This window comes from Sinohyriopsis cumingii, chromosome 18 (genome assembly GCF_028554795.1).
Source record: "Sinohyriopsis cumingii isolate HCF-2022 chromosome 18, ASM2855479v2, whole genome shotgun sequence".
Lineage (NCBI taxonomy): Eukaryota > Metazoa > Mollusca > Bivalvia > Unionida > Unionidae > Sinohyriopsis > Sinohyriopsis cumingii.
The window spans coordinates 20,149,074-20,437,431 of NC_142978.1; the positions used below are offsets into that span (position 1 = coordinate 20,149,074).

General features: G+C 36.5%; 5 protein-coding genes and 1 pseudogene across 10 annotated transcripts in view; 4 read left to right on the forward strand and 2 right to left on the reverse strand.

The window, feature by feature from the left end:
• Positions 1 to 2,238, forward strand: part of LOC149776183 (uncharacterized) — a 10,160-nt gene extending 7,922 nt beyond the window's left edge. For both annotated transcript variants that reach the window (XM_089941899.1, XM_089941900.1), the window contains exons 9-11: positions 329 to 574; positions 1,268 to 1,366; positions 1,966 to 2,238. In XM_089941899.1, the coding sequence (XP_089798025.1) occupies positions 329 to 574; positions 1,268 to 1,366; positions 1,966 to 1,994 (374 nt within the window). In that variant the 3' untranslated portion in view covers positions 1,995 to 2,238. The remainder of the gene's footprint in view (positions 1 to 328; positions 575 to 1,267; positions 1,367 to 1,965) is intronic.
• Positions 2,239 to 18,221: 15,983 nt separating this feature from the next.
• Positions 18,222 to 19,488, reverse strand: LOC149776184 (uncharacterized; annotated as a pseudogene).
• Positions 19,489 to 23,270: 3,782 nt separating this feature from the next.
• Positions 23,271 to 77,561, forward strand: LOC149776185 (uncharacterized). Of its 4 annotated transcripts, none has more exons than XM_089942495.1 (11): positions 23,271 to 23,416; positions 27,056 to 27,147; positions 50,730 to 50,987; positions 60,293 to 60,388; positions 60,973 to 61,233; positions 62,939 to 63,034; positions 74,244 to 74,486; positions 75,225 to 75,323; positions 75,883 to 76,128; positions 76,638 to 76,736; positions 77,271 to 77,561. In XM_089942495.1, the coding sequence occupies exons 2-11, from the start codon at positions 27,084 to 27,086 to the stop codon at positions 77,297 to 77,299; spliced, it is 1,491 nt and encodes a 496-aa protein (XP_089798621.1). In that variant the 5' UTR covers positions 23,271 to 23,416; positions 27,056 to 27,083; the 3' UTR covers positions 77,300 to 77,561. The 4 variants fall into 4 exon arrangements, with proteins under 4 accessions (XP_089798621.1, XP_089798619.1, XP_089798620.1 ...); XM_089942493.1 differs by lacking the exon at positions 23,271 to 23,416 and adding an exon at positions 26,169 to 26,262; XM_089942494.1 differs by lacking the exon at positions 23,271 to 23,416 and adding an exon at positions 26,169 to 26,262 and having other exon boundaries at positions 77,320 to 77,561.
• Positions 77,562 to 79,226: 1,665 nt separating this feature from the next.
• Positions 79,227 to 125,268, forward strand: LOC149776186 (calcitonin gene-related peptide type 1 receptor-like). The gene is made up of 14 exons (XM_089942498.1): positions 79,227 to 79,413; positions 99,928 to 100,042; positions 103,671 to 103,902; positions 104,910 to 105,155; positions 105,760 to 105,863; positions 106,661 to 106,752; positions 107,826 to 107,976; positions 108,615 to 108,765; positions 115,239 to 115,299; positions 117,553 to 117,637; positions 119,588 to 119,670; positions 122,045 to 122,183; positions 123,121 to 123,162; positions 125,004 to 125,268. The coding sequence occupies exons 2-14, from the start codon at positions 100,004 to 100,006 to the stop codon at positions 125,220 to 125,222; spliced, it is 1,644 nt and encodes a 547-aa protein (XP_089798624.1). The 5' UTR covers positions 79,227 to 79,413; positions 99,928 to 100,003; the 3' UTR covers positions 125,223 to 125,268.
• Positions 125,269 to 126,321: 1,053 nt separating this feature from the next.
• LOC149776187 (uncharacterized) lies at positions 126,322 to 155,878 on the reverse strand. The gene is made up of 3 exons (XM_089942497.1): positions 153,472 to 155,878; positions 143,260 to 143,556; positions 126,322 to 127,342 (listed from the first exon to the last, which is right to left on the reverse strand). Exons 1-3 carry the CDS (start codon positions 155,228 to 155,230, stop codon positions 127,020 to 127,022), a joined length of 2,379 nt encoding a protein of 792 aa, XP_089798623.1. The 5' UTR covers positions 155,231 to 155,878; the 3' UTR covers positions 126,322 to 127,019.
• A 50,333-nt stretch (positions 155,879 to 206,211) lies between these two features.
• LOC149776188 (putative N-acetylgalactosaminyltransferase 9) overlaps positions 206,212 to 288,358 on the forward strand; it is an 88,479-nt gene continuing 6,332 nt past the window's right edge. The window contains exons 1-11 of one of the 2 annotated variants that reach the window (XM_089942501.1): positions 206,212 to 206,663; positions 211,446 to 211,612; positions 226,095 to 226,272; positions 236,196 to 236,399; positions 251,899 to 252,016; positions 259,746 to 259,833; positions 264,028 to 264,125; positions 269,794 to 269,928; positions 281,207 to 281,314; positions 284,078 to 284,209; positions 285,565 to 288,358. The exon at positions 285,565 to 288,358 is cut by the window's right edge and continues 6,332 nt beyond it. In XM_089942501.1, coding sequence (XP_089798627.1) covers positions 206,326 to 206,663; positions 211,446 to 211,612; positions 226,095 to 226,272; positions 236,196 to 236,399; positions 251,899 to 252,016; positions 259,746 to 259,833; positions 264,028 to 264,125; positions 269,794 to 269,928; positions 281,207 to 281,314; positions 284,078 to 284,209; positions 285,565 to 285,702 — 1,704 coding nt within the window. In that variant the 5' untranslated portion in view covers positions 206,212 to 206,325 and the 3' untranslated portion in view covers positions 285,703 to 288,358. Of the gene's footprint in view, positions 206,664 to 211,445; positions 211,613 to 226,094; positions 226,273 to 236,195; positions 236,400 to 237,128; positions 237,330 to 251,898; positions 252,017 to 259,745; positions 259,834 to 264,027; positions 264,126 to 269,793; positions 269,929 to 281,206; positions 281,315 to 284,077; positions 284,210 to 285,564 lie in introns of both variants that reach the window. The other variant, XM_089942502.1, reaches the window with a different exon arrangement.

Genomic DNA, 288,358 nt, shown 5'->3' on the forward strand with positions numbered 1-288,358 from the left:
ACATACAATTGGTTACGTTCTTCAAAATTCGAACAGCAACAGTTTCATTGCATGGCAATAATTATTCTCTATTATCGCACAAATTGTAATCTAAGTTGAAAATTAATAATTCTTCGTTTGCATACCATGTCTTTCGCTTTCTTATCTAAAACCGTGTGATAAATGATGTTTTGATGTGCACACCGACACACACACACACACACACACACACACACATTCACTCTATATGCCCTAATCGAATTTTATTAAAAAAATATATCAAAAGAAACATTTCACGAAACTTTATGAACGAAGTACATTCTAAAACATTCCTCGAAATATTTTTTAGCCATAACTTTGGAAGCATTGGCCGTTACTGACGACTACCCAACCAGCGTGAGATTGGTTTGTGCTGTGGGAGGAACGGCGTGGAGCAGAAGATACATGTCATTCCACACTCTTACCTGGTGCCACAGGAAAGATGGCGTGGACACAGTTATCTCCACAAACGGAAAACTCAGTGAAACAATGCCTCCTCAGAAATACACACTGCTATTTGATGCCAGCAGTCACTTTGTAATACTTGATATATCAAGTAAGCGTATACCTATTAAGAGAATGTGTAAATCAAAAGGAGTGTGTGTATTTATGTGTGTGCTCATGTCCTTTTTTATTTTAAGGAAGCTGTTCAGAATTATTAAAAGCTGCTGTTCTCATATATTTGAAAGATAATTTAGTCGAACACGGACACTTTGAAGGTGATGATTCAGTTCACCACTTAAGTTTTGACGTATTACCAAATTCTAAGAAGGAGAATGAGATATGCATTGATCATGTCGTTCGAAATTCTTCTTCGGAAAATATATATATATATATATATATATATATATATATATATATATATATATATATATATATATATAGAGAGAGAGAGAGAGAGAGAGAGAGAGAGAGAGAGCAGGAAACAGAATTGAATCGTGCATATGAAAAAGGAAATTGTCTTGGAAAAATGAGAAAATTTTCTTTGCATATAGTACATATTCATATCAAGCCACAAAACTATATACTTTAGAAGTACATATATAATTGAGGAGTCCAACGTCTTTTGTAAAGACGATATTTATGGTAGAGAAAAATCCTGAGATAAACAATCAACCTTGGACGAGTGACAAAGTGCACTTGTACAAGTATCTACCGGGAAACGAATCCCGGACTGCAGGTATGGAAAGCAAGCGCGTTACCTCGAACTTATGCATGTTTTCAAATAATAATGCTCGTCTCGTTTTAGACCTGAAACCGGAGGATAATGGTGAATACATCTGTCGGCTAGACAACAACAAAACAGGCAGTGTGGTCAGAGAAAAAAACGTCAATATAACAGGGAAAGGTAAATCGTCTTTATTCTGAACGTTAATCAAACTGCGCGTAACGAAATGAAAACATTAAGATTAAAATATTTTGAAAAAAAAATAATTTTGATTTGAAAATAGCTTTTTACTGCCTGTACTGAGCGCCATCAATAATTCAGTTGATAAATAACACACACACACACACACACACACACACATATATATATATATATATATATATATATATATATATATATATATATATATATATATATATATATATATATATATATATAAGTGCGTACAGTGGTTAATATTGCAGTTGTTCTGTCTGTCTACTTGTTTGTACGTACGTACTAATTTTACATGTCTTAGTATATATATATATATATATATATATATATATATATATATATATATATATATATATATATATATATAGTGCCAGTAGATAAATCAGTATATAGAAATATTGTATCATATATTATCTAAATATTGGATAGACAAATATTTATTTTCTTTAGTCACTTGTAATCAAAATGTTAAATGTACTTTGATCGTCTTGATCAAATGTTAATGGCTAACAAGATAAACAATTCATATACTGCTCATACGTGCCATATGCATTTCCTTTCAGGTACACGTAGATCGAAGACTGGTGTCTAAAAATATATTCATAAGCATCCGATCTCTACAAGAAGCACTCAGCTTGACTCAACAAGCATCTATACGTGAAATGTCTAACCAAACAGCTATTCATTTATATTTTGAGGAAGCGGGGGAACATTAAATATGCTAACAAACTTCGTGTGAAGGCTGTCATATACTTCCTTACTGACATTATTGATTTTTTTCTAAACAAAAATCAAAATATGCAGTATAATTTCGAAAAATTAAATCATTAATGGTACCATACCTCTTTGTCTTTTGTTTAATATGGTATCGCCCTTTCGTTCCTTCGTACCCAGGTATAGATTAATTTTTCAGTACTCTCTTTTACGTCCCATTTAGCTCATGCGACGAAAGTTTTGATATAATTATTTAAATTATGTTCGAGCTAGTCGTTCCTTTTAGAAAGGTTTAATTGCCCATTGTTATATACGACAGCTCCGGTGGCCTAAGTGGTTAGTTCGTCTCCTTCGAATGCGGGAGGTCGCGGGTTCTAACCCAATCCGAGTCATACCAAAGGCTCTTAAAAGGCACTAGCAGTTGCCTGGCTTGGCGCTCGGCATTAAGAGGTTAGTGATAAGAATGGTCCTGATCAATGCTGTTGGGTGGGACATGATGCCACGTGTCTGCGACGCGTTGCTCCAGTGATAAGCATCACTATAAACAGCCACACTACAGACATATTAGTGATGTGACTCAGATTGTTAAAACCCCAAACACTGAACACATGCACACAGACACACTCACTGATATGGCTGGCAGGCGTGAGAGTTGCGTCATTACAGACAGGAAGAAAAACGTTTTGTCTGGTTCCGATACGTTGATGTTTACAGTATGTTCAATACACAAAATCCGATTAGTCAGACATATAAAACGTGCCTTCCAATTTCATTTTGCTCTAGTCATTGGTTATCATATATGGTTTTATATCCCAGCGCAATGAAATGTATGATAATTTGATGAATGTCTGAATCGTAATTTTTAAAGTTTAGCTTTAAATGTTGACTGTATAACAAGCCCTAACACTAGATACAGCAGCCCCTCCACCACAGTGATGTTCAGAATCGTTTGTGTTGTGGTAATATTTTAGTTGATGAAAAAGATGATCCCGAGGAAATAGCATACCTTATTTCGCAATTCTGAATGTTTTTAGACATGTTTACAAATGAAAAATTGCAAATCGATAGAAAGATGTTACTGGACTACTGTGGTCAACCAGTCGAAACCAGTTTGATACTTATTTCTGAATATTTCATAATCCTAACGGAGAACTTTCTGAACCACTCAAATGTTTTAAAAAACAAGTATTCACGCATGTCCTTAGTCCGTAGTTTGCCCAGGGCTGTAGAGAGCAATCACGGGCCCTGGTGTAAGAAACGCGAAATCCTCTCCTTGTTTTTGAACAAAAATCTTCTTTTATAAAATAAAAAGTGTTGTTCGACCGGGGCATCATTACATCACGGGCTTCGGGCATATATCCCCCGGTTGCTCCCCCCTCTTGTCGACCCTGCGTATGCCTAGGTGGTGTAATAATGCATTTAAATGAGGAACCGGGCAAATTTAAAAGCCCCCCCCCCGCCAAAAAAAATAAAAATAAAAAAAATAATGAACCCCAAGACCGTAGTATTCATTGATGCTGTCTTAAATGCTGATATACACTAGAATAATGAAAAATTTATTTCAGATTATAAACAATTGTAACCGTATTGATCGCATTAAATTCAAAAGTTTTCAGGAAGAGGATAGAGAGATTATTTTTCCTTTCCTAGCTACGATTAGCAGCAATCAAATTTGCCTGTCCTTTGACTTTAGTTTGGCTATATATTATGAAGAAAAGAAAAATAATTTTGGCCTCGCCCACCTTCCTTACCTTTTCCGATATTCGCATATAAGTATGTGTAAATATTTTTTTATCGTATCATTATCAGTTTTAAAATTTAATTATTTATACTAAGCAGTTTCTCTTAATTCAATGAAGTATGGACCAAGATAAAGACTGCTGCAAATCTATAATGGTCGTCTTTCAAACAACTTGCAGGTTTTTATTTCGATCATACGTCCAATAACATATAAGTAAACGGTCAATTCTCAAATATTTCATAAGATGAACAATAAATCATCGATTTTTGTTCACGTGTGATATTATAAATACGTTTAAAAGTTTGGATGTGATAAACGTTTATGGTAAAAGTCACACAAGTCACATAAGCACATTCACTGGTATAAATATAAAAGCTGACTTTAGATTTAAAATTTAATCGTAATATAGTTATAACAAAGTTTATTCAATTGTCATTACTAAGTGATATGCAAAATTACTGTGATACCAAAATTTCCGGGCGGAAATTATCGATCGTTATGGACCTTACAATGGCAGTTCGACATTAGACTGGGTCAAGAAAGTTAATATTGGAATGAATTATTACTAGCAGATTATGAACTTGCGAAATCGCTGGAACCAATCGCATAATTTCTTCCAAAAAGCGTGTCACGTGGTCATGACATCACACAATACCAGACTCAGCAGCTGCAAATATGGCGTTTAAAGATGAACATCGACCGTCAAGAAAGAACACTGACGTGCCCAGTACTTCTGGAAAGTAAACATTATCAGAAGTTACACAGTGATAGCAATGAACAGGTTTGTATTTCAATTTCTTGAAAAAATTACACCAATTTGTGTTGTGTAGATGTACTAAACAGTTGCCAATTATAAAGTATCATTGCATTCGTACTCACCCACCCACCCGAAATGGATGGTCTATTAAAGAAAAAAAATGAGATTCTATTCATAGCCGTTTGGAAGAGGAGATGTATTTAGAATTCTAGTAAATAACTCTTTGCTCATGGATTATGTCATTCTAGTCTAAAATGTATATAACAAAACGTATATTAACAGTTTAAACCATCCTTGAAAACATTGCACGGCTGCCGTTTACCGCATCGGGAAAGACTACAAGGCGGCGCTATTCTGGCGTCGGATCACTGACGGCCTATCTAAGTTTTTAAGTGAACGCGCGCGTTACGTCACTTCTGATCGGTAATTTTTAGACGAAGAAAGGAAATAGACGCTGGAAATACATACTCCAAATTCAACAGGTAAGCCGAAAAAGAGAAAAAAGTAAAACTTATTCCCTGTGTATATTTCCTGTCATGGGGGGTCATGACTTTTGACACGGCTTGTCTATCTATGATGTTTTGCAGTTGTCACATCGAAAGGTATATCATTTGTCCACCTGCACAAATAGAGGATCTCAAATGGGTAACGACTTAATACTGAATTTATTCAACGAGTTTCATAAATTTAATATTAAACCATTACACATCTGAGATTCTTTTTACCACATAGTTTTTATTTCAGTGGAAATTATTTAGATATAAAGAAGAATGAATAATTTCGTTCATTCTGACAGACGGTGCACCTTTCATTTGTTGTGCATAAAGTATAGTCCCAAACAAAGTTGAACTAGTAAACGTAGATTGTACATTTTTACAAACTATAAATCAAAGAAAAAGCTTCCATCCGAATAAACAGAACATTTTATAACGACAAAATCATTTTTCAAAACAGAATGATTAATGTGGTGTGATACCACATTGATACGGTAAACAGTAGGCCCAGAGTACATGTTTGCCCTAAAATGGCACTTGCAGAACTAAACGTTACGTAGTTGCGATTTTTATGTGAAATAGGATTACTGGATACAGAAATTCAAATATTTACTGCAATGCATTTGTGACCGGAGATTTACAGTATTTGACTGGGACAGTAGACTGTACAGAAGTGGTAAACAAATTTCTTTTTGAGTCGGATTTGCATCCCATATATACTGCGTAAAGATGGCGTGGTTGGATAAAGTTCTGTCGGTTAAGAGACCCATATGTGTCCAAATTCTTCTGTGAACAGAGGTGAGTTTATTCACATATGTAATTTAATATTTAAACTACGCTTGTATATACGGTGGATTTTATATCTATGTTACAGATATACCACACCCTCTCCCCCCCCCCCCATCAAATAAGCAATACCCTTGGTTTTATTTCTTATTGTTGTTCTTGTCTTATAGTTTTACGCCATGTTTCTCATTATGATATTGTTATACATGACATAACAAACCCCTGTGTGGGTGACATATCCATATTCAGACAGCTGAGGTAATTTTTCCTCAATTTCCTTTCGCGAGGCGAGTTCAAAAATGGAGGCCAAAAATGTTTATTCAAAACCAACCATTCAAGAAGGCGGGGTTAAAAACGTTTTCCCAGCCAATAAGTAAAGAGGATACTGCACAATAATTTCGTGACCTTATTTGGACCAGTCAGAATCACATAAAGTGATACGCTCACATGTTATAATATCAAAAATATGAAACTGCACATACTATATGAAAACTATACCTACTATGTGATAAACATAATAAATACATTTCATACCTTCATTCATGCCATATCCTGAAATAAATAATGACACTTGTATCTTTTGTACCTTATAAATTCCAATATCACTTACTGTCGTGTTATCTGCTTCTGTAACATGGTATCCGCATTTACTAATTGCATCATTTCCTGTGATATAGTCTTTTTCATTATTTAATACTGAGTATTGTCCCTTTTCTAAACCTAACTTATACCTGTTTGAGTTTTTCCCCTTGCACATAATAAGCCCGAATGACAATGGTAATCATTCAGTAACTTTAGAACATTTTACTGAAATTCTTCTTTGCAAACTCGCAGACATGTATTCACATCCAATTTTTGTTATCCAAGTAACACTGTGGATAGATTTACACAGAATAAATCTATTTTACTGTAATTGTGCATTTTAAAATGTAGCAATTTATACATAAATGTCTAACAGTTATATATGGTACAAACAAATCGGAAATAGATAATCAAAGAATGCCTGTATTTTTTTTTTCTTTTGAGCCATTGAGTCAGGTATAGTAAGCAGTGAACTATTAATATTCAAAATCGTACACTAATAAATAAAATAAGACACGCCTATACTTTAAGATTTGAAATGATTTGAAATCTCACACACATGATTTTTTTTCTCCGTTCCATCCAAAAACAGACTGCAAGAAAAAGGGCAGAGCTGTTTCCGGAAGTCAAGAGAGGCAGATTGACAGTAACTCAAGCTTCCAGTGATTTCGGGATCCCTCGGAAAACTACTGAAAACCATATCCGAGGTGTATATAATAACCATAAATTTGGACCTATGATGATGATAACTGAGGAGGAGGAAACTGCATTGGTCCACTACTTGGAATATATGACCCGACAAGGCTTTCCAATGTCTCGGATGATAGTCAGGCAGTATGTAATAGCATTATTTAGGAAAAGTGGACACCAGACCTTGTTCAATCTAAACAGAGGTCCTTCTGATCGGTGGTTCCGAATTTGTTTGGAGAAACACAGAGAACTCACTGAAAATGAGCCAGAAAGACAAGATCCTTCCAGATCCAGAACGGCAAATCAGAATGTGATGGATCCGGGGTTTTGTTATCAATGGTGATCTAAGATCTAGGTAAAAGATTTTAATGGAACGTCTCATTTCGTGCCCAAAAAGTTTTTTAAAAAAACCTATATACCCTCTTTACCAAACTGTGCCATGGTCAAAAGCGCATGCGCAATGACCGTATTGCGTAAGTTTGGAAGAGAATTGTCAATGCTGCAGAGAAAACGCGTATATTTGCGATTTAAAATATAATTTATTAAATCATCAAGTGAGAAAGTAGGTAACACTTATATTTACCCAAATTTGCCCGAAATGTATAATATGTACGAATATATTCAATAGATATATCGTTGGCCGTTACTGGTCCACATTCTGAATCCGTGGGCTGAATTCGACAGCAATGTATTATCCCTGTTACTAAGTTAATATTATAGTGTGTTTCAAATTTTCATTATGTTCGTAATATGGCCATGTTTGTAGTCGTAAGATATGGATTGCATAACGGTACTTTGAAGACTGAACGGATCAGAAACATATAAGAAATTGGCCGTCACTGGTCCGACGCCAGTATGCCTATTGTAACTTAAGGTGATATACAACAAGATCGGTATCAGAAAACGTCTGTTCATCCAGGGGTATTAGTAAGAAAATAATCATAAAACATAATTAATGTGCACTACTTATTAAACAGAGCTACTCCTAGGCTCGCATGTCAAATTTCATATAGCATTACAGTTTATAACCAGTCTAGCAATACGTAGTTCTTTTATATTCCAAGCGATATGCATCGTGCAGCTTATTCCACATTTTCAAGGAGAAAATGTGGTTGAAAGTATCAGCTATAATAATAATACAGTAATACTATTTTATATGTCTCTGATACTAATGTTACTATACAAGTAATAATGATAAAAAATGCTATAGTACAGTTTCATATTTTACATTAGGTTAGAATTTTAAAGAAAAAGAATTTACCCGGATTTCCTCAGTGGTTATACTAGCTATTTAAAAAGACCTTGTATATCTTAGGTATAGTTCAAAGAATTTTTAATTCCATTTATTTTGGTGTATGATTCATAGGTGAAATATGGGTTATAGAATATACAGCTTGGCCTTACTCCATATGTGCATCTTTCAAAACAAGTGCTAGCTCCATTTGGTCATTTTCACTACCTGAACTTCAGAGGTAAATTTATAAGAAAAAGAGCTGATAACTTTTTTTTTACATTTTATATATTTGGTCATTCATGTATTGCACGTTCAGAACCTGTCATTGTCTAGTCAGGCAAAATTCATTTTCCCTATTTTAATAGCTGCTAAAGATAGTGTACTTCAGACAAATTCATGCTGATTTTTGGAGCACAAAGGAGCCTTCATTTTAGTTAGCGGTGTGCTTAGATCATTACAATTTCCAAAAGTACAATATCCAAAGAAATGTTAGCCACATTACATTAAAGTAAAATAGAGGTATGCCAGCATTATCTCCACTGTGCATGTTTTAAATGCAAACAACTTCGTCACTCTCTAAAAAGTACATAATAACTGGTGAGCTGTGTGTATCATTTACGTAAAACTATTCGTATGACTACCGCATACATGATATACGTAATATACTGACTTTGCAATTTATTACCCTTATTTCGATATTTGCAAGTCATTGTAATGTTACAACATTTACAAGGCTACACTATTCCATCTCTGGTAGAAATACGAATGTTTGAATGAATACTGAGTGAATCTCATGGGTGGAAACTCAGTATTGTCGCCCAATAATTGCACTTTTTTCAATAATTATCTCAGGTAGTTGTATGACATCAAATTAAATTAATGAATTAAACAAGACTCCAGCTTCATAGTTTATTTTATAAGCTTTATTTAGTATAAGCAGTATATAATACAATATATGGTATATAGGTAAATTCTACATAAATCTAAGAAAATGAATACTCAGACCAGTATATGAAAATGTTACTCTATAGCCCTGTTTTATGATCTTTTTCACAGATAGTAGTCACATTAGTTCTCAATAAAAGAAGGTAAACTAATATTTGCAGCAAGATCAATGAGTTGCTTTGATAACAACATTTCCTTATTTAAATTGGCAATCCAAGATAAATGTCATACATTATTTCAATTGACTTGTATATAGAATTCTGCCAACCACTCAACATACCTAGGAGATAATGAGACATATCACTTTAAATGTCATATTTATATCAAAGACAAGAGTTAATGTGTATTTTCGCATCTTCTTCATCTTGACTGCGTTGAATTTAGCATCAGCTTCCATAACACAAGTGGGGATATGAAATTGGTTAATTTTTAAAATATTTTTTTACCAAGTTAGGTTGGCTTAGTAAGGCATGTACGGGTGTTATGTTAAATATTCTGTGTCTCTCTCTCTCTCTCTCTCTCTCTCTATATATATATATATATATATATATATATATATATATATATATATATATATATATATATATATATATATATATACATACATGCATACATACATATACACATGCATGCATATACATATACTCAAAGATTGTATACAGTGTCAACAGCTTAGTGGTTAGAGCATCCGCCTTAGATGTTTTAAGTCACGGGTTCCAACCCTGGCCGAGTCATACGAAAGACTTATAAAAATGGTACTGACAGCTGCCTCGCTAGGTACTCAGCATTAAGAGGTTAGTGTTTGGACTGGTTAGCCTGGTGTCAGACATCTTAGTGATATGACTGAACAATGGTATAAGCTATGTTTAAAAAAAAAAAACATATACAGTGTCATATACATACGGCCATACTGTTGTGGTCTTTTTTGAATTGGTTAGGTTAAATCACTACATGTAAACCTCCAACTCCACCCTGCATTTTATGAAGGATATTATTTTCTTGCAGGTGCTTTTCATGGGTTTTCCATCAGACCGTCCAGCACTACTTGGTAGTTCTCTAAATATGCATTGGTTATCCATTTCCATATGTCTAACAGAGAAGTTGTAAATTACTAAGCAACTATATTTGCAGATTGTCCTCTATCACAGTTCTGATATATAGAGTAATTTCGCAAGGTTTTGGTTTCTTGCCTGGTAAAGGATAAGTAGTTTTGTTTCTTCATTTGTATCTTCACAAAAGACACTTCAAATATTGTTCAAAGTGGAGAAGTAAACGAGTTATTACTATGATGAAATGTCCATCAATGCATACAGTGTCCAAGAAAATGTTTCTAAAATTAATATAAATGTTAGATTCTTTATGTTTATATAAACTAGCTTAGAGTTGGTATGCAAGGATCTGTCCTTCAAATCTCCACGGTTTATAAACAATTTGAAAGTTAAGAATGGATAAGAAACATTCAGTGACTGGTGAAACACTGGAAACTCATGGTGAAAACCAAAACTTGAGAGGATATGACATGATAATAAATATGTTAATTTAAGGAGCTGTGACTGATTTTTAAAAATGAAGCCAAAGCAGTGTTTTGTAGTCAAAACTTTCCAATTCGTTGGAATTGTTTACTTCCAATAGTTTAACTCTGTGCAGGACTCCTATAGATTTATTATATCACAACATTGCTTCGATGACATTTTGTTTTCACCCCAAACATAACAAAGTTTACAAAATATGTATAAATTGATTCCATCTAGCTATTTGTGCATTAGCCCGTCAAATCCATTTTCAATTTAAGAGCATCAATCTCAAACAATTCAAATTATTTTTATAAAACTTGTTAGACATTAAGCTGTTGGTCCAGATGTGCCTTTTGCTATTCCAAATTCTTCTTTTTGAATATTTGTAAAATAATTTGTCCATGTGCTTGTCCATCCATCCATTATCGTCACATTGATTTGTCTCACAATAAATCTTAATGTGTTTTAATACAAACTGTCAGGGTTGTTAACCTTAATGGCCTGCATTAATTATATTAAACTACAGGATAAGAATTAATCAACAGAAATAACCTTTATTATCCCTAACAGATTACTATTTTTGAGCTAGTTTCACCATCACACTTGACCAAATTTGTCTGCTATGTAAACATTATACATTTTCATGGACTTGAGCCTGTTAACCAGTATTAAATTTTGTTTTGCTTAAATCACAAGAAAAGCAGAAACTACTTTTTCAGTTTAATATATTCCAAACTAAATGTTAACATAAAAAAATATTTTTACAATAAAAATGATGAAAGGGAAATATGTGATAAATGGATAATGGTAACAACCATGCAACAGCACATCCAGAATTGAACCTACATATATTCTAACATATTAGATCATGAAATACATATTTAAATACTTTTTATTATTTATGTCAAGTAATATTGTCTTTTTCACGCTTTTATAATTCACTGGCCCTGTTAAAACAATTGGGGGTCTCCAAAATCTGTTGGAAGCCCTTATATACAGTGGTCCCCGTCTTGAACAGCTCATTGACCAGTGTCCACCTGCTTTTTATGGCCAGAATCCCATGGCACTGATGAGTTTCTGTTCAAAAGTATCCCTCAATAAAGTCCAACCCGCAAATGCGACCAGCATCAATTATAATTTTGCAAAATTGTAAGATTTCCCCTTCACAAGTGGCCACATTTTATTTTAATATGTTTCCGAAACCAATATTTAATTGATACAGTAAATAATATGATTATCTCTACAGATGTCTATTTCCCAATATCAGGTTTTCGTTACTGAAAGAAGTGTTTGCTAAAGTACCACTATAGCCTGACTGTACATCCCCGTTTGTTGATTTATTACTAGGAATTTTGCAATTTAATTAGTGGTTTATTCTTTATTATTTTTGGGCTTGATTCTATAAAACCGTAAGTTCGTATTATTTTTATTTTTACAGAAATGTTTCCAGGGAAATAAATTATTTCTTAAATTTTAAATAGCTTGTTGTTTTCACTCTTTCTAAGTTACTGTTTATTCGAGCCTAAACACGTAGCACACATTAATTATGTCTTTTGAATCAAATAAAGGAGGTGGAATAAAAGAAAAGTTAAAAGGCACGAAGATCCTACAAACTTTAAATCTAACGGCGCTGTTTGTGTGTCGGATGAACTCACTTCATTTGATCAATCGAACATGTTATTGTGTATGTAACATAAACTACCTTAAATTAACGGACTATTTTATAACTGTGATCAAAGATAACAAGGCAGCCAAGCGAAATGATTGCTTCGTAAAATAAAGAGCTTGATTTCACAGATACGGAAAATTGTGGGCAAGCGAGTTTCAGAGAATTCTTGAACTGGCACTTAAAGATCTCCTCGAGGATGATAAGAAGCTTCATTATTACTTCCAATGAAATCACGACATCAATATTGTACTAATTGAACAATACAAAAATTGAGTTTTGACGTAGACGCTTGTCTCACGAAATAAATGTCTCGTGTTTTTTCAAAAAAAAAAAGGAATCTTGTTTGGTGGTGTATCAACAATTAGTCTAGTTCCATGCTCTGGGGACTCCCGATATGGCAGGATAGGGGGCGCTCACCAGTTATTATGTACTTTTGAGAGAGTGACGTATGAAAGGTGCAGTTGTTTGCATTTAAAGCATGCACATTGGAGAGAATGTTGGATTACCTCTATGCTACATTAGTGTAATGTGGATGATATTTAATTGGATATTGTACTTTTGGAAAATGATTGCTCCCTTGTGCTAAAATATCAGCCTGAATTAGTCTAAAGTACACTTTCTAAAGCAGCTATTAAAACAGGGGAAATGAATTTAGCCAGGCTAGACAATACTAGCTTCTGAAAATGCGATGAATGACTTACCAAATATATAAAATGTATAAAAGGTTATCGGCTCATTTTTATACAATTTACCACTGAAGTTCAGGAAGTAAGAATGACCAAGTGTAGCTAGCACTTTTTTGAAAGGTGCACATCTGGAGTAAGGCCAAGCTGTATACTCTATAAACCATATTACACCCATCAATCATACACCAAAATAAATGGAATTAAAGGTTCTTTGAATTATACCTAAGATATACAAGGTCTTTTTTAAATAGCCAGTATAACCAGTGAGGAAAGCCGGGGAAATTCTTTCTCTTTAAAATTCTAACTATGCAAAATGAGAAACTGTAGAGCGCCATCTTAATATTAAAGAACACTATGGGAACCAGATTCATAAGAAAACAAAAAGCACTGACCTAATACACAGATTTTTCTCTCGTACACGTGATGGTTGTTGAAACCATTTGGAATGATCTTTCATATGTTGGACATTTTGAAAATAAATGTTATTTAAACAGAATAACGAACAACTTCATTAGAAAAAGCGCGTTATTAAAAATTATTATCGATGTGATTGTAAAATGTAGATTCAGTCAGTAAACAGCCCATTTCCCTAAAGCCGCTCCCCCACCCACGGTTTTCTCGATCTGAAAGCGATTTTTTCAATGTTTGTTGGTCCCTCAGTAACTCGCACCTCGCTTATAGTGCGGTCTGTGTTTGTGGACCCGTTGTGTACGATGTATTGAGGCAGAGGTGTATATTGTAACATGTTAGAACCCCCATCCATTGAATCATGGACGGATACTCCTAATTCCTCTGACCCTTGCCACCCCTATTTTTTATATTTGTTCATTTTTGTTGGGGTGACAACAAATGATAAGCTTTTTAGAAAAGAAATGATAAACCTGTCTGATTTAATTCATTTTTATTTTAATTTAATTTGTTTGTCAGTTTTAAATATTTTAACTATTTTTCTTACATGCTATTGTAATGTAAATTTATTCACTGGAGATGATATTTTTTCCAGAAAATTAGTTGACCTGAATCATTCTTTTCATAAACACCAAGTGTTGGCCTGGAAGCTGACCTTGATTCAAAATTAGTAAACAAAGTTTCATTTTATTTTAAAATGATTGGTTGTTGTCAAAGTCATGATGGGACTACGTGGGTTAAGAAGTAAACACTTTTTTATTTTTATTCTGAGAATAAAATCATTGGTCTAATCGAGGAAATATTCTGTGTATGTGATATAAACATGATCATGTGACCCCCCTCTGATTTCCCAACTTGGGGGGATTTCGAAATTACGTCTTATGATACAATATAATCTTTGTTTTGAGTGAGATTTCTCAGTTTTGAGGCTTTTTACACTGATATCAAGTTAGTTTGTTATAGCCAGATTTTAAGTTATAATTTTCTTCAGAACAGTTGGATTTCAAAAGAATTAATTCGTTATTCTCTGGAAAAATATTTTGAGGAGTGCTCACACAGAAATTTTGGAACGACATTGCTTACAAATTTAATTTGGATTTCCAACACCGGAATGCCATTATATGTATTTCTACAAGGAATTGTAGATAAGTACAGTACTGACTACAGCATACGTCATCCATCTTGGATTTTCCATCAGGATTCGAACTTGAAATTATTAGAACATTTATTACTAGGACTTTTGCAATTTAATTCATGGATTATTCTTAGATTATTTTTGGATTTGATTCTTGAAACCATAAGTTCTTCTTGTTTCATTTTTATAGAAATTTCCAGAAAAATAAATTATTTGTTAAATTTTAAAAAGCTTTTTGTTTTCACTCTTTCTGTGTTACCGTTTATTCGAGCCTAAACACGTAACATAAAAAATGGGCGCTAGTCCGGGATATTTGAATTTTCGCTAAAATATTTCTGAAAACTTTTTGCTTTTTGAAATTTGAATTCCCCTAGTTTTTGAAATCTTCAGTGAGATCAACAAGCTTTTTATAAAATGGCATCAAAAGTGGAAATCTTTCCTTCAAATTCTACCCAGGAACAATTAGATCTTTTCAAAAAAAGCTGATTTGATTCAATTTGCCAGAAAATACCATCTTTCTGAGGCAAAGTCTTCCTTAACGAATTTGGTTCAGTATTTGGTAGAAAAGAACGTTTTGGATAAAAGTGCTTTGGTTTCAGTCAGTACGTCTGTATCAGACTCTGACGCAAAAATGAAGGAATTAGAATTAAAATACAATATGGAATTGGAGTTGAGGAAGCTGGAACTTCAGAAAGAAGAAAGAGAAAGACAATGCAAATGCAGTTGCAATTAGAAAAAATAAGAACAAATGAAATTGGAAAAGAAAAGAAAAACAAATGCAAATACATTCGGAAGAAAAATACAAAGAAAGACAAATGCAGTTACAAGAAAAACAGATGCAGTTACAATATGAGAAAGAGGAGAGAGAGAGAGAGAGAGAGAGAGAGAGAGAGAGAGAGAGAGGAAAGAGAGAAAGAAAGACAAATAGAATTACAAAAAGAACAGATGCAAATACAGTTACAAGACAAACACATAGATAAGGAGAGAAAGAAGGAAGAAAGGGAATATCAATGTAAAATGAAAGAAATGGAACTGGCAAGTGAAAAACACATTCGTACTTCAAATTCAAATTTAAGTTTTGATCTTGCAAGTAACATTAGGTTAGTGCCCCCTTGAGAGAAAGAGAAGTAAACAAATATTTTATTCGTTTTGAAAAAGTTGCTGAAAATTTGAAATGGCCAAGGGAGCATTGGACTCAGTTATTACAATCTGTACTCACTGGTAAAGCTAGTGATATTTATAATTCACTGTCCGTTCACGAAAGTGGTGACTATGGTGTGGTTAAAGAATGCATCCTATGGGGTTATGAATTAGTCCCTAAAGCCTATCAGCAAAAATTCAGAAACTATAGAAAAGAAGCTGGACAAACTCATGTCGAATTTGTTAGAGAACAAGAGCAATTATTTGATAGATGGTGCTTAGCCAAAAAAGTTGAGCGAGATTATGAAATCCTCAAACAACTTGTATTATTTGAAGATTTCAAAAACTGTGTCCATAGTGACATTAAGTCTTATCTTGATGAGCATCAGATTGAAACCATGGAAAATGTTGCTCGTGCTGCTGATGAGTATTCTTTAACTCATAAAGTTCCTTTTGTAAATAAGACTTATACTCAACAGTCTTATGGCAGAAAAGTATTTCAGCCTAATACAAGCCCTTCTAAAACTCAAACAGGCACAACTTCTAAAAATCAAACTTCGGCGAAGTTTGATTCAAGATCCTTGTCTCTTCGTACGTGTACCTATTGCAAGAAAAAAGGACACCTGATTTTTTATTGCTACGAATTGAAAAATAGGCATCAGAATCTAGACAGACCTATTCCAAATGCTCTTATTTCTAAGAGGTCAAAGTCACAGTCATGTATTGAAAGCAATACATTTGTTGGGTCTAACAAACCCCAGTCTGATTTCATTATGGAGAATTATGAACCATTCATATCGAAGGGTTCTATATCACTCTTGTGTGATTCGGCCAATCCTATCCTAAAATTTTAAGGGACACAGGAGCTTCTCAGAGTCTTTTATTGTCATTTTCTGAGAAGTCTTCTTCTAATGAGAGTGTTCTTATTCAGGGAGTAGAGTGCGGCTTTGTTCCTCTCCATTGTGTAAAATTTGTCATCAGACTTAGTTTCAGGACCCATGACAGTCGGAATGCTCTCTGTTTTACCCATTGAGGGCAATCATTTATTACTAGGCAATGACCTAGCTGGAGACAAGGTTGTGGTTAATCAATGGGCAGGTGTAGCCATGTTTGTGCGCTTCTTTTTGCAATGCTGTACTGTATTGAAAAGAATGGAACTGATGCTGAATCATGCACATTAAAATACTGTGAATGGAATAAGGGACGTAAAAGATATAAGGACCCAAAGTGTGTATTAGATGTGAATTATAAAAATATAAAGAAATGAAAAGTCAGTGATGTCATACGGTATGATCCAACACCAGCATACAGTCAGCATACTCATCTGAAAGCTGTCACAGATCTGCTGAATGCTATTGAAAGTAACTCTAAGTCATCATCAGAAAATATGTGGCAGTCCGTTCTTTATAGGCAATATGCATATTATGAACTAGATGCAGAATCAAAAGCACTTCTGTGTGAAAAAGGAGTGCTCGTCTCCAAAACATTTTGTTACCAAGCAGCCCTTACCCACAGGAAATTGTAAAGGAGCAGGAAAGTGCCAAATGGTATTTAGAGAGGCGCGTTAGAGTCACAGCCTCAGTGAGTAAGACTGTGTCAACAGCAAGCAACCCTCAGTCTGCTTGTTCTATTTTAAATTTTAAAAAAATTGGGGGGAGAAGGCTTTAAAGTCGTGTGCAATGTTATATGGAATAGAGAATGAAAAACATGCATTCACAAAAGTGCATTCAAAGATTATTTAACTAAATCTAGAATGGAAACTGAAGGATTTTCTGCAGTGAAAACAGGATTATGGGTCAATTCAAAGTACCCAGAACCTGCTTGTAGTCCTGATGGATTTGGTTTAGATCCTGGACAAGAAAATAAGTATGGCCTGCTTGAAATAAAATGTCTAGATTTTTCAATGGAAAGATATTAGGAAGTTTGATGAACAATTAACCAAGAATCAGCACATATTACTTTCAAATTCAAACACAACTTGGTATAATGGGACTTAAATTGTGCGACTTTGTGGTATAGTCTAATATACATTTTGAAAACAATAAGAATACAATTTGACACAGATTTTTGGGGATCACTTTCGGAAAAGCTAATTTCATTCCATCACAAATATTTATGTCCAGAATTCTTCGAAATGAGAATTCCAAGAAGGCTGATGCCAAAAACGTTTGTGATAAATAATCAAAAATGCAGATAATGCATTTCATTAGGAAGAATCTTGACAGCAAGAGAAAGATAATGGATCAATCAATTTATTAGCGTACAAGACGACTAATACAAATTTAAAATATGTATTTGCGAGAAAATGTTTAATGAGGTACGAGATGATATTTACAGTGAGGTAGTGTGTGCCAGTGACAAGCTGAAATGTGATTAAGAATATGTTTTTGTTTTCCATCAAAGTATCATTATTGTGTGTTTTCATAAAAGCTGCATGTTCCAAAATGTTGCATGCTCTTTATAATTGACAATTGTATTTTAGAACCTGACAATTTATTTTCTATTGTGATTTATATACCAATAAAATTAAATTGTACAAAAATCAACTTCAAAAAAGATTTTAATTTCTCATTCATGGCTGCCTGTAAATTATTGGAAGGTCATTGGCAGGTAATCATTTAACAAGAGGTTCCTGGAAATTTACAAAACAACAAACGACATAAACAATTTGAGTTAGTATTGGTTCCAGACTCAGTGGCATGGTCTTGAGTAATAAATGAACGCTTTTCACTCTTTCGATTGCCCGTTCCACATGAATTCGATGTTTAGCCACATCTTTGGTTAGTGCCTCCTCTTGTGCAGTGAAAACCTTCATGTCCCTTAGAAAGGGACGAATGATAAGTTCAGCTTGAATCTCTTTAAAAATGTTCTTGATATTAAAGCCCTTATCTGCCATCACAACATCTCCAGGTTTCAAATATTTTAAGAATCCAGATTTAAGTACAATTTTCTTGTCAGAAATAGATCCTTCAAAAACACTGCTTACATAAATTATTGCACCATTGTGGGCAACAGCTATGAGTAATTTGTAAATTGAATGGGCTTTATAGCTGGAATAGAGGTTTCCTTGTCTTTGAAAATTTCTTGATCGCTGAACATAAGAGTTTATGCAATCAATTATACATCTTATATTCTTGTATTTTTTAAAGGATCTGGACATTGTTTCCTTCACACGGCATCTCTTTGCAAACATGAAATCCTTCAAGGGTAAAAAATGGGTGTACAAAAACTGGACCCATGTTGTTATAATATTTAACAGTAGCTAGGCTAGGTTAACAAGTCCAAGTTTAGGACGCATCATGTTATTAGTAAGGCATTTTTGGGTGATAGACGACAATTTACACCAGAAATGATATTAGATTTGCTGCCTTTGCTGTACCAATATTTCAAATGTTCGACAGCAGGGCTTATAAAGCTACACAATGTCACGAACTGGACACATGACAAGCCTGTATAAAATTTACATTTATGATCATCATCTTCAACTTCTGATATGTCTAAGTGGGTATGGCAAATATGCTGCTGTATTTTTTTCGGGTATTTCTTTTTCTCTATGTGATACACTTTGTTGTAGCAAATGAAGCTCCAATTTCAGCAGCCTGTTCTCAGTTTGTAACAACTTGTTCTCTACTCTTAAACTAACAGCATGCGTATCCTTGTATATTATTGTCCGTCATCCAACATCTTGTGTGCATGGCATTTCACTCACAACCACAGTGGACAGTCCACATCTGCAAGAGACATCTTTGGGCTACAATCCAAATCAAGCAGCTGCGTGCTACAATCATGTGTGTCCAATTTCAGTTGCTTCTTAGTTGAACTATTTATGTCTCACTCTTTGGGTGGTTTTCTCTTGTTCCAGAAAACTTGAATCTGTAAAGCAAAACAAATCAGTAAAAGAAGGAATGGGATCAGAAATGGGAGAGGGTGGGTAGTACATGCTGAGGGTAAGGTTTTGTATACTAAACCTTACTCTCAAGTACACACACACACAGACACACACACACACACACACTCACAAATCAGTGTGGGATCCAATAATGTACGTGATACTCCATCTGCACAAGGTTATTACATAATCATAATAACTACAAAGTTTTGTGAATTCCATGAAGGTATTAAGGTGGAGTCATAAAAACTGATGATAAGAAAAATGAATGGACAAATGGAAACTTAGTCGGGTATCGCAATTTTCTTATATTAACTAAGTCTATACGGAATCTAATTATGTACATGCCAATTGTGTGTGTGTGTGTGTGTGTGTGATTTAGATTTTTAACGTAGCTTTAAAAACATTTCAGTCATATCGCTACGATGTCTGCAGTGTGGCATTTTATAGTGAGGGCTAGCACTGGGGCATCACGCCGCAGACATGTAGCTTGATGTCCCACCCAGTCACATTATCCTGACACCAGGTCCACCAGTCCTAACACTAACCTCTTAATTCTGAGCGCCAAGCGAGGCATCTGTTAGTACCATTTTTGTAAGTCTTTGGTATGACTCGGCCAGGGATCGAACCCTCGACCTCCCGCATCCGAGTCCACCGGCCACCGAAGCGTTCGTACATGCCAATTAAACACAGTGAAACGTATGATGTAAATAGTATACACACTAGGATACACCCACCCACATTGCAGGATAATTTTATCACAAGATAAACGTCTTAATAACACATTCACATGCAGAGTTTCAATATGACAAGGTTATTTACTGCCTGTTTCTAAGGAAACTGTATGTGCATTAGCCTTGGTATGTGTTACCTACATGTATACATAAATAAACACTTATCTGTATAGGAGTTAAAGTCGCAGGCATAGGGTCGGGATGCTGCTCGTTGGGTCCATTCCCACCAACGAAGTGAAGAGTACAAATAAAAGTGTCCTTTGTGACTTTTTCAACATCAAAGTTTTCCCTTTCACAAGCTCTAACCCATCAACGACACCTGTCAAGATCTTTGTTTTTGGATTGGGGATGAAATGAAAGTAACTCTCTTCATGTAATCTTTGTTGACATATATAGAGTCACTACGGAAAATACCATAACAACAGTGTTTTACAACCGTTATTTAAGCATAAAAACAAATGTTATCGCTGAGAGTACGACGAAAAGAAGGTCCACTCAGGGCTGATTCTATGTTTGTCCAAAAACAATATGGCGGACGGCGCAATGTCTAGCTGGCAAATGACATCATACGATATTTATAGCTGGCTGAACAACTCTATGCAAGGCCGTTGTTTGGGTAGTAAGGCATAGCACTAAAACAAAATCAACATGTGGACATAGAACACAATTAATTTTATTATATGTTCTCTACATTTGTTTCTCAATACTGACCTTTCCACTGTGTGACAATCAATACAAATCATATGTTAGTATAAACTACCTTTAAAGATGACATCACGATGAAGTTCTTGTCAAAGGTTGACTTGTTTTGTTTTAAGAGGCTGGACTGTCAACAGAGCAGCATGTGAACAGAACACAGATTTCACTACCGGATCATCACCAAGGCCTTATTACTCACTGTGCACTTTCACCGAAATACACATGGAACACCACACCCCGAGCTCATATTCTCAAGAATAAACAATCACCTTTAAATACGTATCAAAAATGCATAAATATAACCCTTCAGTACCACCAAAATGAGAGAGGAAAACATGTTCTAATAATAGACTAGAACTTAATTCGTGGGTACAGAACTGGAAGTACTAATTGTGACCCGATTCCTGACAGACCCCATTTGTAATGCCAATTTTAGTGAAACTTTTATATTTGCATGCCACACCTATTTCAACTTTATACATGAAGTCTTAACTGGAAGTACTAATTGTGACCTGATTCCATGTGCTCGGATCATACTTAGAGTACCACCATCAGAGCACACCTCCCCGCTGCTCTGTACCCTACACTGGCTACCCATTCGATCCAGAATCAAACAGAAAATTTGTTCTCTGTGCTACGTTTCACTGTCGGACATACCTATCCGACCTCACCCATGTGTACACACCAGCAAGATACTTACGCTCCTCTTCTGACAATCGTATGCTCATTATTCCCACTATGAAAATAACGTCATGTGGACAGCGTTCTTTTGCATACCAGAGCCCAGCAACGTGGAATGAATTGCCCTCTGAACTTAGACACAAAGGCACAGTGATCACATTAAAGTGTGCTCTCAAAACCCACTTATTTCGACTGCAAGAACAGACTTAAAGACCTAATAATGTTTCCTACCTGAAATATTCTCAGCAAGTTTTTTATTTTTTAATGTTTTTCTAATTTCATGGTGTTTGTTTTTGTAATAATATTATTATATTTTTTTATCTTATATGTGTTGTCTAATGTAAAGCGCTTAGAGCTTCTAAAGATTAGGCGCTATACAAAGTCCTCATTATTATTATTATTATTATTATTATGTCTCACATTGTAGGACTAGTATATCCAGATGAAAGGTCATTCAAGTTTGCTAGGCGGCTATTAAGCGGCTATCCCATGCTGACACCAAATGGTGTCGGCAAATTCCAACTTTTCGATAGGGAGTGGACTCTGACCCTTCACTCCAACATAAATATCCAAATATAAAAAATGGGGTGGCAAGGGTCAGAGGAAACTCAGACTAACTCCTAATTTTCTTTGTAACGAACCCCTGTGGACAAAAGGCTTACAAACAAACGGAAGGGTATGCGAATACTATAAATAAAAAATATATCTACCTACCTTGGTGCATGTAAAGTCTCTTGTATAACAGTTTCAACTATAAAAAAAAAAAAAAAACGTCTAGGCCAATTGCTAGGTCTACGAAAAATGCTAAACATCTTGCCCGCCATGACTTTTGTACTCTTCAATACTAAAGATTCAGCATCCCGCAGCATTTCGAGAAACAACCAATCAGAGTGAATCTTACTGAATACTTAGGTATACTATTGGTTCCAACGATTTCGCGTGTGAGCGATCTCCTAGTGTAGGGATCAAAATAAGATCGCGTGCAGAAGAAGTCGCGTGCATTTTGCTTCAACTCCTGTATGAATGTTTAACTATGAATGGGATAGAGAAGTAACATACAATAAGTTTTATTCTTAACTTGTGCATAGGACATTTCTTCAAAACAATAGTTTTGTATGATTTAAAACTTAACTAAAATACGTCTGAATTGACAGTCGTGTTTCTGTTGTATTTTACGTGTACGAAGGAACATATTTGCATGGGAAAATAGGTATTAAAAAGGAATTGAAATAAAAGAAATCACATGTCATACAGAAGATATATACGAAGTTACCTAACTGCTTCCAATTTATTGGACTTGTATGCCGTAAATTTTTCCCTGTTGTTGTTTTCCCAGGCTTTTTTTTATATATAAATGACGACATTGTCGCGTCTCTGTCTATGTTTGCGGTACAACTTCACAGCCGCAGGCGGGCTCCATCTTACATCACATCAGTTTCGAGGGATATACACACAAATCGTCCGTGGAAGTTTGAGGGACAAGGCTCTAAATAAAGGGAATAAAAGCCATTTAAAGGTATGTGTAATCAAATTCTCCAAAATATGACACTAATAACTTCAAAAAGTAACTCGGAGCGCGCACATTTAGCCATGTAAGTTGGACTTTAGTCAAAGGTATGTGTGATATATAATAACATACACACGAGCATACCATAGCCGAAGAATTAAATTCGAGAATCAAAACAGATATGTGACAATGCTTTAGTAAAGATTCACAAAAAGACGTTTCTAGAACGTTCTGAACTTGATCTTTATGTCAATATGATATTTACAACTTACAGGAAGTTAGTCTTGTAAACATCCTGTTTACAAATTACCATTATCTTAAAGTACAACCTACAGGACTCACGGTACTAATTCAGTTCCCATAGTAAACCTATGCAAACACCATGATATTAAAAATTCAATAACTTAACATTTTTGAGTCCTCATGATCAAACCTATATTTATCAGTATAGATTAAACATGGATGTCAGCTTCTGTGTAAAGCAAAGGATATAAACCGCGGCATTTTCTGGACCTGCATGTGTTTGAAACCTGTGCTTTCAATTCCGCACTAAAGAGTCAGGTGCTAATTTTAGTGGTGAATGTTCCAAACTCAGGACTGTTAAAGGACTGAAATTCCATCAGTAAAACAATGTCTCTATTTTTTTTTAACTTACAACTAGGATAAGCTCTCAAAAGATTCTTTTTCCTACAACGTAACTTACATTATTAACCAACCCTGGTCAGCCTAACTCATATATACTCTATTTTATGTTCACCCATTTCCAGGCTGGTTCCTATTTTTCCATATCATTAGTACCGTGTGTCGTACAATCATGAACAATTTAAATGTACATAACACTAAAGCATTGATACTTGTTTAAGTTAATTATACAAGAGGTCACAATCTAATCTTGCCTTGAAACGTTACTGTGCTTATCTTTTGCGACAAACCCATTGTAATGTTGTATCAAACTCACTAAATGCCAAAGATATAGCAAACTATTCTACTAATCATGCAACTTCTTGACTATTTTTTCAACCCGTATTACTCATCTCCATAGTTATATTAACTGACGAGGTTAAAAATTTGAAAATTAACTAAAACATTAAGACTTGAAATGTCAATGCTGATGACATTTTGTGTAGTTTTAATGTTTAATATATGCTGTTTACGTAAATGGTGCAAGTTTAAGATGACTTGGTTAATACACTCTAATTTACTAAAACGTCTAGACCTAATAATCTCAGAGCTTTTCGTTTCAATTGAAGCTTATTGCATAAGTCTCTAAACCCGTGTCAATGGCGTAGGTCTTCGTTATTTATTCTTTCCCCGGCTCTGTATACATTCGCGTGATTAATGGTAGTTATGATTATCCCTCTATATTGTCGACCTGCCTATGATGATCCAGATAATATATTTTGGACATATAGATTATTACGAGCATAATAATCCTGCATATTTCTCCCGTCAATCCAAGCAGTCCATTTGTAGTATAAACGTAAATGGAAATGAATAGCAATACCACTGTGCCATGAAATGTTTCGGCAGAAGAATACTACGATATCTAGATTACTGTAAAACCTAAGGCAACAATGGTGCTTTAAGCTGATACTTCATGTATGAGGCCGTGGCATTCATCAAATAAATTGATATTGAAATGTCACATTGTCATTTATCTTTCTCAATAGCGTTGTCACGAGCGTCGTCACTATTGTTACAACAAAATGAAATGAATAGGGGCACAGTGTCTTATCGAGACATTGGAGCTTTGACCCATACCTCTCTCCCTGGTATGCCCTCTTGCTTTGTTCTCTTTGACTATCTGTACATAATATGCATGTGTCTTAGATACACAAAACACACACACACATTGTATATATATATATATATATATATATATATATATATATATATATATATATATATATATATATATATATATATATATATATATATCATGGCACAAATACACAAGTTATTAAATTTAGACACTTTGAAAAAGAAATAAACAATACCTTTTAAAAAAATATCGACGTTTTATTGTAGGCATTCTTCTACCTTCATCTAGCACATTCTTCTTAATATTTAATAAAGTTGATACAAAACATGGAAGTTTCACCACCCTATAAAGTACCAAACAAATGATTAAATCTGGTTTGAAATACCATGCTGGCATTAAATTACAGTTTCACAGCAAATAGTCCACTCTTGGGCATTTGTATTAAAACATGTTTCTTTTATTTTTAGCTGAAATTCGTTTCACCTTCATAGAACAAAATTTTGTGATTAGTGACAAAATAGATCCGGTGATTAATAATCGAATGTATGTGCAAAAGGAATAATTAGTGGTTAAATTGACGATTTCGATGCATATGATTGCAAATCACGCATATATTGCTGGCATGTGTAGTAGCACACGATATGTTTTCTATGGTAACATATAAATATTCGTATCCTTATCTCAGATGATAATATTTTCCAACGTGTCAAGTTCATTAACCTTAACAGAATAATTGCACCATTGTGTAGTGATATGTACTGCATTAGGAATTAGGGACATAAAGCGGGTCACAAAGGAAATTTAAGACTGTTGCTGCTAAGTTAAAAAAAAAAAACTGCTATATTTCACTAATATCTTTGCACTACATTAAGACATGATCGACTTATAACGAGGGAAGATAGTAATATACTGCAGTGATTAAATCTGTACATTTTACTGCACTTCACTAAACGCTCGAGGCAAGGTTTTATGTCCATTTTCCTTTCTGTACCTCTGAAGTGGATATTAACCTGCCAAGTCAGTCAGCTTGTAAGACAATGCCCATCAGCAGACAACACACTATTACAGCCTTTGGTTATTCTCCAACCTTTAGGTAAGTCCTTTATTCTACATCTCGAGATCTGAACTCCTAACTCTGAATGGTATCGAATGTATTTACATAAGTTTACAATTCCATTCAGACACAAAGTCATATCTCTTCCATGTAGTTCTATAATCATCAATAGCATCATCATCATCGTGTTTTTATTTATTTATTTATTTATTTATTTATTTATTCCGTTTTAATATTTTGACCTTATTTCCCCTCCCCCATTTTCATGAATGATATAATAACTTCACAAACATATACCACACAATCGCGTATAAATCTCCGCACGTTTCACTGGCATAAGCAGGAATTATTTGTTAAGTTGCTAAATACAGAAGCAAGGTTTGTGTTATTATGACACGTGTATAAATACATAAAAATGCATTGCACTAGACATATAAAATGTAGTCTTACTATACTTATGTCAAATCTAATTAACTGGAAGTACTGATTTAAGTATAAAGATTTAAAATTATTAAGAATGTGATAAGTCGTTGCTATGCAGATTATGAATATCTCACACATAGATAATTTAGTTTTCCCTCCAAAATAAGCAAGGTTCCACTATTAAAAGATGCCACGAAACTGCATCAATTATTTTCTACGGTCCTGTTGATTTATAGTGGATTTTTGAAGGAAGTTAGGCAGGAAAGAGAGATTACGTACCGGTGGACGGACGCCTGGATAGTTAGGCAAAAAGGAATCATTATTTAGATACATTCGGGGGTGGGGGGGATATGTGAGCATTAGAAGATTAATGTCGTACCTCCAGTGGTTGCGCCTTTCTATCTTTCAGGCAGACAACCCCGCTGCTGACACCAGAGATGACAAGGTTATCTGTAATATGTCTGTTAGTACTGTCAGTCTGTCTGGACACAAAGGCTTTGCGTGAGTATGTGTAGCTATTACCTTGTTGCCTTTAACCTTAACCTTGTTCTGACGTATTCAGCCACTTTTAGTTCAGTGTTATGCTTTTCTAATTTCTTCTTCTTCTTCTTCTTCTTCTTCTTCTTCTTCTTCTTATTTTTCTTGTTATTATTATCATTATTATTACTACTACTACTATTATTATTATTATTATTATTATTATTTTAGTAGTATAATAGTAATAGTGATAGTATTGATGTTATTAGTTTTGTTTTGTTTTTACCATTAATTAATTGACTAATTTCTCTTGTTCATGTAGTAGTCGCAGTTAATTTCTTATGTCAAGTTAAAATTTTAAACGAGATTGAAACACTGTTTGTTTAAAGTTGTTAAGATTTTTCATGCACGAAAATGCATTATATTCGTTCCTCAAAGGTTATATATTTGATTTAGCAGATTTGCATCAAGCAATATCAGGTGCTTCAGAAAAGAAAATTTTATATGTCGTATCATGACTGAGCATTCATGTTTTAAATGTTCATATAAATTACCTTTAATTCATCAGTAACAAATATAACTTTCTACTTTTACCATAACTGGTTTTAAGGTATTCACGAAACAAAAATTCGTGTTAGTAACGTGGACTATTTAAGACAGAAAAAAGTCATTTAGAAAGGTTTTCTCAAACAATGTCGTGTCAGCTTTCGTCTGAACATAACATGGTTTTCGTCGTGTCACGTAATTTGTTTAAAATAATCTGACATGAGGAATGACATGTATTTGCATGTCATTAAGAGCGCAAACGACTTTCAAACCTAAGCGCTGAATACAGTGGGATCCCTCTTGATAAAAGCTCAAATTATAAATGATTTTAAATCATTGGCTATAAAATTCTTTCCGGTAAGCGATAACCTGGTCTTATCGTGGATAACTGCATAAATTTTAACATGGGAGAAAGGAAATATCCATTCTAGGGACAAAGGCAATTGAAACATGGGAGAAAAAAATATCCATTCTAGGGACAAAGGCAATTGAAACATGGGATTTTTTTAAAAATTAAAAAAAAAAAAAAAAAAAAAAAGGGGTAGGCAATGGAAAGTCAATCTCTTTTCGAGAAATGTGGGTGGCCCTGAAAGGGGCCTTTGGGTTTCTTCTGCTTCTAATTTCTTCTATTTCTCCACCAACTTCTTATTTTCTCTCCTACACTCTTTCTCTTCTTTTCTTTCTTTTCTTCCTTTTTTTTCTCTTCTTTCTTCTTCTCCACCTCTTCTTTCCTCCTCTTCTCATTTTCTTCTTCTTTTTCAATTTTTTCATTCCATGCTCTTATCCTTATCCTTTCCTCTTCATCCTCCTTCTCCTCCTTTATTTCTTTCATCACAGCACTTATCATTTCCTTTACTTTTCTTAAGTTATTAATCTCCATCTGCACTCGATGGGGGCTATGACAATAGTGATCCTCGTTTAACCTCACTAACATTTGCTCCATCATACCAAAATTGTCCAGGACGTCTTGCAATGCTTTCATTTTATTAAGCTGGTTCGAAGCCATCTTCTTTTTTATTCTTTGTAGAATGGTTTGAACGACAAATGCTGTGGGTTCTTATAGTGAAAGCGCGGACGTGATGGAAAACATCCCCCAAGACATAAAATTGATATTACCTAAATCATAACCAAACAACGCGCGGACATGAACGAAAACATCCCTACTTTTTTCTCATTTCATATGATCTACTATCCACATACGTGAAGCATCAATAAACTAACCCCTAATTTACTATTTACACACGCAAAGCATTAAAATGAAACCCAAAATCTACTATCCACACGAACCTACGTCAGCGCTTACAAACACAAACACGAACACTATTAAAAAAGAGTCAGTGTTTATACTCACACTACTCTACCTACACACATTGGCAAATCGATTGTTATTTTTTTTCTAGAGATTGGGGGTAGCCCTGAAAAGGACTGTTTGTTTTTTTTGAACTCCATGACACCTGGTTAATGATGGCACCTTCCAGGCCTGGCACCACACACACATCTTCTTCCCCAGTCTCTTTTCACTTTTTGGGGGGAAAGAGCAGAGGCGGGATAAGTGGCTTCAGAATCCCAATTTTCTGTCTCTGGGATTCTGAAATTTCCTCTCTCCTCTTCTTTGTTTCTTCTCTCCTCCTCTTTCATCCTTCCCTCTTCTACTAGGGCCTCTGCAGCCAGCTCATTCACTATACGCCTGGCATATTCCAGGTGTACATGAAGTTCAAGCAGTTTTGCTAGTCTGGTGTTCATTCTCTTGATCAATCAACAAGGGTAGCTAGACTGCCGAACGAGTTTCAATTTATACTAAAAGTGCGGACGTGATGGAAAACATCCCCCTAAAACAAAAGTGATCTTACCTAGATTATAACCGAACAAACGCGCGGACCTAAAAGAAACACTCACTCACTTTTTTATACTGCCAATCACTATTCTAAAAAATTTATTAAACTAATAATATACTATTCACATACGCAAAGCAATCCAATCAAACCCCAAATCTACTCTCCCCACACCTCAAACAGCAAAAAAAAACATGATCTTAATCTACTATCCACACAAACGTACGTGAGCACTTACAAACACACAATCCTATACACAAACACATACACTCAAACTATAAAAAAGAGTCAGTGTTTATATTCACACTACTCTACCTACACACATTGGCAAATCGATTGTTATTTCTTTTCTAGAGTTTTGGGTAGCCCTGAAAAGGGCTGTTTTTATGTTTGCTATGGCAATCTTTTAGTTTCCAAGAATGCGACGTCCTCTGAGGATAGACTTTCTGACGATAGGTCTGCTTCTTCGGAAAGAGAAGAACTCTTTGGTGTCGATACGACAATCAACAAAGCCTCTGTCAGGTTCAGGTTCCTGCTGATGCTGCTGTTGTTGCTGCTGCTGCTGTCTCTGAAGTCTGTACTTCTCTGTCCATTCTTCTTTCTCCCTGTTCACTTCTTCTCTGAAGAGCTCTTCTATCAGGTCTTCAGTGACTTTTAGCATTCTCACATTCTCTATCTCTTCAGCTTTTGGTATCAGACTGTGTCTGACCATATGCAAATTCACGTAGGCTTCGTTTAGCTTAGCTAGTTTGGAGCACATCTTCGTAGGAGGATGAGTAGACAGTGGACGGTTAGACTGGAAACTACCCCGGTTCTTAAAGTCAAAGCGCGGACGTGAAGGAAAACATCCCTCCACGGTTTTCGAGCCGCAACGTTCAATGAGTGTCATGAGAGGGATAGTAAGAAGTCAAAGAGCATGAATCAACATTCTTATAGCCAAACAAAAGACAAAGGCATTTTTTTCAAAACACATTTTTTATTCAAAAATCACTTAACACTAACCAACAACTATAACATTTTTAACAATAATCCAACAATATAACATCAAACAATTTTTTCAAATCTCAAACATTTTTTTCAATTCACACTCTACTTTAAACAGGGTTGACAACGTTGTGAATGAAATTGTGATTTCCACTGTTGGAAGTCATTAGGCCATTGATGGACACTATGTTTCCTAGCTTGAGACAAAAGATAAGCATAATGGTCACAAAACCATCTATCTACTTTCACATCGTTTCTTGAAGAAGAACGAGGATCAAAATGAGTCACTGAATGTTCTAAGGAATAGCTCAAGCTGCGATGATGCAGAAAATACACACAATATTGTCCACACACCAAGGAATCTGTGCATTGTAATTTCACATTATTGAATCGGGTGGTCTGAGCATTTCTTCCCATAAAGTCAATGATATCGTCTTCTAAAGGTGGCAATCCGTACGAATCGAAATATTCCACACAGCCTTCTTGAGGAAAGTAGACGGCTACCCAGTGGGTTCCTGGGAGATGACTGTCGTCCGTGTTGATCACATAAGCTAGATGGTCTTGAGGTTTGCGATGAGGGAGTTAATCTTTAGCACAGACGACAGGATTCCAAGAAGCCGTATACGAACTGTGGTTCAAAAGGTAATAAAGTTCCCAGGTATCCATGTTTTTTTCTTCTTCACAGGTAATAATAAGTCATCAATTCGATCCTGACTTTTTGCTTGAAAATGTCTGACAAATAACCGTTTCTTCGTTTCGTCTCCTCACTCTGATTCAGGAGAGCTTCGATACGATGGATCTCTTGAGTGGTTAATGGTGGACAAGAATGTTCACGCAAGTCTTTATACCACTGATGCAACACGACTTCGTCCGAGATGAGACTCCAAGCCTCGTCCAGATACTCGTCCAATTTTTCTTCTTGACTCAGCATCAGGCATTTATCGTGTTGAATTTGACTGGGATGATCGTTTTGACATCCATAGCAATCTTTCTTGATCAATTCCGTCATTTTTTCGACCAAGTGTTTGGCAAAACAGGAGACTAAATGGGCTTCTTGTTCTGGCCATCTTGACTTCATCATGATCACTTCTTCTTTTTCCACGGTCTCCTCACATTCCATCTCCAAAGTTTCTCCACTAGGTAAAGAGGGATAACAGTCTTCCATGGTTTCTAATAATCTAGAATAACTTCTCTCAAACTGTTGATTTCTATCGTATTATCGAATTCTGCATACAGGATGACGTTCAACGTTACATCAGGGGTTCGTTTTGCAAACTGAATTTCCACACGAATCTGGCCGGATTTTATAGGGTGGAAATGTCCCTCGTCGCTGCCTTGGTCTGGAGTGAAATCGAAAGCCCACAAAGCGTAGCCTCCTGTGTAATCTTCGTACGTAATACCGTGACTGGTGTTGGTTCCTAACTGGCCGGTGGCTTCGTACAAGGACAAGTACGATCTCAAGTAATTCTTATTGTCAAAGTCGGGTTCGAAAGGTCGGGTACACAAGGTCTTGCCATCGCGACTGACTTCGATCTTGGACACGCCAAAGTGTCGAAAGTAGAAAGGATTTTTAGCGATAGCTCCGTTGAAGGCTTCATTCTCGACCATACCAACGATTAAACGTTTGGGTAGCTGTCCTTGGAACAGATGATCTTTGATCATGGATCGTTGGATTTTGGTTTTGTAATTATCGTCACTATCAGCCATTAAATGGAAAGCGGTACTGCTACGATTCAGTCTTATGCGAACATCCACTCCGTTCAGCAAATACTTTTCTTGCAACCACATGTCCAAATGCAAACGATCCATCAGTTCTAAACTTGTATCGACTCCCATGATTCTCTTTCTTCGTTCTAGAAATCCCTCATTTGTTGATTTAGTTGTATGCTTTGTATCAGTTTCGAATTCTTCAAATTGGTCTGCATCGTCAGCTTCCCATACCACACAGGCATTGAGATGAGTGTTCTTGGCGTCTATTCCGTACGTCAAGAGATTTTCCAGGTACGCTCGATAAGGGTAAGTATCCATGCTGCTACTGACTAGTTTGTTATTCAAGTACAAGTCCACTCCGCTAAACAAGGAATGCATGAAAATGTTGACGGGAGCTACTGGCTCAGTGTCTATAGCATTTCCATCCTTATCTTGAACTTTGACTTTCAAGTACAAGTAACTGCTATTCAGATCGATGTAATCTTCGGGCTGTCCTTTGATTTCAAACTCGATGGGAGCGGAATCGGTCAATGAGGAGACGGGATGAAATTCCACCCATTGGGATTCTTGCATGGTCATCATGGTGGAGGGCATGGCAAACAGATCCAGTTCCGACTTGGAACAGGCGCGAGACTCTCGGTGCATCATTTTTTTCTCTTTCTCAATAATCGAAAACGTCTAAGTCTCGAACGGTTCTTCTTTTCTTTGTCTTTCTAGCTTTAGACGTGTGAAGTCTGGTGAAAGGGTGTTTTCTTCGTCGTCTCTTTCTGCCTTGTCCTTGCTGAATGCCTGACTCGGTAGCGTGCAGGGCATTTATAGGTGTGTCTCGTCGGCCCAAAAGGTCTTTGCCCGTTTGCAGCAAGACATTTTTGCCTGCCCTCATAACGGATTCTTTGGGGTTTTGTTTGCCGATGATGACATTTTGGAGAAATTCTTTGCCTTGCGTCAGTGCCGCATCTTTCAAGGCGTGCAATCCGCGTGTCACCATCGGTTTCAAGACTGGGGCCACCGAACGAAAGGCCGATTTCAGCATATCTCCTAAACCGTGTCCTCGCTGTCGAGCAACCCCTCGGTACACTGGATACATGACTTACGAGTCGTGAGAGAACCGTTTTCGAAAATGGAGTTTCACCGTGACTTTTCCTTTGGTGAATGGAATATTTTGTCCCAGATCTCCTTTTATAGCAATGTTGACACTGTCCAAATACGACTAACTGACGGGCAAATAGTGAGGCTGTACAAATTCGCGGTGAACGTGGTAAGTGTTTCCACCTTCCTCGTCACTGGTCGTGGCACTATCCACTTTGAAAGGAATGACACGCAGTAACGGCACGGAGGTGTGTCCCACCACGTTATACTCCACCACATCGGAGTACACAAACATCAAATTCAGTCCTTGGTTCAGTTCTACAGGGAATCGAAAAAACTTGCAAAATTCCATATTGCTGTTGATCTTCGGTTTAAAATTTGGAGCCATTTTTGTGTCTCCACCTAAAATATCAAACAAGTCACGATTAAAACTGATGGACAACGTTTGGGTATCGTGAAATTTCATCAGTAAGCGACGAGCCACTTTATGGTACTCCAGGGTGACACTTTGTTTGATTCTGTTCAGGGCTTTGCCAAAGGCTAAGTCGAAACTGGAAGCAATGGTGTCCACCAAATGTTGGCCACTAAAATACAACCCTGCCAGAATTTTCAAGGTGTAGATATTGAAGGGTAAATTGTTGGATGGTCTTGTGTCCCCTGAAAACCCGATGTCATTCATGGTTTCTTGCAATTGTTGGTTCAGGATTTCGACCTCAAAAGTGTTTTGCTTTTCAGTGATGTTTTGGATTTGTGTAGGGTGAATCATTTCTACCAAAGCCACTTCCCAATGGGCTTCGTGATCTAACTGGATGGCCTGAGGTAATTTGGCCGTGTAACAGCACAACGTGTTCTTGGGAAACACCTCCTTGGAACTGTCACTGGGTAAGGTTAAGTAAAATTGGTTTTCGTGACTCATAATTCCAGAGTTCTGTGGCTGTCCGAGGGGTTACTGGACGTCAGAGGCGTGACTCCGCCCAAAATGGGGTTCTGGTTGTGGTTGTTGTTGGAGTGGTGATTGGCACTGGCACTGGACACAAGGTTTCCGTGGTTCCCGTTCGAGGAAAATTTCAGGGAGGGATTGGGAAGCAGGTAACCGATGCAACTGCTGAATAAAATGGTCCACAATTGTTTGTCTCCTTGTTGCAAACTCAAATTGGCAATGGCTGCCCCGATGACACAATACACCACGAAGATTTGGCAGAAAAAGACGATTTGCGTTTTAGGCACACGTTCTCCACACCACACCCACAAGGGTTGTTTTTGTAAATCTTGCAGAGAAGAACTGGGTGAAGGAGTGGTCGACGTAGCTGCGTCTGTGTGAAAGGGCATGATGGTCACTTCTTTTTATAGCACTGGACAACAAATTTTTACAAAAGTCATGTTACTGAAATAAAATTAGTCAATTCTTATCAATTTTTATGTGCTGAACACGAATATGACAGTCAAATTGCAAAATTGGCTCTAGTTTTTCTGTAATCTGCAAGAAATTAATGTTTACATAACGAAATGCATTCCAATAGTAAAAGGTCAACTGTAATAGCCTACCTATAAAAAATCAAGTCATTGACTACATCTTAGATTTCTTCGCCTGTCTCTTGTTCGGGAGCATCTCTGAGGAGTGTCCAGCAGTAGTCAGCCAGCATTGTAGTGGACCATTTTCCCTGGTATCTTTGTTCCATTGTTGCGATATCTTGATGAAAACGTTCGCCGTGTTCATCACTAACAATACCACAGTTGCTAGGAAAAAAATCCAAATGGGAATGAAGGAAGTGAATCTTTAGAGACATATTGCAGCCAAGTTTCTTATACTTCATCAACATGTCTTCTACTAGTTCCTTATAGTTTTCTGCCCTAACATTTCCGAGGAAGTTTGTAGAAACTAGGCGAAAAGCACTCCATGCTTGTTTCGCGTCACCTTCCAGCAAGTTGTTGAACCGGTCATCTTTGAAAAGCTCTCGAATCTGAGGACCCACAAAAACTCCCTCTTTAATCTTTGCTTCGCTGAGTCGAGGGAATTTTTCATGCAGGTATCGGAATGCTGGCAAAGTCTGGTCAATGGCTTTCACGAAGTTCTTCATCAAACCTAGTTTGATGTGAAGGGGTGGTAGCAAGATTTTCTGAGCCTCAACCAGAGCTGGGTGTTGGATATTCTTCTCTCCAATGGCTACATTCTGCCTGTGAGTCCATTCCTTCCTCATGTAGTGCATTTCCCTTGCTCGGCTATCCCACTCGCATAAGAAACACATGTATTTTGTATATCCTTGCTGCAGTCCCATTAAAAGGGCAACTACCTTCAAATCACCACAGAGGTGCCAACTGTACTTGTTATACTCAATGGAATTCAGTAGCTGCCTTAAGTTATCGTATGTCTCTTTCATGTGGACAGCATACGCTACTGGAATAGATGGAAGAATGTTTCCATTGTGCAAAAGCACAGCCTTGAGACTCAGTTTCGAAGAGTCCACAAATAGTCTCCATTCTTGTGGGTCATGAGTGATTTTTAAAGCATTCATGAGGCCCTCAATATCGGAACAGAATATCAGATTACTTTCCTTTCTGAAGAAAGGCTCCAATTGCTGGTGGCGCTTTCGATATGCAGTAATTGTGACATCTTCTTCTAGAAGATTCCATTGTTGGAGTCTTGATCCTAGCAATTCTGCCTTGTTCTTTGATAAGTCCAAATCACGAATCAGGTCATTTAGTTCTTCCTGTGTTATTCTGTGTGGGGCTGATGATGCACCACAGTGAAAATCTGGATCACTGCATGCTGATGGACCAGGAGAAGAACAGGTCGACTCACCTTTGTCTTCGTCAGATGAATCAAGAGAATATTCTGCTGGAGGTTCTGGAATAGGAAGTCCCTCACCATGTGGAACTGGTCTCAATGCAGACGGAATGTTTGGGTAGACTATTCTCGACTTCTTTCGCTTCGTTATTCCGCCGGAAAGAGGAGGAACCAAGCAGAAGTAACAGTCATTTAGGTGGTTGCTTGGCTCTCTCCACACCATTGGGACTGCAAACGGCATTGATGACCTTTTGCAATTCAACCACTGTGAAAGCTGTGTTGTACATGTAGCACAGCATATATGCGGAGCCCAAGGCTTGTCTTGGTCACCAACCTTGCATCCGAAGTAAAGATGATATGCCTTCTTCACTTGAGAATTGATACTTTTCTTCTGGTTGGCAAATGTCACTTCCCCACAAATATAGCAAAAATTGTCCGCGGTATTAACACACTTTCGAGGCATTACTGTTCTTTATTGTACGTAAATGGATAAAATAATAAGTTTTATGTAACAGTAGCTTGAACTGTCTCGCACAACGTCTAAAATATTTTAAATGCTGAACCTATCTGATTGGGCTTTATATAGTACACTGCTTACGTCAGCTTCAGCAGCCGCCTGGCATTAGTATAATAGGCCTACACATGTATAGTACACTGCTGACGTCAACTTACTTCAGCAGCCGCATGGCATTAGTATTGCATTGCATCAGAAAATGATGCAATCAACTGTGGATGATGTGAGCATGATGGTATTATGCAATGTTACATCATTATTCCGGATGTTGCTGCAGTCCTACTGGAGAAATTTACACAGTGAAACATAGAAAATGAGGTATATGAATATCTTCAAAACGAGAGCCAATACAAATTTTTCACGGTTATATTCGTGTTCGGCACACCAAAATACTACAGATTAGGACCTTTTCAAGTCAGTAATGATTTCACTGTTGACCAGTGTAGTCGATGACTTGCGAAGCGTCGATCCAAGAATCAAAACTGGGTGGATATCCTTTCCAACGTACTTTGACTTCTTTGACACGTCGTTTGCCCACTTTACGGGTTCTGCGTTCGAGAATGCTTTCGATGTCGTACACGTCGTCTTCTTTTTTGGTGACACGTTGTAACTCGGGCAAATAAAACGTTCCTTTGAGCACTTCTCCGTTCATGTCTTCCAGTTTATAGACGGCAGGATGACGGCCATGCACTCGTCCAGTGACACGAAACAATTCGGTCGTCCAGTTAGGTAAGTAACCTTTGTCGAAAGTGCGTTTGGTTTTGCCAATGCGCACCCAATCTCCTACGGCCAACACTCCACTTTTCTTGGGGACAGCCCTCGTCGGGGACGTACCAAACAGGCGCTCAAACACCAGCACTTCGTTGTCGGAAGTCACTTCTTGCGGGGCACGTCCAATGCTTCGATGGTAAGATTGGTTGTACGCTTGCACCAGGTGCGGTAAGATGTCGATGTACTTCAGAGTGTGGTGATGCGTAAAATATTTCCATATGCGTTCTTTCAAAGTGCGTTGAAAACGTTCCACGTTGCTGGCTTTGGTTTCGGGATTCTCGGTGGTAAAAAAATGAATCTCACGTTTCTTTAATTCTTTTTGGAAAGCTTCTTTCAGAAATTCGGTACCTTTGTCCGTTTGCCATCGAAGAGGGTGACGACCGCTTTGTTTCAACACCCGTTGCAAGGCTCGCACTAACTGGCTGCTCGATTTGGAAGTCAAGGGCAGGACCCAGGCAAATTTGGAAAAGACGTCGATGACACAAAACAAATATTTGTAACCACGATTGTAGCTGGCCAAATGAGAGACATCGGCTAAATCGGCTTGCCATTGATGATCGATGCCTTCCACTCGGGTGCGACTTCTGGCAAACTTGCGTCGAATGGGTTTGTGTAAAGTGTAGGTAGCTTGTTCTTGTAACCATCGTTGCACTTGAGGTAAACAGAGACTTTTCAGTCGAGTTTTGGCAGCATGATACAATTTTTGAACTCCTGCGTAACCTGCAGGATGGGACGGATCGTAGTAAATGCTGGCTAACACCTTCTCCATTTTTTTTTTGGTGTGTTAATAAGTCACCCACTCTTCGGTGATGCTACTTTGGGTGGGACGAAAGGGTGGTTTGGAAACGGATTTACGTGTCCGATGGGCTACGGGAGTAGAAGTCGAAGGTAGTGGTGGTGGAGGTGGCGATGGAATGGCTTTGGTCTTCTTTTCTTTTTTCACTTCTGGTTTCCCTTCTTTCTTTTTCACTTCTGTCGAAGGAGGAGTGGACATCATCTTTTTAACCCAAGCTTTCATTTCTTCTCGTTGGGGTGTGGGGGACGGGGTCAACAAGGATGCTGCAATCTTACTCGAAATGGGAGCTGCTGACGGTGTTTGAAACACTTCTCGCATCTCTTCTTCCTCAGGTCTTCGTGGGGTAATATCTCTGGTGACCCCTGTGGATGGTAGTAGTGGTGGTGGTGGTGGTAGTGATGATGGTGTTGGACTTTTCATCAAGGTCTTAAAATCGTTCAGAGTGGGTAGAGCTGTTTCGTCTAAAGCTTTCTGGTGAAAGAGTTGCAGTCGTTGCAAGAGTTGACCGTACTTTTGCGATTTTTCTGTTTCGGACAAATCTTGGCGATCCATCAAGGACTGCAATTCTTGTTGTAACTGGGACATCTCGCTCAATTTGGGATTGGGAGGTAAATGCGGGGTGCGTTGTTCTTGCCATCGATGGTATTCCATCCATCGTTTGTAAGGCACTAAAGCTAGTTTTCGTCATTCCATGGGGTTGTCAGGGGTCGATTCTGAGATCTTGGGACTTCCGAGGGCCTTTTATCTTGCTCCCACCAGTCCTCCCAACATGGTTCCCAAGACTCCTTTCAATAAGGGGCCTAACAAGAGGGGTAAAATACCTCCACGTTGGACCAACATCTTCTTCTTTTGACGAATGGGAATTTTCTTTTGAACCATTTGGCGAAGAACGTGACGATGTTTGCCTAAGCATTGTTTCTGGTGTTTGGACAAAGGGATCGTGCCTTTCAAGACATTCAAACAGCATTCGCACACGGTATCGATGACCTCTTTGGAGGCCGATTGAATGAGTTTTTTTCGTAGAGGTGGAGAAGCTTTGGACAGGACAGATAACATGTCCCCATGTTTGACTAAACGAGGAGGCAGTCCTTTCCTTTTCTTTCCTTGGGGTTGTTTAGAAGAGGGATGTTTTCTGGAGGGTGACATCTTTGAGTCTTCAGCACCAAAAACACTGATACCCCGACTTGGTCACAGGCCTTTTTTATACTGGAACGCGTCGCCACTGGTTGTCTTTACGTCGTATCAACTTCAGGACAGGCATGACACGTCGTGCAGGGGTACGCAACGGACTAAATCGAGCCAGTTCTTGCTTGGACAAATCCAGTAAACTTTGTAACATGCCCGATCTTTCTTGAACTTTGATTTTGGGAGAAGGTACTTTGTGAGCAGCAGCCACTGCCACTAAATTGGAGGGTCCTGCCACTGGGGAAGTTCTTGGGGTCATCAACGGAGAAGTTCTTCATGTGATCAACGTCTCCAAGTACTCTTCAGTTCTTGGTGTCATCAACGGAGAAGTGGATGAACGTGAGGCTACCGGAGACGCAGTCACCGCCTTTGCAGGTCGTGGTTTGCGAGTGTAAGGTTGCGTCCTGGCTGAAGTGCCTCTCTTGCGACTAGTTTTCTTCTGTGGGCTTTTCTTTTTCTGGGGACTTTTTCTCTGTTTCTTTTTCTGGGGGATTCTTTTCTTTTTCCGGGGTGGTGTCTGGTAAGAGGATGGTCCCGCCACTGGAGAAGTTCTCCTTGGGGACCTGGTCCTTTTCTTCTTCTTGGAGCTTCGTTTGACTTTTTTCTTGGGGAGAAGTTTGGGGGCATTAGGATCCCATCTTAAGAGAGAGCGAATGATGACCCTCCTAGAGTACCGCTCCCTCCAGGTTTCAAAATGATTTGTTTTTTGGTTTGGGTGTCGATTGGGGGATCGGCCAGTTGGGTCAAAGCGACTTTGTTTCGATCAAAAAAGCATTTGGTTTGATGAGGAATCTGAATGATTCCTTGGAGTAATTGACGTGCCGTCACCGTGGACCATCGTAAGACTTCTTTGAGACTAGCTTCTAAGACACGAGCTCGTATTTGTGGATTTTTTTCTCGACTGATGCCATACAAGGCACGAATCAATTTGACGGGAAGATGCGACTGAAGGGATGTCATTTTGACGTTGTGTGAGACAGACAAAAAGGGTCTGAGGTTTTTATAGTTTTTTTTTTTGTGGAGTGAAATTAAGTCGAGGACGGAGACGTGTACAGGACAGGCCCTCCGTCTTGGCACCAGTGGTGAAACAAGTGGGTACGAAATCGCAAATCATCGGGGGTCGTAGGTTTCAAATCGACGAGTAAATAGGCGTGTGGAGTTTGAGTGGCATCGTCGTACGCCTAGTCAGCCAAGGCGTTCCCAACTGTTTGGCTAAGACTTGCACTTGCGATTTATCTCGAGGGTTTTTAAACAAGACCACGTAATGCGCATTGAGACTGATGGTGCGATGGGCTTTACTTTGTTGAAACAAATTTTGGGTGATGTAAACGACACTGGCATTACGGTGATGCCCTTTGCGCGTGAACCACAGTTTAATTTCTTCTTCGTCTTCTCCTAACATGTCGTCAAAAATGACCAAATGGGTTTGACGGGAGTCAGAGATGATGCCGTCGTCTTCTTTAGGAATGCCTTCCACAAACACGATGGAATCGCCTTGACTTTCTCGCAAGAGGCTGTACGCCGATTGCCACTCTTTGTAACACCACACGATTTGCTGAGGTGGCCGATCGATCAAATGATGTTTATGTTCGATCAAACGTTTGACGAATTCGGTTTTGCCTGAACCGCTAGGTCCAGCAATGAGCATGTTAAAGGGATGGCGAAGATACAAAGCCTCCCAACTGGCACGATCTAAGTGTTCGTCGATGACTTTGACAGTAGAGGAAGAGGGAGCAGAGACAGCAGAGGTAGCCATAGTGTTAGGAATGTCACTTGTGACACGAAAACAAACAAGACAAGAGTTTATATACTTTTTTTCAGAACACGTTTATTGAATGTTTTAAACATGAATACGAAAGACAAAAATACATAAAAGCCAAAGGCTTAAGTACAAGGATAAAAGGCACATGATAACCATCAACGTGGAATAAACACAAGTGTCTGTACAACATGTTTTGGGTAATGTTCTGGCCAGTTCAATAGAGGGTAAGGTCACACAAGTGTCCTCCCGAAAGGGTCTTTCAGGCCTGTCCACGACAGTCCCGTCCTGGGTGACGGGTTCTTCTGGCACCGTCACTAACACTGGTTGAAAAGTAACTTTTTTCCTTGAACAACTCTCGTCCATACTGGGCCACTTCTTGGGTCCAAGCCTCAAAATCGCATTCTTTCCAGGCACGGACATCTGTCCAATGGGGGTGTAAGTCACAAGCTACACACACATCGTCATACACGTCTTGGGTAGCTAAAAGTTGACGAATCTTTTTTTACCGTAGAGGTCGAGAAGTATCCAGATGAAAAAGCAAGGCTTTGAGCAAAAGGAGTCTTTCGTGACCATTTAAGGCCATTGGGGTGGTAAGTACTGTTCGTAAAGAGTCCACAAAGAATCGGCTGGTAAACGAAATCCCAGAAAACAAGTCACTAAGACACACACCACTTGTCGACCCAAACTGAATGGATACAGTTCTTGTAATAATCGATGGTAATGATCCACGGTTTGAATATGGTCATTGACTTCCTTCCACTTAATCTGTTCAATAACATGTGACATAATCCGTGGCATGGCAGCCTGATTTTATAGTCTCTTTGTTTCGGAAGCAATAAAGGTAATTTCTAACGAGACATCTTCGTTCTCCAGTAGGGAATCTAAATCTTGCATACTGTAACCGAAACGTCAGAGTTTGTCTAGATGTTTCGTCTTCCGCTAAGCAGATTCCACGTAAAATATGTTGGTAATCCTTTAACTCGTCTTTCTCAATACGTTGCAGTAGGTGAATCTCGAAGTAACCAAAATTTCGAACGTGTATTTCATTCACTAACTGAAAGTGTTCAACAAGGTCTGACCACTGAAACAATTTCTGACGAATCAGTCCTCTTATACCATTCAGGTACCAGTGGTTAAAGATCTGGTGACGTAACGGATGCAACTGTTCTTTACGTTTGACTTGTATTTTGACCAGCTCTTGGTAAATGCGTTCTCTCAACTCCACAGGCAAGCCCAAAATGTTCTCTTGTAAAGTATTCATAAGTATATACACTGTTTTTGGAATCCTTGGGTGGTGGCCAATAGCCTCGTTTACCTTTGTGGCTGATGTAATATCCACTCATAATCAGTCTTCTTATACTTTGGAACAGAGCATAATTTAAAAACGGATGAATAACTTTGCGTTTGCGTTTCACTTGTATTTTGATCAGTTCTCGGTAAATGCGTTCTGTCAACCCCACAGGCAAAGCACGAATGTTCTCTTGTAAAGTATCCATGAATAGGTCAGTCCGTACAATTCACAATCTTGTCCTAGAGCAAAAGTAATCCACATAGTGAGTAATTTCTGACCACTGCCATTCAGGGTAACGTCCAAGAATGTCACTGAACTCTTTTGATGTAAACGGTCTAGAGTAATACAATAGGACGAATGCACACTTGACCCAAAGAAATCTAACACACTGGTTGACTTTTTTCACTTTCCTCTTGTGAATTTCTCGGCACAAAAGTTCTACAGTTACCCATTGAGATTTCACTCTGGCAAGTCCCTGCCAAACTTCCTTGTAAATCTTCTCTTGCAGTTCTTTAGGTAATGATTCAAAATCGTTTTTGAAATTAAGTTTAAATACTGGTCTCGTTGATGTCCAACATTTGACTCCAAGCCAAACTGGTTTCTTCTTCGTCAACGACATGGTAAGTTACTTCAATGTCTCGGTCCCACTAAGGGTAAGTAATGACAATTCGGTGACCATCGAGCATGTTCTACGTAGGCCGAATCTTGCGGTTCCCAGTGGTGAAGTGACACACCGCAACTGAAGCACTTGACTTTATCTCCTTCGCCCAAGTAGAAAAATCCGGCTCTGGCTAATTCTTCGGGGGTCGGGCCTCCCAGATACTTAGGCCATTTTCCTTTGAACGATTGAAGACAATTTTCAAAGTTGCAGTATTCCGACAAACGCACAGGGAACGAATATTCGTCTTTCACAGGTTCGTTTCGATGAGGGTTGGGTGACATGGACAGGAGTTTGCTCAGAGCTGGATGACATCCGTAGGGAGGTAGACGTGAAGGTGAACATCCACCTTTAAAACGAAACCCAGTAAAGTGTCCAAGAGGACGAGTGGCATCGCCTTCGCATCCCTCAGGTTTGACACGCACAGCATCACTTTCCATGATAGGGGTAGTGAGAACAAAGTTCCCATGATCCTTTACGGCATCGCTAAGGTCACAACGTACAGCATCGTACCCATCGCAAGGCTCACAATCGCATTCCACTTCCGAAGCCCCACACTTGAATTGTACCTGTCTAAACTTGTTTTGTGTTTCTCTGAAAGTATTCATCTTGTTCGCTCGGTCTTGGTAGTCCCAATGAACTATCGATCTTGACCATAGCCCCTTTTTATACTAGTCGCAATGCAGTCTCAAGCTTGTACATCGTTCCTTTTTTATGTTTTTTATGTCTTGTTTTGGAAGGTACCGTCTCTAAGGTACCGTCATCACTGTACCGTAATGTCATGGGTGGAAAGGCCATAGAAAGGCAAAGGCAGTGCGGAGACCATCGAGTATGTTCCAGAATAGCTGAATCTTTATAGATACATAGATCCATTCGTAACTTTAGGCCACAAGCGAAACACTGTACGTCATATCCCAATCCTGACTCAGGTCCCAAGTAGACGAATCCTGTTCTAGCTAAAATATGCGAAGAAGGTAATCCTTTCCTATCCGTAGGCCATGCTTGAAACGTGTCCAATCGACGGGCACAATCACAATAGTCAGGCAAGAAAACCAGAAAAGTGTAGGGTTTGAACTTCGAGTTCTCATCGGGTTTCTCACTCGATTCTTGCTGTGGTGAAGTCATCTTTCTGGTGGGTGGCTATCCGCTTACAACCAAAGTTTTATACCAACATGTCCATACGGCAAAGTGAAATGATTGGGAAGTCGCACTCGCTTCTGGTACGCGATTTGATAGACTTTTTCCAAGGGTCGACTGACGATGTGGTGAGTGGGTAAACGTACAATCTTGTTCGGTTGATAGGTGGTCACTTTAAAATGTTGATCTTTTCCAGACTGCAAGGCTTCTTTCAGTACCTCAAAGTTGACCACTCGACTGGTACGATAATTCAGAGTCAATCCTTTCACTTTGCACTGCGTGTGCACTTCTCCTTGTTTGTCCCGGTATTCGTAACCGTAATTTTTAGGACCACCACTGGCGAAACTTATAATCTTGTCGTCAGGATGCTCGTCTGTCCAAGCTCCTAAACGGTCTCCTTCGATGTCAGGGTGCTGTTGACTCGGGTGATGGATGTAAATGCAACTATCCGTGTCAAAGTACAGGACGCGTTTCCCTAACAGTTCTAAAGTTTCGTACAATTTTAAGCGAGCATGGGCTGTCACATAAGCCGCAATGATGACATTTCCAAAAGGGTCGTCTTGTACAAAGTCCAGATCTTCTTCGTATTGACCAAGATCAAATCCTCGCGAACGACGTCCACGTGTTTCATGTATTTGGTTTTGTCGTGAATCATCTGGAAGTAGCGGGAAGGTTCTGTCAAATATTCCGTCTTGGGTAAACACGGACGTTGTGCCATTTTACCCCACAAGCAATTTAACATCACTTTGGAAAACGATCGCCAGCCTTCGTTTTTCTCGATGTGGTCTAAAGAGATGCCTTCTTGTTCATAGTATTTCTCTTTGAATTTTATTTGGTCTTCGGGAGTGTGACACCAGGAAGGATAGCCGCTGCCTTCTTGCTTCAGTTTCAAAAAGGCATCCACGTAGTCGGCGAAAATGCCTTTCTGAGTGAGGTCACCCTTGTGATATTGTTGTGTCTTGGGAAAGTGACAAATTTCGTACACTTCTAACAGTTGGTATCCCATGTCCAGAGCTTTGAACAATTCTACGCTGACCCAGGTTCCCGTCAAGGCGCGTTCTTCCTGGGTGTGCTGGCAAGGTTGATCTTGGTTGCACGTTTCAGCACAAGTACGGCACAAAGGAAACATCAGTTTGCCTTGGCAATGGTGAGGTAACACGGGATGGTACAAGTCCGTGGGAGGCAGGACTTTGCACTTGATTAGACCTTCGTATTGTCGAATGTTTTTCAGGTCGATGTGTTCCGTCAACAATTGGTGGTGCCCTACAGGAAAGCGACAATATTTGCACACGTAAGGATACAGCGAACACACATCCAAGTATTTGATTTCTTCTCCTTTCTCTTCGTCGGCTTGGTACAGCAAACAGGTGGCATTGGTTCTTCCTCCGTACAAACTATCCCTCGGGTTCAGCGGGTCCATGAACTGGTAACTTTCCACGAGGCGTTTAAACTCGGGATCGGTTTTCAAACGGTGATCGTACTCGTGTTCCCACATTTCTACCACTTGGTATCCTTCCTGTTCCAACTTTAGGCGTCGCTGACAAGTGGCCTGGTACAAGTCTTCCATGGTTCGTTGTAAAAACTGATTTTTAGTGTCACGGTCAGGGTAACAGACGGGACATCCGTGAAATAAGCAACCGTTAAACTCATACACGATCTTGGGGTTTTCTAAGTCCCAACCATCGACCGAATGCGTTCCGATGGTCTTTTCACCTCCTCCGTTGCGGGCATGCTGAATCCATTTGTCTTCCTTGTCGCACAAGTAATGTAACCAGCGTAGGGCTTTGACCGAGTATTGACGTTTGACATAGTTGGTCGTTTGAGGACTGATGACAGCCACGGTGTTTTCAGGCATGAATCGTTGCCGGTACACTAAGGAACACGCTTTGGCAATGGTGCAAGTTTCTTTCAAAGGATCGACCCCTCCGTGTTCCATGAACAGTTCTCGAAATTTTCCACAGCATCGCCGTAAAATGTCCACGTCGGAACGACAATACTTTAGCATTTCTTCCTGAAAGTCGGAAGGGTCAGAGGCGTGAGCCTGGTACCAAGCGTAGAAAGCTTCTCGTTGTTCGGTACGCATGTTGTCGGGGTCGTAATAATGAGCCTCAGGTAAATGGGGTAGAACGACGTGTTGATTGGCTTCCGTATTGAAAAAGTGTGGAAAGTACCCTTTAGCCATTTCTGTCATTCCAAACGTTTTAGGCATTCGACTCAAAGGCATGGCCAAGTAACTCATCGAATCTTTAAACTGCACTTGTCCCACTTGCATGAAAATGATTTTGGCTCTGTTCAAAGTCACTTTAGGACGTTCGGTGCCATGTTCCGTATAGTACCTCAAAAGAAACTGTCCATCGTATCCAGAGAAATTGTGAGCCATCACCGTGGCATGGCGATGACAATCTCCGTAACGTTCGATGTCCTCTTGGCTCCACGTCTTGTCGATGGGGTCTAAGACCCATTGGGCAAAATCGGCTAACGTGTTCGGTCCTCGAAAGATTTTTTCACACCCTCCGGGAATCTTGCTACAGTGAGGGCAATGACTGAAGATAGGTTCTTGAATGCACTTCTCTCACGCTCGATGAGCCACGCAGAAATTAGGAATGTGAATGCCGGTCTCTTGCATGCATTCGAAATCGAAAAAGATGAAATTGCCTTTCTTCTTGTGACCGTCCTCTTTCTCTGGTGGGGGTTGGTATTTTTGCACGTAGCATTGGTGTTCCAAGTCCACGATGTGGTGACAAATGTGAGATTTTTTCTTTCCTGAACATACGTGTGTCTTGGCACTATTGGTACGTAGGCCTTGTCCACACGTAGGGCACAATCTCAGGAGTTGACAAGCACATTTCTGCTGTGAACCTTGTGTCTTCAGATGTTGCTGGTAACAGGCAGGGCTGAAAAACGTGCGCAGACAAGCAGGACAATGTACTCTTTCTTGTCCTTCGCTCAGACAGGGTGGAGAGGCCAAACATCCTGAGCATTTCCATCCGCAATGTTTGTGTTGCTCTCGATTATTATAACCATAGTCACATTTCTCACAGTAATATTTGTATCCCAGGAATCCGGTGATAGTGGTAATGGTATCGAAATGGTCATCGTGATGATAAAGGTGAATGTATTTTGCATCCTTAAAGCCTTGGCCTCGAAACAACAGAGGCCCGCGCACTTCTTGAGGGTGCACTTTCAAGGTGTAGAATGGAGCTAGGACATCTTGCAATGTTTGCATTTCAGGAATACCGCAGGGTGTGTCTTTGGACAGGTCAGCTTGTTGTAACAGGAGTTCTGCTTCACTTCGTTGTTTGGCTCGGTTCGATTTTCGAATGTTCTTCCAGGCTCTTTTCCATTCTACCGTGTCGTTCTTGTTGGCATAGGTTCGTCCCACCACGATAGCCCTGGCTAAACACATCTGGTCTTGAGGGTTGTGAATTTGGACGAGGCTCGTTTCGGTGATGCGAAGGTCGTTCACCAGTAACACCTTATTGCGTTGTCCGGTCCCTTGAGGAGGAGAGACGTGGGTCATGTCGAATGTGGCTTTTCCATCGGTGATGTCAAACTGGTCATTAGATTGTTGCACGTGTTGAATCTTGTCCATGACTTTGGAAGCAGTCAATTCTGCAGGGGTGCTAAACTCGATCCAAACAGGGGATTTCAAACCGTCGTGTTGTATGGAAAGTCTCAAGCGATCGTCTTCTTTGGGTTGACATTGTCGCTTGAGTGCGGTGAGCAAAGAATCCCACACCCCAGTGATGAACCCTTCTGCTTTCTCTAACGGTACTTCAGCCTTGAAATCTTTAAACTTCACCGTGTATTTGTAAGCCGTGGTTCTAAATTTTCTAGAGGAGCGCTTTTCCGTCTCTCGAATGGAATAGTACTTTTCAGGGTTGACTAAGGGTGGTGAACTTTGTTTAGAGGGTTTGGATTCTGGTTCACTCATGTCCTCTTCAAAATCACTGGCATGAATTTGTGCCAAGACTTCAGCCCTGGTATGAGGCGATAGATCACGTTTCTGCCTCTTACTTTCTTCTTCTTTCTTCTCGAATGAATTGGATCGTTTCATCTTGAGTGTAAAACGTCAAATGACTCAAGTTTAAACACCATAGACTAATTTATAGTCATGGCAGACCAGCGTATATAAAAGGGTGTGTGTCTTGTCCTTTCACTATTCATTTCACTCTCAAACCGAGCACAACGATGGAAGAGACTAGCCAAATCGAACGTTTCATCAGAGCTTTGCGAGGGGTCATTAGAAAATTCTCTTCAGACCAGCCGACGGACTACTCTCCTTCCTTTCAAGATAAAAGTCAAGATACTTGCTATATCTGTCAAAAGAAAGGGCATTGGTCTTCAGAGTGTCCAGACCGTCAAAAAAGAAAAACAGCGGCTAGAAAAGACAAAAGTCAAGATACCTGTTATTATTGTAAAGAAAAAGGACATTGGTCTCCAGATTGCCCAAAAAAGAAACAAGAGGAGTCAGAAGAAAAGAGGGATTCTTCAGAAGAAGAGAGGGATTCTTCAGAGGAAGAAAGCAGCCAGGTGAAGAAAAAGAAACAGGAGAAGAAAAGAAGAAGGGAAGAAAGTGAGGAGGAAGAATAGGAAAAGACTGTTACGGTGAAGAAATTGAAAAAACAGAGAGAGTAAACAATGGGATAGAAGAAGTCTATGAACTTTTTAAAGTGTTATGTTGTGAATTGTGAATTAGATTGTAACTATTGAGAAAAGAATACATTAATTATATAAGGTAAGTGTCTTTGAGTTCTGATTTTAAAATAAGAAGCTACACTCACGCACTCATATACACGTACTAAAGGGGTAAAATGGATTTTTTTTTTTTTTGAGTTATTGGCAATTGAAAGTGTATCTCTTTTCGAGAGACGTGGGTGGCCCTTAAAAGGACCTTTTTTGGTGTAAGGGTGAGTTTAAGCAATCAACTTTAACTGCCTTAAGCCTTTGCCACGGCCAAGGCCTACTTCTGGACTGCGTACTGTTGATGATGATGATGATTTGGTTGAAATCACTAAGGGTGGTACGGTAGGCTTAGTCACAGGGTTGACGTGTTTAGCTCGGGAAGGTCGTATTCTCTTCGGTCGTAATAAAGAAGTCTGATACATTTGTTTCAGACTTCTTAACTCCGCTAAAATGTCCAACAGTACCGTGACCGATTGATTTTCACCCTCTTGTTTCTTTGCTGCTACTTCTTCTTCTTGTTTTTTTCTTACCTCTTCTTCTTGCTGCTGCTGTTGCTGTAGGAAAAAAGCTTGTTCCGCTTCCTTTTGTCGTTGTATAAATTTCTCCAGTTCTTCTTTCTGTCTCTGTCTAAAATTCTCCACTTGCGGTAATGAAGGTGACGAAGGTTCCGGAACAAATTCTTGCGAGGTAAGAAAATCCACAAAATCCCAATTTACCTCTTCTGAAAGTAAGTCCGGGTTCCCTTGGACGGTCTCCACTGCTGGTGCACCCCAATGAATCGTTTTCTGAGTTTCCGTCATGTTGAATCACTGTCGCATAGATTGACTGCACACAGGCGCTAGCGAATCTATATAGACCACGTGACGTCACAGACTGCTCTCTTCGGATTGGATGCGGGCTGACTGAATTTTGTAACGCGTGTTTGGATTGGTCAATGAACTCAATCCGTTTCAATCCTTCCTCTACCTATAAATAAGCGCAGTTCACTGCATTGATTCACCCGTTCTCGTCGCCTCAAGATGTGGACCACAGTTGAATCATCCACCCTTGTGTCTTCAATGATGTTTAGGACGGACATGCTAATGTATGTCCGATCCAAGTGGACCGTTGTCCACAGGACAGACACCAGTCTGTGGATACGTAGGATCTACGTAGAAAGATAAGGATGCCTCAAAAGAGTCCTGGTTTACGGTCCTACAGTGAGGCGCAGCCTAAGGACAAGAAGAAGACCAATGCGGTGCCCCTTATGTTAATGGATACATTAACATAAACCCAAAGGCCCTTTTCAGGGCCACCCACATTTCTCGAAAAGAGATTGACTTTCCATTGCCTACCCCTTTTTTTATTTTTATTTTTTTTTATTTTTTTTTAATTTTTAAAAAAATCCCATGTTTCAATTGCCTTTGTCCCTAGAATGGATATTTTTTTCTCCCATGTTTCAATTGCCTTTGTCCCTAGAATGGATATTTCCTTTCTCCCATGTTAAATTCCCTTGTCCCCAGAGTGGATACCTTTTTTGTCCCATGTTAAATTTATATAGTCCCCAGAGTGGATATTGCTTCCCATGTTAAATTTACGTAGTCATCAGAGTGGATATTGCCTTTTTAACATGGAACTCCCCTAGTCCCTAGACCGTCCCACCTTACTACTCAATTATTATTTGAATGATGTTGTAGTAAACTTACCGATATGATAATGCAATTATTATTTGAATGATGTTGTAGTAAACTTACTGATATGATAATGCAATTATCATTTGTTTGCTCTTTAGAAATGAGGTGAATATTTTTTCATTACTTCTAAAGATTCGTTTAGAACATACTCCACATTATACACAAGTGCTTGTATTTTTTTGAGCAGCCCGACGACTGGAGGCAAAGCTAACAGAAGTATCGACTAACAACAAGAGGAGCGGATTTTTTCATTGTTCCACCAACGAGAGACATAATTTCTTTCTTAATAACGCCCTGACCTGGAGCAAGATAGGAAAAGATGGAAAAGAAAAGCTCCTTTCCGTCAACTGGCAATTGATTGACAAAACTTTGTACAGCTCTTATTCTATTGGTTCCACGACCGACGTTTCTTCAACCAAATCCTTTTTCGTTCTCACCAAAGATAGTAAGTAATTTCAGAATCAGGTTCAATTTTTTGTTGGATGGTTTGGAATGAAGTTACTTCATATTTATTCCTTTGGTGACGGAAACAAGAACAATTCATCTATACAAAGTAAATGCTTGTCATAACCCTTTAAAGATACAATAAACTTCTTAAAAGATAAGCCAATCAAGAATAGAGAGTTTTACAATGACTCGTAGGAGTCTTATTTATCTTATCTTGCACTAATTCTGAGAACCTTTGGACATTCAGACAAATTTGAACAAGCTAACACAAACGAAAGGATACCTCTCAGTTTAAAATTTAAATTCATTCTACGACTTAGACTTTTGTATGCCAAAAAAAAAAATTAGTCGTGAAATGAATAATGGCTACCATCAATTGGCTTCACCTGTTAAGGATACCTTATCACGATCGCTTTCCAATATATATATATATATATATATATATATATATATATATATATATATATATATATATATATATATATATATATATAGAGAGAGAGAGAGAGAGAGAGAGAGAGAGAGAGAGAGAGAGAGACAGAGAGAGAATAATAGATAAATACATACATACATAGATGTTACTAATCATTTACTACTATTTCTGCTACATTATATGATGTTCTTCCTTCGGCTATTAAAGGAGACTAGAAATCAAAATTTTCCTTTTACGTATGTAATTCTCTACAGATTTTAATTCGACTACAATGTTTATAAATTACATATCGTAAGCGGGTAGTGATTATATTGCGTGGAAGATACCACGATTCCGTAAATTGCCGAGTTTTTCCGAGTTTTAATGAGACGACAGATCACGTGGTACCTTGACGCTATACTAGCGAGTCCTCGAATATAAACATAAACATTGGCGAGCGAGGCAGACAGGAGACCACATTGGGTTGCACATTCAAAAGTTGAATCTGCAGTCTGATATAATAGTTTATGTACTGTACTGGTAAGTACTAAAAGAAATTTGTTAGGCACAGGCCCCGGGCTGGTGACTGAAATAAACTAAAGTCCTGAATGAAATTCCACAAGCCGGGACAGTTCATACCTGTCAACTCTCAAGCCGGGAGAAAAACCTCCCGATTTTGGGGGTATTTCCTCATCTACATCCCGATCTCGTAATATCTCTCAATTTTGCGCAGCGAAGTCCCGATTATTACATTATGTCTGTCAATTTTCATTTGTCAGAAGAAAAAACCCAACCCCAAACCATTTTTAAATATAACGTATGCAATCCACAGTCTAAACTGCCACACTGCTGACATCGTAGCGATATGACTGAAAAATTGTTAAAGCTACGTTAAAAATTCAAATCACACGCACACACGTCTAAACCCGGCACTGGACGAAATAATTAATATCATACAACAGTTTTTTTCTTCTTTTTTTCTTCTTCAGTAAATAGAACGTGAAGATTAAACATTATTCGAGTAAATTTCAGATTTTTAAAACAACTACAACAGTACTATAGTAAAAAAAATAATTAAAAGAATAAAATTGTCACCAATTAGCTTAAATGAATGATCACGTTGAAATTTTCTCTGCAAACAAAATCGCATCTCCATTTCCGCCAAAGAAACTCTGCCAGTTAACACCTGACATTCCTCTACCGTATATGAAAAGTTTAATTACCATGATTAAATTACAAGGAATAAAACAAAATATACCATGCAGTATATGTGGCCCTAAAGAACTAATTCTGAATAAATATTTTAATCAGCAAACAGTGTTAAATGCATTAAGACTTAAACCTAAGAAAATAAGGTGGGGCATAAAACGTGAGAAAAACAGTTGCCACATGTACGGTAACTTGTGACTGCAGATTTGAACTGTTAAAATTAAGTCCATGGCATCGTAAGTAACAACAAAATAGGCATCGTTTATTTGGTAATCAATTGCTGGTGCTTACACATACACACACTGTCGAACATGGTTTCTTTGAAGTATGTCCGACGGGCAGTCCTTTTCACAAGATCAATGTAAGTTCCAATTAATACAGATTACCGTTTATGCATACTACATGTATACAATGCATTTTTTTTTTAAATTTAATTTTTATAAGATTACTGAAAATTGTGTTTTCTCGAAACACGACAGGTTTAGAATCTTATTTTTAGCAAAGCTTCCATTTGATTAAAATTAAATCTAAATTTCACCTACGACAGGGGTGATTTGATTTAGATTGTGCCGTGTTAAGGCATGTATGTCAACATCTTGAAAATAAATTTACTCATTTCACCAGCGCGATCAAAGTTTCCTCAGGCAAACAATTTTTGTTTCGAAAAGCCTGACGGGCACCTCACTTTGAATACAGGATGGGCCGGAACTAAAACCAGAAGGGGCCCAGGGTGTAGGGCTATCTGATTTGTTTTTAGCACTGCTGTTTTAGATAAAAGATATGTGGATTGATTGTTGCATTTTGTGGTCACTTACTCGTCCTTCTGTCTATTTTCGTAACTCACACGTTTAACTCTTTTCCCAGGATTTAAAATGTCCAAAGGTATGTCTGGAACAGCGCCAACTTTTAGTCTAGGCCTAGCATTTGCGTATCTTTGAGCTGCTATTTTTTCATGATCCCTCTCGTAACATTCCTTTGAGAAATGTAACGAGCACATAGTGCTGTATGGTGTTGCTTTGAAATCGACTCGTTTGTAATAATGTACCCATTCTTTCATGATGCCTTTTTCTTTGGGAAAAAAAAATTTGTCCACAGGCTTTTCTTAATGTTCTATTACACCCGTAAGCAACGCAAAACGGTATTGTCTTTTACTCTGGCAACTCCAACTTGGGCTGCTGGAGTCGCTACTATGACGTCACATCCCCAAAGGAACCGAATAGGCGCGGAAATTTTGCATACGAGGTCACGGAAATTCAGCTCCAAGAAGATAGGCCAATATTTAAATATTGGCATTACAGTCGCAGATGATACTTCAGAATAAGGTTTTCTGCTATAGTACTTTTATTATTATTCTATACTTCCACTGGTTTCTGGTCTCCTTTAAAGACCTCTTTCGATTAAAGCTCTATCCCCACAACCCTAACTCGATCCTTTGTATACTATCATGAAAAGTGAAAACCCCAAATAGACACAGCGTGACCCAAACACCCAGCTGACTGACAACATTTCGGAAGATCAAAAGTACACCATGTACACCAAAATTCCAACTTTAATTAAAAATAGTAATGAAATTACACAACTCAAAGGATTAGGAAAATTACACGAGTGGCTTACACGCCATTGGAATAGATTTCTGTCCACTAGTACAGCTGAACTTGATTTGATTTTACGCGCTTTGCCGTTTCTGGGCGTGCAGCTTTCCTGTGGCGTTTCGCGTCCCGCGGGTCTTTTGCCTCCTTACCTCGGCCGGACTTTGTTCACGAATTAAAAAGTGCGACATTCGCACATAAAAGAGGGATTTTAGTGACTCCACTCCTACAGTCCCGATCAATTGAAAATCTCAGCCTTCGAGACTTAACCAGTCGAAAAAGCACTTGTTGCGTAGGCGACTTAAATCCTTTAATTGATTGATTGATTCAAAATTTAGGTCGGTAAATAAATGGAAACGGTAACATGTGATCGTTGCAAAAAAGTAGAAGAAAATAGAAGTGGTGGAAAAACGAAAGACAGCACCAAATATTAATAGTGCACATTTATAAAAGTGATCGGGGATATTCGATGACGTATTTTATATGTCGGAAATCATTGATGATGAAATATCTAAATGTAAATGTGCCAGAAACATAAAATATGCATCGTTTAAAAACTACCAAACACACCCACAACTATAAACCATAGTGTCAAGAGAGCAGAGTACAGAAGAAACAAAAACCCTGAGAATCAGACAAAACTTAAAACTGAGCTAAAAACATTACAGATAAATATGAATTACCTACACAGAAAGGTTAGTAAAGGAAATATGAAAGTAAATATGATATACTTTATACTTTAACTGAAAATGTGCGCCAATGATAATGGACTTCAGATTTAAGTAGCGGTACACATTTTCATTGCCCTCATACTCAGTTTGTAGCTTAAGTAAACGACATATTGAACAAACATTAAACGGCCGAAAATCTAAAAAGCAGAAAGTATTTCACATACAAGTTTTGAAATACTTTTATAACTGCACTATATTTTAAGATCTAACAGTGTTGACTTTGTCAATATATACAGAGCAGAAACTTCGAAATTCTGTCAACATGAACTTTAAATGGCCAGTATGGAATTCAACAACCGGACGCTGAATATTTTATTTGTATTCATTAGATAGAAGTATAAGTTTGACCTTGACTTTCGAAAAAGAAAACTATGGACTCAGTGCACAGTATCATTGTTTTTAATGCAGCGAAACACAGCGAACGTCTGAAACAATTTAACATAACCTGTAGCAACTTTCACATTACATCGAATCATGACTGGAAATATATAAATGAATAGAATGCATACTTGATTGATAATTGAGCTGTTAAACAAAACGTGGTGCATTAGGGTGTGGGAAAGCCTACACATGCTGATGTGATTAAAACTTATCTACATCATTGATATAATGTCAGCCACACACGACATGTAAAATACCTATATATTTTTCCCAATAATGACACAGCACTGTTGGATAATGTAGAGCAATGTCTGCAGAGCAAACTGGCTAAACTATAACGTGTAATGAAAACAATATCTTTAACTTTTTATTGTGAAAAACAGCAGTACTATTACATAAGAAGGTATAGTGAGGCAAAACCATTGTATCAGGTTGCATGTGATATATAGTTTAAGTGTTCAATCCAATATAGAATATATATTACACGGTCTATTTCTACTGCTTCAGACACTGCAAAATGGTTGTGGAAAAATTAATTTAGGTGAACAAGACTTTGACTCGGATTGAAATACCACTCTTAGATTTCAACAATATATTTCTGATTAAAATATTGAACTAAAATGTAATATTAGTGATGGTGCTATATCTGTTTATGATGATCAAAACGGGTAGCATTGATTGCAACGGCAACGTCCAAAGTCTTCAAATATTTAAGCTTTAAACTACGTATGTGCATGGTTTAAAATATAGATGTGATAAGAAACGACATCGAGCAGCTGACAGCGAATAAGAATAATGTTTACAAGGACGACAAAAAATATAGGCACAGGCCTGCAATTTTAATTGCAGTTGCATATAACGTAAAATATGAAAACCACGAAACAAACAACAATTAGTATTAATCCGACGATAGTTACGTATCAGGCTTAATAAACATTTTAGAAGGTTATTAATTTGTTTAGCCTTTTTATTGTGTGTATAAATTCATGATATAAACGTGGAAACAACAAACAAACTAATACTGTAATAAGTTTAACTACGTGACCAGGATAGACAAAAAGCATTTCGAGCTACATTGTGAACCAACGCTTCCACTGAAACTTGTTCCTTCTCCATCTCCTGTTGAACCTTGTATATATATATATATATATATATATATATATATATATATATATATATATATATATATATATATATATATTTCCAGTAGACAGAGCAGTAGTTGCTGGTATCATGAATAAAAGCTGTAATAACAGTGGCACTTATCGATTACTTTAGCCTTGCGCATAAAAGTAACCCCTCTTTAGGTTTCGAGTACATGTTTACAGTGCTGCCTATAAAGCTGACTTTGAGATCTGATAAATATCCAACTATTTAATTTTAATTTGTTTTAGTTGCATTTCCGTTTTATGTCATTTGTTTTAATGTCTGATTTTTTATGTGTTTTATTTGTTATCTGACTGCCACTACAGAATTAATACAATTGTATTCATTGTGCCTCTAAGGATTGCACTATGAAGGTAAAGTTCTCCACTTATTTAAGGGCATCTTTTGAAACCTCCGTGTCTCTTCCTGGAAAGGCAAGTGGTCCGTTTGTGTTGATTATTTGAATTTCCAGTACCTCTGGAAATTGTATTACTTGTCTTTATTAAAAAATGGGCTCGAGAGGTAAAGTTGTCTGTACGTTTACCATGTAGTTGCAACCATTTTGTCCTTCCTTTGTTCATCCAAAACGTGTGGGTGTCACTTCCAACTTTATTTGAAATCAGATATTAAAAGTCTATGTAGACTACTGTTGTAAAGACATTTTATTTGTTATCTGCCTACTTGTTGGTATTACAATGTGTTTAATCAAATTTTACACGAGGCTTCATTAACCTTATACACATAACATTAACTTTATACACATAACATTAACCTTATGCACATAACATTAACCTTATACACCTAACATTAATCTCATACACATAACATTAATCTTATACACCTAACATTAACTTTATACACATAGCATTAGCCTGATACACATAACATTAACGTTATACACATACCATTAACTTTATACACATAACATTAACCTTATACACCTAACATTAACCTTATACACCTAACATTAACCTTATACACATAACATTAACCTTATACTCACAACATTAACCTTATACAAATAACATTAACCTTATACACATAACATTAATCTTATACACATAACATTAACCTTATACAAATAACATTAACCTTATACACATAACATTAATCTTATACACATAACATTAACCTTATACACATAACATTAACTTTATGCACATAACATTAACCTTATACACATAACATTAACCTTATACACATAACATTAACCTTATACACCTAACATTAACCTTATACACCTAACATTAACCTTATACACATAACATTAACCTTATACTCACAACATTAACCTTATACAAATAACATTAACCTTATACACATAACATTAATCTTATACACATAACATTAACCTTATGCACATAGCATTAACCTTATACACATACCATTAACCTTATACACATAAAATTAATCTTATACACATAACATTAACTTTATACACATAACATTAGCCTGATACACATAACATTAACTTTATACACATACCATTAACTTTATACACATAACATTAACCTTATACACCTAACATTAACCTTATACACCTAACATTAACCTTATACACATACCATTAACCTTATACACATAACATTAACCTTATACTCAGAACATTAACCTTATACTCACAACATTAACCTTATGCAAATAACATTAACCTTATACACATAACATTAATCTTATACACATAACATTAACCTTATACACATAACATTAACCTTATGCACATAGCATTAACCTTATACACATACCATTAACCTTATACACATAACATTAACTTTATACACATAACATTAACCTTATACACATAACATTAACTTTATACACATAACATTAACCTTATACACATAACATTAACCTTATGCACATAGCATTAACCTTATACACATACCATTAACCTTATACACATAACATTAACCTTATGCACATAGCATTAACCTTATACACATAACATTAACCTTATACACATAACATTAACCTTATACACATAACATTAACCTTATACACATAAAATTAACCTTATACACATAAAATTAATCTTATACACATAACATTAATCTTATACACATAACGTTAACCTTATACACATAGCATTAACCTTATACACATACCATTAATCTTATACACATAACAATAACCTTATACACATAATATTTAGTCATAATGACATTATAATCAAAACCTCCTTTATTTTACTCAGAGAATAAATAAAAATTTCAAAACTTTGAACATACGACAAATGTTTTAATTGCACATTTGGCACTAAATTTCTTTATCATTTCTTCAGTTTCCTTATAATATAGTTTCAAGAACTTTAACCATTTTCAGGTCTCGCTTCCAACACCCGACAACAACATAAACTGACTTTACCTAACTCATTTCGATTCTAAAAACATGCCTGGAACTTTAGTTGATGAATTGTCTCTACAAATGTTCAATGTTAGAGAAAGCAAAATTTACTATATTTATAAAATCATTTGTTGGACACAGAGCAACAACGAAACAAACCACGCTATTCAATGCTTAAGCCGCAGCTTTATGAAATTATTATGTTGGTCTTATGTATCGATTAAGATGATTTATCAAACGTAAACTACATTTTTAATGACTTTTTCGTTTAATGGAATGTAATTATTTTACATCCATTGATAACCATTGACATATTAGCCATTTGTTTATTTAGTTTCTTACCTTTTGATCCTTTCTCAGATTATGTTCACTGAAGCAGAGGATTAATACAATAATCCTAGGCATAGCTCATAACCCACCGGTACCCAAGTAATAAAAAAGATCTGCACACATATGACGGGAGTGGAATAATCACTGTTAGAGCATTTGAGATCTAAATTCCATACATTTTTCCTCTGTGCGATTGACAGTGTTTGAAGTCAGCCTTCAAAACTAAAATAAGTGTGTTCAGTCTTGATTCATACTTATCTCATAAATTATTCAAATTTGTTTATTTAAGGTTTTAAGTTTAAATACCTCACTCGAGAAGGCCATGCTACTGTTTGCAGCACTCGAAAGAACACATGCTAGAATATGGAAATAGTGTCGTATATATATATATATATATATATATATATATATATATATATATATATATATATATATATATATATATATATATATATATATATATATGAATGTTGTCGATTCCATTTAACGTATTTAACTATATCAAATGTATATTAGTCTATTCAGCCCTATAAAAATTATCGTCCCTCAGAATTTATTAAATATTAATTATCTTGCACTGATATGAAATTGAAACTAACCTTAAGCCATTGTTTAAAATTTAAATTTGCTTTATAATATATGCATGCAGCTATCTACAGCTAGTTATAATTTTCTTCAAATTAGAAAATTGCCATTAGTTCAAACATTCTACTGAACATTAATGAAATACTCTAACAAACAATACTCAAGTCAAAATAACAAATTGCTCGACAAACTCCGGTTGTATATATATGTATTTCACATGTAACAGTAAGCTTATTTTGCCCTTCGCCAAATAGATGTAACATAGCCTTAGATGCCGTACCTGTATAAGCACGCCAAATAGATGTAACATAGCCTTAGATGCCGTACCTGTATAAGCACGCCAAATAGATGTAACATAGCTTTAGATGCCGTACCTGTATAATAAGCACGCATGATACAAAGTTTCTAATTTTTTCTACTTGAGCCAATTCGTTAACTACTTGCTTTGTCACTTGTATAACTTAATTCAGTGTCATCTCTTATATCACCATCTGTGTTCTCTGGTTTCTCCGCTTATTTCATTGGATCGCAGCACACATTCCACTTGGATGAATTAAAAATAGCATTTCTTTTCCAGATTTGACAGCAGAAGACAACGGTGAATACGTTTGCCGTATACTCGATTCGAACAAAGTTTCAAAAGCAGAGGAAAGAGTAACCGTATTAGTTTTTGGTAAGTTCAAAATTACTTTTTGCATTATGTTTCGAAACAATTTCTCAATGTAAAAGTGTAGGTAAATGTAAATGTCTCTCATCTTATGTTTCTATTCTTAAAGGACAAATATTATACACGGAAAAATGTCCAATATGTTAAACGTGAACGAAAATATTTCTTAGAGGCCCGATTAAATTTCTTAGAGGCCCGATGAAGTTTCTTAGAGACCCGATGAAATTTCTTAGAGACCCGATGGAATAATGTTGGAGACCCGATGGAATTTCCGAAAGACCCGATGGAAGAATATGGCAAAGTCAAATTGTCTTGAATTATGTTTACAGCGCTTTGAATATCAAGACAGTATTTTTCTGATTTGTATTAATATTTACATTTAAGCTCATAGAAGTTATGAGCACGACCTCAATATTTCTCGCCACTACTGAATGCAAAAAGAAAGGTCACAAATATATTGCCTCACAAAACAGCAATAAAGACGAACTAAGAAACACATTGTTTAAACAATCAACTGACATGCTCTTTAGTCCAAGTAAATTTGTTTTTCATATTTATTATGTTTCTTTTTACTTTAAAAAAATCTTCAGATAATGGGTTGGCAATTTCCCCGTACAGAGTGGAAGGGACGACTGGCCAGGCAGTTGCTATCAACTGTATGTCGAATGAAATAAACCCCGATTTCTATACCAATCACGTGGTTTACATGAGTCACATGGATAAATTCGGAAACATTCAGAGGTTATCGGAAAATGATACATTAGTTGATTCTGCAACGGTTGGACAATTGTATGATATTATCTACAAGACTGATGAGAACGGAATCAGACACTATGTTTTGACAGTCAAGGGTATGTAATCCTTTCGTATCGTCGCTACCTTTTAAAAATGGTTTGAGAAAATAAAAGACTATGTTGGAGACAGTTCTGGTATCATGATTTCTAGTGTAATGTTGATTTTAGTGAGACAGTAATTTAACATCCTGCAGTTGATCAATGTTACTGTTTCAACAAATAGATGATATTTCCTCGTAATGAGTGAATAACATATGTATTTCATCAAGTGAGTGAAAATACTCGCGTTTTCCATCCGCGAGATGAAATATGTTAATTAAACACTCGAAGTGAGAACATTTTCTTTTTTGTTTATGCTCAAACGTATTGGCTAACAATATCTATTACAGATTAAGGCTACAGATTTATTACGGTATCATGCGTGATAGTGTTGTATGTTGGCCGGTTTTGCTTTGTTGCGTTTTTGTGTATATTTTAATTTCTATTTTAGTCAAACAGCACAAAAGCTCACACCTTGAAGAAAGAAATACAAGCATATGTAAACCTCGTGCTCTTGAGTGAGAGGTGGTCATACTTATTACAAGAACAAGCATGTGACTAAATGGGTCAAATAGTTTGATCATAATGTTATAATGTCAATGAAAGCATTGCAAGAAATATTTGTCGTACTTCACTCAAGTGAATTATCAACATGATTTGTAATAGAAAACCAGTAAATTTGCCTGTTAGAATAAAATAAAAGAATTCATGAAAAAGTCTTAAAGAAATATATATTCATTTAATGGTGCTCGTAAGGTTTACTACGCAGAATGGATTGCCTAGAGAACTAGTAACAGAAACAAAAAACAAAAAAAAACATAAAACAAGATATTAACAAGACAATGACTTTAAAACCAGCACTGCAAAATAACAAGAAGCATATATATATATATATATATATATATATATATATATATATATATATATATATATATATATATACACACACACACACACACACACATACACACACACACACACACAGATAGATGAGAGAGTGAGAGAGACGCAGCGGTTAGAGCCTGGTGTCATGATAATGTGACTGGGTGGGACATGATACCACATGATGTCTGTGGCATCATGCCCCAGTGCTAGACATCACTATGAACTGCTGCACTGCAGACATCGTAGCCATATGACTCAAATTGTTAAAGCTACTTTAAATATCAAGATCACACAATGAGAGAGAGAGAGAACGGACGGCAGCTATTGAACTCAGATACCATTTATGTGATATCTACTCTTTACAGCGACAGGAAATTTGCTGCTAGCAAGTAAATTGCTAGTATTAAGAAATCAAAGCACCGATATGCTGGCTGTTGGTCGAGATTCATTTGGTCTATAGTCCAGTTCAGTCAAAAAGCGATTGTTGGTCTTTAAAGGGATTCAATTTAACTGGTGTTTTTTATTTGTTATTTCGTTGTTGTTTTTGTTGTTTCCTTTGGGGTGGGGTTAGCTAAATGATTAATTTGAAAAGGAAATTAATTATTTTCATTACAACCATTTGTACGTTTCTAAAATGTACAAGAATATAGTTGAAAATGTCCATTTATTTATCAAGCATCAGTCACGGGTACATTTTCAAGTACTCTATATTGATTTTAAAATATGGGAAAAGCTATAATTGGCCTACCAGTGTTTTGATAGTATGGTTACAGCGTGCATTGCTTGTACGCTCGTAAACGCCATTCGATTTAATGCTCACGTTTTGTCTCCTGTGCAGTGTTATCCAAATCTAATGAAGGGATGTTCATATGTGGAATTGAGACCAAGACGGGGGAAAGTGTCGCAGTCACGAACATCTCCGTCACAGTTGATGGTAAGTACCACAATGATACTAAAACGGATGACCTCATGCCCTTTACTCCCACCTATTTTGTTAGTCTAGTTTATGTTAGAAAAGGATGGGATACTGATTGCTGGAAATAAAAAGTAAAACTATTGTTTAATTGGCAGTAAACGGTTATGAAACTCTGATTTTTAGTTTAGGTTTAATGTGACAATCATTTCATATCAAAGTTAGTGATGAGAGAGCAATAAATCAATAGGTTACGCCATTGCGTACATAGAATATTCCGTCATGAATAGACGGATGAACACATATAGTGCTTCCACTTCTAGCTTTGTTGACTGCTCCAGCAATTAGCACATAAATATGCATTTACTTTTCCTTGCTTTTTAGACATACTTGATATTATTTGTTGTGAAAGTGTACCCATTTATATCCTTTTAATCTATATTGTCTTCATTTTACAAAACTTTCTGGATACAATCAACAATCTTGAGATAAAAATGTGGGTTAACTTTATAATTACTTGATTTTGCAATTGTACATATTCTGCAAAGGTGAAGAATAACTATAAGTAATCATAGTTGATAAATAAATTCAAGAAAAATAAAATTGCTGTATCATTATTGGGGAAAAAATCTAAAGGTATTTTACATGTCGTGTGTGGCTGACATTAATTTAATCGCTTCGCTCAGTATGTCATAAATTATTTATTATGAAAATTCATCTTGGCACCTACCAAGAAAGAAAATGCTCCATCTTGGGGAAAATTTCGTGATCAAACAAATGAACAAGCTTTAGATTGATTGCTAAACTTGTTGATATTTACGTAGCCCCAACAAGTTAAGAACAGAATTGGATTTTTATTGCATAACATCGACCTCACTTTCCATAAAGGGAACTATTCTGATAGTATTTTAAAATAAAATGGAATATTATGAACAACTTATTTGCTTGAACGTTGTTAGCGGTAATATGAATCGTCATCAGATTGTCCACAAAGTCGAAGGAATGTTGATTAGTGTGATTTAATCAAACACAGTAGCTTCGGCTGTTCTTTTCCTGCCAAAAGTCTTACAAGCAAGCGCAATGTATCAGGTCTTAATGGAGATGGTACGGGCTAGATCATAACATAATATAATTTTATGTGTAGTTGATTTATTTATATCTGATTTAATATAAATTTATTTCAATTTAATTTGTTGTCAGTTTAATTTTTTTAGATATTTTTTACATGATATTATAATGTAGATTTATTCACTAGAGATGATATTCTTTTTCAGAAAATAATTTGATATTGACTGTTAGTTTATAAACACCAGGTGTTGATCTAAATCCTGACCTTGTTTCAAAATTTGTAACAACCAGGTAAACAAGTTCTATCTTTATTATAAAATGATAGGTTGTTATCGAGGTCATGAGGGGACTTTATTTCTTAGAGCAAAATGATTGATTTTCGTCAGGATCACACTGGGTATACGTGACCTTTAACAAGTGCTTAGTTTCTATGAGCTTCGAGAACATGATCACGTGACCCCTCGTTTACGTTTTAGAAGACCATTTAACCCCTGTTTTGGAGAATTATTCTCAGTAGAAGCTAGGCTGCTACACTGGAAGTTGTATGTTGTGATGTTCGGAGTTATTTCAAATTAATTGGATTGAAATTATTTCAAATTACTTGGATTCAAAAGGATTAATTCTGTTATTTTACTGGAACATACGTGTGCTCATGTAAAACTGTTGAACAAGTACAATTTGTTTATAAAAAAAAATTATTTAGTTATCAGAAACCGAAGGGATAATTCTTGTTTCTACAAGGAACTGTGGACTTCAACACTACAGATTGCAGCAAACGTCATCGTCTTCCATCTTGGATTCTTCGTCGGGATTCGAACTAGAAATCAGTAGAAGATTTTGTTACTAGGACAACTAAAATTTTATTCTTGGACTATTCTTAGATTATTTTTCGGATTTGATTCTTAAAACCGTAAATTCATAATTGTTTCATTTTTAAAGAACTTTCCAGGGAAATAAATTATTGTATTTTTCAAAGCTAATTCTTTTCACTCTTTCTTGTGTTACCGCTTATTCGATCCTGAACACATGGCATAAGATTAATCACAAATAAATATGTGGTTATAAGCATAATTGGATATCGATTTTGATGACAAGTCATTTTTGGGTCATCTCATACCAAATCACCTAAAATTCAAAAATGTTTTACAGGAGCTATTTCCGATTTTCATGATTTTTTCCAGGTGTATATCTATGTAAATGACGGCTGCAAGTAAAGTTTCAGTACAAAGAATTGCAATTATTTATTAAGTTACGGTCGACTGAAATGGGGATAGATTTTCACTGGCAAACTGGTCGTCTTACAACGGAGGGTTTTTAAATGCTTGTAACCTTTTTGCTAAACCAATATCAGGCTGAAATGTACGATACTACATATCTGTGTCCTGGTAAACCTGAATGTGCAAACAGATTTGCAATGTCGCAGATATTTACAGACACACCCATAAAGCTGGCCTTATGTTCACGATGGATTTTTTTGTCACACTTTAATGTAGCAGTGCTACACTTTAATGCAGCACTACTACTCTTTAATATAGCACTATTACACCTTAATGTAGCACTTCTACTCTTTAACGTAGCACTACTACACTTTAATGTAGCAGTACTACACTTTAATGTAGCACTACTACACTTTAATGTAGCACTACTACACTTTAATGTAGCACTACTACACTTTAACGTAGCACTACTACACTTTAATGTAGCACTACTACAGTTTAACGTAATAATACTACACTTTAACGTAGCACTACTACACTTTAAAGAAGCACTACTACACTTTAATGTAGCACTACTACACTTTAATGTAGCACTACTACACTTTAACGTAGCACTACTACACTTTAATGTAGCACTACTACAGTTTAACGTAATAATACTACACTTTAACGTAGCACTACTACACTTTAAAGAAGCACTACTACAGTTTAACGTAATAGTACTACACTTTAACGTAGCACTACAGCACTTTAATGTAGCTCTACTACACTTTAACGTAGCACTACAGCACTTTAATGTAGCACTACTACACTTTAATGTAGCACTACTACACTGTAACGTAGCACTACTACACTTTAATGTAGCACTACTACAGTTTAATGTAGCACTACTACACTTTAACGTAGCACTACTACACTTTAATGTAGCACTACTACAGTTTAACGTAATAATACTACACTTTAACGTAGCACTACTACACTTTAAAGAAGCACTACTACACTTTAATGTAGCACTACTACACTTTAATGTAGCACTACTACACTTTAACGTAGCACTACTACACTTTAATGTAGCACTACTACAGTTTAACGTAATAATACTACACTTTAACGTAGCACTACTACACTTTAAAGAAGCACTACTACACTTTAATGTAGCACTACTACACTTTAATGTAGCACTACTACACTTTAATGTAGCACTACTACAGTTTAACGTAATAATACTACACTTTAACGTAGCACTACTACACTTTAAAGAAGCACTACTACACTTTAATGTAGCACTACTACACTTTAATGTAGCACTACTACACTTTAACGTAGCACTACTACACTTTAATGTAGCACTACTACAGTTTAACGTAATAATACTACACTTTAACGTAGCACTACTACACTTTAAAGAAGCACTACTACAGTTTAACGTAATAGTACTACACTTTAACGTAGCACTACAGCACTTTAATGTAGCACTACTACACTTTAACGTAGCACTACAGCACTTTAATATAGTACTGCTACACTTTAATATAGCACTACAGGACTTTAATGTAGCACTGCTACCTTTTTTCACATCACAAACAACAAGTGTGATTGTATTTGAATATTATACCTAAAGGGGATTTTACCATTCAATCTCATATAATCAGATTTATTGGTAAGCTGTACCTGATGCTCAAACTTGAGAGAAATCATGAAATGCAGAAATGGTGACCTCATAACAGAGAAGTCAGAATCAAAAGGGTCTTGAACATAACGTGTATTTACTGGCTTTTTTAAAACTGCCATATAGAGAATGATCAGACCTTAATAAAATACCATCGGAATAGGTTTACAGTTTACTTACATCCAGTTAAAACTTTTTTAAAGCATCGATAAATACGTCTCAACTCTTTCCTCTCTTATATTTTAAAAGTCAATGACTCTCAGGCATTGCAGATATCATTAAACATTTTTTATTTATTTAAAATCACGTTAAAGATCGTCTTGTATTAAGCCTTTTCTTTAGTAATTTCAAGTGCTGCTATGTGCAGTTTCTAGTTAAAAGTTATAATTTCATTTTCGCAACTCCTTGATTTTTATATCCAGCTTCAGCTGTTAAGATGTGTACATATGTTCGGAAGAAATTTAGTTGACAACGAGTTCATTTCAATTCGTAATAGTCCGCATATTGACAACTAGACAAATTAGTAGTTTACAATGGATACCTCAATAAAATGAAATCAGATGAAACAGACACTTTAGTAGCATTAATCTATACAATAATCAGAAGAAAAGTGCAGTTCAATTGCATCGATCTATATCAATACAATATAGGGTATCAGTTACGTTCATCTTTTATTCTTTCAAAATGCTTTGGTATCATCGACATCATCAAGGATGCCCTTCCGGAAGATACATTATTCAGCAGCGACAGGGCCGGATTATGCATAGGGAAAAGTGGGCAACGTACCCAGGGCCCCCGAGGCTCAAGGGGCTCCGTATAATATCGTCTGAATTCACAGTCAGTGTTGTTAATAGTACTATAACCATATCTACGGACAAAGCAGAATGGCTATGGGCCCCTATGTTGGCTGTGCCCTGTGCGAAAAGCGGAGCTGAAGATAATATACAATTTGAAATTACAATTATTTGTTTACATAATGCTCCTGAACTTTCATACGTTTTACTACTTTAGTTCTAAAGCATTTGCCTACAGTCGTTAATCAAGCCTCAAAGCAGGATATTTGTTGTAAAAGTAACCCCCAACAGCCATGTAAAGAAGCATCAGAGGAAAAAACATTGTTTCGTAAATGATCATATTTCCTTCATCACTAATGACATTCCATTGTAGAAAGGTATATACGTAGTCCACCTTAAAAATTTTAAGATTACATATGTACCTGGCTGTACCCTGGGACATGTCATCTGGGAACCAACACATAATACTACCCTGGGACACGTCATCTGGGAAACAACACATAATATTTGAGCTCTTGAGAGCATTGTATATTTACTAATGCAATAGCAGCATAAATGATTGCGTAGTTTCACCAATGCACGAACGGGTTGATTTCATTTCTGTACACGCTTCTCCCTCCCTCTCTCTCTCTCTCTGTCTCTGTCTCTCTCTCTCTCTCAGAAACGAATTAAGAATGCACATAAGTCTTCTCACACGTCAAGAAAAATACAAATTACTCGGGATCCGAAAATGATACATAAAAATACATCTTCAATGGTAGATATATGCTAGCTGTAGTATTTTACAAGAAGTTACAGTTGTTGAAAAGGGGACAGTTTTTCTCGAACACTAACGTTATATTATGCGACTTTGCTAAATAATTTCCTTTTTTTAAAAGAATCTGTAGTATTAAACATTATTTTTGTAACTTGTAAGGAAAACGTAATCATCAAATCGCATATTTTGAAGCAGAATATACAAATTAGTTAGATCCTGAAATTTGTCATTTCAAGAAAATTCACGTTCTTTGGAAATTATGTTGTATGGTACATTATTCAGAATCCACAAAACAAATGATTTGCAAAAGATCTTCAATAACTGTACAATCATCAAAAATACAAAACGACAAGTACCAATTTTATGTTACAATGATTAGGTACAATACTTCTGTGCATGAATTTAAACTGAAAGGCAATTTCAATTTGTGTCCCTGGTAAACTTCTTAGCCCAAACCTTGCGAAATGTTTCCAGTTTTCATCATTTAATTGACACATTAACTGTCTGGACTGTCTTCGTTTATTTTGTTCCTTACCAAATCTTTATATGCATATTTTAAAGTCTTTTTAGCTAACATCACAATGTTTCTGAATTTACATTCACCAGTGTCCAGTGTCTCACTTTGTTAACATAATTTTTAATCTTTCTCTTCCAAACAATTAGACATTGTTTAATTAATTGAACATTAATCAGTGTAATTATTAGGGTCAACCTTTTAACGTAGTCATTCAAAAATTTAACAATGATACTACATTTTCAAAGAAATGTTTGGCACATGCTATTACATTTGACTGTCATTTTGCGCAGAAATGAAAGCGATTAATTTAATTTTTAAGACTATCCTGAGGAGGCTTCCTTTTCCATGTTGCTAAGGCATGCATAGCATCTTGACAGAATCTGTTACTAATACAATTACCAATCGCACTTACTTTTGTCTCACCTAAGTTTAATATCTGGAATTTTGTAATCATATTCTACCAAAATCAATCATTTGCAATACGACGTTTTATCCAAGTGATCTTCATGTATTAAATAAAAGAATGAGCATGAACCATGGCTTGTCCACCAGCTGTAGATTAAACTATAAGTGTACTTAATTTTACCCTTTCAGTTTTACCACATCAAATAAGTTTTAAAACTATTTTGTTAACTCATTTTCTTCATATGATGGAGGATTAAGCAATACTGAAAACAAATGATTAACTTTAGGGAAAATCAATTATTTGATCAACGTTTTCTTTCCCCATAATGAACACATTTTACTCATCCATGAACTCAGAAGTATTTTTGCTTTTAATAACTTCTTTGCATAATTTAACCCTTAATTTGTCTTATAAATTCAAAAAAAAAATATATTCCTAAAAGTAGAAAACATGAAGTCATACATGTTATTAAATTTCAGGGCATATATTTAGTTCTATAAAAGAAACTTGCTACTTTCTATCAAGATAGCCTGAGATTTGATTATATTACAATGTATACTAGAGATTGATGCACACTCCGTAAGAGTTTAATAGGCAGATCTAAACGACTGTTGAAAGCCACCCAATAAAGAAAGTGCATCAGGATAATGACCTTGTTTAAATTTTCTACCATGATAAAGCATTATATGTATGATCGTCTTAAGATCAATGAAGAGAAGTTCCGTTTCTGTAATAAATACAGGGCTAATGGTTCTCCCTGAAGACATCCTCTCTCTAAATTAAAGACTGGGACAAGGAACCTTTGCTGATCACACAACAACGTTTGGACTTATCTTGTTGCAGAATATCAAAGTTTTATTAAAATTCCTTAATGATATTTCAAATCAAGTTATTGAAAGAAGGGCTGACCAATTTGTTTCATGAAGGTAGTTCACAAGATTATATTAAATACAATGGCACTTGCCAATAAATATTTTACTTTATAAAAAACCGATCATCCAGAATGAATTTCTTCATATTTTATTACTGTAATTACTCTACTCAAGATTAAGAACATATTCTTATTCATTTGTGGGTAGGGGTGTTACGTGTTCCAGTTCGGCTTGTTTTAAAATGACTTGTGCTGTAATCATTGTCTCATTTTGTTATTAAATGTTGTGTGTAAGTGTAACATGTAATCTATGGCATTTCTTTATCTTGTTTTTACATTGCCTGTGAATATTTAATTGCAATTGGTTCGGTTCTAATTTTCTTGTTAAGAGTTTCGTAAAAGAGCTGATGATTACATGTTATCTTTACTTGTAGTGAATCATTTTTATCACCTTCAAGAGAATACACCTGAAGCGTATTTACAATACAATGTATTAAACTGCATTTGAATATTAATGTGCTATAACATGTTTGCATTGAATTTCGAAAAACCATGACATCAAGATACTATAGAAAACGATAGGATTAAAGTTGCAACCTTAATTAAAGTTGCAATCTTAACAACGGATTAATCTGTGATAAACATCAAAACATGTCCTCTGAGATCGGTAAATCATCTAATCGGCCTTGTTTTATAATGCTGGGCTGTCTCCACGTAAATAAACTCGCATCAGGATTGACTACTTATATATATATATATATATATATATATATATATATATATATATATATATATATATATATATATATATATATATATATATATATATATATATATGATAATAGATGAATTAGCAAAACTAACAATATCTTGTCTCAGATTCACGATTATAGCCATTTTGACTATATAAAGCGACAAAGACGATTCATGGCATTGTATTGTTTGGATGCAAAATTCAAAAATAGTTTTAAACTAAAAGCAACATAAGCATTGTTTCTAGATGTATGACTAAGAACACACTGTAAATACTATTCTGTCTCTCAGTATTTTTCGGTTTCAGCATTAATGTGTGTATTTATTGCATGGATTTATTTAGGTTAAATATTTTAGCCCATTGGAAATTATCTCCCCCATTTTCGAAGCAAGACCTGTACAGACCCCTTACATCCACTGATACATTTGAATCTAGTCAAATATAATTTAATATTCCAGTAGAATTGCAGCACAGGTGTAATGTCAAATGACACATATTTGATCATACCTTAATCAATTGAGACAAGTGATAAAAACTTTTCGTAAAGTCAAAACACACATGACACATAGACCAGTACTCAGATAGCCAAATTAAAATTACAGTATAGTAGTGTAAAGATTTACAATGTCTACTTGGGTGATGAAAATCCCAGTATAAAGGATCCTAAGCTTAACCTTGCATTAGTGTGTTCGATATAGACATATAACTTCCAACCTCCACAGAACAACGAATGATTTCTAATAAAGAACAATAATTACGCAAAACATTCATGTGCGCATATAGATATTAGGGATTGGAATATTAGTCTTGTGTTTTCGTCTAAGAAGTAATAGTCTCTATTCCAGCTTGTCTAAATCCCGTATTAAAGAGATATTTCAAGTAGAAGCTTACCAGCTTTATCATTTGTTTTTCTTTTCAGTAAATGAAACAATAGTAACAATAATAAAAGCATTATAATGACCCATTTGTATGGACAAGATCACCACCATCTCCTTCACAATATTATCCCTGTTATTTCTGTCTATTAGAAACACTTTACAGCTAGTTGGTATCTTATTTTACACTATACTTTAAACAATGCCGTCTCAAGCAGCAAATGGCATAAATAACTGACTAACTGTCCCATTGTAATTAATGTCAAATCACTATAGTTGCATTAATTAACATTTTTTACAGTTATAATTAGTATATGCTCATTATTGTCTCTGTTAACTATACATTTCAGAATTGTGCAGTATTTTACGATACTGAGCACCTTAATATTGCAACCACGTGCAAAACACGTGTACCTAAAAATAGTATAGTGTACTATGACCTACTCTGTGAACAAACCATGTACACTCACGTAGAAGACAATTTAGGTTATAATTTATTAAATCTGTGGATGAACTAAAGCAGCTGTTTATTATATTCGAAAGTAGAGATGATAAAGTGAACAGTGCGGACAAGTTGACTGAGTCACAAATGAAACTTTCAGAGGAGCAAACGAATGAAAGTGATATTCGCAATGTCCACAACAAACGTGAGAGACTCAGCATTGACAATACCATTCCGATCATTTAAACAGTTATGTAAGAGATATGTTCATAACATTTCGTGACTAGAAAGGTTCAGACTATGGGGCATTTAAAAATAGCATAGAAAAGCATACTGAGGGCAAGTGATATTGCATAGATATCCTAGACGTACTATTTTATAAGTCAAACTACTAAATCCGTGGGGAAAATGCAAACGAAGGTTTCGGTGGAAGGTAAGGGACTCAGATCCAATAATCCAAGACGACGAAGAATTCTTTTTCCTCTGGCTGAATGGACTCTCACACATCAGCTGCTGTGCAATTTTCCGCGTTAACCTTGTTGATACAATGTTTCGAATTCAGGCTAGCGATAGACGCCTTACATAATATTGATGTTGTTCCTACAAAGAGCATGCAAGTGACAATATATAAACATGTCTTCTTTAGCTGGTAATAAGAATGGCAAAAACTATACCTACCTTTTCGCATCTTGAATTTCCTCAAAATGTACTTTCTTACTTCTGCAAATCCGAATTATATGAACTATGTCATGGGTTCTAAAATTGAATTTCATGGTACGAAATTGTACTGTAATTTGGATTACATTTCCAACTGCAATAAAATTTTCTTTACTGCACTAAAAATGAAACGAACGTGATATTCCATGGCGTCTTTTTAATAATTACAATTGAAAGAGCTCATGTTTTCCCAACATTATTATTCCAAACATCCAATGACAGAACAGAAAGACACATGCAGCTGAGTCACGACTTGTCCCTCCCAGTTAAAAACACAGATACGTGTACCTTTGTGTGGAATTGACACAGCTAAGAAATCCAGTCCATAATCAGCGGAATTGAGTAGGGTCGACAAACAGTCTGAAAATCCATTCATTCCAAACTAACTGGAAAAGCTACTGCAATGCGCATTCATTCACAATATGACTCTAAATTTCAACTTGAACTCGACCAAAACGACAATTCTTTTTTAAACTGATATCGAGCACGCGATTAAGTTCAAAGTTTGCTGGGCGGTGCTATATGCGCATTAATAGTGTTACTGTGTATTGATGAATATACAGTTGTGTATTTATTTTGGAATACAGCATAAATTAAATTACTTTTGTTTGTTATAGTGTATTTTTTTCACAATTAAGTCTTGGGTAGAATAAGAAAAGGAGTATATAATAAAACGGTTACTGCATTGGTATAGGAAAATATGAACTCGTTTTCTCTGATGAATACTTGAATTCCATAGGTCGCGCAGCCTTTATCCGACCAAAAACTCGTTCATATTTTCTAATACAACTGCAGTAATCTATAATTATTAAACTAACGGCAACTGAATAAGCTGAGTAACTTTAAGAAATCACATACTCAGTACGGCTACTACTGATATTATCCGGTTACAGGGTGAACTCAGACAGATTAATACCATTTCTACGCAGTCTGAGTCCATGTGTGCTGGGGATGATTCGTTCCTGATTATATTGTAATACAGATCTTCCTAATATTGTGAACTGGCACCGGAAAAAAAAATTCTTTAACATAAAATTCACTTTTGAAATCTGTGATTTTGAGCATCTATAATTGCTGTTTGTTTCCAACTCGTTTTATGTATAAACAATTAACATGCGTCTCACTGTTTTTAAATATTTACAGCACCGAAGCTTAGAATATCACCAATGTATAATATCCAGATTCCCACAGACATGTATGCCAACTTTCAGTGCGCATGTCTCCCTGGATATACCGAGTATTGTCAGAACTATACACTATCCTGGTCTCTGATTGGTCGATCTGACAGAACGTTTCAGAACATTTCCAGTGGGAATCAGCTGATTGGAGATCCACAGCTCTACAACATCACCCAAGTGGGATCAGACATCAATATGTCCATACTGGGTGAGTCAAGCTGTGACACTGAGATTTGCACCTTATTTGCTAAATTTATAGTGCCTCGTATTATATACGATCTGATCGAAGATGCGGTAAATTTAAAAATCACACAATCAAGAGAAGAAATAAAGAAAAAATAACCTAACTCTAAGTCAGTGTAAATCAACCATAACACCAATCGCATTTTGCTTTCTTTCCTGTCAAGGGTCCTCTTAAGTATAGGCAAGACTGTACGCGTGCTTTTTTGTATTTTTATATCTTCCTGTGTCTTTGACAATCGTAATTGCTATCATCATCATTATCGTTGTCTTCTTTTGTCTCTTCATGTTGATAGTTTCTCATATATAATCTTATATCATCATGATGCTTTATTAAACCGTCTGAGTCTTTTACGAGTTTTCATTTAACTGATCAAGTTGGCTTATCAAATTCACAGATGCAGATTTGTTGTATTTATATGTAATTTATGGACGACATCTAGCATATATATATATATATATATATATATATATATATATATATATATATATATATATATATATATATATATATATATATATATATATATATATATATATATATATATACATATATATACATATATATACATATATATATACATACATATATATATATATATATATATATATATATATATATATATATATATATATATATATATATATATATATAAACATATTTGTATAGATATTTTACATGATATTGTATGCTTCAAAATTTCAGCTGCCGATGACAACAAGACGGAAGGTGACTTTATCTGCAGTTTGAAGGATGATTATGGCAATGAGCTAGCCTCGACATCTGTTCCAGTTACAGTCTCACGTAAAAATTTTCGAAACACACGTTTTAACAGTTCATAGTCAGACATGGCATTCATTACGCGTCGACGAAAAGTAATTAAAACTAAATATGCGATATTTTCGCTCACTAATATGAACGTAATAGCATCGTGCCTTTTTGCCAAATATGTTCCATTGCATTTGTATTTCATAGGATTCATGGTTGGTACAATGTATCAAGTACTATAACAATTGCTGCAGAATGACATTGAAATATTTTACTCTTCTAACATAAAGATCTAAACCCAAAATAAACAAGAAAAAAAAGGAACATTGCATATCGTTTGTCCTTATCGAACGGGAAGCACCCGACTCACTCGTCATGTACTTAAGCCATTTAAAACATTTGTTGTTTCCACCACCTCCATCGCCACCGAAAACCTACCTAAACTTCAAAATGTGTTTATATTGCACACACTTCAATGCTTATTTAATATACAGTCATTGATTTACCCTTGTGTAGTTGTCCAAGATGTATCAGGGGTATAATGTACGAGGAAATGCCATTATATTCAAATGCGTGGCTGATTTCTATCTTTCAGACGTCACTTTGGGAGCACTCGCCGCAACAAATGCTTACCCAACCAGTGTGAGGTTACTTTGTGCTGTTGGTGGAACGGTGGGAAGCAGACGATATATGTCATTCCACACTATAATCTGGAGTCACAGAAGAGATGGTGTGGAAACAACGATCTCTAGAAATGGACACCTCGCTGAAGCATTGGATCCGCAAAAATACACCGTGTTATTCGATGCCAGCAGTCACTTCGTAATACTTGATATTTCAGGTAAGTATACGTGCTTATAATGTTGTGATAATTTATGTTTGTGTATGTGTTTTATATGTCCATTTTAACAGAAGCTATTTCTGAATCTTCACAGGCAACTGTACATAAATGACGGAATGCTGACATGATGGAACGCGTACACGATAAGTAATGATATAGTTCACAGTCTGGTATTTAATTCGTACAAAAGAAATGATGATACAATCTGGTTTAATGGTTCCTGTTTCGCAAATTAAGGCCCATTTTCCATGGAAGATGAAAATTATTTGATTCTAACTTGCATGCAAATCAAGAGTAAACTTCAAAACTTGTTCAGACTTTGTAGCACACTAGCTCTCATGGCAGAGAAAATGGGAATGCCTCGAGTAAGTCATTAATCAAGGCCATGCGAGCATGTGCACTATAGGCGTAGCAACTGGGAATCGAAACCAGGATCGTCAAAATGGAAAGCAAGTGCTTTATGTTACATCTGCTTAGGCTATGAAATAATAATTTACACCTTGTTATAGATCTGAGACCGGAAGATAACGGTGAATACATCTGTCGGCTAGATAACAGCAAAACAGGCAATGTGATCAGAGAAAAGCAGGTTGAAATAACAGGGAAAGGTACCGCTTTGCTTCTGCAAGTTAATCAGATTGCACATAACTTAAGAAAACGTCAAGATTCAAATATTTAGAGAACAATAGTTTATGCCTAATGGTATTTCTTATAAATGTCTTTTTTTAAATAATTACCAATATAGAGCCACAATATTAACCTATGTGCATATAAACGAATATGTGTACGTTGATAGTTTAAGTCTGCGTACACAAACGCACACATGTATAAATGCATGCGTGTGAATGCCTGTAAATCTATCTACTGATGCAGCGATATATTTGTTTGTCAGTATTTGTCTCAAATATTCGGATAAATATCTCGAAGTGAAGTTGATAGTAAAGTACATATGAATGGTTATTTTTTCATTTAACATAAAAAAAAAAATGAACAGACACAAGAATATAATTAGTCTTCATGCAACCCTGATGTAAGCAATGTTTGATTTGCTTTAATTTTAGAAAATAGATATAAGTGGCAAAGGAAAAAGAGGAACATAACACACTCATTCCTCGTGTGTTTTGTATACTTATTCATTTCAGATACACGTAGATTCAAGATTGCTGTCTAAAGACATGTTTCTCAATATAGGATCTCTGTAATTACCTTCGAGTGTCACGCTACCTGGACCAAAGGGCACCTGCTTGAGAAATATATAACCAACTAGCTGTCAGAATAGTTATATTTATTCGTGGGCGAAAACAAGAGACAATTCAACATGATATCAACTATGTGTGACAGCAGTCATATTTCTTTGTCTGTGTACTGTGCTGATTGTTTTTGTTTAAATCATAATATGCAAATTAATTTTGGAAACTAAAATGATGACGTCACATGACTGGTTTTCTCTTTCATTGCACTGAGACTCGCCCTTTCGTTCTTTCTTATCGCTGGGATAATATCAACTGTATTTCTCATTCTTGCTAGATTTAACTCACTCAACATAAGTTTTTATAAACGTTTTAAATCATATCCAGGTTATCAAGTATGAAATGGTGATTTTCCTTTTCGGTATAATCTCAAAAGAACAATTTATTAAACGCCAACTCTGCTAATTTGACAGTCAAACGTTGATACATTACAGCAAGCAATGCCCTGCTGGCCACTCTTATCGCCAGTTAGGTGCGAACGTTATGTCATAACATTTAAGTTGAAAACTTCTCACCTGGCTTGTCGGACAGGTTCTAATACAATAATGATTCCATTATATACTGTTACGACTCTATGGACTTAAACTAACTGACCTTTGATTAGCGATCACTTGCATTATGGAAAAGCGGATCCTCCCCTGATCGCAAAGACGCAAAGCCATTGTTTCAGCACTGTGATATTCAGCATATAAGCTATCTTTTGTAATCACAATTCAGGTACGTTTGAGACATAACAACGAATGAAATGCATCGTTGCCTAACCAATCCATGATTTAACGATACAACATTATGACGACTCGAATACACTGACTCAAATAAAGTCACTATTACATGTACTTATTAAAATATGATAGCTGACCCCTACCTAGCTATGATAGCTGACCCCTACCTAGCTATGATAGATGACCACTACCTAGCTTCATTTAAGATCAAAACCTTTGTTTTATCAGATATGTTCACCTTCATATCTCTCTCTCTCTCTCTCTCTCTCTCTCTCTCTCTCTCTCTCTCTCTCGATGGTGTTACGGTTACGAAGAGAATCGACAGACTGACGGACGGAAAAACAGTCATTGGGACACGACCAATCACAATATATACACAAATGCTCGTAACGAGTGAATAGAAGCGACAGATCAACAGTGAGGCAGACACATATCAATTCATGCAGTCCGAATAGGGGTGGAGGAAAAGACAAAAAGAAAGTACACGTATCAGAGAGCGAAATAATAAAACATTGCTAGGCTTCAAAATAGCCTAAATGTTGAGTCTGAGTTTACGTTCATTTAGTTTGGGTGTCCGTTTTTTTGTACATGTTAAGCAGGACTGGCGCCCAAAGGTCGAAAATAGCGTTGAAATATCAGCTTAGCCAATGGCTTAATTGTAAACCACAAGTATCTTCCCAAATCGAAATACGATTGTATTGATTTAGAATACAACGCATGGAAACGCCTTGCCTTGGATAAATGTCAAGCAATATTGACCTGTTTCAGTTTTTCTAATTGGTTTATTCAAAATGGTTCTATTTTAAAGTCTTAAAAGGTTTACAAATTTCAATATGTCAATCTTGTATGCTTAAGATATTTTATACAACCGTATCTTATCGGTATCCGTTCAGAAACGACTTCTATAAATAGACATAAAAGCTAAAGGGGCTCATTTACTTGCTAAAAATATTGAAAGGGAGCTCTATTTCCTTTACAAAATTTTGATAAATTATGTTTGCTTTGGGAACTGAATGCCTGTATCAACGATAAGACATGGACACAGCGGTATTTGCATGTCCTAGCGAAAGAAATCATATTGACGTTTTGCATCGAATCGAATCATAGACCAGACCCTCGATTCAGGACAGCTAAAGTATTACACAGGGCTGATAAGTTTCATTTACCTGTAGTATTTACAGGTATGACATTAGACAGGTAGATCTCATTCCTTGAGAATGTGTTTGTAAAGTTGGTTGAGGTCTTAGTTTGCCACGCGCCTACCCATCAAAGAGAGGCCAGTGAGGCAAACAAGAATTCGGGATAGTTCTTCAGTAAGTAAATACTTGATTTAATCTCTCATGTTCATTGTCTTGCTCTTTAATCGAAAGAAAAGAATCTTAAATCTTTTGTAAGACTAAATTTAAAAGAAAATAATAAGAATGTAATTATATATTGCTAATTCATGTCTTAATGAAGAAAAAATATTCATGATTATATAATTAAAGATTTTGACATCAATTTTGCCATAAAATACAGCCATAAGATGATATCACGAGGGGCAAAGTATTTACTGTGCGCCATTGACCACTGGTCATTTTGTGTCATCATCAAGAAATATATTTATATAGAATGAAACTGATTGCTACTGATCAAAGGTGAATATGACCCTTTGTATAGGCTATGGAAGAAAAGGACAAGTACTATATTGTCTGTTCATGATCGATGTTGCCAGCATGAACTGACTTCAGAAGTACATTACGCATTATATTCTAACATTCGTTCTGGGGTTCTTGCACCTTATCGCCCGTATAAAGATTATTGTTAAAAATCACTCAAATGAAAGAACCTCAAACCGATTTTAAACTCAACTTAGGTCCGAAATACAATTCTTTCGTTTTCATCAACCTACCTTATCAGCATCATCATCATCATCATCATTTCTTCTTCTTCTTCTTCTTCTTCTTCTTCTTCTTTCTTCTTTTTCTTCTTTTTCTTCTTCTTCTTCTTTTTCTTCTTCTCTTCCTCCGCATTCTACTTCTTCCACCTTTCTAACTAACGCCGACATTTTCATCGTATTTCGATAGATTTATGAGTTTCGTAAATGTCACGGTTTTGGCATCACAAACATGGCAGAAATGTTTGAATCGCTTTACAACAGGTTTAAAGAGCATTGTTCCAGGCTCGTTTGTCGAATTAATTTTCCCAAATATGTTTGATTAGATGAATGAATATATATCATTATTACATATTACTATCTCCAAATGTGTTTCTAACCTTCCAGTCACTGACTGTTAACACCTTTATCAAAGAAAGATAATGCGAGAAACTTTTGCCGTTAATATAGTGTTATTTACGCTAAGGGTTCTTCTTTTCAGAGACAAACATGAAAATATACAGAATAATATTTAGAGTGAACTATCTTGAACGAAGCTGTTGGAGAAAAAGAAGAAAACAGTTGATTCCGAATTTAAAATATTTAAGTAAAGCGATAAAGAAAGTCATTATTTTGTTGTATATATATATATATATATATATATATATATATATATATATATATATATATATATATATGTGTGTGTGTGTGTGTGTGTGTGTGTGTGTGTGTGTGTTTGTGTGTGTATGACAAAGTAATTAGGTTCATATGCATGTCGGTTAAAAAACAAATTTGTGAATTCAACAGGATATGGATTATGTTCAGCCTTAATATCGCGCGCTTTCATATCATCATCATTGATGCTCTTCGTGTAGATGAATATTATACTAAGAAGTGTAATGTATCAGCCTAATGAGAAATGATGGTGATGACGTGAGAAATTCGTCAAAACTTCCCAGCTATTCCAAAATAATCGTAACAATTATTATTTACAGATTTTACAAGTATGAACTTAATAAAAGCTTTTTCGATATATTTTTATTTCAAAGTGCAATATTTCCAGGAGTTGAAAATATAATATTACACACTAGATACTAGGACATACGAAATTGTGATAATTTTTATTTTATGTATAAATCTTGTGCGTATCAGAGGTTAGCTTTACAGAAATAGATCACCATTAAAGAGAAGCAATCGGCAAGCGGTGTATTCTTATTTTTTTTTTAAAACGAATACCTTATGAAGGAAACATTCGAGTCATTCCATACCTTAGGACATGATGTTATACAAAACAACTCATTCTTGGCCATGACGCATTTCTTTCTAAGGATAAATTTTCTGAAAACATGTTACCTCAATATACAGAAAATCAGACAGCTTGACGTATACAAACTGAATAAATTGTCTAGCTCTTTACTCCATTCTTTTATATATAAAATATGTGCTCTGACACACAATTGACCAATGACTTTTCAGGAAAGACAGGCAAATTATGCCACATTTTTGTTACGGGTGTTATACAGGAAGTAAGAACATATTTGAACTAATCAAGCAAACAACAGAGTATGGTTCATTTCAATCAGAAGAAGAATAAAACAGAAAAACAGCTTAAACTTCGAACATTATTTCATGTATACCAACATAACATATAAAACTACGAAAGTTAACATTTTGTGATTTGATTCGTTTATAAGTCTTCTATTATTGAAAGTTGCCATGCAAACTGTGCACTATACAACAGTGTCCAAATATTTTCCCTTTCTTTTTCAAACATCCTACATTTGTCTTGTTTGAGTTCCATCTCTTTTTAAATTTTCTTCAAAGTTTTTCCACGTTTTCCCACTGGTAAGGATGTTTCAATCAAACTGAATTATGTTCTCTTGCGAAATCCATATTTCGTGTTTTTGAGCTGGCCATTTGAAGGTATCATCCAGCTTACCCGACTTAGTTAAAACAATTCCCTATCTTTCTCATCGATTTCTACAACATTTGCAACACATCATTTCTTCTTATAAATTCCAGCTACCTATTCATTTTCCTTCACATTACAAAGTTCATTCGTTGTGGGTATGTCAAACTTTGCCTTTCAACGGTGGCTCCTTTGCCTATTGTTTAATTTCTCGTGCATTAACCTGATTTTGTTCAGCATATTTCTTTGGATGTTCTAGGTAATCCGTTTCTCTAGATTATGCACACGGTACTCACGTTGTGATGGTGATACACCAGTTAGGCTGTCGGAGCTATAATAACTCAAAATACGATCGTAGAGTTACATAATAATGTTGTTCCCGGAACGGCACAAACTGGAGGGCGTTCAGATATTACCTTTTATGCATCATCTTAGTCACTGTGTTTATACATAAAGTATTTAACTTTACTTCTTGGTTCTACGGCGCACAGTCTCGATGCAAATAAATCATCAGCATTATAAACTGACTTCTTCCTTTGCTTGACATCAGCATCTGCACACATTTTTACGCTTGCCCTCAAACCAGCGCATAGCCCTTCCACTTGGCCTTTCACGAAGCAGTTCCGTCGGGCTAACATACCAAATACTTCCCTACGCAGTGATACAAATTTGGAAAATCGTTTTGTTTCTGTACTGACTCGTGGATAAGTTGGTCATGTAATGTGTAGTTTGGTGCAATTTGAAACATTTCGTTACGTAGGTTAATATAACAGGTGGTATGTTTCAATAAATTTACATTGTTTTACTAACAAAATAAAATGTTCGAAGTAAAAACAAATTAAATTTTTTCTGATGTGTTTATTGAAGGGTTACATTATTTGTGGTTACATATCTCTACAAGCCTTTCCTTTGAAACAGTCTGTTATGTAGGTTAGGTTGTTATGTGACAATCTAAATATCAATAAAATGAACCTATTTACAAATACTTCAGGCAAATATTTTATATTTTGACACAAATTATTACTAGTACAAATATTTACTATTTTCGGAAAATCTTTTACCCGAACAATAATCTGAAAATGATTATCATTTATAAATATTCAAAAATTGTTAAGGTGGTTAGACTCACAAAAGCGAAATTTTTAAAATAATGAGGAAAACGTAATCTTTATAGTAGAGAATCAAATTTTAAAATTTCTTGAGATTTGATACTCACAACATTGCAGCAAGTGGAAAATCGTTGATCCTATGCCAGAATGAAATGTGTGGAGATGTGCTAAATGCAATGCTGCTTGCAAGCCACATATCAGTAATAGTAGAATTATGTTACAATTGTGCAGGAATCTGAAAATATACCGGATATTTTCATGTTATCTGATGTCATCTTCAACTATTCAAACGAATTATATAAGATAACAAGAAAATGTAATTTAATTTATAAATTGTATTCTACTGTGTCATGATAATTGTTACGATTATTTTGGATGGACATTTTCCTCGGATTGAAATTTTATAAAATCCTACAGATGATAGTACTTTCAGCAATATAATGTTTCTCAGATGTAGAGATTGAACAAGGTTTCGAAAACAGTTCGTCTTTAAATTGCGTATCTCATATTATTATTTAGTCTTTATAAAATAGACGAGGAACGACTCACTGTAAAATATGTTGATATAATATTGCATATGATTACTAAAGAAAGTTATTTGATGAATAATTTGGTACTGAGGCTAGCCAAGGAGTAAAATGCAACGTACAAGTTGAATTTCACCCCTTTAAAATATACACATTAATAGTTATTCAACAAAAAATCTTTTTAAACATAAATGTCAACATGGAGCGAGTGAATGATATAGACTGGAACAACTAAGTTTCGATAGCATAAGGAAGAGCAAACTTATCCCATTACCCTGACACAGTATTCAAGCAAAATGAAATTTTTCCGGAAATGTTCTAAATTTTCATTTTAATTGAAAATACATCTAAGGATTTTTCGTACGTATACAATATATTTGACGCATTAATAACATTCTGATTAATTCAAATCCAGATTTTAATAATTCTGCCATCGGTTTACTAGGAAAATGAATGTAATGACGGAAAGGTTTTTAGTTATTTAGGCTTTTTCCCTGATGTCTTCATCCACTATTTTGATAACAATCATGGGACATTCTTTAGCAATCCAGACTTTAATAAACTATTGCGATGACAACCATGAGGCTGTTATTAGCAATCCAGACTTTAATAAACTATTGCGATGACAACCATGAGGCTGTTATTAGCAATCCAGACATTAATGTACTATTGCCATAGCAATCATATATCTTTCTTTACTAATGCCAGAACAATCATATATCTTTTTTTAGCAATCCAGACTTTAATACACAATTGGGATAACAATAATATGGGTTTCTTTAACAAGAAAGACTTTAAATAAATTATTGTCATAACAATCATATGTCTTTCTTTAACAATCCAGACTTTAATACACAATTGGGATAACAATAATATGGGTTTCTTTAACAAGAAAGACTTTAAATAAATTATTGTCATAACAATCATATGTCTTTCTTTAACAATCCAGACTTTAATACACAATTGGGATAACAATAATATGGGTTTCTTTAACAAGCCAGGCTTTAAATACATTATTGTCATAACAGTCATATGTCTTTCTTTAACAATCCAGACTTTAATACACAATTGGGATAACAATAATATGGGTTTCTTTAACAAGAAAGACTTTAAATAAATTATTGTCATAACAATCATATGTCTTTCTTTAACAATCCAGACTTTAATACACAATTGGGATAACAATAATATGGGTTTCTTTAACAAGCCAGGCTTTAAATACATTATTGTCATAACAGTCATATGTCTTTCTTTAACAATCCAGACTTTAATACACAATTGGGATAACAATAATATGGGTTTCTTTAACAAGCCAGACTTTAAATACATTATTGTCATAGCAATCATATGTCTTTCTTTAACAATCCAGACTTTAATACACAATTGGGATAACAATAATATGGGTTTCTTTAACAAGCCAGGCTTTAAATACATTATTGTCATAACAGTCATATGTCTTTCTTTAACATTCCAGACTTTAATACACAATTGGGATAACAATAATATGGGTTTCTTTAACAAGAAAGACTTTAAATAAATTATTGTCATAACAATCATATGTCTTTCTTTAACAATCCAGACTTTAATACACAATTGGGATAACAATAATATGGGTTTCTTTAACAAGCCAGGCTTTAAATACATTATTGTCATAACAGTCATATGTCTTTCTTTAACAATCCAGACTTTAATACACAATTGGGATAACAATAATATGGGTTTCTTTAACAAGCCAGACTTTAAATACATTATTGTCATAACAGTCATATGTCTTTCTTTAACATTCCAGACTTTAATACACAATTGGGATAACAATAATATGGGTTTCTTTAACAAGCCAGGCTTTAAATACATTATTGTCATAACAGTCATATGTCTTTCTTTAACAATCCAGACTTTAATACACAATTGGGATAACAATAATATGGGTTTCTTTAACAAGCCAGGCTTTAAATACATTATTGTCATAACAGTCATATGTCTTTCTTTAGCAATCCAGACTTGAATATGCTAAGTGAGAACAATACTAGGTTTTCCTTTATAAACCCAGACTTTAATACAGTATTAATTATTTAAAGATTAAGACAATACAAAATATTTTCCCTTTCACACCACTCAATAACAATCCAGACGTTTTTCTCAAATGTACGGACAAATATATATAGATACATTGAGAATAATATTTAATCAGTGGTTCATGGAATTTTAATGCCCCAAAACATTTTGAAAGATAATTAGCCCACAAAAATTTATTTTGTGTAAATTATGCATGTAAAAGACTGACTAGCTGCTGCAGTCTTCTTAAGTCATATATTCTGGAAGCATTATTTATCTATGCAAAGATACAACTATATTTTTTCTTTATCAGCTACATTTGATATGCGCAGAAGGAAATCGTACAATTTTCTATGTTGAAAAAATACCCATAAACAAAGAGTCGGTGGTGTTGTTGTTGTTTTGTTATTTTTTTGTATAGATATACATTTCATCAGCGAGTGGAATATAATTTTAGGAACAAAAATTCAAAGACTACCACAATGGACATTGAAAAATAAGTATGATATGAAAATCATACATACGCAGATACATATGTACAAATCAGACCAATATTTAATTTATGCATATGTACAAATCAGACCAATATTTAATTTATGCATACGTACAAATCAGACAAATATTTAATTTATGCATACGTACAAATCAGACAAATATTTAATTTATGCATATGTACAAATCAGCCCAATATTTAATTTATGCATATGTACAAATCAGCATAAGAGTTAATTTTATACATACGTACAAATACCAAGTAATTAATTATTTTAACGAATTTCTATTTCGAGCAACGGTTAAACATTTCACTCTACCATCTTCGCTTTGAAAGAATATCACATCATATTTGCAAACAAAAAATTTCAGTGACTGCATTTGCATGTAATTGTCCAGATATTAAAATAAGTGCCTAACTTTCTTTTTTACATTGTATAGACATTAAAACGCGTGCTTTAACTGTCGTTTGTACATTTCACGGACATTAACACACGTGCTCTAACTTTCTTTGGTACGAACAATTTTGCAGGTGTCATTAAAACGTATGCTGTAGCTTTCCTTCGTACAAAACATATATCAAGCAGCGTGTACCTAGCTTCATGCACTTCCGAAATAAGACTTTTCTGTCTACTATGTTGATATTTCCTTCTTCTCAACGGAACTTTTCGTCCGGTCATGTATTATTATTATCTAGTGACAACACAGTTGCGGCAGATCAGTGGAAAGAAAGCGTAAATATATGGTCTAAGGAAGAAGGTAACTTTCCAATCTTTTGGATTATGCTGTCACATTTTACATTAACTGTCGCTGCATGTGTCTGAAGTTGCACCTCATTTTTGTTTAACCCCAGTCGATTTGTAACTAATGCCTTATTACCTATCTCCCGCATGTCCACGTTGTTAGATTCTAATAGGTGCGTGTACTCCTTGTGGTGCGTCATCCCACGTTAGGTTTATTGAGTACATGTATCAGTGTGTGTGTGTGTGTGTGTGTGTGTGTGTGTGTGTGTGTGTGTGTGTGCATCGAAAACAATTACAAACAGAGACAAATAAGACAAAATAAACTCAAAAGAAAGCTTTGACTTGACAAAATTTTACATTACTCTGTATGTAATTTCAGTATTGTTCTGACACTTTAGATGTCGCACCTAACCGGTTTGAAAGCCAATGAAATACAGGCCTTAGAAACACAATGCATGTGGGAAATGACGGTCTTATCCCCTGCACTTCATCTCCGAAAGGACACACGCCTGCTCATTCATACACACACACACACACACACACACACACACACACACACACACACACATGCACACGCAAACACACACACACACACAAATACAAATTCTACTTGATACTACTATCACATATATTCGTTCGTCCTTGGAACAAGTGAGTTGCAGTTGCTCGTCACCGCCATCACTTTCCTCAACACAGGACTCTTATACAATACACTACATACGCTCTTACTAAAACACCACAGACACCCAAGGCACGCAAATGTTAACCGCGTTGATTAAACGATTAGCGTGTTAAACTAACGACAGAAATGGTGCAAGTTCAAATCCTATCAACGGATCAGCCTGGGAAGCCTGGTGTATCAGTTAACTGGTATTAGGGAATAACAATGTAAAAAATCGATAGTGTTCTCACGAGCCGGATTCACAAAGAAAACTCAAAGATGTTTTGGACTAAAATCCCTAGCTAAACTTAGTTATCATTTATTGTGAAAATTAGTCGAATTATTGTTGGCGAACGTGCCAACTACTACTTTGAGATACAGAATTGTCATACCAAGCCGTGACCATGTGTCCATGTGTGCATGGATACGATCTCCATGACTATTTCGGAGGGAGTCATTGCAATCAAAGAATAATAATACTCAACGAACCATTGCATTAGAAAATAATTGTTTTTCGCTCAAACGCAATTGTTGTTTTCGTACCTGATACATTAAAAATAATTTTACAAAAGCTTCATGACCTGATAAAGTAAAATAATTTTATAAAAACTTCTTTACAGACTTAGACAAACGTGTATTGTTATAAAAATGCTTAAAGTGAACCAACTCAATCATTTTCAGGGACTCTCTAGAATACGAGTACCAACAGAAGCAGATTTACTTGCGTTTTTAGGAATCGTGGACGAACCACGACCTTTTGTGAAACAACTTCCCCAATATGAACCACAGCCAGTTGCAAGGCAACCTGTGAAACAGCTCAAAAGATTCGCGCAAAAACGTGGAATAAGGATATCAAGAGGCGCAAGAAGACTTAGTTGCGCTATTAGGACTTCTGCCGTATGATCCGAATCTGACCGTGAGACTGTTTCGCACAGCAGCAGTGCAACTCCATATCAAAATTTCTTTTACAAGAAGGCGACCTGAAATTATACGCGTGGATGCTGATGAAAAACCCTCCGTCGTATCGTACATAATATCGTCACTAAGGTTTTCGTGTAAGTTCACGTCTTGGAGTTTTAGTTATTTCGGAATATGTCTGTGTGGATCACGCGGGACCCATACAGTTTTCTCACAATTGACTTAACTAGCTTTAGGGAAGGGGGTTATCGTGTAGGTTTGTAAAAATAAATCTAATGACCATGTGATGTTATAAAATGACACAAGTTTTAGAGACATGCTGCTGTCGTTATATAACTCTGATCAAATCTGCGATTGAACGCTTGCCAGATCAGATTGCAGGACGCAGACGTAATGGCAGACGACCACAAGAACGAAGCTTCACGTGCGTCCATTGACCAATTTTGATTTGCTCGCGATGATAAAATCAGTCAAGCACTTCCAACGCGTCTTTATATGGGAAAACTTAGGTTCTCTCAGGCGATGATTGGCTGCACTTGGGACCCGGCATTGTCAACTTTGGTTCGTCAACAGGACTTGGAACTCATTGATTCGCAAATCATATCCCAATTCTGTTTCTGCTCCGGAGACATCCAAATATCGTTTGTATTTTGACTCTTACCGGGTTGTACCATCACATGAAGTTATTGATTATTTAACCCTGTGCACCCAAAGACGAGAGTTGAAGTAATGCGCGTACTCGAGCGTTCACCAACAGCACCAGTAACTGTCGACCTGCTTTGTCACTTAGAAGCTACACCTGTGATATGCAAAACGTATATTGACTTGTACGGACGCGCAAGGGCAGAACGTCACACGGCACTGATGCTGATCTGACAAGATTTGGTACCAATGCGGGTTTAATCGAGTTAAACAAACGTCCAACATGAATAACGACGAGTTGTTGTGAAACCGCAAGAGGCCGCCACGACACGCCAGCGGAAATCACTGAGAACGATGGAATCAGAGACTCAGGCGTGTAAATTGTTTTTATCAAAGACTTCTTTGATGTTACCAATGCTGGTATGAAACAATAAAACCCGTGCCGGTGCTATCAGCCCTACTCTCACCAAACCGCATTAGGCGTTTGTGTTTACGATTTATAATTATATACGCGTTATGGAACCTGAACAGCGTCACGATTACTATGTTGTAAAATTTACTGATGGGGTATTTGACGGCATACAATGGATGCTAACATCGACAGGAACTTTGTTCGACTTGCCGAAAAATATCTGCTTTAGAGCAATGTTACCAGGCGCGCATATTCGCTCAAATATTCGCCAGATAGATATTTTCTATGATGGCATAGCATTAAAAGTGAAGAAAGACAATTGGTTAGAAATGCATGTACGTGTTTCAGCCTGTACAACATTTGTACCACGCAATAACATTATTAATAACAGAACTGTGGTGAACCAAAGTTGTTGTCGCAATGCAGTCATCAACAGTTCCGAGATGAAATCACCGTCATACTCAAACATACAAGCTTACGTGTAGCGGACGTAGACTCCGCTACCACTGTTAGTCAAGGTATTGCTGGAATTTCAACTACCACAACCATTATACACCATACACACACCAGTTTATTCTTAGAGCTATTTTGATTTCATGCAGTGTAGCGAGCGGCGATCGTAAACTACTTTCGTTACGACGGCATCAACGAGAACTCGTTTAATCAGAATTTTTTGCGGTAGCGCAATTACCAAGCTATAGTCATTAGCTCTCGAAGATAAAACCATTACTACAAACGAGTTTTAAACGGCGTTGGCAGAAATGTAGAAACAGGAATCTGATTTGCAGGAGTAAAACGTAAATAGTTGGAAAATTAGATCTCGCTGAGGATCCGCGGTGTTTTCTCTCGCGTGAGGCGCACACTGGGATGAAATTAAAACGTCGCAATCTATACAGGGCTTGACACAAAAGATAGTATGTATTTATTTACTGGGAGATCACATAATTCGTTTTCACCTAAGTGGCGCGCTGCGCTAGCGTCCACATAGATACATTCAATTCACTCATGAGTGTAAAATGGGTAAAGTTATGGAGCATAGAAGGTGGTGACCCAGATCAGTAATGGAAATCTCAAACACCTATTTTCATACTAAATGAAGAATTGTTACTCGAAAGTTTGAAGTTCCACACCAAATGCCCTGATTCTTAACGGTTTTTGGCCTTATCACTGACACTTTCGGTAAGCTCAGCCCATTTTAATGTAGAGAAATTTTGATTTTCAACGCACTATTACAAATCTTTGAAGTTCAAAGCGTAAAAAGGCCACAGTTTTGTGAATTTTCGTATGGTCAAGTTCAGCGGTATTTTCAATGCTGTGGAACTTAGTTGATACATTACCATGCCAGCGCAAGGACAACAGCAGATACGTCTGTTAGTATGTAATTACATTTCGTGAGAAAATGTCGCCGACGTACATATGAAAGAAAACACTTCTACCGTCTCCGCAATTTTCGACAACTTTAATTTGAAGTAACCCATTGCAGTCCAATCGGCATTTCTAGAGAACTACTCGAGAACGCATGTCAACGAGACGATCTCTGATTGGCCAAAAAATAACGGTTGTGACGTCATCATACCAATTCAATTATGATTTATCACCTGTTTTCTGAAAATTATGTGCTTTATAATATATTTCCATGACATGCGCTGTATGAAAGTTGGTGGGAATCGGACGTGACACCTACATATTTCGAATGCACGTTTGTAACATTTGTCTTGTACAAGGTAATTTCACACCTTGTGAAATATATGCTACTTTCTTCGTTTTGGCGTGATTTTATATTTATTGTTGTCTTGTTTGTACATGTTTTCTTGAGTGTACGCCTTAGATAATGGGACCTGCGTGTATCGATAGCGTCGAATCTAGTTTACAATTTTTGCACTGTGTGCTTTGGGTGTGTCATTTGTAGAGAACATTCCATGCACACTGGCAAAATATGTTGGAGCACATGGAACCGTGCTAATGGTGTTCGAACCTCTGTATACTAGTCAACACTATAAGACTACCAAATTATTTGATCCTAATGGTGCCCATTCCTGGACGTAAATACTCATATATATAGCTATGTAATATATCTTGTATGTCCATCCCTGCGATTGTCTGTCTTCCTGTTTATCTGTACTTATATGTCTCTTTAGACAACTAACATGCCTATCTGTCTATCTATCTATCTATCTATCTATCTATCTATCTATCTATCTATCTATCTATCTATCTATCTATCTATCCAACCATCCGTCCATCCGTATGTGTGTCTATCTATGTGTCTGTGTGTGCATGTATATGTATCAGTGGTTCATGAATTGTATATATCCACCTTTTTCATTGTCTGTATGTTTGTTTCCCTGCCAGTCTGCTTACTTCTCTGTAATGTCTATATTTCAACTACCGTTTTGTTGGCCTGTATTTCTTTCTTTGTTGTTTTTTTATACGTAAAAATGGATAAAACGATATATCAGGTATTGCGTTGTGTGTAATATTTTACGTCCCATATCATAGAACTATTATATAACGGTTTATGGGGGTGGAGTCTCTAGTGTATCGTTGCATCCGAAGTTAACTCCATATATTATACAGATCCGAGATACAAAAATCCAATTATCTACAACGCTGGTGTCATTTAAATTTTAAACGACTTGGACGTGTCAGTTGCTAACATTACGATTCTTAACGTGCCTTGCTTTCTCTTTTCATTGTTCTTTCTTTTAGTGATATAACCACTTTAGAACCGCCTCATTTACGTGGTACTGTTTTTAACTTGTAAACGTCATCAGACACAAACAAAAAGTTTCAAGATCTCTGATATATCTGTGTTCATACATGCATATCTACATACATGCATACATACATACATACATACATACATACATACATACATATATACCTACATACATACCTACCTACATACCTACCTACCTAGCTACCTACCTACTTACCTACATACATACATACATACATGCGAGGTACATCATCACTATAACGACTAAAATTTGCTGAATACCGTATCAATCTAAGGAATGAAATTGTCGGAGTACATTATCAATGTAAGGACGAATGTTTCTGGAGTGCGTCATTACCCTAAGGACTAATATATGTTTGCATAGCTTACAAGTCAAACCCAACTGCAGACAGCACAAAAGTATATCTACAGTCGGCAGATCTGGGCCTATGTTGGGCATTAGGAGTAATCAATTGAACAAACAACATAAACCCTGATTTGTCATGTCAGCGCATTATGTGACGGCAGATCAGGGTCTATATGATTTGTAGCTAGACTTGACTTATAACCTAGTATAGACGGTATATTTTTTAGAGGATATCGGTGAAAATCTTACACAAAGAAATACATGGAAGATTCTAAAATATTTCAATATGCAGATTCAGTACGTGCGACCATTGTGTGAAAATATGTAGCATGATAGCGAAAGTCAAACAATCTGTTTTAAACTATAGCGTACTCCTGTCAAACTCATTAACAAATAAGGTCTTTAAATTTAAAATGTGCATGTAACCGATCTGTAATTTGAACAAATTTAATGATCAACGAGAGATAATCGGTAGATTAACGACACGTGCTTTGTCTTCCCTTGAGCATAGACACGAAATGACCCCCTACCCATCCCTCCGCAACTCTTTTGTGATATAAGACAAAATTGAACATATTTGTAGAAAACAAAGAAATTCGTTTAAGGAAGCAGTGGTATAAATTAAGAACGTTACAAACATTTTGGAAAATGTTGGATTTTAATTTTACTGAACAAATGGACAAATATCAATATGTATTCTTTTTTAAAAAATAAAAGAGAAGGAGAATACATACACCCATTTTGCGAGGGTTTCGAAAGAAAACAGACTATATACGCATATTTTCTTTGGCCCCAGTTCTTTATCAAATTTCTTACTGCACGTTTAAGATAACGTTTTCAATTAATTTACGAACTTTATACGAATATACTCTAAATTTGCTTACTCATTGCCTGACAGGGCAAAAATCAGGGCTTATCGAGGGATTGATGGTTTCCATTATATTTCAAGTACATTCTTCACAGTCGGGAGTGGAATTAACTTAGAACAAAACAAATGGATTTGCAATGTAAAATTTTATCGACATACACTTGATTTAGACAAGAATCGTCCCCTGCAGTGATACATTTCAGTTATACTTATTACCCTCTATTATTTGGCGAGGAAGTTTTCAGTGGATTATTTTGCTGAGTGAAAGTTGTATCAGTATTCACAAAAAGCCGTTCTGAATTTGACTCTTATATTATGTTCCATAAAATGTGACTTAAATAATCATTCAATATTCTTCAGTGTTGGATAGGAAAACGCCACCATCGAGATCTTAATGCCTCGTCAAACCATTGGCAAAACATGGCTTTTGACCCGGAATGTTCTATCTTTCATCACGTGACTGTTGCCACATATCACATGATTTTATACTGAAATCACTTGAGGGTTTTGCGTCTTCCAAACGGTCAAAATAGGCAATACTTTTAACACACGTAGACACTAAAGCATGCAACGGTTGAAATCAGTATGCTGCAGAGAGCACGTTCTGGCTTTGCTATAGACTCAGAAATGGTAGTTCTGAGGCCAGAAAGTAGTTTCTGTATTAGTGTTTCTTTTATTTGGTATATCTTGAGTTTATGTTGCAATTCATGTTTTCATTATTACGCTGATATGTTAAGAGGACAAATGCTTTACCTTACTCCATCAATAGACTACATTTAACTGTAGAGTGATAGTTTCAGATACATATTTTTGGAGTATATGATTTCTCCTGGGATTCTATTAATTGTGTCTGGTGAAATTTGATTTTGATAAACCAGTGTCCTGTTTGTTGTTTCCTATGTCTTCCCGTGTTTGTGCGCAAAATGGACACCAGTAATTGTGAGAAAAGAAGAGAGCCTGAGAGACATTCTTTAGTTGGTGTGCTACAGACATCTGTTAGATGTGGACATTGGTCAAGTATCTAATTCGTTTGATTTTTAACACATGGCTGTAAAACGGATCATGAAATCTGTTATGACAAAAGTGTGACACGTGAAGCCATCATGCGTAAGTCAGTTTGTCGCACCACTGAGTAAAGTGATCGCTGAATACATACATACATACATGCTATACATACATACATGCATACATATCTATATTGTGTTTAAATTTTGTCCATGACTGTAGATTATAACGGTACTTTACAAACAATATATGATATAGCTAAATTTTTCCCTTGAGTGTAGATTCTACATTAAAGTAATGCTCATTTGTAATCAACATGTTTACTTGGATTTGAGTTCATGGCTTTAGTATTGACCTTGGGAATTTGTATGTTCTATCCGATCTGGGCCATGTTGTTTTCCTAAAATCTGAGTAAACGTACCTGGCCATGTTACGAATTTGACCAACGTTTCCATTGGAAATGACCGTCCAGGGCATTATGTTGTTGTCATAAGTTACCTGACAGTCTGTATATAACGAAAAAGAAGTACACTATTATTTATTGCTGCTTATACTATTAACCTTTATTCGTTTGATGTTGTATTGAGATGCAGCTTAGAGGAGCCTTGTGTTGAAATTATTAATTAGCATTACAAGGTACTCATTGACTGTTTGGACTAAAACACTATCTGACATTATTCTGAATTCATTCAAAGATATTCTGGATCATATCATCGTGATACATCAAAACTTTTCGCACATCGCAGGGATATTTATTATAGCACCTGCAACGCATCTGGTCGAATACAAATTTAGTGCATTATATTCTGGGACTTATGCAAAGTATTTTTTTTATAGAATGTGGAACAAGGTATTAATTCCTTCATTTCAAAGTTAAGGAAGTAATTGAAATGTATTGGCACGAATTGATGATTAGTTGGCGAAGAGAACTTCAAGAGTTATCAGAAAATACGAATTCTCCAACCATAGGACGACTCACTGTATGTCTACCTCAGGGATCAGCATTAGGCCCCTTTCGTTTCCTTTGTATACATTGATGAAATAGCTGAAAGATTAAAATCCCTTGTCTAGATTACTTGCAAGGCGATTCCCTTGCACACTGTGTATCACCAGACCCACGTTTCATTCGAGGTGTATTAAGCGATGATTTTTAAAACGTTTCGGATTGGACAAATCTCTGGTTTGTTAATTTAAATCTATTCAAAACAAAGTACGTACCTTTCACTAACAGGAAACTTGACTACATACCCGACCCCGATTTGACATATGAAAAGATGTGTTTTGTTCCATCACATGGACATCTGTGAATTATTTTTCCTCGAAACGTTCTTGGCGCAAAATTTTCGATTTTATAATTAATTCTGCATTTATGCATATTATAGAACTGAACAAGTTAAAATACGCATTATCAAAACAAACCTGAATAAACTGAATTAATCTTGATTTGCCCCGTTCAGGAATATGAATTTGAAAGTTGTTCTTTCTGGGATAACTTAGATTCCGACGAACGTAAAAAGCTACAACTTGACGCAGCCAGATTAGTCTCTGCACAGCAACAATTTGCAAGCAGAGCACTTTATCTTAAAACTGGATGGTCTCCCCTCAGAAGGCCTATCATAAGAAAATCTGTATTGCTTTTATAAATTATCAACAGTCCTAGGATTATATAACTGGTTTAGTCCTTGTTCACTAAGACACAGTATCTTATAATCTGCGAGACTCGAACAGTATCGTTCAGGATCGATAACGAAGCTCTGTGCTAGAAAATATCGTATACACCAATATATTAATTATAGAACGATCTGTAAAAATATACGAGAACTATTCATCTATATTAACCTTCAAAAAAGAAGTTGCCGAGAGCAGAATTTCTTCTCTCAGTTGTATAGCTTTAGTAATAGGCGAGCTTCTGTGAAAGTAAGACACCAATCGAGTTGACTCAGTCATGATTTGTTTATACGCGATCTTATCGCCGATCCTTCCTCGTCTCGTGGATTTCTGATAGAAAACAACCATCGTTTCCTTTTTGTTCAGTAATGCAAGGAATTAGCATTTTCAGAGACTGTCTGTAACGGATATTAATATTAATTATCATACACTTTTTTCTGGCAATGAAAGTTTACTCAGCAGAAAAAACATTTTGCTACAAAATGTAAGGACGAAAGTTTTACGTAAAACATTTACAATTAGAATTGTACCGACCAGACCACACTAATCTCCGTTTGCCTCCGCTCTTATCTTACCTCCTTTTCTTTACTGTATTCATCTTTCTCGTTTCATTATATATACAGTACTCAGCAAAAAGGTACGACAATACACTTTTTTGTATTTGGAGCAAACGATATAATTTAATGTAAAAAAAAAACAAACAACAACTTCCATTTTAGGACTGCTTCCAAAGTGTTTTTTCAGTCGTATGGCAAAATTTGTATTCAGTCAACCATTTATAATATAATTAACTATATCTGTATATATGTATGTATGTATGTATGTATGTATGTATGTATGTATGTATGTATGTATGTATGTATGTATGTATGTATGTATGTGTGTGTATGTATGTATGTATGTATGTATGTACGGATGGATGGATGGATGGATGTAAGTATGTGTGTGTGTGTGTGTGTGTGTGTGTGTGTGTACGTAAGCTATCTTGATTTTCTCTCACAAATCTTTCATGCATGCATACAATTTACTTAAGTAATACGTAGAAGAAGCATGCTTCCAGTATTGTGTTCATTGCATACATACTTGCGATCCTGTTGGTAATAAATATGTTTAAACAAAGAAGCTTATGAATCGGAAATCGATTCTAGATAATGGATGTGTCAAGGACTATAACACTCTTATGTCTTGTTTTATCTTTGGTATAAGAATAGACTTTGTTATATTTTGAGACTATGTGCAAACATTGTATACTTGAATGTGTCAAACATAAGTACTTTAATGGTTTTACTCACCCGTATTCAGACTTTAACGTGGGAATCTCCTAAGTTAGAAGAATATTAAATTTGGAATGAATTCTAAAAAGATTATACCATGCGTTGATGTGCCCATTATATTTTGAACATGTCTACTTTAACTGTCAGCTACTTCAATACCTTGAGGGCAGCTCTTGAAACTATTATACGGCAAAACATTTCTGCTCTGCAACATTGTGGTTAGTGCTGTGTATAACTTTATATTAAACAACCACGACAGCATAATATTTAAATAATATTCTAAATATTCATACAATCTGATAAACTATATAATAAAATTATCACATGTTTTTGTGATATTTCTGAGTGACCTTGATCTCTCGCGGATAAAATGGATTTTATCAATAGTAATTATATAATGTTGGCAGAAAAATTAAATAAAACCTCTATGAAGTTGGCTTTCATGCACGGCAAAATGATTGATTTTTGTGTTTGTTTATTCAGTTTTATCAACAATTTCAAGATAACATTTTGAATAGTGAACAGACTGTCTCAAACATCGAACTTTCAATAAAGCGACTGAAAACTATTAACCGATACCACTAGGCAATAAAATCTGGATTTATAAACAAGTTTAACTTTGATGTATTGCTTAACATTTACTTCATGGCGAACACTGCCTTTAAACATTTTTTTTAATCAATTAAAATCAATTGTGTACACAGAGACGTTAAGACACAGATATGACTGGCAGGGGAACAATTGAGAAAAGAGAGACAAAACAAACCTCGGACAAAATAGAAGGCGTATAAACCTGAGAAAGAAACAAAGATCATTGAATGTTTCCAAGATTCCTGTAAAACACCAACGATTCTTTGCAATGACTTTGTGATTTTATGAATTTTTCAACAAGCAAAGAGAAGATAATGGGTGAAAAAATTGTCGTAGATGAATTTTGTCGAACGATATCTATGGATGAAAGCAATGTATTATCTTCTCATCCACGAATTTATTTATATTCCATTTAACTATGTGAAACATCATGCAAAAATACAGTCATCCATGCAAGCTTGAAAGTAATAAAACATAACATAAATTTATATTCACATAAAACTATGACAATTAAATTTAATAATATTGATACTGTTAAACACACAAGAAGTTGAACGAGTTCACATTTGAGAGAACAAACTAATTTTCACTAAAATTGTTTCGCTCGCAAACATTAAGCGACGAAACAATATGTATGATGGATTGCTAAAGAGAAACGTTTACACAGTTAGACAAATGTGACAGATTTAACCTGGGCATAAATTAGCAGCAAACTTTTCAAAGTCGCCACGTTATATGAAGAATGCAGCACTTTTGTGGGGACTTTATATAAACGCTATAATTGATCGTGTATCTCTAATTTTTAAACATCCCTCATAGCCAGCAACGATTCGATGGGGTAAGAGCATGTAATAAAAGGACCAAAATGTTCTTAGTGTCTTGTTGACATGGACTAGTATGAACAAACGTATAGGTTTTCATTGGTAACACAACCAGCATAATTTATATTTTTGCCAACCGGTAATTCGCCAAACTAACATTCAAAAATCGCAGATGTGCTAAAGTTTAATGGCGCTAAAGTATTGTGATTTTCAGTAATAAAAAATGAAATATAAAGTAAATCACGAAGGTAATGACATTGATTTATGGACGTACAACTTGGTATCATAGGAAACACTTTTCCAATGTTTAGCGCTAATCACGCTCATCGTCAGTGGAAAAAACAGCTTATATTCACAAAACAAACACGAAGCGCCTAAAGCCAAGCAAAACCCATAATGGTACAAAATATTGTGTTTAATGACATCCAAATTTATGACTTCACATATTTTCTCCGATCGATTCAATTGGCACTATTACTATTATTATTATTATTATTATTATTATTATTATTATTATTATTATTAAATTGGTCAAAAGGTTATTAACAGTAGGCACGTTGTGAGTGCAGATGATATGCAGTACGTGATCGTGTCAAGTGCTGACTGCAAACGGTTTCTTATATTCATTGTCATGAAGATTCTTTGTATTTATTCTTCGGTCCACGTTAGCACCATGTATCCAGTGAAGTATGTTTGTTCTCCTAATCACAGGATGACTTTAATATTGGTTTGATGTGCATTAAGGGCAAGATACATGCAGTCCTGAAATATTAAAGGACCACAATCGTTTTTGCGGCAAAATATACTGACCTCACCAATTTTGTCTGAGAAATCAAACCAAAACACGGAATCGTTATAAAAGAAGCAGAACTAATTGTTAATCAAAATTTGTTATTCCTGAAATAATTAATGATATAGTCAAGTCGAGAGAGAATTCAAAAATTGTGAATGTGCCACAGAAAGTTTCTGACATGACTGCGGTATAAAAATACGCTCGTACTTTGCCTTCCTGTGTAAATGGAATTTACGATGGTTGCGCAGGTTAATGAGGATTTCTTTATATATATATATATATATATATATATATATATATATATATATATATATATATATATATATATATATATATATATATACAGAGAGAGAGAGAGAGAGAGAGAGAGAGAGATAATAGCGAACTTTTAATTTCAGATTTAAGATCAGTCACACCTATCAACATGACGTCTTTGTTCTTAGTGATACACCTTGTGCAAGGCACCTGTAAATAATGAAATTTGGACACGGGATTCTAACCTGCCTTCTTCAGGTAAATAGTAGAAAAATGGATATGTGATACCACCATGTTTCAATGAGTTTGTGGGTTATGTCATGTAATCAAATTGTAATTTGTATTGCACATGGAGTATCAAAAAGTCTCAGTAATGCAACACAACATTACGAAACGTAAACGTGACGGTAACTCAGTTATGCAAACATTTGTCACACCTTTACAAGGGACAACCGCATTGTTCAATAATGGTTGCAATGATTGTGGCTCAAAGGACGAGGACAGTGCTAACCGCACGCAACGGTCAAGCCTGTTTTTATCCTTGTTATCATGTTGCCAATACATTTCCATATACTAGTAGATAGCAAATTATGAGTAATTTTGTTCCTTTTGTGGCTTTAGGTGGGATATGTGAGACCCATTTTAACCAAACTCTGCTAAGCAAAGTGGCTTTCCTATATGGCGTGTCAGTATAACTTCGTATATTGTTACCACGCCGATTTATATGTATGTAAATAGTCTGACCAGTGTGTTCCACAAACTCGATAAATTTACTGTGTTGTGATACGTTAATAAAATCTGCCTGACATACGTTATGATCGTAATTTAAACTGAGTAAAATCCTATGTAAAAAAATGATTCAGCATGTGTCCTGTAAACGTAAAATTGTCCATAGTCATTGGAGCACTTCCGTTGTCAAACTCTTCAATTTCAGACGTAAGTAGTTTTTTCATGTTTTTTCATGTATTCCGTAATCTTATATCTTAATTGAAAATGATTGGTTTTGAGAAAACGCCACAACTGTTGAAGTTTGATGTGAGTACTCATATTGTGGGTGGTTCCGCTATCAAAGAGAGCTGCAATGTTCAATCCTCTGTGCGATATTCTCTGTACGCTACTCTCTGTACTATATTATCGGTACAATACTCTGTACGAAACTGTACTCTTTGCGTGATACTATCTGTACGATACTCTCTGTACAATATAGTAATTTACGGAACAAACATCTTTTCTGTTTGCATAATTTGTATTTCACATGAAGTATCAACAAATTTCTCTGCGTTATGAATGATTTGTCTTCTGGCTTGTGATATGGTCGTTACAAAATCATATGTACATAGAACATAGCGGGAGTTCATTTTAGAGAGTCACGTTACCTAAGACCGAGTCACTGTCAGACTTGGAGTTTTATTTTAGGAAATCATGTATGTATGTATGTATGTATGTATGTATGTATGTATGTATGTATGTATGTATGTATGTATGTATGTATGTTGTTGTTGTTGTAGTTGTTGCTGGGTTTAACGCCATTTTTCAGCACAAGATAGGATATGCATGGCGGCCAGTATCAGTGGTGGAGGAAGAACCCGGGAAAACTCCGGAAAGAACCACCGACCCACGAGAACCTACTGGCAAGCTTTCTCACATACCCACATTGGCTGAATCCGAGACTCGAATCGGCGCAGAGGTGAGATGGCAGTGATCCGTAACAGAGAGCGCCTTAGACTACTCGGCCACTCGGGGCCCCATGTATGTATGTATGTATGTATGTATGTATGTATGTATGTATGTATGTATGTATCTACGTACGTGTGTGTGTGCGTGCGTATGTATGTATGTATGTATGCATGTATGTATGTATGTATGTATGTATGTATGTATGTATGTATGTATGTATGTATGTATGTAAATAAAGAAGAAGTAATAACATAGATCCTTGAGGAACACCACTTAAGATATGACTTGATTCGGAAGTATATTTAGGCATACCCTTGCAAACAACATGGTATCTATTAGTGAGATGCGACCTGAACCACGCAACTGAGTTTGAAGAAGACTTGAAGGCTGAAATTTTTCTTTTTAATGAGCACCCATTGGTGAACCAACTGTTACGTGTTTAGGCTCTATCAACTTGTAACAAGAAAAGATTGAAGACAACAAGCTTTGTAAAATTCAGCAAATAGTTTATTCCCCATGAAGAACAATTTAAAAATAAGAAGAAAAAAAAACTTATGGTTTTACTAATCAAATCCAAAATTAATCCAAGAATAATCCAAGCATTAAAAAATAGAAGTCCTAGTAATAAAGCGTCATAATGAAACTGAGTTTGAATCCCGGTGAAATCCAAAATGGAAAGCTATGACGTATGATGTGATCAGCGTCGTACTGATGTGTCAGCAGTTCTTTGTTGAATCACAGAAAATAATATTCCAGTGTTTGAATTCTGTGTAAATTTGAATAACTGTCCTTGTTCAAGAATTAATTTAGAGCACAAGTATTACAAGGGAAATATAATCTCTCGGAATCCAAATAATTTTAAGAAAATTAAAATAATTAGCCAAAAAACTGGTCACAACATGAAACACCCGGACGTCTTCAGTGTTGAGGCAAGTAATGACTATTATTTCCCCAAAACAAAAAAATTCTTGCTACGACGCAAAACAGATGCTCGGATGTGGGTCAATCAACTGGAAAATCCTAATTGATACATGCTTTTGTCACGTACTCCAAGTATGGCCTCTGTTTCACTCTATGAATATTACTATGAGAAAGAACATTTATTTTTAAAAAAAGTGTTTACTTCAACTATCGCTGATTCCTGAATCAAGGTCAGGAACTGGGTCAGCATTAGATACAAATATTCTACTATTAGTTGTTTACGAAAAACGGTCAGACCAAGCAGAACTGAACTGAATTTCTGGACAAAGTCGAAACCAGTAAATAAAGTTACATTGCACTAGCATGTAATTAGAAAAACAAAAAGATACATCTTGATGTCACTATGGACACAGTTCTTAAACTCTTCAAGTAATATAAGTTGTTTGAGACATTCAAAATCTTGATCAACTTTCTTTGCTAAGTACCACCTATCAAATAACTGCTCTTTTTTATTGTAAATTCGACATGAGTTTGTCCAGCTTTTATTATAGTTTCTGAAATTTTGCCGATAAGCCTCGGGGACTAATTCATAACCATTGAAGATGTATTCCTTAATCACATCATAGTCACCACTTTGCTGTAGTGACAGTGAATGGTAAATATCACTAGTTTTAACAGTAAGTACACATTGTAATAATAGAGTCCAATGCTCCCTTGGCTATTTCAAATTTTCTTTATTTTTTCAAACGAGGACAATATTTGCCTACTTCTTTTTCTTTGAAAAGGGGCACTGACCTAATATTCTTTGTAACATCAAAACTTGAATTTGTATCTAAAGTGGGATTGTGCTATTCACTTGCCAGCTCTATTACTTTTATCTTAAATTGATATTCCTCTCTTTCTACTCTTTCTATATTTTTCAAAGTTTGTTGTTTTCATTCTTTCTTGTATTGTGTTACTGTTTATTCGAGCCGAAACACGTAATGTAAGACTGGTAGACTGAAATATGTTTAGATTATACGAGTTTATTCTTCACATGGTTCATCTTTCTTTTTGTTCTTTGCGTACTCGATTAATAGTGACGGTGAAAGCTCAGAGTAGTTTTTTTTTTTTTTTAGAATTATAATGCAATATTTGCGTCAACTTAGAGATGCACGTTTCCGTGCACACCTAAACATACATGTTCGTTAGACTCAGCCGTTTAATATTTGACTCTTCTTGGACCTTTTATTTTGCTAAGAGCTAATAGTATTTTATTTTGTTTTATTGGATGACCATTTTGTTGCAGCTCCTGCTCATGCCATGGGTCATTACGGGAATTCGTATATATAATACGACGTTATGCCGAGACAGACTTGGATACTTTCCAAAGGACTTATTCCAGGTGTCAACATGTGCCCTTTGTTATGAATACCTTACGGACCAATCTAAGAAGTTTATCGTAAATAAGCCTATAAACTTTAGGACGTTTCAGACCAAACCGTTCTATCTTATAAAGAGGAATGACGCTAACTATACAGGTACTGTAAAAATTTAAAGAAGAATGTATCAAAGAATTTTGTTTAAAGAATATCAAAACTGTCTCATACATTGTAATTTTTCTAAAAACATATATGTGAGTGATATAATTGTATGCCTGTTCGAAAATGGGTAATATATACTTTTTCTCCCTCGTTATCCGTCGTTAATTGCTCTCATTTTCTCAAATACGAACTATACAATATTTTATAAAAATATTTTATGTAAATATTAAATCAAATTCTTCTTTTCTGAATAAGATTTAACCTTGACTCAGAAAATACGTAAAGATTGATAGTAAACATCACTCCCAAGTTCTTTCGATATCAACTTTACGAAAATTATTACATTTGAAACCTATAAAGTTGATGGACGACAACACCCGAGCAAACATAATGTTTTTCGCCTACCAGAAAGAGAGCTCAAGCTTATATGTTAAATTCATGGTTTGAGGGAAACATCACTGAATTCCAATAAATATACATTCCTCGTTACTGTATATGCAGGTTATGTTTTTGAATTTTGTGTACGCAAAAACCCCCACAAATAATTGATATAAACGGTTTGGATTGCCGTAATAAAGTGAACTTTGTATAATTATACATTGTGCCAGTTTCATGTAAACTTTTCAAACATGTAGTTACAAAGCGACACATTATTTCTTACCTTTAATTTGATTGTATATTTCGAATGAGTTTTATAGTCAAGGGAAAAGCGTTTAAAATGGGATTAGAGTATCAAAAATAGGATTACCTGAGCGGTGTCATTTTGTATCTTGTTATTGCACCTAATAAACCTCTAAACAGATACATAGTTGGCCAATTACACCCAAAAAACAAATTAATATACTTGCTGGGCCTAAAAGAATACAAGATCGATCAGTTGAAAATCCCATCTTATAAGATTTGTGAAAAAGCAAATTATATTAGTATACAGAGAATCATAAACTGTAAGAAAAACAACAACAATAACCGTATCAACAACAATCTCTTGTTCAATTTCCTCCCAGTGTACCCAACGCACAAAAACCAGACATCAATGAGTGAGGTGTGCAACACTTTGTCCTCGGCGGAATGCACAAACTGGTCAGACTGTTGTCGTGCCGCATGGGAGTGCTGCGAGCGACAAGTGCTCGACGACCCAGAGGACTTCTGCCCCCAGACCTGGGACGGTTGGAATTGTTGGAATTACACCGAGCCCGGCAAAACTGTTACGGATACCTGCCCGTCCTATATAGGGGATACGGACAGCGGATGTAAGCTGAGTTAATGCTCAAAATCTAAAAGTCGATTTCTTGAGATTCTGTGTTGTTTTAGCTTGTCAAAATATTTCATATCAAAATTAAAACGCGTGATTTTATTCCAATATGCATGAAATGCTTTCATGAGTCTGAATGTGTCATGAGTGGGAGAGAAGGAAACAAATTTTTTCGATGTTCGAAAAATATCAAAGCGGTGTGAGAAAGTTTCCGTTTACCTTTAAGACCATACGAGAAACATGAGATATAGAATTAGTATTTACCTTATGCTTATGAAAATTATATTGAAATTTTCGCTAATATCGTATTTTCTAAAATAGCTCCTAATAGTTGGTATCATCTCACTTATTTATTTTTACTATCAATTTATAAATCAATGCTTAATTGACTTTTCCGCGTTTTGTTTTGTTCTGCACTATTTATATACATATACGCATGTATATAGATTTTGATGAATTTGCTTTCTGCTAAGAGAACATGTCTGAATCGCCAATTTATTACCAATTTAGAGATATTTTGTTTACTGGTGATATTTAAATAAAAGTAAGATTTATCGAGAGAGACTCTATATTAAGTCAATGTATTTTCATCTACAATTTAGTGAAAGTATCAAAGAAATGCACGGAGAACGGTACTTGGTTCATATCAGAAAAATCGAATCTGGAATGGTCAGATTATACAAACTGTGTCCCCAGTATTAGTCAGGTAAGTCTCTGGGACGCACATACTAGTAAAATTGGGGCAAAAACCTCGAGTTTCCAAAGAAACGAACTTAAAAAATATTTTTTCTAACTTCAAAGATATACCATTTTGACATAATTCTTATATTTTTTCGTGTGATCAATTAATTTCCAGCTATTGGCGTCATCGAAGAACATTGTTGGAAGACGAGATGGGTGTATTTATGTTTACATGCGCTTCGACGTAATCAGATTACCATTTCGATATTTCTGACAATACATGAGTTTCGAAGGATCCGCAATATCAGGTTGCATATCGTCTGTGTCTTATTAATAAAGCAACCCAACACATTTTATGAAAAGCTATCAATACCACTGTCTTAATAGAGCAGAAATATATATATATATATATATATATATATATATATATATATATATATATATATATATATATATATATATATATATATATATATATATATATATATATATACATTTATATCTGACTTAATTTATATTTGATTTGATTTAATTGTTTGTTTGTTTTATTTGTTGGTTTTAATTTTTTGTATTCCATTACATGCTATTGTAATGTAACTTTATTTACTGGATTTGATATTGTTCAGCTCTGACTGGTTTTGATGTAAATGACTAATAATAGAAACGTTGTATCTATTGCTGTGCTAAATGACTAATAATAGAAACGTTGTATCTATTGCTGTGCTAAATGACTAATAATAGAAACGTTGTATCTTTTGCTGTGCTGTCTTTACACAGAGTACATTTTTAATCTATTTCATTTTTGTTTTCAAACCCATGCAGAAATACAGGGATGTATTAATTATCAGCATAGTTTTCAACAGCGTTGGACTAATTCTCCTTCTTCTTGCAATCTACATCTTCTGCTCTTACAGGTGAGTTTATTATGATGTTTCTGATGACATCCCTGATGAAATGTTTATCTCCACATATTATTTCATCCTCTGGTTTCCACCTGTACATGAAATATTCGTACCTGACACCCCCTACCCACCAAAACATCAACTCCATTTTGAATGTCATTTCCTGATCCACATTTTGGCATCATGATTAGATTATTCAGCAACTAACGTGTCGGTCTAATGATCCGTGGGTTGTTAATTTGAATGTGGGATGCATTAGATTGGGGGGGGGGGAGGGGCTAGGGCAGGCACTTTGCTTCCCATGGCCTCGGCACATAATGTATCATGTATTGATGTTCAAATCTGCACCAATCAACCTGCGAACAATCTTTTGACCCTAACGTCCATGGTCGTTTTCGAGCTATTAAATTGAAGAGAACACAAATACAGGTACCATACATTGGTACTTATAACAAAAGTGACTTCAGCGTATGTCACAATGTTACGTGTTTGATTGGAAGGAAAATCATGAAGGATACCTTCAATAATTCGAGCTCATGAAATAAAAGCAAGACTAACTGCGTAACGGACGTGCACATCCACCTGTATATATATATATATATATATATATATATATATATATATATATATATATATATATATATATATATATATATATATATATATTTGATCAGTGCGATAAACACCTAAATAAATCCTGTTTGTGCTTGAGAAGCCATAATAGACCCAAATCTTGATCTAATATTGAGACTTGGGTTTCCTTTTGAATAGGTAAGGTACACTATCACGTATTTCAACTTCTCAAAACATAGATGAACCAATTTTGTAATTACACATTATATAATTTTGCTAGTTACAATCTCTGCCAAAACTGTGTGATAAAAAAAAATGTGGCTTCCATGTCAACATGCGTATTTTTTTATATGATCCATCAGTGGACTATCACGTACCTGATAGTATTTTTGTTTCGTACATTTATTTTATTCCATATAATTTCCTCTTTTAAATTTTTTAGAGCATATAACTTGTACAATAACATTTTTGATTTTGAGTATCCCCCATGACGTTTAATTTTCATTATGCAGACAATTGCGTCGTCAGTTACGCATCCGGATTCACTTGAATTTGATGGTGTCACTGTTGATAACAGGCGTGTTCACAATGGTGTGGGACGTGGCGGTACAGTATGATAGGCTGATGAACAAGAAAGATGACTCGTTAATGCACTCACAGGAGGTATAATTTCCTCTACTTCTTGTTTGTTTATTTATTTATTTATTTATTTATTTATTTATTTATTACTTATTTAATTATGTCGTATTGTGTTCAGGCCAAAGCAAATTTTAAATTCCTGTCCATGAATTCAGCTTTCTTCCTTCCTTTGGTTTCCTTTCCGATTGTGTTCTACCTAGAGAGCTCTTTTCACTTTCTTTCTTTCTTTTTAATCAGGATATGTCCATAGACAGACTCTGAAGGTAATTTACTTTTTCAACGATCAGAAAATAGGATGCAATTGTTTCAACTATTACTAAATTTTGACTCTAAATGAGACCATTTCTGAAATTCTTTTTTGACTACATTGTAAATCTTCTTTACAGAAAAGAAAACAAAACTAGTATCCATCAGTTGTTTACTTTGAAGAGGGAAATAAAATAAAGTTCCTATATTCTTTATCAAGTTCATGAGCTTCCCGTGGGTCTTTCATCCTTCCCAGGGATTTCAAGGGTTTATCCTCCACCAGTTATACTGGCAGCCGTGTATAGTCTATCGTGTGTGAAAAAAATTGCGTTAAACCCACTACAGCATTAACAATGACATCAACCAATCTATGTATGTTTGTCGTGTAATACGCATATAAAATTATATCTCGACAGGATCTGTGTAAGTCACTGCATATTATGAGGAGAATGACAAAAGCGACCAATTTTTTCTGGATGTTATGTGAAGGACTCTATCTACACCACCTGATGATAAACGCGTTCGTTCCACCTAAGCATCTCCGGGTTTATTTTATTGTGGGCTGGGGTAAGTAAACCTAAGTAAACATTGCTGCTACTATATGGTCTTTAACTAAATAACAGAACAGGAAACCCAACACGTTTTGTAAACTTCAACAATTTATTTTCCAAGAATACAAACTGAAAATTTGAAAAGGAATTTACATCATTGTGAATAAGATCCCAAATAATCCTAAATGTTTTATAACAAGTCCACAAGTATGGGTGTTCCGAATGAATTCCAATATTCTTGAGTTTGATGATGTTCCTTTAGTCCTGTCGTGTCACAATTATAAAATCCAGAATGTCTTAGAATGAATCCTCAATAATCCTAAAGCAGTGTTTTAGTCTAAACGTTAATCGCACTGTGTAATTCCAGTAAATAATTTAGATAAATATTTCCTCTCGAATTATAAATGAACACACCAAAAAGCGATTTCACAGAATAGAACTGATAAGGGGCGATATAGGGTGAATGGGAAATCTAGTCAAAAAGATGTTCCAGCTACATAGCGTCAGAATTTATAGCGTCAATTGGAAATCCAGTCAAAAAGGTGTCCTGGCACTATAGCGTCAAAATTGACCTTGGGCCACTAATGCGTCAAGGGAACGTTGAAGATATTTTGGGTTTTTGTATAGAGACAATACGAAAGGAACAGATCGTGTGATGTTACAAAGAGTTGCAATCGACGTACAGTCTCATGTGAGAAAGTCAAGACGATCGTGTTTGTATAAGGCATTCCTGGCGAAGACGACGGGATCGTGTCTGACCTCAGTCAAACACATCTAGTCATCTTCGACGACATGTTGGGAGAAGACGAAGAAGAAATTAAACTATGGTTTACGCGCAGAGGGCATCATCTTAATGCCAGTGGCATTTACATCACTCAAAAGTTGTTTCAACAAAGTAAAGCATATCGTATCAGCAGTATCAATGCTCATTACGTGGTCTTTTTTAAAAGCCCTGGAGATAAATCGCAGTTGCAAGTCTTAGCCAAATAGTTACGAATGCCTTGGCTTATTCATAGGTACGACAATGTCACTTAAATCCCGCACGCCTATTTACTCGTAAATTTAAAATCCACCAGCCCCGATACTTTTCTATTTCATCACTGGTACCACAACGGAAGGCCTGTCGTGCACGTGTCCCCTTCTTCGACTTAACAACAAGAACACCAGCAACAAAACCTATAAAATCCTCGGACGTGTAAAGCCATGGACTTCAGTGTATTTTTGTGTGTGCACCTGAATGCCCAAATATGTGCTCTCAAAGAAGTACACACCGTCACCATAGTCGTTCTCCTGTGCAAAAATGAAAAAGAGAAACAGAAAAGGACAGTCTCGTCATCCGAAAAAATGCTTAGCCAAGCATCGACGTCACCCCCAGAAAAGACACAGTCGTCTAAAGAAACAAAGGAGCAACCAAAGGGGAGGAATCTTTGGCGATTTTGAAAAACAAATCGTCACCTTTAATGACGAAGCGATAGTCCAAGTAAAAAGAAAAAAGTCGTGTTACAAGTCATCGACGTTAGTGTATTCTTGTTGTGTGCACCGGAACCAACACACAATCAAACAAAGATGTCATCACTAGAAAACATCTTTTTTCACCATCAAAGGAAAGAAAAGGAAAGCACTGCCTCGTCGTTTAGTCAAACATTGCAATATGTTGTCCGTCCTGTCCACCCATGCGAAACCTCATTCCAACAACCTCGAAAGACGTTATCGATACCGTGAGCGAATGTTGTCTGATTATATTGAAAATCACGATACCTTTGCCTCCACATCAGAAAAAAATGCTTAGTCAAACAACGATACGTTCTTCGCCAAATGGTCCGAAAGAAAATCCCCATTCGACAAGAGAAAAAAAAGTTGGTGCAACGCATAGAATTTTTACCCCTGTAAAGACCTATTACCAAATCAATAGTAGGACCCATGTTGGGACTCCTGGGACGTATTTTACCAATGCTTCCAAGATAAAAAGGTCCATGAAGATAAACTGGCCCTCTGGAGTTAAAAGATTTCAGACGTGACCGTTGAAATCCAATGGAAGGACGAAACCGGGCTTTAGTGCTTTATAAGCGATGGATGGAATACCATCGTTGGCAAGAACAATGGACCCCTAATGTACCTCCCAAGCCTCATTTGACCGAGATATCACTATTACAACATGAATAGCATTCTTTGATGGATCGCAGCGATTTGTCAGAAACTGGAAAATCGCAATGGTACGGTCAACTGTTACAACAACATTAACTCTTTAACCAGAATACTAAACACGAAACAGCTCTACCAAATATATAAGATTTTAAGACAGGATTAAAAGTCCACCACCACAACTACTTCCCTCAGTGACCAAGACAGACGCAGCTCCACCAATGACTGAGGAAGAAGAGGTACGAGAAGTCTTTCGAACACCGTCAGCAGCTCCCATTCCTTGTAAGATAGCAGAATCCTTGTTGATCCCTTCCCCAACCCCTCAACAAGAAGAACTCAAAGCTTGGGTTAAAATTATGATACTGACTCCTCCTTTGACAGAAGTCAAAAGAAAGAAGGGTAACCATAAATGAAAAACGAAAAGAAGATCAAAGCCATCTCATTATCACCCCCAACCCCCACCCTCACAACGACCCTCGACTTCTACTCCCTTAGCACATCGGACACGTAAAGCCGTATCCAAACCACCGTTTAGCCCCATCCAAAGTATCATCAGCCAAGAGTGGGTGATTTAATAAAAATGGAGAAGGTGTTAGCCAGCATTTACTACGATCCATGCCATCCTGCAGGTTACGGAGGAGTTCCGAAATTATATCGTGCTACCAAAACCCAACTAAAAATATCCGTTTAGCTCAAGTGCAACGATGGTTACAAGAACAAGCCACGTACACCTTACACAAACCCATTCGGCGAAAATTTTCCAGAATTCGCGCCAGAGTGGAGGGCATCGATCATCAATGGCAAGCTCATTTGGCCACCTACAATCGTGGCTACAAATATTTGTTTTCTGTCATCGACGTCGTTTCCAAATCTGCCAGAGCTTGCCATTGACTTCCAAATCGAGCAGTGAGCTAGTGCCAGCCTTAAAACTGGTATTGAAACAAAGTGATCGTCACCCTTTCTGATGGCAAATCGACAAGGGCACATAATTTATGAACCACGCTTTCCAAATAGAATTAAAGAAACGTGACATTCATATTTTTACCACCGATAATCCTGAAACCAAATCCAGCATCGTGGAACGTTTTCAACGCACCTTGAAAGAACGCATGCAGAAATATTTTACGTATCAACACACTCTCAAGTACATCGACATCTTACTGCACTTGGTCCAAGCGTACAATCAATCTTACCATCGGAGCATCAGATGTGACCCCCCCCCCCCACAAGCAGTTACTGTGTTTGAGTGCCCGTTTGGTACGTCCCCGACGGTGGCTGTCCCCAAGAAAGGTGTAGTGTTGGCAGCAGGAGTTTGGGTGCGCATTGGCAAAACCAAGCTTACTTTCGACAAAGGTTACTTACCCAACTGGACCAGCGAATTGTTTTGTGTCACTGGACGAGGGCGTGGCCGTCATACCGTCTATAAATTGGAAGACATGAACGAGAAAGTGTTGAAAGGAATGTTTTACTTGCCAGAGTTAAAACGTGTGGCCAAAAACGAAGACGAAGTGTATGACATCAAAAGCATTCTCTATCGAAGCACCCGAAAAGTGGGACAAGGACTTGTCAAAGAAGTCAGTGTACGTCGGAAAGGATATCCTCCTAGTTTTGACTCTTGCATCGACGCTTCACGCGTCGTATCGGATACTTGGCGGTCGTTCTGCTCAAAGTGTGACAGATGTCGTTTCAAACTTTAGGCAACACTTTCACGCGTCACTTGTAGAGCTTGGCTTCCTCGATGATAGTTTTGTAATCGGCAGCACCAGCCAACAAATGGAAAGCGGTACGTCAATAAATGTTCCAGGTACGCTCGATAAGGGTAAGCATTCATGATGCTGCTTACCAGTTTGTTATTCGGGTACTAATTCACCTCGCTGAACAAGGAATGCATGAAATTGTTGACGGGAGCTACTTCCTCATCGGCATCTAGATCATTACAATCCTTATCGCTCACTTTGACTTTCAAATACATGTAACTACTGTTCAGATCGATATAATATTCGGGCTGTCCTTTGATTTCAAACTTAATGGAAGCTGAGGCCATCAGAGAGGAGATGGGATGAAATTCGACCCACTCTGATTCTTGCATCGTCATCATACTGGGTGGCATGGCAAACCGATCCAGGTCTGACTTGGAACAGGCACAAGACTCTTGGTACATCATTTTCTTTCTGCGTTTCTCTCTGTGATTGCTTTTAATAATCAAAAACCTCTAAGTCTCTTTACCCGTTTGAAGCAAGATATTTTTGCCTGCTCTAAAGAAAGTTTTTTTAGGGTTTTGTTTGTCGATGATGAATGGAGGGAGAAATTATTTGCCGTGCGTCAATGCGGCATCTTTCAAGGCTTGCAATCCTCGTGTCACCATCGGTTTCAAAACGGGGCCACCGAACGAAAGGCTGATTTCAAAATATCTCTCAAACCATGTCCTCGCTGTCGAGCGACTCCTCTTGATACAGGATACCTGACTTTCAACTCGTTAGACTTTCCCTTTGGATAATGGAATATTTTGTCCCAGATCTCCTTTTATAGCAATGTTGACAGTGCCGAAATACGATTTACTGACGGGCAAATAGTGAGTATGTGCAAATTTGCGGAAGAATCCACTTTGAAAGGAATAGCATCAGTAACGGTACGGAGGTGTGTCCACCACATTGTACTCCACCACATCGGAGTACACAAACATCAAACTGAGTCCTTTGTTCAGTTCTACAGGGCATATAAATGCCCTGTAAAAATCAATATTGATTTTGATCTTCGGGCTCATAATCTGTGCTACCTTCAGTGTATGTCCACCCAAATGTTCAAACAAACAATCGTTAAACCTGATGGACAACGTTTCGGTATCTTAAAATCTCATTATTAGGCGACGAGCCACTTTATGGTACTCAATCTTTCGGCTCTGTTCCAGGCTTTGCTAAACGATACCTCAAACCTGTCAGCAATTGTGTCCACCAAATGTTCACCGCTACAATAATAGCCTGCCAAAATATTCACAGTATATATGCTTAATAATGGATTACTTGCTGACTTTGTGTCACCTGAAAACCTGATTTTATTCATCTCATGTTGCACTTTCTCGTTCAGGAATTCGACGTTGAAAGTGTTTTGAGTTTCAGGGATATTTTGGATTTGTGTAGGGTAAATCATTTCCACCAAAGCCACTTCCCTATTGTCCCTATACAAAACCTTAACCTATCTCCAACTTTCCCTTGACGCTATAGTGGCCCAAGGCCAATTTTGACACTATAGCGCCCGGACACCTTTTAGACTGGATTTCCCCTTGACGCTATACATTTGGACGATAAAGTGCCGGGACACCTTGATGACTGGGTTTCCCATTGATGCTATATTGCCCCCTTTCACTACTCAGGTTGATATTAAGATATGAATAAATAGTTGCTCACCCTGTCCCTTATATACAGCCTGTCACCTGACATACGACACAACAACATACACAGGATGTGGGTCACTTTTCCATCAAATTTGTTAACATATTCGCTTCTAGAAAACACCAGACTGGTAAACAAGGTCAGGCCTTGAATTTAAATTCAAGTAAAGGTCATGACATAAACCAGGGAAACATTATCATTTCCTAGGGAAAACCAAGTTCTTAACTCAAATATCAGTAAACCACTTTTAAAAACAAAACGCATTAGTCAGGAACTCCTACTCTCAGTTACAGACAAATTGCAATCGTAAAATACAAATTAAGCATGCATAACAACATAAAACTTTCCCATCTAAGAAAAGGAATTCGCCATTAACTACAAAGACTTGATCCATTCAGAACTGCAAGTATCCACAATATGTATGTATGTATGTATGTACGTATGTATGTAAGTATGCATGCATGCATGCATGCATGCATGTATGTATGTATGTATGTATGTATGTTATGTATGCATGCATGCATGCATGCATACATGTATGTATGTATGTATGTATGTATGTATGTATGTATGTATGTATGTATGTATGTATGTATGTATGTATATATGTATGCATGTATGTATGTATGTATGCATGCATGCATGCCTGTATGTATGTATGTATGTATGTATGCAGGTATGTATGTATTATATAGGTAGGTAGGTAGGTAGGTATGTAGGTAGGTAGGAAGGTAGGTAGGTAGGTAGGTAGGTATGTGTGTGTGTGTATGTATGTGGTATGTATGTACGTACCTGCGTGTGTGTGTGTGTGTGTGTGTGTGTGTGTGTGTGTGTGCGCGCGCGCACTTTACTGCTTTGTGTTGATCGCAGACTACACACAGTCAAGTTTCAGATGATACTTTTAATCACTTCCAAACTTGAATACAATTTTTTTTTAAATGTTTCATATTTTTCACAGGGGTTCCTGCAGCTTTGTTTACACTGTATGCAATACTCAGAAAAACTATTGCTGACGACAGGTAAGTTTCACTCGATTTTCAGTGTTAATTACAACATAATTTCAGATTTAAAAATTATTAGATTAATTTTTCTTGGCAGATGTATATTTCACACTGGCTGCGGTCTAATCTAATTTGAATGACTTCACATTATGTGTGTCATTTTCAAATGAATGAAATAACATTTATAGGATTTCACCTATCAGCATCGAACTGCAGGTCAATCCTGGGTTTTTTTCCGAAATGCAGATAGACCGCTGACTTGTTTCAAGCCTGATTATGTGGGAAACATTAGTAATGACACAGGGTGTTAGACTTACCCACGTCTGTACCGGATAACTCAGGGGTGGGCAAACTACGGCCCGCCAAGGACTTTCATGCGGCCCACCAAGGGTTTTCATGCGGCCTAGGAACAAGTCATCATTCGCACTGACTCTGTTTATGTTACTCTGTTTATCAAATAAATGTGCTTCTTTTGAAGTTTAAGTTTTCAAATATTAACAACATATTAACAACTGAAAATTAATTATGATGTTATTTAGAAAAACCTTTTGTTTTTGCTATTTCAAATATTAATTATTTTACTTAATGAACTATGAGGCCCGCGACAAGGTGTAAATTTGTGTATGCGGCACTTGCACTGGAAAGTTTACCCACCTCTGGGATAACTGGACAAACACAGTTCTGCTGACATGCATGCATACATATGTTTTTAAACAATTATTTTGACGTCGTACTGGCATTCGCAGAACTTTGAAGAATAGGGATATGTCTAGCAACAGACAGCATCATAACAACAGTAGTCTACTTAAAATTTAAACTAAACGGAAATAAATTAAATCACAATTTTCTAAAACAAATGAACATAAATCCTATCGCAGCAGTAAAACAAGTCTTTACATTAGTCGGTTTTTAAAAAAGAAACTAATTCCCTTTTCGTAAGAAAAAACCCCAGGGGGAATACATATGCTGGAATCAATTTGAAAGAAATCTCTTATCAATTCCAATGTGAAGGAAGGTACGTAATAATCTCGCTCCGTCTGCAAGAAATAGATTCTAAAGTCACATCAACCGAAAATCCCTAGATCACTGAATGATAAAACTTATTTTTTTTTTATGAAACTGCAACACTAATCATTCGGGTTTGACGATTTGCCAATTGAAACAAAAATGGTAATAACCGTTTTCAGCCTTCGATAACGACTGTATGTTTTATGGAAGTAGCCATTTTCGAGTTTTAATTTGGCAAATAAAATTATGCTAATAAAATATCTTAAATTTATCTTTCATCTCGGATAAAATTCACAATCTGACTTTCTAGGCGAGTTATTCCTGTTCAGGCCAACTATCACAACTGCCGTTGCATTAGCTGATAAATGTATCGAAGATTTCCATTGGTCAGAGTGTAATAAAGCGATCCGGATGCGCTTCCTTTATTTCGATCCGGATGCGCTTCCTTTATTTCTGTGCAAACTGAGCCTAGAAGTACTTTTATATCGACTTCTATAATTAAAGTCACGTGCAATCAGACTTGTATAATCAGAGTCACGTGCAACCCGACTTGTATAATTAGAGTCACGTGCAAGATAACTGATCTAGGCAGAATATGTAAGAAATCAATCTCACTAGTCGTGGAATCACTCTGTGCACAATGGTATGAAAGACATGAAAATGATAAGATTATTTTCGTTTGCTTCGTTTTATTTTTTCCTGTTATTTTATAATCTGATTGTATGGTTCCAATAATAAATGACATTCATTAATAGCTAGGATTTACAGGGCTTACTGAAAGAAACTTCTTCATATAAAATTCCATGAGTGAAATTTCAGAAATATAATTGAATTTGTAGGAGAATACAAAACGTACAATTTACTCTCTTTTTGTTATTTCTAATGCACTGACGGTTTCTTGTTCATTATCTTAGACTGGATTACGTGGAGTAAAAGCACGTAAACAAACCGGTCGTAAGCAACCTAAAACTGCCCTATTTACAATCAAATGGAAGAAATCCAACAGACTAAATCTCATTTTATTTGGTTTTGTCCTCTCTCTATTATGATTCCAGCAATAAATCGGACATTTAACTCAGTTAATATAATTGAGTTGGCATTTCTGAGCAAAATATTACGATTCGTTTCCATTATGAGGTGTTTTCGAATCAACAAAACCTGTTCTGCTGAATTTTAACTTCAGGAGTTTTACTATAGCCTTGTTTTGTTTTACTTCCTTTCCTGAAGTTTACTTTTTAACTTTTGTTCAAATTTTAATTGCAGTCTGTGCTGGACACTTCCGCTCACAGGACCAGATAAAGCGCTAGAGTGGGTATTAGTAAACACCCCATCAATATTGTGTCTGCTGGTGAGTTATTAAATCCATCCTGTATGACTTATGGATATATATGACTTAAATCAACGTAAATGGGTCAATAAGGGTCCAATAAAGTACAAAAATAGTTTCATGTAATTTGTCACGTGGTAAATTGTTGATTGATGAGATATCCATACTTTATTCCTATGTTTCTCCCTCATTATGTACAGTTTTGTGAAAAAGGACTGGTTTCGTTTTGCGTGCATAAGATGATTCTAGTGCAGAAACACATTTGTGGTAGCTGGCCTGACGATTTAAGGTTGTCTAACAATACGCTTGAGCAGCTGTACATTTCCCTAGCTCTGTTTTATTGTGCTTTCACGGTTTTCAAACAGGTGCTCGGCGCGAGCTTGATGTTGAAAAAAAAACCCGAACAATAATATGAAGAAGAAAAAAGTCATACCGAATGATCAAATTTCTCCTGCGCAATGTTGTTGTTGTAGGGTTTAACGCCATTTTTTAGCAAAAGATAGGCCATACATGGCGGCCAGTATAATTGGTGGAGGAAGAACCCTGGAAAACCCCGGGAAGAACCACCGACCCACGAGAAACTACTGGCAGGCTTTCTCACGTACCAACGTTAGCCGAGCCTGAGACTCGAACTCACGCAGACAGAGGTGAGATGGCAGTGATCAGTAACAGTGAGCGCTTTAGACCACTCGGCCACTCTGGGCCCCCTTGTGCAATGTAATATGATTGGCTCATAGGTAGAGTCATGAACTAGAAACATGGGGTTCATTTAAGTATTACCCTTTCAGCCAATCATATTTCACCATTAATGGGTGAGCCTCATTGTCGAAATGTTTTGAAAAAGAATGCAACGTGTATTCGATTTGTGCGGACTTAAGATAATTCTTCCTTGGACCATAATTTCTAAGGTTGAATTAAGTTAATGATAAGAAGGAACATGCTTTTGCATTTACCACTGTTCTTAGATTAATTAAGGAATTTAGCGCACAGTTGCAAATACTGTATCTTTTAGTAAAATAGAGCTCGTTGCATAGGATCGTAACTTTGTCCCAGCAGGTAAAATTCGCGAAATTAGTACGTTTCGGAGCGCGTACCTTCAGTTGGGTGTAACTCAGAAAAATCAATGATGCCTTCATGAATAGAAAAAGTACTCCGGAGTAAAACAAGCCTTATATTATTGTTATGCGCTTTCAAAGACGAAAATAGCAGAAGGAAATCGAGGGCCAAATGTGGAACGAAGTTTTTGGAAGTATCTTACCTTGTCTCTTTTATAGTCTGAAAAACAGGTTCCTATGTTAGAACCGGTCATGGAGGTAATCTGAAGTAATTTTTTCACTCGGTATGACCTTTTTCCTAAAGATTATTGCTTTCTTCTAGAACCTATGAATTTTCATAGCGAGATATTTAATGGGAAATCGATATTCCTGGTCCACTTTCATTGTCATTAAAGGATGACTGCGAAACATATGTTACCGCCTTACACATTAATTATCTGCAATTTGAATTTTATGGATGTTCACGAGTTGCGTAGAGGGGGAGGGAACGGTGTGTGTATGTGTGTGTGTGGAGCAATCTCAAATGATAAACTTTGTCGTGCCAATATCTTTATTCGGTTTCTCAATTGTCTGATGATCTTAAAAATGAATACATTGTAATTGGCATAGATCTTTTTATATTTTAACCAATTTGTTATTATCATTAGTTTTGTTGCTGTTTATATTAATAGTAGTTGAGATAGTGGTATTATATTTGTTACAACTATTATTATTATTACTATTATTATTATTATTATTATTATTATTATTATTATTACTATTATTATTATTATTATTATTATTATTATTATTATTATTATCATTATTATTATTATTATTATTATTATTATTATTATTATTATTACTACTACTACTATTATTATTATTATTACTATTATTATTATTACTATTATTATTATTATTATTATTATTGCAGTTAAATTTCATTTTTCTGCTGAATATTCTGAGAATAATAGTACGTGGCATGGTCCATCATCCGAACGAACCAACCGGTTTCAGGTACAATGCATTAACATTTTTTATTATATATTTCATAATGAGATAGAGAAATATGTCAGTGGGAGAAAAATGACATCGCCACAGTACCGATACCACTTTTATCGCCACAGGGATTATATTATTTTTGGAACTACTTTTTGCCCATTTCGAAATATATCTGCCTTTATGTATTCTATTCGAACCTGCGTTTCCATATTCAGGACTATTTCTTTCTTCTTCTTCTTTTTCATCTTCTTCTTCTTCTTCTCTCTTCTCTCTCTCTCTACATCTGCATCAGGTGGTACAGATCTTAAAATGTGTCAGCTATAGACCTTCTAATGTGCACTTATATAGTCAGTGGGGTGTCATCAAGATAAGCCTAAACACGAACTCCAAGCAGAGAAATGTAATTTATTAGGATTACCTGTATTATCTTTTATATCATTTGCATTCTACGTGAATCATGCAATCTGTCTGTGACTAAACTTATACGACATGTTGCAATGTGTCACCCATGCAGTATCGTATATCTACAATACTATACGACCAATAGCAAACATTTTGCAAGGACAAAGCTCCTGATTAAATTTAGCAATAATCTTTTTAAGTGCCAACTTTAACTCGCATCACAATCGTTTTTGAAAACGATGGATACATTGGGTGTTGTACAGTGTTTTTTGCAAACAGAAATTAAGTGACAATCGAGTATGGGATACAGAGCCTGCTACCGAACTAGACTGTAAGCATTACAAGGCCACACAAAACTTCATGTTTGAATGTAAAAATAAACAACAACAACAAAAAAGAACTAAAGTCTTACAAATAAACTCGCCAACATTAAAATATGACGTTTAAAGATTTTACACTCCAAAGTCCGTCAGATACACCCGCTTCGGTAAAGTTTCTACATTAGACCTACCCCACCTCAACAGTACCAATTCGGTCATGAAATGCATTAACGAAGATAAAAAGAATATGTTAATTTTCAATACATATATTACTTTTACAAAATACACAATCTAATGCATATTGTATTAACATTAAATTTGAAAAATGTCGCTGCCCCAAAATTATTGTACATTTAGGAGCATATTTTTATCGATGTAGTAATGCAGATGTTATTTGCATTAGTACAGTACGGAAACTGTCCATACAAATCAACTGATTTTGCCTTCATACAAATTAAAGTAACACTAAAATCTACGTTTTTGATGAGATATACTGAAATATTTGTTCTGAAATGAAAATAATATTTTGTACTGTGGCTCGTGGCTTCGGCACTTGGGACAATATAACGTCGCCAGTTCACTCGTGAAATATTTCAGTAAATGTTTCCACTTCACTCGTGAAATATTTCAGTAAATGTTTCCACTTCATGAGTAAACTATTTTCGCATATGTTCTAAAAAAAAGCCCAGATGTTCGTTGTTTTCATCTTGTTCATTGATTTAATGCTTCGCATTTGCAATCTGAACGCTAACGAATATGATCGGAAACTAAACCGTACATTTTGTGTGATGAATATTAATTGAATCCCACGCAGATATGCTCAGTGTCACATGATTAGATTTATCCCACTCAAAAGTCTTATGTCACATGATTAGATCAGCCCAAAACATGCCCTATGTCACGTGATTAGATCAAGCCCCACGCAAACATGTTCTATGTCACATGATTAGATCAATCCCACACAAGCATGCTCTGTGTCACATGATTACATCAATACCACGCAAACAAACTATGTATCAATACATTTTAGCGATACAACACAAAAATCACAGCTTATACTAACAGTAACAAATAATCATGACACCTCGCATTCTCTAATTTCAATTTCGTTGTTTACCATGTGTTATAATGTACCAAGAATCCGTCTTGGGCGTGTTGTACTCGCTAAACCTTGCGTATGCTGCCACGTTATAAAATCAGATCAATCAATCGATCGATCAACCACTCAATAATAGAACTGATTTCGAAAGTACCGTTATTGAAGGTGAAAGGGAGCTAACTTGTTTAAGATTTAGTCCAATGATCGGAACATAACTCTCGATGACCGTGAACGGAAAGGAGAATACAGTTGATAAATAAGTACCTAACTACCATGAACTTTCTTTCAATAGGCTTTGTTGGTTTTTCTTTAATTATTCAGAAAGTGTGCGCATTTTGCAAATTACTCTCTGAATAATGATAAACTTTACATCCATGTATAATTCTTTACATTTTCTTGATAATTTTATAAACACTTTAATTAATTTATAACGACTTTATTTTTTCTTTTGTTAGTAACATAACTATGAAAATATTATTTTAATACACTACATTTATTTATTTTTACAAAATGATTTTACTCGGTTTTCTTTTGAATTGCACCATGTCGAGTTTTCTTTCCCGTCCAGAAAAGCTTTGCGGGCGACGTTTGTCTTGGTGCCTCTGTTCGGAATCCACCAGTTTTGTCTCATATATTTGCCATCTTCAGACAACCAGCCTGCCTTCGATGTCTACCAGATAGCCAGTGCAATAATTAATAACTCACAGGTATGTCATATTGTTATTGTTTCTTTTCTCCGAAATCATGTTTTAATTTTATTAGGAACAACACGTAGTGTATTCAACAAGGCACCAGAATTTAAACAGAATTAAGTAAACAGAGTATCTTATAAATATTTTCTTTACTTAAAAGGCTTAGTATAAAATGGCACTCACGAATGCATCTTAAATTTAATACAATTAATCAGAACGAATGCCTATCGAAAACCATTGAAAAAATAATGATATTTTGAGCATGTAACGTGTACACTTTACGATCATTTGTAATTAAATGATCACCATACAGCAAACGTAGCTGATGCATACAATTTTCAAATTTTCTTTTAAATCCTGCACCTACAGATATTTTTCACAAAATTAACTTTAATTTTAAATAAACATATTCTTAAATCATTTAAGTTCCGTATCCTGATGGTGTTATTTATAGAACCGTAAACCAACTTTTATCTGCATCTCCTTTATTTCTGTGGAATTCGCGAGGAGATGTTTCTATAAAATAGAAACCGGTTGCTTGTCTTTTTTATTTGTTATCAACTAAGAATATTTTTAAGTGTTAGGTTAACTCCAGTCCTGCAACACCACTGGACTTATCAACCATAGGGAACCAATGTAGTTAGTTAACGTTACAATTTGTTGCGGCTGGCTACAATCACGACCTATAGATTGATGTGTTCCCATATATGCGTGTGTTAATAAACAACACCTGTTGATTTAACCTCCTTCATTTCTCAAACAAAGGATTTGATTTCAATTTTGTGGAGAAAGATAAGAAAGAAAGGAAAATAAGGGCAAAATTAATTGACGATACAATGAAATCTGTATTTCGACTTAAATTAATGCAAGTGAGATAGTTTACTTTTTAAAAATTGTTTAGTGCTTCACTATTGCAGATTAAGAAACATGCGCTTTGCCTTTTCTATTTCAGGGAATAGTAATTCCCCTAATATTTTGCTATTTTAATGGAGAGGTGAGTATCATAAGAAATGGAGTGAGTTGGGGTTGCGTGCTAATCTGTTCTTAATCACTCAGATGCACGTGTATTGCTTGGGATAACTGAAATAGGAATCAAACGCGTATACGTTTAAATATATGGTATTAAATTTCGCTGATGGTCGATCAATATTACCAATTAACAAGGTGACTATTTGAGATGTCACAGACCCAACGTTTCTGTAAATTTGGGGTAATTTTATCGATGATGCATATACAATACTCTTACATTACTGGATTCTTTTAAAAATCGCATGTTGTTATTTTTATTCCATATATCTTCCCTTTAGCTCGCCCATTTTTAAAGCTTCTATATTCGTATTTACTTATGGTGTTGATTCAATATGCCAGATTTTATTTTAATGTGATTTCAATTGTTTTTTACTTTTGCAATTCCATGAATGGAAATTACCTGCGAAACCTGCTTGCCGCCAAGCAGAACTTGTTCCTTTTGTTTTAAACAAATGATTCGAGAGCTAGAGTTACAAAAATAAGTAGACGCCAGCAAGTCACTTGGGGATATCGAGAATTTAGCATCCTGGAAATAAAATAGGTTTACAGCGCATTTTTGTTTATTGGATAAACGCTCGAGTTCACGTTCATTATCTTTGTCTCTTTCATCATCGATCATACTCTCTCTATCAGAAAAATGTTTTGGAAGTAACCAGTTTTTTTTAAGAAGTCTTAGCGCTTGCAAAATGCTAGTACAAGTATATTTAGTCTACAAGCTATATAAAAAAAAAACATGTCTCATCTGTGTATGCGTGCTTTTGTTCGTGGGCGAGTTGTAGGTGCTTGGGTATTTGATTGGTGAGACCAAGAACACAATTGATTTTACTACATATTCTGTACATTTGTTTCTCAGTAATGAAATTTCCACTGAGTGACAATCAATACAAATCATATGTTAATCTAAAATACATTCAAAGATGACTTCACGGTGAAGTTCTTGTCATAGGTTCGTCGGCCGATTCTTTGAGAGGCTGGACTGTAAACAAGCCAGCGTGCAATGGAACACATGTTTCACTTCCGGATCATCACCAAGTCTTATTACTCCCTGTAAACTGAAGCCGAAAAACACAGAGACAACCACACCATAAGCTCATATCTTAAAGTATAAACTATTACCTTTAAATTCATATCAAGAATACCTAAATCTAACTCATGTATCGCCACCAAAGGGAGACAACCAAAAAGTGCTCTAAAAGTAGACTGGGACATATTCGTGGGTACTACTAATTGTGATATGTTTCTGTATCTAACTACTGAAATGAGACTTATGAATAATCGTGTTCAAGCGTCTGTCTGGGTGTTGTAGCTGATAATAAGATAGCAAAATAAATCACATGCAAACCTTAGACACACTTTCTACACATGCGCGCGCACACACACACCATATATATATATATATATATATATATATATATATATATATATATATATATATATATATATATATATATATATCCAGGTTAGCACTTTTTGTACCTATTCCTTGTTCACCTCATATTACGATTATATGTGAGAATTTTAGTGTTATATTGCAAAGCTTAACGCATTTGTTATTTATTAGTATCAGTGCAATTTATTTCTTTGTTTATGTCACCTTTACGGCAGATTTGAATTTCATCTATTCCGTATAAGATGCAAGACGTTCAAGATTTCCTGTATCACGCAGTATCATTGTTGACTTCAAATAGTATTTTCAGCAGATTTCACTCGGTAAAATTTTTAAGCTATTGGGGTGTATTTGGCAGAATTTTTTATCTTGTCTATTTCTTATTTCTTTTCTAAAACTATTTATTGTTGTCGTTTTAGGTGCAATCTCATTTGAAATCCAGTTGGATATATTACTGTGAGCGCATGAAGGATATAGATGGCGCTAGAAAATTTTCTTGGACCAGCGCCACCTCGCGGCGGACTTCTTTAAATAGTTTGAATCCAGAAGCTGGAGGCCTTTCAATGACAAATCTAAACCCGACTGGCACAAATGGCACGGTCAATCTAGGTTTTGAAGACACGGCCAGGGCTTCATAAACTGGCTAAGATGTGTCTGTGTGTAAATAAAGGGGACTGATCTGCCTCCTCGTCTTTTATAAATCATTTTTCACTAACGAGTTTTATGTGTGTCATAAAGGAAAATGCTTAATGATTCTAGTGCCCTCGAAACGAATGTTCCAGGAATTTAAGGTTAACCACTTATATAGTGTTATTAGAAGATTTAGACAGTATTGGTTTATTAAATTAAAAAAAAGCGATCTAAAATGTCATAATATGTGCGGCATAAAATGACACATTTTAATTAAGTTTTATAGTGCAGGGGCAACCACATAATCGGGGTTGGGGTGGCAAACATGTACTGGTCTGCTATTAAGTTTTACGGACATAAGCCAAAACATGTTTAGAAGGGAATGCGGGCCCCCATCTAGTGATATAACAAAGGCCGTTTTATTTATATTGATGTAATTTCATCATATGAACAATTTCTCTGAGTATCTTCAAAAACGTGTACCTTTTTCTATCAGTATCGTGTTCTAGTTATGATTGAAGTATTCGCACTCGCTTCAAATTTCCATATATTTTGCAAATTTACAAATATCAGCGTCACATTTTTCTCAAAAACTATACACACCAACTCAAAATATATTCGGGCATACAGATGAACACACACATAGGAATATAATGAAAGGATTCAATTAAACAATTGAATGCTAAAGTTTATATGAAGGGAAAAGACATGACATAATGCCTATCTAAATATAGGCATACATATATGGATACTGGAAGATAGGTTGTTTTGAGTTTAGCGTCATTTCTCAGCGCAAAATAGGCTAATACAAGGCGGTCAGGATAACTGGTGGAGGAAGAAACCTGGAAATCACCGTAAGAACTACTGACCCACGGGAAGCAACTAAAAGTCAGACAAACAAATGGAGAAACTGAAGGACGGACAAAAATAGATAGGAAAGAAAAATGGAGTTCTTAGGCCTATCAGGAGGCAAAGATAATGACAAACGAACATATGAAATGCATAGCTGTTTCTGGCTTATTGTATTGCCTTGTTCCTAGCACAAGCTTTTTCATTCATCTTCTCCCTATCTAATGACAGGAAATACTGTAACAAAGCCAACCAATGTTGGATTTCAGTATGTTTAATTGAGACAGATATTCAAGGATTTTGAGATGCTTACATACAGTGATTAGATTCACAATGTTCATCCAGGGCAATTAACAATTAACGATTAAACCTTTCTCATCTAAGACAATGGTTGATTAATAATTGAACCTATCTCATCCAAGACAGTTGACAAATCAGATATCATCACAGATAATTTATTTAAAAAAAGATCTTAATATTTTAAAACTGTTCAAATGCTTCTCGCGGATTTATTGAGAGAAATGTGAGTGAGACTTATTTTTTGGGGGGTATTTATATCTGACAAAGCCTCAAATCCTTCTTTCAATAAAAATAGTAATTATAGCATAAATAATGAAAGTGAATTATGAACTCATCTTTAGAAATCATTGTCTTACTCACAACAAAGCAATGTTAATATAAAGTATATATCGTATGGGGAGGGGGGAGTAAACGTCTTGTAAACGTGTTCTCCATAACGTAATCAGATAAAATGAATTGCCAATGCATATCCTTGTTGCATCAATTAAAGATTAATTTGAAATTTCCAAACAGTTGTGACGCATAAGCAGATAAATAACTTATAAGCCAAACCGATTTTTAAATAAAGTTTGGTACATATATGTTAGCAATAAGGCTACCGTATATTGCATGTAAATAAAATGGTAACCAAATTGCTAATGGCAACCAATAAAATATCATTCACATTCTATGAAAACTACATTACGACCAGGACAACCGTCATATTTCCAACCGTCATTTTTGCAAGTATCCAGCCTCGATTCATTTCCACTGCATGCTACGTTCATCAACCAAAGAACACCAACAAAATCATCATCTGTCTCCTTTCTAAAGGAATTTGCGTTTTGGAATCCAAGTTGACGACACACAACTTCCGTTTCCTTTGTCCCAAAGCCCTCTGCGCATACCGGAAGCCACTGATTATTATGGTATATCTCCACCATTCCAGAATTTCGGTTCGTCTCTTCACTTTCTGGAGGCACTAGCCTAACCATGTGATCTACAAAAAAAAAAGAAGGAAAAATGGAAAATGATTATTGAGTTTTATAACTAGTAAATCATAGACTGGGCAATTGAATGGCATATATATCAAAATGTATCTAAATTTTCATGCTTCCTCTCATTTGGCATCATTTATCAATAAAGTCGCCTTATACATGTTTGAATCTTGAATAACTCTAACAACCAATATACCACTAACCGGGAATATAACACAAATATGTTGACTGACTTCAACAAAGACAAACAATGTTTGCAGGGTGGAATATGGACCAAGTACGATGAGAAAAGGATGAAATAAATAGTAAAAGCGAGAATTTTGCAAGGTCAACAGTGTCTTTCAAAACAGATAATTAGCCTCTGTCGATTTAATAATCTCGAAAAGTCAGCATCAAATCCTATCACATGAACATGTTTACTTTAGCCACTTATATAACCGACTAAAATTATTTTTCCCAGCATATATCTATAGAAAACGTCATATAGGTCACGTATTCCCATATACTCATCTTAAATAAAATATAAATTATTGTTTCAAAATGCAATGCTAATTTTTTTTAACCGAAATCTATTCAATCACGATTATTGTATGTTGTGCACATTAACTGTCATCAAATAACTTCCAAAAATAATAATCGATTACTATGGACTTTTACAATGGTAGCCATGTAGTAAACCGGATCAATAAAAAGAACACGTCGAGTCAAATAGTCACAGTACAGGGTAGTACGGATTTGTTTTCAACATGCGTAGCATTCACTGTGACATCACGGGGTGCGAGATGGTTCTGGATCACACCTGTAGGTTGATCTCGTCCAAAAATGTCAACGTACTTATTAATATTGATTTTGTCTTAGGTTCTTGTCGGGGCGTGTAAATAATGACCTTCCAAAGGAATATGGATGTATGAGGATCCAAATAAAGTGAATAATTACATTTCAAGATAATGTATAATCCAGTTCTAAAGACAATGATAGCCATTACTGAATTAATCGATGTTGAACGCATACGTGACCTGTACTGAGTATGACCTTTTCTAGAACGGTTGTTGGGGGGACTATGATTAACTTGCACTGTCTTAGCTACAACAGTCTTCATCGTTAGCATCTGCTAATTCTCAGCAAACTCGTGATTAAATAATTGCCTCAAATACAGATAGAAGCAGGCATTGGTATAAAAGATATAAAATAGCTGGCACACCATTTCTCCATTAGATAATGCAACATATGCAGATTATTTCATTCGTTAATATGGGACAATCTGTTGAGTTGATTAAAAGTAATGGTTATGACGACGACGACGACGACGACGATGATGATGACAATATTACTCCTACTATTCCTACTACTAATACTGAACTCGGGAAATGCAAAAAGGTTCATTTAGAATTACAGGATGGTTTTTTCTCTTTTATTGTTTTACAAAAAGACCACTTGTTTCTAACTACTTGCAGACGGACTCTAAATAATTTAACCAGGACGGTAATTCCATCTTTTAAACTTAATTATGACTCTAAACAACGCAACATGTTCTTCGCTACACGATGTGTAGACAGTAGCTATTCAGGGTTTAGGCTGACTCTGGCAAGAAGTTACACAATCATTTCTACCATTTTTGTTACCCTATAAGCATTCTGACCGACCAAATGTCTGACAAGTTTACCTAAAACAATATCCTAAACAACTAGGCTGTAAAGATTTGTCATTCTGACACATGTTGACAAAAGTGTGCCCCGCTAGAGCAAATGTGTATCCCTTCGCTAACCGAAGAGCCTCTGGAGTGGGGATGGGGTGGGGCACTATAAGGAACACAGTACTTGAGTAGCTTCCCGATAAAAGCACCGGGCAATATATAATAAATGTTTCATTCAGTTCGACAGTCTTGTTGAATAGCCAACATTTTCAGCCTGTCCTAAACAAAGCCAATTTCTGTTTTCGTTTTCCTATTTTCTTTTTTTTTTTTTTTATTCGACAGCTTGCTAGTTCTGATACGAAAACTTTCTGTTTGGGCGTGGACTCAATTATACTTTAATAAGCATGCTATCTTTTTCATGAAGGACATAAACTATAAATTGGCGAGAAATAAAAGAAAAATGTCAGTGTACTGTGCAAGTATAAAAATTATTTGAAAAAAATAGAATTAAGCATTGGATTAAATTTTAGCTGCAGTGTTCAAAGTTATTGTTTGTTGATTCGTATAATATGATTTTGAGGTCAATTCATTCAAATGGAGTTTGATAAAGCAAACCGAGGTTAGAATAAAGACCATTTTGGACTTCTTTGATAGTAAAAGCGAGGATTTGGGGGCTTCCTACAGAGCTCTGTTTTCTGTATATAAATGTTTTTCTCAAAAATGTCAATAAAACATTATTTTACAAACCATAGTGTCACTATCACTTACCCCAGAGGTGGGCAAACTTTACAGTGCAAGTACCGTATACACAAGTTTACACCTTGTCGCGGGCCGCATTGTTCATTAAGTAAAATAATTAATATTTGAAATAGCAAAAACAAAAGGTTTTTCTAAATAGCATCATAATTAATTTTCAGTTGTTAATATGTTGTTAATATTTGAAAACTTAAACTTAAACTTCAAAAGAAGCACATTTATTTGATAAACAGAGTAACATAAGCAGAGTTAGTGCGAATGATGACTTGTTCCTAGGCCGCATGAAAACCCTTGGCGGGCCGCATGAAAGCCCTTGGCGGGCCGCATGAGGCCCGCGGGTCGTAGTTTGCCCACCCCTGACTTACCCTCTCACAGTCACTACCACCGAAACCACCGTGTGCCACTATTATTTCCCCTGTCACAATCACTAACACCGACACCACCCTGTGCCACTATCATTTCCCGTCACAATCACTACCACCGACACCACCGTGTGCCACTATCATTTCCCTGTCACAATCACTACCACCGACATCACCGTGTGCCACTATCATTTCCCCTGTCACAATCACTACCACCGACACCACCCTGTGCCACTATCATTTCCCCTGTCACAATCACTACCACCGACATCACCGTGTGCCACTATCATTTCCCCTGTCACAATCACTACCACCGACACCACCGTGTGCCACTATCATTTCCCCTGTCACAATCACTACCACCGACACCACCCTGTGCCACTATCATTTCCCCTGTCACAATCACTACCACCGACATCACCGTGTGCCACTATCATTTCCCCTGTCACAATCACTACCACCGACACCACCGTGTGCCACTATCATTTCCCCTGTCACAATCACTAACACCGACACCACCCTGTGCCACTATCATTTCCCCTGTCACAATCACTACCACCGACATCATCGTGTGCAACTATCATTTCCCCTGTCACCACCGTAAAAACTCTCTTGCACTAAATCAGTCTCTACTGCATTTCTTCAACAGCAATATCAGATTAAAAAGTCTTTGGATGGAGATTCTGAACTTCAGCAATATTTTTAAAAATCGCAAGATATGTTTCACGACTGAATGACCATAACCATGCAAATTGGTATCTTTACTGGTCATCCACATCAGACGGTTGTACTAATGATCATTTCTTTGACCACTTATCAATATACTCAACCATTATTTCAATCTTTCGTTTTCAGAAGCGACCAATCACAAACTAGCCTAAGAGAGTAGATGAATATTGTAATTCTGAAGAAAAGTAATTTTGAACTTATCTTAATCGATAGTCACCGATTACATAGATTTTAAATCAAAGTCAGCCACATACAGAAGCAGACTTAGAGGTTTACATTATTTTTGTTACATATTTTTAAAAGCAGAAAATGTGGATCTGAGTGGATATTCCATATTGTGTCAATGAAGATAACTCATTAAGGTATAAGCGGTATCACTACATCGATAAAAGGAAGTTCCCACATTTTTCAGAATGTAACGCTTGTAAACTAATGATTTAATTAATAATACATTTTATATTAAGCTGGTTCTGCTTATTTATTTTATTATCTCTGTATTCAGTCGTGAATCTGTAGGTTGACAAGGTTGCAGTCGAATTCGGCTACAGACGCTTCTTCCACCAAAAATGTCTCCATTGTTTTTAATATTGTTTTTAAATATTATCATGTGTATGACGAGAATTTTAATAATTTAAGTAACTAAGTTGCAGTAGCATATTATGGCCTTAAACTAATTAAAAGAAAAGAGCAAAATCCAACATGTTTTTTTAAAAATCAACAAATACTGTATTTCCCTACAAAACAAATTTAAAATTTAAGATGAAATTACAGTATTGCGAATTAAACCCCATATAGTCCAAAATGTTCTGTCAACAGTCCTAATGAATAAAGTTCCAAATAAATTCCAGTGGTGTTCGAAATATCATCAAGCCTCAAGGTGTTGTGATGTGCCTGTAATCTTGAATGTACTAATGTACCAGTGGCCTGAAGCATGATGATGCTAACAGTGCCCCAATTTATCACATAATATAATCCAACATGTCCTTCTCTGAATATACTATATTTCCAAATTAATGTTTCGGTCCAAGAATATTATTTAGAACAACAATAGTATTGATTCTAATTCTGATGTTATTGGAGAATGAGTCATTCTGAAGAAAACAAGATAATAAAACTCTCTAATATATCTAGGTCGCAATTACCGTTTTCTGGAAGCAATATGTTCCTTAATGGACCTTTCCATTCTAGAACATTCTAGGCTGCCAACAAGATACAATCCGTTACTAAAATTATGCTAAAAAAATGTGGTACACATCAGGTAGACCAGGCTATTATATGAGAGAACTCCAATGTCCCAAACTCAGACTAAGATTTACATTAACAAGAATCTGTATACTTAATCCACAAACATAGGAAAATATTAGTTACGCATTCTGTTATCCACAAAACATGTGTTACTGGTCAGAGACAACATGAATTTGGACAAGGTCAAGTCCAAAATGCGATTATGCATGACATCTAATCAAGGAAAAAGCACTAACAAGCAGTACAAATTACATGTACATCCAATTAAGTTTATCTACAGCTTTGCCCATAAACCTTTACCGTATATCGTAGTGCGTGGGTTACACTGAATATCTCAGATGAAAACAGGTCCCGACAAGTTCTGTCAGGGACAATTTACACATTTTATGTGGAAGGCTATTAAATAGATACATTAAATCCACTTGTGTTGTTTTGATGTTTGTTTTAAAGCACCTTGTCGACTGCATACTCCTCAACCCACCCACATCCCACCCACCGCTTACAACAGCTTACTGTTCTGAGGTGTATTATTTATAATCTGAGAGAGAGAGAGAGAGAGAGAGAGAGAGACAGACAGAGGGAGAGAGAGAGAGGAATTAATTATGGAAATATATCATATCAGAAAACATACATATTTCCTAAGCCGGAAAACGAAATACTTTGAATTTCAGTACCAACCTCGCTTGCAAAGCTACCATGACGAAAGGAGTTTTTCTCACACTGATACATTGTAATATCTCATTATGATGTACTTAATAACATGTGGTTTGTTCGGTACGAGGGCGGAATAATGCGTGACATAATGCGGAAACATACTAGAACGCGCTTCCGAAAACGAAGAAAACTGTTCAAGTGACATACTCGTCGCACAGGGACTACTGCAACTGAGAAAAGCTAACGTTTTTTATATATAAAAAACACAACGTAAAACAAGTGTACTAAGTGGTCGGCTCTCATAGTAACGTGGTCACAATATTTTAACTCAGACAAAAATATTTCAAGATATCAGTTTTCTCTTGATTAAAAATGAAAAGAAAAATAACCAAATTTTCAACATTAGCTTTTCATATTTCCAAATATGTACCAACATCAAAACATTAAAAGCAGTTTATAATGTTGGAAAACCATTCTGGAGTTAGATAACTCTAACACGAGAAAAGATCTTGTATGTTATATTTTGTATACAATCTCTCCCCTTTGTAATAATTTTGGTGAAAACCGACACTATGTTTCACCAGTCTTTTTCAGAAAACCATTCTTTGAGAAAATTAGTTCAGTGGGCTTTAGTTTCGATGTCTTAGTCATACATAAAATGGAAAGAAAAGCACTTTAACATCAAGGACACAGTCAGTGCTTTGTAAAGACCATACGATGTTTCGATTTGTGAGCAACTTTTGTGCAGATATGGGAAGAGAAAAGTACGATATCGCCTTGTGTAATTCTTGAGAACAATACAACTTCCTTTCGTCGTTGAGCATCTGATTAAATTTAATCACGATATAAAAATTCGTTGAAATGTTGGGTTTTATATAAACGCTTCCTGGTGATTATTGATAAAATCATAATTTTCCTTGATTTTTTAAATGAGCTGTCACATGACTTTAAGAGCTAGATTAGTTAAAAGACTGAGAATATCAAAAATTCTTTATTTTTGTCTGGTTAGAACTTATTACCCATGATCCAGATCACCGTGTGTAGCTTTATTGATACAATGCCACGCCAGAGTAAAGACGCCAGCAGGTATTTGTGCATGTATGTACTTCTTTTACTCAAGAAAAATCTCAGTAACTTGCATTTAAAAGTAGAATTCCAACACTCGAGATTTCCACGACGTTTCTACTAAATGAAATCATTTTCGGCCAAGCCTCTATTCAGAAGAGTAGCATACAGTGCCATTAAAATGATTGACCAAAAGAATTGGAAAATATGTTGGTCATTGCCCTAATTACTTTTGGACCAGTCAGCTGTTGTCTCGATTTTCTCTGCTTTATAAATAGATTACTACATCATACATTGTGTGGAAACTGATGGAATTCGCTTAAAATAATCATTGCGAATGTAAGTTGGCAACAATTTTCTTGTAAAAAGCAATTACATGCTTATATAAATATATGCTGGCATCTTTCCGTAACATGACAATGTATCAATAAAGATTAAGTCTTGAAAATGCCGATGACCTGGCACAAATGTAGTATTGCCTTATCAGATGAAAACATTTTAAGATTCTCTTTCTCCTAGAATATAATAGTTCTGACTCCTGCAGATTTGTCACAGCCTTGATATTATTCTGTTGTCTTTAAGCGATAACCAGTTTTGTGAAATTGAACAAAAAATTTATTTCCCTAGAATACAAAAGTGAAAATTTAAAATGAAAGTACAGTATTGTGAAATAAATCCTAATCAGCAACAAACGTTCTGTCACAAGTTCAAATGTAGAAAGTATTTTGAATACATTCAAGTGGTGTTCCGAAGGAATTTCAATCTTGAAAGATCGAATGTACCAATAGACTGGAATATTGTTGATGTGAAAAGAATCTTGATTACAAAGATATAATCCAAAATGTGTCTAAATTAATTAATAATAATCCCAAAATAGTGACTTAGTCCCAAAGTTTTCTTAAGCACTTTGTAATTCGTTTGAATATTTTAAATAAATCCTGCCAAACTAAAATTGAACAAAGATAACAGTTTGATTCCACTTTGGATGTAAAGACAAGAATGAGCAATTCTAAAATGAACAACCCTAATATAAAAACTTAGGACACAGTTAGAAGACCAGGATGAGGATCACCTTAATGGAAATATTCATCAATGAGTAGACAATATTCTTTTCTAGAATCTTCTATGGTTAGAATCAGTGATATATCTAGAACTCAAAGCCATGTAAACATATTTAATTACAAATATTAATAATCTTAAAATATAATCTATTATAACAGAAAAAGTTATGTAATATATTGCTTAACTAAAATATTAGTCAGGTAGATCAAAACTCCTATCATCTATATTGGACAAAGGTCAATCACACAATACATATTATATATATATATATATATATATATATATATATATATATATATATATATATATATATATATATATATATATATATATATATATATATATATATATATATATATATATATATATATATATAACACCACCCCTCATAAAAAGGAAAAATGTATGCAATACAGCATTCATTTTCTTTATCATATTAGTCAAATGAACATAAGAAACCATAACAATTAAAATTACATTGGTAGATGTCTTATGAATGACAACAAATTGACATAAAACAATGTTGTACTTCTATACACGTGAACGTGCACTTGCGATTAGATTAGATATCTTTATACTTGATGTGCCTAATGTCAATGTTATACTTCTGTGACATCAAACTCCACCCTAATCTCTGATTTACTTTTTATTTTGTTAATGAAAACAAGAGGGTTGTGATCACTGAATACAAATATCGGATAAGGAACTGAACTAATATGCAATTCACTATTATAAATCTCCCGTATTAAGCATCAATTTCTTTAGCCTGTGCTCAAAAACTTAAAATCGTATCTCCTTGTATAAACTGGCAATAGGTTTTTATTCATTAAAGATTAGAAAAGTTCTGATTATCAAAAGATGCCAATTGCCTATTTAGACTCCAGTTCATCTGACGACGTTGAGTCATCATTTTGCTTTTATTTACTTTATTCTGCACAAGTCGACACCTGCAAATGGAAGCCCTTCATTGTTGGCATGTTTTACAATTCTGCTTGTGTGTGCGTGCATGTGTGTTAAATTACACGATAATCTACAAAAGCAGAATTATATAACAATTATACATATGCCGACCTATACAATACGAAATATACCTGACATAGCAAATTCTAAACTGGATCTGTCAGTTCTTGGCTTGCACGTTGAGTGTGTACGTAAGCACATTTATGGCTCATTTCATTCTAGGGCGATGTACTTCATGGCATAATGTTCCACATTCCTGCCGTAACTTACTAAGAGATTTTTACAGGCGCCTGCGAGAACGACTGGATCCGGACAAGTATATGACAAGCCGTTTTGGACTTAATTTTCTCATATATAAGAAGGTAATTTTCAAACAATTATTCATTTTAATGTATTAAAATATTGTCTAATATGGATCATCGTCGCAAACAACCGGCTAAAATCTGTCACGCTCTTATGTCAACTGAGGCTGCTTGGGATTAAATTTTCCCGTCATAAATCAATATCCATAAACCTGATTAACCAATAGTTGCAACCCAGAGTGAAATTTTCACGGAGAGTTGATCCAACAATACCTATGTTTCTGACTGTATTAGCCAATTACATTTTCTCATCCAAACACAGTCATTTATGGATCGATAAAAGAGCATCTTTTTTACTGTGTAAGTTCATTGTGTTGTTGACTTAGTTTGGTTAACTCGTACATATTAATGAGAAACGAGAAAATCTTGTAGACGATTTTCGTCCTTGGCTTGCGACGATGAATATAGATATATTCATGAAAATTGATGTTCACAATTGTAACTACCACAGATAAGTGTCGATCGGAGCAACATACATGTAGTTTGTCGCTCCATTAAATAATTATTTCCCTTTGTTGTCATATCCATGTGGCGCAGTATTCTACAGACTGTTACATTCATGGTAACGAAACTTGACGTGCTAATTAACGTTAGCACTCATAAACGCAAATGGGGGTTGTAATGACTTACCTTTCTTGCTAAGTTTTCTGCTAGTTCATTCTTAGCAGAGACATGATGACTATTTTGATTAGTCATAAGCTTGAAAGAAGAGAAACATGTTCAATTTAACATGGAAGTCCCCTAGTCCCTAGAGTGTCCCTATTCACTACTCATGTTCAATTTGAATTGCTTGTATGGATGGGAAACACGGTAACTGTTTTACGCAGTTCAACTCATTCATGTTTATTTACGGTACTTTTCTAAAGCACCAATGTTATTAGATACAGGGCATCCTTCTTAGTCGATTGGTCAACAGGTTATTCAATAATGGAATCTACGTATTAAGTGAGCAATCATTGTATGTGAGCTTCGACGAGTCTTGCCATCGGTATGTGGCACTGATTTTCTAATATTAGATAATGTTGTTTTTTCATATTTAGTAAATTATTTTCTAAAAAATAAGTTAGTGATCTTCTAACATAAGAAATCGTCTTATTTTATAGAAAATGTGAACTTTCTGATAGAAAATTAGAATTGTTTTCTAATATTCAAATATAACATTTTTTCATATCTTAGAAAATAAACGATTGTTCTCCACAAGAGTCTGCTTTCTAAGAGACAGTTTACATCAGTGGGAGCAATGTCGCCATAGGAGGCAAAGTTACTGGTGTGACGACGCAAGATCAAAGAGAAGGTTGGCTCCATATCTTCAGCAGTTTGGGCAATTTCGCCAGCGTGACAAGGCACGTTTAAAGGGATCATAGGCTCCATAATTTCAATACTGTAGAGGTCGCAATACCTCCGGAGTGAAGACGCAAGCTTAAGGGGAAGATTGGCTAAAAGTTTAGTACTGTGGAGCATTGTGACCCGGATGAGGAGGATACGTTTAAAAAGAAGAGTGGCTCCATCAATACAGCATTGGGGGAGGGGGAAGGCAATGTCGCCCGTGTAAAGACAGCATAGAAGGCAATGCCATTAAAGTGAAATGATGTGTTTTAAGAGAAGATAAGCCTCCTTAATTTCAGCACTGGATGCAATATCGCCGGTGTGAGGACATATCATAAAAAGATACACGTATAACGACATCTAACACCATTATTACGAAGAGAAACGCGAAATGGGATGGTTCCAAAACTAATGTATTGAATCCCGCGATCTGATTGGCCGACATTTTATTCTAGCTTGTTACTGACCAGTCAAGGGTCTTAAGTTTAGAAGCAACTTTAAGACTTGGGTTTGTGAACTGTTATGATGACGAGAGAATATAGCATATCTTGTACACGCCATGACGAGATGGATAAAGAGGAACTGTGGATAATTAAGTGGGTAGATCATCGCCCTCGTACCCGACGAATCACTGATTTGAGCCACGTGAATATGGAGAATATAAAACTTTAGGCCAAATATATGCAGTATGATATAAAGGTCTAGGTACATGTTTATATATATATATATATATATATATATATATATATATATATATATTATATATATATATATATATATATATATATATATATATATATATATATATATATATATTATTCAAGCCTCACTTTGGTCGTTTGTTATGTTTGCCCAAAGAGAACGTCGAAGAGAAATTAAATTTAAGAATAATTTTCAAAAAAGATTTCATTTTTCTTTTCTAGGAAGAAACCATCTCTCTAGAAAGCCTATACCTTACTTACTAATAACTATTTGCTGCACAACACATAATACTGTTTTCCAGGCAAAGATATGTGACGGGTAGGGAGAACTGTATGTAAGTCTTCAGGCTCATTTTTCTATTTCTCGAAAGATCATTACATACACAACGTATCTGACGGACGGTACAGATTTGGGAATGTAATGTAGAAAAAACAATCAAATGGTGCCTGAAACTCGTGATAGAAATTTGTCTGTTTTGGAAGCATTAAAACTTCAGACGCTTTGTCAGTCATTTATAATGGCATCTTCAACATTGGGTGAGTTATACATATATATATCGCACGTTGGGTGAGGCGCAAAATGGACGGAAAGAATATCTCAAGTACAGGTTTTACATTATTATTACACGGCTTGAAACTTAGCACAAAGACTGCTGAAAGAACATATGATCAAGAAAGTAACAAAAAGATAATAATTTGGTCTTTAAAATGAGCAATTTAAAACTGTTTTCCTATTTTTCAAAAAATAGATGCATTTTGGACATTTTTTTGAAAAGGAAATTGTTGACGTTAACTAATCGGATGAATTTGTAAGCAAAATTGTCGTGCATTGATATAACATGATGTGGCATAAATCAACTGTTTAATTCCGCACTTAACAAATCAGATGCTAATTTCCTTAATGATGCATCTAGTACCGGACTGTAAACACAATGAAACTGCATAATTAGAACATTTTCTCTATTTTCAATTATAAATCGGATAAACCCTCAAAATATTTGTTTACTAAATTTTTATTTTTCATTATCAACCAACCATAGCCCCCCAAACCTCGATTTATATACAACCATCCAAGACGAGGTTCCATTGTTCCATAAATGATTACCGTGAGTCATGTAATTAAGATAAATGGTAAGAGGTTATCGGATATCAGTGGACATAAACTCGTGCATAAACAGTAATATAAAAAGCGGAGATCTGTAGTGCAGCTGTTGGCGTTGTACTTTTTTGAGTTAACTTTGTCTGCCCGTTAGCATGTAAGGTAGATGCATGTTGTTGCGCATACTAGCTGCTCTGGGCCACTGTGGCATGAGGCACTGACTCTGGTGCAACATATCTTTAGATTCGATCCTCGGCGACAGAAATTCTGTGTCCTTTCCTGTTACCCTCGTACAATTACACTTTACTCTCCCCCAAACCTATTCATCCAGAGACTGCATCGTATATAGAAAATTATTATAAAGACGGCAAGTACAATTGCACTGTTTACATTTTCCTATAGTATAACTGGGCTTCAAGTACGGTGTATAGTTCTAAAACGATATTATACAAGGTGCCCTTTTTGGTAGGTTTCTCCGGGTGCAAGCACCATCTCAAATATGCACAGAAAAATAATCATAAACATCCTTGCTGCGTATACCAATCAGCTCCCACCCCCAAGCTCATAATAAAATTCCTTTCATGCGGATGTGTTAGTATTAAGCGCACCTGATCTGATCAAAGGACTTAGGAAAGATGAATAGAAACACCCAAGGGGTTATTGCAAGATATAGGACTACAAGAGTAAAAACATCGATAGAGCTGTGGCAAAGACCAGTGTTCTAGATACATAAAAGAAAACTACAAAAGAACCACCCTGATGCACCAAATGCAAAACATATACTCTGGACGCACTAGCATAACATCAAATCTTCCGAACTGTTTAAAAGACATATTTAAAGAAATGTTGATGGTTAAGACTTAAGAATCTTCAAGATCACCTGGTACCAACTAAGATCATTTTAAACAAGATCAGCGAGACTGTTATATATAACTGCAAAGACAAACAATGTCTACTTCTACTATGAAAACATAAAAATAGTAAACACCGTTAAACCGCACGAACGTCAGCGTCAATCAAAACCTGGGATGTAATAGCAGAAATATTTTGTTATCTTCTGACTGGTCAAACCTTTGCTGTTCAATATGTTGACTAGACTTATAACCTCAGAAAGAGGAAAAAGAACCACCCGAAAAACATTCCTAATAAACTCGACACATACCTCGTTAACCATTACGAACCAGCCGGGCGTTATATCGAACCCATTGAGACGCTGCCAATAAAGTATAACACAAGATGGACTTTGTCAGAACGCATATGAAATGAAAAATGTTAGATTCACCAGCTAAAACAACACGTTAAATTTGTCCTAAACCTAAATAATCATTCCTGAGCCGCAGGGTAGAGCAAACGTGCAAAAGAAAATGTTTTGGTGAAGGGGTAGTGCCGAAAATGCTTCGTATCTTGTCTGCCACAAAAATCGCAATTTCGGGGGTTCAAATTCGTTCAACCCCGACCAGAAGAACAATTATTCCAACCCCAAAGCCTATAAAACAGTAGACTCTTGGGATCGACGAAACTTAAAAGAACCACCCCTTCTGACAGCGGCGGAGCACAAAATAAGTTGCCACACAGATTCTACTCGAGAATACCTTCCAAAACATCATTGTTTCTGACATCTGCAAACATGAATACTTGGAGGACCATGGCAAGCGCACACCCCTGCCTGCACTCTAAGGGAGTTTCATATTTTGTCGCTTGCATCTTCGTCTTTGGCTTTTTGCATCCCAAAGACGTGGTTCACAGCAAAGGGCGCGTCTCCTGTACTATATGGGATGACGGGGTGGTCAAACGGTTGAAGGCCAGATCTAATAGCGCTTCGCAAATGTTTGGGCGAAAGCCACATGGCACATCACGCGGCAACATGGGGACCAACATCGGGTATATCGTGAGCTAACAAACATACGACGAAGGAGCAATCCTGGTAACCCTCAGCAAAATAGAACTGATACCGAAGCCAGGGATATTCTTGAGGGCTTGTTTGTTGTGCAACCTCCCGTCAAACAGTGGAAAAACCTTGCCAAGGAGCTACAATGTGCTAGCCAAAAGGTCACAGGGGGACATCCAGCTGCATCGTATACTAAGAACACTACTGTTTGCTAGCCAAATGGCTACATGGGGACAGCTGCATCGTATACTAAAACAGCTACAGTTTGCTAGCCAAAAGGACACTGGGGGACAGCCAGCTGCATCGTATACTAAGACCGCTACAGTTTGCTAGCCAAATAGCTACAGGGGGACAGCTGCGTCGTATACTAAAATAGCTACAGATTGCTAGCCAAAAGTACACTGGGGGACAGTCAACTGCATCGTATACTAAGACCATTAAAGTTTGCTAGTCAAAAGGACACTGGGGGACAGCCACCTGCATCGTATACTAAGACCGCTACAGTTTGCTAGCCAAATAGCCACAGGGGGACAGCCAGTTGCATCTTATGCTAAGACTGCTACAGTTTGCTAGCCAAAAGGACACTGGGGGACAGTCACCTGCATCGTTCACTAAGACCGCTACAGTTTGCTAGCCAAATGGCTACAGGGGGGCAGCTGCATTGTATACTAAAACAGCTACAGTTTGCTAGCCAAAAGGACACTGGGGGACAGCCACCTGCATTGTATACTAAGACCGGTACAGTTTGCTAGCCAAATGGCTACAGGAGGCAGCTGCATTGTATACTAAAACAGCTACAGTTTGCTAGCCAAAAGGACACTGGGCGACAGCCAGCTGCATCGTATATTAAGACCGCTACAGTTTGCTAGCCAAAAGGACACTGGGGGACAGCCACCTGCATCGCATACTAAGACCGCTACAGTTTCCTAGCCAAATGGCTACAGGGGGGCAGCTGCATTGTATACTAAAACAGCTACAGTTTTCTAGCCAAAAGGACACTGGGGGACAGCCAGCTACATCGTATACTAAGACCGCTACATTTTGCTCGCCAAATGGCTACAAAGGGACAGCTGCATCGTACACTACAATATTTCCTACTTTATCTAAAAAATAGAACACAAACAATATGAAGTAATAGGCATTCGCAACATGCACAAGGAAGAGAGCAATGGCATATTTATTTCCTTCTTTCATGTACTGTGTCTGAAAGTTGTGGTATTAGGGAAACCAAGTCATGTCTACAGCAGACAGTTGATCGAAACGACTGCTTTCATGTGCTCGAGACACGAACTTTAACAAGTCCAGAGTAAAGTAGCTTCAGCAGTTATTCATATTTGGAACATTTGCTAGAGTAGACAATACTACATTTTACAAGTGTGCATTAGATGAATAACATAAATTTAAAAAGCCTAAAAAGTATCGGTTTTATTTCACAAGACGAGGAAGTGAAAATGACTATTCCAAGCGAGCAGTATTTTGAGAAATTCCAGGGACGGATGGGTAGGGTCCAGGGTGTCAGCCACCCCCATTCCGACTAAAAACAACAACAAAAAACGTGCACACAAAACTGTACAGTCAGTTATCACTTGAAACTAGACGATCGTTTTATTCTTGCGCACATTTTTGATGTATTATATATGCTTTGAGTAAATAGACACATAGACTTTTGCTTTGGTGCCCTTTCGATGAAACTCAGTGCCCTTTTGAAATTTTGTAAGACCCTAAACCCCCAACACTGGCCTGATCAGGCCCGGGAGATACACGTCTAAAGTATTTCTAAGCCGTACACGCTATGTCTCAAACATCCTCCATCAATCGTGTACCAAAATAAAAAGAAATTAAAGGACGTTATTTAACAAGTACATACGTTATACAGATTAATTTTAATAGCCAGGTTTACAAGTGAGAAAAATCTGGAAAATTCGTTTACTTTCAAAAATACACCCTGTGCAACGTAAATAACTATAGAGCGGAGACGAATATGATCATGCAAACTTAGATAAAATAATCACTCCTCCATCCCCACCCCATCCCAGATTCCATCCTGTAAAAAGTAAGCAAGGTGTAGCGTACTCACCACAGATGACTGCAAAATCTTTTTTATGATCGCACTTGTTCTGCTCAATTTCTGGTTCAACAACGTCACACCAACGTGTCTGCAGGCATGTGACATTTATTTTCCAAAATAGATCTTTTCCTGCTCCAAAATGACCATTCCCAGCAGCCACTCCTCCGACGTAACCAAGACTACGGCATATGTATGCCGCTTCGCCGTGACCCAAGTCATCGCATATGGTTCCCCAGCGACCTTTGTAGTAAATCTCTACTCTCCCCTCTCTATCTGTCTTTCCGTCAACCAGAGCGATGTATGGTTCTGGAAGGAAAACAGTTTTGAATATTTTGCTCTTCAGAAACATTAAATATCGGCTAGAAAACATGTGTTCCTTAAAAATGAGCTAAATAAAACAGAATTGTGTAAATAAATGGTGTGTAAATCTGTTCTAGTTTGTGGAAGTATAATAGACATGATCATGGGCGTCCGCAAGAGGGGGAGTAATTGCCCCCTCCTTCACCCTGGATATTTTACATATCCATTGTGCAGTATAAAGCTTTTTGGCTTTGCACCCTGCACTCCATAATGACTTTGGCTTTCCAATTCCTGCGAGAAGTTATGAGTGGGATTATAAAAGAAAGTATTCGTAAAAGCTAAATTTGGATTGCAAACTGAGTATTATATCGAAGATGCAATTTCATTGTTGTCTTGGTTGCCATCGGTCAATACCGTCAGCTGTGTGTAATACAGGTTACTTAAACTGAAGACATTTCATTAATGCTCTTTATATCGATTTGCATCGGTTTGGACTTTTTTAAAGGGGGCAGGAGATCCTCATCAAATTTCATCGTTTAACTTTTAAGATTCTTTCACGTGTAAATTACAAGACGGAACGTGAAAAAGGATTGTTCTGTGCTATAGTTATGTAATTACTATCTATCAATAAAGTATAGTGGCGTAATTCGACATTCGCACAGACACAAGTGCCTATAGTAGAAAAAAGTACCATGTTTTGACGTTTGATGCCCCCACCCACCCATTACAGCCTAAGACGCTAACCGTAAAAGTGGTTATTATTTCCGTATAATGTAAAGCACTCTTCTACGAATGAATATAACGATCATAATGATATTATGACACCACTAATGGCAACATGATGTTCAAACAGGTATCTTCAGTTTTTACATTGGATGTGTACTTTTGATTGTAACAAGTCCATGCGAAAAGATACAAAAAGCATTATCCGTCAAGAATTAAACGACCTGCAGACAGATTTATTGAGACATATAATTCATACAACCCTTTGATACTTAAATCGAAATGGATGTTACGGTTCGCGGATTGATGCAAATGTGATCCAAAGCTGACATTTTTTAGCAGCTATTTACACCTGAAAAAGAAATGCCTGTAAGATATCGGTTTAGGCACCGAAATTTGATCAAAGGAACAAACCATATGCTGAGTAAAACATTTTTGAACTGAATTTTCAATGGTCAATTGTCGCAGTTTTGCAGTTCGTATTATGTGAAATGTAACACGATTATGAATTTGTTCTTCTTAAATATTTTAATAGCTTCTCTAGTAACTTAGAATGGCTCATTGTCATTTTATCTGCAAGGTCGTGTACATTCAAGATAATGGAAAATACATTTGATTTGTGAAGGACGAGACCTTTTCGGACTAATTTGTAACACTTAATGATCATCCATTTTTAATTGAGTGTAACAGATGTTTGCGCAAATAACTCAAACATGCGTGAAATCATATGGCTTAATATTGGAATGATCCGGGAAGACGAAAAAAAATCAGCATAAAAAACATAGACTAATTATGTTTCTTAAGAGTGCAATGGTAATACTAGCTTCGCATTCGTGTGGCATCGGGTTCGATCCTCAATACTGCAACCGGAAATATGCTGCTGGTCGTACTTGCAAGATTTGTGGTTTTCTCTGGGTTCTTCGGTTTCCTCCATGTTGGACTGAGTTTTACTCACCAGTGGGCAGTCGAGAGTGTACACAAACATTTACAGATGGCCCCTGCTCTTATTCTATACAAGTAAACTTAACCAGTGCACATAACACGATTCAACACTACCATATTCACCAGCAGAACTTCAAAGGTAAACATGTGTTCTTCAGACTCGCCATTAACACGCCATGTGTTAGAGAGGTTAAGTGATGTAGAGAAAGATTTATCCGGACTATTGGTTATTTTCTTACGAAAAGTAGGGCATTGAGGTGGTTCATCTCATTTTTAGGTCATTATTCTATTTTCCTTAGTTAAGGTTATTGTACATCAGTTCTTTGAAATATGCCAATTACACAAATATGTAAACATCCATCTAACAGGAATCTCAAAATCTCAAAAGTACTTTCCAGTGAAGCAACAGTGGAGAGAATCCAAGAAAAATTTAAAATACGAAAATGCAGCAAGGGACAGGTCCCGAGTAACTGCTCATGTTAGGGGATAAAAACTAGAGCACCAATCTCATCAAATGAAAACCAAGAATACGCTAAGTAACTGGAGAATGAAAGATCAGTAAAGAGTCAATGAAGTTATTCAAAATTACACAGCAGGAAAATCAGGCACAAAATAAACGAAAGTAATGAAAGAGGAAACACACCAAAATTGACGGGAAAAGCCCCAAGCAGGAGAAATGTTACAAACCATAGAGTGGTCCAAACTCAGGAGAAGAAAAATAAAGGAGAAGAAAAATAAAATTAAAAGGACCAATGGAAGGAGCAAAAAGATTTTTAAAAAACACAGCAAGAAACCCAAGCAGTAAAAAAAAGAATTAAAATAAGACCAGAAAAGAAGAAACACCTCAACTGACGGACAAATCCCATGGCGGAATTTTAGCCAGAACCACCAGGAGTGAGACACCCCGAAATAGAAAAGGCACGAAAAAAGGAAGGAAACAGCCAAAGACAACAATTAAGAAACACCTTGAGAAAAGAAAATTTTCCAAATACATCGGGGAAAATCATAATTTTCTGTTTGCGACGAAGAGGAAAGCTATATATATTTATATATATATATATATATATATATATATATATATATATATATATATATATATATATATATATATATATATATGCCTGAAACATAAAAGAAGGAGAAGAAAAAAAATCACCCACGCAAGCAGGATACATTATAACATGTTTGGTTTTTTTTTCATACAACTCGACAAAAAGTGGATGTAATCAAGCACAAAATTAGATGAGTAACAAAATCAATTGGATATTTAAAATGGGACAAGAGAAAACAAATACGGACCTGAAAGAAAGACCGTAAGGGGGGTAGAAACCCAAAACCCTTAATCTCTGGAACACTTGGAAACAAGAAAGAAAACAACCACAACAAAAATAGAAAAATCTCATTAAAAATTCTTTTTTTTCAAAATTCTAAATATGAAAGAGTTTGTATTCGAGCAATTCATGAGGAGTCACCTTTAAAGCTCAAACCAGCTACATATGCTGGGACTGACGGGGAGATGTTTACAAATAACAATGTATATGTCAACACGCATGTTCTTTCTTTTTATATTTTATTTTATGCACCCATAATTTGTGATGCCTGTCATTGTGTCTATCACTTTTCACTCTTCTCCTGGCAAATGTTTAGCAAATGACCAGTCTGTGCCCAGGACTGGCAAGATGAAAGATAGGGCATTTTTGGACGTTAGTATGGACGTTCCCGCGGTTTCGTATTTTAGGACAGGGTTATATTTTATGAACCAACATATGGGATCTGGGATCCTGTTGTTGTTTTCTTTTTGTTTTTGGTTTGTTTATTTTTATTTCTTTGTTTCTGTCATGGGATATTAACTTTATCAACCAAACGACAAATCTTTTATAAATGCAAACATTTGCTTGTCTTAGGAATGACACTCTTTGCGTTACGGTGCTAATTTACAAAGAGCATTTAAAAAGGATGCATACCAATGGGTGCTGGAACCGATTTGGAACTAGATAATAGATCAGAATCTCACAATATTCACATGTCTATGCATCTACTTGAATTCATGTATCTATATGCATGTCTGTGTCGGTCGACCTTTCTACCTTTACCTTGTTATTATATACAAACATATTTACCTATGTGCTCGCACGACTGGTCGTCTGTTGTGAGATAATCATTTGTTTTAAGCAACCGTATTTATGTCTAATTGTTAAGAGTTTACTATCACATCTCCAGCGTTAATAACATCTGTTGTAGCATGTAGGCAGTGGAGTGAATCATTGATATAATCAAATTATGTAAGCAGCAATGGCGTAGCTAGGATATTTGGGCCTCTATGCGGCCCCCTATGCAAAGCTTACCCATAGGCCCCTGCCTAATCTATATTGCAAATAAAATCAATCGCGGGCCCCGATGTTGTGCACTGTTGCCATATGCAGATACGCCCCGGGGAGTACAAACCTCACGTCATAGCCACCGAAATTAAAAAAAGAAACGACATGGTCGATATGTCTTGGAATAATTTGTCGTAATCTCAGATATTTATAAAAATGGCAAACATCTCTCTCTCTCTCTCTCTCTCTCTCTCTCTCAGTAAATGTTTATAAATAATGTAGCATATTGAGTAAGTAAGAATATGACAGTATTAAAGTAATCTAGTATATTCTGTATTTTTCTGCCGCCTAATAGTTCTCCGCACTTGCTCAAGCTGTTATGTACGAGAACTGACTGATGCCAACTCCAAGTCTCTTCTCCTTGATTTAAAATTATCTCCTTTGTTCACAATATAAAAGTAAATCTAATTTGCTGTTTTATTAAAGGACAGAAGTCGTGTACTGAACGCCTTTGAATAATGTAACCGTAATTTATTAGCAGCATTACAAAAAAATATTTACATCCACTTGAACGTCTTTCGCATGATCAACATCTTTCCGGTGACTCCAGTTCCTGTATTTTTATTAAAAAGATATATCACTACTCGCATAGGATATTTGTTCTCGAGTCTGCACTCACCCACCTCTGCAACGTTTATAATCACTTTAACTGTGAACTGGATGAAGCACTTTCTGCAAATGCAGTTTTTTCTCTGAGATCATTGAATGTATCAAAACCTTGCGCCGATATGTCACTTTCTTTCATAAGTCGGCACGTTAGGACCATAAAGCGTTTTATTTCTTGAATATGAAAGTGTTTTGGTTGGTATTTTACTCGTGAAATGCCCCCAAACGTAACCGATGCTAAAGGATACGAAGAAATATTACATAGCACATGATGTGCCATCAAGTGATACATCATTTCTTATCAGAATCGTATACAAATGATGACTATTCCGTGATGTGGGTTTTCATCGGATGGCACAACACCACGTGATATATGGCATTTCTTCACGTTACATAGCTGTAACGTCATAAAGTTCATTTCACTGCATCATGTAGTTGAAAGGCATTTTGTGCAATCTAAATCAAATTAAATGGTAACTTTCTTAGAAATAAAGTAATAAAATAATTTTAGACCTTTGTTTCGACGAACATAAAATTTGTAAGAAATCGGAAAGTGAATAAACTCGTGAGATATTCATGATAACCGAAGTGGCATAATCTCATAGCCTTCTTTTATTCATTTCCTTTCTTCAATATTTAGTAACGTTTTGTGAGAATTAGTAAGATTTCATAAATTATATAAGTGGGAGAAAGAATAAGGGCAAGATCGTATTCTACTCCTTGTTTTCCTGAACGATTATTGATAGCGCTAGAAGGAGAACTGAATTACATGAATTGTAAAGGACTAACGAGGGATCGCAGTCAGTAGCGTCCCTTAAATTTGATAGGTGGCAGCACGAAAGAAAGTGGTCCAAAATTACTTCCGATTACTTCCTGCCTTACCAAAGTACAAAACATCCGTAGTATCTTTATTTTGCTTTAAAAATATATCAGTTTTACGAATCATAAATAAACCTTATCGTCACTTATATAGGAACAAAAAAATAAACAAATTTTGAAACAAACAGGAGCTGAGTTCTCTGGGCGAAACAAAGAGTCAATCGATCGGTAAGCAAATCTGCATAAAAATGGAACACGCGTTTATTTCTTTTTCATTTTTTTCCTCAGCTACCTTTGTGGTTTGTTTTATTATTATTTTTTAACAGATTCATCTCCCTAAAATTATATATGTACCATTACACCATTTGCTTTAAAATATTTATTTTAGTTATTTAGTGAGTGGGGTACTATTGCTTTATATTATGGTTAGGATGCAGTAGTGAGTACATGCAAATGCAGTGAATTAGTACAGTGGAACAAAACTACGAACCAAACTTCATTCTTAACTGTTAAATTTCGTCCAAAATGCCTTAACGCAAAATCAGATTTAGCAGTTAGCTACAGGCCAAGGAATGCTTAAATTATAGTCAATCATTATATACTGCTTTAATCTGACTAGCAGGTAATTGCTTAGTTCTGGCAAGAAACCTGTCTACGAAATATGATTACAAGCGTAGGTGTTTGAAGAAAATTTTGGTACGAAACTGTTAACATTATGTGTTGTGGTCGCGATCCGAGATTATACTTCAATAGTTCATGTAGAAAACTAAGTTATATATGCAACAACGACAACGAATATGTCGACGATAAAAGATGATGATGATGATGATGATGGCAAGCGTACAGCAGGTCTCCAGCAGCCTTAGAAGAGCTGTGATGCTAGATGTATTGGAATTGTTTGATTTGTAAATGGTAATAGTTCTTAAGAAAGTAACACAACCAGCAATATTTATAAGGATTTGAGTTGTGTAATATTGATGGTGCGTTTGTGGCTTCCTACATTTTAGTTGTAGGAAATAATTGGTGTTTCGCTAAACATTGTGAATAAGCAAATATAGTCAAGCCTGCTTTAGCCAACACCTCTATAAAAATACACATATATTTAACGAACAGCGTATGCTGGTCCAGTTTTGTTAATTTTCATGCCATTTTTATCTATTTATAATGGACGCCTGTGCATGAGAGCCATCTTGATGGTTCCTTGAATATTTTTCATTGACAGGTTACACTGTAAATATATATTACTCACTAATGATGGAGGCTGTAATCACAGTTATACCGAATGTACATAATTTGATAATAGTTTTATGCTTGGAAATGAATAATCTGGCAAATGCGATTAGTCCTAATCCCGTACTCTAGACACGCGAACCCGCATTTCGTATTTCGCATACGCACACCCCAAGAAAATTATTAAGCCGAGGGTAGTACAAGTAAGACTTTCGGTACGTTTGATGCCACAATTATCATTTTAAATAAAGGTGATGGTAAAGGTGCGCTCATATTGTGCTGCAGTACCAAATAATGATGATCACGATAATGGTAAAGATAGATCGGTGGAGCGATTAAGAAAGGGACCATAGAGTCATTTCACATTGCTCTACAGAACGGGACAATATGTCCTTTCACACTGTTCTGAGCATGCGCTGATCCATCGAGATCATGCGAGACAAGCAAATGAGAGGGTAGTCGACTCGCTGTTGTTGACTATCTGCATCGGTAAACATGTGAAGTCAAAACTACAGAATTATATATTATACAGGTTGAATAAAATGGGCCGACACGATCATTGTGCAGCGTACGGGTGTAGCCACAGAAGTTATTAACACTAATTGACTTATCAATTTCCTAAACAGAACCATTACAAACAGTACATATTATTCGCCAAGTGTAAAGCTACCCTAGATACATGTATGTTTTGTGAAAAAGCAAAAAAGGTCGAACAAGCACAAAGTTGAGCGACTGGTCAGGAGTTATTGATAATGACGAGAGAGACAACTGTGCATCAGCTTCTGTACCAAAAAGAAGCCATGGAATGTTAAGCTTTTGTAAGGTATCATATTTTGGCAATGAAATAGAAATATGCCTTGATCTTATTTTAAGTATAATTTTGTTATACTGCCCTACAGGCATGCATTTTGTTATTATCTAATACAGGATTCTTATACACAGTTCATCTACGTAAGGTAACCTGCCCTGACTTTACGAAAGTAAATAATACGTTGCCTCGCTGATATCACACACACACAAACACACACACACACACACACACACACACACATGTTACTGCAGCAATAACATCTACAGGGATGCAGAAACCTTAATTCATTTGTTGATAACTAAAAGGTATTTTTGAAGTGGCACATTTTAAAAAATCCAATAAGATGATCATATATCTGTGTGCAAACATTAGGTTTTGAGAGTGTGTAACACATTAAGCTAATAGTCGGCTGGTTTCCAATAAATAAATGTTGTTTGCGAGGATTAAAGATACATTTCTGAGATTTAATAATGCATCGTTATTAATAGTTTTGCACTATTAAATAAAGTCTTAAACATAGCTCAGAGAAAATGCCAAAATTCAATCGAGTAGATTAGTTGGATAAAACAGTTTATTCTAGGAAATATGTTATCGTACTGGCTCAAAACATAAGTACAATTTTATCGGACGAAATAGAGAAGCAATTTCATCAGAAAAACTTTTTTTGTTCCATTTATGTATTTCTGTTATAAAGTCAGTGTTAATCCATATAGTTAGATGAACATGGTTATCTCGTTTTTATAGCATTGCTATTTGTGCCACTGCAAGGGACAAAATAGAACGACAAAAATAAAAAAATTTTAATTGCAAATAAAGTAAATATGAACGTTTATTTATAAAAATAATACTCACTGAACCGGACAAGGTATTTATGCATATGGGATCTCTGAGTTACATATTTCAGATTTGATTCCATTTGCCTGTACATGTATATTAGATATGTACATGTATATCAGATATGTTGTCCGAAAATGATATGTTGATCAGAGTTGAAAACTTACCTGAATTTTTTTTAAAGTTTGGAGTTGGGTGTTTCTCTTATAGAAGTATATTAGTACTCTTTAAGTGAACGAAAATATGCATTCCCTATAAGGATGGTTCCAAGGTCAGCAGAGATTGAATTACATATTAATTACACGATAATTATCATATAACATACTCCTTAAGACTGTAGTAAAGGTGATCAAATTGAAACACTGTACTTGTAAATAAATCAATTTGTCATTATTTGTCTTTAAGTTGATGAAATTGTATTAATTCAGTTTGTCATTGGGTTTCTGCTATAAAACGAATATTGTTATACTTAATATATTATCCCACAGAAGTCATGGCAGGTAGAACAAATTTCATATTTAACCGTTGGTACACAATTTAGTGTATGTCAACGCATCGAGGCATAACATTAAGGTGGCGCTCTACAGTTCCGTATTTTGCATAGAATTTTAAAGAAAAAGAATTTCCCCGGCTTTCCTCACTGGTTATACTGGCTATTTAAAAAGACCTTGTATATCTTAAGTATAATTCAAAGAACCTTTAATTCCCTTTATTTTGGTGTATGATTGATGGGTGTAATATGGGTTACAGAGTATACAGCTTGGCCTTACTCCAGATGTGCACCTTTCAAAAAAGTGCTAGCTCCACTTGGTCATTTTCACTTCCTGAACTTCAGAGGTAAATTATATAAAAAAGAGCCGATAACTTTTTTACCTTTTAAATATTTGGTAATTCATTCATTGCACTTTCAGAAGCTGGTATTGTCTAGTCTGGCAAAATTAATTTTCCCTATTTTAATAGCTGCTATGGATAGTGTACTTTAGACTAATTCAGGCTGATTTTTTAACATAAGAGAGCAGTCATTTTAGTTAGCAGTATGCTTAAATCATGTACAATTTCCAAAAGTACAATAGCCAAAGAAATATCAATCATATTACATTAATGTAGCATAGAGGTATACGAACATTCTCTCCATTGTGCACGTTTTAAATGCAAACAACTTCACCTTACATACGTCACTCTCTTAAAAGTACATAATAACTGGTGAGCGCCCCCAAAGTAGCTTGCCCCCTCAATTGCAGCTATAGACTATTTCACTCTTTAGTAATTGAAGAGCAGTAAGGGGAACTAATAATGTGCCAGGACTCTATTTCGCTGGTGAAAAACGTAATATATGTACCAAAAAAATTATAAAAGTGGACAAAAAGTATGCGGATCATGAGAGAACGTAGCTTCAATGCAAAATTCTTAAAGAATCGCTTAAAAATAATATTATGGGAATCTGAATTGGTTTCATGATAATTCGCTTCTTTGTTATCTTTGGAAAGTGTTTAACATAAAACTCACCAAACACAGAGTCAAAATCTCGTTATTGGGATAAAGCTGCGATTTGACAACATTTCTTGAATAATGACGTACCTGGTTCTCCCAGCAACAGTGTCAAAGCAGGAAGTAACCGTCTAATCTTAACATTGGTTTCGTAAACAAACCCCAACATTTCATTACAACTGGATGTCGAGTTGAAGCTCTCCCCAAAAGTGACGTTCGATGGAAATTCCGCTGAATCAGTTTTAGGTGGTGCGGTTGATGTTGGTTTTATAACATGGTTTTGGAAGCTCCTGTCTGGTTTGTTTAGTATAGTTTTTGTAATTGGAATAGGACTGGTAAAAGGTACAGAGGGATCGTTATCCTTCTGCTTCAAAATTGTTTCAAGCATTTTCTCCGTAGTTTGAAGATTGTGTGCCGAGGTCCGTAATGTTTTATTAACCTGACTCTCTACAAAACGCATGGTATGAAACATATATGGAATCCATCCCGTATTAGAAGCAATGGCTTCACTCAGTATGTAGATCCATTCTGTTCTGTTTTTGATATCATTCAGTGCATTCCTGTCAACTAGTTCATCGATTTCCATCCGCAACGATTCGGCTTTGTTGTTGAAATAATTATTGCTTGCCCTTCTGTTTTCTTGTACTTCGTTAAGCCTCGTAATTTCTCGGTTCAGTTCTTTCAACGAGACTTGTATAGAAGAAGAACTAATGGTGGCAAGATCGGTCAAGATCTCAACAAGATGAGTTCCATTTCTCGTCATCGTCCTCAGATCCTCTAGAATGCCCTTAGATGAAATGCTGCCAATGTCCTTTTCACTCGGTGACTTTGTCTGATTCATCAGATACAGTGTGCTGTTCATGAAGATTTCCTCAAGATCCTCCCTAATTTGTACCTGTTCTTCACGTATTGCCTCTGTGTTGCCCACCATTCTTTCCACGAGATCCCCTGTATGACGGTAATAGCTAATAGACTGCAAGACATTGCCATTAACCTGGGCAAGAGCACGAAGCAAGGTCCCACTCTCGTTTCGGAATTCCTCCAAATTATCTATAGAAACCGATGCGTTCAGAGTATGGTTGCGTCGTGCATTTGCACACGGTTCAAATTTTGATTCCAAGTATTCCAGAACTCTTTCACAAGTGAAGCTCATTCTGGTTTCCGAAACCGTCATTTCTCGATAATTTCCCAAATCTTCCACGTCCCCGCTGCCAGAAACAACAGATTCTGACAGATTTGTTGCAAGTTCAGTGATCATATTTTGAAGCATCTCTGTCTTATTTTTCATAACCCTTGCTTCGCCTCGCAAGTTATCAACTTGTGACCATAATCTGAGGGTTGCATTTTTTAAGCTTCCCACTGTCACTGTGTTGCTCTCGATATATTTACCAAACTCGTTGAAGTTGGCATTCATATTGTCTTGAAAGTGTACTAGACTTTTCTCCATAGCTTCAAACATCCCCGTATTAAAGGACTGTAAATCTTCCACTCCCTTGTGTACTGACGCAACGGACCTCTCTATATCTTGGTGCCTTGAGTTGCCATCCATGACCTCTGCATGCAGCCCGTGCAGAAGTGAGTCTAGGGTATGTAGATGTGTATTGACCACCCGGAATGAGCGTACATTATAATATTGCAGGTTACTTATCCCCCTCTCCAGTATGGAAATTCGCTCACTTAGTGTATTGAATTTTTCGTCCACTATTTTCAACATTGAGTCTAAGAGAAATGTGTCGATCGGATTCAGACTTTTCGTTTCCGTCTCATTTTCACTTCTTTTTATTCTTAAGCAAATAGATGTCTTAACATTTAAAACGAATGTCAAAACTATGAAAATCGTTCCTTTCATGCTGACACGGGAATTTTATGTTGCCTATGACTGGTCTGTCTCAACCGAATTCTAGTCAGAGAAATGTGCCATTTGAAGAATATCATACGAATATATATTTCTGTTTGCGTGATCCCCAATGCAATACACCCAGCACTCCGCTACATTAATACTCCATGGACCGAATTTTATCTTGAGAAATGTCCAGAATTTGTTCTCCGCAAAATCATGAACATTCAAAGAATATTGTTTTCCTCTATTTAATCCATGATCTGGTTACCACTATTATTTACTCATTAACACTGTTGAATATAAATAAAGTCTACCACGTGTGTATAATATGTCTACAAGCTCTGCCTGGAGGTACTTATCAATTATGAGGATAGATAGTACATTTGTTAACGATGAGAGGAAGCGGCTCAGCGCGTGCCCCTGAGTCAGTGTGCTAGGCCTTATAATTCTCACTCGGCGGGAGAAGCCGACGAATATGATTGAAACAGCTGATCACTGGTAGTCAATGCATTAAAGCCCATGTAAACAACAAAGTGTCATATTTCAAGCTGCTAAAATCTTAATCCTGAGTATGCAGGGCCGAGTTGCATCGTAGTGTATTTTTACCGGTGAACGGAAACCTGTATCGCTATAACGAGTGCTTTTACGCTGTCTATCTTCTCATTTATGAAACATTCTCGTTACTTTAACTCTTATCTCGGCTGCGAAAACAAATACATGTATACATCTCAAATGACTGTTAATCTTTGGGGCCACCAAATGAATTCCTAATTTCCTCTTTATGCCGAAAAGTGATAATTTAATTAGATGGTGGGGTTTGCGTAGGTATCTATGAGATGTGCACAAGTGAACTTTTGGTACAGGCAAAGTATAAAGGGTTATCACTTGTGAATTCGGGACCCTATTAGCAATTATTACTCTTAATTACATATTGAAAGAATATATATATATATATATATATATATATATATATATATATATATATATATATATATATATATATAGATATAGTATATATATATATATGTATGTATGTATGTATGTATGTATATGTATATCAGAATGCGAAAATTAAATCCTTAGTTTTTCTTTTTCTATCAAGTGAAACATGATATATTGACACGCATAATTTCAATGCAAGTTTTTACCTTTTTATTTACAGTCGAAGCTTCGCATTGCGTTTCAACGAACACTGCGAATGTCCGAAATATATTTCTAAACCAAAAATCACATTATTTTCAGTTGTATGTACTGAAAAAGATCTATACGTATTTATGTATCTAGGGTTACCGGCACGTCAGCATGTGACTATCTAGTCAAAAACATCCACAAGCTGTGGGTTGTGGGTTCTAATCATACCATGCCAGCGCGAGTCGGTCCCTGTGGTGGATCAAAAGCACTTTACTACCATTGTCACTGAAAGAAATAGCCTTTCGTGTGCTGACGGCGTAAGCCAGGAATGACGTAATTTATCCCCCAGCATTTAGTTTCTGTTTGCTGTCTTTCATAACAGTTAATGATTGTGGCGAATTAGCAATTAGATCACGAGGCTGTGTTTTCTTGTTAGACTGGCTCATATTAACATGACATGATACACACATACTTACACAATAGATGCAGTCTAACAAGTAAAGAATTGTATTACAAACTATTCTTTCTCAAAGACATGCATCTGATCTTTTCCGTTAATTCTGTAAATAAGAGTTTTATTTACAGCTTTGCTGTTATGATTAATTTAAAAAATGGACTGTATCAAAATATTTTAATATAGTAAGTGTATTGATAATGACAGTGCACTAAAAACGTTTGGCTCTGCTTTTGTAGAAATTTATTTTCCGGGTGAAGGGTTTAAAAGTTAGGAACATATTTATTTGGAATTATGATTTCTTAATCCAGAATAGTAAATTTAAAAGATATATATATATATATATATATATATATATATATATATATATATATATATATATATATATATATATATATATATAGAGAGAGAGAGAGAGAGAGAGAGAGAGAGAGAGAGAGAGAGAGAGAGTCTAAGGCGATTGCCTCTGCAGATCGCTGAAATCTCATCTCGGTCGACGTGGGCACGAATCTCTAATCGGCCAACGTAGGTATGTGAGAAAGAGTGCCAGCAGCTTCTTCCCCGGGGTTCTCTAGCTTTCTTCCTTCACCAGACATACTGGCCGTCATGTATAGCCTTAGTAGATGTGTGTGGCTATTCAGAATAAAATCCCTACACCTACAATCATACGAAAAGGGTATGATAAAAAAGAAGGGATGAAATCACACAAATATACTACCTAACACACCACCTATAAGATCCTACACCCCAAACACAGTATCCGAAACGCCTTGTGTAGTGTCTAAAATCAAAACACCTACTTCTAGACCAAAAGCGTATGATGTAAAGAAGGCGATGAAATCACACAAACATACTATCCAACACTCCACCAATACCATCCAAATCCCGACACGTACTATCCAACAGACCATTTTTATCAGTTAAACTGTTTGATTATCTTATCCGCAACACAAGTTATTGATCGTGACATAGTGCATGTTATGACTCCAGTCTCAGAATCAGATTCTATGTTAGTAGTGATTGGCCACAAGATTAATCTCAGCATTCTGGATAGTTGATACCAGAAACTGTCAATAAGTTCGGTTCTGTTTATTTATCTTCCCATGGCTAACTGAGCCTGAACTAGTTCATGCCCTTGGATTTGGCACAAATGTTCAATTAATTAAAATCCCTTGTCTCTAACTATTATAAATACAAGAGCAGGGGCAGGCAGTTGTGTAGCTGGGCTTGGTACTGTAAGAAACACTGGTTTAGGTTTTTGTGAAGATTTTAGCCTTATTTTACATAAAGGTTTAGGACCTTCACTTGGTGTTTGTGTGTCCTTGGAACCCGAATATAATAGTGCAATTACTTTTTCTTTTGAATATTCTCGCGAAATGGGAATCATAATTAAATTTATTAAACCCAACAAATGTCTTTCTTCGTATTGTCTTTCTTTTTTATTGGATTGTTCCTTTTCTTCTGAACTTATTTACTGGAAAGTGTTTTTCTTCTATTGCTGCTAATAAATGCTCATTGTCTTTGTTTCTTTCTGTTTTAGAGCGACACCCCCGAAGGCAGTGTCTTTATTCCTGACAATGATAACGGGTATCATTAATTACCCTTGTCTATCATTTCTCCTGTCTTAGAGCTTCTTTTTCATTCAAGATGTGGACATATAAGAACCAAATAACCTTTTCTTCTTGACAGCTATGGCAGATAATCTTGACCTGTTTCTTGCGAGGAGTTGTCAGAGGTCTTGCTGGAAGTATAATTTCGAGTAACTCTCTGTATATGCCTGAACAGAAGTGCTATCTGTTGTAACTCTTCCAGCTTCACAGGTTGGAAACTGAATGAGTGTATTCTCTTGCGAAACAAAGAAATAAATTAAAGAAAATAAATTGTAACCATCGTGTGTCATACAATGATTACAGATTTCCACAAGATAACCGACAACGACGTTACCTGTCACCCAACACGCACCAAGAAGTGTTGGCAGAAGTTCACGCTAGCGAAATATCTAAATTCAGTACCATTTACCTCCACTGGACAGAGATATCCAAGATCAGCCAGGAACAAAAGTCGTTCTGTAGCTACTGAAGATGTTTTCGAGTTATAGCTCCCGACAAAAAGTGACTTCCAGAAAATTTAGAATGACGGTTTATATTTACACTGCTAAATTTAAACATTTCAAGTCCCAGTGGTTGTCGTGTCTTTCTAAGTACAGCTCATAAAGCTGCAACAAAAATATTTTGGTATACGAAAGCTAACACACACACACACACACACACACACGCGCGCGCGCGCGCGCGCGCGCGCGCCATGACGTCCATAATTCAAAGGAATCTTCTTGTCTTGGGGAATCAATTCTTTTGAAAATACACTAAGACTTGAACAGTGTCAATGACTTTCTCCACGGAATTTGGTGCGACATTGAAGAGATACGAACTCGTGACATGGCAAATGTTATAATGTCTCCGCAGTTGATCAGTGCAAGACCATTTGACATTTTAAAACTAATCAGTCTTCTTACGGTATTAAGATACCAATGAGTCAAATGTCCATGTCGTTTCGGATGTAAATTGTTGTTTGCATTTAACTTGAACTTGTATAAAATAGCTGTAAATGCATCCTCGCAGTTCATGAGGTAGATTATAGATGTGTTCCTCCAAACAGTCTTTCCACAGGAATTTCATTGGACCATTTGAACATCAGTATTTGTTTATATCATTCAGATACCAATGTTTAAAACATCTCGGTCGTAAGGGATGCATTGTTCTCTTTTGTAAACAGTAAAGTTGCAAACTTCACAAAGGTGAAACTTTTTCGTTATTAGTACAAACATGTCACGCAGAAGTTCTAATATAGGATTGTCCTACTATCCAATGATTTTCTCAATGAAAACAATTATGAAAATAAACATTCAGTGTCCGATTTGCATAGTATTAATTATAAACCTAGTAAATTTGCATCACTGCTAGTTGTAATAGCCTAGAGGAATTGTAGGTGAAGGAAAGTTATAAAACGAATGGACAATGGAAAAATCTAATCCACAGAAATTTGCGAAAATCCTCATTCCAGTAAGTAGCTGATATATAAGAATTCTAGACCATTACTAATTTAAAAGATGTAAATTTATCATTGACGTTATCATTTTAATTTGGGTCTTACTATGACCTTTAATATGAAATATAGCGTTAAAAGTAACATTAAAAGTATCCATATGTTTAATTGTATCGGCCCCCTAACTGAACATTTAATGTTAAAACTACACTTACTAAATAATATGGCGTTTCTACTGACCAACACTCAGATATATACTTTCCAACACGCAGGTATCTACTATCAAAAATCTATATTATGCCATCAAGGTGCGTTCGAATTGACCATCATGTATATAGTTAAATATTATTCAACATTCACACTATATCACAAACACGCCGCTGGACCGACCCATTCCCATATTTACTGTCCAATACGCTGTTACAGCAACAAATATCAAGTTACATAATATCCAACATCACCACATTTACTAGCCAACAAATTGGGATGGGAATATATACAAGTTAATCTTATAATCAAACAAATATGATAACACTCAAGAGGCTAGGATGTTAAAGAATAGGAATACAATTGCACACACACAGACACTCAACCAATGGCAAGAATACTTATAAACAATGTCTACAACAAAACACATATATACCATGAGAAGAAACGTAATGGTGGTTAAAAAAACTTTGTGCTTTTTTTTGTTTGCCAGCCCTGAGAGTGTCGACCAGTTTGGATTAAGAAAGTTTGTAAAGCTCTCTAACTTGTGCGAGAAAAATTTGTGTTTCTCACATTTCAAATTCTTTTTCTACATTTACATTCTCAATTTTGAATTTCAAAACGTGTTTTTAAAATTTTCCTTTTCACATCTACCTTTTAAATTAACGATTTTTAAATTTCATTTTTTAAATTATCCTTCCCATTCTTCCGTTTCAAATTTCGTTTTTTGAAATAATTAAATTGTTTTATTTTCAGTTTCATTTTTCATATACAATATTTTTCATTTTCAATTTCCATTTTGAAATATGTTTTTCGAAATGCATTTCTTTAAGTTTCATTTTTTAATTTTCATTTCTTATTTTCATTTTCAATATTGATTTCTATTTGTTTTTTAAACTTTCTTTTATACTTTTTTATTTTCAATTTGTTAAAATTTTTAATTCTCTTTTTCAATTTTCACTTTCAAATTTATGCTACCAACTTTTCATTTTCATTGTTTTCAGCTTTGAAAATTTTTTTCAATGTTATTTTCCAGTTCTTGTTTTCAATATTTTATTTTTGATTTTTATTAAAAGAATTATTTTACAAATTTAATTTTGAAAATCTTAGATTTCAACTTTTTCCATTTCAACTTTTATTTAAATATCTCATTTTACAAAAATATATTTGTACCTTTTCATTTTCGGTTTTGATTTGCACATTTGGTTTCTCAATATTCATATATTTAAATATTTATTTCAAATTGTATTTTCAACTTTTATTTTTTAAAGTTTAGTACATTCCAGATTTCACGTGACAAATTTCATTTTACTCTTCCTTTATATATTTAATTTTTCTAAGTTTTCATTTGAAATTATTTTCTTTTCAACTCTCACATTCAAATTTGATTTGTTAATTGTCATATTGTTAGTTTTAATTAAAATTTATCATTGTTTTTTAATCTGCATTTCCAGATTTAATTTATAAATTCCATTTTCAATATCAATTTTCAATTTACTCTTTTGCATTTCCATTTCCAAATTTTGCTGTGCTTTTCATAAATTCTGTCTCCAAATTTTGTTTTTTATATAAACAAATTTGTTGTGCCAAAGCAATGACTGTCTGAGAAAACACAAATTTTGTGTTCAAGATTGAAAACGGCAAAAACTTAAGTAAGATAATCTTTCATAGATACTGAACATGATGGTAATGAAAGATTTAAGAAGACAAAAGTTTAAATACCTGGGATTTGGTTCACATAGTTCAAACTATACTAAAACTTGGAAGATATGGATGAAGAACTGTTAAAATAAACTCAGTTACAGTGATTGACTTAGAAGACGACGAAGTTTCAAAATTTAGATTGTGGCTTCACAAGTCATCAATTATATATACACACAGTAGAGACCGCCATGCCGTTGAACATAGCAGCTACCTCTCCTTCCCACAGCTTCTCTTTTCAAGAACACCAAAACAGCAACAACAATAACCGCTGTGGGTGTGTTGTAGAGAACGTTTCCCACAAAACTGAATCCTGTTTTCTCAATTATTTTTGGTATATTGTGTCATTGGAGCAACCATTGGAAATCTGAGTTTGCAAGAAGGAGATAAAAAATTGCGGACCATTTTTACTCGTAGATTATATTGGCCATCTTCTTCCCAGTCAAACAGTAACAACAATAGTCGTGTTTTGGCCAAATTCAGTCAAAAATAAAACATCTCTTGCAGTCACAGTAGCAGCCATCTTCTAGAACCCTTTTTGGAAACAATTCCTCTTTGACAATGAGTTCCGCTTCAGAGACCGGAACCATCGAAATATGAACAATCACTTTTAATGAAAATTACCCAGAGGCAGTTCTAGCGATGTGTCCAAGCAACACATCATGTTACATCAGAGTCACACTATCTGAAGCCATACAATTTGAAGCGCCTTGGGAAGTAACATATGGTATAAATGATAAGTCCAACCAAAATCAATAATGTGCTTGGAGATGAAACCACTTTCCTCGTCGAAGTAAGTTCAACAACACGTGGACATACATGATTTACTAATCCAAAACACCATTACAAGCAGATCCTCAACTGAATTTCTATTCATAGAGCATTCCAACAAGATTTAATTGTAATGCTCAACATCTCCTTGAAACGATTTCGGATATTTTCAAGGATCAATTTGGCAAAGCAATGGAGAAAACTAAATGAAGTGTACTGATAGGGTACCACAAAATAATTCAAGGTCTTAAATATATGTCAGTAAATCTTATTTTGACGGTGTGAATATTAAAATCGCCAAAGACCGTTGAAAAAATATTCTATTCTGAAAAGGAAGAATCACGGCGAAACGAAATTTTCGAAAACAAATATCTAGTGATTTGTAAAAAATACCGAAGAACCGTTCGACTACTAGGACATGGTTTAGGAGACATATTAAAAATCAGCGTATCGTACGGTGTTGCCCATCTTACAACCTATGATGACTCGAGGACTGCATGCATTCCTTGAACGCAGAGAAAATTTTTTACCCCAAATCTACTATCAATCAACAAAGGAATAACGGATCTTTGACTTAAGCTGATTGATTCAAACAAGAAAAGACATTTTGGATCGCCAAGACGATCCTATACATTCACGCCACGCTTCTGGCGAAGGCAATACTTCCAAGTGTATTCTAAAACAAGGACAAAGGCAGAAAGAGATGTTGAAATCCCATCAGATCGCATACGTTCAGAGGAAGGATACGAAAAGAAGAGGAACATGAGCTGTGAAAGAATTAAACGTCCTTGATTACTAATTAGAAATATTGTGCACCTAGATTTGTGAGCATTATCCAAATTAGGACTAGATTTGTTTGCCATGTCGTCGAAAACGATGACGATGAAAGAAATCCAATGTTTAGAACTATATCATGTGTTGGCTTTGGCTACCTCAGCCCATGTCGAATTTGAAATCAAAGGACATTGATCTGAAAAACAGTCACTTGTACATGAAAATCAAATTCTCGAAGTGAACAATAACAATGCACAGCCTTTATTGCACGATGTTGGATTTAACAACCGTTGAAAGAAAGTCAAAAACGGGCACAGTTTATAACTGATGGATCGTTTATGTTTGGACATGTGGCTGCAAGACGGGTGGAATGAAAACCTTCACCAATGCCTCTAGACCACGATCTAAGATCTGGGACTTTCATTACCATCTGACACACAGTTCGCATGCGTTTCTTGAAATCCCGTAGTGTGTGCTAAATATGAACTTCCTCATCGCAAACTAAAGAAATTAAAGCATATGCCGTCAGTGAAGACGACAGTCATTTACCACGAACCCAATGGGTAGCTGTCGACTTTCCCAGTTATTACAGGATGGTGTGGGTTGTTTATTTTATCACCTCTTTGTGAAGACTTTATATTTGACTTTATGAGGAGAAATGCATTATCGACTCGATTTAATAATGTAAGAATTCAAAGATTCTATAGTGTGTGTGTGTATTTTCTTTATCAACGCATTATTGTATTTCCTTTAGAAAATGTAATAACTTGTTCTGATCGTGAGTACTCAAGAACTAATGATAAATTATTAAGATAGCTTTGTGAACATGTGTCTGATTTGGATGTGTGTGATTTGGATATATTTTGTGTGTATCTTAAAGCCTTTGTGTGCAGAGACATTGTCAGAGATCATTGGGGGTCGAGTTTGGCTCCACAGCCTGTTCAACCTTGTAAATGTGTTCATGTTTAATAAAGTTGATTTAAAACAGAAATGGTGTTTCTTTTTATCTTATTAATTGAAATCATAAAATGACCCCAATATACTCTTTCCCATCTCTTTTTCATGTCCATGCTCTAGGAATATAAAACAACGAGTTCGCCAGTCTGAAGCCTAATTTGATCCTTTACGTATCGCCGTCTAAATTTACCCAGTGGAATGATATATATTGCGTGATACGAAAATAATTATGAGCCAGAATGATTGGATTAATTTTGGAAATTGATATACGCGTCGTACACGAAATTCAAAGTTGAAGGAATCAATAAGGAATAAAAAAGAAATTATTGACCATAATTAGCCTAATTGCACAGGTGCCTTACACATTATGGGAAACAAAACCTTTCAGCCAGCAGCTTGATAGGTTAATATCCAGTATCAATTCAGCGGGCAGCAACTGCTAGCATTGTCCACACCAGAAACACTACACCATGTCTTCAATGAATGCACGAAATATAATACACTTTAGCAAAACATTCCAGGAAAAAGAGATATATCTAAAAGCCAATTTAAAACCTAATTAGAAGTCCTTCAACCAGGAACTAACATATCAGCATGATATACAAGAGTATCGTGGGTTACTTATCTGTGATTGGAAAAAGAGGAAAATATAAACCCCAGCTAAATAAAAAAAGACCTCTTATCTATACTGGAAAAGAAAAACATAGGATACAATTAAGTGGACACAAGCTATCTTGGGAAGGAGAGAATGGACTCCACCAGGGGTGGAGGGTAGAAGACCAGGTCTATTAGAGACCGAGTATCTCTGGCGTGCTAATCCCGACCCTCGTAGCAGAAAAAACTCCACGCCCATAGAAATAAAAAAAAAAACAAGAAACAATCAATATTATCACAGTAAAATCATAAAATTAACAAATATTAAATAAATGCCAAAAATATTAGATATTACGCATATAACTCATATAACAAACCTCAAATATGCATATTAACCACTATACTCTATTATTTTTATCCTACTAGAGGAATAATACCCTCTAAAATAAGTCCTTCTTCTGTCTTCGTTAGCAGGAAGTAGTATCTGATAATTGCCAGGAAAATAATCCAAAGAGCTTTCACCTTACATATGATTTACACCATATAAAGTGTTTCTCTGTCCAGATCATAAGGCACCGCTTCTCAAGGTGGCAAAAACTGGTTTACTCAAAACGAATCAAACTTATGACCAGCTAAGCTGACCTCTGAAACTGAATGATTTGAGGTGGTCCTAAGTCCATATCATCAGACCCCTTCCACATAAGGTGGCAATATTTGGTTAACTTAAAGGGAAATAACCAATGGACATGAACATTTGACCCCAAATATAAGGTGGTCAAAAGTCCGTTATCACCTGAGCCAATTGCACAATGCGATACTGGATTGCTAACAGTTCCCAGAAAATATAAGTAAGAAATAGTACCCAAAAATATGAATGACTAAACTACCCCAAAAATTAGTGTAAGGTGGTCATAAACTCAAACCACCAGACCCAGTCACACAAGGTGGCACTGATTGAACCACCTTAAAATCTACACTATAACTCAAGATACAGGATGCAAATGTTTACGAAAATTGGGAATATGCTTTAATCTTAGACAGGCCCCAAATTTTCAAAGTTACCCTTCCTGTCTTAAGCCATACTTTACTAACCCAACCGCCAAAAACGCAGACTATTTGTATTTAAAATTCCGGTGCAAGATGTCAGCTTTTGGAAACGTTTAAATATGAAACAAATCGAGTCATCCCGTGACATGGGAGCACAACCCTCTCCGACCCTTCCACTACTTTCTCCGCTTCAGGGCATGCAAATTAAAAAGAATGCGGTGCATACATTAAAGTCTCGATGGGCATTAAAATAGACGGGAACTTAAGTAGTAGACGGGTCTACATTAATCAGTCGCACATGGCCAAATGGCCGCATGCGACTATCACCAAAAATAGGCAGACTGACAGTCTGACTCGGCAAGAACTACAAATGAGCAAAATTATAAGACTGGATGAGGCCATGGTGCGCATACATCGTGTCGAACATACATGATTTAGACGAGCAATATCTTCTTAAAAATGGTGCAAGATTTAGGCGAAGATGTCTGGTGCGATGAAAACATGGAGATATTAGGAAGAGAGATGGGGAACCATAAAAGGAGGCAACAACAACAGAGAAAGTAGAGGCCACAGCTGCATGAAGGAGGAGAAGCAGAATGCAGAATGGAGACAAAGTAATCCTCTTTTTGAAAGTGTAGGCCTCATGCTGTAATGCAGCTGCGGTGAGAAAAAGATAAAGCCCAGGACAACTCACCAAACAAAGCGGTCTTTTTCAGGGCCACACTCATCTCTAGAAAAAAAGAGATACTAATCTTAATTTTCATTTGTGTTTTATGTTTTGTGTTCTTGTATGTCTTTTCCTTTCCCACGAAAAAATTCCTTCTCATGCAGTATGTGTTTGTATGTAGGGTTTTAGATGTGTATCTATGAACACTCCGTTATTCTTATACTATACTTTTCTCATTCTCCTTGATAGTAGAGATTGATGTTAAAAAGTGTAAGGTATGTTTACCTTCATTTCCATGTTTCAGGCATATAAAGCGATGTGTTCACCAGTCTGGCTTCAGTCTTGTACTAACAGAGTAGTGAGCAGGACGTATCAGTAAAATAGTCAAACATGGAAGTATTGAATCCCGCCCAGGTCATGAACGCGATCAAAAGATTCGGTCCTAATATCGCTTCAGGGTGGAGCCTAAGGACTCAAGCAAGTCGAATCACCTTGCAGCTAATCTGGGAGGATAGTACTAACAAGAATAGCTGGAGAAGCAGCCTGGAGAGAAAACCGGAACAGGGAGGTCAAATTCAGCGACAATGGAGAGAACGAACAACACAAACTGGTCATCACTTCGTATTGCAGCTGCAGAAACCCAGACTTCAAGAACTCCACGTCCAAGTGCAACAACACCTCCAGCTTCAACTTTTAAAGTTGAGAAACGGACTCTATTGCCATTGATAACACCAACGAGTTCAATTCTAAAGGTGCCAGGAAAGGGGGCGAGCAGGGAAGAAATAAACAACAGCAGCAAAATCGAAAAGATAAAGAGACTGAAGAACCTACAAAAGAAGAAAGAGAAGGAAAAAGCGCAATCTACACGAGCAACAGAAACATCAATTGTATCAATACTAGACAATACTAGCAATTGTAACAACATCAACAATGTTAACAGCCCAACCAGGAAACAAGCCCAAGGGACCTCCGTCAGCACAAGCAGATAAGAAAGCGGTGACAAAGATAGAAAACCAAAAACGACGGTGGTATCAAAAAGGTAAGCTGTGAGAGCGTATGTTTTTTCTATCTGGCGAATAGCAGATCAAAAGAGTACAGCAAACCAGGAGAGAACGCCTATGAAAAGGTGAAAAGAAGTTTCCTGGGATTGCAGCACACAGAACAAATACAGCTGATCAGTCTGCCAAATGACCTTTCAGGAAATGTTCTTTTAAATCATATTTTGACCGGTTTTGAGCCATCGTGTAAATACAGCCATATATCCATGCATTTAACTGCGTGATACCAAAATTAAAAGGAGTAATTGTTACTCTCTGAATGGTTATATGTCTTGGGAAATTGATTTACACTGTATACACATTATTCTATCATGAATGTTATTAATTAAATTTGCAACTTGCGTGGTTATCTTAATTAAATACATGGCTAAGCATTTGTCGTTATGTATCGCCCGATTAAGTTAAAACTGATAAAAATTAGAATGTTAGTACATGTACAGGGTTTCGGCGAGGTTCTCTTGACATTTGAGGCCTCCAGCCAGACTGCTCCTCTTTTTCTGCGCCCAGATACATCATTTAAGTAGCATGATGTGCACACTGTAGTGTGTCGAATAGATCTTTATTACCCATTGGACTAGTAATTAAGTAGTGCGTGGTGCGCACAATTAATCTCTGAACAGCGTGCATGGCACAATTTGAGATAAAGACGTGCATGGCGAAATAGCCGATAAATGTCTATAATTCATATCAGTCAGTCAAGCTGGCCATAGCCCTTAGCCAAGACAGCAACGGACAGAACGTATTAAGAAGATAGCTAGAGATGGAAATAATGATAAATACCCAAGCCCTGAATGCTATCAAATGCGTAGACCTTAGTATTGCATCAGTGTGGAGTCTAAGGGTCAAATCTAAAAGGACAGCGCTTCTGCTCATTTGGGAGGATGAATCCAACTACACAAGAAGCAGCCCCCAAAAATGACCGCAACACAATAACGGGAACGTAGCACGCAGACTGGACCGATTCCGAGCTCCCCTTCCGTCGAACTTCGGGCAACTATTTCTCCACCTCCAACAACAACAACAGCAACAACATTTTCAGTTTAAAACATTGAAACTATGAAGAAATCTCACCGCCAACAATAACAGTGAGATCAACTCAACATTGGGCAAGGCATTGAAGAGGAGGAGAGGCACATAAAAAAAACGAAAGAAAGTAAAATAAGCCTATGAGATAAGCAGAAATGAAGAGGCCGAAAGGAGAAAGAGCTAGTCACCATGTGTAGCATCAGCGTTGTAACCGGTGAATACAACTAAAGGAACACTGCAACACAAACGCAAACAAGAGCGGCAGCGAAAATGAAATTGTGTCTAAACAGTTTCCCTGACCATGCCCAAACAACTATTGGCTAGATATCCACTAGACCTAATAGCAGAAAATTGGCTAGGAGAGCCGATAAAAGATCCGGAAGCAGCAAGACGCCACTCAGATTACTTATGAATGGCCTCAGGACCCTCTAAGAGATTCAGATGCGAGTTATGACTCGATCGACTCTTGAAATCCAGTTAACGGAGAATATCAGAGCCCTGGGAGTAAAATATAATGGCTGTCAAATCCTTCTAGTGAGACAATCCCAGCCCATCACAGTTTGGCCTCCATTGAATAACATCGTGGCAGCAGACCTGATCAATCGAAACAGTTCCAAGGGATGGATTAAACGCAACTCTGATCCGCACGAGCACCCATTGCCGTATCTGCTCCCATCACCAGAGGTTTCACCTCATCCCTTGTAAGGGCTAGAACAATCTGCCTCAAATGCCTAAGGGTTCTCATTTTCGCATTAAAACAATTTCGAAGAATAAAAACCTAATTTAATATATAAATACGATCCGTTCGCTCACCGCTCTAAAAGATTACTCGAATATTACGTCATTAAGACCACAAAAATTACTGTGTCACAATAACATGGGATTGTTTTATTTCTTCTCGGAAAAGTTAATTTACACAACGTACTGTAAATTCTAAAACAGTGCAAAGTATGAACATGTTAAAACTGGTTATCGTGATTCTGATTGCAATAAGTGATTTACACACAATTGCTTGCATGGTTGCATGGAGCAGCCCGAATTAGACAAATGGGTCGAATTATGATCGATAGAACATCCATGGCTTTTTAGACGCATTCCGCTTAAACTCCGAGACGCAAGCTGGACTTCTGTTTTCATCCGACTTGCCAATTAAGTAGTGTACTTTTGCAAATATTCTGTCTATTGTTTCTCTATATCTATGTTGTTGATAAACCAATCTCCTGTACCCCTTCTTTTGTGATGTTGTGTGTAAGGGTATAGTAGTGTGTCTATAAACACTAACATTACCATTCTTCTTTGTCCCTATTAATTGTCGACTTTTTTGTCATTTTAGCACTACCCTTTCTGTTGGTCCCCATAAACACTTTTGGCCATATCATACCATTCCCGTGTTAAAGCTATGGGCATATTTAACATATGATTTCCCGTTTGTCTCCTAATATTCATATACAACAACTAGCCTATCATGTGTAGAAAAATGTTGTTAAACCCATATATATATATATATATATATATATATATATATATATATATATATATATATAGAGAGAGAGAGAGAGAGAGAGAGAGAGAGAGAGAGAGAGAGAGACGGGGGGGGGGGCTAAGTGTTTTTTTTTCCACACGATTCCTGAGCTGTTAAAGATAATGAGCATATTGAATGGGCCCTTTTTCACTACTGAATTTGAAACAACCAACAGGGTTTTTTGATGAACAGCCTTCATCAAAATCATTTTCCTAGCTTCCAATATTTATTGTAGAATAATTTTGACGAAAATTTAACAAGAAAAATTAAACAATCGCTAGAAACTCTTTAAGACGCACGGTCCATGCATACGATTGTGGGTTTAAATCGTGAACCGTTAAACAACCTATGCGTTTGTGAGGTTGGTTTCAAAAACAAATGTTTTTCGGGAAATTTATTGTAAGTATCCACAATTTCTCATCCACTTCTTGAATGATACAGTATTTCAAATGTTTGATCTCTTGACCAAACATAACCCATAATTGCTTCATATATATTATTCTCTCTCTCTCTCTCTCTCTCTCTCTCTCCTAAAATATATTATCAACATTAATAGTCTTGCCATAATGGTGCATATTGTGTTACACAGAATAGTATCACTTAAAAAGCTCTTAAATAATATTTTCAACAACCCATTGCACTTGGAATATCAACAATGATGTTCGGAAATTTAAGATTGACCTTTCACTTAACAAAGGGTATATCGGAAGGAAATCTTAAAGTCTAATTGTACGCACTGATCTTGTCACATTTCGTGATCTTTTAATAATTTTTAATATCTTGAGATGAAAGATAAATATTGACATTATACTGATCTTTTTTTCAGCTATTAATAGTACTTTAGGAAGGATATAGTACAGATCTTCGAAGCTCCACCCTATCAATTGCCTTTTTCTTGCAACGCCCAAGGAGTTTAGTTAATTTCCTTCTATTAAGTAAAGTTTGCGGTACGTAACGTTCTTTCAAACAGTTCACTCGGTGCACTGATTTTCCTTTTTAAAATGTTATTTAATGACAACTAAACAATTGTGCTTCCTGCTGACGAAAGTAGTGTATGTAAGTGTATATAAGTTCTAAACATACATTGGCACGAGCTTACATAAATGCAAAAAATGTGGATTGCCAGAGAATGTGCTAAGTTTGCAGCGTTGACTATCAACATTGTTTTACTTAGATCATGGGTCGTTCGTATTCGCGACCCTTCAGTGGTCGTTAGGGAAGTGTTTCGACCAAAGAGGCATTTCGTTTCAGATATCGTGATTTTGATTTAGTGACGAGTGCTAATTATTATTCATCGTATACCAAGAACACTTTGATTCATTAACAATGACTTTACAAAATCAGAGCTGGAGTAACCTTCTTTGATTTCCTTTAGGTTATGAGATACGTCCAAGAATAACACTGGTATTATCAACAAGTACCAAGGGAGTTCGCGAGGAAAATTACATGAAAGAGTGTTGTTACTTTGTTTCCATTCCATGGATTCAATCCAAATTAGAGTTGTTTCGTTTCATTCAGGCTTTCAATTGATACAAATCAGAAGGTCTGGGCCAATAATCAACAGGAATTTGTGCATAATGCTAAGTATCGCTTGCTTCATCTGTAGACCATCCGGTGGCCTAAAGGTTAGAGCGTCCGCCTCGGATGCGGATGGTCGTAGGTTTGATCCCCGGCCGAGTCATACCAAAAACTTTTAAAAAATGGTACTAACAGATGGCGTTCAGCATTAAGAGGTTAGTGTTAGGACTGGTCAGCCTGGTGTCAGGATAATGTGACTGGGTGGGACATCTTGCTACATATCTGCGGCATGATGCCCCAGTGCTAGACATCACTAAAAAACTGTCACACTGCAGACATTGTAGTGATATGACTGAGATTTTTTAAAAGTTACGTTACAAATCCAAATCACACACACACACACACACACACACACACACACACACACACACACACACTTCATTTGTACATAATCTAACAACTTAGCAAAGCCAATTTAAAGAAGGGAAGTATGCCATTACAACCTCATTACGTTTTATACATGCTAACGTAAGTAACAGTGGCGATTCACATTTCAGATTTCATGGTCATGCATGCAGCTGTATACTGGGAACTGGGCTAGATGTAAACGTTCCACCACCAGCACCACCCTCCCAACATAAAACAGACGCTCTAAAATTCTCTAACAATAGGGTAAGATGATAAAAACACGCTGAATTATTAATGGGGTTGGTATAATAAAATGGCGAAAGGGAATCAAGATTTCAAATCGGGATTCTGACCTGGAGTTTATAAAAGCAATGCGACTTCAGCTAGTCTTGATATCGGTTAAGAACGCTTGGGAAAATAATGGATAGGTGAACGTCCCTGGACACAAGTATTGTACTAGTTATCATAAAGAAATTTATGCATTAAGCAAATCATAAAGTTTATTAACAAAATTCGTTCCTACCTGGAAGTAAAACATAAAGAGTTTGAAATAGAAATAAAATTATTTTGGGTATGGTTGGATCAAAGCTATTTTAGGGCATAAACAGAACAATATATAGGGTTACTAAATATCTGTCAAAACAGGCTCGTTTGTTTAAAAATTAAAACATAAATTGTGCCAATTTAACATGTATAGACTCATCTTGCTGATACATGTTTCCTTTTTGCCCAGTTTTGAACATATTTCGTGGTGTTAAACAATTTGTCTCAGATTTGTCCTTTTTTTTTTTCTTTTTTTTTTCTTAAGAATTTGTTATGGTAATAAGTAGGCAGAGCAGGGTGGATGAGTCGATTTCTCTGGCATGGGGTGGTCAGACGGGTTTAATTTTTGTTGATATGGTGATAAATAAGGGGCTCAGGGTGTATATGTCGTTTTGCCTCGCAAGAGGTGGTCGGACGGGTGAAGTCTTTGTCGATATGGTAATAAATCAGCTTTATTTTTGGACTCCTTGCAGACTCCCAGCTATATTAGCTGTTGAGTCTTTGAGAAGACCCCCCATGAGTCCGAAATTTGTAATGGATTTTATATCTTTACGTATCCCCCTCAGATCTGCAGTGTTGTATTTTTATTACAAGAATTTAGTGACAAAAATGTATTCAAATTGTATTTTAGAATTTGGGCTTAAACTCCCTAACTAATTTGTTGGTACTTGACAAAGTTCCCGGGTTGGTACATCGACGTTCCCAATAAAGAGATTATGGGGGTAATACTTCCTTCCTAAGACACAAATCTAACTTCCTTCCTTAGACACAATTCTAAGGGCGGTTCCTCCCACCCCCGTCATATAGTAATCTTTTGCCAGAAGATTTCCCTACTGCCCCGTATTTGCTATGTGTTTTATGTTATATTGTGCGTGTGTTTGTGTTAGGGCAGGCATCTGGTTCACATCTATTGAGTTTTCTAGTTCCCAATACATTTATTGATATAATATCCTTTAAAAAACGGAGAAAAGGAAGGGGAAGTAATTACTTTATATAACGTCCATTTGTTGTTATTAGATATTTCTAGATTAAATTTCCATCTATTTCCTGGAGAGACATTTGTGTGTGCATAAGGAAAAAAAAATAACTCGGAAAGCAGAACCTTTCTACTGTATTTTGTGTTATGTCTTGTGTGTATTCTGTCTATACTTTGTCCTGCTCAGCTCTCACCCTCATGGATTGGATTTATATTTTTATTATCCCCATGCGGCTTGACCTGTTTTGGTTGTCTTTTTATTTGTTGTTTTTCATAGGTTTTATTCAATATGTACATAGATCACAAATGTATCACAAATATCAACGAGTTTTGGCGTGCACTCATTACATATAATACAATATGCAAAGAAAATACAGGGTTATATGAGGGAATTAATGAATTACACAGACTTTAATTATGCAACGAAAGCGATATGATGTTTCAAAGCTGTAAATGAAAGGTATACAATACAATCATGGCATGCGATCATGACATAAAATGTGATACGTACAGTATGATATATTCTCTAACATGCGACTGAAATAACGAATCAAAAGGAAGTGTTTCGTCGCCAACTGGAATATAGGTTTTAATATATATTTTTTAGAGTTCAATATAGGTGTTATAGCACGTGCTGTACTAAATAAGGATATGGTCAAGAGGTATAAATGTTATAATTTGATGATTAAGCTATTAGATGCATAGTAAATAAATATTCATTAATGTTGTTACATCGAAAATATTGACATCATAGTGTTTTTTACATCAGAAACTGTGGATAAATACATAAATACTTACGTCTGAGAAATACCTTCACTCTTTTTCATTGAAGGAAAGAAGTAAAAATACATAAAAAATTACATCAAGGGAATTCCCCCAAAGCTAAGAAAGGAAACAAGAACGTATATATCAAGGAGTCGTCTCATTCCTATTAAATGCAAGAACGGTAAAGAAATATTTACATAAATACACGGAATCCCCACCAATATACCCTTTTCTCAACTAAAGATATTTGTGGGAAAAAAGGAAGGAAGGATACATACATGTTTGCATACGATTACTGGAATCCCATGTAAACTATATTGAATGCCGCGTCCTATGATATTCCTACTAAAAGCGCCGCCTATTGGAAAAGGTGTGAACTATCTCCCCTTTTTTATTATAAAAGAGTCTGCTATTGTATCGCGATCAATATTAAAATAAGTTAGTATTTTATTTAAGATGGCTTGGGCCAAATGATTTTCAGTGTGACCTTAAATTGTTGTGCTGATAACTGGGAGACTGTTAAACCATTTACTGTCTATATACATTGTGCCAATCTACGTTCTTTGTTGCCATATTACTTCAATAATAAACAAGATTATTTCATTAGGGACTTATTGAAATTATGGTCTTTTCTTTGTTGAAATGATTTCTTTTTATGGTATGTAATTTTATTATACTTCACATCACGTGTAGCTTGTACGACTTTAATTATCACTCTGTTATTGCATTCTGAATATCTTTAAGTCATTTCATTCCATTCTACGTCTTTTGGAATCTGAATTCATCATTCCGTTTTCTATTTTTATACTTATTTTATTTAATACCACGTCCATTGGAATCTGAATTCATCATTCCATTGAGTTCTTCAAATAATTTCTTTTTGAATACCACGTAATTTGGCATCTGCATTCATCATTCTGTTTTGTTCTTTAAAGCATTTCTTTTCGTTCTATGCCATTTTGAATGTGAATTCGTCATTCTGTTTGGGGTCATCCATTAATTATGTCAACAGAATAGAGGGGAGGGGTTTTTAAGAAGTTTTACAATTGTTGACATGGGGGAGGGGGAACAAGATAAATTGACGTCAACAATGTTATTTTTTACAATAAATTTAATAAATCAAAAAATAGGAAATTAGTCGGTGCGTTGGTATGGCACACACACACTCGCTCGCCCGTCAACAGCCCACCAGTTTAATCCTAAACCGGTTGAGCTCTTGCCAAGGAAGTCATAGTCTTGCATCATCATATTTTGTTTTTATTCAATGTAGATTGTAGACTGTAGACAGATTAACTACATATGGTTTTAATTTCCATAATTCTATTTTTAGCATAAAAGCCAGCCGTATAAATTATTGTTATTTTAAGGGGGGGGTGCAAAAAAAATTTGACATAATTTTATTGGGGGGGGGGGGTCACTGAAAGTTTGACAGTTGTTGACAAGGTGGGGGAGGGGGGTAAAAAATTGCCTAAAAAATGTTGATATAATTAATCATTTCACGCTACGTAATATCTTTGAATACCCCGTTATTTTGAATCTTAAGTTATCATTCCGTTTTATTCATTATATCAATTTATTTAATGCGTCATTTAAAATCTAAATTCATCATAATTTGCTGGGTTAAATCATTTCATTTCATACTACTTCATTGGATTAATGTGATTTTGGCGGTGACGGCTGCCCATGCTTCCTCATTGGACTAATGCAACTTTGGCGGCGACAGCTGCCCATACAACTCTCACTATTAGACACATATTACCAAAAAGTAGATGAGGTAACTGATTTTGTGTCAAAAGAGAACAGCCCACGTGTTAGATTTATGTGAAGCATTTCTAAGTATAGATGCACAAAATAATGAGCTCAGTATAGACTGAAATTGAAAAAAAAAAAGAAACAATAGAAACTATTGATAAAGGTATATATATATATATATATATATATATATATATATATATATATATATATATATATATATATATATATATATATATAATACGGTCAGATTTCCTATCAACAAAGAAAAGATTTTGATCAGTCAGTCAGTCAGTTTAAGTCAATATGGATCCAAATCAGTTTTACCTCATCAGAATCAATGCTGATAGTAGTGAAGTGGGGCACTAGAGCGACAATGGGAATTAGCATTACAGACCCCCCCCCCCGGGCAAATATAGCGACAAGGGAAATTTAACATGGAGAAAAATCGTGGGCAAATATAGCGACAAGGGAAATTTAACATGGAGAAAAAAATCGTGGGCAAATATAGCGACAAGGGGAATTGAACATGGGAGGAATAAAGTGTGGGTCTATCTAGGGACAAGGGGGAATTGAACATGGGATTTTTTTTTATCTTTTTTTTAAATTTTTTTTTAAAAAAAAGGGGTAGGCAATGGAAAGTCATTCTCTTTTCGAGAAATATGGGTGGCCCTGAAAAGGGCCTTTGGTTTTTCTTCTTCTTTTGCTTCTAATTTCTTCTTTTTCTCCACCAACTTCTTATTTTCTCTCCTACACTCTTTCTCTTCTTTTTTTTCTCCTCCTCTTCTTTCTTCTCCTCCTCTTCTTTCTTCCTCTTCTCATTTTCTTCTTCTTTTTCAATTTTTTCGTTCCATGCTCTTATCCTTATCCTTTCCTCTTCATCCTCCTTCTCCTCCTTTATTTCTTTCATCACACCACTTATCATGTCCTTTACTTTTCTTAAGTTGTTAATCTCCATTTTTACTCTATGCGGACTATAAGAATAGTGGTCTTCATTTAGTCTCACTAGCATTTGTTCCATCATGCCCAAATTGTCAATGACGTCTTGCAATGTTTGCAATTTATCGAGGTGGTTTGAAGCCATCTTCTCTGTAGAATGGTTTGAACGACGAATACTGTGGGTTCTTATACGAAAAGCGCGGACGTGATGGAAAACATCCCCCTAAGACATAAAAATTGATCTTACCTAGATCATGACCAAACAACGCGCGGACGTGAAGGAAAAACATCCCCCTACTTTTTCATTTCATATAATAAAACCCAAACTATACTTTCTTATTTCATATAATAAAACCCAAACTATACTCTCCACATACGCTAAGAAACCCATAATCTACTATTCACACAAACATACCTGAGCTCTTACAAACACTAACACACAAACACATACCCTCACACTATGAAAAGAAGAGTCAGTGTTTATATGCACACATTGGCAAATTGATGGTTATTTCTTTTCTAGAGTATTGGGTAGCCCTGAAAAGGGCTGCTGGTTTTTTTTTTTTAACTCCAGATGCACCTATCTAATGATGGCACCTTCCTGGCCTGGCGCCACACACGCATCTTCTTCCCCAGTCTCCTTTCACCTTTGTTCTTGGGAGTGCAGAGGCGGGATATGTGGCTTCAGAATCCCAATTTTCTGTCTCTGGGATTCTGAAATTTCCTCTCTCCTCTTCTTTGTTTCTTCTCTCCTCCTCTTCTTTTCTTCTTCTTTCCTCCTCCTCTTTCATCCTTGCTTCTTCGACAATGGCCTCCGCGGCCAGTTCATTTAGTATGCGCCTGGCATATTCCAGGTGCATCTGGAGTTCTAGCAGTTTCACAATTCTTGGTATTCATTGTTTTGTCAACGAATGAACAGGGTAGCTAGACTGTCCAGCGAGTTTCAATTTATAGTGAAAGCACGGACGTGAAGGAAAACATCCCCCTAAAAACATAAAATTGATCTTACCTAGATCATGACCAAAGAAACAACGCGCGGACCTAAAAGAAACACTCACTCACTTTTTTATGCTACCCATTCCTATTCTAAAAATTTTTTTCATTAATCACTTCAATAGACTATCCACATACGCAAAGCAATCCAATCCAACCCCAAATCTACTCTCCCCACACCTCAAACAGCCTAAAAAAAAAACAAAACAAACATCATATTAATCTACTATCCACACCAACGTACGTGAGCACTTACAAACACACAATCTTATACACAAACACATACACTCACATTTTTTAAAAAAGAGTTAGTGTTTATATTCACACTACTCTACCTACATACACATTGGGCAAATTGATGGTTATTTCTTTTCTAGAGTATTGGGGTAGTCCTGAAAAGGGCTGTTTTTTTGTTTTTGTTTTTTTTTTTGTTTGCTATGGCAATCTTTTTTAGTTTCTAAGAATGCAATGTCCTCTGAGGATAGACTTTCTGGCGATAGGTCTGCTTCTTCGGAAAGAGAAGAAGAACTCTTTGGTGTCGATACGACAATCGACAAAGCCTCTGTCAGGTTCAGGTTGCTGCTGCTGTTGTTGTTGTTGTTGTTGCTGTTGCTGCTGTCTCTGAAGTCTGTACTTCTCTGTCCATTCTTCTTTCTCCCTGTTCACTTCTTCTCTGAAGAGCTCTTCTATCAGGTCTTCAGTGACTTTTAACATTCTCACATTCTCTATTTCTTCTGGCTTCGGTATCAGACTGTGTCTGACCCTATGCAAATTCACGTAGGATTCGTTTAGCTTAGCTAGTTTGGAGCACATCTTCGTAGGAGGATGAGTCGACAATGGATGGTTAGACTGGAAACAACCCCGGTTCTTAAAGTCAAAGCGCGGACGTGAAGGAAAACATCCCCCACACGGATTTCGAGTCGCAACATTCAATGAGTGTCATGAGAGGGATAGTAAGAAGTCAAAGAGCATCAATCAAACATTCTTATAGCTAAACAAAAGGCAAAGGCATTTTGTTTCAAAATACAACATTTTTTATTCAATAATCACTTAACACTAACCAACAACTTTAACATATTTTAAACAATAATCCAACATTATAACATCAAATATTTTTTTTCTTCAAAAAAATGACAAACATTTTTTCTCAATTCACACTCTACTTTAAACAGGGCTGACAACGTTGTGAATGAAATTGTGATTTCCACTGTTGGAAATCATTAGGCCGTTGATGGACACTACGTTTCCTAGCTTGAGACAAAAGATAAGCATAATGGTCACAAAACCATCGATCTACTTTCACATCGTTTCTATTAGAAGAACGAGGATCAAAATGCGACACTAAATGTTCTAAGGAATAGCCCAGGCTGCGATGATGCAGAAAATACACACAGTACTGTCCACACACCAAGGAATCTGTGCCTTGTAATTTCACATTATTGAATCGGGTGGTTTGAGCATTTCTTCTCATAAAGTCGATGATATCGTCTTCCAAAGGGGGCAATCCGTACGAATCGAAATATTCCACACATCCTTCTTGAGGAAAGTAGACGGCTACCCAGTGGGTTCCTGGGAGATGACTGTCGTCCGTGTTGATCACGTAAGCTAGATGGTCTTGAGGTTTGCGATGAGGAAGTTCATTTTTAGCACAGACGAGAGGATTCCAAGAAGCCGTATACGAACTGTGGTTCAAAAGGTAATAAAGTTCCCAGGTATCCATTTGTGTGTTGTTTTTTTGTTTCTTCTTCACAGGTAATAATACGTTGTCAATTCGATCCTGACTTTTTGCTTGAAAATGTCTGACGAATAACCGTTTCTTCGTTTCGTCTCCTCACTCTGATTCAGGAGAGCTTCGATACGATGGATCTCTTGAGTGGTTAATGGTGGACAAGAATGCTCACGCAAGTCTTTATACCACTGGTGCCACACGTCTTCGTCTGAGATGAGACTCCAAGCATCGTCCAGATATTCGTCCAATTTTTCTTCTTGACTTAACATCAGGCATTTATCGTGTTGAATTTGACTGGGATGATCGTTTTGACATCCATAGCAATTTTTCTTGATCAATTCCGTCATTTTTTCCGCCAAGTGTTTAGCAAAACAGCAGACTAAATGGGCTTCTTGTTCTGGCCATCTCGACTTCATCATGATCACTTCTTCTTCTTTCACAGTCTCCTCACATTTCATGTCCAAAGTTTCTCCACTAGGTAAAGAGGGATAACAGTCTTCCATGACTTCTAGTAATCTAGAATGACTTCTCTCAAACTGTTGATTTCTATGGTATTATCGAATTCTGCATACAGGATGACGTTCACCGTTACATCAGGGTCTCGGTTTGCAAACTGAAGTTCCACACGAATCTGGCCAGATTTTATAGGGTGGAAATGTCCCTCGTCGCTGCCTTGGTCTGGAGTGAAATCGAAAGCCCACAAAGCATAGCCTTTCGCATAATCGTCGTACGTAATGCCGTGACTGGTGTTGGTTCCTAACTGTCCGGTGGCTTCGTACAGGGACAAGTACGATCTCAAGTAATTCTTCTTCTGAAAGTCAGGCTCAAAGGGTCGGGTACACAAGGTCTTGCCATCGCGACTGACTTCGATCTTGGACACGCCAAAGTGTTGAAAGTAGAAAGGTTTTTAGCCAAAGCTCCGTTGAAGGCTTCATTTTCGACGATACCAACGATCAAACGTTTGGGTAGCTGTTCTTGGAACAGATGATCTTCGATCATGAATCGCTGTCCCTTGGGAATGGTGAAGGTTTTCACTTCCACGCGTCGGATCGGATACTTAGCGGTCGTTCTGCTCAACGTCTGACTGATGTCGTTACCCACTTTAGGTAACACTTCCACGCGTCGTACGTAGAGCCTGGCTTCCTCGATGACAGTTTTGCAAGCGGTAGTACCTATCAAATGGAAAGCGGCACTGCTACGATTCAGTCTCAGGCGAACATTCACCCCGTTCAGCAAATATTTCTCTTGCAACCACATGTCCAAATGCAAACGATCCATTAGTTCTAAACTTGTGTTGGCTTCTATGATTCTGTTTCTTCGTTCTACAAATCCGTCATTGCTTGGTGTTTTGCTTGCATTAGTTTCGAAATTTTCAAACTGATCTGCTTCGTCAGCTTCCCATAGCACACAGGCATTGAGATGAGTGTTCTTGACGTCTATTCCGTACGTCAAGAGATTTTCCAGGTACGCTCGATAAGGGTAAGTATCCATTCTGCTGCTGACCAGTTTGTTGTTCAAGTACAAGTCCACTCCGCTAAACAAGGAATGCATGAAATTGTTGACGGGAGCTATTACCTCATCGACATCTAGGGTCGAATTGTCCTCATCGACAACTTTGACTTTCAAGTACAAGTAACTGCTATTCAGATCGATGTAATCTTCGGGCTGTCCTTTGATTTCAAACTCGATGGGAGCTGAGGCTGTCAATGAGGAGACGGGGTGAAATTCCACCCACTGGGATTCTTTTATCGTCATCATGGTGGGGGGCATGGCAAACAGATCCAGTTCCGACTTGGAACAAGCGCAAGATTCTCGGTGCATCATTTTTTTCTGTGTTTCAATAATCGAAAACGTCTAAGTCTCGAACGGTTCTTCTTTTCTTGGCCTTTCTAGCTTGAAGTCTGGTGAAAGGGTATTTTCTTCGTCGTCTCTTTCTGCCTTGTCGTTGCTGAATGCTTGACTCGGTAGCGTGCAGGGCATTTATAGGTGTGTCTCGTCGGCCCAAAATGTCTTTGCCCGTTTGCAGCAAGACATTTTTGCCTGCCCTCATGAAGGCTTCTTTAGGGTTTTGTTTGTCGATGATGACATTTTGGAGAAATTGTTTGCCTTGCGTCAGTGCCGCATCTTTCAAGGCGTGCAATCCGCGTGTCACCATCGGTTTCAAGACTGGGGCCACCGAACGAAAGGCCGATTTCAACATATCTCCTAAACCGTGTCCTCGCTGTCGAGCAACCCCTCGGTACACTGGATACATGACTTACGAATCATGAGAGAACCGTTTCCGAAAATGGAGTTTCACCGTAACTTTTCCTTTGGTGAATGGAATATTTTGTCCCAAATCTCCTTTTATAGCAATGTTGACAGTGTCCAAATAAGACTTACTGACAAGCAAATAGTGAGGATGTACAAATTCGCGGTGGACGTGATAAGTGTTTCCACCTTCCTCGTCAGCGCTCGTGGCAGAATCCACTTTGAAAGGAATGACACGCAGTAACGGTACGGAGGTGTGTCCCACCACGTTGTACTCCACCACATCGGAGTACACAAACATCAAATTCAGTCCTTGGTTCAGTTCTACCGGGGCACGAAATAACTTGCTAAAAGACTCGTTGTCGTAAACGATGGGTAATTCGTTTTTCTTCATCATGGTCATTCTCATGTCCATGTCTCCGCCCAACATGTCAAACAATTCAGGACAAAATAAAATGGACACGATTTTACTCCCGTCAAATTTCATCAAGAAGCGACGAGCTGCTTTGTGGTATTCCATGGTGACACTTTTTTTTGGCATCCTCCAAAGCTTTCAGAAACACGACATTAAACCTGGAGGCTATGGTGCTCACCAAATGTTGACCACTAAAATAATAGCCTGGGGGAATGAACAAGTGATAGGTGGTGTACTTTTGATTTTGTAAACGGGTTTTCTTGTCATATTTGCCATAGGTATCCAAGTACTGTTGCACTCGCTCGTCATAAACTTCCACATCAAATTTATTTTGATTGGGAAGGACATTGAGGACTTGGGTCGGGTGAATGATTTCCATTAAAGCCACTTCCCAATGGGCTTCGTGATCTAAGGGGATAGCATGAGGTAATTTGGCCGTGTAACAGCACAACGTGTTGTTGGGAAACACCTCCATGGAACTGTCACTGGGTAAGGTTAAGTAAAATTGGTTTTCGTGACTCATAATTCCAGAGTTCTGTGGCTGTCCGAGGGGTTACTGGACGTCAGAGGCGTGACTCCGCCCAAAATGGGGTTCTGGTTGTGGTTGTTGTTGGAGTGGTGATTGGCACTGGCACTGGACACAAGGTTTCCGTGGTTCCCGTTCGAGGAAAATTTCAGGGAGGGATTGGGAAGCAGGTAACCGATGCAACTGCTCAATAAAATGGTCCACAATTGTTTGTCTCCTTGTTGCAAACTCAAATTGGCAATGGCTGCCCCGATGACACAATACACAACGAAGATTTGGCAGAAAAAGATTTGCGTTTTAGGCACACGTTCTCCACACCACACCCACAAAGGTTGTTTTTGTAAATCTTGCACAGAAGAACTAGGTGAAGGTGTGGTCGACGTAGTTGCGTCTGTGTGAAAGGGCATGATGGTCACTTCTTTTTATAGTCGATGACTTGAGAAGCGTCGATCCAAGAATCAAAACTGGGTGGATATCCTTTCCAACGTACTTTGACTTCTTTGACACGTCGTTTGCCTACTTTACTGGTTCTGCGTTCGAGAATGCTTTCGATGTCGTACACGTCGTCTTCTTTTTTGGTGACACGTTGTAACTCGGGCAAATAAAACGTTCCTTTGAGCACTTCTCCGTTCATGTCTTCCAATTTATAGACGGCAGGATGACGACCATGCACTCGTCCAGTGACACGAAACAATTCGGTCGACCAGTTAGGTAAGTAACCTTTGTCAAAAGTGCGTTTGGTTTTGCCAATGCGCACCCAATCTCCTACGGTCAACTCTCCACTTTTCTTGGGGACAGCCCTCGTCGGGGACGTACCAAACAGGCGCTCAAACACCAGCACTTCGTTGTCGGGAGTCTCTTCTTGCGGGGCACGTCCGATGCTTCGATGGTAAGATTGGTTGTACGCTTGCACCAGGTGTGGTAAGATGTCGATGTACTTCAGAGTGTGGTGATGCGTAAAATATTTCCACATGCGTTCTTTCAATGTGCGTTGAAAACGTTCCACGATGCTGGCTTTGGTTTCGGGATTCTCGGTGGTAAAAAATGAATGTTACGTTTCTTTAATTCTTTTTGGAAAGCTTGGTTCAGAAATTCGGTGCCTTTGTCCGTTTGCCATCGAAGAGGGTGACGACCGCTTTGTTTCAACACCCGTTGCAGGGCTCGCACTAACTCGCTGCTCGATTTGGAAGTCAAGGGCACGACCCAGGCAAATTTGGAAAAGATGTCGATGACACAAAACAAATATTTGTAGCCACGATTGTAGCTGGCCAAATGAGAGACATCGGCTAAATCGGCTTGCCATTGATGATCGATGCCTTCCACTCGGGTGCGACTTCTGGCAAACTTGCGTCGAATGGGTTTGTGTAAAGTGTAGGTAGCTTGTTCTTATAACCATCGTTGCACTTGAGGTAAACGGAGACTTTTCAGTCGCGTTTTGGCAGCACGATACAATTTTTGAACTCCTGCGCAACCTGCAGGATATGAGGGATCGTAGTAAATGCTGGCTAAGATTTTTTGCATTTTTTTGTGTTTGTTTGTGTGTTAATAAGTCACCCACTCTTCGGTGATGCTACTTTGGGTGGGACGAAAGGGTGGTTTGAAAACGGATTTACGTGTCCGATGGGCTACGGGAGTAGAAGTCGAAGGTAGTGGTGGAGGTGGCAATGGAATGGCTTTGGTCTTCTTTTCTTTTTTCACTTCTGGTTTCCCTTCTTTCTTTTTCACTTCCGTCGAAGGAGGAGTGGACATCATCTTTTTAACCCAAGCTTTCATTTCTTCTCGTTGGGGTGTGGGGGACGGTGTTAACAAGGATGCTGCAATCTTACTCGAAATGGGAGCTGCTGACGGTGTTTGAAACACTTCTCGCATCTCTTCTTCCTCAGGTCTTCGTGGGGTAGCATCTCTGGTGACCCCTGGGGATGGTAGTAGTGATGGTGGTGGTGGTGGTACTGATGATGGTGCTGGACTTTTCATCAAGGTCTTAAAATCTTTCAAAGTGGGTAGAGCTGTTTCGTCTAAAGCTTTCTGGTGAAAGAGTTGCAGTCGTTGCAAGAGTTGACCGTACTTTTGCGATTTTTCTGTTTCGGACAAATCTTGGCGATCCATCAAGGACTGCAATTCGTGTTGTAACTGGGACATCTCGCTCAAATTGGGATTGGGAGGTAAATGCGGGGTGCGTTGTTCTTGCCACCGATGGTATTCCATCCATCGTTTGTAAGGCACTAAAGCTAGTTTTCGTCCTTCCATGGGGTTGTCAGGGGTCGATTCTGAGATCTTGGGACTTCCGAGGGCCTTTTTATCTTGCTCCCACCAGTCCTCCCAACATGGTTCCCAAGACTCCTTTCAGTATGGGGCCTAACAAGAGGGGTAAAATGCCTCCACGTTGGACCAACATCTTCTTTTTTTGACGAATGGGAATTTTCTTTTGAACCATTTGGCGAAGAACGTGACGATGTTTGCTTAAGCATTGTTTCTGGTGTTTGGACAAAGGGATCGTGCCTTTCAAGACGTTCAAACAACATTCGCACACGGTATCGATGATCTCTTTGGAGGCCGATTGAATGAGTTTTTTTCGTAGAGGTGGAGAAGCTTTGGACAGGACAGATAACATGTCTCCATGTTTGACTAAACGTGGTAGTAGTCCTTTCCTTTTCTTTCCTTGGGGTTTTCTGGAGGGTGACATCTTCAGGAGCACCAAAACACTGATACCCCCGACTTGGTCACAGGCCTTTTTTTATATTGGAACGCGTTGCCACTGATTGTCTTTACGTCGTATTAGTTTGAGGACAGGCATGACACGTCGTGCAGGGGTACGTAACGGACTAAATCGAGCCAGTTCTTGCTTGGACAAATCCAGTAAACTTTGTAACATGCCCGATCTTTCTTGAACTTTGATTTTGGGAGAAGGTACTTTGTGAGCAGCAGCCACTGCCACTAAATTGGAGGGTCCTGCCACTGGGGAAGTTCTTTTTGGGGTCATCAACGGAGAAGTTCTTGGTGTGATCAACGTCTCCAAGTACTCTTCAGTTCTTGGTGACATCAACGGAGAAGTGGATGAACGTGAGGCTGCCGGAGACGCAGTCACTGCCGTGACAGGTAGTGGTTTGCGAGTGTAAGGTTGCGTCCTGGCCGAAGAAGAAGTGCCTCTCTTGCGACTAGTTTTCTTCTGTGGACTTTTCTTTTTCTGGGGACTTTTTCTCTGTTTCTTTTTCTGGGGGCTTCTTTTCTTTTTCCGGGGTGGTGTCTGGTAAGAGGAGGGTCCCGCCACTGGAGAAGTTCTTCTTCTTGGGGACCTGGTCTTTTTCTTCTTCTTGGAGCTTCGTTGGACTTTTTTCTTGGGTATAACTTTGGGGGCATTAGGATCCCATCTTAAGAGAGAGCGAATGATGACCCCTCCTAGAGTACCGCTCCCTCCAGGTTTCAAAATGATTTGTTTTTTGGTTTGAGTGTCGATGCGGGGATCGGCCAGTTGGACCAAAGCGACTTTGTTTCGATCGAAAAAGCGTTGGGTTTGATGAGGAATCTGAATGATTCCTTGGAGTATTTGACGTGCCGTCACCGTGAACCATCGTAAGACTTCTTTGAGACTAGCTTCTAAGACACGAGCTCGTATTTGTGGATTTTTTTCTCGAATGATGCCATACAAGGCACGAATCAATTTGACGGGAAGATGCGACTGAAGGGACGTCATGTTGACGTTGTGTGAGACAGACGAAAAAGGGTCTGAGGTTTTTATAGATTTTTTATGTGGAGTGAAATTAAGTCGAGGACGGAGACGTGTACAGGACAGGCCCTCCGTCTTGGCACCAGTGGTGAAACAAGTGGGTACGAAATCGCAAATCCTCGGGGGTCGTAGGTTTCAAATCGACGAGTAAATAGGCGTGTGGAGTTTGAGTGGCATCGTCGTACGCCTGAGTCAGCCAAGGCGTTCCTAACTGTTTGGCTAAGACTTGCACTTGCGATTTATCTCGAGGGCGTTTAAACAAGACCACGTAATGCGCATTGAGACTGATGGTGCGATGGGCTTACTTTGTTGAAACAAATTTTGGGTGATGTAAACGACACTGGCATTACGGTGATGCCCTTTGCGCGTGAACCACAGTTTAATTTCTTCTTCGTCTTCTCCTAACATGTCGTCGAAAATAACCAAATGGGTTTGACGGGAGTCAGAGACGATGTCGTCGTCTTCTTTAGGAATGCCTTCCACAAACACGATGGAATCGCCTTGACTTTCTCGCAAGAGGCTGTACGCCGATTGCCACTCTTTGTAACACCACACGATCCGCTGAGGTGGCCGATCGATCAAATGATGTTTATGTTCGATCAAACGTTTGACGAATTCGGTTTTGCCTGAACCGCTAGGTCCAGCAATGAGCATGTTAAAGGGATGGCGAAGATACAAAGCCTCCCAACTGGCACGATCTAAGTGTTCGTCGATGACTTTGACAGTAGAGGAAGAGGGAGCAGAGACAGCAGAGGTAACCATAGTGTGAGGAATGTCACTTGTGACACGAAAACAAACAAGACAAGAGTTTATATACTTTTTTCAGAACACGTTTATTGAATGTTTTTTCAAACATGAATACGAAAGACAAAAATACATAAAAGCCAAAGGCTTAAGTACAAAAATAAAAGGCACATGATAACCATTAACGTGGAATAAACACAAGTGTCTGTACAACATGTTTTGGGTAATGTTCTAACCAGTTCTATAGTAGGGGGTAAGGTCACACAAGTGTCCTCCCGAAAGGGTCTTTCAGGCCTGTCCACGACAGTCTGGTCCTGGGTGACGGGTTCTTCTGGCACCGTCACTAACACGGGTTGAAAAGTAAGTTTTTTCCTTGAACAACTCTCGTGCATACTGGGCCACTTCTTGGGTCCAAGCCTGAAAATCCCATTCTTTCCAGGCACGGACATCTGTCCAATGGGGATGTAAGTCACAAGCTACACACACATCGTCATACACGTCTTGGGTAGCTAAAAGTTGACGAATCTTTTTTTCCTGTAGAGGTCGACAAGTATCCAGATGAAAACCCAAGGCTTTGAGCAAAAGGAGTTTTTCGTGACCATTTAAGGCCATTGAGGTGGTAAGTACTGATCGTAAAGAGTCCACAAAGAATCGGCTGGTAAACGAAATCCCAGAAAACAAGTCACTAAGACACACACCACTTGTCGACCCAAATTGAATGGATACAGTTCTTGTAATAATCGATGGTAATGATCCACGGTTTGAATATGGTCATTGAGTTCCTTCCACGGAATCTGTTCAATAATATGTGACATAATCCGTGGCATGGCAACTTGATTTCATAGTGTCTTTGTTTCGGAAGCAATAAAGGTAATTTCTAACTAAACATGTTCGTTCTCCAGTAGGGAATTTAAATGTTACATACTGTAACTGAAACGTCAGAGTTTGTCTAGATGTTTCGTCTTTCTCTAAGCAGATTCCATGTAACAAATGTTGGTAATCCTTTAACTCGTCTTCCTCAATACGTTGCAGTAAGTGAATCTCGAAGTAACCAAAATTACGAAGGTCTAGTTCATCATGATTCACAAACTGAAAGTGTTCAACAAGGTCTGACCACTGAAAAAATTTTTGACGAATCAGTCCTCTTATACCATTCAGGTACCAGTGGTTAAAGATCTGGTGACGTAACGGATGCAATTGTTCTTTACGTTACACTTGTATTTTGACCAGTTCTCGGTAAATCCTTTCTCTCAACTCCTCAGGCAAGCCCAAAATGTTCTCTTGTAAAGCATCCATAAGTATATACACTGTTTTTGGAATCCTTGGGTGGTGGCCAATAGCCTCGTTTACCTTTGTGCCTGATGTAATATCCACTCATAATCAGTCTTCTTATACTTTGGAACAGAGCATAATTTAAAAACGGTTGAATAACTTTGCGTTTGCGTTTCACTTGTATTTTGATCAGTTCTCGGTAAATGCGTTCTCTCAACTCCACAGGCAAAGCACGAATGTTCCCTAGCAAAGTATCCATGAATAGGTCATACTAAATCCTCTTTGGTCTGACACAAGAAATGTACTCTTTGCACAAACATGGTTTTACTTCAGTGTCGAATTTAAATCGTTTAGTCACTAATCTACACATTACAATTCTTTCAGAAGTTTCCTCTTTCACTAAGTTGACATTTTGTTCAAGATGTTGGTAATTCGTTAACTCTTCCTCTGGAATTCGATGCAGTAAGTTTACAATGATGCAGTAGATAGAATCGTCCATAACAAACCAATCCTTTTTAAAACTAGGGGATCGTTGATCAATGTCTGTCCAATGGAACACTTTCAATTGAATCAATCCTTGTATAGCCTTTAGGTACCAGTGGTTCAAACACCGGTGACGTAACGGATGGAATTGTTCTTTACGTTCCACTTGTATTTTGACCAGCTCTCGGTAAATGCGTTCTCTCAACTCCACAGGCAAAGCACGAATGTTCTCTTGTAAAGTATCCATGAACAGATTATGGTAAGTTACGTCAATGTCTCGGTCCCAGTAAAGGTAAGTAATGACAATTCGGTGACCATCGAGCATGTTCTACGTAGGCCGAATCTTGCGGTTCCCAGTGGTGAAGTGACACACCGCAACTGAAGCACTTGACTTTATCTCCCTCGCCCAAGTAGAAAAATCCGGCTCTGGCTAATTCTTCGGGGGTCGGTCCTCCCAGATAATTAGGCCATTTTCCTTTGAACGATTGAAGACGATTTTCAAAGTCGCAGTATTCCGACAAACGCACAGGAAACGAATATTCGTCTTTCACAGGTTCGTTTCGATGAGGGTTGAGTGACATGGGCAGGAGTTTGCTCAGGGCTGGATGACATCCGTAGGAAGGTAGACGTGAAGGTGAACATTCCCCTTTAAAACGAAACCCAGTAAAATGTCCAAGAGGACGAGCGGCATCACTATCGCATCCCTCAGGTTTGACACGCACAGCATCACTTTCCATGATAGGGGTAGTGACACTAAAGTTCCCATGATGCTTTACGGCATCGCTAAGGTCACAACGTACAGCATCGTACCCATCGCAAGGCTCACAATCGCATTCCACTTCAGAAGCCCCACACTTGAATTGTGCCTTTCTAAACAACTTGTTTTGTGTTTCTCTGAAAGTATTCATCTTGTTCGCTCGGTCTTGGTAGTCCCAATGAACTATCGATCTTGCCTAGGGTTCCTTTTTGATATACAGACCAATACCGACGTGTCCATACGGTAAGGTGAAATGATTGGGAAGTCGCACTCGCTTCTGGTACACGATTTGATAGACTTTTTCCAAGGGCCGACTGACGATGTGATGAGTGGGTAAACGTACAATCTTGTTCGGTTGGTGAGTGGTCACTTTAAAGTTTCCATCCTCTCCCGATTGCAAGGCTTCTTTCAATACCCCAAAGTTGACCACACGACTGGTACGATAATTCAGAGTCAGTCCTTTCACTTTGCACGTCGTGTGCACTTCTCCTTGTTTGTCACGGTATTCGTAGCCGTAATTTTTGGGACCGCCACTGACGAAACTTAGAATCTTGTCGTCGGGATGCTCGTCTGTCCAGGCTCCTAAACGGTCTCCTTCGATGTCAGGGTGCTGTTGACTCGGGTGATCGATGTAAATGCAACTGTCCGTGTCAAAGTACAGGACGCGTTCCCCTAACAGTTCTAAAGCTTCGTACAATTTTAAGCGAGCATGAGCTGTCACGTAAGCCGCAATGATGACATTTCCAAAAGGGTCGTCTTGTACAAAGTCCAGATCTTCTTCGTAATTGACCAAGATCAAATCCTCTCGAACGACGTCCACGTGTTTCATGTATTTGGTTTTGTCGTGAATCATCTGGAAGTAGAGGGAAGGTTCTGTCAAATATTCCGTCTTGGGTAAACACGGTCGTTGTGCCATTTTACCCCACAAGCAATTTAACATCACTTTGGCAAACGACCGCCTGCCTTCGGTTTTCTCGATGTGGTCTAAAGTGATGCCTTCTTGTTCATAGCATTTCTCTTTGAATTGTATTTGGTCTTCGGGAGTGTGACACCAGGAAGGATAGCCGCTGGCTTCTTGTTTCAGTTTCAGAAAGGCATCCACGTAGTCGGCGAAAATGCCTTTCTGACTGGGATCACCCTTGTGGTATTGTTGTGTCTTGGGAAAGTGGCAAATTTCGTACACTTCTAACAGTTGGTATCCCATGTCCAGAGCTTTGAACAATTCTACGCTGACCCAGGTTCCCGTCAAGGCACGTTCTTCCTTGGTGTGCTGACGAGGTTGGTCTTGGTTGCACGTTTCGGCACAAGTACGGCACAATGGAAACATCAGTTTGCCTTGACAATGGTGAGGTAAGACGGGATGGTATAGGTTCGTGGGAGGCAAAACTTTACACTTGATCAAGCCTTCGTATTGTCGAATGTTTTTCAGGTCGATGTGTTCCGTTAACAATTGCGGGTGCCCTACAGGAAAGCGACAATATTTGCACACGTAGGGATACAGCGAACACACGTCCAAGCATTTGATTTCTTCTCCTTTCTCTTCGTCGGCTTGGTACAGCAAACAGGTGGCATTGGTCCTTCCTCCGTACAAACTATCCCTTGGGTTCAGTGGGTCCATGAACTGGTAACTTTCCACGAGGCGTTTAAACTCGGGATCGGTTTTCATACGGTGATCGTACTCGTGTTCCCACATTTCCACCACTTGGTATCCTTGCTGTTCTAACTTTAGGCGTCGCTGACAAGTGTCCTGGTACAAGTCTTCCATGGTTCGTTGCAAAAACTGATTTTTAGTGCTACGATCAGGGTAACAGACGGGACATCCCTGAAATAAGCAACCGTTAAACTCGTACACGATCTTTGGGTTTTCTAAGTCCCAGCCATCGACCGAATACGTTCCGATGGTCTTTTCACCTCCTCCGTTGCGGGCATGCTGAATCCACTTGTCTTCCTTGTCGCACAAGTAATGTAACCAACGTAGGGCTTTGACCGAGTATTGACGTTTGACAAAGTTGGTCGTTTGAGGGCTGATGACAGCTACGGTGTTTTCAGGCATGAATCGTTGCCGGTACACTAAGGAACACGCTTTGGCAATGGTGCAAGCTTCTTTCAAAGGATCGACCCCTCCGTGTTCCATGAACAGTTCTCGAAATTTTCCACAGCAACGCCGTAAAATGTCCACGTCGGAACGACAATACTTTAGCATTTCTTCCTGAAAGTCGAAAGGGTCTGAGGCGTGAGCCTGGTACCAAGCGTAAAAAGCTTCTCGTTGTTCGGTACGCATGTTGTCGGGGTCATAATAGTGAGCCTCAGGTAAATGGGGTAGAACGGCGTGTTGATTGGCTTCCGTATTGAAAAAGTGTGGAAAGTACCCTTTAGCCATTTCTGTCATTCCAAACGTTTTAGGCATTCGACTCAAAGGCATGGCCAAATAGCTCATCGAATCTTTAAACTGTACTTGTCCCACTTGCATGAAAATGATTTTGGCTCCGTTCAAAATCACTTTAGGACGCTCGGTGCCTTGTTCCGTATAGTATCTCAAAAGAAACTGTCCATCGTATCCGGAGAAATTGTGAGCCATCACCGTGGCATGACGATGACAATCTCCGTAACGTTCGATGTCCTCTTGGCTCCACGTCTTGTCGATGGGGTCTAAGACCCATTGGGCAAAATCGGCTAACGTGTTCGGTCCCCGAAAGATTTTTTCACGCCCTCCGGGAATCTTGCTGCAGTGAGGGCAATGACTGAAAATAGGTTCTTGAATGCACTTTTCGCACGCTCGATGAGCCACGCAGAAATTAGGAATGTGAATGCCAGTCTCTTGCATGCATTCGAAATCGAAAAAGATGAAATTGCCTTTCTTCTTGTGACCATCCTCTTTCTCTGGTTGGGGTTGGTATTTTTGCACGTAGCATTGGTGTTCCAAGTCCACGATGTGGTGACAAATGTGACATTTTTTCAATCCTCGACATACGTGTGCCTTGACATTATTGGTAAGTATGCCTTGTCCACACGTAGGGCACAATCTCAGCAGTTGACAAGCACATTTCTGCTGTGAACCTTGCGTCTTCAGATGTTGTTGGTAACAGGTAGGGCTGACAAACGTGCGCAGACAAGTCGAACAAGGCACTGGTCCTTCGCTCACACAGGGTGGAGAGGCCAAACATCCTGAGCATTTCAATCCACAATGCTTGTGTTGCTCTCGATTATTATGGCCATAGTCACATTTCTCACAGTAATAACTGTATCCCAGGAATCCGGTGATACTGGTAATGGTATCGAAATGGTCATCGTGATAATAGACATGAATGCATTTTCCGTCCTTAAAGTCTTGGCCTCGAAACAACAGAGGTCCGCGCACTTCTTGAGGGTGCACTTTCAAGGTGTATCGTGGAGCTAGGGCATCTTGCAATTTTTGCATCTCAGGAATGCCACAGGGTGTGTCTTTGGACAGTCCGGCTTGTTGTAACAGGAGTTCTGCTTCGTTTCGCTGTTTAGCTCGATCGGATCGTTGAATAGTTTTCCAGGCTCTTTTCCATTCTGCCGTGTCGTTCTTGTTGGCATAGGTTCGTCCCACCACGATGGCTCGAGCTAAACACATCTGGTCTTGAGGATTGTGAATTTGGACAAGGCTACGCTTAATGCTGCAAAGCTCGTTCACCAATAACATCTTTTTGCGTCCGGTCCCTTGAGGAGGAGAGACGTGGGTCATGTCCAATGTGGCTTTTCCATCGGTGATGTCAAACTGGTCATTAGATTGTTGTACGTGTTGAATCTTGTCCATGACTTTGGAAGCGGTCAATTCTGCAGGGGTGCTAAACTCGATCCAAACAGGGGATTTCAAACCGTCATGTTGTATGGAAAGTCTCAAGCGATCGTCTTCTTTGGGTTGACATTGTCGCTTGAGTGCGGTGAGCAAAGAATCCCACACCCCAGTTATGAACACTTCTGCTTTCTCTAACGGTACTTCAGCCTTGAAATCTTTAAACTTCAATGTGTATTTGTAAGCCGTGGTTCTAAATTTTCTAGAGGAGCGCTTTTCCGTCTCTCGAATGGAATAGTATTTTTCAGGGTTGACTAAGGGTGGTGAACTTGGTTTAGAGGGTTCGGATTCTGGTTCACTCATGTCCTCTTCAAAATCACTGGCATGAATTTGTGCCAAGATTTCAGCCCTGGTACGAGGCGATAGATCACGTTTCTGCCTCTTACTTTCTTCTTCTTCATCTTTCTTCTCGAATGAATAGGATCGTTTCATCTTGAGTGAAAAACGTCAAATGACTCAAGTTTAAACACCATAGACTAATTTATAGTCATGGCAGACCAGCGTATATAAAAGGGTGTGTGTCTTGTCCTTTCACTATTCATTTCACTCTCAAGCCGAGCACAACGATGGAAGAGACCAGTCAAATCGAACGTTTCGTCAGAGCTTTGCGAGGGGTCATTAGAAAATTCTCTTCAGACCAGCCCACGGACTACTCTCCTTCCTTTCGAGATAAAAGTCAAGATACTTGCTATATCTGTCAGAAGAAAGGGCATTGGTCTTCAGAGTGTCCAGACCGTCAAAAAAGAAAAAAAAACAGGGGCTAAAAAAGACAAAAGTCAAGATACCTGTTATTATTGTCAAGAAAAAGGACATTGGTCTCCAGATTGCCCAAAAAGGAAACAAAAGGAGTCAGAAGAAAAGAGGAATTCTTCAGAAGAAGAGAGGGATTCTTCAGAGGAAGAGAGAGATTCTTCAGAGGAAGAAGAGGAAGAAAGAAGACAATTCTATTTACAAGAGGCAAAGAAACAGGAGAAGAAAAGAAGAAGGGAAGAAAATGAGGAGAAAGAAGAGGAAAAGACGGTGAAGAAATTCAAAAAACAGAGACTAAACAAGGAGAGAAAAGAAGTCAATGAACTTTTAATCAAAGTGTTCTGTTGTGAATTGTGAATTGGATTGTAACAATGGATAAAAGAATAAATTAATGATATAAGGTAAGTGTCTTTGAGTTATGATTTTAAAATAAGAACGTACGCTCACGCACTCATACACAGACACGTACTATAGGGGGTAAAATGTTTTTTTTTTTTTTTGTTTTGAGTTATTGGCAATTGAAATTGTATTTCTTTTCGAGAAATGTGGGTGGCCCTGAAAAGGGCCTTTTTTGGTGTAGGGGTGAGTTTAAGCAATCAACTTTAACTGCCTTAAGCCTTTGCCACGGCCAAGGCCTACTTCTGGACTGCGTAATGTTGATGATGATTGGGTTGAAATCACTAAGGGTGGTACGGTAGGCTTAGTCACAGGGTTAACGTGTTTAGCTCGGGAAGGTTGTATTCTCTTCGGTCATAATAAAGAAGTCTGATACATTTGTTTCAGACTTCTTAACTCCGCTAAAATGTCCAACAGTACCGTGACCGTTTGATTTTCACCCTCTTGTTTCTTTGCTGCTACTTCTTCTTGCTGTTGTTGCTGTTGTTTTTTTCTTACCTCTTCTTCTTGCTGCTGTAGGAGAAAAGCTTTTTCCGCTTCCTTTTGTCGTTGTATAAATTTCTCCAATTCTTCTTTCTGTCTCTGTCTAAAATTCTCCACTTCCGATAATGAAGAAGGTAACGAAGGTTCCGGAACAAATTCTTGCGAGGTAAGAAAATCCACAAAATCCCAATTCACCTCTTCTGAAAGTAAATCCGGGTTCCCTTGGGCGGTCTCCCCTGCTGGTGCACCCCAATGGATCGTTTTCTGAGTTTCCGTCATGTTGAATCACTGTCGCATAGATTGACTGTACACAAGCGCTGGCGAATCTATATAGGCCACGTGACGTCACAGACTGCTCTCTTCGGATTGGATGCGAACTGACTGAATTTTGTAACGCGTGTTCGGATTGGTGAATGAACTCAATCCGTTTCAATCCTTCCTCTACCTATAAATAAGCGCAGTTCACTGCATTGATTCACCTGTTCTCGTCGCTTCAAGATGTGGACCACAGTTGAATCATCCACCCTTGTGTCTTCCATGATGTTTAGGATGGACATGCTCATGTATGTCTGGTCCAAGTGGACCGTTGTCGACAAGTCAGACACCAGTCTGTGGATACGAAGAGTGTATGTAGAAAGACAAGGTTGCCTCAAGAGGACACTGATTTATGGCCCTCGAGTAAGACGCAGCTTGAGGACAAGAAGATGCCACAGATGCCCTTTATGTTAATGGATACATTAACATAAAACCAAAGGCCCTTTTCAGGGCCACCCATATTTCTCGAAAAGAGAATGACTTTCCATTGCCTACCCCTTTTTTTAAAAAAAAAAAAAAAAAATCCCATGTTCAATTCCCCCTTGTCCCTAGATAGACCCACACTTTATTCCCCCCATGTTCAATTCCCCTTGTCGCTATATTTGCCCACGATTTTTTTCTCCATGTTAAATTTCCCTTGTTGCTATATTTGCCCACGATTTTTCTCCATGTTAAATTTCCCTTGTCGCTATATTTGCCCAGGGGGGGTCTGTAATGCTAATTCCCATTGTCGCTCTAGTGCCCCACTTCACTACTGCTGATATGTTATGTCTACCAGTTGCTTAATGTGCCTGTCTTTTTTATACAGACATTTGAAACTGAACGTGATGTAGCTCTGGACCATGAACCAGAATTTAATGTGATTGAGGATCTTAACATAGACTACTAAGATTGCAAGAATGAAGAATGGCTAATCAATGATGAACCTTGTGGTTTACCTCAGCTTGCGACCTCACCTACAAGAGTTGCTGAAACATGAAGTACACCAATTCATCATGTTTATAGTTATAAATCAGAGAATATCACTGAATTTCAGGTCCATTATTTCTTAGTAAGTGACCATTGTAATGCCTGTATTTGTATACAAGGTAAATAGTAAGCATATGTGTCATGCATAGTAATGTCTGTATTGTATACAAAATAAATAGTAAGGATATGTGTCATGCATAGTAATGTCTGTATTGTATACAACGTAAATAGTAAGGATATGTGTCATGCATAAGGTTAACACCGATAAAATACTTCAGAAATTGAATGCTAAGAATGTTTTAACTGATTTTGCGAACTCTCAGCCTGTTTGTCTAGAAAGGTAGAAGGCCCCACTGCACATATGTGATTCTGCCAGCAGAAGGACAAATTAAGCATTTTAAAGGCTTTTTACTACAAATACCATTTTATACTTAAAATATATCACTTTTGGAAAATTAATAGAACTTTTTGAATGCATTCTATCAACCCATTAGAGACACCAGCCAAATCCAGTATACATGGGACTCAAAATGTTCCACCAGTGTGATGGTCAGTGTGCTGATGCATGGCAGTATACGTGGGACTCAAAATGGTCCACCAGTACAATGGCCAGTGTGCTGATGCATGGCAGTATGATACATGGGACTCAAAATGATCCACCAGTACAATGGCCCATGTGCTGATGCATGGCAATATGATACATGGGACTCAAAATTGTCCACCAGTGTGATGGCCAGTGTGCTGATGCATGGCAGTATGATACATGGGACTCAAAATGGTTCACCAGTACAATGGCCAGTGTGCTGATGCATGGCAGTATGATACATGGGACTCAAAATGGTCCACCAGTACAATGGCCAGTGTGCTGATGCATGGCAATATGATACATGGGACTCAAAATGGTCCACCAGTGTGATGGCCAGTGTGCTGATGCATGGCAGTATTATAAATGGGACTCAAAATGGTCCACCAGTGTGATGGCCAGTGTGCTGATGCATGGCAATATGATACATGGGACTCACAATGGTCTACCAGTACAATGGCCAGTGTGCTGATGCATGGCAGTATAGATGGGACTCAAAATGGTCCAGCAGTACAATGGCCAGTGTGCTGATGCATGGCAATATGATACATGGGACTCAAAATGGTCCACCAGTGTGATGGCCAGTGTGCTGATGCATGGCAATATGATACATGGGACTCAAAATTGTCCACCAGTACAATGGCCTGTGTGCTGATGCATGGCAGTATAGATGGGACTCAAAATGGTCCACCAGTACAATGGCCAGTGTGCTGATGCATGGCAATATGATACATGGGACTCAAAATGGTCCACCAGTGTGATGGCCAGTGTGCTGATGCATGGCAATATGATACATGGGACTCAAAATTGTCCACCAGTACAATGGCCTGTGTGCTGATGCATGGCAGTATACAAGAGATTCAATATCGTCCACTAGTACAATGGCCGGTGTGCTGATGCATGGCAGTATAGATGGGACTCAAAATGGTCCACCAGTACAATGGCTGGTGTGCTGATGCATGGCAGTATACATGGGACTCAAAATGGTCTACCATAACAATGGCCTGTGTGCTGATGCATGACAGTATACATGGGACTCACAATGGTCTATAAGTACAATGGCCAGTGTGCTGATGCATGGCAGTATACATGGGACTCAAAATGGTCCACCAGTACAATGGCCTGTGTGCTGATGCATGGCAGTATAGATGGGACTCAAAATGGTCCACCAGTACAATGGCCAGTGTGCTGATGCATGGCAGTTTACATGGGACTCAAAATGGTCCACCAGTGAGATGGCCAGTGTGCTGATGCATGGCAGTATAGATGGGACTCAAAATGGTCCACCAGTAAAATGTCCAGTGTGCTGATGCATGGCAGTATGATACATGTGACTCAAAATGTTCCACCAGTACAATAGCCTGTGTGCTGATGCATGGCAGTATACAAGGGACTCAAAATGGTCCACCAGTACAATGGCCAGTGTGCTGATGCATGGCAGTATGATATATGGGACTCAAAATGTTCCACCAGTAAAATAGCCTGTGTGCTGATGCATGGCAGTATACATTGGACTCAGAATGGTCCACCAGTACAATGGCCAGTGTGCTGATACATGGCAGTTTACATGGGACTCAAAATGGTCTACCAGTACAATGGCCAGTGTGCTGATGCATGGCAGTATGATACATGGGACTCAAAATGGTCCACCAGTACCATGGCTGGAGTGCTGATGCATGGCAGTTTACATGGGACTCAAAATGGTCCACCAGTGAGATGGCCAGTGTGCTGATGCATGGCAGCATGATACATGGGACTCAAAATGGTCCACCAGTACAATGAACGGTGTGCTGATGCATGGCAGTATAGATGGGACTCAAAATGGTCCACCAGTACAATGGCCTGTGTGCATGTGCATCGCAGTTTACATGGAACTCAAAATGGTCCACCAGTACAATGGCCAGTGTGCTGATGCATGGCAGTATGATACATGGGACTCAAAATGGTCCACCAGTGTGATGGTCAGTGTGCTGATGCATGACAGTATGATACATGGGACTCACAATGGTCTACCAGTACAATGAACAGTGTGCTGATGCATGGCAGTATACATGGGACTCTAAGTGGTCCACCAGTACAATGGCCTGTGTGCTTATGCATGGCAGTATAGATGGGACACAAAATGGTCCACCAGTACAATGGCCAGTGTGCTGATGCATGGCAGTTATGATACATGGGATTCAAAATGGTCCACCAGTACAATGGCCTGTGTGCTGATGCATGGCAGTATAGATGGGACTCAAAATTGTCCACCAGTACAATGGCCAGTGTGCTGATGCATGGCAGTATGATACATGGGTCTCAAAATGGTCCACCAGTACAATGGCCAGTGTGCTGATGCATGGCAGTTTACATGGGACTCAAAATGGTCCACCAGTACAATGGCCAGTGTGCTGATGCATGGCAGTATGATACATGGGACTCAAAATGGTCCACCAGTACCATGGCCGGTGTGCTGATGCATGGCAGTTTACATGGGACTCAAAATGGTCCACCAGTGAGATGGCCAGTGTGCGGATGCATGGCAGCATGATACATGGGACTCAAAATGGTCCACCAGTACCATGAACGGTGTGCTTATGCATGGCAGTATAGATGGGACACAAAATGGTCCACCAGTACAATGGCCTATGTGCTGATGCATAGCAGTATAGATGGGACTCAAAATAGTCCACCAGTACAATGGCCTGTGTGCTGATGCATGGCAGTATGATACATGGGTCTCAAAATGGTCCACCAGTACAATGACCTGTGTGGTGATGCATGGCAGTTTACATGAGACTCAAAATGGTCCACCAGGACAATGGCCTGTGTGCTGATGCATGGCAGTATGATACATGGGACTCAAAATAGTCCACCAGTGTGATGGCCAGTGTGCTGATGCATGGCAGTATGATACACGGGATTCAAAATGTTCCACCAGTGTGATGGCCAGTGTGCTGATGCATGGCAATATACATGGGACTCGAAATGGTTCACCAGTACAATGGCCAGTGTGCTGATGCATGGCAGTATGATACATGGGACTCAAAATGGTCCACCAGTGTGATGGCCAGTGTGCTGATGCATGGTAGTATGATACATGGGACACAAAATGGTCCACCAGTGCAATAGCCAGTGTGCTGATGCATGGCAGTATGATACATGGGACTCAAAATGGTCCACCAGTGTGATGGCCAGTGTGCTGATGCATGGCAGTATGATACATGGGACTCAAAATGGTCCACCAGTACAATGGCCAGTATGCTGATGCATGCCAGTATACATGGGACTCAAAATGGTCCACCAGTACAATGGCCAGTGTGCTGATGCATGGCAGAGCAATTAGAATAGAATTGTTAATTGATAACCATAACATTGGAATTTGGGATGCTTTTAATGTTCTGTTTTGTTTAATTGCTACTGCATCATTCAAGATGTTTAAAGGGGAATATTTAAGGAGACCTCTTACATTTTATTTCAATTAATGTCAAATGCAGAAGTGTGTGCTTCAATCTGATTAAAATCAGATCTCCATTGTACTACATGAAGATCAGACAGTGACCGCTTAGGGGTCATGATGTTCTGGTGATTAATGAATTAGGCAATATAAATGCAGCCTTCAGAAATCTGAAAGTGAATACAATTGTTTGGCACACAATGATGCTCTTCAGCCATACTGTTCAGTCTACCAAACAAGAAGTTACAGGAATTCATCTGACTGGCTGATTAAATTTGCAATTATTGTAATAATATCAGTCACTAGAACATGACCCCTAAGTGATCACTGTCAGATCTTCATGCAGTACAGTAGAGTCCTGATTTTAATCTGATTGTATAGCTCTCTCCCAGGCTATAAAACCATCAGCTATGAAATAATATAAGTTTAACATTCTTGCATATTAGAGTGTAAGTGTGTGAAGGCATGTAGCAAAACTCCTGACTTTGTGTTGGGTGCTTCAAAGGTAGGCATCTTTTGTATTTCATCAACTATTTTGAGTTGCCCTAGAAATAATATATCAATTAAAATATATTACAAGATAATTTATTTTAAATTTGGGATAAATTATTCATACAAGCATTAATACATCATGTAAATTTTCTTGTTTATTTTAAGTCTAATTCCACCTTAACTTTTGTTTACTTTGCAGTGGTGAAACTTGCCAACAGATTTTTGTCCTTGTCATTGTGCTATCATGATAACATTCTAATGTTAATACAGAGAGGACATTCTCCATTCTTTGCAAAAGTGATTCAAGGAATAATCTGGAACAGAAATTATTGAGATTATGTGAAATGTGAAGCTTAGTAAATCACAACAGATCAGATCAGCGGTCACCAGACAGTGATCCTGTCAAGAAAACTAAAACTGCCTTTGGATTTTATAAAATGATATGTGCAGTGAACAAAGATAGATAACTCTTCCTTTTTCATTAATGGATTATATACAGACTCAGTTAATTCTTGTAATAGTTTCCATCCAAATCCAAATCTGATTCATGTTCAAAATTTGCTGTTTTCTTATAGTATTAAAGAACGTTTAATTATGCAGTAAAACCTGTCTTGAAAGACCTCTGCTATGTGAGACCACCAGTCTTGAGAGACTACAATCTCAATGCACAAATTTATTAATTATGTAGCATTGTGACCTGTTATGAGAGGCCATAATGTTTTGGCAAAAGAGGTGGTCTTTCAAGACAGGTTCTACTGTAGCATTAAAGAATATATATTATGGCCAAAAAATGCATTTGTTTTATTTCTGTCACCATGAAACATAAAATTTATGCTGATAAAAGATCTATCAGTTTAGAAACCAACCTACTAATATATTTTTTTAAAATCTACTAGTTTTAAATCCTTGTCTTGTCACATGTACAGTATATATATATAATATACATGTAGAAGATGGAGATCACAGAAAACACTTGAAACAAAACACTATAAATAATATTTATCTTTTTAAAAGTAAACATTGTTATAGTAATTTAGTGATTGATTATTATTATTATTATTATTATTATTATTATTGATGTCAGCCTGAAGATTTTCAAGTAATTTCTCGATGCTTAAACAACACTTAAATGTCACAGATCTAAAAGTACCACAGGTTTCTGACCAAAAACAAATCGATAAAGATAATGTAAATCTTAGGGGTGCAGTGATATACTGGTATTATCTGGTATTATCCAGTATTATCCGGTATTATCTGGTATATTACAGTTTGCTCTTCTGGTAGTACATACAGCAGTACGGTTTTCTGTATCATAAGTTTTTCATGGTTTTACTTTCATCTAACAAATCTGTGTATACAGCACATTTCTTCCAATTTAATTCAACAATATTATTTTCTTTCTTTTCTTAATGCACATTTAGCATGAGATTGCAAGAGAATGTAAAATAAGATGCACAGTACCATTTATTCAGGCAAAGTTTAAAGGGGGAGGGGTGCCAAGTCAAGACCAGGGGATATTGTTCCAGCTATAAATAATAATTTATAAACTTTACTTTGCCTCAGATATTCATGTCCTGTTTGTAATGACACTAAATGAATATAACTCAAAGAGTCCATGATCATATCAACTGCTCTACAATAATTGACTTTTGCATCTTATGCCCAGAAGGTACTGTACATACAAGAAAGCATGCAACATCTGCTGTTGTGATTGATATTTTAGCTTCAAGGAATAAAAAGAGACCAAAACATTTAAACAAAAAGTGTCTACATATGATGATTTCTATGTGAAATACATCGTCAGTCAAATCAAAGTGTTACATCACATTAACTTCATTTTCTTGTCTCCAAATATTGATTACTGTTGACTCATTTTTTTATAGTTACAGGCATGTAGACTTGAATTTTAATTTCGGAAATTAATTTGTTTTAAAAAAATTGGATTTTGAAATTATTCCCAACAAAAAAGCAAAACATGCAATGTAGGATTTTTAAAACACAGACTAGAAATGGCAGGGAGATTTTTATTTGATGATAATTTGACTGCATTCAGGTGTTTGTAGACTTGTTTCATTTTTATGTTAATTTTAATCATTCATCTGACTACCACTTGACATCTTACAAGATAACATCACTTAGAGATGTTGTATTTTTCATGTAGTAAATGTTATAGTGATTATTTTCTTTTTTTTCATTAAGAGTTTCTGTATTGCAATACATACTGCATTATGGGTTTGTTATATTGTACCTTGGATTTAGGCATATTGTTGCACCCCCATTAAATTTGCAACACTTTTTAATGTGTATAAATTTAAACTTTTACTGGTTGTATTTTTACAATGACACATTAAAAACACTAAAACAAAAAAAAATGCCTCAAAGCATTTACATATATAATAAATCCACCCTGATTAATGGCCTCAAGACTCAGTCTTAAACAGGATATATAAAGTGAATCCAATACTGTAATGAACAAAATGAATATTTATGAATATGTATGAATGTGGATTTTTATAATAAAAGCAGTTATCATAAATGGCTGAATTATCAATGGGCAAAGTCTGAATGTTGTATTCATTGGGATTAATAGCCGAGTCTCTTTGTATAACTGCAAGCAAGTTCTTAAGAAGCAATACAACAACAAGCATGAAACTGAAATGATTCCTTAACACGGCACATGCAACAAACAAAAAGACATTAAAAATGGTGAGAAGCTATAGTATTAATTAGTTCAAGTTTGAAGAAAAATTTCTTGATTTCTATGGCTTGCCAGCTTTTCCTCTGAGCAGACATACCCAATACATTGTGCCATTGCCACTTTTGCCTTCCTACTTGCACAGTCATGTATACCGACCACAGTTCTAGGATTATGGAAGTTTTGTTTTCATAGAAGTCATAGGCCTAAATTTTATACAATGAATGGATTTAGAAACAGGTTCAAATATAAACAAAGGTTAGTAAACAACACCTACTTTTGTACAATATCAGCTGATCTAAAGAGCTCTTTAGGATAATGTAAATCATTTTTGCATGTGAGAACTGACAGTATTACAGTGATTGTATCATTGACCCTCTACCCATATTTGACTCATTGTATATTTTGAATGAGTATGTACCTTCAGAAAAGATAAACTACGGTATATCATCCTTTTACCAAATTTTGATGTTATTTTACATGAATCTTCCACGGAATTTGTCAGAAACCAGTCAACTGGCATTTACAGTAAGTGCATGGATGATTAATACAAAGTTTGTTTTATGCACACAACATGCTTTTACTAATGAATTTGACGGGAAAAGAAAATAAACAAAATACAAAACAAAACAGAAACTCGCATATTGAATAAGCCCCACAACCTTCAAGTCCAGTTGCTTTCCTGTCTGAAATAGATTGCTTGAAACATATCTTTCACATAATTTCTTTTTTGTTGCTTTTATTTGCATGAATGGATCATTACTATGCAAGAAACCAAAGTAATGTTCATGCATTCAGTTGATCTTAAAGCTAAATTTTGTCTTTGCAGAACAAGTTAAAAACCAAAAATATTGGCCAACACAGTTCTAAATCAAGAGGCCAAAATGGCCATAATAGTGTTCACCTCATTAAGAAGATCACCTCATTAATATGCATAGATCTCAATCATACTGAAATTCTTACAAGTTTTTAGTGATACATAAATCTATATTCCAAGTTTGATCAAAATCATGTCTAAAACATGGTCTCCATGGTGGCAGCAGGAAAATGTAAATGAATGGATGATGCACACAGGGCCATACTGTGAACTCACTGGCCTTACTTGGTGCTGATGATGCTACATCTTCTGCCAACTTGGCTGTAATGCTGGATCTAACAACATCTGGACATTTACTGTTATAAGATTTGAAAATATTTTGTTTTAATCATAAGTAAATCCAAAAGAGCTGAAAATTCTTCATATAAATAAAACCACTCTAAAATATTGTTAAAATTTTTAATTTTCATATCAGTTTAGAGTTGAATAAGTAATAATTTTTCGGGGAAATGGAGATGACTTTCCTAAATATTTTTCACTTCAATTCACATATTTTGCTTGGAGTTAGAGATGAAAGTAGTAACATCAGCAAGTGGAAATTAAATAAACAAAACATATGTTTCTGCATTATTACTGTATTCCAAGAACTTCATTTATGAATTATTATTTAAATTTTCATAACTTGTACATTTTTATTGGCACGATACTACCAGTATAATGCTGACATGCCTTTAAACTTCTGCTAATAATAATAATGTATGGAACATTGTAGACATATTTATTTTTAAAAATTATAGTCATGAAATGATTCTCCTTTTTTATTATTTTTTCTTTCAAGTATCGCAAAATAAAAATTCATTTACCATTAAGTAGGTTTTCCTGATCTTCACAAGCTGGTCTAAACATCAGTCTCCCCAACTTTCTTCTTGTCGGTTGCCCCAGTTATTGAATGACAACTCTAGTTCTGTGTGAGTGAATATTACTTGAAGCAGTAACTTGCAGCTTAATTGCCATGCATTTTTTGGTGTTGTGTTTGTTCTAATGCAGCTACTATAATACAAATTTAAAAGACATCCATATAAAATTATTTATTAAGGTAATAAAAGCTAATATTGGAAATTGAACACAACTTTCATACCAATGAAAGAAAAAAACCTTTGAATCTTTTTGTGAAGCCAACCCTGATCTGGGCTTTAAAAAATGCATGATAATTATTGTCATTATTATTTGAATTATATTCATTTTAGTCTCTTGTTTTTAAAATGTGCTTTTTCCATGTAGAATTGTTCCAATAAGTCCAAGTCGAGAAATTATTATTCATTTTATTGCTAACATATTTGTCCCAGCAAAATGATTATACAATCTCCATGTCAACTTCATCCAGAGAAAGAGCGTAACTTTGATTTCAAATTGTGGCGTTATTCCAAGTTGTCACCCAACACCGCCACGCATTTGTTGGGTTCCCGAGTCAGGGTTACATCAGGAACAGTTGCGGTTTCATTTTAACATATTAAATTTGATAAGCATTTGAATGAGGTTAATTGTGATCAAGGTACTTGAAGCGCTGAAAAGTCAATATGGTGGAAGATAAAACTTGTTCATGATGGCGATGCCACGTTTCTTCCGTAGAAACCGGTTAAATTGGAAAGCCTTGACAATTCTTGCATTAGGAGTGGTTGCTTTATATCTATATTTTAATGTACTTGCACCGAAAGGCCTGAACGACGCCGATATTTTGAAATTTAGGCAAGAGAGATACTTAAAATATCAGAAGAATGAACCTCATAGAACTGGTCCGGGTGAAATGGGCGAGGCGGTTAATTTGGAAGGAGAAGAAAAGAAGCTGGCAGAGTCTTTGTTTGAGAAAGAGGCGTTTAATATCATAGCAAGTGATAAAATAGCCCTCGACAGGTCCGTCAGAGACGTCAGGGACGAAAGGTATACTCGTATTTTTATTATTGGCCTACCCCTACTCCTGCCAAACTAATGGTGCTTTGTAGCGTGTTCCGATGTCCACGAGAAGTCAAATTTTCAGACTTGGCAGCTGATATAGACGCTTTTTTTAAAAAAAAAACCAAATGAAAGTCACATTGCCTTAGTCTTACTTTACTTATTTTGATGTCTTTTTTTTCTAATAAATTTAAAGTCGGACAGAAGCGAATGGACCTGTTTTCAGGTTCCATTGATCTAGACCTGGTTGGAATGCAACGAAAGCCGGGAATGCAAAAATCAGTTAAGTGGATGTTTTGTTAAACAACCCCTACCCATGATCAACACGCTGTTTGTTGTCTTCCTTTCACGTTTTTTATTTTTCTTACATGACTTGTGGTGGAGAACAACCATATGAAGATATAATACATTCTGGAGTACCCGCCACAATATATGATAAGCTTATTGGATACTTGCTGCTAATTAATACATTTATTTTCACTGATCTTTGTATCTAGACTGAAAGTACAATCCCTGATCCATTGATCCATGTTATTAAATTCTTTAGAACACTCACTTTTTAATATTATTCATTGTTAGAATAGAACATTCAGTGAATGTTGACCCAGCATCTGAATGGCGCTTGTACTTAAATCTACCTTGTGCTAAAAATAGACCATAACATCATTGTATCAGGCTGCCGCCATAACGTTTTCAGACAAAGCACCGAGAGACGCTTAGTAACAAGTAGTAAATCGCGACATATATGCAAAATTTTTTTTTTTGCACTTCCCTCACTATGTAATGTTTTCAAATATTCAACTATAATATGTGAGCATGCACAGTAATAATTTTGTACATTTTATTTCTTTGTCATCCGTTTGTATTGTTTTCCAATCTTTGTTTAGTAAAACTCTCCTATGTGCATATTATATATGTATTTGTGTGTGTTTGTGATTTAGATCTTTTAATGTAGCTTTAAAAAAAATTCAGTCATATCGCTACGATGTCTGTAGTTTGGCAGTTTATAGTGATGCCTAGCACTGGGGCATAATGCCACAGACATGTAGCATGATGTCCCACCCTGCCACATTATCGCGACACTGGGTCCGACTAGTCCTAACCCTAATCTCTTAATGCTGAGCACCTGTTAGTACCATTTTTATAAGTCTTTTATATGACTCGGCCGAAGATCGAACCCACGAACTCCTGCATCCGAGGTGGATGCTTTAACCACTAGGCCACCTGAGCGGTATGTATGTATGTGTCTTAAATGAATGTGTTGAAATGAAAAATATTTATTTATATCTTCTTTGTTTTCTTTTCAGTTAGTGTTTGTGTCTAAAATATGTATTATTTTAAAGTTGGCTGTTGTCATTAGGGACACCGTTTTTTGTGTTGTTGTTTCCATGAATACATGCAGATAATTATACCTCCCGACAAAATTTAATTGTATATATCTTTTAATTAAGGAAATATATTACCCACGTAGTATAAATATAATCAACCATTCCTGCTCTTTTCTACACCATAACTCTGATGAACATAATGCATTATTATATGATGTAAACTCTCATTCAAAATTATGATTTGTTTGTAAAACAGTTAACATAAATTTACTCTATTCTTTTCTTAACTTTGTTACAGATTAACACATCAGAATCAGAAAAGGTTAATTAAATCACTAACACATAATACCAACAAAACAAACAAACAAATAATACCCTAAAACACAAATTGATGCATTGTTTTTAAATATATGGAATATCTATGCAACATTTCTAGATTATACAAGCATATCACATCAGATAAGCAGAGTGTAATTTTATGCGCTAAACAAAATGTAAGAAATGGTCACTTACTACATACACCCCTCTCTATTTAAAACATGAATCACGTATAAGAATACTTCAATGACATTATTTAATGGGTTGGGGGGCTGGCAGTTCCCTTGGAAAATGTAACTGTATATAGCTTTTAATTAAGGAAATGTATTATTCACATAGTATAAATATAATCAGCCAGTACTGTTCCCTTCAACAACAACTCTAATGAACATAATCCATTCTTATATGTTCTAAACTATCATTTAAAATTAGGATTTGTTTGTAAAACAGACATTGAAATAGACATATAAATTTTCTCTCCTCTTTTCTTAGCTTTGTTACCGATTAACACATCGGAGTCAGAAAAGGTTAATAAAATCACTAATACATAATACAACACACACACACACCAAAAAAACAACAAAACCCAAAGAAAACATCGATACATTGTTTTTAAACTTATGGAATATATATTAAACATTTCTAGATTCTACATGCATAATATGACATCAACTAAGCAGAGTGTAATTTTGTGCGCTAAACAAAATATAAGAATACTTCATCGGCTTTATTTAATGTGGTGGGGGTGGGGTTGGCAGTTCCCTTGGAATTTTCATCTCAAAATATTCAGGGTATATCTATCAGTGATGAAATGCAAGCAATTTGTGTATTATAGTGTTCTAGAAAGATTCATCAAATTTGATTATATGATTTATACAGTCTGCAGGCTTAAGCACCACTGTAACAAAATATTGGATTGCACATCTGTATTCAGATGAAAAAATTTAACATCTGGTACATGGTTTTCAGTAAGAACAATAATTCGAACAATATCATGGAAAAGAACACTGAATGCCATTACAAAGGTTTGCCATGTCCAAATGGCTTTTTTTGAAACTGATATCACTGCATGTAACGTTTCACAGGTAAAAAGTACAAGCACCATTGCAGACATATGCAGTGCTCCATCCCAAGTGAACATGAGTACTAATTATAGGTAACCAAGGCAATCCAGGCAATCTGTTCCTCATTCATAGGTCACATGCTTCACTTTGTATGTTAAGTTTATATATTTCGATACAAGTATGATAAGAATGCTATCTTCATAAGGGTAAGTGGCATACATGTGGATAAATATTATTAATTTGCTAGTTTTTAAACAACTTGAAAAAATCTTCCACCATTTCATCAATGTGATCAAAGTTTTCACAGGAAAAATATATATTTTTTTGATGAGCCTAATGAGCACTTTACTTAGAATACAGGAATTTAGAGGTGCTGCAGGCATCAGGCCATGGAAATGGGTCAGATTGAAATTCCAAGTGTTGAAACCTGACAGTATGCTGAAAACCCTGCATACATGTGTTTAAAGTCATGGAAGTTTACTAAATTATTGAGAAATTATCAATGATGCAAACCACGTCACATATGGTGTCTGAAAAAAAGACACAGGTCTGCACAAATTTGGTGACCATGTTAGTAAAGTTTTGTATATACATTTTATATCCTTGATGCATTTTGTACTTTATTTAATGCATTTAGACTACAAGGGATATGTTTTTGAGTAATTGTCACTTGTATTTTTCAGAGTGATTATCACATGCATATAATTTCTTTATTATGATGCACATTGCAGAAAGTAGAATCAAAACATCAAACAGAGAATCGTGGAGTGAATCATGGAATAGAAAATTTCCATGGACCACAAAATGATAAATCATCGCAACATTATTAGCTTTATTCACTGAAATTTGTTTACAGACTTGGCTATTTTATCAAAAGTTTCTGATGGTTTCACCTGTAGTGTCACTAGCTTGTGAGCAAGGTATCTAGTCATATAATTATATCAAGACATGTTTAAAACCAGAAACTGTGATGAAATTGATGGTAGTGGTGGAGGAACATCCAGAACTTAAGGATTTTGATCTTAAACCTGCTGTGGAGAAGTTGTTAAAATATAGTAATGAAAATAGTTAATGTTGTATGCTGTGCTGTGTTACTCAAAGTTGCTGTAAAAAAAATTGAATGGAATATGGTCATTATTTTTCTTCTTGTGCCTTGGCAAACTAATTGGTTTGAAATGAAATTGAGTTAATGAAAAATATTAAGCAAATAAAATGTAATCACCTTGATTCATTCTAGCAGCATACAAACGGCAAGGCAAAGTCATAAAGTCGTAGAGAATTGTTATTGAGGTCAGTCATAACAAACAATTGCCACTGTTCTCAAATGCCTTAGTTTTCATTCTGTAACTTTAATGCTAAATATTTCACATTGAATGAACATTAGCATATTGACACACATATATATATTGGTAACCCATCAGTTTTTCTTTTATTGGAAGGGAGAAAAATTCATTACTAGGGATCCAATGTTTAGAACTGGGACTGCAGCTTTGTCAAGGAAGGAGACCAGGAATGTGACTTTATAAATCCCTGTAAATCAATCATCATCTGAAAATTTTGATCACATTTCACAGTTTGGTTGATTGTTATCTCCACCATAGTTTACCATCACTTTGGTTGGGTTATTAGAAAAACTGTATTACTGTTGCTAGACTAAGCTACTACTGGTGGCCTAGTGGTTAGAGCACCTGCCTTGGACAAGGGAGGTTGTGGGTTTGAACCCCAGCAGAGTCATGCCAAAGACTTATAAAAATGTTACTAATAGCTGCCTTGCTGGGCGCTTAGCATGAGGAGGTTAGTGTTTGGACTGGTCGGCCTGATGTCAGGATAATGTGACTGGGTGGGACATATTGCTATATGTCTGTAGCATGATGCTCCAATGCTTGAAATAACTATAAATTCTGACACTGCAGACATCATAGCAGTATGACTGAGAAATTGTTAAAGCTATGTTAAAAATCCAAATCACACACACACACACACTAAGTTACTACCTTTTTTTGGCCCAGCAGCATTAGAATAATGGATGAAATGAATTTCTGTGCCATTTTCTATTTCAGATGTAAGAGCCTAACATATCCCAAAGACTTACCAACAGCCAGTGTAATCATAATATTTCACAATGAGGCTTGGTCGCCACTGTTACGCACAGCACACAGTGTTGTAAATCGATCTCCCCCTGAGTACCTTCATGAGGTAATTCTGTTGGATGACTTCAGTGACAGAGGTAAGTTTCTTAAGGGTATGATAAAACATGCGAAAAATATTGAACACATAAAAATCAATGAAACACCACTTTTACATCATGGTTGGGTTCCATGCAGTACCATCATACTCTGTAATGTGTCACACAATAGCAAGACATGTCAGTTAACATGTGATGAAGATGCCTGTCTAATCCTTAGACTGTATAAAGTAAGGTGGAAGGGGTAGGAATGGGTGCAAACCTACATGCCTCATTGGGGCAATTACCAACTTAGATCATTGCATGAAAGCATTAGATATAGTGAAAACACAGCGATTATATACGTAATGTTTGATTTTATGCAAAGAATCATGCATTGCACAGACATGTATAGTGTGTCATTATGGTATTCATTCTTGCCAAGTGATCTTTTTGCACCCCTAACAATGAATCCATAATAATTTCATCAAATTATGCCCATAGAATTATGCATTTTAGTCCTTCCAGCACAGATCAAGATGTGTATGAATTTAGTATCTATAAAAAAATCCGTGTTCAGTTGGAGAGATTTCTTTTTTCAGTTACAGTTTAGTATAATATACATATCATGTATATGTGTCAAAATAGTTATTAAGCAGTGTTTGTGAATTTCAGAAAACTAGAAGCCCCCATTCATATACTTGCACAAATTAAACTTATTAAGTTATTACTGCACTTATCTAGAGATATACATCAGGGATAGCCTTTATTGTTTTCTGACTCTAAAAACCAATTTTTACTGTTAGGCCAAGAAAAAAATGTTTCTGTTGCACTGGCTTTGAAAAAGGTAGGCAGGTAACTTTTTTAAAATATTGTATGTATATATTTAATGTGACTTTTGGTTATTTTATTTGTGATTTGTTTTTTGTACCATAAGGGAAGAAAGTGCTAGGGTCAGCTGTGTTAAACAGGGATGGTCAGCCAACCAGAAGCAGACATATTTTTCATTTGATCTTATAATTCTTTATAATATACTGTGATCTCAAAATTAATTCTTTGCTTCTGTGTCAAAAAAACATCAAATCAACAGTTTTAATGAAACATGTTGCCAAGTGTGAACATAGGATATACTCAGTGAGCTATACTGACTTGGCAAACTTGTTCTGCAAGTTGCTCATGCTGCATGGAAAGCAAGTTGTCATACCTATATTGATGTGTTTTGGGAATGTAAAGCAGTCATTAAGAGATAGAAGTAGGGAGATGGCAGGCAGTGGGACTGTGCATTTCCATTAGGTCCTCACCAAGCATCCTGGCTGGTAGAGGGAAGATTCAAAATATAAGTAGGAAAGCAGAGATGTAGTGTCAAATTCAGAAACAGTGAAGAGTGTTCATTTGTGACCACATTTGTTCTTATTTTGTGAAGAATACATACATACATGAGACCACTGCTATAGAAGACCACCTGTCTTAAGAGACCAGGTTCTCCTTACAGAATTATTGGTTATATTTTGTTTTGACCTGTCATGAGAGCCCATCAGTCCTGAGATATCATTATTTCTTGGCAGAAGAGGTGGTCTTTCAAGACAGGTTTCACTGTCTCAGTAACCACTGTAGTTTGAATGTATGGAATACTATGTTGTAAAGACAACTGTTCATGTGCCCTCATGTACATGTTATAGGGGTTCTTTCTAACTAGTTTATAAATGTATTAGCCCACCTAATTATATTAAAGTTTTAGAAATAAAAAATGTAAATATCTTGTTTAAATGGTATTTGAATTATTGTTTTACCTATTTGCAACCACATTACTGTAATTTAGGTACTCGTATCAGTTAAATTTCATTATATTGTATAGTTTCTGCTGTGCTTTTTAAGAAAGGTCTTATGGTCAAAATGCAAGTATGAATACACTACATGTGAATCTGATATATTCATACATTGCAAAATATGTTTATAATATACATACAGCACAGGTAATTTTATGCTTGAAGATAAAGTGCCACCTGACCCCACTATCACATCATGGTTGCAATCCATAGAACCTGACCATGTTATTCACTGAACCATACTATATTCAATCAATTCACTTAGCTGAAGAAAATGATGCATGTATATAAAGAATGGGGGGTGGAGGAGTGTAATAGAAGCAGGTGCAAAAATATCAGCTTTTAATTAAATGAAGACAAAACTATTTTGAAATACACTTGTATATTGACAACTTCCATTTGTATAGATCAGTCCATAATGTGTTAAGTACTGTACATGTATATGAAAAATACATGAATTTGAGTAAAGATCACATGTTATAAAATTCATGTATCATTTACACCCTGTTTGAAAACAAGTAACAAATATATCAAACAATGGTAGTCCTCAAAAATGAATGTTGTTACTGGCTACAGCTATTTGCAATTTATGAAACTAAAAATAGATACCTTTCCATAGCACAATAAGTTTTTTGACTCCTAAGCTACTGACCTTTTCCTACGGCTTTTATCAAGAGGAATGATGTATGGACTGGAGTGAGCCACATGATCAACTGAATGTTGATCATGTGACAGATTCATTCAGTACAGTGGCATGAGTTCCAATCCAGAATTACGGCTCACTACTGCCCCCACCCTCCATAATTTTAATAGCTTTTATCTTTCTCCTTTTGGAAAGGTTGAAAACTTAGGATGTATTGGCTGGTCATATCAACATGGATTTGTACTAAATGATTTATTGTGATGTCTAGTTAGTCTTATGATGAAAATGGTCCTGGTCTGGGGTTCAATATGACCACCCCAGTGGGCATCTTGAAATTTTTGCTATGCATATAGCTAGCTACTCTGCCTACATGGAAGGTCATATATGACCATGGGGTTTTCCCTAAAGGTTTTTGATATCTAGTTGGTCCTAGATAAAAATGGTGCAGATCCAAAGTCCATTATGGCAGCCATCTTGAAACTCTTATTACAAGCCCATCAGAACAGAAAGTTATATTTACATGGGATTTTCACTAAAAGACTTCTTATGATATCTGGGTGAACTTTAATAAATATGGTGCCAATCTTTAATCCATTATGGTCACCACACAGTAGTAATCTTGAGAATCTTGTTATCACTACTACTTCAGAATAAGGTTTTCACTGAGAGACTTATTAAGGTCCTCAAGAAAATGGTGCCAAATGTCAATCTGACATCCTCTATGGCCATCACAGCAGCCATCTTGAAAATCTTTTTATTGCTACTCCTTCTGAACACAAAGTCCTATTGACATGGGGTTTTCATCAAAAGACTTCTTATGATGTATGCTTGGTTCTAAATGAAATTGGTGTTTATCTGGGGCCTAATATGTCTGCCACAATCACCAGTTTGAAAAACTTCTTGTCACTGCTTTTGAAGGAATGGGGGCCACAGGTGAAAGAATGTCATTAAGATGATTACCTATGCTGATCACCGAGATCTCACCTATCTCTATGTTGATTCAAGTCTCAGGTTCAGTCTGTGTGGTTATGTGAGAAAGCTTGTCAGTAGCTTCCTGTGAGATAGTGGTTCTTCCTGGGATTTTAAAGGGCTCTAACTGTACTGGATGTACAGGCTGCCATGTATAGCCTATCATGATGGAATGCATGATGGCCTACAGGTGTTTTATGTTTATACAAAACATCATTACGTGAATACTAGAAGCTTTTTGTTGATGTACCACCTAAGAAAATGTCTGACTTGTTATGCTGTGTTAATTATGGCTTATTATGGAATAGTTCATCCTTGTATTCATTTACATTAGCCTGTAACTTGGTAACAGTTGGAGAGGTTGTTGCATTTCATAAATCAGGTCAAGGTCATGGCAAGGGTAAATGTCATTCTTTGACATGCAGCCTTGACTAGTGTAAAGCTCTGGAACCACTAAAGATGTTTTAATAAAACTTTAGCCAATCATATATTATGAATAGGTCGTGTGTCATATATTGTAACTATGCCCCATACCAGGAGATAATTGTCAGGGTAAGGGAAAATACAATTCTATGATTTATATCCTTGTCCCGAGTATAACAATTGAATCACCGGAGATATTATGTATAGTTAGTTTGTTGCCCTGGCTTAATGTCAAGGCAAGGGTGAGTGTAATTCTGTGACTTTTGCATGTTGACTCCTTGGCTGGAGCATAACTATTGAACCACTGAAGATATTTCAGTAAAACACCCCATGCCTGATGATCAGAATCACAGCAATGGAAAATATATGACTTGCATCCATGTAACTTTTAAATCAATGATGCTATTAATGAATGTTTATCCTTTTAGCAAACAAATATAAATTCAGGAGTGTATGGCGTGGAACATACAATTTTTCTACACTAAAGATTTCATGATCTTTCTGGTACTTTTTCTACTCTGAAGATTTCATTATTTTTGGTACTTCTACTATACTTAAGATTTCATTATCTGTTTGGTACTTTTACCGCATTAAAGATTTTATCATCTTTTTGGTACTTTTTACACTGAAGATTTCATCATCTTTTTGGTACTTTTGCTACATTGAAGATTTCATAATCTTTTTGGTACTTTTTCTACACTAAAGATTTCATCATATTTTGGGTGCTTTTTCTTTACTAAAGATTTCCGAGTGGACGAGTTGTCTGAAGCCCTCTCTGTTACGGATCACTGCCATCTCACCTCTGTCTGCGTGTGTTTGAGTCTAGGATTTGGCCAATGTGGTTATGTGAGAAAGCTTGCCAGTAGCTTCTCGTGAGTCGGTGGTTCTTCCCGGGGTTTTCCTGGGTTCTTCCTCCACCATTTATACTGGCCGCCATGCATAGCCTATCGTTTACTGAAAAATGGCGTTAAACCCCACAACAACAACAACAACAACATGATCTTTTTAGTACTTTTTCTACATTAAAGATTTTATTATCTGTTTGGTAGTTTTACTGCTGTTACAAGCCAATGCTCTTAAAATAAGTAACAGAAAAGAGTGAAGACAACAAGCTTTGTAAAATTTAACAAATAATTTATTTCCCTAGAATACAATGAGAAGAATAGAACTTATGGTATTTCGAATTAAATCCAAAAATAATCAAGAATTAAAGACACAAGTTCTAGTAATAAAAAGTCCTGTATGAAACTTAATTCAAGTCTCAATGAGATCCAGAATTAAAGGCAATGATGTGTCTGTTATATCCTATGAAGTACTGATGTGTCAACAGTCTCTTGTTGAATCACAGAAATATTATTCTAGGTTTGAATTCATTATAAATTCCAATGAATGTCTTTATCCAAGAATTTTTTCATAGCACTTTTGTATTTCCAGAGAAAATAATCACTTAAATAATTTGAAGAAAATAAAATTCAGCCCAAACTGGTCACAACATAGTAAAATTTAAAGTGCTAGATGTTAAAGCACGACTGGTAAAATCCTTACAGTCACAAGGTAATATAGTTCTCTGATTGACTTCAGGTCACATTAGTATTTTCTAAAAACAACCATTACCTAATGGAAAATAACCTTCTAGATCGATCATAATGACCCTTGTTTACTTAAAACACAATAACCTATAGGGGCCCCGAGTGGCTGAGCGGGCTAAAGTGCTCTCCATCACGGATCACTGCCATCTCACCTCTGTCTGCATGGGTTCGAGTCTCGGGCTCGGCAAATGTGGATATGTGAGAAAACTTGCCGGTAGCTTCTCATGAGTCTGTGGTTCTTTCCAGGGTTTTCCCAGGTTCTTCCTCCACCATTAATACTGGAAGCCATGTATAGCCTACCTTGTGATGAAAAATGGCATTAAACCCTATAACAACAACACCAATAACCTATAAAATTCACATGGGAATCTCCAGAACCCTGACCCTGATCAACATATTCACAACTTCTTGTTTACCTGAATAATAATTTAGTTAATAAACTCATACACATAGAGTATAATGAAGCTATTTTTAGTTGTTTACATACATGAAATCAATAAAATAAAAAATGTCAATCAGGTCAAGCAGAAATGAGTTTTGGACAAGGTCAAGTCCAGCAACCAATGTTAGATTCCAATAACATGTGATGAAATAAAAAGAATTAAAACTAACAGACAAACAATTTAAATTAAAAATACATAACTCTACACCAAAGGTTTCATCATCTTTTTGGTACTTTTACTACACTGAAGATTTCATCTTTTTGATATTTTTTCTACAATTAAAATTTAATGATCTTTTTGGTACTTTTACTACACCAAAGATTTCGTTAACTTTTGGGTACTTTTTTACACTAAACTTTTTGTCATCTTTTGGGTAATTTTTCTACAGTAAAGATTTTGTCATCTTTTGGGTAATTTTTCTGTAGTAAAGATTTTGTCATCTTTTGTGTACTTTTTCTACAGTAAAGATTTTGTCATCTTTTGGGTAATTTTTCTACAGTATAGATTTCACCTTTTAGGTACTCTTTCTACATTAAAGATTTCATCATCGTTTTGGTGTTTTTTCTACACTAAAGGTTTCATTATCTTTTGGGTACTCTTGTTACGATAAAGATTTCTTCATATTATATGAGGGGCCCCGAGTGGTCTAATGTGATTTCCGTTACAGATCACTGCCATCTCACCTCTGTCTGCGTAGGTTTGAGTCTCGGATTCGGCCAATGTGGGTATGTGAGAAAGCTTGCCAGAAGCTTCTTTATGGTTGGTGGTTCTTTCCTGGGATTTCCCAGGTTCTTCCTCCACCATTATTACTGGCCGCCATGTATAGCCTGTCGTGTGCTGAAAAATGGCATTAAACCCCACAACAGCAATACAACATCATATTATCTGTACTTTTTCTACATTAAAGATTCATCTTCTTTTGGTACTCCTATACTTGCAAGAACTGAAATTTGAAAACCCATTAATATCTCAGACTTTACAGAAACATAATTTGCTCATGTAATAGAAAATGTATTCAGTGCTGTTTTCTACCTAGTCGCATTCTTAATAAAGGTAATGAATGGGCAGGTAAAGCAGCCAAAGCTGCACTCGATTCAACAATGATTGGATAGAAGATTTTGTTTACTGACTTGAAATTTTACATTAATTAGCATTTTCTTTATTCATCATACAATCTAGAACGTGTACTTGTTGGAGTTATCTGCCAGATCAAATTGGTATTGAAGGTAATGAAAGGACAGGTAAAGCAGCACTGAATGCACTCATGCCTGGTTGGAAGATTCCGTATATTAACTTGAAATATTATATTAACTGGCATTTTCTTCATTGGTCATAGTCTCTAAAATATACTCAGTGCAGTTACTTGCCTGGTAATTTCCATGTCCATGACTCATTCATGTCATATTTAACCAAACACTTGCTGTTACACCCTAATCAATCAGACTTTAGACAGAACCATTCCTGTGAGACTGCCTCGATCTCCCTAACTGATAAATGGCTTCATGCACTTGACCAAGGTAGAATAATAGGATCTGTATTTATAGATTTCAGGAAAACTTTTGACATGGTGGATCATGAAATCCTTTTGAAGAAACTGAAAATCTACCAGTGTGATGAAAGAACAATTAGATGGTTTACTTCTTACTTAAGTGAGAGAACACAACATGTTTACATAAATAAGGTTCTGTCTGAACCTGAAACAATTAGATATGGAGTACCACAAGGCTCAATTCTAGGTCCATTACTATTCATTTTATTTATTAATGACCTACCACTTTTACTAAGAGACTCAATATCATCTACAGATTTCTATGCAGATGACACAACATTGTCAGACATCCAAAATACAAAGCATGAACTTGAAATTTCTTTACAGAATGCCCTAAACAAACTGGAAAATTGGTGCATATGCAATGGCATGGTGGTAAATACTGGTAAAACTAAAATTTTACTTATCTCAACACGGCAAAGAAGGACAAATCTTGATAGTGATGAACTATGATATGGAAGGATACAAATTTGCAAATGGTCTGTCATGATAGACTACTTGGTGTTCTGGTAGATAATAACCTATCATGGACTGAACATATCAGTAAAAAAAGTCAATTCAAGTTTATGGCTTCTCAGTAGGATAAGACATTTTCTCCCTGAAAGGCACAGAAAACTATTTTATAACAGTTACATACAACCCTATTTGGACTACTCTAATACAGTATGGGGTAATTCAGATGATAAAAACAGCAAAGCTGGCACATCTTCAAAAAAGAGCATTTGGGCTAATATCAATCCAGAAAGAAAGCAAGGAAAATTTAGCTGGTAGGTTAAAAATACTACCTATTAAAGACTGAATCTGTTTGAGAAAAGCCAAATTAATGTACAGGATATCTCATAATAGTGCTCCTGAATATTTACAATCACTATTCCAGTATAGGCTACCTGGTAATACTCCCCACCTGTGATCCATGTCTACCAAACAGTATAAAATTCCCAAACCAAATGAGTTATGTAAAAAAAGTTTCCAATACTCTGGAACTCTGCTCTGGAATAGTATTCCATTTGAGATTAGAAATGCCCACTCTATTTCCTTCTTCCAAACCCAGTATATCCAATGGCTTCAGAGATGCAGCTAAAATAAATAAATTCATTTGAATGAAGGCCTCAAGGTAGATTAGGTTTTAGCTAATTGTGTTACCCTCTTTAAATAAGGTCATTATTATTATTATTATTATTATTATTATTATTATTATTATTATTTCTACAGAATTATGGCATCTTTACCTTTTACATTTAATCATATAGTGCTTCTATTTTACATTCATTTGGGTGGGTTAATGTTCCAAAAAATTGTATGCAGTTCATTTTTACATTTTTAAAACTGTAATTTTAACTGGTACCATACATGTATATAGCCCTTAATTGAGCTGCTGTATCATTAAACACACACAGACAGAGCAGTAGCTGGTATAGACCCCAAAAACTGTGTGGCCTATGCAATGCCCTATTGGATAACCAGCACAGAATAATGTTATCTAGGCAGAATCATGCTAGTCTCGACTGCCATGGTTCCAAACGTAAGGAAGCGACCCAAATCGGGCTTGCAGGTGGTCTACAGTAGTGTTATGATGGGTCATCAAAACAAATATTAATCTTTTTCTGTTTCTTAAATGCTGAAAAATAGCCAGGGGGTATTGAGGTCCAATTGCTAGCCGATTTTGGGTCACTGCCAAAAGAATTTATGAAGCATTGCCTTTTTGCATACTGACCACAATATGATATACTTTAGTTTTAGTTCAGATTTTAATAAAATAACATTAAGAAAGATTGAGGGGCCCCTGAGTAGCCGAGTGGTCCATAGTGATCACCATTTTGGATCACTGCCATTTCACCTTTGTCTACATGGGCTTGAGTCCCGGGTTCTGCTAATGTGGGTATGTGAGAAAGCTTGCCATTAGCTTCTTGTGGGTTGGTGGTCATTCCCAGGGTTTTCTCGGTTCTTCCTTCACTTGTTCTTTCTGTCACTATGTATAGCCGATCTTATGCTGAAAAATGGCATTAAACTCCAGAACAACTACAAAATATTGACAAGCACTACATGAATGTAGTTCAGATAGTTGTCATTTTATAAAACAAATGTTACCTTCAGGGTCCTATATCAGCTTATCAGGTTTTAAAAACATTTACTTCTTGTTTATTGATTACTTAGAGTGAGATTGAATGGCAGACAGTTCAGGTTCACTCAACATTTTTATTTCATGGAACAGTTGTTAAAAACAAAATCAATACAACAAGAATATATACAACCAAATGCCTTTAATGTAACAATATGCATGTAATGGGTGTGTATTCAACCAGACACTTGTATTGTAAAAGGAATATAGCATCATGTTTGGTACACTGTAAACTTCATGTACATGTCACAGATGTTGCAAAATTGTATGTGTCCAATTAGTGGAGCCTATCCTATTTTTATGCAAAATTGTATGTGTCCAATTAGTGGAGCCCAGCCTATTTATGCAAAATTGTATGTGTCCAATTAGTGGAGCATTGCCTATTTATGCAAAATTGTATGTGTCCAATTAGTGGAGCCTAGCCTATTTATGCAAAATCAGACAATAACTGTCCAGTATCTAGCTTTGAACTTGTCAGTATTTAAAGGAGCATTAATAGTATGTGTATAGTAACTATACGTTTGCAAAGTTTGTGACTTTTGGTTTTTTGCAACTGCGGTGTGCACTGTGTCTGGGGGCTAATGAAAATGTGCATATTTGACTAAGGTAGTGGGATCAGAGATAAAACACAATAAAATAATACAGTATACCAATCAGGGCATTCTTTGACTTAACTACAGGAATATTTAGAGATGGATGGGAGGTGTGTGTCAACTGAACCTTTGTTTAAAATGCCATGTACACTTTTAAATGAAAAACAGAAACATAACCATTTTAAGAAAAACTATATAACCAGTCTTATATAACCAGTCAGCAAAAATGTAATGCTCCAAGACAATAATTCTCTATTTGTTCTGGTATATATCTGTGGATTAATGTAATAAAATGTCAGCAATACAGACACCATTTCTTTAGAATTTTGATCAGATGGACTAATGAAGTGTCCCCTATAAAATCTGTACAAATTTAACTTCTATCAGAAAAAAACAGTATTTCAGATAAAGTCCATGTCTCTCAATGGGTCAATGACAATTAACATTCTGCTGTACATGTTATTAATTTGCACATCACTAATGTAGATCAGTCTTGCTGGCCAGTGTCCTCAATCCCCCCACCTTTTTGCAGTCAGCATGGTTAGTGATATCTCTGGTCATGAATATATATATTGTCCACATACGCTGTTAATTTTGTAAAATTGTTTACAATAAGAAGAATAATTATTTTAATATTGTATAATACAAATCAAAATGTTTATTATTATTATTATTATTTTTATTATTGTTATTATTATTATCATTATTATTGTCCTGCTGGAAAAAGTTGGTAAAGTTCGGTATTAATCATGCTGTCCATTTATATATCAATCTGTCCATCAACAATGTAGTTTCCACAAGATGAATGGGAATTATTGGATTTGAATCAGATTTGGAATGTAGCTTTTATATGACCTCAAAGACATTATTTCCAACCTTCTTTGTTAACATTTAGGGAGAGTTATGGCCCATAATTGCCTGTCTGCCTAATGTTTATTTTCACTGCTTAGCTTTACTAAGAAATGATGGATTTTAAAGAAATTTGCTTTACAGCTCTCAATTGATGAGACTTTGAATGTGTTCGAGTTCAGTTGTTTTTGGAGTTGTGCCCCCTGATTTTTTAGAGCTGCTCCCCCGATTGTTCTCCACACTTTGGTTTGTAGAATAACTTAACCAAAGTATGGTGGATTTCAACCAAAATTTGGCATGCAGCTTTCTGTTGATGAGAACTTGAATTTGTTCAGTTTCTAGAATTTCATGTTATTATTTATAGCATCCAATCCCCATGGTTGCTCAACCTCACGATTTGTTAAACTGCATAACTTTGCTGAGGTTTCTTAGGATTTCATCTAATTTAGCATTGGGCTTTACATTAATCAGACCTTGAATGGCTTTGATTTCCAGCATTTTATTACATTATTTACCAGAGATGTATCCTCCACTTGCCGACCCCATGAGATTTCTGTAGGATAACTTTATCAATAATTTTTGGATTAAAACCAGATTTGATAATTATGTATATGATGTTAAATTAGTTTAATTTTATAATTGCACAATATCATTTAGTGGAGTTATGACCCCTGATTTCAATCTTGCTGACTTTGTTTTTTCGCAGCATAAATTAACCAATTATCTTTATTTAATTGGACCAAATATAGCATGTACATTGATATCGATAAGGTGTTCAGCTAGTTTGATTTCTAGCATGCCACAACAGGTTATGACCCCTCGATTATCTGCTTTATCAATGATTATTGGATTGCAACCTAATCCGCAATGCAACTTTACACCAATGGGACCTATAAAAGAATTTCATTTCCAGCTTTCCATGTTTTGATCTAGAATTGGTACGGCCCTGGTTTCCTTTCCTTCAGACTTTGGTTTCTGCAAATTAAATTACTTTATCAAGGATTGTTGGATTTTTACCATATATGAGCTGGTGCTTGATATTGTTGAGATCTTGTTACACCTTATATGCCAGTACTCACATAAGAGTTGTGTCTTACATGTAACAAAGAAGAGCATAGACCCTGATCTTCTGTCACATAATGAGCTGGCAGATCATGTTATATTTTTCGTTCTTCTAATAATTACTCCTTACCAACTACATAGACCCAGTTCTACAGGTGTAGTGTCTGATGGAAGAGTGGGTTTATTTTGTTTACAGTTGGATACAATTTATAATTGTGTATATATGGTATCTAGAATTAATTTTATGTCATTATATGAAGCAGTTAATATTATCACCTCATAATCCACATTCGTCAAATGTTTTTTTCCAAAACAAATTCTTCTCTTTAAGGCCCTTTGGTATAATTAGTCAAAGTTTAATCACAGTCCTATTGGATGCACCGATCACTAATAGTTATTATTATTATTATTATTATTATTATTATTATTTATTAATATTATCACATAGTCTGTACAGTTTGCCTACAGTGCATGCAGTTTCATATTTTTGATATACACATGAACATATCACTTTATGTGATTCTGATTGGTCCAAATAAGCCCACGAAATTATTATGCAGTATTCTTTTTACTGATTGGTTGTGATTGTGGGAAGACTTTTTAACCCCACCTTCTGGAATTTTTTGTTTTCAGTGAACACTTTTGGCAGCCATTTTTTTATTCACAATGTAATGTTTAGTTGCGATGTCGAATTTAAATGTAAACACTGTCATTGTGTTATTTAGGCCAACTGAAACTGGTGCTGTGCACCATATCAGACTGTGAAATCACACGCATTGGACATTTTTTTGTTGACAAATGTTTTGTCTTTTGTAAAATGTTTTGTTTATTTGGATGGACGCTTATTCTTTGATTTATAGAACTTATCAAAAATGTATAATATACTTTTACTATTTCAGCTTCGTTTGGGACTAGTTTTTATGCACAACAAATGAATGGTACAGCGTCTGTCAGAATCAACAAAATTATTTGTTCTTCTTTCTATCTAAATAATTTCTGTTGAAATAAACTATGCGATAAAAAGAATCTCAAATGGGTAATGATTTAATATTAAATTTATGAAACTTGTTAAATAATGTCCAGCTTTTGCTAGTCAAGGCTCGCAAAACTGGACATTATTCAACTCATTTCATGAATTCATTATTAAATTGTTACCCATTTGAGATCCTCTATTTATGTTTATTATTATATCATTTATTCAGTGCACTAGATAAGTCTGGTGGCCTACTTGTTAGAGTGTCCGCCTCAGATGTGGGAGGTCACGGGTTCAAACCCCAGCCAAGTCATGCAAAAGAACCTATAAAAATGGTACTAGCAGGTGTCATGCTAGGTTCTCAGCATTAAGAGTTAGTGTTAGGACTGGTTGGCCTGGTGTCAGGATAATGTGACTGCGGCATGATGCCCCAGTGCAAGACATCACTATAAATTGCCACACTGCAGACATGATAGCAGTATGACTGAAAAATTGTTAGCTAGAATAAAAATCCACAACACAGACAGACAGACACACAATAAGCTCTGTTTTATGATAGCACATTAAATCCATGTACACTATACTCTAGATTCAAGTGCCTGATGTTCTATGCATGCTAGAAATGTTAGCTCTTGATCATTGTGAAAACATTCAAAGACTTATCATCCACACAGACAGACAGACAGACACACAATAAGCACTGTATTTGCACACATGTATTTTACACATTTTAGGATATATAATAACTTCTAAGTACATGTATGTACCCTGTTGTATGATAGCACATTAATGTTAGCACTTGATCATTGTGAAAACATTCAGACAAAGACATATCATCCAATACACCCTCAACTTGTCTTGGTCACTAAGAAGTTTGATGAATTCAGAAAGAATCAATCAGCATTTTGATGATCGGGACTCAGCCATGTAGTTAAGCTTTATATTTTGCATTGTTCACAAAATACCCCATCAAATTTTTAAAAATGCAATTAGTTTGTAAAATAACCAATTTGTTAAATTCATATTGAAAGTTCTGGTAAATAGTTTAGATGTAAAACATAATTAAAAAAATATAGACATAATACCTATTACCGGTACATGATAAGAATTATCCATTCACATTAAATGATGATTATCTAATACTGGTAAATTTTGTAAATGGTTGGATTCCCCCCCCTTCTCATCTTTAAGATCTAGTGTGCAAAATTTGGACTGCATATATGCTAAGTTTCATATTAAATTTAAAATAAAATGTTTGTAAATGTCAATGTAATTAAAAAATATTCATGTGCATAGAAAGAGGGCTAGATGGCAGGTTTCACTATATTCCTACACTTGACACTTAACTGTGTATAAGATATTGAAATTATCCTTAACTCCATGATTGAGTATTCCTTTACATATACATCTGTGGTAATTAAAGACTAAGTTTGCATAATTATGCATATGAACAACAATTGATGTATATTACATTGTAATAATATCATTATCATACATATTTTTCTAGAGGGCCTTGGTGAAAAGCTATTAAACTATGTATCTGAGACATGGCCAGATGGCGTTGTACGTGTAGTCAGGACGAAAGAACGGAGTGGGCTCATTAGAGCTCGGCTAGCTGGAGCCAGAGCTGCCACTGGGGACGTTCTGATCTTTCTGGATTCTCACTGTGAGGCTGGACCTGGATGGTAAGCAAGAGTCTCAAGAAGGTTCATATCTACTCCACTTTGCATATACTGTTTGATACGGTAGTTATTGTGCCTAATTATTGTTTGGTGGTACTGAAAAAGGGTTCTAAAATCTTTTTAGGTATCTGCCAATTTAAATTAGCACTTTTTATATAATGATGGCTGCATTTTCAAATGCACAAAGAAAATCATTTTTCCTTGACAAACTATTGATAATGTTGTATTACATTTAATTTTGTTGAATAATAGTACGCTCAAAATTTGAAAGCTTGGTGCTTAGAGAAAAATTATTCAGATGCAGGCCCAGGGATGGTCACTTTACGAAATTATAAACCGTGAATTAAATTCCACAAGCCCGGACTGCAATTCCATGTACCAAAATGGGTACTATTTTTTAAATATTATTTGTTACAGTGTTGCAATTGCCGTATATTAAATAGGAATGGGAATAAAGAAAATCTTATAAATTTCATTGGTGTTTATTCAGATCACAAAATATTTCTTGTAAAGCAATGTTTTCCTCCATGTCCTAGTGTCACGCACTGTCCAATTTTTCTGTCAGTTGCTGTGTAATCAGTGGATTAGAAACGTTGATGTTGATTAGCATATGAAACATGTCCTGTTGTTTATGTTTTCTTCTTACACTTTTAATGTTTTTTATAGGTGCGACTATGTTTGATCAGTGTTGCAATGCTTATTTCAGGTGTTTCTGCCAAAATATTTTTTGGTCAGTCTTTCCTTTTTATCTGACCTAGACCAAAGGACAGCCAATTTTTAATCAAAGACTTGAAAGCCATCTTTGACCACATTTGATCCTGTTATTGCTGATAACACTTGAAAAAGCCTTCTGCATTTGGCCTAAACTCTCCAGATTGCAACAATAGAGGTACACTGCAATCCATGAACAGCTTGTTTTGTACTTGTTAGCCTTAATCAGATTGCTCAGCCATGTATCATTACAGTGGTTGCTGTGGCTGTTGAAATACAGCCATGTATCATTACAGTGGTTGCAATGGCTGTTGAAATACAGCCATGCATCATTACAGTGGTTGCAATGACTGTTGAAATACAGCCATGTATCATTACAGTGGTTGCTATGGCTGTTGAAATACAGCCATTTATCATTACAGTGGTTGCAGTGACTGTTGAAATACAGCCATGTATCATTACAGTGATTGCAATGACTGTTGACATACAGCCATGTATCATTACAGTGGTTGCAGTGACTGTTGAAATACAGCCATGTATCATTACAGTGGTTGCAATGACTGTCGGAACATTCAAATTTTCAACTCCCAGGTAGACAGGTTCTAGCTCATAACTGTAATGCATGTATAGAATGCATAAAAGCATAAATTTCATATCTTTTCTTCTATTTTCAATTTTTTTTCCTAAAGTCTTAATTTTTAAAAGTGATAGATTTCAACTATAAAACAGTATGTGCTGTATATAGCCTGAGAAAATGGTATTTTGTCCTTCCATTAGTAGAAGCACATATGTCAAACCAAGTGAGCATTAATTGCAGGTTACCCAGGGGGGCCCCGAGTGGCCATGTGGTCTAAAGTGCTCTCTGTTAAGGATCACTGCTATCTCACCTCTGTCTGCGCCAGTTCGAGTCTCAGATTCAGCCAATGTGGGTATGTGAGAAAGCTTGCCAGTAGCTTCTCGTGGGTCAGTGGTTCTTTCAAGGGTTTTCCCGGGTTCTTCCTCCACCATTAATACTGGCCACCATGTATAGCCTATCGTGTACTGCAAAATGGCGTTAAACCCAACAACAACAATAGGTTACCCAGGCAATCTGTTCCCAATTCATGTCAAATGCTTTGCTTTGAGCACAAAGTTTACAACTTTTGATAGAAGTACAGTCAGTATGCAGTCTTCATAAGTGTAATGGGCATACATGGCGATAAATATTAAAAATGTACTAATCTTTCACGAACTTGAAAATAAAATTCCATAATTCATTAGCACAATAGAAGTTTTCTCCCACAAATTCGATTTTTATTTTCAACAAGCCTAATGGAATCTTCACTTAAAATATTGGATGAGCCTGATCTGAAATAGGCATCAAGCTATTAGATTTTTTAAGCACTGAAGCTGTAGAATCAGACAAAGGATAAATGATTGGAATTTTGTTTCTAAATGGATGAATCTTTTTTGATGGATGATTGATTGATTTAGCTTGGATTGATTTGATGTTTCATTTCACAGCAACTTTGGTACATTACTTAGTGCCAAAGAGTTGGAGTGAAGTGCTGATTGGATTGTGGGATTTGAACTTGGACCCTTTTGGTGGCAAGTCCAGCATGCTAACCACTATGCCACTGTGGCTTTTTAATGGGATGAAATTTGGTGGCTTGATACTTGTGTGATCTTGTATTCTTCAAAAGTATTGGACAAAGTCTTTTTAGGAAGTAAATGTTTACCCATCCTTAAAATATTAAGAATTGTATGCAAAGGATAAATGTAATTTAAAAAAACTTTTATTTGATTAAGATAATTCAACAACAAATTTGATTATTTTCTAAACAGGACACAAACAGGCACAGTTTTTGGTATATAATTGTTCTTAATGTGGAGAAGTTGGAGAAACTACAAAACTGGTCCCTGTTTCAATAAACCTCTGAAATCTTTTCCTAAAAGTTGAGAGGGTGTGCGAGGCCTGGGCCTGATGCCCTGCTTGCCGAAGGAAAGTGAAGCATCTCTCATAGCCTCTCCTTCCCATGTGTAGTGATCGCCGCAGGACCACTGTCTCGCTTTGTGGGGCAGGAGGTTACTTGCTTATGGCCTTTCCTATGCTATTGTGTCCACAGCAGCACCTTTATGCGGGGCTCTCTGTTTTAACAGAGCCTGCTGTGTGGCGCGACCGAGTGCCCAGCGGTATAACTGGGTGGGCAGACTGGGCTCGTTAGCCTTGGCAGGCAACCAGTCTAAGAGAAGGGAAACTCTGACTCCAAACCCGGGCAGATGAAGCTCGTTAGCCTTGTCAGGCAGTTCATCTAGGAGAAGGAAACTCTGATTCAGAACCTACAAGTCCCATCCATTGGATTCTGGCTCCACTGCCTTGTGGATATTTTTGGGAGAAGGAAAGGCTACGGGAGTAAACCCAGACAGAAAATCCGGAGTGGAGCCCCTAAGGTGGCTGGGGGTCGACTATGACTTCCTTCTGGCAGCTCCTGCATCCAAACTGGTGCCAAATGTCATGCTCAGCATTCCTTTGGACCCCACCAGCAAGGACGAGAGGGGGATCCTGATGTCTGGGCAGCCCAGGATCTCAATACTCCACGCCCAGGCTTGCGCCCTGGAGAGGACACTCCAGTCTCGCTACAGAGTGAGGAAACAACAAGGAAGCTGACAGTTTACGGGTTATAAGTCCCACCTGATTGGCGTAGTGAAGGGGCACCATGGGTCAGCTTTGACGGTGGGAGGGATCATCGTGTCCCACTGGCCAACTATTGCCCGCCTCAAGCCGGGCAGCCCCCGGTCAATAAGGTGTTGACCCGCCATCGTCTGCCTGCTCCAGTGGGTGTCTGGAGCTCAGTGTGTTGTTCAGCATGACAAGCAGATGGTAATTCCACAACAGGCAAAAGAAACGAGAAACCAATAAAGAAGACTCCAGCTCTTTGATTTGCAAGCTGGAATGTGCGCACCATGTGTACAGGCATCTCCGACGACCTCAGAGAAGTGGACGACACCAGAAAGACGGCCATCATCGATAGAGAACTCTTCAGACTAAATATCAGCATAGCTGCCCTCCAGGAAACCAGGCTTGCCTCTAGTGGCTCCCTCAGAGAGGAAAACTACACCTTCTTCTGGAAGGGTCGAGAACCTGAGGAGCCCCGCCAGCATGGAGTGGGCTTCGCCATCAAAAACAATCTCCTGGCCTCGGTTGAACCTCCCACAGGGGGCACTGAGCGTCTCTTGTCTATCCATCTCACCACTGCTTCAGGTCATGTCAACATCATCAGTGTCTACGCCCCAACCCTCACGTCGTCAGAAGACGCAAAGGATCAGTTCTATGGGCAGCTGGACGAACAGATCAAAGGATGCCCCAAAAATGAACCACTATTCCTCCTTGGCGACTTTAATGCCAGAGTAGGTGTGGACCAATGAGTCCTGGCCTACCTGCCTCGGATATCATGGCACTGGAAAGACCAACGAAAACGGTCAGAGACTGCTGGAGCTATGCACCTACCATGGCCTGTGTGTTACAAACACCTTCTTCAAGTGTAAGCCACAACACGAAGTGTCATGGAAACACCCTAGATCTCATCACTGGCACCAACACGACTTGGTCATCACCAGGTGCTCTGCCCTTAACAGCGTCCTCTCCACCAGAACCTACCACAGTGCAGACTGCAACTCCAACCATGCCCTCGTGAGCAGCAGAGTGCGACTACAGCCACACACACTACACCACTCAAAACCAAAAGGACGTCCTCGCATAAACACCGTACAGATGTCAGTCCCCGCCAAAGTGGAGGAGTAACGTCAGTCACTGATGCAGCCCTCAGCAGCATAAAGAATCTGCCCATCATGGAAGAGATCGACAAAGTGTCAACCTTAGAGGAGCTCAGCAAAGCAATCGACTGCCTTTCAAACGACGAAGCACCAGGTAGTGACAGCATCCCGCCTGAAGCTATCAAACGTGGAAATCCAACGTTGATTAAACCACTGCATGAGCTACTTTGCCTCTGCTGGGAGGAAGGAGTAGTCCCCCAAGACCTGCGCGATGCCACAATTGTGACCCTTTACAAAAACAAGGGTGACCGCAGTGACTATAATAATTACAGAGGGATCTCGCTCTTGAGTATCGTTGGTAAAGTGTACGCCTGCATCTTACTCAAAAGGCTGCAGTTGCTGGCGGACCATGTGTACCTGGAATCTCAGTGCAGCTTCAGAGCAGGCAGGTTGACGACAGCCACGGTCTTCTCCCAAGAGAAGAGCAGAGAGCAAGGTCAACCACTCTACATGATGTTCATCGACCTCACCAAGGCCTTTGACTTGGTCAACAAGAAGGGCCTTTTTGAACTTCTGAGTAAGATCGGTTGCCCCCCAGAACTCCTCAGCATGATAGTCTCTTTCCATGCAGATATGAAGGGAAGAGTCCTGTATGATGGATCCTCCTCAACCTCCTTCCCAATTAACAGCAACATGAAGCAGGGCTGCGTGCTGGCACCAACACTTTTTGGGATCTTCTTCTCCCTGCTCCTGTCCTACGCCTTCGACATGTCCACAGATGGCATATATCTACACACCAGGTCCGACGGGAGGCTGTTCAACCTGGCATGACTGCACTCAAAGACCAAAGTGAGAGCTGTGCTCATCAGGGAGATGCTTTTTGCAGATGATGCAGCTCTTGTGACCCACACCGAGAAAGCCCTCCAGAGACTGGGAGACCGTTTTGGTGATGCCTGCATGCAGTTTGGTCTCACCATCAGCTTGGAAAAAACAAATGTCAGCGTGCAAGATACCACCATTGCCCCTTCCATCAAAATCAACGGTGTCACCCTGGAAGCAGTCAGCAACTTTACCTACCTGGGGTCAACCATCAGCAACACTCTCTCGATTGATATGGAGCTGGACAGAAGGCTTGGAAAGGCAAACACCATCATGGCTCGATTAATGAAGAGGGTGTGGGAAAACAACGTGCTGACAGAGCACACCAAGGTCCGAGTCTACCAGGCCTGTGTTCTCAGCACCCATCTATATGGAAGTTAGACCTGGAGTACCTACATGAGGCAAAAATGCCGGCTCAACTCCTTCCATATACGGTGCCTAAAACGCATCCTGAAAATCAGCTGGCAAGACCATGTTCCACACAGCGAGATCCTGCAGCGTGCAAGTACCCCCAGCATGTACTCCCTGTTGAGCAAATGCCGCCTTCGATGGCTGGGACACGTCTGACACATGGAGGATGGAAGGCTGCCAAAGGATATCCTATATGGACAGCTGGCCACTGGCATGAGAAGAGTCGGCCGCCTCTCACTCCGTTTCAAGGATGTATGCAAGAGGGACATGAAAGCATGCAACCGATGGCTGGGAAGAGCTGGCCGAAGACCAAGGCACCTGGAGACTGATGGTAAACAATGGCATATCAGTCGCTGATGCGAGGAGAGGCCAGTTGGCGGCGGAGAAACGTAAGAGAAAGAAGAACGCTGCAGCAATGTAAGAGAAAGAAGAACGCTGCATCAATTGCAATAGGGACTGTCACTCACATATAAGCCTGCACAGTCACAGCAGATGATGCCAACAGAGACAGACAACACCCCAAGGGCACTATTCGCATGGTCTTTCGAGACTGAGTCACCAATGATGATGATTTACTTAATTATACTTAAGAATATTTGGATTTTTATTGGACATAGAAGTAGAAAAAATCGAGTAGAATAAATCTGAAATTTTAAGATTTCTTGCCACAGGATATGTTCTAAGAGATGAAAAGGAGATTTCAGGTAAATTTATGGTGTTATGACTATTTGAATCCTTTATTTCTACCAAACGTTCAGTGGAATAATATTTATTGCAAACGAGCAACAAGAAAGACAATTTTAAAGATCTAATTTTTGAGGAAGAACATTATGATATGAAGTGAAACTGGGACCTGATGAACATAGATAACAAATAACTCATGCACTTGCAGCTGTTAAGTTCTATAAGCTATATGAACTATGACGGCAGAAAAGCCAGGAGATTTTGAGTAGCTGCTATTCTTTGGGTTTTGAGGGTTTTACAGGGTTCACTTTTTCCCAAAAAAACTACTCCCTTGATAACGCGCACCCTGAAAACTCATGAACCTGCTTATAATGCGGGGACAGGTGTGGATCCCATTTTTTAAACCAGAAAATACCCCAAATTTTGATCCCTATTTGCTGAACTTAAAGAAAATCGCGATCAAAATTGGTAACTGAAATTTTGATATGTCAATCATTTTATTGTCAAAAATGTAGATAAGACCTGTAAATTTTAATCAGTATTATGAAATTATCAACTTATAATAAGAAGTCATATAATTTGTTAAATTTTCTTTGCAAATGACATTCTTAGTACATTGTAATTAATGATATTCAAGGAAATTTTGATCGAGGAAAATAGTGGTGGCAGTACTTTAATAAAATAATTCCAGTTCAATAACTTTTTATCTAATAAAATATGTATTTTAGTTCTGTCTTTTAGTTCCTTTTAAGTGTAATCATTATAAGCACAACATGGCTCCTCGTCATTTTAAATGCAAAATTTTTCAATCTGCTGTAACAGTTTTGTCCTTGAGCGTTTTCTCTTGGAACCTAATTTAGTGCCAGCCGAGTTTTGATATCTGACTAGCAGAAGTATTTGTAGTATTGTTGTACTGAATTAAAAGCTGGCCTCCTTTGTATTATCATGTTAATTACATCTTTTGAATTAAATAAAGGAGGTGGAATAAATGAAACGTTAAAAGTCATGCAAACTCTACATTCTTTAGATCTAGCCCCAATTATGTACGTAATATAATTCAACTGCCTCAAATTAACATACTCAATCGTAATTCAGACCAAAGATAGCAAGGCAACCAAGCAAAATGAATACTTCGTAAAATAAACAACTTTGTTTCACGGATGCGGACCACTGTAGAGGAAACAAGTTAAGAGAATTCCTGAATTGGCACTTAGAGATATTCTAAAGAATGAGAAGTTTCAATATTACTTGCAATGAAATCACGGAATAAATATTTTATTAATTGGAACAATAAAAAAATCAAAGTTGCTGTTTTTGAAAAAGGAATCTTGTTTGGTGGTTTTCAACGGTTAGTATGGTTCCCTGCTTAGTAGACTCCCTTCTTCACTTAATGATATCATATGCCACACCAGGAACCAGACTAATCAACAAAACAAAAAGCACTGATGCAATACACCAGTGTTGTTGTGTACACATGGTTGGTTATTGAAACCATTTTGAATAATGTTAACGATCTGTTAGTTTTCAGACATTTTGAAAATAAATGTAATTTATACAGAGTAACAGACAACTTCATTAGAAAAAGCGCTTTATTGACAATTATTCTCAACAGAATTATTAAACAAGTATTTAGTCATTAAACAGCCCAGTTCACATTTGACACCACCGCTATGGTTTTCTGGATTTAGCACATTTTTTGGGAGGTCTCTTGGCAACTCATCCCTCGTTTATAGTGAGGTCTATATTTTTAGACCCTGTTGTGCAAGAGTTATCAAGAGAGAGGTGTAAAATTTTCATAAATTTTGTGGTTGATACAAACCACAAATTTAAAGATCCACCAAACAAATGAACCACCTTTAAAGTCAGTAGGGCTCTTTCCACACCAAAGAAATGAACCACCTATGAAGGCATAAGACCCTTTCCCCAACAAACAAATGTGCCACTGTGAAGTCAATCAGACTCTTTCCCAACTAAGCCAGATTTAAGTACCAAAGAAATTTTTGTAGTTCCTATACATCCACAAAATTTTGATATACAGAAAAATAATCAAATTCATGATATTATTTTTGATGAATTCACATACCATGACATATACTTGATTGTGAGGTGAGTCCAACTGTAACAACATAAATGCAGATCTGTTGGTGCATAATGTGCTTGCAGACAGGGTCTGTGCTGTTTTTTTCTTTACTGATTAGTTCTAAGTAACTGCGTGGACCCAGATCTGCCAGCATATTGTACAATAACACAGCTTGGTCTGAGGAATTTGTAGCTGGATAAGACTTACAAGTGAGTATATACAGTAAATTGTTTTTCCTAGTCTAAATTTGTAAAGAAGAAAGAGAAGAAAAAAAAAGAAAAAAACTATATATATGTTACATTTTGGTTTTCTGTTAATGTATACATAGGCATGTATACTCTTAATTAAAAGGCTTGAGCCACTATTACTAAGGATACAAGCAGACAGATGGACACTTGTATCTCCAGTGATAGATAACATTTTAGCCAAGTATTTGTTTTATTATAAACTGCCACCTGCCAAAGGAATTTTTTCACTGAATCTTCACTTTGGTTGGAAATATATCATGCCTACATTTTGTATTCCCTTTGAGTATGTAAATGTATGGATTGTAATTTGCACTGTTAGCAGTTTATTTGCTATATTTGGGGAATTTTCACATGGTTCTAATTTTGTGTCTTTGGAGGCTTAGTTGAAATTTGCAAACATTTAACTTTTGTAACTTTATCTTGAGCAACAATCTGTGTTACTAAGTGCCAGAAATTGCAAATATTAATCATGCAAAATTTTTCATTGTTGTAAATTTCTGAAAAACTTAGGTGTGAATTTCCCCCACTATGGTATTGTATCATCTGAGATGTGACAACACATAAATAATGAGCAGATATAGCTAGTTTTATCTCTTTGAAATATATTATTATTTCGTATATGTAATTCTGTGGAGAGATTACAAAAGCACTGTTTGAGTTGTGTGTCTATAAAAAAACGATTTCTTAAAATACAATCAAGGTTTCAGCATTACAAGTCTCATCAAGAACCCCAATGCTATTTATGAAGAACATTTTGAGAGAATAGAGTCCCAACCTGATTTTCACTCACTTATGAGGTTCAGGGACATTCCCTATGGAATCAAAGAGAAACTTTGAGAATTTTTATGCATATTTTGAAAAGCTTTGCTTAAAGATATTTTATAGTATTTTACTTACCTATTTCTGCTCAATTCTCTATTAATGATGTTTTTTTGTAACATATTTACGGAACATTTTAATTAGTTCTTTTAATATTGCATAATTTTTGTTTATTTTATGTCTAGCTACAGGGCTTTTGTTTGGAGACCTTTGGGAGATATCGGACAGTAAAGGAGAGATTATCTCAGTCTAATAAATTAACATTAATATTATCATTGCCTATAAAATAAAATGCTGATGTTTGACGACAATAGTTAAACATGGTAAATCTTAAACTCTAGGTTAGAGCCCTTGTTAGCCAGAATCAAGGAGGACAGGACAACGGTTCTTTGCCCAGAAATTGACAATATTGATAAAGACACTTTGTACATTGGAGGCACTGGAAGTTTTTCAGTCGGTGGGTTCTGGTGGAGCTTGCACTTTTCATGGCGACCCATGCCCGAGCATGAGAAGAAACGTCGAAAATCATCTGTTGACCCAATTAGGTACTGGACACAGGATACTTACATGAAAATTAATTTATTTCAATGACGATATTCGTTGATTTTCTTGCATTTTGTTTTCAGGAAGAAGAATCTGATGTGGTTTAATCTTCCAGTTGTATAATGATATCTGTTTTCAAATTTAGCTGCATTTTTTCTCTATTTTGACATAAATTTTTATTCTTTAATTTCATAAGGATGTCTTTTAGCATAAATTTGAAAGAAAACTTCCATTGCAATACAAGGAAAAGAAGATATTGAACAACAATCATAATATTTAAAAAACAAGCCTTGTCCCCAGTATATTAAAATAAATTTTTTAATCTGATTATTTAAAAATGAAATTATGTAGATATCATTGTCTCTGTGATAGGACCACATCAATTTCTTGTACTCTTCTGTCATGGAGTTCTTTAGTAGAAGGGAACATATGTAACAGTTTTGAAAACAAAGTTGGGATTTAGATAGTTCCCCATCTTTTGTTTTTAAAGTTTTGGTGCATTAAAGTATTGTAAATATTCCAAAAATTTCAGTTCTACCCACAAATGATCTTTCCTTCTTTCCCAGTCTGCGGAAATCCAATGATTATTCCATGGCAGAAATCCCATGATTATTCCATGGCAGAAAAAAAAATGGCATGCAGATTTGTTTCATAAAATAGTTTATGCGCTTAGAGTGAAGATTTATTTTTGTTGTGTGACTGAAATGAGGATAATTACATTCTAAACTCAGGCTAGAACCTGTATTGGCTCGAATTAAAGAAGACAGAACTGCAGTTCTGTGTCCAATCATAGATGCAGTCAGCGATAATACACTGGAGTTTTCGGGTAATGGTGGATACCAAGTAGGCGGGTTTACTTGGAGCATGCACTTTACCTGGCTTAGCATCCCTGAGAGAGATCTGAAGAACAGGAATTACACAGATCCCATTCGGTATGCAGTTCTAATTCTTTCACTGATCATGCTGTGCATCATTTTGGAATCTCATAACTGCATTATCTTGGGATGGTTAATTTCTTATGATTGCTTGTTTGCTTTACAACGTAAATGATTGTTAACTTTAAACAATGCTTCACACATTGCCCAGCAGCTTCATTTTTTGGTTAGAGTTAGCACCACTGACACCTCATCCTTTAAACAGTGTTTGAATGGTTCAGTTACTATTACAACAGAGCAGAAAGTGTGTACAAAATGTGGTTCTAAGCAGCAAAGTTATGTTAAAACCACTGTTACTAAAGAGCCATATCGAATCAATTAGTGTTCTTAATTGTAAAACTGTTTTCAGTTTTGATTTGGTTAACGCATTTGTGTGTTGGTTTTGCAGTTCATGGCATGAGATTAAGTGTTTTTGAACAAGATAAAGCCTTAGAGTGCCCCATATCCATGTTCATAAGGTGATTAGATTAGAAGTCACCCCTCCCCTTTTTTATTTAGGTCTGCAAAAAAAGCTGATTTCACTTTGAGCCAAATCATTGTGTACTTTGCTAATCAAAATCCAGTTGACTTGTCATCTATAACGGGTGACTTGTCATCAGTATGCGGTGACTTGTCTGTTAGTCAAGGTTTGACAGTAAACTAACTTGCTGACTGAATAGTTACATAAAAAAAAACATACTGGATGGAGTGTAAGAAATAGATTTATTACTAAGTGGAAGAAGTTACAAACAAAATCAACAACATACATTTTTGTCCATATTTCTGTAATAAAATCCATAATGTTTGACATGGCATCTGAGCAGGGAACTGAAACATGGGGCAGACAAATATGCTTTTAAATAAGACATGGGTGTTTCCCAGTGCATTGTTCATCATGCAATTGTATCATGATGTCAACTAACCAATGACAAGATAACCATGGCAACTGTATGCAGTCAACCCATAATTTACTCAAGTCAGGCCAAAGCAAAGTAGAGTATGCATTTGCTTTGACTGCTCAGTTTGCACTATAAACATTTTGTGCCAGACATATAAAAGTGAATAGATTTCACAAAAGTGTAACAGACTATATTGTTGTTGTAGGGTTTAATGCCATTTTTCAGCACAAGATAGGCTATACATAGCAGCCAGTATCAATGTTGGAGGAAGAACTCGGGAAACACTGGAAAGAACTACCAACCTGCGATATGCTACTGCCAAGCTTTCTCATGTACCCACATTGGCTGAGCTCGAGACTCAAACCTACACAGAGCTGAGACAGTACTGATCCATGCAACAGACTGTAAAAGTGTAACAGTCTTCATTAAAGCTTAATAGACTCAATAAAAGTGTAATGGACTTGAAAAAAATTACAGTAGACTCAATAAAAGTGTATTGGACTTGAAAAAATTATAATAGGTTAATAAAAGTGTAATAGACTGAATGTGTATAATAGTCAATACAAGTTTAATAGACTAGATAAACGTTTAATAGACTTGATAAAAGTGTATAATAGTCAATGAAAATTTAACAGACTAGGTAAACGTTTAATAGCCTCTATCAAAATATAATAGACTCAATAAAAGTGTAATAGACTCAGTAAATTGTAATAGACTCAATAAAATTACAATATACTTCATAAAAGTGTATAATTTGTCAATGTTTAATAAACTAGATAAAAGTTTAATAGACTCTAAATGTGTAATGGACTCGTTAAATGTATATAATAGACTCAATAAAAGTGGAACAGATTCAATAAATTGTAATAGACTTGATAAAATATAATAGACTCAATAAAAGTGTATAATTGTCAATAAAAGTTAAATAGACTATAAATGTATAATAGACTCGGTAAAAGTGTAACAGTCTCAATAAAGTGTAATAGACTTGATAAAAATATAAAAGACACAATACAGATATAATAGACTCAATTAAAGTATAATAGACTCAGAAAAGTGTAATAGACTTGATAAAGGTATAATAGACAAAACAAAAGTGTAACAGTCTAAAGAAAAGTGTAATGGACAAAAAAAAGTAATAAACAAAATATAAAAAATCAAGATAATCATCTGAAAGTGTTTCTGCTTCTCTAAACCTCCATGTCACAGACTATAATTACTACTCATTCTGATGAACAGCTTGAGGGTTTCCCCAAAACAAAACAATCCACACTGTATGATCTGCGTAAACATAAAGATAAGACCATTATTTTGGCTCTGCAAAGAACATGCTTATAATACGTGGTGAAAATTTAAGTTCTGCTGTGTCATCTTCTTGAACCTTAATGCCATATATGATGATATGTTAGTTATGTAAAAAGATGTAGTCTTTGCAGTAATTTGAAAACAATGCTGGATACTTGATGAACAGACTTTCTACTGTACCGCTGCAGCACAGACATGTTCTAGACTTGTAGCAAGTACAGCACACTATCCACTACACCACTGCAGCACAGATATATTCTGGTAGCAAGTACAGCACACTATATACTGTGTCTCTGCAGCACAGACTGGTAGCAAGTACAGCACAATATTCGCTGTACAGCTGCAGCATAGATATGTTGTGGTAGCAAGTACAGCATAATATACACTGTTCCATTGCAATTTCAGCTTCTGATAGCCAATACAGCACACTGTATACTATGCCAATGTAGCATAGACAGCTTCTGGTAACAAGTACAGCATACTATTGTACTGCTACAGCACAGACAGCACATTATCCCCAGTTCTGCTGCAGCACAGACATGTTCTGGTAACAAGTATAGCAAACTATCTTCTGTGCTACTGCAGCATAGACACCTTCTGATAGAAAGTACAGCACACTGTCTATTGTACTGCTGCAGCACAGACACCTTCTGGTAGAAAGTATAACAAACTATTCACTGTACAGCTGTGGTAGAAACTATACCAAACTATCCACTGTACAGCTGTGGTAGATACTATACCAAAAATATCCACTGTACAGCTGAGGTTGAAATTATACCAAAATATCCACTGTATAGCTGTGGTAGAAACTATACCAAAATATCCACTGTACAGCTGTGGTAGAAACTATACCAAACTATCCACTGTACAGCTGCAGCACAGACACATTCTGCTAGCAACTACAGCACACTATCCAGTGTGTCACTGTAGCATAGATGGAATGAACAGAAGAGTGTAGAAATCTCTGATCACTAGGTACTATATATTGCTAATAAACTTTGTTCCAGGTTAGAGAAAAGCTTTTGCCAGTGTTATATACCATTGAACTAATCTCACTAATTACATTTTGCTTATATGTTGCTTTATTAGTAAGGTGTCTGTGCTTAATGTTTCACTGTTTGCATAACATTCTCATAAATGCCTATGCACAGTGATAAGTAGTGATGCAGTAAAAATGTATTACTTGTCCGACTCATCATTTTGAGCTGTCAGGAACATCTACCACAGTTATTTTCTTCATTATATTTTCTCTTAAAGTAATACATCTTATTTCTCACTTGAATTATTTTGTTTCTCTTATGTTATTCTCAGTGTTTGTCTGCATGTAATTTACTCTATATGCTTTCTTGTAAGTCAAGTCCAACTGCAAACACTGTTGCATAATGCATCAGTAGATAAGGGTCTGTGTTGTTCTACTGATTGCCCCATAACAAATTGAACAGACCCAGATCTGCTGGCACATTTTCCTATGGCAAATCTGGGTTTGTGCAGTTTATAGATGGTCTAATCTTAGGAGTGTGTTCTCAGTATGGTAGTATAATATAGCCAATTTTTTTCCATTTTTTAAAATAGGTTTTATCTATGCAAAGCTACTTACGTTCTTTGTATTCATTCTGTGTGCTTTATTAATTAAAAACTTACCTGACTCATACCTTAAAGTAGAGGTTTTTGTAACATCTTTGCCAGTCTTGGAGAGGCAGAAAATTAGGAAAAATGTCCTATCATATTTGCTTGTGTATTTCATGCTAGGGAGTAAAAAAACATCTATTAAATGTTCACCAGGAACATTTTAAAATCTGGGTCTGTGCAGTTTGCAGTTGGACTTATAAGCAAGTATATATGGCACCACTTGTAAGAGAGGCGCATGTTAGCCATTAGATCAGTGTTAGTGGCCTGTCTCTGTGTTTATCGGTTTATGAGCGAAGTGCAGATATTCACAAACTTTGTGTAATGTTCTCATTTGTGTGTGATAGAATTCACACACAGTTTAACTTATGATTTATTTGCTTTATAAATAGTTAGTTTTTTACAATAGCAAATTTTCATTCAAAGGCAGAATAAAGGAATACTTCAGTGTTCATTTTCTGACCATGTTGTTTGAATCTGATAATTAATGTAGATCAGATGCTACTATAGTTACGCCTAAAATACCATATATACTCACTTATAAGTCATGACTAATTGCAAACTGCACAGACACAGATCTGTAATCTCATAATTTGCTGGCAGCTTTGGATCTATTCCGTTTGTTAGGAGTGATCAGTAGAACAAACAACATAGACCCTGATCTGCCAGCACATTATGCAACCATAGATCAGGGACTATGTTGTTTGCATTTGCACTTGATTGAATTTAAAAAAAACGTGTTAAAGGTACACCTACTGGTTACTTACATAGAAGAATCAGTGTTATCATTCCAGATAGTAATTCAATGTTGAATTTTAGCTGTCCATGCAGAAGCAATGTAGACATTTTTACAGTGTGCATTGTACTTATCAGATCTTCAATTTGTCATTTTCTTCTCAGTCTTAATGAGCACAATGACTCACAAGGGGCCTGTTCAGTTGGTACAGTGACTCACAAGAGGCCTATTCAGTTGGCACAGTGACTCACGAGGGGCCTATTCTGTTGGCACAGTGATTCACAAGGGGCCTATTCAGTTGGTAAAGTGACTCACAAGGGGCCTATTCAGTTGGCACAGTGACTCACAAGGTACCTATTCAGTTGACACAATGACTCACAAGGGGCCTATTCAGTTGGTACAGTGACTCACAAGTGGCCTATTCAGTTGGTACAGTGACTCACAAGGGGCATATTCAATTGGCACAGTGACTCAAAAGGGGCATGTTTGATTGGCACAGTGACTCACAAGTAGCATACTTGATTGGTCAGTGCCATCAGAAGTTGGAACTGTTCAGTATGTTCCAATTTTTTCTTCCAATTGAATGAATGTTGCATTTTTTTTGTAATTTGATTGGGTTTCTACATTTTCTGACTGTTAATTTCCAATGGAACATGCCCATATATGCAAATATTTCTCCATGTTTACAGGGATGGTCCTGGCTTTTAAAAAGTTGTTGCAAAAAAAAATCACCATCAATATTTTGAAAAAGATGGGTTAGTTATTACTTTATTGACAACAAGCAATACAGCCATAATATTATGAAATAAATCATTACATGACTGTTTTGCACTACAGTACTTCCATGGTCTTTGCATCCTGCATCACCATTAGTGCATAGTTATGACTTTTGTCACCTGAAATAAATTATTTTATGAAATCTAAAATATCTACTTTCCTGACATCTACAGACTCTCTCTCTCTCTCTTGTTTTTCTCGACAAGCAAACTATGATCTCCATTCCCACCAATGAAACTTACACGAGTCAACACCTGGCATTAATGTACTGTATATATAAACATTAATTACCATCATTAAATTAGAAGAAGGAATGAAGAAACATATCACAGAACATATGTACCCCCCTAAAACTCATTCAGAATAAATATGTTATTTAGTAAGCAGTGTTATATGCAAATATGATTTAACAATAAGGAAATAAGGTAGGATATAAAACATGGGAAATAGTTATCACATGTATGGTAGCTTGAGGCCACATTTGAACTGGTAACATAAATTCACACCCATTTTAGGCATTGTTAGTTAAAACAAAAAAAGGGCATTGGTTTTTTTTTGGTCAGTCAATTGCTAGTGCTTTCACTCACTGAAGAACAGGTGGTTTCTTTGAAATATGTCGAAGAGGCTTGAATCTAACCTTTAGCTATTGTGCAGTTTGGGCGCAGCTGACCAGAATATGAAATGGGGGCATGTTGGGGGTGATACCACACTCCACAGGGAGAAACGATGAGAATTTTACATGTATTGGACCCAAAAAAATTGTGAATGTTTAATGAAAACGTTGCGTAAATTTGCTGCAAGAAAACATCCCGATGGTAGGTCCAAATCTGTTTGTTTTGGATTCACTCTCCCAATTTGGTTTTTGAAAAGATTTATTTTTTGCATGACATGCTGGAATAACTGTACGATAAGAACTAAATTATTCAATGACATTTATTTTTAATTCTTTGGAAATCTTTCTGTACATTTGAAACTTCAACACAGAAGGGGTATTTTTCATTGGAACGTATTCAGATTTCTTTGAACTATTGGAATTGAAAGGACTTTTAGGAAATAGGAATTCATTCACCATGCTGTAAGTTAATTTAATTTTTTCACTCCTGTATTTTGAGTAATGAATTATTTACAGTTATGAAAAACTTGTTTGTTTTGCTATTTCTTCTTGCGTAGTTTAAGTCCCTGGAGTCATAACCTGGGATTGATGGCAAAGGTAAAAGATCAATGAACAAAATTTTCCTGCCTGGATTTATGTCTGGGGACACATTCCTTCTTCAAAATATCATAGCCAGTTATAAATGAATTGATGGCTTGTGCCTTGATACCTGTATCACAGAACATCTGCTTTAACTTTGTATCATATCTCAGCCAAGTTTCCAGCTGTCGAGAAATTTTTGGGAACTTTTGAACCGTTCATGATAATGTTGTGTTGCACTTGAAGCATTACTACCATCGCTACATGTAGATGATGTTGGACTGTCAGGTATAACATCAGGTTCAGGGACTGTTTTGTCTGAATTTGCACTAAATCCAAATGCTGTTAATTTTGTTAACTTACTCTTAGGATGAGACGATGAACATGCATACCCATGATAAAGTTGCACTGTTGACAGTTTATAATACTGATTGCAATTTTTTTCCAAGTACTTCAAAAATGATCAGTTTTCTTTGAAGTTTCGGCAAAACTGTTTTATAGGTACATTTATAAAAAACAATGATTAGCCGTCATTCAATTAATTCTAGCTGTTTTTATTCACATCTTCACAGATTAGTCGATTGTAGGTATAGTCCAGTGGCATGACGGAGTGTATCACAGCATACAGTACTCAGTCCAGATGTCAACATAAGCAGATTATGATGTAACATTGCACTATAAAGATGGGTTTGTCAATACGAACAAAGGATTTGTTTATGTAACAGATAGATTCCAGTGCATTGTGTATCCAAGTATGTGGCTTCCTTTCATGGTCCCTTTGAATGTCTCTACACCAAATCAATGACTGTACATACAAATTAAACAGCCGAAAAGGTTGTCGCCAAAAAGATTGCCAGATGGTATATTTTGTCACCAATAAGGAAAACAAATCTCTGGTTTATGATGACATAATGTGCAGTATGTAGTTTTTATGTCTTTAAGTATATAAAGTGCCAGATTTAGGGGCAGGTGACTGCTTGGGGAGGCAGGCTAGGGGACAGTAAAGCAATAAAAAATATGGTATTCAACAGTTGAACAGATGAATGGGAGGATTGGGTATGAAATATAATCCATGCCTGGGGTACCATCTGGTTAAGGACCTTGAGTTCATTATTGCTTTTTGAAAGTTTACATGTTGATGAAAAATTTACTGCTTGTACTGGATTTGTGCATTTTCCCCACCATAGACACAATCGGGATTAGCACCATCTCCTCCCCTAGAAAAGTTGGCACTGGGTAGAATCAGATTTTATTCTTTTTTGTTCAGTTGGGATTATATATATTCTGACTGTGCCAATTGAGAGTGCCCAAGAAGTGTGAAATGTGGCTCAAGAAATGAAGATCTGGTTGGTTTATACAGTTAAATTTGAGTGAAGTGTTTCAGAAATCAACATTTGTTGTTATGAAAAAGAACAGTTGAATTTGGTTTGTTATCAAATGCATAATAGATCAGTTTCAGAAACATCAATTTAATTGGATTTAATATCAAAACTTGTAACGGATCAATTCCAAAAAATGTAAATTAAATTGGGTTTATTATCAAAACTCATAATGAATCAGTTCCATTCTGCCAATTGAATTCGGTTTATTATTAAAACTCATAATCGTTCAGTTCCATAATGCGAATTGAATTGGGTTTATTGTTAAAACTCATAATGGATCAGTTCCATACTGCCAATTGAATTGGGTTTATTGTTAAAACTCATAATGGATCAGTTCCATACTGCCAGTTGAATTGGGTTTATTGTTAAAACTCATAATGGATCAATTCCATACTGCCAATTGAATTGGGTTTATTGCTAAAACTCTTAATGGATCAATTCCATACTGCCAATTGAATTGGGTTTATTGTTAAAACTCTTAATGGATCAATTCCATACTGCCAATTGAATTGGGTTTATTGTTAAAACTCATAATGGATCAGTTCCATACTGCCAATTGAATTGGGTTTATTGTTAAAACTCTTAATGGATCAATTCCATACTGCCAATTGAATTGGGTTTATTGTTAAAACTCTTAATGGATCAGTTCCATACTGCCAATTGAATTGGGTTTATTGTTAAAACTCTTAATGGATCAGTTCCATACTGCCATTTGAATTGGGTTTATTGTTAAAACTCTTAATGGATCAATTCCATACTGCCAATTGAATTGGGTTTATTGTTAAAACTCATAATGGATCAGTTCATAATGCCAACTGAATTGGGTTTATTGTTAAAACTCTTAATGGATCAGTTCATAATGCCAACTGAATTATTATCAAAACTCACAATGGATCAGTTCCATACTGCCATTTGAATTGGGTTTATTGTTAAAACTCTTAATGGATCAATTCCATACTGCCAATTGAATTGGGTTTATTGTTAAAACTCATAATGGATCAGTTCATAATGCCAACTGAATTGGGTTTATTGTTAAAACTCTTAATGGATCAGTTCATAATGCCAACTGAATTATTATCAAAACTCACAACAGATCAATTCCATACTGCCAGTTGAATTGGGTTTATTGTTAAAACTCATAATGGATCAGTTCCATACTGCCATTTGAATTGGGTTTATTATCAAAACTCATAATGGATCAGTTCCATACTGCCATTTGAATTGTGTTTATTGTTAAAGCTCATAACGGATCAATTCCATACTGCCAATTGAATTGGGTTTATTGTTAAAACTCATAATGGATCAGTTCATAATGCCAACTGAATTGGGTTTATTGTTAAAACTCTTAATGGATCAGTTCATAATGCCAACTGAATTATTATCAAAACTTACAACGGATCAATTCCATACTGCCAATTGAATTGGGTTTATTGTTAAAACTCATAATGGATCAGTTTCATACTGCCAATTGAATTGGCTTTATTGTTAAAACTCATAACGGATCAATTCCATACTGCCAATTGAATTGGGTTTGTTATTAAAACTCTTAACGGATCAATTCCATACTGCCAATTGAATTGGGTTTATTGTTAAAACTCATAATGGATCAATTCCATACTGCCAATTGAACTGGGTTTATTGTTAAAACTCATAATGGATCAGTTCCATACTGCCAATTGAATTGGGTTTATTGTTAAAACTCATAATATATCAGTCCCATACTGCCAATTGAATTGGGTTTATTGTTAAAACTCATAATGGATCAGTTCCATACTGCCAATTGAATTGGGTTTATTGTTAAAACTCATAACGGATCAATTCCATACTGCCAATTGAATTGGGTTTATTGTTAAAACTCATAATGGATCAGTTCATAATGCCAACTGAATTATTATCAAAACTCACAATGGATCAGTTCCATACTGCCAATTGAATTGGGTTTATTGTTAAAACTCATAACGGATCAATTCCATGCTGCCAATTGAATTGGGTTTATTGTTAAAACTCATAATGGATCAGTTCCATACTGCCAATTGAATTGGGTTTATTGTTAAAACTCTTAATGCATCAGTTCCATACTGCCAGTTGAATTGGGTTTATTGTTAAAACTCATAACGGATCAATTCCATACTGCCAATTGAATTGGGTTTATTGTTAAAACTCTTAATGGATCAGTTCCATACTGCCAATTGAATTGGGTTTATTGTTAAAACTCATAATGGATCAGTTCCATACTGCCATTTGAATTGGGTTTATTGTTAAAACTCTTAATGGATCAATTCCATACTGCCAATTGAATTGGGTTTATTGTTAAAACTCATAATGGATCAGTTCATAATGCCAACTGAATTGGGTTTATTGTTAAAACTCTTAATGGATCAGTTCATAATGCCAACTGAATTATTATCAAAACTCACAATGGATCAGTTCCATACTGCCATTTGAATTGGGTTTATTGTTAAAACTCTTAATAGATCAATTCCATACTGCCAATTGAATTGGGTTTATTGTTAAAACTCATAATGGATCAGTTCATAATGCCAACTGAATTGGGTTTATTGTTAAAACTCTTAATGGATCAGTTCATAATGCCAACTGAATTATTATCAAAACTCACAACAGATCAATTCCATACTGCCAGTTGAATTGGGTTTATTGTTAAAACTCATAATGGATCAGTTCATAATGCCAACTGAATTGGGTTTATTGTTAAAACTCTTAATGGATCAGTTCATAATGCCAACTGAATTATTATCAAAACTCACAACGGATCAATTCCATACTGCCAATTGAATTGGGTTTATTGTTAAAACTCTTAATGGATCAGTTCCATACTGCCAATTGAATTGGGTTTATTGTTAAAACTCATAACGGATCAGTTCCATACTGCCAATTGAATTGGGTTTATTGTTAAAACTCATAATGGATCAGTTCCATACTGCCAATTGAATTGGGTTTATTGTTAAAACTCATAACAGATCAATTCCACACTGCCAATTGAATTGGGTTTATTGTTAAAACTCTTAATGGATCAATTCCATACTTCAAATTGAATTGGGTTTATTGTTAAAACTCATAATGGATCAATTCCATACTGCCAGTTGAATTGGGTTTATTGTTAAAACTCAATGGATCAGTTCCATACTGCCAATTGAATTGGGTTTATTGTTAAAACTCTTAATGGATCAATTCCATACTGCCAATTGAATTGGGTTTATTGTTAAAACTCTTAATGGATCAGTTCCATACTGCCAATTGAATTGGGTTTATTGTTAAAACTCTTAATGGATCAATTCCATACTGCCAATTGAATTGGGTTTATTGTTAAAACTCATAATGGATCAGTTCATAATGCCAACTGAATTGGGTTTATTGTTAAAACTCTTAATGGATCAGTTCATAATGCCAACTGAATTATTATCAAAACTCACAATGGATCAGTTCCATACTGCCATTTGAATTGGGTTTATTGTTAAAACTCTTAATGGATCAATTCCATACTGCCAATTGAATTGGGTTTATTGTTAAAACTCATAATGGATCAGTTCATAATGCCAACTGAATTGGGTTTATTGTTAAAACTCTTAATGGATCAGTTCATAATGCCAACTGAATTATTATCAAAACTCACAACAGATCAATTCCATACTGCCAATTGAATTATGTTTATTGTTAAAACTCATAATGGATCAGTTCCATACTGCCATTTGAATTGGGTTTATTATCAAAACTCACAATGGATCAGTTCCATACTGCCATTTGAATTGGGTTTATTGTTAAAACTCATAACAGATCAATTCCATACTGCCAATTGAATTGGGTTTATTGTTAAAACTCATAATGGATCAGTTCATAATGCCAACTGAATTGGGTTTATTGTTAAAACTCTTAATGGATCAGTTCATAATGCCAACTGAATTATTATTAAAACTCACAACAGATCAATTCCATACTGCCAATTGATTTGGGTTTATTGTTAAAACTCTTAATGGATCAGTCCCATACTGCCAATTGAATTGGGTTTATTTTTAAAACTCATAACGGATCAGTTCCATACTGCCAATTTTATTGGGTTTATTGTTAAAACTCATAATGGATCAGTTCATAATGCCAACTGAATTATTATCAAAACTCACAATGGATCAGTTCCATACTGCCAATTGAATTGGGTTTATTGTTAAAACTCATAATGGATCAGTTCCATACTGCCAATTGAATTGGGTTTATTGTTAAAACTCATAACGGATCAATTCCATACTGCCAATTGAATTGGGTTTATTGTTAAAACTCATAATGGATCAGTTCCATACTGCCAATTGAATTGGGTTTATTGTTAAAACTCATAACGGATCAATTCCATACTGCCAATTGAATTGGGTTTATTGTTAAAACTCATAATGGATCAATTCCATACTGCCAATTGAATTGGGTTTATTGTTAAAACTCTTAATGGATCAGTTCCATACTGCCAATTGAATTGGGTTTATTGTTAAAACTCTTAATGGATCAGTTCCATACTGCCAATTGAATTGGGTTTATTGTTAAAACTCTTAATGGATCAATTCCATACTGCCAATTGAATTGGGTTTATTATCAAAACTCATAATGGATCAGTTCCATACTGCCAATTGAATTGGGTTTATTGTTAAAACTCATAATGGATCAGTTCCATACTGCCAATTGAATTGGGTTTATTGTTAAAACTCTTAATGGGTCAGTTTATAATGCCAACTGAATTATTATCAAAACTCACAATGGATCAGTTTCATTACTTTTCACCTCTATTTTTGACGAGCAACAGCACCTGTAGAAAATGAATGAAGTTCTCTTGGTGACATTTGACGTTTTGTCTGTAGTCCTACTTTTTGAAGAAATATAACATCTAAAGTCTTTTTTTCATGCAATAGTTATACGTACATCAAAACGTTCAATAATTGCTGCAGAAAAGTCTTTGATAAAATTAAAACGGTTTTTATAAAAGTGTTTTGGGCAGATAAATATAGAACGGATTGCTAACACTACTCTGATTGCTGACTGGAATGAGGTTTCTCTGATCAGACGCTGTGTACTCTGATTGCTGATTGGAATGAGGTTTCTCTGATCAGACGCTGTGTACTCTGATTGCTGATTGGAATGAGGTTTCTCTGATCAGACGCTGTGTACTCTGATTGCTGATTGGAATGAGGTTTCTCTGATCAGACGCTGTGCAATTTCTTACAATTTTCTTGTGATATCTATCTGTTTATATGTACACACACAAACACACACACACATACATATATATATATATATATATATATATATATATATATATAAGGGAGAAAGATTATTATGGTCATGGATAAACCATTTTCTCAGTTAGCACATTTGAGTTTCTTTTCCCTAATTACTATGCATTCCAAAGGCTTTGTTATAATGTTTGTTGCAGCATTCAGTTGGTTATAGCATTTGATTTGCATGGTAAACGTGAGAAAATTAAACAGGTAAACAGTATGTAAGTAAGAAACAACTGTGTCACAAAATCATGATAATCATATGTCAATAATCTGTAAATGAGAACGGCTTTGCAGAGGCATCAGGTAACAAACGTGATAATTACACCACATTTAGAATTGGTAAATAACAAAGGCATAATGGAGGCACCAGGTAACGAAAACATGATAATTAAACCTCATTCATAATGCTTACTTTAGAATCATAGGTTCCTGATCAAGTGCAATTAAGGTAGGAAGCAACTTGTGTTTCTGGTATTGAAAGTGATGAGGGTGACAACAGTTAAGTTCCAGCTGTTAGAGTCGACATACCAAATATTTTTTGTGCATTTGCATATCATCAAAAAACTTATCAATCAAAGATGTAAGATTAATTAGAAACCATGACTATTGACAATTTCTTTCCATCCATATAAATAAAGGACTTGTTAACTAGTAATTAGGTTATTGAACTTGATGTTCTGGCAGATGAGGGTCTATATTGTTTGTTCTCCTTCCTAACAAATTGCATAGATCCAGATCTGCCAAAGCACTATTCATTGGAAGATCTGGATCTGTGCATTTTGCAGTTGGGCTCAACTTAAAAGTAAGTCCATATAGTACCATCTTTATTTAGTGCTGGCTAAGGATTTCACAGTAATTTATTTATCTGGTGTTGATTAGTGGAAGAAAATGTGGATTTTACAGTTGGAAACATTGTTGGAATGCTCCAGAAATATAGTGTTTAATTATTATAATGCTGTCTCAGTGGTGTCAGTAGGTGGTGCTGGGGTCATGGATTTACACCAGCAACCATACTACTATCACCTGTCTACATTCAGTAAATTAGTCAATGGTTTTGAAATAGAAAATTATAAAATCCATGCTAATTTTTGTGGAAAACATAATTTTACTTTCACTCAATGGCCATATCTGCCTTACAACAGGAACCTTATAATAAACTGCTTTATATGGAAAAAGTGCTGTAATTTGAACTCCCAGCATGATTTTAAGTTTGAAGTATTACCTTTTTGTTTGTACTCCATAGTGTGACCTGGAGATATATAGTTGCTTGTTTGTCATGCATTTGTAAGAAATTTATAGTAAGTGTTGTCGGATGAATCTATTCTTGGTCTCAGACCTTTTTTAAATTTTCATTTTATCCAATTAAAAGACATTAGCACATACTTTTGATGCAGATCACCAACAATGGCTGGAGGACTGTTTGCCGCTGATCGAGAATATTTCTTTGAAATAGGTGCATATGACCCGGGAATGGATGTATGGGGAGGAGAAAATCTTGAAATCTCATTTAGGGTAAATACTATTTTAAAAAAATGCATTTTTCATTTTTTACATCACTGCCTCAGCCGTTTTGTCTCTCTCTCATACACACACAGACACACAGACACACACACACTCATGCACACTGAAACTGTTGATAAATTCTGTCCCTTATTTTCTGTTGGAGATATTTTGAACATACATTTCCTTTATTCATGTTCTCTGTTTTTAAGTGTATGGAGGCATTTTAGTCTTTGCTTTAATTATGGTGACTATTTTTTGTTGTTTTTGGTTTAACGCAGTTTCTCAGTGCAATATACATTATACAGGATGGCCAGTATAACTGGTGGAGAAAAGCCAAGTAAGAACCACCAATCCTACGGAATCTACTAGCACACTTTCTCAGATATCCACATTGGCCAAGCCCTTGATTCAAATACACATGGACAGAGGTGAGATAGCAGTGACCAGTAAAGGCAAGTGCTTTAGACCACTCAGCAACCCAAGGCTCCAGTGACTATTTGATTTACAGCAACATATGGCAGATTCATAAAGAACCTAAACTACAGGGATATATGACAGATTCATAAAGAGCCTAAATTACAGGGATATATGACAGATTCATAAAGTGCCTAAACTACAGGGATATATGACAGATTCATAAAGAGCCTAAATTACAGGGATATATGACAGATTCATAAAGAGCCTAAACTACAGGGATATATGACAGATTCATAAAGAGCCTAAACTACAGGGATATATGACAGATTCATAAAGATCGTAAACTACAGCAATATATGACAGATTCATAAAAAACCCAAACTACATGGATATATGACAGATTCACACAGAGCCTGAACTACAGGTCTAGGATATACAGATTCACAAATAGTCTGACACTGTTAAATAATTTTTAATCAATGAATGTTGAAATCTTAATATATTTCTCATTTGACACATAGAAGAGAGTGAGAGAAAATCCTGTTACAAATAAGATAATTTCTGATGAATTCATTTTAATACTGTTTACAGAGTCAGTCACAAATACAGAGATTAAAGAGACCACAGTGTAGATGTTAGAATATGGACATACAGCCCTTCAGTTTATCACTTGATTGAATAGAAAGGATACATTCAAACCTGAGTCATATCAGTCTCATATTTTTGTCCCACTCTAAAAGCAAGAGAGAGATACGGGAATTTACTGCATATGCTAGTATACAAGTCGGTTCCAAGCTTGTATGGGGCCGATTACAATTGTAATTGTTATTGGTTGAAATCAATTACAGTGTGAGCTGTAATCATAATCATTGATTTCAGAAACTCTTATAATAAATATAATTGTAATCATCCTTCATTGACATAGTGTAATCATGGTTACAAATGAAGGCAATAAAAGAAAATCATTAATTTTATTTTTAATAATTGTAAGAATAATAAAAGTTTCCATAAACAAAATGACAACAGAACTGCAACCCCATATTGTACAAGCTTGCTTGCTCCAACCTATAGATTCCTTCATCAAGAGCTCCAATTAAATACCTGTTTTCTTTTGTAGGAAAAATCTTAGCAGTAGACAAATGTAATCTGACAGATGCAAACTTTGAACACTTAATGTTTATTTGTTGTAAGAACAGTAACAACTACAGTTGTTTTGATGTGAATGATATGTAAAGAGTGCCAAGTAGTACACATTTGGCATGTTAATTGGTATGTAAATAATTGTCAGTAAATATTTACAGAGTTGTTTTTCAGTTATACAATGTATGATATCTGCCCAAAACAAAAAAGATAACAAGCAATCAAAATCATAATCGTCCCCCTGTCATCGTAGTCATAATTATAATCATGGTTTCCAAATAAAGTTTAATCATAATTGTAACCATCAGTGCCAACAAACTGTAATCATAATCATAATTGAAATCCAGCACCTGTAATCACCCCCATTCCTGAAGGTTCAACTGCAAAGTGCACTGGCAAATATGGACCTGTGCAGTTTATTAAGAGTAATCAGTAGTTAAAACCAGATAGATGCTGCTTTGCAGTGCATTATGGGATTGCAGTTCCTTATCTATGTTGTATGCAGTTGGACCAATCTTTTAAGCAAATATATAGTCATTGTTGGCATAAACATCATACTGTGACAAGTTTTGTATAAATGTAAATGCTTTATAAAACATAGGTCATTCTTTAAAAAAAATTGGTTTGCTGTCCTCCAGCTGACAATCCAGTTTGTTCTTATTGATTTCTGGGAATTCTCTGGAACATTATTTTTCATAATTGTTGAATAAAATTGTTTACAATGATATGGAAGGTGGAAAAATTCAACAATTACGAACCTAACTATGTTCAGCATGCAAATATTTTTCAATGGACAGCAAGCCAGAAAGCATTCTTTATAGACTGGCCTTGTTTCATTACCAAATATTAAAGCAGGCAAAGATGTTTTTCACATGTTTTCTTCAATGTTAGGTGAAATTTTGTGTTTTGTTTACTCTTGGAGCAGCAGCAGGATATGCCACCATAAGGTGCATTGGTTACTGGCACACCAACGCTGCTCTTTTCACCTCCCAAAACTTGCAATCTTCATTTTTTTTAAATGCCTGCCAAGTTATCCTGCAGGAAGAAAAAAAACCATGGCATGTTAGATAAAAGTGATTGTCTTCAGACAGCCCATTGGATGGCCTACACCCCTTGCCAGCCAGGGCACTCCGTTATTTTATGTACAAATACACCTGTAAATCAATTGGAGAACTGAGGTCATTTGAAGCGATTTTTTATGGTTTTGAGAATACCCATAAATATAGTTCATGGAAAAAGCAAGTTTGCATGGAGTATCCTAGACTGGAAGAAACTTGTAAGAAAAGGTATGAATGAGCACTGTGGCATAAATACAGCAAAGCGTAGAAGTGGATGTTGTAAATGTGGTACTGGAACATGGACACATTACAGCGTATATGCTACCTCTGGTGGCTGACATGCTACAGAACATGGCATTTTATAAAATCTTTGGGATTTACAAGCAAGGTATAAGCCTATTTAAAGAAGTGTGTTTACCTGAGATAGTAGAATGCCATATGCATATATGTCAACCCCATTTTCTTGAGATAAATTACCGTAGACCTTGACAAAGAAGCTCTGGACCTGGGTGTTTAAAGTTGATGATGTTATGTGTATTGTTAGCATCTTTTGATTCAAAGAAAAAGTCCCATTCAGACTTGGAGATGAGACATTATAATAGGATAACAGATGCTAGGTGAAAGCCTAATCTTTAATAGCCAAATGACCAAAGCACACACATTCTTTTTGCAGCTGTTCTGACTTGAAACGTTTCTTGTTCATGTCAGGTTTATGGTTCAGGATGATGGGGATAAGGGGAGATGGATGGTAGTATGTGTATGTGATCTGGATTTTTAACGTAGCTTTAACAATTTGAGTCATATTGCTACGATGACCGACTACCAGTCCTAACACTAACCTCTTAATGCTGAGCACCAAGTATGCCAGCTGCTAGTACCATTTTTTTAAAGTCTTTTTTTATGACTCGGCTGGGATTTGAACCCATGTCCTCCCACATGGATGCTCTAACCACTTAGGCCACCAGAGTAGTTTGGATGTTAGTAGATGAGACTGACCGGTGTAGACAGAAGAGTGCTAGGGCAAAACGGTGGTTGAAATTATGTGTGATACAAAACCTGGACTTCTTACTGGTATTGACAAGTCTATCTGAGAATGTTTACCAAGTGGCTATGTTAGTGTATGTCCTCTACCACATTCAACAACCTTAATGTGACAGTTGTGCTTGTAATTTCTTCTTGTTTCTTTTCAAAATTGACGTTTATTTGTAATCATGCCTGCTGCAGTGGGTGATAGTATCACATTGTACCTAAATTAAAGGGAACTTCTGATAGGATCAATTTTTAAATCACTAGCAAGTCATTCATGGATTTCTATGGGCAAGAGTGGCTTATATCTGCTTTGTACATTCTGAGAAGAATTGATCTCAGTGAAGTATTCATCCAGGCCTCCAGTTTAGACTCATATATACCATATATGATTTTATCACCTGTTGCCAGAGACACACAAAGGCAGAGCAATCTGCCTATGTATTGTTTCACTGAGGCCACAAATTTGAATAGGCCATCATGCTGCAGTATCCATGTTGCTTCGTAGGGTGTAGAAACTGCAGCATGAGTTGTGGCCATCATTTTGACTTTTGAATTGTCCATTTTTGGCTCTTTAGCTGTCAACCCATATAGCATTGTTGTCAACCCATATAGCATAGCTGTCAAACCATATAGCATAGCTGTCAACCCATATAGCATAGCTGTCAAACCATATAGCATAGCTGTCAACCCATATAGCATTGTTGTCAACCCATATAGCATTGTTGTCAACCCATATAGCATAGCTGTCAACCCATATAGCATAGCTGTCAAACCATATAGCATTGTTGTCAACCCATATAGCATTGTTAAGATCTGTGTCACTTAGAACATCTGCCATGATCGTTCTTATGAAGTTCTAGATATGGTGGGTTGGTTGAGTGTTCAACTCAGAGTAGCTTATTGATAACATGTCACATGCATCGGCAGAAAAAAATCTGGTACAGCACTGGTGAGTCTGTGTGCATAACCAGCTTACCAGTCCTTTCTGACAAACTCAAAGACCCCTGCTTGATGTTCATGTTCAATGATTTATTTTTCTTTTAGCTTGTCCCTACATAATTCTTCATCTTTGCAATAAAAGAGGGCTGTTTGATCTTCTAGTGTAAGTCACTGAGATTGGCATTGTACCGTTGAGGTATGACCAGCAGCACAGCAGCTGACATGGCATGCTTATTTGGGGGCCATTTCTTTAGGCTGGATGCCAGTTAAAAGGTGCAATCATTAAGTGGAAAAGTGTGTTGGTTTCCTCAGACCCAAAGCAGGTCATCCGGATCATTGATCTCAGTTTTGACCAAGAATACTCCTTGTAGACATCTGCATCATAACTGCAGACCAGGTCATTTCCTTCAGACTTAATACTGATCTTTTTGATGAGGCACAGTCTAAGTTTATACAGATGTACAGTTGGAAAGGCACAGTCTAAGTTTGTACAGATGTACAGTTGGAATCCAGTGCTGGTGAGCCACTTCTCGAAGCACTTGTGAATGCCAGCTTAGTGGTGCCAGACACAATGTTGCATTGATGGTGAGGTTTTGAAATCTGACAATACACTGCTGGTTTGGGTCTCTGGTGCTCTGGTTATTTGTCACAACAATGGTGCTTTGAAAATTCCCTTTACCCCATGTGTTCAGCAAAGAATGCAGAATGGGTCGAGTTTGTTTCCATATTGAGAAATGTGCTTGTGAAGATTTGAATATGTATTAACATGTTTTGTAATGTGTGGAGTTTTTATTTCTTTCCTTTAAGACATCAATCTGCTCATTTTGTGACCAGTCTGTGTTGACTGTACTGTAGAAAGTGGTGTATTGAAACTCCGGATTTGTGATACCCCTTTCAAATATGAGAGTGGGGAATTTTGCTTGGTGGTACAAACTTTCCACAGAGAACATAATCATGGTAGAGACATAGTATGCAAGACAAAGTATACAATAAGGACAAAGACTGTTGCCCACATGAGATAAGATTCATCAGATACAAGCTGACCGAAAGATCACAAGCTCATTGCAGCAGCAGGTTCTGAGCAGATAGCAATCAAAGAAGTGGCAATACAGGAATCTAGCATCCTCCTGATGTGAGAGGTCCTGGCCCCTAATGTGTTGCTTCAGAGGTCCTGGCCCTTAATGTGGTGATTCAGAGGTCCTGGCCCTTAATATTGTGCTTCAGAGGTCCTGACCCTTAATGTGGTGCTTCAGAGATCCTGGCCCTTATTGTGGTGCTTCATATGTCCTGGCCTTTAATGTGGTGCTTCAGAGGTCCTGGCCCTTAATGTGGTGCTTCAGAGGTCCTGGCCCATAATGTGGTGCTTCAGAGATCCTGGCCCATAATGTGGTGCTTCAGAGGTCCTGGCCCTTAATGTGGTGATTCAGAGGTCCTGGCCCTTAATGTGGTGATTCAGAGGTCCTGGCCCTTAATGTGGTGATTCAGAGGTCATGCATCAGGCTTGCAAAGCATTCAGTGGAAAATAGGAAGCTCATCATGATGGAAAATGATGTAAGCTTAACCAAAGAGGAAAGAGCAGAGATGAGCCAGGAGATGCGAGATCTCATCTGGTAGAACTTAAACTGCAACTAAGTGCTACCAGCATTAACCAAGAGGACCTCCTTAGCCAAACTTCCAGGATTCTGGAGACATTGAACTTTAGCCTTCATGTGGATACAACACTCACTGAAAAATTGCAAATCATTTTCATTGAAGAGTTGAAGAGCTTATAACTATCATTTAAATTCTCATGGTGCTGAGGTTCAATATACGAACAGTTATGCTCATGATCATAGACAACAGTGGTAGACCAACATGATCACATAAACCTGACCCCGCACACCACACTAATGCAAAAGAATGGGTAAAGAAAAAAGTGGTTTGTGTGGCTGGCTGGGATATTGAAAATACTTGCAGAAAAGTCTTTGACAGGACAGTTCAGTATCAGTGTTCTGTTTTATTACAGACAGCAGAGTAAAGATATGACAGTGTGCTGGTTGTTTAAGAATAAAGAAATTAGATGGCCATAGGCTTCAACTAGTGCTGTTTTGTTAGCATCATGGTCTTCTGCTTCATTTAATGTCTGTGCTTGTGCAGATGCTTGCTCTGAGATTGTGTTAATATGTCAAAGCTGATCTGTTTATGCTACCAGCTGCGGTTGTTGTGTTGCACCTTCAAGTTGTGTACTAAACAGCCAATATTATTGTGTCAGTTGGCAGAATTAATGCAGTAAACACATCTGGTTTTCATCATTAGTAATAAGTGAACATATGAACCACAATACATTTTTATTTTAAGAAACTTATTACCAGTATTGGCAAAACACATGGACAAAACGTCCCAACCACCAAACCAAATTTTGTGTTTGGTATTGTATCTAATATGCAAGCCAATAAAGAATAACTTGCTCAGTGTGCAAGACTATTATGATCAGAAACTATAATATCAAAATTATTTGGCATATCTTTACAGACCAAGGTTTTCTCATCTAGCACAGCAAATATGGATATGATCACACTCCAGCTGTAGACTATAGAAAAAAATAAACACAAGCTATTTAATGAGTCTCTGACAGACATTGACCTTACTGTTAAAAAAAAAAAAGCCCGATATAACTTATCATTGAATTCTTAATAAATTCTGGGCACTGGTTAACACTAAGTTTACAAAAAGAGATTTTAAAATCAAGATATATGGATTCACAACACTCTCGTAGCACTGTGTGATGAAATAACCAATACTAGGAGTCTGCCTGTAAGCCAAATTGCCAGGCTGTCCAGCAATTTCACCATTTTATATCCAGGACTGTAATTACAGGCAGTTATAATTTAATCGAGAGAAGAAAAAAAATCAAGAGGCCTGAAATGACAAGGGTTTGGGATGCATGTCCTTATGTACAAGGTTTATGTTTCCCTGCTGGGAACCATGGTAGGTGGGTAAGGTGTTTGAAAAGGTCATTGGACATGTGCCAGCAACCAACGCCTCACCTGGTGGTGGGTTAGATTGCAGACCTTGCTGCTAATGGTTATTTTCTTTCATTGGCTTTTTTGGCATTGCTTTCAGGTGTGAGACACCATGTTTTGCAAAAAGAGTATTATTTTTTTTATTAATTTCAGACCTGGATGTGTGGAGGAAAACTAGAGTTTATTCCGTGTTCAAGAGTTGGTCACATATTCAGATCCAGTCACCCATATACATTTCCAGGTAATTTTTGTATAATTTCCATTAATGCTTTTTATGAGAAATGACATAATGTCAATAGGAAAATGCACATACTCTATTTTTGAGCCATTATTCGACATGGAGTATGATACCATTAGCCAATTCATTATGCCCCCAGTGCTTGCATTGGGGACAGCTTGGTTTGGTCATGTCCATCTGTCCATCTCTTCTGAAAGCTTGTTAGCAAGATTGCACACAGGCCTTACAAATCTGACAAAAGTGACATATTTTTTGTCCTTATTGAATTTTCAGCCTTCAAAACAATTTTCAACTTGTTTTTTAAAATCAGACTTTTTTGCCAAAATTCTTTAGCACAATGTAGATGTCGTGGTTAGATTTTCAGCTTTTAGGTCATTACAGTAATATTTAACTTTCTTAAACACATTTTGAAAGCTTTTTCTTTTTATGAAAGTCTTGTAATATTCTTGGTAGCATAATAAAGCAGAGAGAAAAAAACATTTTAGTTAGAAAAGTGATATTTGGTAGATTAATTTGTTTTTATTTGTATGTAAATGACCATATTATACTTTTTGCCATTACCGGTAATGTTTTGGCATTTTTATTAGACATTTTGTTACAACCCTTCTTAACATGATTAAGGTAAAACCATTTTGTGGTGGACTATTGAAATTTGGCATGCTTGTTTGTATGTACATTTATGTTACCTCTCATGCCGTTATAGACATTTTTCACATTTTAAAAGTTTTATTAACTTATTATTTTATACCTAATTGTCTGTAGTGCAGATTTACATGTTTTACAAATATAAATCACTTTAATTTTTTAATTCTTCATTTGCAGAAATATTGAAATGATTTATTAGACAAGCTTCCATTTCTCAGTATATAAAAATCATTTTTGTATGATCATTTACCCAACCCTTCTCAACCTGGTATCCAATGAAGTGTTTGATAATTACTGTCTAGGGAGCTTGTCTAACATTTATGATAGAAACAGAACTCATAGTTAATAATTATGTGATCTTTATTTGTAATTAGAACCTTTAGTTTCTTCCTTTATATATTTCGTGTGTAAAGTTGCCATTTTGGATTTGTAAGTACAGTCAAACCCACTTATCTCGACCTCGGTTATCTCAACAACCCGCTTATGTCGAGCGTTTTGGTCCGGTCCCGAAAAAATTCTTCTTTGTTATGCTATTTTTTACCCGCTTATCTCGACCTCTGTTAAGTCGATAACCCGGTTATGTCGGGCATAAGTTTCGGTCCGAAGTAACATGTGGACCCGCTTAATTCGACGAAATACAACTTTTTAACGTCAATCTCACAGAAATTGTACAAGAACGATTCAAAAGCACTTACGTTTTCATACATGTGCTCGGCACCGTCGACACTTGCCACAAACAATTTCATTTTTTTAATGCATTCAGCCATTTCACTGTAGCTTGGGATAGTGATAGGCTGATCATCATCATCATCATCATCATCTTGCTTGCATGATTGTATCTGCTTCGTTGTCACCGATTGGATTATTTCCTCATCAGTAAGTTCACCATAGGCATTGGCATCATCATCCACGTGAACATAATTAGAAAATTCATCCCGAGCAATGCCTATGGAGTCCGCAATCTCATCAGCCATCGCTTCAAGACCTATTTCTGATTGAGGCTCTTTAATTTCTTGTGCAATTAAACACTGCTGGTGAAATTCTTCATCAGAAATTTCCGGAAAAATACAATGGAACCAGCAGTTTTGAATGGTTTTCGGCGATACACTGTTCCAAGCTGCACGGGCATACATGATGGCATCTAGCAGAGTTGGTTTATAGGATCGCTTTTCCTCAACTGCAAGCAAATAATTGCAAACTAAAGCTTTCCGATAATGGATTTTAAAAGCCTGAATTATTCCTTGGTCGAGTGGCTGAAGCTTACTGGTAGCATTGGGAGGAAGAAAATACACTGTGATTGCTTGTAACCCTTCTACACGTGGGTGAGCACGGCAGTTGTCTATTATCAATGCGATCTTTCGTTTTTCAAACTGTAAGTGGCGATCTAACTTGCGTAACCAGCTGGTAAAGATATCACCTGTCATCCAGCTATTTGACTGGAATCATAATTGATACAAACTCGCATTGATGCCTGTGGGGTAAGTAGTCTACTCAACATTAACTTGCTTTAATAAATACTCTTTGTAACCCATGCTAGCGAAAGGAGTGTCATTTGCACTCACAGTCAATGTACATGTACATGTACATGTATTTTCAAAAACATTTATTGATCTTTATCTGCGAGATACTGTCATATATTAACCTGGATATAATACAATCTTGGTTATTTTGCACCTAACACCGCGTTATGCGTGAATGGCGGGTGCCTGAAAGCAATCGGTGGATGTTTCTCTCTCACTCTCTCGTTTGTGATTTTCTTTGATCCATTTTTCAATCTGATAACATATTCAAACCTCTGAGTACAACCAAACATGATTTGTTTTTCAATATTCACATCAATTATAAAAATGCGTCATGTGTTATCTGACATAAGTGATGCACACTACAGTAATGGATGCATATGCTACATGTGATATAAGGAGTTCATAGATATATTTTTTCTTTAATAAATTACTTATGATGATAAAAAAGGAATAAATGATAACAACACCAGGTTAGTTCATTTCATTTTATTATCAATTAAGCGTTTTGTTTATTTTATTGTAACATGCAGTGGGAGGGGATTCCAGTAAACACCAGCAAGAGACAGGAGTAATGCTCAAGGACATTTTTAAAATTACCGGTTTTTATGAACCCGGATATCTCGGGACCCGGTTATGTCGACGATTTTTTTACACCCCCGACGTAATCGAGATAACCGGGTTTGACTGTAATCAAAGGTTTATAATATCCAGCTTATGTGTCCAGTTTATGTGTCCAGCTTATGTGTCCATATGATTTATCCAGAAGAAAACTTTACATATCTGATTTGTAATTAGAGAGGAGTAAAGTGACATGATTTGGATTGTCAGTCAGTACTGTTATGTAGCAATCTTGTCGATGAATATGAAACTTTGTATTCAGAGCACTTGATTTTAGCAAATGCTAATTGGTATAAAAATAATATCCAGCTATTACTGTTATTCAGTTTCATAAATTTTGAGACCAGAACTTTAACATATGTTAAACTGAATGTTACTTATCTACAATCAACTGAATAAAAACCTGAATTACAACAACACACATGACTTGGATTAAGTAATCCATGTATGTTGACATTCTTCCATAAACACTGGCCATAGATGGTTAAAACTCATTAACTTAACCCAGTAGATTGTTAAAACCCATTAACTTGGCCCAATAGATTGTTAAAACCCATTAACTTGGCCCAATAGATTGTTAAAACCCATTAACTTAGCCCAATAGATTGTTAAAACCCATTAACTTAGCACAATAGATTGTTAAAACTGAGAGACATTTACTACATGTAAGATCTAGATATTATAGAAGCTGTTTAAAAGGTCTTCATCTTGATCAGAAGTTGGCATGGGATGGCTTTCGTTTCATTTGTTAGCACTTGGCTTCATTACCTGTCATACAAGGTGTTCCAGGTAATGTCATCACATAGCAGAGTGCTGTCCATATAATGTTTTGAGGGCAGCCAGATCAGTTTGATGGAGTAGTTGAATCCTGGAACTGGAGATGATCTGCATGTAGATCACGCTGTCTTTTAATCTGAGTTATCTTTAAAAATTGGTTCAACTTGTCTTAAACAATTAATCTGAGTTGTCAATTGTAAGATATCATCCTCATTATCTATATACTAAAGTTTTGTTATCACCTTTTTACTTAACATCTCAACTACTCCATAGCTGAAAACATAATACAGTTGTCTCAAAAGGAAAATCATGTCCTTAAATAAAATTTGCAGAATAATATGTTCTGGACTAACATTTTTCTAAAGGGACCCTCATTAAAAAAGTGTTCTGAGTCCAGGCACTTAATCGTTTAAAATTTTCTGGCTTGGTTTTCCACACAAGAGATCTGTAATTACAGCTCCAGGATCCTGATTTTGAACTCGGAACAGTCCTAAGGACTCCGTAATATTAATGTAAGGAAAACCCTGCTTTTTGAACTCTGAACAGTCCTAAGGACTCCGTAATAATAATATAAGGAAAACCCTGCTTTTTGATCATGAATTTTAAAGTTAATTTCTTTTCTCATGTATTGCAGGAAAAAAAGACACTCATGGCATCAACTCAATGAGACTGGCAGAGGTTTGGATGGATGAATATAAGAGATTGTTCTACATGCATCGGCGAGATCTGCTGGTGAGTTTCAGTACGAGAGTTATATTCAGTATCATATCAGTGATATTTTCTCAGAATATTCAAGTAGTGTGCAGTAATTGAACTTTAAGGCAAATTTTAAAATTTGATCTGACTTCAATAAAATCAATTTAAATGTGCTCAACATTTTTGTTCCTCATGACATCCTGTCAATCTAATTAATAGACAAAACTACTTTGTATACAGTACATAATAATATACACACATTCCAGAGGCTTTTAGCTCACATTTACTATATTGTTTTTGATTTTCTTTCTGAAGGTTGTCTTTGACGAAAAACAATTACGACTGAAATTTTTTTTGCCTAATGCAAGTATGATGACCTAGAAAAAATCATAGCATGAGATATAAATAATGAGGTAGAAAACTTCATAGCATGAAACAGGTATGATGAGGTAGAAAAAAATCATAGCATGAGACATGTATGTTGAGGTAGAACAGATTATAGCATGAGACACATAATGACAGAACAATTTAAAGCATGAGACACATGTGATGAGGTAGAAAAAATCATTGCATGAGACATGTATGATGAGGTGGTAAAAATCTTAGTATGAGACATGCATGATGAGGTTGAAAAATTTATCACAATATATATATAAAGAAACAGAAATATTCATGGCATAATGTATGAATGAATGGAAACAATTCATTGCATAGTACATGTATGACTGGAGGGACAAATTCATGGCATAATATATGATTGAACGGAAACAATTCATTGCATAATACATGTATGACTGGATGGACAATATTCAGTGCAAAATGTATGATTGAATGGAAACATTTCATTGTATAATACGTGTATGACTGGATGGACAATATTCAGTGCAAAATGTATGATTGAATGGAAACATTTCATTGTATAATACGTGTATGACTGGATGGACAATATTCAGTGCAAAATGTATGATTGAATGGAAACAATTCATTGCATAATACGTGTATGACTGGATGGAAAAAGTACTTAGGATGATGCATGTATGATGGGATAGAAATAACAATACATGAATGAATAAAAATATAGTCTGTATCATGAGCTAAAAGTTGTCTCCATCAAATACATTACCTGATCATAATAATGTTTGGATTACTAACTCCATCAAATACATTACCTGATCATAATAATGTTTGGATTACTAACTCCATCAAATACATTACCTGGTCTTAATAATGTTTGGATTACTAAATCCATCAAATACATTACCTGATCACAATAATGTTTGGATTACTAACTGCTGCCTCTATAAATCGAGCCCTCACTAAAATACTTAAAAATGTCTTTCCATCTATGAAACAGATGTGGACAGAAGTAAATAACTCATGCAGGTAAACTCCCATTGGTATCTGGAAGTAACCAGTTTCAGCTTTTGCTTGCTATTGTCAACAGTGACCTCCTGGAGGTGTTCTAAATTTATACCTAATTTAGACTTTCCGTTTTTCTTTTTAGAGGTACAGCAAGTCGTAATGTTGTTATATATTGTGCATACAAACATTTGCATGATTTCCATTGAAGTATTTTAATTTTTCATTTATTGTACCCTTCACTGTTGTCCACATGATATTGATTGGTAAAACAATTTTCACCAGTAAAATTGTTGTGAGCTGTAATATTTCAATTTGTGCACTTTTTAATTTGTCTTGATAATGTGAGTTTGTCTCTATTTCAACAATTCACATAATTGTTGGACCTCTCTGGTGGCCTAAGTGGTTAGAGCATGATCTGTCTTGGATGTAGGAGGTCGTGGGTTCAAACCCCAACCAAGGCATACTAAAGACTTATAAAAATGGTACTTGCAGCTAGCTTGCTTTGTGTTCAGCATTAAGAAATTAGTGTTACGACTGGGCGGCCTGGTGTCAGGATAATGTGACTGGGTGGGACATGATGCTACATGTCTGGGGCATGATGGCCTAGTGCTTGATATCACTATAAACTGCTACGCTGCAGGCATAATAGTAATATGACTAAATAACTGTTTTAGCTACATTAAAAATTCAAATGACACACACATATATATTTGTCTTATGCACTTTTTTGTTGTTCATTTCATCACTGCAGAGATTGTTACAACTCTGTGTTCACAAAGTGACAGAAAAGAAGTAAAACCAACAAGTTTAAAAAAAACTTAACAAACAATTTAATTATCAACATTATAAACAAAAAATGTCAGAAGAACTTAAAAGTATTATGTTGTGATTCCAAACTAGTCCTTAAAAAGGTCTATGAAAGTCCTAAACAAATGAAAAGTTCTTTAATAATTTTAAATACTGGAAATATACTGGTCATCCAAGAACTGTGACATTGTCAAGAAGGCATTGTCCAGAATACCTCTGAATAACTTATGACTGTTCCAGAATAATATTATGGTTAAAATAATGAGCCATTTGTATTTTCACTTGACAGTCCAGACAAATGTTTTTCTTCTCGAATAATATCTAAGCACAACTTAGAACATGTCTGTAGACTTACAGCAGGAATGCAATAAGTGTGAATGACTTCAAAAATTGGAATGAATCTGATTGCTTAATTTTCTCCTTATACACTGTATATTGCAACTGTACTTTTTAATAGAGCCCATGTGACAGCATACACTATTGATTTTGTAATGAATTAAGAAAACATCACGTGATTTTGCACAACTAATGGGAAGCTACAGAATTATTCTGGACACATTGAAATCCCATCAGTCACTGAGAAACTATGCCATAGGCACCATTTTAAGTGTATTATTAAGATTAGTATTAATAATTATCGGCAAATACATAAACATCTATTTATAGATCCAGTTCAATTTGTGCTCTTAGTAGAGCCAAGTCACAGGCACAATTCATAACAATAGATATTCTATACAGTTTACAACCATGAATAAAAATTATGAAAATTAAATAAATCATGTACTAGGAGTTACAAAAATATAGATATACATAACAAGATGTAGATCAAGTGCAAATGATTCAAGATTGTGAAGGACAAATACAGAGTAATTCTCAACATGGACACTGTGCTTATCATCACAAACATGTAATGTGTGTGTGATATGGACAGATGTCTGGTCAATCATTTCATAAAAGCATGATTAAAGTTATTGGAGCAAGAAAGTTTTAAGTCTACACTCAAAGTCTACACTCAGAATCCTTCATGAGTTCTGTGGGGAGTATTGAGATGACATTTCCACCCCAACCCAACACTTAGATATCATAAACATAGGAGGCAGTAGTGAATGTGTCAGCAAATTCAGTGGAAACTACATTGATAAATTTCAGTCGAGTATTAGCACTGTGAAGCATTTGAATGTTACAACAGGCACTATCATAAAGATGCTGATTAGTGAAGTTGACATTAATATCAATTGGCAAGTACAAGTCCTTGTTACCGCGTGTACATGGACTCTGAACTAATGAAGCATTATGTGTGAGATTACCATTTGACTTTGTTGGGTGGACTGGCCTGAAAGTCAGATATCATCCTCTGTACACTGTCTCAGCTGCCAATGAAACAGTCAAGATGCCCAGACAATTTTTGTACAGCTTTAGAGATCATCTTGGACTGGCAACCACATTTTCTGACAGCTGAGACAACAATGGTATCTTATACCAGCAGACTGAACAGCTGGCTGGCTAGCCAACCAACTGGACTGACTATCTCATTGGTACTTAGTGAACTGGCATTACTGTTGGAGGTATTTGACCCAGCCGCACCAGACTGGGATTCTACAATGTGGGTTCGATCCCCAGCCGAGTCATACCAAAGACTTACAAAAATGGTACCAACTGCTACCTCGCTTTGTGCTCAGCATTAAGAGGTTAGTGTTAGGACTGGCCTGCCTGGTGTCAGGATAATGTGACTGGGTGGGACATCATGTTATATGTCTGCGGCATGATGCCTCAGTGCTAGACACCACTATAAACTGTCACACTGCAGACATCGTAGTGATATGACTGAAGAATTGTTAAAGCTACGTTAAAAATCCAAATCACACACACACACACTTAATGTCTCAATTCTCAATTCATAATGTCTCAATTCAGGGAATAGTGAAGTGGATTGGTTGGCTTGCCCAGTTTACATTCTTTCTCCACTTCTGTTTGCACAAAATGGCTTCACCAAGGAGAGAGTTGAATCTCATCAGGTAACTGGTACCTGCTCAGATAGCAACTAAGCCCCATTTATGAAAAGTGCAGCCTTAGACTCTGGCATGACTTTGCCTTCTTCTTTGCTGGATTCACCTGGGAAAAGTTTAAATAGAAGACAATAGTCAGGTGTGAGATCTCTCATATGTGTATGAAACATCTTTAGTTGTGCTAAATTAATGTTAGGAGAAGTTCATTGTTTCAGCTGAGCAATCATGTTCCACCAGTTTTACACTGGTAGAGGTTGGATATTTCATATTCCACTTGCTCTTACCTATTCTCCTAAATGTTAATGTGATCAGGTAATATATTTGGAGAACGCAAATTTCTTTTAGTAAACTAGGTTTCTCCAATGATACTTATCTGGTCACATGTCTTAAAATCCTTCCCACCCTTCTGTACAATGTGAGCATCTTGTTAAAGGCTTTGTTCAAGTTAAAACTGGCTTACATTTGGGATACTGTGGTCACCTACTGGGCACAGATAATGTAAGAGTTACTTCCCTTGGCCTATATGTTGTATAGTTGGAAAGACTTTTATTGTCTTTTAGGGAGGATTGGATTTGGAGGTAGCAGTCATTTTAGCAGAGAGTTTATATCATTTTTTCAGATAAGTATTATTAGATTAACATAATTTAGCAAAAAATTAGCTTTTTGGGATTCAAAAAATCATCTTGTCAAGTAAAAACGAATCAATATTGGTGTAAAGTTTGCCTTGATGAAAACTTGACAGAATGATCACTTTTGTGTCTGTGTGCATGTCTATTAGTCTATCCATAAATCCATCAACACTGTACAAAAGCTTCAGTGTTAATGTCTTTTACCTTTATTTTAATTACCTTAATTTTAATGCCAGTTTATCCCACTCTCTTTGGAAAGTAGCTTCATTGCAGACTTGACATGCAGCCCAATGCTTGTCTTGTCTTTATCTGGTAAATAAAATTACATGCAAGATAAAATGGGAATTTATTTGATGAAGCCGTTTTGAAATGGGGCCCCAATGGCCAATTGGCTCATGTAACTCACCTTTACCAATTATTCACATTTCACCTGTCTGCATGGGTTCAAGTCACATCTTGGCCAGAGTGGGTATGCAAGAAACTTGCCAGTAACTTCATCCCAGGGGTCTTCCTGGATTTTTCCTGGATTCTTCCATCACCAAATGTACTAGCCTCCATATATAGCCTATCATGTGCTGAAAAATTATGTGAAACCCACAAAAAAACAAATCTTTTGAATTTTTATATATAAAAAAACAATCCCGTTTTGTTCTTAGCTCTGAATAGCAATATCAAACTGTGTGTTAGTTGGTAGATGACAGTGTCATGGGCAACATTGCTTCAGGGCTCTACGTTGGAATCAAACTGGATCCATATATCATAAGGTATCAATAACTTCGTGCAGTTGTAAGTTTTTCTTCACTTCACAAGTAGTTTGATTCTCATATTTTTTAAATGGTGATTGTAAATTGGAATTATGCAGATTTTAAGTTTACATTTTTAAACTTTTTTACATTTCAGGAAAAGGATTATGGTGATATATCAGAAAGAAAAGCTCTAAGGGAAAGGTTGAAATGTCACAGCTTCAAGTGGTATCTCGATAATGTGTACCCAGATAAATTTATCCTGGATGAAAATGTCCATGCATGGGGAATGGTAAGTGCTAAATTGTGCAATGATAAACTCTTTTTATGACCGCAGGTTGAAAAGTTAAAAAGCACTGTTGTTCACAATCCAATGAATACATGTGTAAGTATGAATATCAAAAAAAGGCAGACAGCCCATATATTCTCACTTATAAGTCAGGTCATCTGCAAATTGCACCGACCTAGAGCTGCCATTGCAAAATGTGCCAGCAGAGCTGGGACTTTGCAGTTTGTTAGGAGTAATCAGTCGAATAAAGAAAATAAACTCTGATCTGGTGGCAGTTCATGACAGAAGATCATGGTATTGGTTGTTTGTAGTTGGACTCAACCTATATGTAGGTATATATGGTAACTTAAATGTATCCCATCCAGGTTTCCACATGTTTGAATATCGATACTTCTGTCCATCTGTCTGTCAGTCAAGTGAGCCATGGTAAGACTTAAGACTCATCATCAGAGTTTTGCAAGATAGAGCCAGTAATAAGCTTCAGAGTGCCATTAAAAACCATCATCTGCCCATCTCAAGAAGCCTGTTAGCAGGATCCCCCAAAGACTAAATTATGTAGAGAAATGAAGGTTTGTTGGCATGTTTGTAAGCACATATAAATGACCTTTATTAATTTTCAGGCCACTAAAGCAATTTTTCAATTTCTCAAAATTTCTGAGATTTTTTTTTTACCGTTGCTTGTTTGATGACAATCTTGTTAACTTGCTTATACGAATACCACTTAACATAAACCAGTTAATTAGTGTAGTCACATATGATAACATTATGTAAATGATGTGATTAGTTTTGAGGCCTTTAAAGAAGGTTTTATACACCCCACAAAAGCGTAGCATATAATGTTATGATATTGTATGTCTATCTGTCTGTTACCAATTTCATTTTTGCACAGTACCTGTTTTTGTCCTCCATCTACAGTTACCAAACGTTGTGGATGGCTTGTAATTGTAGATAGGAAGGGCTGTATTGTTGTTGTTTTTTGTCAGAAGGTCAAAGGTTAGGGTTAGTGCAACTGAAAAAAGAAAAATCATTTACATGCAAAACTGCCAGCTTTTCAATGTTTTGAGTTATCAAACGTTGTGGATAGAGTGCGCTTGACATATGGAAGCTTTTTGATTTGGGGTCGGAATGTCAAAGTTCAAGAACACTGTGACTGATAGGTGCTTAGTCTGTCGAATACATTCCCCAATCACACTAATGTAAGAAATGAGTTCCCCTATCTCTTGAATCCAGCAGTTCCAGACAGATGAAAATTTTGTTTCTCCCATCTGTAAATTAAATAGACCAAAGAAAAAACTCTTAACCATTTTCTACCCTTGCTACCAATAGGTTTCTAGCAGTTGTTTAGTTTAAACTTTCACTGCAGCAAGATCAACATTTTCTTTCACTACCTGGATGAATTTGTACACGCAAAGATTTTGCTAATTATATCTCTCCTTCAAATAAGGGTGGTGATATATTATATTTTATGGTTTGACAAAAACTGATAACCTTTTTTTTGTTGTTTTAAATAGTGTTTTATCTTTTAAACTTAGTTAACTTCGTTTCCTGGACCAGGCAAATCACAGGTGATATTGTTACTTCACACGTTTTTTTTGTACTGCAAACTCCACTTATTATAATTATTTATGGTATCACATGTGTTGATATAACATGTTGACATTTTTTTTGTTGCTCCTCCCAGGCTTGTTGTCATTTATTATCTTTAGAGAAAATAGTGATGGCCAGGTACTCTTAATGCAGAAGTTCAAGGTCAGCAAGAACAGTCATGTCACTTGCCTCGCATGTATGAGGTGTACGTCAACAGCACCTTGTAGTGTGTTTGTATTTCTGATCAGAGGGGACTTGGATATTGGGCATGAGGTAAAGATGAAGGTGAAAGACCTAAAGACAAAGAAAAAATCTTTGGAGGTTGGCATCTTGAGCGTTTAGCTGAAATTGTCGTCTGTTTTGGTGGGGTACATTCCTATGGTGCCGCCCTTTCAAAGAGTCTGATGAAATTGTTGTAAACAAATCCATGCACCTGCAGATGGACAGCATGGTCATGACGGATGTGTCGATGCTACACTATTCTAATTTTGGAGCTGCAAATGAGTAGGTTTATTCAAGATTCAACAGCACAGTGGTTCTTGTTGGGGGTGTTTTGGCCTCATGCACTTTCTCTGGGTCCTTTTTGTAGTGATTTGAATTTGCTGAGTCTCCTGATATTTGGCAGCCCCAACATGCCAAAGTATGCCCTTAGAATCTGATCTGGCTGATATTCTTACCTGTCTTCATTGCCACAAGCACCGCCATCCTGGTAGTTAACCTTCATTTCATCTGTCTGGTGGGCTGTGCATACCAGGCAATCAGATTATCCTATTTACAAAATAATTTGAGACATCATATTTCTTGGAATACCATAAATTCCATTTTTAAGTTATTTTTCATTCACTGTGTCCTAGGACACATTGTTTTTTGAGTCAAAAGTTATGGATCACCTTTTAAATGACTCAAAAATTTCATGTCAGATAATGTGCTGAAAATTAAATTTTATTAAAAATAATAATAAACTGTGCACTTGAGACAAAACTCTTTTATCCACTGGAGCAATACCTCATAAACCAAACCCTACTCCTGCACACATATATCCATGCTTTTGCAGCATGAATACTTTTTTTGCTCCCTCACATCATGAGAAATTATCACTGGAGGCAACATATTTCCGCTGCAGACACTGCATGGACAAAAGTTACATTTTTTTGTGTCACCACCAGTCATGCAAATTCTCACACATTTAATCCCCTTCTAATAGACATTCCATCCAGGAATGAGGTCAAAGTACACTGGAGTTTCATCCATGTTAATGATCATACCATCAGCAAAATTGTTTTCTCTATTGGCCTTCTCGAATTCATGGAATGATTTTATTTTCTCCACCATTTCTTCTGGGAGATGCTGGGTTAAAGCTGGCACGAAGTACTAGATTGTGTCACTTTAAAAAATGTTCCATTGTTTAAATTTATTTTCAAAATTATCTATTTTATTGTAACATGCAATGTGTGTGGGTGTGTGTGCAAATTCAACTTAAATTTATTTTGTTTCTTAAGTCTTTGGACATATGACGTAGGTGAAAAAAGTTTCACTGTATGTTCTGGGACAGGCAAAAAAATCATCTATTTATATTGTCCCAATATATGCTGTAAATACAGTACTCATTTCCACGGGCTGTCCATCTCATTGTATACAGAACTGTAATCAGACCAGTATAATCAATCTGCCCATGTTATAGACCAGCCATCAGTCTAGTCATCATTATGCATTGCTTTCTTCCCAGCCTTCTTTCTTAATTGAAAATAACAGCATCAGTAATATAGCACAGCCACTGGGTCCAGCCATTATTAAAGGAGACCAGAAACCAATGGAAATATAGAATAATAATAAAAGTACTGTAGCAGAAAACCTTATTGTGAAGTATCATCTGCAACCGTAATGCCAATATTTAAATATTGGCCTATCTTCTAGGAGCTGAATTTCTGTGAGCTCGTATGCAAAATTTCCGCGCCTATTTGGTTACTTTCGGGATGTGACATCATAGTAGCGACTCCAGCAACCCAAGTGGGAGTTGCCAGAGTAAAAGACAATACTGTTTTGCGTTGCTTACGGGTGTAATAGAACATTAAGAAAAGCCTGTGGACAACATTTTTTCTTTTTCTTTTCTGAAAGATAAAGGCATAATGAAAGAATGGATACATTATTACAAACGAGTTGATTTCAAAGCAAGACCATACAGCACTCTGTGCTCATTACATTTCTCAAAGGAATGTTACTAGAGGGATCATGAAAAAATGTCAGCTCAAGGATACGCAAATGCTAGGCCTAGACTAAAAGTTGGCGCTGTTCCAGACATACCTTTGGACACTTTAAATCCTGGGAAAAGTGTTAAACGTGTGAATTACGAAAATAGGCAGAAGGCCGAGTAAGTGACCACAAAATGCAAGAATCAGTTCACTGATCTTTTATCATCACCAGCAGTGCTAAAAACAAATCTGATAGCCCGAGACCCTGGGGCCCTCTGATTTTAGTTCCGGCCCATCCTGTATTCAAAGTGAGGTGCCCGTCAGGCTTGTCAAAACTAAAATTGTTTGCATGAGGAAACTTTGATCACGCTGGTGAAATGAGTAAATGTATTTTCAAGATGTTGACATACATGCCTTAACAAGGCACAATCTAAATCAAATCACCAGTCCTATGTGAAATTGAGATTTGATTTTAATCAAACGGAAGCTTTGCTAAAAATAAGATTCTAAACCTGTCGTGTTTCAAGAAGACACAATTTTCAGTAATCTTATAAAAATTGAAAATTTAAAATAAATGTCATTGTATACATGTAGTATGTATAAACGGTAATCTGTAATGATTGGAACTGATATAAGACTATTCCTTGGGCAGTTTAAATAGCGATTAAAAGAAAAGAGGTCAAAGTTTCACATTAACTGGCTGACAATAGAAACTGGGGGGGGGAGACTATTGACTCAGACCCCCCTTGCCTCAGTGTGCGAGCGCCCATGGGACGTGCCTTTTCTCCCTGTGATACACCTTATTATTCCCCCAGGACAAGCCCCTTCTACATATTCTGGTCAGCTCTGGCTAAATTGCAAAATAGCTAAGTTTTGATTTAAGTACGCAAACAATAAAGCCGGTGTGATTAATGAACATAATCCTTATCCTTGCATTGATCTTGTGAAAAGGACTGCCTTACGGACATACTTCAAAGAAACCATGTTCGACAGTGTGTGTATGTGTAAGCACCAGCAATTAATTACCAAATAAACGATGCCTATTTTGTTGTTATTTACAATGACATGGACTTCATTTTAACAGTTCAAATCTGCAGTCACAAGTTACCATACATGTGGCAACTGCTTTTCTAAAGTTTTATGCCCCACCTTATTTCCTTAGGTTTAAGTCTTAATGCATGTAACACTGTTTGCTGAATAAAATATTTATTCAGAATTAGTTCTGTAGGGCCACATATACTGCATGGTATATTTTGTTTTATTCCTTGTAATTTAATCATGGTAATTAAACTTTACATATACAGTAGAGGAATGTCAGGTGTTAACTGGCCGAGTTTCTTTGGCGGAAATGGAGATGCGATTTTGTTTGTGGAGAAAATTTCACAGTGATCATTTATTTAAGCTAATTGGTGACAATTTTATTCTTTTAACATTTTTTAAACTATAGTACTGTTGTAGTTGTTTAAAAACATCTGAAATTTACTTGAATAATGTTTAATCTTCGCGTTCTATTTACTGAAGAAGAAAAAATGAAAAACAATGTTTTGTGATATTAATTATTTCGTCCAGTGCCGGATTTAGACCTGTGTGCATGTGATTTGATTTTTTTAATGTAGCTTTAACAATTTTTCAGTCATATCGCTACGATGTCTGCAGTGTGGCAATTTAGACTGTGGATTGCATACGTTATATCTATTTATAAATGGTTTGGGGTTGGTGTTTCTTCTTCTGACAAATGAAAATTGACAGACATAATGTAATAATCGGGACTTTGCTGTGAAAAATTGAGAGATATTACGAGATCGGGATGTAGATGAGGAAATACCCCCAAAATCAGGAGGTTTTTCTCCCGGCTTGAGAGTTGCCAGGTATGAACTGTCCGGGCTTCTGGAATTTCAGACAGAGCTTGAGTTTATTTAAGTCACCAGCCCGGGGCCTGTGCCTAAAAAATGTATTTTAGCACTGACCAGTACAGTACATAAACTATTATATCAGACTGCAGATTCAACTTTTTAATGTGCAACCCAAATGTGGTCTCCTCCTGTCTGCCTCGCTCATCAATGTTTATGTTTGTATTCAAGGACTGGCTAGTATTGCATCACGGTACCACGTCATCTGTCGTCTCATCAAAACTTGGAAAAACTCGGCAATTTACGGAATCGTGGTATCTTCCACGCAATATAATTGCTACCCACTTACGATATTTAATTTATAAACATTGCAGTCAAATTACAGTCTGTAGAGAGTTACATATGTAAAAGGAAAAGTTTGATTTTTAGTCTCCTTTAAACTGTATTCAATGAGAAATACCAGATGCTGTCTAGGGATGATGGTACTTTTATTTCCATGCTGCTAGGTGTGTTGCTTGTAGACATGGGAGCTTGCTGGATGAAGACAACCCTTATAGTGAGTGCAGGGTAAACCTTGCTCTGCCTTTGCTGATCCTATCATGGGTTGGATAGAATTCAGTTTTATGGCTGCAGTGGAAAAAATATATCAGATCTTGACACTGTTCAAATGCCACAGCCTGTATCTGAGCCAGACTTATAAAATCAAGGCTTTAATAGACATTGAGTTTGAGAAAAGATATCCATATATATTTGACTTTATTCCACATTAAGCTAAAATTGCAAAGATTCTCAGTTGTCTCTTGGACAAAATCTGGGACCCTGGTAATTCTAAAGCTTTTTCTATGAAAATCTTTTACTGGTGTAATACCGTATTTCATGTTATTTTTCATGCACAAAAAATTAATTATTAATTTCAGTGATGAAAAATTATATGTAAAATAATTAATTGTCATTTGGTGGTACTGACCATGTACGAAAAATAAAGGGATCGTACCTGAACAAGTTCTATGGAACACATGTTACTCGACAACCTAATAGTACAAACTTACAAAGTAAACGTACATTTTCTGTCTCATTTTGCTATTAATGAACGAGAGACAGAGAAAGAAAGAGAAGACTATGTCTCAGTGTGCAAGCTCGTCTGCATTTAAAGCATATATTGCTGTTGTGCTGTGCAATGTTGGCAAAATGATTAAGATGGTGTGAACATGTATTAGTTATGGGTAATATTTATTGGTAAATTGTACACAACGATATGAGGCATCATTGTCAAGACATTAAGTGCAACTTGTATTTTTACATTAACAATAATCTCGTTATCAAATTGTGATAAAAAATAAAGAACTTGACATCACACGTGTGTGTGAGAGAGAGAGAGATGAAACAAAATTTTGTCAGTGTACAAGACTGTTTATTCAGGGTGGTTTTTATTTGTAGCATTTGCAAAGAGAAAAAAAGTGTGTTACCTGATGATTGTGATAATCCTCATGTATTACAACCTTACTATATTCCATTATCAGTAAACACCATTAAATCATCAATTCATTCTTGTTTTAATTACAATGTACATTGTCACAACAACCACATGGCTATGCAGTGTTATATACATGGTAATTAAACATGCTTAGCCCTTTGGGTTACTCCTGTTGAAACCAGATTGAATGCAAGAATCGACAGAAGAGGTCAAATCAGCGAGGCTGCCAGTAGGGAAATGAAAATTTGTCAGTGTGCTATTGAAGACGTTGTCCATACAGCAGATGTTATAAGGACAAGCGTTCATATGCATTACTTGTTATTCAAACTTGCCAATAAAGATAATAGTCGGGTATATTGTAGAATATATCTGCAATAAAATGTTAATTATATCCAAGTCAAAACAGGACAAGTACTTAAAAGATAGTATATGTATGTATACAAATCGATTTAACGGAGTCCATGACTTTCATATTTATGATAGAAGATGACTAGGTTTTTATTTTTTATGTTTGTATGACTATAATGAAACAATAAGACTAGTTGACCAATGGTCTGTGGTCTTCACCTTAGCGTGTACTGAGATGTAATTTTTGTTGGATAAGAAAACATCAAAAGTCTTCTGAACTCCTTTTAAAATGCACATGGTGTTTTGTTATGGTGACGGACCTAATAAGGAGAACTAATTAATGATAATATTTAAAAGTATGGTTTGTGAAGTCATTTGTCCATTTGTTAAAAAACACCAGTAGATATTGTAATGACAATAAGAGAGCTTATGCACATTGGCTCCCACATGATTTTTTGCAGGAGAGGGGGTTAGTCAGTCATGGCCAGGAGAGTTACTATAGTATGCATTCTTAAACTAAAGCTAATATTTACTAAGCATTTTGAATAGAATCTTGTGACATATTTTCAGCTTCATTTGCATGATTAACCTTGTTGGAATATATATATATATATATATATATATATATATATATATATATATATATATATATATATATATTTGCAGTATGATTTTTGGTAGGGTCACATGACCCCCTTGACTTATGCTGGGGGCACCCATACTTATGCATCAATCAATGAATCATTGTATTTTCTCACCAACAATCAATTATTAATTTTTGTAAAAACAAAATGGCAATATGCTATTTTCGATCTTTTTTACAAACGTAAATCTTAGTAGAAATTTAATATCTGATAATTTAGTGGATTTTTTTGAAAAATACAAAGTGATATGTATAAAAAATTAACATACATTTAAATAATTATTATCTTGATAACTGGATTATGTACAAAAAATTAAAGGGTACAGAAAAAATACATGAAATACGGTATTATGGATACAATGGGTAGGGTGTACACATACAGTGCTGATGTTTTGATTGTTGATAAGAACATTGTAGCAGTAATGATTTCTGCATCACCATTCTGCCAGGTAGATCACTCTGTTTTATCTCACTTCACAACTTATAAATCAAATGTGGTGATATCATAAGTGCTGCAGTAATCATGCATGGGATTCTATGGCTCACATGCCAAGGTTAAAAATATGGCAATCCACGACTCTGTTGCCAACACCTTTATGGCTGCTTTTGCACATCATGATCTAATATGACAAAACATATTTCATGTGTTTGTTGTCATAATCTCTCTTTGGCTCAATGCTTCCTGATTCACCACCGCTGTTCAAGAGATGTGTAGAGAATGTGCACAAGCAGGCACTGCAGCAGATTTCTCTCCAGCACTTTAACTCCACCATTTTAGACCTTGACATTCTTGGTCACAAAGGGGAGATGATCAGAGTCAGATGGTTAGGCTGCCAAGTCCTAATCAACAACAGCAGGTTTGGTTGCAAGCTGATATCGTACAGAAATGGACTTTTAAGTACAGAAGGTAACATTATGAAGTGCAAAGGAAATAAAGTTTTTCTATACCCCAGACTTTTCCATCTTCAATGAGTTTTGTTAGCCTCTTTCTGGACAATCCAACTTCATGTAAATTCCTTTGATTTCCCTTCCAAGGAACAATGTAAAATCTCCATCTCTGCCTTTTGGCCTTCAGCTCAGCTCAAGGTCATTTATAAAAAAGTCTTTATGTCATCTGCTTGTTCAGAACCTCCTTGATTGGTTGGATTTATTTGTTCAGATTAGTTTTCAGAGTAATTATGTATGTGTGTATGTGTGATTTAGATTTTTAACGTAGCTTTAACAATTTTGCAGTCATATCGCTACAATGTCTGCAGTGTGGCAGTTTAAAGTGATGTCTAGTACTGGGCATCATGCCACAGACATGTAGCATGATGTCCCACCCAGTCACATTATCTTGACACCAGGCTGACCAGTCCTAACACTAACCTCTTAATGCAGAGTACCTAGCACGGCAGCTGTTTGTACCATTTTTAGAAGTCAAACCCATGACTTCCCACATCTGGAGCGGATGCTCTAACCACTAGGTACTGACACTACACTGGTTCTTCCATCATTTGGTAACAGTCCAGATGGGACATATTTCCAGTAGACTCAGTGGTTTAGCCAATTCTGTCAAATAGTGGCCAGACTGTGCATACCTAGTGGTCTGTTTACCTTAAATCTTTCAGTGGATTTGCAAACTTTAGTGATGCTGCCCACCTTTGTATCACTGACTCAAGATACAGCATCCTGTGCCATAGATGATTTTGCAGTCATTCTCCACCTGTTCTCAGCCTGACTGTAATTCAGAAAATTCAAGGCCAGAACCAGACTTTCAAAGTAGTTTTGGTAGCGCATTCAGACCCGACAAGTTCTGGACGAACATCTGATAAGCTTTGCATCATCTCCAAGAAAATCCTAATTAAATCCAACACACTTCAATCTGAACAGGTTTTCTCTTCATGCTTGGCGCTTCTTATTCAAAGCTTACTTGAAAAAGGAGTTTAGTTTGAACATTCATTCAGGGAGAGATTCTCACATGTTGGAAAGTTTTCCACTTTGAATGCTTATGAGGGAAGTGGCAGATTTTCAGGAAATTGTGTAAAGACAACAATATCATCCCTTCAAACTCTCAGCTGGACAACTTTTTTTTTTCTTTTGCTCTTTGAAGATAAATGATAAGCTCTTGTTACAGTCAGGACACACCTCTCCATGACTTCAGTTCATTCAGATTTAATGGCAGGGTGAATATCGACATTTAGACTTGCTGGCGTGCTTTGATCCATATAGGAATCGATGTTTTTGACTTGGCTTAACTCAGATAAGTTTGAGCTCTTAGCCAGAACTTCACTGAAATGGTATAAGACATGTTTTCTGGGTGAGTATGCTGCATGCCCTTTTAATGGACCCAAATTGATTTCAGTTCAGATTGGACATTTCCTTGGTTCTAATGAAATAACTTTGCTTCACAGCTATGCCATCTTTGAACAATCACATGTTAGTCATCTGCTTTTGCTCCTTCATCAAGACTTGGAGAGTAACAGGGATGCAAAACCAGGTCCATTCTCTCTGGCATTACTTGAAAAGTACCGTGAAAAGTCTTGGATCCTCCATACATCTTTTTTCTCCAGTTATGGCAGGAAAGGAGGATATAACCCCTTGTGACTTGACATTGTAGTTATGTGGGTAATATTTTATGAATTGTTGCAGGATGAAATATGCCTTACGAGTTTTTCCAATAAGATTATCTCAGAGTCTCATATTCAGTTAGAAGCTTTTCGAGATATAATAGCTGATGGCTGACATACACAGTAAACGTTCTGAAGTTTTTATCTCCAGGGTCTGTTGGCTGTGGCCCAGATGACCACCAGATCCATTTGAGGTCAACACAATAAAATGATTCAATCAAGACACCCTAATAGGTCACCTCTCTTAAGCAACCACCTGTCTTAAACACTCTTTTCTTTTCTTAGTGCATCCCCCAATCTCAGTAGCATTAGTTAGAAGCTCAACTACCTATTAATTCCAGCAACCATGCAACAACAAAAATTGTTCAACTTTCTCATCTATGTACCACCTAACTTAGGAAGCGATTTTTATTGATTTTTATTAATGTTTGCTTAAGATGGTGTCTAAGACAAGTGGTTATGTAAGAGAGGTTTTATTTATTTTAAGATTCTAAAACAATTCACAAACTCTTTTTTTTATCATTTTGTTTTCATTTGTTTCATGTTTTACATCATTTTCATAATCTTTTTCATATTTTAAGGTGAGAAATCCAGCCAGCAATCTGTGCCTAGATACATTAGGAAAGGATGAAAAGACAATATTTGATATAGGATTATTTTCCTGTCAAGGTGGACAAAGTGCCAATGAGGTACAATTTTAGATTGTCTTTATTATTGTGAGTCTGTGAAATCTAATTCACACTCTTTTTGCTACAAAGATTTTTTTAGAACTTAACAGCAGATGTGCTGTTAAATAAACATACATACACGCATACATACATACCTATGTACGTACATACGTTACGTTACATTACATTACATACATACATATATACATACATACATACATACATACATACATACATACATACATACATACATACATACATACATACATACATAGAGATTCAAGCTATTTAAATAGTTCTTAATAATAGTTCTTAATATTTTATTTGCACACAAACTTTTTAGGGAGACTTTTTCTGCTTATTGTATGCATACTAATGTGTATACTTTCTTGATTTTCATGCAAACTGATCAGGTTTTTGTTTGCATACTTATGTGCATATTTAAACTACCTGATTTGATATCCATGCAAACTTGAACAGGTTTTTGTTCTTTCTAGACTTAGACTTGTTCTCTGCAATATGGGTATATGTGTGTTAGAGACACAAATCTCAGACTTTGTTCTCTACAGTATGGGCACATGTTTATTAAAGACACAAATCACAGACTTTGTTCTCAGCAGTATGGGCATATGTGTATTAGAGACACAAACCTGGCCTGAAGATTCCACTTGGTGACAATTGATTTCTTGAAAGAGTTAAGATCTTTTGGGAAATATACCTGATAGGTTTTCACTGCGGTATTTCGTAGTAATATCATCAGACATCAAAGTGACCTGTGAATGGCATCATTTTTCAGACAGTGATGGTAGCAGGGTTGTTTGGTTCCAATCAGATGATTTAAATCACTCAATAAATTTCATTAATGATTTGACACATATGGTGATAAACTAATTGATTTTATCACCTAAATCACTTGTAAATAGCATATGACTGCCTTACTTGACTCACATTCCAAATGTGAGTCTAAATTAACACATGTTGGATCAGCTGAACTAATTTTAATTGTGTATTTGAACATTAAATTATCAAAACATTATCAAAACATTAAAAATGTCAGTCTAATTTCTAAATAAAGACATGTAGGATGGTATGATCTGCTCAGCTCATTGTAATTGTGTGTTTGAATATTAAATTACTAAAACATTAAAATTTAGTGTAATTTTTTAATCAACAAATGCACGATGATAAAATCATGTTAACTAATTGTAATTGTCAGTTGTGTGTTAGAAGCTTGAATTTATTACTGTCTTGTTCTTCCACAAGATGTATGTTACCACTCTGGTGGCCTAGTAGTTAGAACATCCACCTCAGAAGTGGGAAGTCATGGCTTCGAACCCCGGCCAAGTCATACCAAAGACTTACAAAAATTATACTAACAGCTGCCTCGCTTGGCGCTCAGCATTAAGAGGTTAGTGTTAGGACTGGTTGGCCTGGTGTCGGTAATATGACTGGGTGGGACATCATGTTATATGTCTGCGGCATGATGCCTCAGTGCTAGACATCACTATACACTGCCAAACTGCAGACATCATAGCGACATGACTGAAAAATTGTTAAAGCTATGTTAAAAACCCTAATCACACACACGCACAAGATGTATGTAGGAATTCTGTTGCTGATTGTTCCCAATCCTATCTGGAGAATTGATTGATTTTGAATGTGTGTGAGGAGCAAATGGCATTGCTGACAAGGTGAAGAACTTGGATATGAAAAGGAATGCTGAATAGAATCTTGAATGAATGAAGCCCTTTAGTACAAAGTAGCTGCTACATGATCAGTTAGTCTGTTAATATATCACACAAGCTTGAAATGGATCGAGCAGTATTATTGTGCATGCAGTTCAAAGTCAGGAACAGGCTTGGCACTGAGAAAACTGGAACACTTATATATGTTTACAAACTGTTAAGTACAAGGCACCTATCCAGAATCTGAAATGTGCCATGAAAATGTAATAGTTAGATGGAGTAATTTTAAATACATTTAATGAGAATTGTATGATTATATTAATTTTGCTTTTTATTACTTTAAAATATAACATTATAAACTATGCATATATTCTGCAAATGAAATGAAGACTCAGATCTATTCTTTTATTCACTAAATTTAATCCAAATAAAAAAATCTGATTATTTTTTTTATAAAAAAAATTAAACCATGATTATTTTTTAATTAAAAAAATATGATTTTTTTGCAGCCATGGATGGCAACATCAATGGTAATATCATCTAAAGTGTTACATTAAAAGTGCTATATGTAATGTTTTGAAAGGTACATATCTTTTGTTTCATTGGTTTGATTTAACTACAGTGTTGGTGGATCATATATGTGTCTAAACTTTGGACCCTGATGTGGTACCTGAATTCCTTTCTCACCTGCCTAAGCAGAATTCTGTCACAGGAGGGGCCCCCAGTGGTCTGAGGCACTTGTCGATACTGATCACTGCCGTATCACCTCTTTCCATGTGGGTTCGTGTCTTGGACTCGTCCAGTGGGGGTATGTTAGAAAGCTTGGCAGTTGCTTCCCGTGGTTGGGTTAGATTGTGTTGGGTTCCTTTGGGTTGGTGATTCTTCCTGTGGTTTTTCAGTGTACTTCCTCCAAAAGATAAATTACTCATCATGTGGAGCCTCTCATGAGAAAAATGGTGTTACATCCACAACAACAGTAAATCCTTTCACAGGCAAAACAAGTCACTCGGCAGAACAGTTTTTTTAATTAAAAAAATGCCTGACTCAAAATATTAAAAATTTGACATATTAATTAGTTAAGCATTTTCTGCTTTACCAGGTGTTTTCCTTGAGTATGCAAGACGAGTTAAGACGAGAAGAGGCATGCATGCACACAAGTGGTACAATTGGAGCAACTGTATCTCTGAGACCATGTACAGGGGAAAAAATACAGAAATGGAAACATGATAAGGCAGGTGCAAGATTTGTACCTGCAAAAGAAATCTGCATAAAATTTAGGGCAATAATTACAAATAACAAAATTTAATACTTGTGTGGGATAGTTTTCTACATGTCGTGGTAATATGAGAGCAAGGCACTAGTTTTAAGTCATCACATTATGTATGATTGATAAAATATGTCTGTGACATATAGCATGCAAGAAGGGAAACCTAATTCACGGAAACATTGAAAAATCTCTCAGCCTAACTGTGACCTGAGTAAAGCAAAAAGAGTATGGCACTTAATTCAACCTATGCTTGATTTTTTGTGATCAGAATTTTCTAGGAAATTCAATATAGATTTTGGGCTGATTGACAAGGGGCACTTATGTAAAACAGACCACGACAGACAGAAATAATATCTGTTCCACCTCAACTATTGATCTATGTTTTGTAATTGAAATACAACAAGGGGTGAAACAGGTAAGTTATTTAGAACTTGAGCATCAAACAACTTGAGTTTGTTTACCAGAAATTGTGATCACCCACAGCACAAATCCAGCTGACATAATTAGTAAAAATAATGTCTCTATCTTACAAGATTATATTTCAAAATTGTCATCAATTTGCTCTCATTAGAGGTACAATTATTTACTGAAATCTTAACTATCTATAATTAATTAACTAATAGGCAGAAATCTGTGTTCCAGTCCCATCTGTCTTGCCAGAATTAGTAGCATTCATTCTGTGCATTGATGTGGAATATGGAAATTCCATCCAATGGTCAGGGCAGGAATACTGTTTTGCCAAGTTCCTGTACACAAATTATGATCCTGAGGGTGTGACTCTAGTACATATGATCAATTATAATCTAACACAGCTAGTATTGTCTGCTCTTGAGCATTGTGTACCATCATGTTCTCATATATAATAACTATTCTTTATTTTTTGGACAGGGTATGTCATGTTAGACATTTCTGTCTGTTCTGCCACATCTCATCCATCATGAATTTAATTTCTGCTCATTAACTGTAATTTGCCAGTAGCTTCCTGTAGGTCTGTGTTTCGTACTATTGTTTCCTCTATGTTCTTTCTCCACTAGTTATACTAGCCAGTCATGTATAGCCTATCATATGATGAAGATAGGCGTTAAACCAACAACAACAACTACTACTTTTGAAATACTGCATGAATTGAAACCAAAGTTAGTATGAAGTTTCTATTGAAAAAAGAATTGGGTCAGGTTCAATTTCAACATTTTCAGACAAAAATATGACTGATGACCATGTTTGCCACAGAACTTTATCCTTGTATTGAACCAGTTTTTATTCATTTAAACCATATTTGCAGGTGCATCCAAGTCATATGGGCACATTTCCATTTTCAGGAGAAGCAGACAATTATTCATGTGGACAGTGGTCTCTGCCTGGACGTAGCACAAGAGAATAGTGGTGGTCTAGTCCATATTGGCAAGTGTGAGGATAAGCACCAACAAAAGTGGACATTTGAACATTATCTGGACTAGGTGGGGGAAACAAAGTCACAGTTTCATCAGAAATATTTATTTTGACTGTTTTCATCACATTGAAACTTGCAGAGTTGGATCATTATTAGCACCAGAACAGTTTTGACTAAACAAGGAGTTGGAGAAGAAGAAAACAACTGTTAAATTTCAGGGACTAAATGTTTATATTGATTTTACAAGAAGGCAGAGAATTTAGTATTTGAATGTGATAGATTGTAGTTTATATTGCCATCTTTTTTAAGGGAAAAATACAGAATTTACCAGCATATTACCGTATATAATGGGCACCCATGTCCAACATAGAACCAGCCCTGGAAATCTTAAAGCTCACAAACTTGAGATTTGTGTTCAGCCAATCATAATGAGCTTGGTTTTCTTACATCAGTTTTAATTGGCTGATAATGAAACTTAAATTCAGGCTGAGTAGTAGACTGTATCTGGACAATGGGGCTGACCCAGTCTGTCTGTTATGTATGTATACGACTTTTGTTCTGATAGGATGAATACACATTTTCATTTGTGTCATCATAATGCTTGTTCTTATGTTATATACCAAGCATTAAGTAGGAAAAAGTCTAGCAACACAGTAACTGTGGTTGAGATTAAATTAATTTTCAAGAAAATAAATTGAATAAATTGAATCACAATATTCAGAGTTCAACAAAAGAGAACAGCAAAAAACCCTTTCACAGCAACAACAAAAAAATAATTTTGGACAATGGTTTTTATATATAAAAAAAGTAGTCTGGTTCCTTGTTTACTGTCTACTGCACACCTCATCTCACAAATCAAAATACTTAATTGAGAATACAATAACAGGAAATCAGATTAATAAAATGATTCTACATTTAGAAAAAGAGTGCACAAGAAGAGTAAGTTTTGTATTAATAATTTTATTAGGAATTCCTTATAAAAACTAATATGGCAGCAGGCAATAATACCCTCCTACCATCTGAGAAAACAAAAGACTTTAGCTTTTTTTAATTTCTAGGTCAGATCTGTCATTATGCAATGTACCTACATGCTGTTTATTCCATCTGGTTTTCAAGTGAAATACATAGTCCATTATCTGCTGGCTTATTATGTGATGACAGATCTGGGTCTACATGGTTGTATGTTGTACGCAGGTATTTAATGTAAATGAAATGACATATAATAGTTGATATTTATAATACTATAATAGACCTTATATACATGCTTATAAAATGAGTCCAACTGCAAACTGCACAGACCCAGAACTGCTGTTGCATAATGCTCTGGCAGATCTGGGTTGGTGCTGATTGTTTGGATTATTCAGTAGAACAGACAACATAGACACTGATCTGCAGGCACATTATGATATGATCAGGAGGTTTTTTATTGTTTGCAGTTGAACTCAGCATGTAAATGAGAATATATGATAGACTTTGATTGCCTCCTATACAATTATATGCTTGTGTATCCTAGGGGAAAGTTTGATAATTTCTTTGTCAGTAGATAAGATAATTATCTTTAATGCCAACTTTATCATGGAGTGTTTTGTCCAAGGGGGAAAATGAGGTTGTAACCTTTGTAATGAATACAGAGGTCTCATTATAACAGGGTTCCTTTTATCTGGCTGATATAGTCATGGATTATATTTTGTTATAGGATAGTAATACTATATATATAATATGCCCCATTATAAGATGACATCACATATAATACAGTACCCTTCTAAGACTGGTATTGTCATGGATTACATTTTGTTATTTAATAGTAATACTAGATATATGTAGTATACCCCATTATAAGGTGACTTCACATATAACACAGTACTCTTTATAAGGCTGGTATTGTCATGGATTACATTTTCTTATATAATAGTAATAATATATATATATATATATATATAGTATACCCCATTATAAGGTGACTTCACATGTAACACATACCCTTTATCAGGCTGGTATTGTCAAGGATTCCATTATGTTATTTAATAGTAATACTAGATATATATATAGCATACCCCATTATAAGGTGACTTCACATATAGCACAGTACTCTTTATAAGGCTGGTATTGTCATGAATTCTATTATGTAATAGTAATACTATATCTATATCTATATATCTCTATATATATATATATAACAAACCACATTAGAAGATGACTTCACATATAACAAAGTACCCTTCACAAGGCTAGTATAGTCATGGATTCCATTTTACTATATAATAGTAATACCATATACATAGTAAATATACTGGCATTGAACACAGTATTCTTTTAAGGGTCACTTAAGCAACATTTAAGCAAGATATCACACTACATTTGTTAAAGCATCATTGCCTCTTTTACCTGTTGTAACTTTAGGTGACAAAATGTTTCTGTTATGAAGAAGTATGTCAGTTGGTTAATTATGGTTGTGATATGCACAGTTGCATGTGCAATGCTGACGTCTTTGAACAATGATTTATGTGTGCTTGGCAAACAACAAATTCAAAATTTCCCTATCCTATTTACATGTACTAACAGGTACAGGAACCCCCTGAATTTCCTCCTTTTCTTATCTCAGATATGCATTTCTGCACAATATGTATTATTATTATTCATTATGAGGGACATATATCCATGCCTTTTTCACAATGTACGATATTTGGCAAGGGAATGTAACTTTGAGATGGAAATAGCATAAG

Excerpts from the sequence above, each read along its gene's own strand:
- LOC149776186 (XM_089942498.1), top strand. The coding sequence starts at position 100,004 with ATGAAATTTGGACACGGGATTCTAACCTGCCTTCTTCAG. Across the intron at positions 100,043-103,670 it reads TTCTAACCTGCCTTCTTCAG|CTCCTGCTCATGCCATGGGT; the intron begins GTAAATAGTAGA and ends ATTTTGTTGCAG. Across the intron at positions 117,638-119,587 it reads CATCAATATTGTGTCTGCTG|TTAAATTTCATTTTTCTGCT; the intron begins GTGAGTTATTAA and ends TTATTATTGCAG.
- LOC149776187 (XM_089942497.1), bottom strand. The coding sequence starts at position 155,230 with ATGAAAGGAACGATTTTCATAGTTTTGACATTCGTTTTAAATGTTAAG. Across the intron at positions 143,557-153,471 it reads ACTGTTGCTGGGAGAACCAG|AACCATACATCGCTCTGGTT; the intron begins GTACGTCATTAT and ends TTTTCCTTCCAG. Across the intron at positions 127,343-143,259 it reads AGATTTTGCAGTCATCTGTG|ATCACATGGTTAGGCTAGTG; the intron begins GTGAGTACGCTA and ends TTTTTTTTGTAG.
- LOC149776185 (XM_089942493.1), top strand. The coding sequence starts at position 26,207 with ATGCCCATCAGCAGACAACACACTATTACAGCCTTTGGTTATTCTCCA. Across the intron at positions 26,263-27,055 it reads GGTTATTCTCCAACCTTTAG|GCAGACAACCCCGCTGCTGA; the intron begins GTAAGTCCTTTA and ends TCTATCTTTCAG. Across the intron at positions 74,487-75,224 it reads CATCAATATGTCCATACTGG|CTGCCGATGACAACAAGACG; the intron begins GTGAGTCAAGCT and ends TCAAAATTTCAG.